The sequence below is a fragment of the Ailuropoda melanoleuca genome, chromosome 10 (assembly GCF_002007445.2).
Source record: "Ailuropoda melanoleuca isolate Jingjing chromosome 10, ASM200744v2, whole genome shotgun sequence".
Classification (NCBI taxonomy): Eukaryota; Metazoa; Chordata; class Mammalia; order Carnivora; family Ursidae; genus Ailuropoda; species Ailuropoda melanoleuca.
The window spans coordinates 41,441,257-41,673,451 of record NC_048227.1 but is presented as its reverse complement, the minus strand read 5'-3'; the positions used below and the strand labels follow the sequence as shown (position 1 = coordinate 41,673,451).

The 232,195-nt window shown below is 41.4% G+C and overlaps 4 protein-coding genes across 13 annotated transcripts in view; 2 read left to right on the top strand and 2 right to left on the bottom strand.

Annotated features, from left to right (window-relative positions):
• The first annotated feature begins 13,111 nt into the window (after positions 1 to 13,111).
• MDN1 (midasin AAA ATPase 1) lies at positions 13,112 to 177,683 on the top strand. 3 transcript variants are annotated; one of them, XM_034670821.1, is made up of 102 exons: positions 13,112 to 13,400; positions 24,687 to 24,913; positions 31,620 to 31,844; positions 32,342 to 32,449; positions 32,527 to 32,719; positions 35,397 to 35,639; positions 35,883 to 36,014; positions 39,811 to 39,914; positions 42,235 to 42,349; positions 47,548 to 47,741; positions 48,662 to 48,743; positions 52,450 to 52,545; positions 53,926 to 54,038; positions 55,219 to 55,367; positions 56,040 to 56,100; positions 61,132 to 61,343; positions 68,248 to 68,351; positions 69,652 to 69,796; positions 70,297 to 70,393; positions 71,477 to 71,590; positions 74,837 to 74,984; positions 75,258 to 75,368; positions 77,440 to 77,591; positions 78,119 to 78,297; positions 78,878 to 79,086; positions 79,271 to 79,417; positions 80,218 to 80,359; positions 81,874 to 82,008; positions 82,090 to 82,228; positions 82,812 to 82,950; positions 83,264 to 83,394; positions 84,952 to 85,096; positions 86,928 to 87,057; positions 90,723 to 90,941; positions 91,658 to 91,855; positions 93,328 to 93,536; positions 94,259 to 94,381; positions 96,354 to 96,551; positions 97,623 to 97,730; positions 98,098 to 98,286; positions 101,179 to 101,268; positions 101,374 to 101,637; positions 101,807 to 102,068; positions 109,595 to 109,754; positions 110,579 to 110,695; positions 111,726 to 111,934; positions 112,974 to 113,122; positions 113,485 to 113,696; positions 114,018 to 114,238; positions 115,145 to 115,258; positions 117,425 to 117,557; positions 118,862 to 118,977; positions 119,761 to 119,894; positions 122,427 to 122,584; positions 122,787 to 122,907; positions 123,269 to 123,479; positions 123,842 to 124,073; positions 124,393 to 124,519; positions 125,146 to 125,316; positions 129,204 to 129,418; positions 129,810 to 130,194; positions 130,990 to 131,099; positions 131,749 to 132,454; positions 134,072 to 134,233; positions 134,449 to 134,722; positions 135,450 to 135,685; positions 136,420 to 136,515; positions 137,169 to 137,263; positions 137,584 to 137,705; positions 138,244 to 138,390; positions 139,433 to 139,542; positions 140,152 to 140,225; positions 140,835 to 141,027; positions 141,657 to 141,816; positions 143,736 to 143,882; positions 144,387 to 144,513; positions 146,484 to 146,589; positions 147,361 to 147,476; positions 148,375 to 148,860; positions 149,113 to 149,339; positions 149,926 to 150,081; positions 150,251 to 150,420; positions 151,776 to 151,937; positions 154,076 to 154,213; positions 156,319 to 156,460; positions 157,913 to 158,088; positions 158,665 to 158,814; positions 159,325 to 159,469; positions 162,094 to 162,416; positions 162,711 to 162,881; positions 164,164 to 164,265; positions 165,389 to 165,590; positions 166,746 to 166,910; positions 167,983 to 168,143; positions 168,855 to 168,944; positions 169,847 to 169,962; positions 170,561 to 170,735; positions 172,149 to 172,222; positions 172,324 to 172,438; positions 173,697 to 173,760; positions 175,548 to 175,690; positions 176,243 to 177,683. In XM_034670821.1, the coding sequence occupies exons 1-102, from the start codon at positions 13,299 to 13,301 to the stop codon at positions 176,429 to 176,431; spliced, it is 16,791 nt and encodes a 5,596-aa protein (XP_034526712.1). In that variant the 5' UTR covers positions 13,112 to 13,298; the 3' UTR covers positions 176,432 to 177,683. The 3 variants fall into 3 exon arrangements, with proteins under 3 accessions (XP_034526712.1, XP_034526713.1, XP_034526714.1); XM_034670822.1 differs by having other exon boundaries at positions 13,299 to 13,400; positions 157,916 to 158,088; XM_034670823.1 differs by lacking the exons at positions 13,112 to 13,400; positions 24,687 to 24,913; positions 31,620 to 31,844; ... (11 more) ...; positions 56,040 to 56,100; positions 61,132 to 61,343 and adding an exon at positions 66,355 to 67,096.
• On the bottom strand, positions 72,714 to 74,102 carry LOC100468435 (60S ribosomal protein L36a). Its single transcript, XM_034669518.1, has 2 exons — positions 74,088 to 74,102; positions 72,714 to 73,037 (listed from the first exon to the last, which is right to left on the bottom strand). Exons 1-2 carry the CDS (start codon positions 74,100 to 74,102, stop codon positions 72,714 to 72,716), a joined length of 339 nt encoding a protein of 112 aa, XP_034525409.1.
• Positions 177,684 to 180,637: 2,954 nt separating the features above from the next.
• Positions 180,638 to 182,891, top strand: LYRM2 (LYR motif containing 2). Its single transcript, XM_002922663.4, has 3 exons — positions 180,638 to 180,750; positions 181,324 to 181,464; positions 181,909 to 182,891. The coding sequence occupies exons 1-3, from the start codon at positions 180,691 to 180,693 to the stop codon at positions 181,987 to 181,989; spliced, it is 282 nt and encodes a 93-aa protein (XP_002922709.1). The 5' UTR covers positions 180,638 to 180,690; the 3' UTR covers positions 181,990 to 182,891.
• Positions 182,892 to 187,941: 5,050 nt separating this feature from the next.
• ANKRD6 (ankyrin repeat domain 6) overlaps positions 187,942 to 232,195 on the bottom strand; it is a 179,070-nt gene continuing 134,816 nt past the window's right edge. For 3 of the 8 annotated variants that reach the window (XM_011229215.3, XM_034670815.1, XM_034670814.1), the window contains exons 3-16: positions 221,696 to 221,794; positions 215,008 to 215,106; positions 213,095 to 213,193; positions 209,081 to 209,179; positions 207,650 to 207,748; positions 205,646 to 205,744; positions 204,343 to 204,420; positions 200,226 to 200,330; positions 198,822 to 198,956; positions 198,308 to 198,493; positions 197,691 to 197,843; positions 191,155 to 191,268; positions 190,320 to 190,446; positions 187,942 to 189,199 (exon numbers count right to left, since the gene is read on the bottom strand). In XM_011229215.3, coding sequence (XP_011227517.1) covers positions 188,628 to 189,199; positions 190,320 to 190,446; positions 191,155 to 191,268; positions 197,691 to 197,843; positions 198,308 to 198,493; positions 198,822 to 198,956; positions 200,226 to 200,330; positions 204,343 to 204,420; positions 205,646 to 205,744; positions 207,650 to 207,748; positions 209,081 to 209,179; positions 213,095 to 213,193; positions 215,008 to 215,106; positions 221,696 to 221,794 — 2,064 coding nt within the window. In that variant the 3' untranslated portion in view covers positions 187,942 to 188,627. The remainder of the gene's footprint in view (positions 189,200 to 190,319; positions 190,447 to 191,154; positions 191,269 to 197,690; positions 197,844 to 198,307; positions 198,494 to 198,821; positions 198,957 to 200,225; positions 200,331 to 204,342; positions 204,421 to 205,645; positions 205,745 to 207,649; positions 207,749 to 209,080; positions 209,180 to 213,094; positions 213,194 to 215,007; positions 215,107 to 221,695; positions 221,795 to 232,195) is intronic. The other 5 variants (XM_034670818.1, XM_034670817.1, XM_034670816.1 and 2 more) reach the window with 5 other exon arrangements.

Genomic DNA, 232,195 nt, shown 5'->3' with positions numbered 1-232,195 from the left:
AAAAATATGTATTTCATGGGGTGCCTGGGTGGCTCAGTCGGTTAAGTGTCTGCCTTCGGCTCAGGTCATGATCCCAGGTCCTGGGATCAAGCCCCACATCGATGTCCCTGCTCATGGGGAGACTGCTTCCCCATGCTTGTGGTCTCTCTCAAATAAATAAATAAAATCTTCAAAAAATATATGTATTTCTTACTCCTGTTCCTTAAAGGGTCTGGAAGTACTACCTGACTAGCAATATATTTGACAGTAACTTTTGACTTCCCAAAAACCTGATTACCAATAGCCTTCTATTAACCAGAAGCCTTAGCAATAATATAAACTGTCAATTAACACGTTTTGTATGTTCTATGTATTTTATACTATATTCTTATAGTAAGATAGAGTAAATAAAATGCTATGGAGAAAATCATAAAGAATCAGAAGGAAAAGAAAGTATATTTATAATACTGTACTGTGTTTATTAAAAAATAAAAGGAATCCAAATATAAGTGGACCTGTGTATTTCAAACCTGTGTTGTTCAAGGGTCAACTGTATTCTTATTAGATGGTGACCAACTGCCAACTGATGCATTCAGAACCTTTGTGTAAGAGAGTTTTAAATATGAAATACACAGGGGAGAAGAAGGTAACTGATACAGCTGAAACCATAAGGACGGGGAGGGACAGAAGAGTGAAACAACAATAGAAAGGAACTGTGTTGTAAGTTTGACAGTCACTACAAAAATGAGCAATAGAGCCAGATGCTTTTTTTTTAGGATTCCATTTATTCGTCAGAGAGAGGGAAAACACAAGCAGGGAGGAGCAGTGCACTGAGGGAGAGGGAGGCTCTCTGTTGAGTACAGAGCCTAAAATGTGACTCGATCCCAGGAACCTGAGATCATGACCCGAGCTGAAGGCAAATGTTAACCGACTAAACCACCCAGGTATCCAACCAGGTTGCTGTTAAGACCATAACAAGACTACTGTCAGTCATTAGCATTCCTTCTGACGCATGGGGAACGGGGGAGCCACTGTTCCTGGCTGCCTCGGCAACCCACTGCCAGAGCTTTCTGGTTTCCCTTTCCTTCCCCATGCATCTTTCACTGCATCTCAGCACTTTTCTCTTCCTTACAACCTAGAAGAGCCAAACTCTTGGATCATAGAAATGTGGCACTGTCAAATGTCGATTCTCTTATTTTCTTCAGTGTCTCATTTGTTCAATATTATTCTTCACTTTAACAAATACTCATTGAAGACATTGTAGGTTAGGCAACATACTAAGTGCCGTGGTTGTTTTAAAAGAATTTAGGGGGGGGCGCCTGGGTGGCACAGCGGTTAAGCGTCTGCCTTCGGCTCAGGGCGTGATCCCGGGNTGGGATCGAGCCCCACATCCGGCTTCTCCACTATGAGCCTGCTTCTTCCTCTCCCACTCCCCCTGCTTGTGTTCCCTCTCTCGCTGGCTGTCTCTATCTCTGTCAAATAAATAAATCTTTTTAAAAAAAAAAAAGAATTTAGGGGTGCCTGGCTGATACACACATATCCTTTTCCTGCAGGATACTGGCATGATGATCTTAGTTGGGTTCATAGCATCTGTTTGTATTAAGTGGCTAGAAGACTGTATCTACAGCTTTGTAAAAATATACGCTCCAGGAAGAAGCTGCTGTCCTTGGACAGTGGCATTTATTAATTCATTCAGAAAGCACTTATTGAGTGTGCTCTGTGTGCTAAGGATATAAAGAGAAAGGCCCAACCACAGAAGAAGGGGATGACTGACAGTTCTAAATGGGAGCATGTGGAACAGGGTCCTGGGATCAGCCCTGCTTCAGGCTCCTTGCTCAGCCCCTCAACCTCATCCTCTCTTGCTCTCTTTCTGTGTCAAATAAATAAATAAAATCTATAAAAAAAGAAAAGTAGATCATGTTAATGGTAGTGGAAATGAACGGAGTGAAGTCTATTCCAAACACAGAGTGCTGTAGGAACAAACGCAAGGAAGCAGAAAACAGCGTGGTTTGTTAGGAGAATAATGTTCTACATGGTTGCATAATGAACTTCATCAATTCACAAATAGTTATTGAGTCTATTGTGTGAGCCAGCCCGTTTTCTTGAGGGGATTCTATGGTAATACTACCTACCTCATAGGTTATTGTGAGGATTAAATGGGTTGACACATGTAAAACACCTAGAAAGGTCCCCGACACAGGGTAAGTTACTATTATCACTAGAAATACGAAGATGTATTATATATAGTCTCTTACCCCAAGAATTTGACTCTAGTTGGGGTGGGCAGAGAGACAAATGAAGCAATTTCATTAAGTTCTACAAGGGGTACCTTCTTCTAGGGAAGGTCTCTCAGATACAGTAACTTTTAAGCTAAGACCTGAAAGTGGAAGAGTTAGCCAAGGGAAAGGGCAGAAGTGGGGTGGGGATGAATTCTAAACAAGGGAAGAGTATAATTAGAGGCTTGAAGAAAGACAAGTCCAATGAAAGTGGTTCTGGTTGGGGTGCCTGGCTGGCTCAGTTGGAAGACCAAGCAACTCTTGATCTCAGGGTTACAAGTCTGAACCCCATGTTGGGTGTAGAGATTATTTAAAAATAAAATGTTTGGGTGCCTGGGTGGCTCAGTTGGTTAAGCAACTGCCTTCATCTCAGGTCATGATCCCAGGGTTGTGGGATAGAATCCTGTGTGGTGCTCCCTGCCCAGCAGGGAATCTGCTTCTCCCTCTCCTTCTGCGCCCCCACCCTCAATCATGCGCTCTCTCTCTTTCTCTCTCTCTCTGTCAAATAAAGAAATAAAATCTTTTTAAAACAATAATAAAATAAAAATAAAATCTTTAGGGGCGCCTGGGTGGCACAGCGGTTGGGCGGCTGCCTTCGGCTCAGGGCATGATCCCGGCGTGATGGGATCGAGCCCCACGTCGGGCTCCTCTGCTGGGAGCCTGCTTCTTCCTCTCCCTCTCCCCCTGCTTGTGTTCCCTCTCTCGCTGGCTGTCTCTATCTCTGTCAAATAAATAAATAAAATCTTTAAAAAAAATCTATAAAAAAAATAAAATAAAATCTTTAAGGAAAAAAAATGAGGAACTCCTGGGTAGCTCAGTCAGTTAAGCAGCCAACTTTTGGTTTTGGCTCAGGTCATGAAATTGGGGTCCTGGGATCAAGCCCTGTGTCATGCTCTGTGCTCAGCGTGGAGTCTGCTTGAGGATTCCCTCTCCCTCCTTTCCTCTCTGTCCCTCCACCTGCTTGCTCGCTCACTTGTTCACTTGCTCTCTCTCAAATAAATAGATAAATCTTGAAAGAAAGAAAAGAATAAAGGAAGAAAGAAAGAAAAAGTGGTTCTGTAGGGCCAGTAGGAAGCGTAGTGTGTGTGAGGGAGTGTCAAGAGACGAGATAGCAGAGGGTCAGCAAAGTCCTGCCCATCGGCCAAATCTTGCTCATTGCCTGTTTTTGTGCAGTCTGGACCATGAGCTACGAATGGCTTTTACATTTTTAAATGGTTGAGAAAACAAAGGAAGGATAATATTTTTTTTAAATATTTTTTTGTTTATTTATGTGACAGAGAGACTGCCAGCGAGAGAGGGAACACAGCAGGGTAGTGGGAGAGGAAGAAGCAGGCTCCCAGCCAAGGAGCCCGATGTGGGACTCGATCCCGGAACGCCGGGATCACGCCCCGAGCCGAAGGCAGACGCTTAACGACTGCGCTACCCAGGCGCCCAGGATAATATTTTTGTGACAGGTAAAAAATAAGAAATTTGAATTTCACTCTCTATAAAGAAAGCTTTATTGAAACACAGCCACATTCATTTGTTTCTTTATTATCTGTGGCTGTTTTCACACTACAGTGGCAGAATTGAAGAGTTGCAACAAAGACCACACAGCCTGCGACACCTAAAATATTTACCATCTGGCCATTTATTGAAAAAGTTTGCTGTTCCCTGCTCTAGGGGAAGCAGAGACTTGTTTAAACCACAGTTAAGGAGTTTGGATCTGTCCTGAAAGGCAAAGGGGAGCCAGTGAAGGATTTTTAAGCAAAGATTTATGTTATAAAAAGGTGTAGGGAAGCAAAATAACCCCATGACCTTGGGGGCTTGTACCTCTATTGAGGAATAATTGTTTGGCTTACCTGGTAGACAAAAGAGGGCCCTTGGCAGAGGAATTTGATCTCACCCAGTTAAAGAAAAGGTGGAACTTTTAAAAAAATATTTATTTATTTTGAGAGAGAGAGAGAGAGAGCACGAGCAAGGCAGTGTGTGAGCAGGGAGAGGGGGCAGAGGGAGAGAGAGAATCTCAAGTAGATGCCCTGCTGAGCGTGGAGCCCAATGCAGGGCTCAATCTCATGACACTGAGATCACGACCTGAGCTGAAATCAAGAGTCAGGTGCTTAACGAACTCACCCACCCAGACGTCCCAGAAAAGGTATAACTTTAAAGCTTCTTTGGTTTATTTAGAAAGCTCTATAAAAGAGCTGTCATATGGCTGTTTTATTTGAAGAGCATGGCGGCATGAAGTAGAAACTAAAGGCGTAGAAAAGAGAATTGAAACTCTACAATAATGTAAAGACTACCTTGCTAAACTAGAATAACCAAGAACAATTCTTAAAGAAAAAAGTTGGAGGACTTACACTACCAGTGGATAGTGAGATGGTTAATTTTACCTGTCAACTTGCCTAGGTCACGGATGTCCATATACTTGGTTACATATTATTTCTGTGTATGTCTGTCAGGGTGTTTTTGCAGGAGATGGTAGACTGAATAAAGCAGGTTGCCCTCACCAGTGTGGGTATCATCCAAGTAATAGAACTGAATAGAACAACCAGGTGGAGGTCTGAATAGAACAACCAGGTGGAGGAAGGGAAAATTTACTCTCCCTGCCTGATTTAGATCTGGAACATTGATTTTCTCCTGCTCTAGTACTAGAACTTACACTATTAGTGCTCCTGGGTTTCAGGTCTTTGGAATCAGACTAGAACTACAACACTAGCTTTCCTGGGTCTCCAGCTTGCAGATGGCAGATCATGGGACTTCCTAGACTTCATAATTTAATGAGTCAATTCCAAATATATAAAATATATATACTAAGGTATTATAGGAAATATTTGCTTATACATACATATCTCCTATTGATTCTTTTTCTCTGGAGAACCCTGACTACTACAATCAGATTTCAAGACTCACTGTACAGCCACAATAATTAGGATAATGTGGTATTACTGCAAGGATAGACAAATGCCTAATGGAACAGAATGGAGAATCTAGGAACAAAACCACACATACAGGGTTATTTGATTCATGACAAAGCTGCCACAGAAATTCAGTGGATAAAGGATTGTCTTTTCCAGGTGGAAGGGAAAAACTCAGTCACAATACTTCTCTAGCAACAAATGAGGTGTGGCGATGAGGGGAAAGTGAAACATACCGAATGGGTGATGTCAGTCAAGACACCCTGGCACAGAACACCAGTAGTCTGACCAGGCCTCAGAGACGTGGCATATCAGTACACGAAAAAAGGGTCCCAAACATATGTGGAAGGGAAAGCATACCATGGTGAATACACAGACAAAAATAATGGATTTATGACAACTGAGTTCCTTTGGAGGATCTATCTTTAGACAGATGAAGGGAGTTCTGAGAAAGTCTCTCCCTGCATTTGCTATTTTTCAAGTGCCTGCTGCTCAAAATAATCAATATACCAAAGCAGTATATTTTGAGGTGGAATGTCCTAGACTCCTTCACTACCAACCAGGGGAAGACATTTATATTACATATATCTGGAGACGCCTGGGTGGCTCAGTTGGTTGAGCGTCTGCCATCGGCTCAGGTCATGATCCCAGGGTCCTGGGATCAAGTGCTGCATCAGGCTTCTTGCTCAGCAGGGAATCTGCCTCTACCTCTGCCTGCCATTCCTCCTGCTTGTGCTCTCTCTCTCTCTCTGACAAATAAATAAATACAATCTTTTAAAAAAATAATTATAATACACATATCTGACAAAGAGTCAAAACCAGAATAGAAAACAAAACACAACAACAACAAAAAAGCCACACTCACACCCACAAATCAATAACAAAAAGACAACCCAATTTTTTTTAATGGGCAAAAAAACTGTACAGAAAGCACATCCATATGACTACTAAGTAGTTGGAAACATACTAACATTCTTGCTCATCAGGGAAATGCAATGAGATACTTCCACAAATCAACCAGTGGCTAAAATTAAAAGTCTGAGAATAACGATTATCAGCAAAGGAATAGAATAACTGAAACTTTCACACTTTTCTACTGATAGTGTGAATTGTTACAACCATTTTGGAGAACTCTTTGACACTATCCACCACAGCATGTGTTTAAAATACCCAGTCTGAAATAAATAGAATAAAATGAAATAAAATAAAATAAAATACCCAGCCTATGACCCTGCAATTCTATTCTTAATTATATACTCTTGGGTATATGTGTGTTTTTGTACATCAAGAGGCATGTATCATAATATTCACAGAGGTTTTTTTCATAACAGTCGTGACTGGGAACAACCTAAATGTTCATCAATAAGCGTAAAAAAAAAAAAAGTACTGTCATAAGCCAGACACAGATAATACGTACTATGTGATTTAATCTATATGAAGTTCAAGACCAGGCAAAACCAATCAATGGTCCCATTGATAATGTTAAAAAAGAAACGGAGGCATATTAAAATTTTTAAGGATTATTTAAGGAAAAATCTTTATTTTTAGGCAAGAATCTATTTGAATCAGGCAGCATCATTTTCATCTAGAAAATGAAAAAGAATGCCAAGGAGCTATACAAAAGGAAAAACTTTCATAGGCAAAAGAGAGTAGGAACACAGAAGTTGTACTGGCAAGAAAATCAAATTGGTTATTGCAAAGTTACTTTCTTTCAAGGATTGGCAGGGGTCTTTCAGGCAAATTACCTACCTGGTGCTAATCTCACAATTCCTGATTGACTGGTTTAAGATTCAATTTCTGGGCAAGCCAAATTGTAATTAAGTCTCAGTTTAGTGAAGTAGGGCTTAGCATAAGTGGCTCCATTTTGGGCCTGTTATCTTGTTTTTAACCATAGCAAAGGAGGGTATTGATTAAAACAGTTGGGCTGTGAGAAATTCATGGCTGTTGATATGTCTTGGAAATTCTCCCAGATACTTTGGAAACAGAACAGATTATAGGTGAGGCCAACTTCTGTGGGAAAGGAATGGAGTTTTCATAGAACAGACACAGATTGACTTGATGGAGGGGCCTTTCTCAGAGCCAGGCAGAGAGGAGGGTGACTGAGAGATAGGAGAGTAGGGCTACCAACAAGGGTCTCCATGAAAAGCTTATTAGAGTAATAGCATTTAATGTGTAATTCATTTGAATTTTCCCTAAACCTGTAATAAAATCTATTACATCACTTTTGAGCCTGAGCTCACAACTCACCTTTTCCAGAAGTGTTTCCTGTCTTCCAGGTTGAGTTGGCAGCTTCCCTATTTGTACTTACAGCACCCTCTCCCTAAATCCCTATTAGAGCCAGTTGTGACACTATCCCTTAGATGTCTGTCTTTACCATAAGACTGAGAATCCTTTAAGATCTGGACCCCTGTCCATCATCTTTACATTGAGTATGAGAATTAGGAACAGTTGGAACCAGAAAATCCTGAGAAAGAGAATTTTTTTTGTCTCTTGTTGGCATTTATTGTTAAGTATGAATAACAGAAAAAGGTCTATGGTATGTATTGAGTAAGAGAACTAAAAATAAGGGGTAGTTGATATTTACAGAAGGAACTGATAATTTAGTAAGGAATTCATTGCTTAAAATAATGATGAGAGTGACTTAGTTTCTTATAATTCTCAAAGTGCTTTGGTTCTTTTTACTGCTTGTTTTCTATATGAAATCACAGTTGTTGGGGAAAACAATGAAAAACAAAATCTCCTCCAAACCAGAAAATCTTTTCATGAAGGAAGAGAAAGAAAACAATTTATTACTGAATTAAAATTAAACCGGAATGTGATGCATATCACGGACAATCCCCTAAAGAGATTGCAAAGACAGAAAGAAATCTCACTCTTTTATATAGCGTTAAAAGATAAACTGAGGCATATTAAAAATTTTAAGAGTTTATTTGAGCAAAAATCAATCTAAGTTGGGCAGTGTTAAACCAGAAGTAGTTAGGAGTGCTTTGTGAAAGGAGCAAGGAGAAAGACCTACACAGAGAAAGTACAGATGCAAAGAAAGGAAATTATTTGATTTGCTATAACTCAAAGCTGAGTTGGCTGTTTGCGATTGTCTTCAGTGTTTTGATTTCCTAACCTTCAGGCATTTACAGACTTAGATTTTGATTTGCTTAAGAAGGTTACCACAGCATTAAAGCCACCTCAGTTCAATGGTCTGTTTAATTAATTTAACAATAGTCAAATGGATATAATCTATTACATTGGGTAGGTTTTGCAATTTAGAGTCAGGTACAAGTTAGGCCCATCTCCTCCCCAGAAATTGAGCAATCAGGCATGTTTTGCCTTGGATGATTTTATTGCAAAGAGATGGCTCCCAAGTCCTTGGAGGAAAATTCCTGAGTTGTAAAACTAGCAAGAGGCTAACTTTTAAAAAGTTTACATACATTTGAAGGGCAGCTAGGTGGCTCAGTTGGCTAGGCGTCCAACTCTTGATTTTGGCTCAGGTCATGATCTCAGGGTTGTGAGATCCTATGTTGGGCTCCATGCTGAGCGTGGAGTCTGCTTGAGATTCTCTCTCTCCTTCTCCCTCTGCCCCCCTCCCCCCAGCTCACATGTTCTCTCTCTCTCTTTCCCTCAAATAAATAAATAAATAAATAAATCTTTAAAAAATTTACATACATTTGAAAAGGAGAGAGAGAGAAATTTTGAAAGAAAGGTATGAGGTGAGGTGGGGAGAGGAGGAATTTCTTCCTTTAGTTTTCAACGGGCAATATTAAGCCTCCTAATTTATATTTGCTCTTACACAGTTTATAAGTAGAGAGTGAAATCAGTGCAACAGTTTCTAAACATGTTTCTTTCTTTTTTTTTTAAGATTTTATTTATTTATTTGACAGAGATAGAGACAGCCAGCGAAAGAGGGAACACAAGCAGGGGGAGTGGGAGAGGAAGAAGCAGGCTCATAGCAGAGGAGCCTGATGTGGGACTCGATCCCAGAACGCTGGGATCACGCCCTGAGCCGAAGGCAGACGCTCAACCGCTGTGCCACCCAGGCGCCCCTAAACATGTTTCTTTTATAATTTGCACAGTGATTTAATTAAGTAAGTTGCTCCTGGTTTTCTCAGACATTTAAATACCTGGAAGGATTGAACATTTGTTAAATGCCTATTGTGTATGAGAAAAGTATTTTAGTGCTGTGTGAGATACAAAGATGAATAAGGCGCTTCCTGTATTTCAAGAGTATTTACTGGCTTGGGGAGATAGACACAGAATCAGAACGTCTAGAGAAAAACTGACGTCTAGGAAGGTTAAGTCACTTAACATAGGTCACATAGCTAGTTAATGGAAAAGTACAACTCATAGCTTAGGTCCTTCAATGCTGTTTCAGTGCTGTCTCAACATCATGTAACACTTCTGATATCCTAATCAGGCACAAGTAAACTTTTTAAAAAGATTTTATTTTTAAGTGATCTCTATACCCAGTATGCAGCTCAAATTTACCACCCTGAGATCGAATCATATGTCCACCAACTGAGCCAGCCAGGCACCCCTGAGGCACAGATAATTTTTTGATAGCAAAACTTGAAGTTAAAGATCTCCTGGGAGAAATGAGAACTCTTACCCCGACGTGTCCTGAAGTCTGAATCAATTTTTTAGTTTTTGTTTACATTTTCTATATTCATTTTTTAAAAAAACTTTAATGTTGTAGAACAAAAAAGCATAGTTCAATGAAGTATTATTAGATAAATATCATTTTAACTGCCACCCAGGTCATGAAATCAAACTTGGAAGCTTTCTATAAGCCCACCCAATCACAGCCCCTCTCCTCCCAAAAACTATCCTGACTTTCAGAGTAAAAACTTCCTTGCATTTTGATTAGCCAAGAGTGTATTTCTAGGCACAATCATTTAGTTTTGCCTGTGTTATAAAAATTTGCTTAAGTGTCATAAGTCTCAGTCTTGGTCAGTTCAAGCTGCTGTAGCAAAATACTACAGACTGGTGGCTTAAACAACAAAATTTTATTTTTCGCAGTTCTGGAGGCTGGGAGGTCTAAGATCAATGTGACAGCTGATTCAGTGTCTGGTGAAAGCTTTCTTCCTGGTTTGTGGGCAGCTGCCTTCTCAGTGGATGCTCACTTGGCAGAAAAAGAGAGGAGGCTCTGGTTTGTTCCTTCAAGGGCACTAATCCCATTATTGGGGCTCTACCCTTATGAATTTATCTAAACCTAATCACCTCCCAAAGGCCTTGCCTCCAAATACCATTACATTGAGGTTTGGGGCTTCAACATAGGAATTTTGGAGGACACAAATATTCAGTCCAAAGCAGTCTCTTATAATCTACAGTTTCCCCTCCCATACCTCTTTCTTTCTTTTCCTTCCTTCCTTTCTTTCTTTCTTTCTTTCTTTCTTTCTTTCTTTCTTTCTTTCTTTCTTTCTTTCTTTCTTTCATTTTTAGAGGTGGGGAGGGGCAAAGGGGGAGGGAGAGAGAATCTTAAGCAGGCCCTATGCCCAGCACAGAGCCCAATGTGGAGCTCCATCTCACGACCCTGAGATGATGACCTGAACCAAAATCGAATTGGAACCTTACCGACTGAGACACCCAGGCACCCCTTCCTTCCCATACCTTTCTTTTCCTTTAAATTTATCTCTTGAAAAACTTGTGTTTTGATCTATAGAATCTCCTAACAATCTGGATTTTGCTGATTACATATTCATGTTGCATTTTAACATATTCCTCTTTTCTCTTTGTTTTCTGCACATTGGCAGCTAGATCTAGATACTTTTGACAAGACTATAGGTGGTATTACGTTCTTTTATAAGCAGCTAACCTGAAGTCTGGGTTTTTTTGCTCCTTTTGTGATGTTAACAGCCATTGATACTTACTGCCTTGGTTACTTGATTAACTGGGGGTTTGGAAAATGGATATTTTCCTCCATCAATTCCTTTTTAAAAAATTTTTTTTACATAATCTCTACATCCAATATGGGGCTCCAGCCTACGACCCCAACATCAAGAGTCGTATACTCTACCAACTGAGCCAGCCGGGTGCCCTAATTATCTCAGTATCTTCTATTTGGTTACCTAGTAGTACAATTCATATATGAAGGCAAGAAAAATTTTTGATATCTTCTCTTTATTTACCAACTTTCAAGACTGATTTCTTGCTCCAAAGGTAACCAATTTTTTAAAATATTATTACAGGGATGCCTGGGTGGCTCAGTCTGTTAGGCATCTGCCTTTGGCTCAGATCATGATCCCAGGATCCTGGGATCTAGTCCCGCACTGGGTTTCTCACTCAGTGGGGAGCCTGCTTCTCCCTCTGCCTGCTGCTCTCCCTGCTTGTGCACTCTCTCTCTCTGACAAATAAATAAATAAAATCTTTTAAAAAATTTAAAATTATTACATATTCACGGATTTAAACATATATAACATACGTCAATTCATTGCAATTGTTGGCCTTATTGAAGCTCAAATTGTACCATCATTGGTCAGTGGGAGCCTCTTTAAGTCGGAACTGTAAAAGAGGAAAAGAAATTTTTTTTCCTCTACCCAATTTGGGTTCTCTGGCTTGCGCCCAATAAAATACATTAACAAAAGACAGATTAACAAGAGAAAAACAAACATAAACTTATTAATGTGCATCATGCATACGCATGGGAGCACTCAGAGACCAGTTACTCAAAGAGGTAGTTAAAATCTGAGAAAGGTCATAAGAAAGGGTATGTAGAGGAGGAAAAATAATTTTCCCTTTACCCTTCTAAGTTCTTGGGTAAGACCCTGCCATACAAGACTGATTAACAAGAAAAAACACACACATAAGTTTATTAACGTGTACACTTCACATATACATGGGAGATACCCGGGGGGAAAATTAGTAACTCCTCAAACATGGGTAATTTTTCATTCATTGTGATATGTCCTCAGGGAACCCTTCTTGGAATTTTAAAAATATTATTTATTTGGAAATGTTTTTTGTTACATTTTCATAGTTCCCTAGTTCTGGAAGTTCTGTGCTTGAGTTTGAGTTCCCCCAAGAGCAAACATTCAAACCCTAGGGAAAAAAATCCAAATTCAAAAACATTTTTAAAAGACTGAATCACAGTTACACTTGCTATCAGAGAGCTACCCCCCTCCCTTAAAACACTTTTAAAAGTCATAATTTACACAAGGTGCACAAATCTTGTGTACAGTTCTGGGGTTTTTTTTGCTTTTAAAAATTTGCCCACCAGGGGCGCCTGGGTGGCTCAGTCCTTAGGCGTCCGCCTTCGGCTCAGGGTGTGATCACAAAGTCCTGGGATTGCGCCCCGCATCCGGCTCCCTAATCCACTGGGAAGCCTGCTTCTTCCTCTCCCACTCCCCTTGCTTGTGTTCCCTCTCTCGCTGGCTGTCTCTCTCTCTGTTAAATAAATAAATAAATAAATAAATAAATAAATCTTTAAAAAAAATTTATACACCAGAGTAACACCACAGAGAGGAAGATAATGAAAAATTTCCATCACCATAGGACGTTCCCTCAGGTCCCTTGACTGTCAATACTCCCTAAAGCAACCATTAGCCTGACTTTGTCATTATTTTGGCTTGTTCTTGAACTTTACGTAAATGTGAAGGTCTATTCCACTCTTTTTAACGGCTTCTGAATATTCTATAACGCATATACCACACTTTAATTAAATACTCCCTAACTGAACACTTACTTCCAATATTTGTATTATGAATACCGCAAGGGGCGTGCTTGTCATACTTCCATAGGAGGGTGGGCTGAGAGCGCCCTCGCTTCTCCCGCCTAGCGGAATCTCCTGTCTCGCTGTACCCCCACACCTAGCCTCGGAGACCAACTATCACTGTACACAGGAAACCCGGATCGCAACAGAGGTCAGATTCTATTGCCCTCCCGGAACTGGCGCGGTATTGACTCCCGCTGTTTCCGCTGCTGAGGGGGCGGGGCTGGGGCCGCCCTGCCGTCGCCGTAGCCGTCGCGGGCTGATGACGGAGAGCGCCGCGTGCTCCCCCACGTGTACTGCAGTTCTCCCGGCGTCTGCGGGGCAGCTGGGGCTCCTTTCCCTGGGGCTTAGTTGTTGGCACCTCCGGTGTGGGACCTCAGAGGCTCGGGGGCTCCGCGCGCTAAATAGGGAGCACTGGTGGCCGCCGGGGACAGAGAGCCTGCGGTCATGGACCACCTTTTCCTGGAGGTGGCGGCCTCGCCGCTGCGTTTGCTCGCTGCCAAGAACGAGAAGAGCCGCAGCGAACTGGGCAGGTTCTTGGCCAAACAGGTAAAAGAAGGAGGGAGAGGGAAATCGCCGGGCAGACCCCTGCCGCCCCTCGCGCGTGCCCTGCGGCCCTGAGTGAGACGCGCTACCTTAAGGGAAGAGAGTAGCGGCGTTCTGTCACCCTGGCCCCCTCCCCAGGGCTGGCCGGGGGCGGAGACGTCCTCGCGTGTTTGAGGAAATTGGAAGAAGCCTGTGCTTAATATGAGAGTCCCTTCCATTCTCTCCACTAGCCGACCACCCTGCAGCACTCCGTGGCATACGTGGCCTTCCGAAAGAAACGTAGTTTGTTTTTCTGTAATTGAGGTTGTATCTTTGCTCTTCTGACATGTGTATTACTCTAGTGTGCCAAGTCTTAGCCACCCCTGTTAGTCTGGGTGACTGTTTTTATTTTCTGCCTCATCCCATAGTTTTGGCCCGCTGACACGTATTGATTGCGTACCTGCTTTGCGTGAGGCACGGTGTGGTTCTATGAGAAGACAGAAATTCCTTACTGTCTCTGCCCCCGGGGAATTTAGCATCTATTTTTGGAGACAGTTCATAAACACAGAAAACACCTGAAGGGCAGAGCAAGACAGCTAGTGCTGTGTGGCATTAACCATAGGCGTTATTCGGTGAATTAGAGCCTTCTAGGAAATGGGTTTTTGGCTTTTTAAGAGCCTTCTCTCGACTTCCTACTGTTTGAGTTGAGGACCTTTATCATGCATTTTTTTCATGTTGCATTTTAATTTCCTATTTTATGCTTCCCTACCCCCAATATCTTTGAGCTTTTTGAGAGTAGAAAATGTGTTTTTTCCCTTCTAATCAATAACTTACTTATTCAGTCATAAATGCGTTATGTACATATATATTCCATTGCTTAGGAAGCAGCCAGAGTATTTTGGGTCTGGAGCAGCAGAGAATTAACATGAGAGGCATTTCTGTTTGGTGACAGATCGAAAGTGTAAAGGGGAGGGAGGAGTTAAGGATACCCTGGGGTTTCTGGCTTCTGAGACCCAGTGAAGGGAATCACTAAACAAATGGTGAGCTGTAGAAAGAGAACCTGGAGTTTTGATGGATTGGACTAAGGAAAGAGATAATCAGTTTGTATGAGCTGAGCTTCTGATGACAGGCTCCTGAGTTATGTATTGTTGCTAGAGGTATTTTTCTATAAGCGGGCTTTAGAATTCAGAGCACAGGTTCTGAATCTGGGGATCATGGACCAGCAACAGGAGATTTGTGTTTCCACATCACTGTAATTGGATGTAAAATTGGTGTTTATGTATTGGGAGTAGGGAGGGGAAATGGTTTATAGTCTTTTTTAGATAAAGTTTTAGAGACTCTGACACACGTAAGTGTGAGAGCAACTCGTGTGGATTCTGACATTGTATAGAGATAGTATTGACTTGAAAATTACTTGAAAGTTCAGTTGAATTAAGGAGATTAGGACACCTTTGCTTCTCCCTTTTCTTTGCTTCACATTGTCTGTCAAATTCTGTCCTGAGATGTCTTTCAGGTTTGTTCCTTGAACCATTTTCAGTGATCACTTCAAGACTTTCATTCAGAAGAGTTGATTGTATTGCCATTCTGTATTTCTCCTGTTTTGGGGGGAAAAAACCAATTTTTATTGGAAAGCAAAACTTTTGAAACACGATTCTCATTGCAGTTGAGATCTGAAGTAAGAATTTTTTTAGGATTGTGTTTCTTTTTATGTTCTTTATCTCAGCTGGTGACACCACCTTCTCTCTATCCAGTCACTTTAGAGAACTGACTGTCCTCACTCTTTTCACTCCTTTTCCTTCACATATGTCCCTTCCATGTTTTATTTACCTGGTATTGAATCTATTCCTTCCTTTTCATCCTACTACCACCACCACCATCCTGTAATTCTTTTTTTTTTTTTTTTAGATTTTTAAAATTTATTTATTTGACAGAGATAGAGACAGCCAGCGAGAGAGGGAACACAAGCAGAGGGAGTGGGAGAGGAAGAAGCAGGCTCATAGCAGAAGAGCCTGATGTGGGGCTCGATCCCGTTACGCCGGGATCACGCCCTGAGCCGAAGGCAGATGCCCAACCGCTGTGCCACCCAGGCGCCCCACCATCCTGTAATTCTGACTCCATCCCAGTGTGTGTGTTTTCCAACATCTCCAAGCAATTCTCAGACACAAGTTAGGTGTCCTACAATGTAACTCAATTCTGACACTGTCTATCTGGAGATAGCGTCAGGTTCCATATGTTAGGGGTCAGTCTTACAAAACTGTCCCCCATCCCCCAAGTCAGGTGTCAGTCAAAAGTCCAGGTTGTCACCTGCACTTCTGACCAACTGGCTGAGGGTTGGAAGTTCCTAGAGCTCCTTCCTTGGGCTTGGTTACATTGCTAGAGTGGCTCACAGAACTCAGAGAAACATATTTACTTCCTTGATCAGTGGTTTATTATAAAAGGATATAATTCAGCAACTGCCAGATGGAAGAGATGCATAGGACAAGGTATGTGAGGAATGCAGAGCTTCCATGCCCTCTCCAGAGATGACACTTTCTCCACATATCCATGTCTTCACTGACTTGGAAGCTCTCCTGACCAAGTCTTTTTGGGTTTTTATGGAGACTTCATTGCGTAGGTATGGTTTATGAAATCTTTAGCCATTGGTGTTGGAACTCAATGTCCAACCCCTGGCCTGTGAGGTAGAGGACTGAAGGTTCCAACACTGTGATCATTTGGTTGGTTCTCTTGACAGCCAGTCCCCATCCTTGGGTCTTTCCAAAATTTACCTCCTTGGGGCACTGGCTGGCTCAGTTGGTAGAGCATGCAACTTTTGATCTGGGGGTAGTGAGTTCAAGCACCATGTTGGGCCTAGAACTTGCTTTAAAAACCAAAAAACTCCCACAAAATTTACCTCCTTAACATAACAACATAACAAAAGACACCTTTATCACTCTCCTCAGGAAATTCAAGGGTGTTTTTTTTTTTTTTATAAATCATGGGGTGTCTGGGTGGCTCAGTGTGTTAAGTGTCCTGCTCTTGGTTTCGGCTCAGGTCAAGATCTCGTGGGTCATGAGATCAAGCCCTGGTCCTGCTCTGTGCTCACCAGAGAATCTGCTTGAGGATTCTGTCCCTCTGCCCCTCCCCCACATGTGCACGAAGCTCTCTTTCTCTCAAATAAATAATCTTTAAAAAATTGCTTTATAAATCACAGTGTCACACATCCTTACATCCTTGATCACTGTCTGTGTTCAGGGAGAACAGAGTGCTTAAGATACTGGAACTGAAGTTTGGCTGAAGATCAGATCTATTCTCTTAATTCCTTTTGGGGCCTTGAACAAGTTACTTAACTCTCTTGAGTCTCAGTTTCTTGCTACGTTACATATGGTAGCTGCTAAATAGTTGCAAGGACTCTGGAGCCAGACTTTGACTTGGATTGCTGGTTCTGCTGCTAGCTTTGTGACCTTAACCCCTTTTTTACTTTTCAGTTTCCTTATCTGTAAAATGGGGATAATATTACAACTTTATGGGTTGCTGTGAGAATTAGATGCCTAGGCTATAGTAAGCACTGTTTATAAAAGTGGTTAATTATTACTGCTATAAATAAGACTGTTGTAAGATCTAGGTAATGCATGTGAGGAACTTACCAAAGAGCCTGGCACAAAATAAGTAATCAGTGCATGCGAGCTATAATAATAATTTTTAAAAACCACTTTATTGAGATATAATTCACATACCTTGTACGTCATCCATTTAAGTGTACAGTTCAGTGGTTTTTGCTATGTTCGCAGGTATGTACAACTGTTATCACAGTTTGTTTTAGACTGCGATATTTAGACATTTAAAAAAAATTTTTTTTTAAAATTTATTTGAGTAATCTCTACACCCAATGTGGGGCTCAAACTCATGACCTCAAGATCAAGAGTTTCATGCTCTTTCGACTGGGCCAGTGAAGCGCCCTGACATTTTCATTATGTCAAAAAGAAGCCCCCATACCTTTTAGCTATCACCCTCCCCCCGCATCACTGTGCTTTCCCAAATTCCCCTAGACAACCACTAACTTTCTTTTTTTCTCTATAAGTTCCCTATTCTGGTCACTTAATATAATTATCATTAATAAGTCATCTGAATTGGTCACCATTCTGTATAAAAGCTCCCCATTGTCTCCAGAATAAAAATCAAGCTTTCTAAAATGATACATGGTATATGAGGTGTTTTTTATTTTTTTGAAATTTTTAAACTTAAAAATAAAATTTTCTTCCAAAAAAAACCACACGTTTATTTATTTAATCTCTACACCCAACATGGGGCTTGAACTCATGAGCAAGAGTCTCATCCTCTTCTGACTGAGCCAGCCAGGTGCCCCCAAAATTAATGTTAATTAAAAGAAAAAAAATTTTTTCCCCTGTCAACATTATTTTCATTTTTTGTTTCAAGTATTTTTAAATCCAGCCTAGTGGTCCTTAACTGGGATAATTTTGCCCCAAGGGCAAATGCGGAGACATTTTTGATTATCGTAAATAGTGGTGGTGGGGTTGCTTCTAGCATATAGTGTTTAGAGGCCAGGGATGTTGCTAAATATGTTATAGTGTATGGGGTAGCCTCACAAGGAATCATCCAGCTCCAAATATCAGTAGTGCAAAATTAAGAAAGAAATCCTAAATATATGTACACCTAATAACAGAAGATCAAAATATGTGAATTAGAAAGTGACAGAAGAGGAAAAATAGGCAAATTCATAAATATAACTGGAGGCTTTGACACTCTGTCCTGAGTAATTGATAGAACAAATACAGAAAATTACTAAGCATGTGGAAGACCCACTGTCAACAAACCTGGTGTATTTAACATTTATAAGAGTGCTGTGCCCAAGACAGTAGAATACATATTCTGCTCATCTGGAAACTTCATCAAGATAGAGCATATTCTGAGCCATTAAATAATGAACTTAGGAGAATTAAAATTGTACATGGGATATTCAGTGACTCCAATGGAATTTAAAAAAGCCCTGAAAGATACTGGCAAAATCCCTAAATGTTAGAATTTAAAAACCAAAATTAAAAAAAAAGATGGTTAAAAGAAAATCACTGGGAGAATCAGAAAGTTTTTTTTTTTTTTAGATTTTATTTGAGAGAGAGAGAGAGAGCATGAACTGTGGGGAGAAGCAGACTCCCCTGCTGAGCAGGGAGCCCAATGGACATGGGACTCAGTCCCAGGACCCTGAAATCATGACCTGAGCCGAAGGTAGACACTTAACCAACTGAGCTACCCATGAAAGTATTTTGAGCTGAATGATAATTTAAACAAATTGTGGAGTGCAGCTAGAGCAGTATTCAGAGGGAAATTCATAACATTTTCAAAACATCGAATTATTATTTTTTTTTTAAAGTAGGCTCCATGCCCTGTGTAGAGCCCAATACAGTACTTGAACTCACGACCCCAAAATCAAGAGTCACATGCTCTGTCGACTGAGCCAGCCAGGCGCCCTCTAACATTAAATTCTTTTTTTTTTTTTTAAAGATTTTATTTATTTATTCGATAGAGATAGAGACAGCCAGCGAGAGAGGGAACACAAGCAGGGGTAGTGGGAGAGGAAGAAGCAGGCTCATAGCGGAGGAGCCCGATGTGGGGCTCGATCCCAGAATGCCAGGATCACGCCCTGAGCCGAAGGCAGACGCTTAACCGCGGTGCCACCCAGGCGCCCCTAACATTAAATTCTTATATTAGGAAAGAAACACTTGAAATCAGTGATTTTTTAATTTTTTATTTAAAAAAATTTTTAAAAACATTTTATTTGTTTATTTGACAGAGAGAGACAGTGAGAGAGGGAACACAAGCAGGGGGAGTGGGAGAAAGAGAAGAGGGTTTCCCACTGAGCAGGGAGCCCGATGGAGGGCTCAATCTGAGGACCCTGGGATCATGACCTGAGACGAAGGCAGATGCTTAACAGCTGAGCCACCCAGGTGCCCCTAAATCAGAGATATTTTTTTAAGTTTTCACCTTAAAGAATTAGAAAAGGAAGAGCAAATTAAACCCAAAATAAGTGGAAGAAAGACAATGATAAAGGTAAGAGAAGGATTTAATGAAATAGAAAATGGACAAACAATAGAGCAATCCAGTGAAACCAGGAGGTGGTTCTTTGCAAAGACTGATCAAGAATAAATGGGAAAGTTCCAAACTACAAGAAAGGAAAATACCACCACTAACAGATTCTAAAAAGAGTAAAAAGATAGTTGACTAATATGAGCAATTTTATGCTAATACATTAAGCAGTTTAGATCAAAGAGTGTTTGAAGAATACAAACTACCAAAGCCTACTCAAGAAAAACAAGCTAGGGGGATGCCAGGGTGGCTCAGTTGGTTAAGTGTCTGCCTTCAGCTCAGGTCATGATCCAAGTCCCACATTAGGCTCCCTGCTCAGCGGGGAGCCTGCTTCTCCCTCTACCGCTCCCCCTGCTAGTGCTCTCTCTCTCTCTCTCTCTCTCTCTCTCTCTGTCAAATAAATAAATAAAATCTAAAAGGAAAAAGAAAGAAAAAAAGAAAAACAAGCTAGGAGTAGACCACAAACAAGTCAGAAATAGAACAAAATTTCCTCAAGCTGATACAGAGCACCTACAAAAACATATAGCTAGCATCATAGTTAATATGTGATAAGCCCAATTTAAAAATGGAGAAAAGATTGAACAAGCATCACAACAGATGATAAATGAATGGCTATTAAACACTTGAAAAAATTCTCAACATCTTTGGCATCAGGGAAATGCAGATAAAAGCACCAGAAACCGCTCTCCTTCCTCTAGAATGGCTAAAATTAAAACAGACAATACTATATGTTGGTGAAGTTACATGGCAGCTAGAGGTCTCAGACATTGCTGGTGGGTGTAATCCAGTACAACTACTTGTTTTAAAGTAAACTACTTTAGAGTAAGGTAAACTACTTGTTTTAAAGTAAAGTGAGGGGCACTTGGCTGGCTCAGTCGATAAAGCATAGAACTCTTTTTTTAAAGATTTTATTTATTAGAGAGAGGGAAAGAGAGAGAGAGAGCACGAGGGGAGGAGGTGGGAGGGTGGGGCAGAGGGAGAGGGAGAAGCAGACTTCCCATGGAGCAGGGAGCCTCCCCTGGGGCTCGATCCCAGGACTCCGGGATCATGACCTAAGCCTAAGGCAGACACTTAACTGACTGAGCCACCTAGGTGCCCCTGCATGTGACTCTTGGTCTCAGGATTGTGAGTTAATGCCCATGTTGGGTGTAGAACTTACTTTAAAAAAATAAAATATTAAAGTTAAACATAAAAAAATTTTTTTTAAAAAGTTTTAAGTTACGAGCCCCTGGGCAGCTCTGTCAATTAGGTGTCTGACTTCAGCTCAAGTCATGATCTCGGGGTCTGGGGATCGAGCCCTGTGGCTGGCTACTGCACTCAGCAGACAGTCTGATTGTCCCTCTACCTCTGCTCTTCTCCACTACCTTTTCCCCAGCTCATGCATATGTGTGCACAAGCACTGTCTCTCAAATAAATAAAATCTTTTTTAAAATTTTTATTTTTTAAAGATTTTTATTTATTTATTTGACAGAGATAGAGACAGCCAGTGAGAGAGGGAACACAAGCAGGGGGAGTGGGAGAGGAAGAAGCAGGCTCATAGCGGAGGAGCCTGATGTGGGGCTCGATCCCATAACGCCGGGATCACGCCCTGAGCCGAAGGCAGACGCTTAACCACTGTGCCACCCAGGCGCCCCTCAAATAAATAAAATCTTAAAAAAATTTAAGTTAAATTAAAATTTATTTTCAAATTAAGCATACAGTTGTATGACCCAGCAATCTCACTCTTAGGTAATGAAAAAAATTAGGAGTTATGTACATATTAAAACTGGTGCAGAAAAAGAAAGCAATGAATATATGTCCATAAATCTCTTGTACCCAAATGTTCATAGTAGCTTTATTTATTTTTTTAAAGACAGGGTAAGAGAGAGGAGGGGAAGGGGCAGAGGAAGAGAAAAAAACTTAAGCAGGCTCCATGCCCAGCACGGAGCTGATGCCTGGCATGATCCGATGTGTAGCTTGATTTCACAACTGTGAGATCATGATTTGAGCCAAAATCAAAAATCAGATGCTTAACTGACAGAGCCAGCGAGCTAGGTGCCCCCATAGTAGCTTTTTTAATGATAGCTGGAAACAGTGAAGCAGTGAAGATAATAAAGTTGTGGTTTATTTATAGTGAAAAACTAGTCAGTAATAAAAGGGGAGTAAATTATTGAAGCATTTAATTACATGGAGGATTGTCAAAAGCATTATACTGATGAAAAGAAATTGGACAGAAAAGAGCATATATCATATGATTTAATTTATATAAAGTTCTAGACTAGTTTAATCNTATGTACATATTAAAACTGGTGCAGAAAAAGAAAGCAATGAATATATGTCCATAAATCTCTTGTACCCAAATGTTCATAGTAGCTTTATTTATTTTTTTAAAGACAGGGTAAGAGAGAGGAGGGGAAGGGGCAGAGGAAGAGAAAAAAACTTAAGCAGGCTCCATGCCCAGCACGGAGCTGATGCCTGGCATGATCCGATGTGTAGCTTGATTTCACAACTGTGAGATCATGATTTGAGCCAAAATCAAAAATCAGATGCTTAACTGACAGAGCCAGCGAGCTAGGTGCCCCCATAGTAGCTTTTTTAATGATAGCTGGAAACAGTGAAGCAGTGAAGATAATAAAGTTGTGGTTTATTTATAGTGAAAAACTAGTCAGTAATAAAAGGGGAGTAAATTATTGAAGCATTTAATTACATGGAGGATTGTCAAAAGCATTATACTGATGAAAAGAAATTGGACAGAAAAGAGCATATATCATATGATTTAATTTATATAAAGTTCTAGACTAGTTTAATCTGTAGTCATAAAATCATATTTTTAGTTGCCTATTGGTGAGGGTATTGCCTACCAAGGAACTAAGGGAACTTTGGGTTTGATGCTTTAATTGGGTGGTGGCTACATGGGTGTGTACATATGTCAAAACTCATCAAACTATAAATGGGTGCATTTTATTGTATGTAAGGTGTATGTCAATGAAGATTGATTGATTGATTGATTTAAGTTGGTTTTTAAAAAGCAAAATATCTGGGGCGCCTGGGTGGCACAGCGGTTAAGCATCTGCCTTCAGCTCAGGACGTGATCCCGGCATTATGGGATCGAGCCCCACATCAGGCTCCTCTGCTATGAGCCTGCTTCTTCCTCTCCCACTCCCCCTGCTTGTGTTCCCTCTCTCGCTGGCTGTCTCTATCTCTGTCGAATAAATAAAAATAAAAATCTTTAAAAAAAAAATAAAAAAATAAAAATGTCTTCTAAAAAAAAAAAAGCAAAATATCTGAGGGCACTTGGCTGGCTTATTCAATAGAGCATGTGAGTCTTGATCTTGGGGTCAGGAATTTGAGCCCCATGTTGGGCATAGAGTTTACTTTAAAAAAATAAGGCTAAATATCTATTTCTTCTAACACAGTTTTCCAGATTACCTTTTTTAAAAACGATTTTATTTATTTATTACTTTATTTTAAAGAGAGTAAGCAGGGGGAGGGGCATAGGGAGAGGGAGAGACAGAACCTCAAGCGGACTCCGTGCTGAGTGTGGAGCCGGATGCAGGGCTCGATCCTGAGCCCTGAGATTATGACCTGAGCTGAAATCAAGAGTCTGATGCTCAACCTACTGAGCCACCCAGGCGCTCCCAGATTACCTTTTTTTTTTTTTAAAGATTTTATTTATTTATGTGACATAGAGACAGCCAGCGAGAGAGGGAACACAGCAGGGGAGAGGGAGAGGAAGAAGCAGGCTCCCAGCCAAGGAGATCACGCCCTGAGCTGAAGGCAGACACTTAACGACTGCGCTACCCAGGCGCCCCACCCCAGATTACCTTTTGACGAGAAAGTTCATGAAATGATATTCTCTCTGGAGGTTTTTTCCCCAACCTGCAAGTATCCATTTTGTATAACATGTCCAGGATAGTTGCAGGTTTTTTTTCCTTCATTTTATAGATGATGTTTCTGTTTCTTCACAATATAACTACTTACTTTTTATTTTTTATTTTTTATTTATTTTATTTTTGAGAGGGTGAGGGGGTGGGGTAGGGGCAGAGGGAGAATGAGAGAGAGAACCTTAAGCAAGCACCATGCCCGGTGTGGAGCCAGATGCAGGGCTTGATCTCACAACCCTGAAATCATGACCTGAGCCAAAATCAAGAGTCAGACACTTAACTGACTAGTCACACAGGCACCCCTATTGTATACTTCTTAAATGATACCTTTAGTGGGCTTATTTATAAGGACATTCAGCAGTTGAAAATGTCATATCATGCCCCTGTGAATCATGACCAAATCTGTTAAATTTCTTTGTAGAACTAATATTGTTCCAGTGTAACATCTTTCCCCCATCAGTGCTTTATTCAGAATTAGTTGTTTATGAGTGAATGCCCTATATTTTGGAAGATTTCGTAAGAGCTCAGGTGTGAGGTAACCTTTTCTGAGAGATAATTTTGGAAAAAATTGTTAAATTTTTGCATATAGTATTTAGGTTGTGTTCAGGCTATACTTTTACAGATAACTGTTTAGTGTGAAACTCCTTAAGATAAATTCATAGCATTGGATTTGCTGGGTCAGAGGATATGGCCCTTAAGCAGTTTAAACCCAAGGTCTTTGTTGGCAGCAGGGGCTGTATAGACCTGCATGCACACTAGCAACATGAGACTTTTTATGCACTTTTTCAGTTTTCCTTGTTACTCTTATGGACATTCTGTGCCCAGGCACTAGAATTTTGTTGTGTATTTCATCTTGCATATCAAAGTGTGGCTGTGTCCCTTGGATTTTGTTTTGTTTATTTATTAGAGGCTGAAGCCTTCATAGGGATACCTTCATTCATTTTCTGGAATTGATTCCTTATCTCTATCCTTTCCTCAAGAATGTAGGCAGTTTTGCATACTAACTGCAGGTCCCTCACCCCCCCCAATGCAATTTCTGTTTTCCTTCAAGAGCAGAGGCGCTGGGGGAAACACGGGATTCTCTAGGAAGTATTGAGACCATGAAACGTTATTTTTCAGGGAAGCTGTGTAGCATTTTACATGGAATTCAGGTATCAGTCCTTTTGCTCAAACCCCAGTGGACTGAAACTTCTTTGTGACGCCCTTTTACTTTAAATTCGCTGTAATCTTCTATTGCAGAACCCCCATTGTGTTTTATAAGATAAACTCACTTATGAAATCTGGATATTGGATGTTTTGATTCCAAGCTAGGACTGCTGTTCTGCAGCAGTGCAAATGAGTAGCGTTTACATTGTTCTGCCTTTCTCAGGTGTGGACCCCTCAAGATCGCCAGTGTATCCTGAATACCTTAGCCCAGTTACTTCTGGATAAAGACTGTACTGTGTTGGTTGGTCGCCAGCTGCGCCCTCTTCTTTTGGATTTGTTGGAAAGGAATGCTGAGGCCATTAAAGCCGGAGGCCAAGTCAATCACGATCTACACGAACGGCTGTGTGTGTCAATGAGCAAACTCATCGGTAACCATCCTGATGTCCTCCCGTGAGTAACAGTTTTTTTTTCACATTTCTCCTTGAGGTAGTAGAACCAGTTCTTTCCTGGGAAGTGAAGGAGGAGTGAGAGTTGAGAAGAAGGGAAGAAGGGAAATATAAGAAAGAAAAATAAGTGGTACTGTTTATAAAAATGATCACAACAGAATCCCTTTATCCAGTTTAGTTCAGTGACCATTTACTACATTCTTTAAAGTCTTGGCAATCAAGACAAGTCTGGAAGAATGGCCAAGATATGTTCCCTGCCTTCAAGGATTGTATCATCTGGTGAGACATCCATATAAGGTGATTTAATTTTATTTATTTTAAAATATTTTATTTATTTGTCAGAGAGAGCACAAGCCAGGAGAGCAGCAGGCAGAGGGAGAAGTAGGCTCCCTTCTGAACAAGGAGCCTGAGGCGGGACTCGATCCCAGGACCCAGAGATCATGACCTGAGCCGAAGGCAGACGCTTAACCAACAGAGCCACCCAGGCATCCCCATATAAGTCAATTTAAATGAGTTTTAGCTGAGGTTCTTACAGCATACACTTCGAATGGATGTAATTTTTTGCTTACTAGAGCAGCTGAAGGGGTGGGTTAGAAGAGCTCTGGTGTCCCTTCTAACTTTCTGTAATAATCTATCCAAAGCAGTATTGTAAGAAGTTGTATTAGGGCATGCCTGGGGGGCTTAGTTGGTTAATCAACTGCCTTTGGCTCTGGTCATGTGGGATCAAGCCCTGCATTAGGCTCCCTACTCAGCAGGGGCCTGCTTCTCTGTCTTCTGCTCCCCTTGCTTGTGCTCTGTCTCTCTCTCTGTCAAATAAATAAATACAATCTTTAAAAAAAAATTGTGTTAGAACTGGATTCTTTCTTTTTTTTAAAGATTTTATTTATTCATTTGAGAGAGAGCGAGTGAACAAGTGAGAGAGCACAAGCTGCAGAGGGAGAGGGAGAACCAGGCTCCCGGCTGAGCAGGGGGCCCAACATGGGGCTTGATCCCAGAACCCTGGGATCATGACCTGAGCTGAAGGCAGATGCCCAACCAACTGAGCCACCCAGGCACCCCTAGAACTGGATTCTAATGTGTTTTTCTTTTAACCGGCTCTGTTTCCAGCCTGGGCTGGTTCACCCCTCCTTAGGCAGCCTGGTGGTCGTCCACTTCTGGGAGGTCACCATGTTGATGCTAAACTTACCGTGGACACCAGATCAGCATACCAGAACTACGTTCCAGCAATCCTCCTGCCTCATTCTCCCAAACAGCTGGGGGCTACAGGCACATGCCACTGCATCTGCCATTGTCTTTTAATAATAAAAAATCATTTGTGTGGAATAGTCAGAGGGGCAGCAAAATGAGTGTTAGAGTTTTTTTTAATTGAGAAGAAAGAACTTTCATTCTAAAGTTGAATAATATTTGTGCACTAATAAGAGTATCTTTTTTTTTTTAAGGATTTTATTTGAGAGAGAGAGCACGCATGCATGGCGAGGGAGGGGCAGAGGGGGAGGAAGAAGGAGAGGGAAAAAGAATCTGAAGCCAACTCCCCACTGAATGGGCAGCCTGATGCGGCGCTTTCTCTCATGACTGTGAGCCACCCACGTGCTCCTAAGAGTATCTGTTATATCCATCTTTTATTTATTAGTTTTCTTTTTCTTTTTTTTTTTTTTAAGATTTTATTTACTTGCTTGACAGAGAGAGAGATAGCAAGGGAGGGAACACAAGCAGGGAGAGTGGGAGAAGGAGAAGCAAGCCTCCTGCTGAGCAGGGAGCCTGATGAAGGGCTCAATCCCAGGACCCTGGAATCATGACCTGAGCCAAAGGCAGATGCTTAACGACTGAGCCGCCTAGGCGCCCCTATGAGTTTTCATCAACATAATAAGTACACTTTGGCTTTCTTGGAAGTATGATCTCTAATCTGGTTCTTGAATGAAGGGAATAAGAAATGAAGGCTTGGGAGAAAACCATAATTTGTATGAGCTTTTCTAGAAAGGGAGGGAAAAAATGAGCCCAGGTTAATGGAACTAGAAGATACACAGCAAATATCAATGTCATACTTGGTAATTAGGAACATATGCTGTGGGTTGATTGAGGGTTGAGACTGTGGCCCCATTTAGGGCTTTAATCATTTTGATGTACTTGTCTGTGGTACCATTTCGTAAGGTGTGCCGACTATCCTGTCCTTACCAAATGAGATTGACATGTGGGTAACTTTAACCCCCATTTCTCCTAAGCCTTTGTGGTCGAGTGCTTCTGGATTGTGTTTGAGAATCATTAAAATGATGGATTAGTTACATTTGGTTTCCCACCTGCTTCAAATTTTATGTTCATATTAAATGCAGGTGAGCACACGCCTGTATTTTCTTCTTTCATTTTGCCAGGGCCGTATATTTTATTTATGCTTCCGTCTCATTCCAAAAGTTACATAATGCAGTTTACGAAAGTGCCTGTGATAGAGTAACTTAAAAAACAAGCAAAAAAAAGAGCTGTGTATAAACAAATCAATGCATGTTGTAAAATGAACTATAGACAATGATGTAGAATGAGATTTTGATTTTTAAAGAATTGTAGCAGATTAGTTCAGCATGTGCCCCAAATTTCCTCTCTAGAGGAAATATACCTAATGTAATAGGAATATACCAAATATTTTTAGATAGGATATAGTCATTCATCCAATAGATAAACATAAGAGACCCTTCTTTTAAGCTCTGGGCCACATCGTGGGGGTAAAAAAGTAAAATATAATGGGTTATTGTATTTTGCAAACAATTGAATATAATATGCTAATAGAGGTTTCTGAGCCAAATACTTAAGGAGAGGAAGAAAATCATTAAAGAAGAATGAATGTTTTCCTTTTGGAAATCAGAGAAAGTTTTTTACTGTGACAGATTGTGGAGGGAGAGCAAGGAGAGGAAGAATGAAGAGAAAAGAAATAGGATGGCAATGAAAATCTAGGAAAAAAAAAAAGAGACTAGAGAGAAGGTACTCAGTCAAGCTCCCTAGGGTCCTAATGCCTGCCATTTATTTACAGGTACATACTTCTTTCTGAGCTCAAGGTGTTTGGGGCTTCCATGAGGTACCTCAGTGGTCTTAAACATTTCTTTTTTTCTTTTTCCTTATGCTATTTGTTCATTACTGGGTGCCTCCCCGCCTCCAGCTTTATTGAGATAATAATTGAGATATATTTTTATTGACATATAACATTGTTTAAGTTGAAGGTATATTACATAGTGATTTGATACATGTATATATTGTAAAATATTTACCATAATAAAGTTAGTTAGCACATCTTTTACCTCACATAATTACCATTTTGTTACTGTTTGTTCATACTGTTTTTGCATCTAGAATCCTCAATCATATGTTTTACTCTGGCAAATTCTTTTTCAGGACTCTAGGAAAGCAATCCCAGTCTGTTGATGCATTCTCTGTTCTAACATATTAGTTAGGTTTCCGAGTTCTTTTTTTTTTCTTCTCGATTTTATTTTATTTTTTTAAAGTAATCTCAACACCCACTGTGGGGTTTGAACTCACAACCGTGAGATCAAGAGTCATATACTCTAGCCAGGTATCCCAAGTTAGTTTTGAATTTTTTTTTTTTTAAAGATTTTATTTATTTATTTGACAGAGATAGAGACAGCCAGTGAGAGAGGGAACACAAGCAGGGGGAGTGGGAGAGGAAGAAGCAGGCTCCCAGAGGAGGAGACTGATGTGGGGCTCGATCCCATAACGCCGGGATCACGCCCTGAGCCGAAGGCAGACGCCTAACCGCTGTGCCACCCAGGCGCCCCCACAGTTTTGAATTTTTGACATATAATGTGACATTGAACATCCTTGGGCATGAAATCTGTGGATCTGCAGTGGTGATTAGGAATGTGGATTTTAAAACAATGGTGGTGTTTTAGTAATACTATATATTTATACAGGATTTTATAGTGTTTAAATATGTAGGTATGTATTTAAATCTTTTTTTGCATTTAGTGGTGGACCACTTCCTCTTTTTTTTCCCCTTTAAGTTTGTTTGTTTGTTTGTTTGTTTATTTTCTTTCTGCACTCAGTGTGGGGCTTGAACTCAAAATCCCGGGATCAAGAGTCATATACTCTTCCGACTGAGCCAGTCAGGTGCCCTTTAATCTTTATATTGTAACATCTTCAGTAACATCATTGTAAAATCTTATTTTAAATCTTCAGAGAGGTTAACTAAATTGAGAGCCAGAACTGGGCCATAGGTCTTATTTCTAGATGCTAGGAAGCCTATGATGAGTTGCTCAAGTGAGTGGCTCATCCAAGATTAGATGCTTAACTGGATGGTATTCCTTGTTGCATTTTGGACCTTATGACTCTTTATCTTACTCCAGGAGTAAGATGAGTATTCTCCAGGGAAAAAGACTCATGTTATTCTCTAAATAATTCGCTAAAAGTGCTTTATGGGTCCATCCATCATTGCTTAGATCAGAATTTTAAAGCACTCCTGAAAATGATGGGTCTCTAGAAAACAGAGTGATGTAGTTGAGTAAGTTCAGGAGAGAATATTGACTAGTCTCCCTTTTGTATACTTAGAGTGGACCACAATTCTCTTCCCCTCATTCTCGCACAAATGTATGCTCATTGCCAGTGCACTCTGCTCATTTCCCCCTATCTTCCTCAAAGACCCCCTGGGTCAGGTTGACCATTTGGTAACTGCTTATCTGCCTTCATGCTTGTTACTGCCTGCCTGGTCCCACATGTGCTGCCAACATCAGCTGCCTCTGAGCTAGTGGAATACCAGCCTCTCTCTCCCAAAGAATTATTGTACTTACTCTGACAGCATCCTTGTGAAGAAAAAAATGTCCTATTTTTTTCCTCTTAATTATAAAAGTAATATATTTAAATTATAATACAGAATTGCAAAAAGCAGAAGTCTTCCTTACCCTGAAATCCTACATTTTAGGGATAACTGTTATTATTTATTTATTTATGTGTTTGGTTTTTTTTTTTAAGATTTTATTTATTTATTTGACAGAGAGAGAGAGACAGCCAGCGAGAGAGGGAACACAAGCAGGGTGAGTGGTAGAGGAAGAAGCAGGCTCATAGCGGAAGAGCCTGATGTGGGGCTCGATCCCATAACGCCGGAATCACACCCTGAGCCGAAGGCAGACGCTTAACGACTGACCCACCCAGGCGCCCCTAGGGATAACTGTTAATAGTAGTTTGATATATTTCCTCCTAAATCGCTTTTCTTTTTCTTACTCTGCCAGGTCTCTTCTGAGCAACAGCTGAATCTTCTAAGTCTCATTTTTCCTGTTTCGTTCAGAATATCACAAGTGTTAATTTACCAAGCCTCTGTTCCTGTTTGCCTGGCTTGCTTGTAGAAGTCCAAGCCTTCCCACCCATCTCCCGAATTCTCATTATTCCCCAATTATAGTTTTGTATATGGGAATACATTGAGTCAGGAATCTGGGGTATATCTCCTTGGTGCTTCAGTATAAGTTGCTCTGGAAAACAGATTCTGATGGCCCCTGTAGTGGCTCTGTCTCTTTCCCAATGGGCTCCTGGGGAGTCTGTTACTGACACTGGTTCACCAAGTTATTACAAATGGATGCAACTCAGGAACAGGCTGATGGCAGAGATTGCTTCATAGTACTAGATTTGGCATGATTTTTTGGATGACACCAAAGGCACAAACTACAAAAGTGAAAATAGACAAATGGGACATCAAACTAAAAAGCTGATGCACAGCAAGGGAAACAAGGATGTAGAGACAACGTACAGATTGGGAGAAAATATTTGCAAATCATGTGTCCGGTAGGGGATTAATATCCATAATATGTAATGAACTGTGTGAAGCTTGCTTGTTTGCTTTCTTTCTTTAAAAGATTTTATTTATNCCGGTAGGGGATTAATATCCATAATATGTAATGAACTGTGTGAAGCTTGCTTGTTTGCTTTCTTTCTTTAAAGATTTTATTTATTTATTTATTTATTTATTTGAGAATGTGTGTGTGTGTGTGTGTGTGTGGGAGAGAGAGAGAGAGAGAGAGAGAGCGCACGCACGCAGGGAGGGTCAGAAAGAGAGGGAGAGGGAGAGGGAAAGACTCCCAAGCAGACTTTGTGCTGAGCGTGGAGCCTGACGCAGGGCTCAGTCTCCGTCCCTGAGGTCATGACCTGAGCCTGAACCAAGAGTTGGACAGTTAACTGACCGAGCCACCCAGGGGCCCCCTGCCTGAAGCTTTTTGTCCATCTTTTGCGATCTTACTTGCCTCCCTTCTGTGTTTCATGAAAATCTGTTTCTCTTCAGATGCAACCTATCTCTTCTGGACTCCCCCAGTTTTAGTTGAATCTTTTTTTCTTGTGCCTCTTGTTGTTTCTGTAAGTGACTGTCTCCCTTGTTACTGGGGGAGTCCAGGATAGTACCTCGTTGGTTTTGTACCCCTGGTACTTAACACAGTGTCTGGCTCCTAGTGAGAGGTCAATAAATGTTTGTTGAAGTTGAGTGCGTTTTCAGTGGAAAACACTTGGGATAAGTACTTCTGGTTCTTATATTGTCTTAGGTATCTCATGCCATGGTCCTGGTTCCTGAGCTTAAAACAGGATACCATCTTAGGACTAGGTAGCATCAGTATTTATCTCTTTGCTTTCAGACCTTTGGAAGTTCCTGTTATATTCTGCTGTCCTGCCTCAAAATGGAGATGTGTATATTGTGATATTCTCACCAACAAATAAAAATAATCTCTCTCTTTCTGAAGGTTTGCCCTGAGGTATTTCAAGGACACTTCTCCAGTCTTTCAAAGACTCTTCCTAGAGAGTTCAGATGCTAATCCAGTCCGGTACGGGCGCAGACGGATGAAGCTCCGGGACCTAATGGAAGCAGCTTACAAGTTTCTGCAGCAAGAGCAGTCTGTGTTCCGGGAGCTCTGGGACTGGAGTGTGTGTGTCCCTCTCCTCAGAAGCCATGACACCTTGGTCCGCTGGTGTGTAGCTGGTGGACTTTTCCTGTGTTTCAAGTGTGGGGATGATAGAGGGAATAGAGAGTTCTGTGCATGAGGAGGGAAAGGAAGCTACATAAAATGTGTTATTTTTGTTCTGATGCCTTTGGGTTCTTATTTCCTTTCCTTAATCATGTGTCTCTTTAGGGGAAAATGAGATGATATTAGTGGAGTTCCACCTTTTTCAAGTTCTGTCAAGTGAATTCATCATGTCTTGTTTGTATTTTCTACTCTTAAATCTATTATATTAATTCTGTAAGATTTCCTTTTATTTTTTTTAAAGTTTATTTATTTTAATAATCTTTACATCCAGCATGGAACTCCAGCTCCTCCCCCCGAGATCAAAAGTCACATGCTCTACCAACTGAGCCAGCTAGGCGCCCCTAAGATTTCCTTTTTTAGTGTTTAGTTAGCTAACAAATTTTCTTTATTTTTGAGGCTCAGCTGCTTGTCCTGAGTTTATATACTTTGATTTTCTCCAGGTACACAGCCAATTGTCTTGCTTTGGTCACCTGTATGAATGAAGAGCACAAGTTATCATTCCTTAAGAAGATTTTTAATAGTGAGGAACTGATCCATTTCAGGTTGAGGTAAGGAGAATTCCTGGAGATCTTGATGTGGCAGTGCTGTGTGTTAAAGTAATTGATGAGATCCTCGTTTTCCTCAGGTTATTAGAAGAGGCCCAGCTGCAGGACTTGGAGAAGGCCTTGGTTTTGGCTAATCCAGAAACCTCCCTTTGGCGTAAGGAGAAGGAGCTGCAGTACTTACAGGGACATCTTGTTTCAGCTGACCTCTCTTCCAGAGTGACTGCTGTCTGTGGTGTGGTGCTGCCTGGGCAGCAGCCGGTCCCTGGAGAGCAGGTATGTTGGCATTAATAGGGTGTGTGTCCTCTTCTCCCTCTTAAACACTGAGTGTGTTTTTTTCCTTGGTTGGGCTCTGTGTTATACTTGTGAGTCAAATTGAGTTTGCCAAATTGATGTTCCGTTTACAGAAGTATTCGAAATACATTAAGAAAAACTTACCTAGGGCCCTCTTCTCTGGTATTTCCTTTGTTTCTGTTTGATGTTAAATTAGAAACTCCAGTGATGCCTATATAATGCTTTTAACTTCAGCAAAGCTCTGCCATATATTCTGTCTGTGACGTTGGATAGCACATGTTGTGATACCGTATTTATGTGAAACAAAGGCAGGATGATTAGCCTGGAGACCCTTGGGCTGCCCTTTGGCAGAGATAGAAGTAAGCCCAGGTATAACTCCCAGCAAGTTGTTTCTGTCATAACATTCTTTTTGCTCATTGTGTGGGAGACTAGTAACTGTAGTGAACTTCCCCTGCCGTAAGAAATGAGCTTCTTTCCAAGAATGTGGCTCTAGACCCATGCTTTTGAAAGGTTTATAGATTATAATCTAGCTCTGTAATCTGAAGCTGTTGGGATCCAGTCTGTTTTTCCCCAGCAGTCTTTAGTTAGTTGTCACTTTATGTGATGGTCACATTCACCCAGTTTTCTTTTCGGAAGATGTCCTGGGTCATTCCTTGAACCATTGGTTTGTCCATTGGTCAGTAAAATTAAAAGAAAAAAAAAAGCATAATAGGGGGCGCCTCGATGGCTCAGTTGGAAGAGCATGTGGCTCTTGATCTTGGGGTCGTGAGTTTGAGCCTCATGTTGGGTGCAAGATCACTTCAAATAAATAACCTTAAAAATAATAAAAATAAAAATTAAAAGAAGCATGGTATGCATTAAAGTGCCCATCTTAAATATACAGCTCAATGATTATTTATAAACTGAAAATATCTATGTAACCAGTACTAGGGCAGCAGCACTTCCAGAGGCCCTTGTGTTTCCCTCTAGTCACTAAGATCCTCCCACCCCAACCATTCTCCTAACATAGATTAGGTTCAGAGCATTAGAATTTTAACATAGGGAAGGATTTTAGTTGGGGTGGGCCTGATGTTGAATAGCAATGACAAGGCACTGGGGCAGAAATACGGAATGGTGCTATGACCTGCTAAATTGCTGAGAGTAACAGCCCTGCAGAGAGTTCGAGCTTCCAGCCGTTGGGGTGGCTGGGTGGCTCATTCAGTTAAGTGGTTAAGCATTTGACTTTGGCTCAAGTCAGGATCTCAGGGTCCTGGGATCCAGCCCTGTGTCTGGCTCCATGTTCAGTGGGGAGTCTGCTTGTCCTTCTGTCTCTCTCCCTGCTTGTGCTCTCTCTTTCAAATAAATAAATAAAATCTTAAAAAAAACAAAAACAAAAGACTTCCAGCCCTGAATCTCGTTTTGTCCTCACATATCTATAGGGGACTAGCCATGTTTGAGAAGGAATTTTAAGAACTTTTAAAGGAATAATAACACTTTTCTAAGAGATCTTTTTCCCTGTGTTATTATTATTTGAAAAACAATTTTTTAAAGATTTTATTCATTTATTTGAGAGAGAGAGCATGAGCTGGGGGAAAAGGCAGGGGGAGAGGGAGAAGCAGAGTCCCTGCTGAGCAGGGACCCCGATGTGCGCTTGATCCCAGGACTCTGGGATTATGACCTGAGCCAAAGGCAGACGCCTAACCGACTGAGCCACCCAGGTGCCCTGAAATTTTTTTTTAATGCAGTAAAATACAACATTTACTGTCTTAAACTTTTTTTTTTTTTTAAACTCTGCTCCCAACGTGGGGCTCAAACTCACAACCCTGAGATCGCGTCACATGCTTTACTGACTGAGCCAGCAAGGTGCCCCAACTATCTTAAACAGTCTTAAGTGTAACACTTCAGTGGTGTTAAAGTATTCACATTGTTTTGTAAACAAACTCCAGAACTTTTTCATCTTGGAAAGTTGAAACTCTATACCCATTAAACATATTGAGAGTACTATTATTATTATTTTTCACTTTTTGTTAGGGAAAATGTCAAATATATTCCAAACTAGAAGTAGTGGTGTGATGAATCCCCATGTACCCATCACTTAGTTTCAGTATTTATAAATTCATGATCAGTTACATTTCATTTATAGTTCTGAACACTCTCTCCAAACCATGTTATTTGAAGCAATTCCCAGATACCACATCATTTCATGCCTAAATATTTCAGTATATATGTATAAAAGAAAATAACTTTAAAAAGCCATATTCTTTATTACGCCTGAAAAAATGTAACAGTTTTATAATACAAAGTATCTTTTCAGTGTCCACATTTCCCTGATTGATAAATATATCATGTGCATTCTTGATCTTAGATATGAAACCTTAGAATGTGGCGAGAGGAAGAAAAACAATAAAAATTCAGTCATCAGATGAGGTTTGCCCCCATTCTTTGTGTGTCAACTTTTTTGGCTTTTCAAACTTTGGGAGACTTTCCTTATTACATTTGTTAGCAAATTCTGCCAAAAGGAAAAAGATCCTTATTTTGGAAAACATAACTACTGTTTGATACTACTAATTTATTTAGAGGCTTCTGTAAAGGTCAGTGGAAACATGGTAGTAGAAATTAACCTGTGCCTTTTGGAGGAAAGACTCTTGACATGCCTTTTATTTTTCGCTTGCCTCCTTAGGCTAGTAGTAGGAGTTCTTCTCGTGAACAGGAGCTGGCCTTTAGGTCTTATGTGCTGGTTGATTCAATCTGCAAAAATCTTCAGACACTGGCTATGGCAGTGGCTTCTCAAAATGCTGTGTTGTTGGAAGGACCAATAGGATGTGGCAAAACTTCCTTAGTTGAACACCTAGGTGCAATGACAGGTAGACGGAAGCCCCCTGAACTTCTTAAAGTCCAGCTTGGAGATCAGACCGACAGTAAGGTAATTAAGAAACAGCAAATTTTGGTGGGTTCGCATGCTTATAAATGTTTGCATTAAAGTGTTCTTTTTGCTAAAGGAGTATGAGAATAGTTATTGGTCTTCCTCATAGCTGATGGGACCAAGGTGTAAAAACATCAAGTGCCTGCTTATATCTGTATAGAAGTTTAACAGAATTAATCAAAAGATATGGCACTGGCATCTCAGATGTGTGGTTTCAGTAATTACTTTATCCTCTTCCTGCAGATGCTGTTGGGAATGTATCGCTGCACAGATGTCCCAGGAGAGTTTGTGTGGCAACCTGGTACTCTTACACAGGCAGCCACAAAAGGACACTGGATCCTTCTGGAGGATATTGACTATGCCCCCTTAGATGTGGTATGTCATCTCACTAATCATTTGCTGATCTCCTGTCTTTTTTTTTTTCCCCTAAAGATTTTATTTATTTATTTGAGCAAGAGAGAGTGGGGGGGGGTTGAAGGCAGAGGGAGAGGGAGAAGCAGATTCCCTGCTGAGCAGGGAGTCCAGGGAGCCCTACGTGAGGCTCGATCCCAGAATCCTGGAATCATGATCTGAGCTGAAGGTAGAGGCTTAACTGGCTGAGCCACCCAGGCGCTTCTGACTTCCTGTCTTTGAAGAGCATTTTGTTAATAGTGGTTTGGGAGATAATTTAAATAACATAGGTGTTTGGGGTGCCTGGGTGGCTCAGATCATGATCCTAGGCTCCTGGGATCTAGCCCCGAGTCAGACTCTCTGCTCAGTGGGTAGTCTACTTCTCCCTCTCCCTCTCCCCCTCCCCTCTGCTCGTGCTGTCTCTCACTCAAATAAATAAATAAAATCTTTAAAAAAAAATAAATAACATAGGTGTTTGATTAGAGATGATATGTTTTGTGAGAAGCTCATTCATGATGACCTACCTATCCAGTTTGAGGTAGGATTACTTAGCTGGCCTTTTGTTTGATGGAAAGTTGATAAAGTTCTGCTGGTACTGTTTTCATTGAGTACGTGGTCCCCCGTTATCTGCCATTCAATTACTCGTGGTCCTGAAGCAGATGACCCTCCTGATGTACCGTCGGAAGGTCAGGAGTAGCCTAACACTACGACACAGCGCTTCAGCCCTTCACCTCACTTTGTCTTGTCTGGAGTAGCCTAACACTATGTCACAGCGCTTCAGCCATTCACCTCATTTTATCTTGTCAGGTAGGCATTTTATCAGCTCACATCTCCACAGGAAGGCTGAGTACAGTACAATAAGATACTTGAGAAAGAGAGAGACCACGTTCACATAACTTTTATCGTAGTATATTGTTACAAGTATTCTATTTTATTATTTACTGTTGTTAATCTCTTACCTTGCCAGTTTATGAGGTAAAGTTTATCGTAGGTGTGTACGTATAGGAAAAAACATAGTATATATAAGGTTATCTGTTATCCACAATTTCGGACATGGGGGGTCTTGGAACGTACCCTGTGTGGGTAAGGGTGAGCTACTAGAGTTGGATATGTGATCAATTTCATTGTAGTTTTTTCCTCCTTTAGTTGAATATGTGATCAGTTTCATAACCTTTCCAAGAATGGGCCTTGTGGGAAATATCTTACCCATGTTACAGATACACTGAGAACTTTGAGACCCTGCTTCCCAGCTGTGGCAATCTGTAGAGCCGCAGGCTGAGGACAGATGAAGGAAGAGAAGATGTAATAAGAGCATGTTTGTCTTTGTTTCATTATACATCCAGTATATTTTCGTTTTGATTATTTTTCTGTCTATATCAAAATAGCTATGCAAACAGTCCATGTTTCCTCTATATTCTGTGAAGTATGACAAAAAACGTATTGCAGAATGAAAAATTTTTCCTTTGGGCAGATTTTCCTGAGATTGGTTTTAATTTTTTTTTTTTTTTTTAAAACCATGAACCCTAAAGGACTTTCCCCTCTTGGATGAGAATAATGGGAGAGTGTATGTGTAGGTTTAGGGAAATAATGAAGGGAAAGGAGTGACTATAAATACATGTGTATTGTGATGATTTTAGAATCTGATGAAGTAAAGATGTAATGGGCTTATTGGCCCAGACAGGGCCTCACAGTTTGATTACCATGTTCTAGGGTCCCCCTCACCCCCCCCTTTTTTGAGTCTAATTGACACACCATATCTAGGGTCATAATGCTCAGTTTTATAGGTCTGGAAACCCAGTTTTCTTAGCAAGTCCAGAGCCAAGACTGACTCTAATAATGAGACTAAAAAATACAACGGAAATATAAAGTACAAGGCCAGGTATTTGTTGAGGCTTTTCACTTTCTTTTTTCTTTTTCATCTACCCCCCGCCCCCACTAAAACTGTGAGGCTTTCCATTTTTTATTGCTGTCATCCCTGGGCAATTTTTTCAGATATCAGGGTAACTGGGAAGTCATTAGGATTATGGATTGTGGAATTAGAGCCAAACAAGATAGGTGAACATAAGAGATATTCCATCCAGCCCATGATGGAACCTAGAGATCTATTGCTGTTGATTACATTCTTTGATGATCAAGTCCAGATTCAAGATCATACTGACAGTTTGTATCTTGATCTCCCTTTGGCAGTGTTTGATAAACATCAGAAAATTCTTCTACATTGAGTCCCATTTTGTGTTCTGTTCATGTATTTGTTCTGTTCATACAAAGGGTATGTTGTTCATTTGATTGTATTTAAACTTTGATATAGTGGAGTTGTGTTTACTCAAAAACATGCCTAAATCCCTTGATGATTGTTTTGTTGTTTTCAGAGCTTCTCAGCTAATAGTTAGCCCTTTATTATTTTAAGGTAGCTTTTACAGATCTCAGGACAATTTTCTGTAATTTCAGGTTTTGGAGTTATTTGGAGTTGCTCCTGTATTATTTTCGGCTTTCCTTTCAGCTTCTAGCCATGTGTGAAATAATGATGCTTAATAAAATTATGTCTGATATTTTAGAACCCTCTTTTTTGACTCTTTGGTCTTCTTACTGTGTTTTTTTCTTTTTAAGCTTCCTCTATAAACTCATGTTTCCTAGATCTATATGTCTAGCCCACCCTTTTCTTGAAAAATTTCTACATGAATGTCCCTTAGCTGGTAGAAGTTCAAGATGTCCAAAATGGAACTTGCCCGCTCTTTCTCAGAACAGCCTTTTCTGCCATAGTTAGCAAGCCGGAAGTTTGATGTCTCCTTCTTGTCTGTTCTTTTAATTTTATATTGCTTAGTACTTTTTTCTTATCTCTTTATTTTTTTCTCTTCTGTCCTACTGCCTTAGTACAGGGTTTATTTTTATCCTTCTATCTAGCCATCTTGCTTTGTTACCTGACTAGTGTGTTCTTTTTCTTTTCTTTTGTTTTGTTTTTGTTTTGTTTTGTTTTCCTTTCTTGCCAGCCAGACATCTATATATACAGCCATCCTGCCTTTGTTTTTGCCTCTTTCCTGTAGGCTAGCCCCTTTTCAGTTTATATTCCATATTATTGCACAGTTGATTTTCTAAAATAAAAATTACAGTATTTTCCTCCAGGCTAAAATCCTCTTAATAACTTTCATTAAAAAATTCAAACTCCTTAGCTCGACATGGGACACCCTTAATCATTTATCTCTATGTTTTGTAGTTTTCCACTATTTCATAAATACATTCTGCCCTAACAACAGAATCCTCTCATGCCATGATCTTAGGAACATAGATTTTTAACCATATGATTATTTTTTGCCTGGAGTATATATGCCATTTCTCTCGCACCAAACCTGGCTAATTCCTGCTCACATTTAAGAAGCAGTGAATATCATTACTTCTGAGATGGCTTCACTGCCCTGTTTCTTACACCGTTCCGTTCTGACTCACAGCCACCTCTGGAGGTCACACTGATCATGGTGTACGGTGGTCTTCATGGCTGTTCTGTCAGATGCTAGGCTGTAAAACCTCAGTCATGTTTGGAATTTTAGTGTCTGGCTTGGTTCTAGTCCACGGTAAGCACTTAGTGAATGTTGAATGAATAAGTCGTTCTGGATTGTAGGTGGCTCAGACATTCCCATCTGTCTTTTGATCCCAGTTCATGCTATGAGAACTAAGGTTTCCTATAAGGATGTGCTCATCGTTTGGAGAAAGGGTATTTTTTGTTTGTTTGTTTGCTTGTTTGTTACTTCTGCCTTAGTAGGTTTATCAGTGGGGTTTTGTGGTTTAGGTTTCCGTGCTGATCCCTCTCTTGGAGAATGGAGAGCTCTTGATTCCTGGCCGAGGTGACTGTCTGAAAGTGGCTCCTGGATTTCAGTTCTTTGCAACTAGGAGGTATGTCCTATTAACTTTTCTATTTCCACTATGGAGCCTTTTCCTCATATGTTCCCAGATTAGAGTACTGAGTCCAGAAGTCCTAGAGTAGAGTTTTTGGGGCCCACTTAAAGCAAGATCATTTGGAACTGATGATAGGTCCAAGCTTTTCATTCCTATTTTATATTATTTATTTATTTTTTAAAGATCTGGTTCCTATTTCAGGACTGTATTTTGTTCCATTATTCATTTGTCTATCTTTACACCAGTATCAGACTATCTTGATTACTGTATCTTTTTAAGATTTAAGTAAGGTCTGTGCCCAACATGGGGCTTGAACTCACAACCCTGAGATTAAGAGTTGCATGTTGTACCAACTGAGCCAGCCAGCTCCCCCTTCATTCCTATTTTATTTTATTTTATTTAAAGATTTATTTATTTATTTAATTTATTTTTAAAGAATTATGTATTTTAGAGAGAGAGCACGAGTGGGAGGGGCAAAGGGAGAAAGAGAGAGAATCCTAAGCAGACTGCACACTGAACATGGAGCCTGACGTGGGGCTCGATCCCAGGATCCTGAGATCATGACCTGAGCCAAACCAAGAGTACCTGTTTAACAGACGGCACCAAAGAGGCACCCCAAGATTTATTTATCTTAGAGAGGGAGAGAAAGAGGGAAAGAAAAAGCATGCGCTCATGAACAAGGGGAGGGGGAGAGAGAGAGGGAAAGATAGAATCCTCAAGCAGACTCCTTGCCGAGCACATTGCCCTACATGGGGCTCGATTCCAGAACTCTGAAATCATGACCTGAGGTGAAATCAGGAGCCAGTCACTTAACCAACTGAGCTGCCCAGGAGCTCCCCTTCATTCCTATTTTAAATACAGGTAATTAAATCTGAAAATGAGAGCCCCCGCATTTAAAAATATCCAGTTTTTAAAAATTTTGTCTTAGTTTCTTGTTTCCAAAAACAGTCACTGGTGAGAACTGTTCAGATAGCTCTGGGTTTGAATCCTGACACTGACATTTTGTATCTGTACGTCCCTTCCTTGTCTGATAATGATGGGGCTAATAATACCTACTTTACAAATTGGCGTAAGTTGTAAAGATTAAATGAAATAACTTGGATTAAAGATCTGTCACATAATAAGTGCCCAGCTAATGGCTAGCCACAATGATGGTGATGATGACCTATAGATTTTAAGCAGTTAAAAAAATTGAATATAAGCATCAACAAAGGAATAAAACCTAAGCAAACTTAGTATATGTCAATGTTTATATTTTATAATAACATGAACACAGTGATTTATTTCCCACTGCTAGTATATATCTGTATACTTCTCCAAGGTCTTAATATGCCCAAGAATGACACTAATGTCACATTATATTTAGTGGTTATACTAGTGTTTGCCCTGGTGAACATTTAGAGGAGGTGTGTGGAGTTAACCTAACAGTTCTCAAGGAACACTTTGCTAGGCCCTGCTTTTTTAAAATAAACCCTGCTTTTATTCATAGAGGTAGTGAAGTTCTTCCCTGCTCTGTTCATATTTCAGGAAGTCCTGGGACATTGTAGAAATCTGAAATCAGTTCTTGGCTCTGCCATTTGTAGTCATAATTGAGTGATCAGGGGACGTTACTCTCCTTGCGTTAGCTCCTATGCATTAGAAGAATAAGGGTAGTAAGGAGGGCACGTATTGCATGGTGCACTGGGTGTTATACGCAACTAATGAGTCATCGAACTTTACATCAAAAACCGGGGATGTACTGTATGGTGACTAACATAATATAATAAAAAAAAATTGGAAAAAAAAAGAATAAGATACTTTTTTCTAAAAGTGTGCACCATTTCCTCAGAAAGTTGTGAGTATTGCATTAAATGGCCTAGGTGTAAGCTTGTGGCTTGGCCAGGATATATGTTTAATGAATATTCCTTCTTGAAATTTTGAATAATTCTGGGTACTGTAGCTTTTGGTAATAAGCACTGAACTTATTTTGAATGCTATGGGTCTTGGATTCTGTTTTCTCTTTCCCGAAGTTGTGTCTTGAGGAAGAGAAACATGCTGTTAAGATCAAAACACCTAATATAATCATTTACAGTGATTAGAAAATAACTTGGTTAAAGCTCTGTTATACACCCTTAGGAAAAAAGTCAGACTTGGGTCAACTGGCAGCCTTTCATTTGTCATCTGCCCTGTGAGCCCAGCATATTGGTATCTGGCTCCAGAAGGGGTTGTCAGTGTTACTCATATATGAGATAATATCTAGCAAGGGCTACCCAGAGGCATAATTAAAGATTGAAATTGGGAGGTTTATGTAATTCTTTTTTTAAATTTTGAAATACAGACTCTTGAGCTGTGGAGGAAGTTGGTATCGACCTCTAAATAGTCACGCTACTCTGCTAGACAAATACTGGACGAAAATTCACATGGATAACATGGATAAGGCAGAACTGAATGAGGTATGTGGTTTTCAGTGGGGAAGTATTGATGCTTTTCTTTTTTACTTTTTATTATTAAAAGTTCCAGATATACATGTAAATAGAGGAAATAGTGTAATGAATCACCAATACTCATGAACCTAAATTTAACAGTTAATGTACTAACATTCAACTGCATTCACTTCATCTAGTATTTTTTACTTGCCAGTATATTTGAAAGCAAGCCCCATAACATTTCATCCCTGAAGGCTTTAATGCATCTCTAGAAATTTAAGGGCCTTTTCACATATAATCACAATAACTTTATTATATCCAATAAAATGATCAGTAATGCCTCAATACCATGTAATTCTCAGATTCAAGTTTCCTCAATTGTTTCCAAAGATCCTTTTTTTAAAAAAATTTACTAAGTTGTTTTGTAACTAATGTCTTTCACATTCAACAGAACGCTTTGTTCTGGGTATTAATGAAAATTGAGACAAATTATTTTTTAGATTTTCTACATTGATTCATTTTGTGGTATTGCTGGTTATCCTCAGACATTTAAGAGGTGTACCTCTCTTTACCTTGCTAACCCCCACTTTCCCCTTATATTTACCCCCTCACTTGGAAAACTTCCCATTCTACAACGCTTCATCTTGGAGCATAGCAAATAATGTTCTGTCAGTGATTATACAGGCATGGAAGGGATGCTTTGTTCTTTCTTGGTGTAAGTTTTTAGATGAATAAGTGACACAAGGCAACCTTACCAAATATTTTATCCAGCATTTTAAGTGTTTATAAAATGCAGAGGGATTTTCAGGGTGTCTAGTTCACCGTATTACTGGAAAAACCTTGATCATGTAATCTTCCAGAAGCCTTGTCTTACCGGTGTGATTTTATAAGTCTGCAGCCTATTTTGGACTTAGGAGTTTCTTATCTCACTCTAGTTTCCAGTTGTCTATTTCTCTGTCTGCGTATCCCTATTTTGCTGCCCTCAACAATAGCTCCTCCAGTAACTTATTCACCTTTTTGTCCCCAGCATCCACTCCGCCTGGCACTTTGTTCTATTGCTCTGCCATCATGCAGCTCTTTGTTTTGCAGTTGTAGAAATTTCAGTGTTTAGTTTTCATTCCTAGATTGCCATTCTGTTCTTTAAAGAAGAGGTCTGAAGTTTACATTTAGGTGTGATTTTGTTTGTTTTTGTTTTGTTTTGTTTTTTTTTACTAAAATAAACCTGTTCAGGGGAACACCTGCTAGATGAATTTAAGGGTTTTATGCATTAGGTGTGATTTTTTGGGGGGGATTGAAAGGATGAGAACAACATTGACTGCTACTTTTTTCATCTTTCCATTCCTGTCATGAACAGCTGTGAGTCATTACCTCACAGGAAGCACAACAGGAGCGTTCACCCCCTCCCTTAAATGATGTATATCATATTTAGTTTACCTTGAGGAGCTCACTTATTCTTAAGCTTCTGGACTTATTAATAAATTCTAATAGCACTCTCCTGAATAAGTGACTGGTGGCTAAAACTCTTGGGTGCATTATTCAGGAAATAAAATAATCTCCTAAGCTGATCTCATGGAGGAGCACAAGGAACTACATTTCTGTTGCTGCCAACTCCAATCATCTTATGCCTAGAAAGATTGTCTTTGAATGGGGTACCTGGATGGCTTATTTGGTTAAGCATCCAACTCTTGATCTCAGCTCAGGTCTTGATCTCAGGGTCATGAGTTCAAGCCCTGTGTTGGGCTCCATGCTGGGCGTAGAGCCTACTTAAAAACAACAACAACAAAAAAAGATCGGGGCATTTGGGTGTCTTGGTTGGGCATCTGCCTGTGGCTCAGGTCGTGATCCCAGGGTCCTGGGATAAAGTCCTGCGGGGGCTCCCTGCTCACTGGGGAGCCTGCTTCTCCCTCTCCCTTTGCCTGCCACTCCCCTGCTTGTGCTCTTTCTCTCTTACTATCTCTCTCTCTCTGTGTCAAATAAATAAAATCTTAAAAAAAAAAAAAGATCGTCTTTGACTTCTTGCTGAAATAACAAATTATACTTTAAAAAATGAGCAGTTTATATAGTGCTAAGTCTTTATAGTTAATAAGTGCCAGGAAGTCACCCCTGGCAGTTTCTCAAATATTGTGTCCTCCGTACACCTTGAATGTGCCGTCACGTCTTAGGTGCTGGTGCCTTAGAATGCCTGCTTTCTCTGCTGGCAGTGCCCACTCACAGCCATTAATGACCTCTGCCAGTTTCAACTTCTCCATGGAACCTTCCTGGGTCTCCAGGGAGGGCTGACCACATTGCAGTTTTGATTTGCTTGCATATCTGCTTCTTATACTAGATGCTATTTCTTAAGGGTGGGCTATATTCTTGTCGGTTTTGTTTTCCTACCCCTGATGTTTCTGATATAAAGCGGGTACTTAATAAGTGCTTATTAAAGGAATGAATCTCCAAAATACATATTAAATTGATAATAGGGCCATATTATGTCAGACTAGTTTATTAAATGACATAGTTTTAAATTTTTTACATTTATGGTAATAGAAAAGGTATTTTTTGGCTAAGGAAGAAAACGACTAGTTTGTGGGTATATATAGATATTTTTAAAAAAAGATTTTATTTATTTATTTGTCAGAGAAAGAGTGCACAGCAGGGATTGCAGCAGACAGAGGGAGAAGCAGACTACCCACAGAACAGGGAGCCCAATGCAGGGCTCGATTCTAGGACCCTGAGATCATGACCTGAGTCAAAGGCAGATGCTTAACGACTGCGCCACCCAGGTGCCCCAGCATCCGACTCTTGATTTCAGCTCAGGTCATGAGGTCATGATCTCATGATCGTGGGATTGAGCCCTGTGTCTGGCTGAGCATGGAGCTTGCTTTGTATTTTCTCTTTCCTTCTGTCCCTACTCAAATACACGCATGCTCTTTCTCTCAATAAATAAATCTTTAAAAAAAAGGAGGGGGTGATGGAAATTATCTCTATTTTGTTTGTGTTAACTGAGGTCATGAATATATATGACCAACTTTATAAATGTTCCCTCCCTACATAAAAATGTATATTCTGTATTTTAATTTAAAACAGATCCGTGTGTCTGTCCGTTTAACTAAATTTACTGATTTTGGTACTCTTTTTCTGTGTTAATTTTTAATCTACCTGAAATACGTTTTTAGCAGTATTTCTTGTCAAGTCCTTCAGTAAAACAACATGAAGAATTAAAATCTGTGATCTCTACTACTTAAGATGATATTGTTAAAAGGTTGTAGATCCTTATTTTTATAAATATGTGTACATTACATATACAAAATAAGTGGACATTTCATATTCAAACTGGAATCACAGTACACTTTTCAAGCTAATTTAAGTGTATTGGAGGACAGTATTTTTCTTTTTTTTTTTTTTTTAAGATTTTATTTATTTGACNTTGAAACAGAGAGAGAGACAGTCAGCGAGAGAGGGAACACAAGCAGGGGGAGTGGGAGAGGAAGAAGCAGGCTCCCAGCAGAGGCCTGATGTGGGGCTTGATCCCAGGACCCTGGGATCACGCCCTGAGCCGAAGGCAGACGCTTAACGACTGAGCCACCCAGGCGCCCCTAAGATTTTAAAGTAATCTTTACACCCAACCTGGGGCTTGAACTTACAGCCCTGAAATCAAGAGTCTCACTCTCCACCGACTAAGCCAGTCAGGCACCTCAGACAATATTTCTAATATATACATATTTCCCTTCCTTCTCAAATAGATTTATCTGAATAAATCTATATTGTAAAAGCTTGGAATCCAATATTATGAGCACCAAGTATTATTGTGCAAAAATTCTCAGTAATTATTGAAGTAAATAGGACTACATCTTTTGCTTTTTAATTTCTGTTGTTTGCTATTTAAAGATCAGCTGCTTTTTATCAGTTCTAAACGTTAGCTCCTTTTACTGTTTTCGTATTAAGTGCTTCTGATTGCTTTTGCTGAGATATGACCTAACAAACCTTACTAGAATTGTGTTTGTTTGTTTGTTTACTTATAAAGATTTGTTTAGAGAAAGTTTGTGCCTGTAAGCATGCAGGGGGGAGGGGCAGAGGGAGAGAGAGAGAGAATCTCAAGCAGACTCCCTGCTGAGTGCAGACCCCCCCCCCTTCCCCTCTCAGTGCAGACCCTAACTCAGGGCTCAGTCTCACAACCTGAGATCATGACCTGAGCTGAAGTCAAAAGTTGGATGTTTTATCAACTAAGCCATCCAGGTACCCCTGGAATTGTGTTTAAAATTAAAGTGGAAGTAGTTCTTGCAGGATTCTTTAGTGAGTGAATTCCTGAAACTTGGATGTATATGTTGCTTGGAGACCCTTTTCCCATCTGGCTTCTACACCCTAAGTTGTGTAAATGGTGAGACTGCCAGATAATTGCATTCTAGCTAGGAAAAAAGTTATGGTCTTTGAGGGGGAAAGGGGTGTGGGTATGGGCAGAAGTTCTTATACAGTTGTTCCCCCTTATCCTTGGTTTTGCTTTTTGTGCTTTTAGCTACCCATGGTCAACCTCAGTCCAGAAACAGACGGTCCTTCCTCTGATGTATTGTCAAAAGGTCAATAGTAGCTTAACACTACATCACAATGCTTGTGTCATTCACCTCACTTCATATCATCATGTAGGCATTTTATCATCTCACATTATCACAGTACATGATATTTTGAGAGAAACCTCATTCATATAATTTTTATTACAGTATATTCTATTTTATTATTAGTTATTGCTGTTAATCTTTTACTGTGCCTATTTTATACATTAAACTTTATCACAGGTATGTCTGTTTTGCAAAAACAGTATGTATAGGGTTTGTACTATCTGCAGTTTCAGACATCCACTGGGGGTGTTGGGAGACTACTATGCTTGTACAGATTTCATAGAGAAATTCATTTTTTGCTTGACTAATATTAGCAGGAATTTACATATGCTTTTATTTATTTATTTATTTAAAAAGATTTATGTATTTGAGAGAGAGAACGATCGAGAGTGAGCTTGGGGAGAGCCAGAAGGAGAGGGAGAAAGAGAATCCTCAAGCAGACTCGCTCCTGAGCACGGACCCCAATGCCGGGCTTGATCCCAGGACCCTGAGGCTATGACCTGAGCTGAAATCAAGAGCTGGCTGCTGCTTAACCAGCTGAGCCACCCAGGTGCCCCTTACATGTGCTTTTAAAAATCACTGTGTCTGCTGCTAAATTTTCTTTGCTTTTTTTTCCCCTCCCTCTGTCAGGTTCTTCAGAACAGATATCCCAGCCTCTTGGCAGTAACGGATCACCTGCTTGACATTTACATCCAACTTACTGGAGAGAAACATCTCTCTCAAAGTGATAGTTCTGTTACACGTGAACAGGCACCTGAGGAAGTTTCAGAAGCTAGAAGAGAAAACAAAAGACTAAGCCTCGAGGGAAGAGAATTGTCTCTAAGGTACTGGATTAAGCACTGTTGAGTTGATATTTTATTTATTTCTTTTTTAAGTAGTCTCCACGCCTATCCTGGGTCTCGAACTCACAACCCCCAAGGTCAGGAGTCACATGCTCCACTAACTGAGCCAGCCAGGTGCCCCTTGAGTTGATAATTTAAAAATCGCTTCCCTTAAAAGTTCTTAGCAGCTAGCACCAAATGGTTATGAGTGGTCCGGTTTTGAAATTAGACCTGTGGACTGCTTCATGGTGTTGGATCCTGTTTTCAGATCTTCTAGTTAATGATTAGGAAGGCTTATAAAGGTAATGTTATTTTAGCTTTAAAAAATAACTTTGGTGGCACCTCACTGGCTCAGTCGGTAGAACATGAGACTCTTAATCTCAGAGTCATGAATTGAAGCCCCACGTTGGATGTGGAGGCTACTTAAAGAAAAGAGAAAAGAAAAGAAAAGAAAGAGAAAGAAAGAAAATAACTTTAAAAGCCAAAGTTGAGATTATTTACTAACATAATTCTTTCACTAGCTTTTCTTTTAAAACAGTTGGGGGTCTTAAATAAGACCCTTGTACTTTGCTATATACAGTGAGTTCTGTACCTTTGCTTTTTATTCTTGGTGGTTGACTTGCCCTTTGAGAAATGAGCATTAGGAATGGGCAACTCCCCTGAGTTTGCTCTGAGAGTTAGTTGCCACCCCCCCCAACCTTGTCTGTCATGAACTGGGGTAAAATGTGTGATAAGTCACCTCCTGGTGGGTGGGACCCCTCACTTATTCTTTTCCCCTGGACTATTTATCTTTACAGTGCCAGAGAAACAGACTTCATTGTCAGGTGTTCCCCAGACTTAAGTAGATTGACTTTACCTCTGATGCCTTTGATGTCTTTGGCCTATGGTCCTTTATTACCTTGCCTTTTTTTTTTTTTTTAAAGGGATCTACTGAATTGGTGTAATAGGATTGTCCATTGTTTTGACTGTCTGTCTTCATCAGCATCCTTAAATATTTTTCAAGAGGTAAGATAGAGTCTTCCTGTTTGTTTTCTTTCTACTTTGTAAGGCTGTTGATTTTCATTGTTATTTTCTGTCTCTTGGTTGCTATCAGAATTTTTCTTTTGTGTTTATCATCCATAGCTAGTTAAAACTGAACTAATGTTGCCTTAAAACTAATTGGGAGTAATAAATATTTTTTGGTTTTGAAACATGTTACTACAAATTACAAGTAAGGATAGTTTAGATAGAGTAAAACTGACACTGAAATTAAAGATAAAATGAAAAGAAAATCTCCCGGGTGATAATAATGTTGTAAAATATAAAGTGTTTCTAAAATGCTTAGTAGTTGGGGCACCTGGCTGGCTCAGTCAGTGGAGCATGTGACTCTTGATCTTGGGGGTCATGAGTTCAAGCTCCATTTCGGGCATGGAGTCTACTTAAAAAAATGCTCAGTATTTATTTCTACATATAATTTCATAGTCTGTTTGATAGTTTTTTTGTCTGATCCCTCCACCTGCTTAGTAGAGCCTTTTGCTTTAGTCCAGAGAAATTTATGTGGGGGTTACAAAATACAGCCTTGTATGCTGGGCTTAGGCAAAAAATGTGTTGTTTGGGAGGGAAACCCCGTTGAATTACAACTTTGCTGTATTAAGTAAGAACACGGAGAGATTTATTCCTGCTTGCTTGAAAATAAAAGTGGTACTGTCTGAAGACTGTGGGCTCTTAAAACAGTGACCAATTTTGATTATAAAGTATTCTGGCTTCTAAGGGCTCCTGGATGCCTCAGTCGGTTAAGCATCTGACTCTTGGTTTCCGCTCAGGTCATGATCTCAGGGTTGTGAGATTGAGCCCCATAGCAGGCTCCACCCTGGGCGTGGAGCCTATTTAGGATTCTTTCTCTTCCTCTCCCTCTGCTTCCCTCTCCCCTGCATGCATGCGTGTGTGTTCTCTCTCTCAAAAAAATAAAAAATAAAGTGTTCTGGTTTCTGTCAGCCAGGATTGAGGAGAGTAGTGACCCAATTTGGTTTGGAGTCTTGTTGTGTTTGGCAAAGTTATTTTGAGTAGAAAGAAAGCACATTTGGAGTCCACACTTATGGTGAGCTGAACCCTGAAATGCTGTGCACCAGTCCTTAAATCTTGTTCTTCTCTCCCGTGAACTCGCTTTCTCATTCTCCTAAATTTCTCATCTTTCTTAGAGATAACTTTGTTTTGTACTTTTAAAATAAAGCTGTTGCATAACCTTCTGTCTATAGATTTGCTGATTTTGGATATTTCATATAATGGTATCATACAATATGTGACCTTTGTATCTGGCTTCTTTGATTCAGCATATTCTCATGGTTAACCCATGTTATAGCATGTGTTAGTACTTCATTCTTTTTTTTAATGGCTGAATAACATTCATTGTATTGGTATACCACATTTTTTTAATCCACTTACTCATTAATGGGTATTTGGGTGGTTTTTACCTTTTGGCTATCACGAGCAATGCCGCTCTAAACATTTGTGTACAGGCATTTTATTAATATAGAAACAATATATATATATATGTATTGTTGGGAAAATATAGGAAAGCAAAGTAGTAAAACAAAAACAGCCCCCATCTAGACGTTCCCCGGCACTTTAGATACCTTGGTGTATCTCCCTCCAGATCTCTCTTCCCTTCCCCTTCTCCTTCCCTTCCCTTTCCTTCTTGATTTTATTTTTTAGTAATCCCTACACCCAACATGGGGTTTGAGCTCATGACCCCAAGATCAAGAATCAAATGCTCAATCAGCTGAGCCAGTTAGGTGCCCCCAGATCTTTTTCTATGCACATAAGCTTAAGAATGCTTTTATTATATCAGGTTCCCCCCTTTATAGATACTACCTTGTTGAAAAGGGATCAGGCCAATTTTGCAAAATGTTCCACCTTCTGGCTTTATCTAGTTACTTCACTGCTCTGACACCAACTGGTGTTCTGCAATTCAATCCAGTTCTGATACTGACTACCTGGAGTTAGTGTAGACCCTAGTTGATAGGTCACAAGTGTGGGTGGCCCCAAAGACTTGCAGTTGGAGTCTAAAGTGGGGGTAGTCTTGTGGAGTCTCTTGAAGCACACTTGTGACCTATCAACTATAAATTCAGAGGTTCCTACGATCTTCTCAGGTTCAATAATCAACCAACAGAACTCACTGAAAGCACTATATTTACAGTACAGGTTATGGTTTTATTATAAAAGATATAACTTAAAGACAGTCAAATGGAAGAGACGAAGGGCAAAGTCTCAAGGGTCTGGAGCACAGGAGCTTCTGTTCCTGTGGAGTTAGGGTGTGCTGCCTTCCTGGTACATCAGTATCTCCAACAAGTAGGCTCTCCAAGCTTTGGATGTCTAGCATTTTATTAGGTCTCTTGTCACTGGCCATATGATTGAGCTTAATCTCTAGTCCCTCCTCCGTCCCAGAGGTTAGGGGTGGAACTGAAAGTTTCAACCCTCTAGGTCAGTACTTGGTCTTTATTGCCTGGCCAGCCCCTCTCTTAAACTACCTAAAGTCCCATCCAGGGTCACCGTGCTGAGCTTAATAAACTCAAGGATGGTCCAGAGGGGCCCTAGTGAATAAAAAAAGACACTTCTTACTCCTGGTAATTCCAAGGGTTTTTGAAGCTCTGTGCCAGGTAATAGGGACAAGAACTGGATAAATTCTCTCTCTCTTTTTTAAATGCTTACATTAAGTTTATTGATATTTTACACTTGGTGTGGTAGCGGAAGCAAATGTATTCTTTGTTTACTACACGCATGGTATCCTTTCTGTTCTCATTTTCTCTCTTGTCTTCCCTGTAAATAGAAGTTTAGCAAAATGCTTAATGTATTCGAATTCAAACTTTTTTGGGTAGAATTTACTTTTGGTGGTGATACGTACTTTATATTTCATTACGTCAAAAGACACGTATCTGGGGGTGCCTAGGGGGCTCAGTCGGTTAAACGTCCGACTCTTGACCTTGGCTCAGTTCTCGATCTCAGGGTTGTGAGGTCAAGCCCCACGTTTTTTACTTACAAAAAAAAAGACATATCTGGTTGGCCTACCAGTAGTTGCTGAGATTGAGTACTAGATTAGGGTAATGACAGTGTGATCTTTTTATTGGCACCAAGAGTTTTCCTTTACAACTAGGAAGTAATCTTTTGGTGTTACTTCCATGGCTTAGGAGTCAGTTCCCCCATGAACCACAGACCTAATGATTGACACTAATTCTATTTTTGCCTGAATTTCAGATTTGTAAAATGAAGCTTTAAAAAAAAAAAGATTTATTTGTTTATTTTAGAGAAAGAGGAGAGTTGGGGCGGGGAGAGGGAGAGGAAGAGAGTCCTCAAGCAGACTCCCTGCTTAGTGCAGAGCCCAAGGTGGAGCTTGAACCCCGGACCCTGAGATCATGACCTGAACCAAAACCAAGAGTCAGGCATTTAACCAACTGAGCCACCCAGGCACCCTCTAAAATGAAGCGTTTTCTGTTTGTTTTTTTTCCCCTAATTAACCAGTATTCTGAAAGTAAAGCCTTCACATTTGTTTGTATACTATCTCTATTACGGTAAGGTTCTTGAGTCTAGGGCTGGTACCTTATTTCTACTCTCCTTAGTCTTGTAGAAATGTTCCTGCAGGGTTTTTTGTTCTTTTTGTAGGCAGGATAGTGGTCCTCTGTTATTAATGTAGTATTTTAAAAAAATCAGTTAGCATTGACCTTGGTTATTTTAATAGGCTCTGGACTGTTTCACAGCAATGCTTTCTAAGCATACAAGCAAACTGAAAATGGCAGAAATCATTGGAAGCAAATTGAACATTTCCAAGAAAAAGGTATGTAGTGCTAATTTTACTTATTTACTTTGCTTGCTAGTGTCTGGTCCTTTAGCTGGCCCAGTTCCTTTGCAATAACTACCTCCTCTTTCAAAGCTGGTAGTTTCATTATTGCCTTTCATGGGCATAAACTCTCACTATCTCTTAGATAAGTAGTCCTTGATGTGGTCTACATTCTTAAAGGGAGCCGCCTTGTACTTTATATCATGTGCATGCTTTATTTTCTCCAGCGTTTTAATGAGTGTGTTATTCCGTAGATTGTAGACTCAGGACTGGAACTAAAAAACACCTTTGTCTGTAGTTTTATGCATGATTAGATTTTTTTCCAACTTTTCATTAATGTCAAACACGATAAAAATTGAAAAGAGTAGTACCAGTGGATACCAAGAATAGTACAAAGAATACTGCTTAGGTTCATTGCTGACATTTTTAATATTTTGCCATTCTTGTTTTATTTCAAAATAAATATGTTTGGAGGAGAGAGCCTTTCAGTAGTGGTGGTGGTGATAGCTAGAGAAATGTCTGAGGCCCATCTTGTGGCAGATACCTGTCATTCCCAAATAAATGATGACTCAAAAAACCTTATGTCAGGAACTGGAATAGAGGTGCTCCTTAGGGTTCTGAAACTGTTGGGATGGTTTTAGCTACAGGTGACAGAACACTTACTAAAAGGGGCTTAAATAATAAATAATTAGAGTAGGCAAAAAAAAAAAAAAAGGGAAAAGAAAAGAAAAAGAAACTACAGTTGGGTTAGATTGATCAGTATTTATCCCATGTGGTTGAAGAGAGATTCAGTTTCCCTGAAAACTTTGCTGCCCCTTTCATTCCTGCCCTAAAGCTAAGTAAAATCTGGGTTCTTAGGGTTGGGGACAAGGATGAGAGGAACGGCTCTTGGGTAGATACCCTGGAGGCATCTGTCACAGCTTCTCTTTGTGTTCTGGCTGTAGTCAGAGGTACCATGGTTCATTCAAGTCACTGTTTCCGCTATTATTTTAGAATCTAAAGCAGAGAAAAGTATAGCTGAAGAAAAATCATTGATTTTTTTTTCCATAAGTTTTCGGAGTAGAACTTTATGTTCATTTGCTATTGGAATATGTCAGTGTGTTCACTTTAGATATAGGCAGGGCTTATTTGAATGAATAAAAAGTACCATCACAGGGAAGCATTTGTGATCAGTGTTTTGAAAAACATTAGAAATTCAGAACATTTTAAAAAAGACATAATTAAGCCTAACTCACCTATGTTGGAAGTAGAAGGTGCTTCTTAGTAAAGGGCTGATTAGAGGGACACAGTAAGCCACAGGATGAGGAAATGTTTGAAGAGTATACAGAATTTATTTTTTTAAGCCTTTACAGAATTTTACTCTGTCCCTTCCCATAGGCCGAGTTCTTCTGTCAGCTTTATAAACCGGAAATTGTGATCAATGAGCTAGATGTGCAAGTGGGTCGAGTGCGGCTTCTACGGAAACAAAGTGAGACTGTCCACATACAGAGGTAAATAGGCTCTAACTAGCCTGAGACTGTGGGGCGTGAGGAACACGATAGAAGGACTGACTAGTCCAGCTCCTTGTGTCCGAGCAAACTATGTGTGAACGGTGATCTCTGCACTGTGCTAAATGTTAACAGGTGAAGGAGGTGATGAGGGTGATTAGGGACTTGGGACTAGCAAAAATGTATTTTATTTTATTCACTGTAGTGTAATTAGCAAAGTAAGCCTCACTGGGAAGTCAGATGAGGTCCTAATGTTAGTCTGTTAATTCCTTGAAGGCTGGAATTTTACAAGATTCTGAGATCTACTTACCATTTATTAAATACTTACTATATGCCTAATATTGTGCTAAGTGCTTTGCATATGTTTTCTCATGTAGCGGTTAAAATAATTTTATGAATTAACTTATTAGTGTCTTACGGCTGCCATAACAAATTACCATAAACTTGGTAGCCTTAAACAACAGACATTTATTTTCTCACAGTTCTGGAGACTAGAAGTCTGAAATTGTGGTGTTGGCAGGGCCACACTTCCACTGAAGGCTTTTGCCTCCTCCTGGCTTCTGATGGCTACCAGCAATCTTTGGAGTTCCTTGTCTCTGTAGTTACGTCTCTCCTATCTCTATCTCCATTGCCATATCATCTTCTGTCTTTTGTGTGTTTATGTTTCTAAGTCTATGTCTGTCTTTGTAAGGATACCAGTCATTGGATTTAAGGCTCACCCTTAAACCTAGTATGATAGGATTTTAACTTTGTTATATCTGCAAAGACTTTCTTTCCAAATAAGGTCACATTCATAGGTTCTGAGTGGACATGAATTGTGAGGGAAGGCTATTGAACCCACCACAAATAGTAACTCTGATCCAAATTTTACAGGTGAGGAAATCAAGGCTAAGAGAGGCTAAGTAATTTGTCTAAGATGATATACCTTATACAGATAATGTCTTATTGGTGTTTTGAATCTCCAGAGTCTAGTAAAGTACGAGGTGTATAAATACTCAGTGTTTGTAGAATGAATGAATTCTGCAATTCATAGGCTATAGGGATATCTGTATTATAGCATGTATTATACTATGAGTTGTCTTCTCATTTTTGTGGAGTCTGGAAAATCTGGTTCCTCACAACAACACTTAAGAAGAACTTGTAGCCTGCTTCTCTGACTGCTTGCTTGTTTTCCCCTTCCCAGGGAGAAGCTCACTTTTGCTCCTACGAGGCCATCTTCTGTTCTTATTGAACAGCTCGCAGTGTGCGTTAGCAAAGGGGAACCTGTGTTGCTGGTGGGAGAGACCGGGACTGGCAAAACCTCTACTGTTCAGTACTTGGCTCACATTACAGGTAACTTAGAGGGGAAGCACTCTGCCCTCAGGCAATAAGCATTTCACACTGACTGCCTTCCCCCCCCCCTTACATAAAAAGTCCACAAAATACTGGAGTTTAAAAAGTGCCACCACTCCACTTTGCCTGGAAATCACCACTGGAAATTTTTTCCTTGGCAATAATGGAATTTTTTTCCCCTGGAGATAACCACTATTAATGGCTTGGTATTAACTTTTTTTTTGGTTCTAAACTATGGTCTACAAATATATAAACATTTAAGTTTGGTTTTGTGTTGAAAAAATGTGGTTACATTCTATGTATTGCATTTAGTTAATAAGCAAATTGGACATCTTTAAAAAGAGTACTGCCTCATTTCTATGCTAATGGCCAAATAATAATATTCTATACTGGGTGTTTATTTAATTCTAATTTATAGACATTGACTTACTGAAGGATTGTTTTGTTGTTTTCAGTTATCTGAAGCTAGAACGATAATACACAGTGAATCTTCTTGTACATATCTTTCTGAGTTAGGTGAAAATTTTGGATGGTTGAAATTCCTGAAAGCAAAATAAGAGAATCAGAGGAAGTGTATGTTTAAAGATTTGCCCTTTGCCTATGCCCACACACCCTTAAGGATCACTGGATATAAATTATCAGAGTGACCCTTTTGCCCTTTCTTTTTAAAAGGCCACCGTTTGAGGGTTGTCAATATGAATCAACAAAGTGACACTGCAGACTTGCTTGGGGGGTAAGTATGGTTTAAAATTATTTTCTTGTTATTTTGTGTTCACTGCTTGAGGGAACAAATAGTTTTTCCCTTTAAAGCTCAAAATTAGCCTTAGGAAAAGGTTCAAAGACTTGCACCCCTACCCCAATCCAGCAGGTTATTTATTGGACTTTATTGAGGAGCTCCTTGATGTGTAGCTGTTTCTCTTTATTTAATTTAATTTTATTTTTTTTAAGATTTTATTTATTTGTCCGAGAGAGAGAGAGAGCATGAGCCAGTGCGAGTGCACAAACAGGCAGAGGGGGAAGCAGGCTCCCTGCTGAGCAAGGAGCTACATGTGGGACTCCATCCCAGGGCCCTGGGATCATGACCTGAGCCGAAGGCAGACGCTTAACCAACTGAGCCACCCAGGCATCCCTGTTTCTCTTTATTTTAAAGAATACTTGAGGTTCTTGCTCTCAAAGATCATGTTGGAAAGGAGAGGGGGAAAAAACAAGTATATAATCAACTAATATTTGTGTGTACAGTCATTTATCTAAAGCATACATTCTGGAGTCACAGTGCTTGGAGCTAGACTCTCTCCTGCAGTTCAGTTATCTTTGAAACATTATGTAGCTCTCTGTTTGGTTAAATGCTGCTCATGGGACTCCACTGTGGTCATTAAAATGCCCTTCTTCCCTGTTGGTGTTTTTGAATATGTTTGGTTCACAATTTTAGTTTGTGCTGAAGGCCATGAAACTGATGGATGCTATTGGCATACCTTATGTTGAGCGCTATTGGGATCTGTCCCATTAACTCGAAACAATTGCTTAAAAAAATCCTTAAAGGCATAAAGTAGAATTTATTGTCCTTTTTGCTCTTAATGGCATCTGCCAGAAAGCTTTTCATTTATCTGTTTTTTTGAGGGCCACATTACAGCAGTTTTTATTTTCACTCTTTGTCTTATATCCCTCCTTGCGGTGGGTAGATTGTTACTTTGAATCCTGCTTCCTTCGGTACTTTTTCTTTTCTTGCCCATTATTTATATTCTGTTCTACACATATTAGTAATGATGTACTTAATGCTTTTAAATATGTATTCTATCTGAAGATCCATTAACTGAGGCTTACCTTTCTTACTCTAATTCTACTTTCACTTTGTTTTTTTCCCCAGTGATCTTTCCGCCTTGTTTTTATTTTCCTTCTGTTAGTTAATTGACTCTTAATCTCCCCTTTCCCTCATTGAGGTACTTGGCGATGTATTCTTACTAATACATAGAATTTGTTACTTAACTAGGTATATCTATACTACCGTGTATTTCTCTCTATTCTGTATCTGTATATGTCTTCAGGAATATGCTCCTGTTATGTATTCCTAACACAAATGTCTGGTCTTATACAAATTGAACATGAACCGTGTCTGTCTCTTCTAAGAATTTGTAGTGTTATGTCAGCCATTGTAAGTAGTTTTAAATGTAGTGAGTACTAAGATGCTCTTTTGTGTCCTGATGCAATTGATAATATAAAAAGGTTGGAATCAGAATATGGTAACTGGAATTTTGTTTTAGTGCCAACTTGCTTAAAAGAAATATATTCAGGGGCACCTGGGTGGCTCAGTTGGTTAAGCGTCTGCTTTCAGCTCAGGTCATGATCCTGGCGTTCTGGGATCGAGTCCTGTGTCGGGCTCCTTGCTCAGTTGGGAGTCTGCTTCTCCCTCTCCCTCTGCCCCTCCCCATGCTTGTGCTCTCTCTGTCTGTCTCAAATGAATAAATAAAATCTTAAAAAAAATAAAAAGAATATATATTCATTTTTCCTTGTTAGTAGATTATCATCAGTTATCAAAAAGTAAGCGTAGGGGCTCCCGAGTGGCTCAGTCATTAAGCATCTGCCTTCGGCTCAGGTCATGATCCCAGGGTCCTGGGATCAAGACCCGCATCGGGCTCCCTGCTCAGTGGGAAGCCTGCTGCTCCCTCTCCCCCTGCTGGTGTTCACTCTCTCTCTGTATCTCTCTCTGTCAAATAAATAAATAAAATCTTAAAAAAAAAAAAAAAGTAAACGTAGGGGCGCCTGGGTGGCTCAGTCGGTTAAGTGTCTGCCTTCGGCTCAGGTCATGGTCCCGGATTCCTGGGATTGGGCCCCGAGTCAGGCTCCCTGCTCCGCGGGGACCCTGCTTCTCCCTCTCCCTCTGTCTGCCGCTCCCCATGCTTGTGCTCTACTCTCTCTCTCTCAAATGAATAAATAAAAATCTTTAAAAGAAAAAAAAAGAAAACTTACATATGCTTCAGTTTTTGTATGGTTGGAAATATGCCTTGCTTCCTATACTTTTGTATTACTAGAAAGTGGTATAAATCAGATATTTTAATATATAATATTGTAGATGCATGATGACTCCCTTGCTTATGAACTTTTGTGTGTAAGATGGAAAGACTAAAAAATGACTTTTAAAAGACAAGGGAGTAGAAAACAAAATTCAAGAGTTGCAGGGATGTGGGATAGAGAAAGGGTAATATTTCTATTTTGGGGATGTGTGGTTTCATCCGTTTTATTAGGTTTTATAACTTACATTAAACGTATTTTACATGTATCAAATACTATTGTAAAAAAATAGTGAAAGAAATTTATAGACCTAATTAGTTTGCTTTGCAAATCTGGATTCTTTATTTTGATTTTAAAAAGATTATTATTGAGAATAAAGACACTTTATGAAAGTAAAGCTTCAGAGACCATCAAAGTCTTAAACTGTGTTATGCAGATTGCCTTCTGATCTTTGTTAGTGTATTATGTACCCCCTTGTTTTTTGGTTAGTATTAGCTCGGTATATCTTTTTCTTCATGTAATGGTTTTTTTTTTGTTTGTTTGTTTTGTTTTTTTTCTTTTAAAGTAGGCTCCACACCCAACGTGGGGCTTGAACTAACGACTCTGAGATCAAGAATCGTATGCTCTACTGACTGAGCCAGCCAGGGTCCCCTCCATTTAATTTTTAACTCATTATTAAAAAAAATTATTTTGAGATTTTATTTGTAAGTAATCTCTACACCCAATGTGGGGCTCGAACCTATAACCCCGAGATCAAGTGTCATGCGCTCGCTACTGACTAAGCCAGCCAGGCACCCCTGTTATTCTGGTAGGCAGAACATAGACTTTCAGATTACCTCTTAGTAGAGAACTCAGCCAGGTTCCAACAGACAGAGTTGGGGGTGAGGAGAGGTTATAATGAGACTCTATGAGAAGAGTAGAGTACACAGAGGACTTAGATGAAGCAGATAAAATCATTCCAGAAAGAGAAAGTCTAGGACTAAATGGCAAAACCCAGAGTACAGATTCATAGGACTGATTATGGAGAAGGGGATTGGGAAGGGCAACCTCTGAGGGAGAAACAGCTGTATAGAAAAGGGGAGGGATCCTTAGAGAAGTTGGCAATGAAGGAAAGAAAAAAATGGGAGGAAAATTAGAGATCTCATAGAAATGGAAAGGCCACCAGCTCACGTCCTCTTTCTTGCCACCCGTAGAAACATCTGCACAGAAGAGAGCAGGGCAGAAGTGCATGCTCATAAACTTGGAATCCTGACTCTAAAATGAAGACGAATGTTAATCAGTTCAGTGACTCAGCATGTACTGTTTTATGTTCTTTCACATATTACAGTTTTAGAGAGTCATTTTCTTGTTTTAGTCATTTTCAAATGAATTCTTACATGCATTCTCAGCGTTTTGTTCTCTCGGGTGTCAGGTTGATTCCCGCTGAGTACTTGTATTGCAGTTCATTTTTTTCTTTTCTGAATATGTTGATTCATTTTTTTCATCACTTGAAAAATTGACTTTTATGGAGTTAACTCTTTCAGCCACTATGCTCTGCTTTAAATGAACAAATGTTTCTCTTAGTCTAATTTGCAGTATTAAGCTACTTCTTTCAAGAATTCAATAGACTTGAGCCAATTAATAATGTTAATACTAATAATGTTAAAAATTATAACAGCCAATTCTTATATGTACTCATGTTCTAGGCACTATTTGGAGTCCTTTATTTTTTATTTTTTAAAAATTTATTTATTTTAGAGAGAGAGCAAGAAAGCGGGGTGGGGGGTGGGGAGCAGAAGGAGAGAGAGAATCCTCAAGCACTAAGCATGGAGCCCGGTGAAGGCCTCAATCCCAGGACCCTGAGATCATGACCTGATCCGAAACCAAGAGTGGGACTCTTAACCAACTGTGCCACCCAGGCTCCCTGGAATCCTTTATTTGTGTCAACTCACTTGGCATTTTTAGCAACCATGAGGCACCGACTCTTACCCCATTTTACACATGAGAGAACTGAGGTACATGGGGATTAAGTACCATTGTAATGTCTAAGATTTTGTTGCTTCCCCCTATTACCCCTCCCTGTTTCTGTCTCTTTAAGAACAATATCCTTCCCCTGTCAGTTGAGAAGCCATGAGCTGTGCTCACTTTGGTTAAGTTAATCAATTTCAGATATTGTATTTTCTTCTGAAATATCCTGAAAACTTTTTAGTCCATCTTAATAAAATATGGTTTATCGTTAAGTGCTATACATGATGTTTATTTAAATACGTTAGTAAAATAAGTGACATGCCTCTCACTGTCCAACTAGGAATTTCTATTTTTTTTCATAATACTGTTTATCTAATACTAGTTTTTACCTTCAGTATAGGCCCTTCAAACACTGAGAGTGGAGAAAATAGATTATAATTTAAAACTTTAACATTGGGGCACCTAGGTGGCTCAGTTGGTTTAGCGGCCGACTCTTGATTTTGGCGCAGGTCATGATCTCAGGGTCCTGGGATTGAGTCCCTTGTTGGGCTTGCAGTCAGTAGGGAGTCTGCTTGAGGATTTCTCTCTCTCTCCCCCTCACCCTGCTCTCTCACTGTCTTTCTCAAGTAAATAAATCTTAAAAAAAAAAAAACCAAAAAACAAATTTTAACAGTTTTTAAAAAAAATATTTTGGTTATTATTCCTGATTTTGATTAAATGATGTCTTAGACCTATTCCTATATTCTAAGACATGATTTCTAATTTTTCTTAGCTTCAGAAGTTTGGGAATTACATCTGCCTTTTGTTTCAGTTACAAACCGGTGGACCATAAGCTTATTTGGCTGCCCTTACGGGAGTCATTTGAAGAACTCTTTGCCCAGACATTCTCCAAGAAGCAAAACTTTACATTCTTGGGGCACATTCAGACCTGTTACAGGCAGAAACGGTGGCATGATCTCCTCAGACTAATGCAGCATGTGCATAAGTCGGCTGTCAACAAGGATGGAAAAGAAAGTGAAACTGGTAAGAATAGAACTTATACTGCTAGTGGGAGGCTATGAAGTTGGGGCTTAATTATTTGAATTGAAACCAGTGACCAAAGGGTTAATGGGACTAATAAGCACAGCTGCAGACTAATAAATGAGGCTGCAGTGTTTTTCCTTAAACATCCCTGACTCCACTCCCCTGCGAGGCCGATTCAAGGCTTATTATCCCATCTCCATGTTTGGCTGCCTCTTTTTCTTTTTTTTTTATGTTTGCTTTTTTAGATTTTATTTTTAAGTAATCTACATCCAAAGTGGGGCTTGGACCTCCAACCCCAAGATCAATAGCTGCATGCTGTACGGACAGCCACCCAGGCACCCCTTGGCTGCCTCTTGAGTAAACCCCTTTCCTTGCTACGTACTCAGTTGGCTTTGCTGTGTGTCAGGCACATGAACTTGGATTTAGTACAAATTTGGTGAGCCAGCCAGGAGCTTTTTGCCAGTGATTCATGAGCTGCCAGCTGATAAGAAGAATTTGGTGACAAGTTCAAGCAGCTGCTTAGGCTCTTTGTCCTAGGAATTGTCTCCGAGGCCCTACCCTGACTGGGTGCTGCCAGCCCACAGTGGTTAATTTAGCTGTTGTGGCAAGGAAATGGTTTTTGGTTTGGACAGATGTGTCTTGGTGAGCTTATTACTTCCTCCCATTTGGCTTGGCTCTCTTAGCCTCCTTGTCTTGCTTGATTAGGAAAAGGTTGATTAGGAAGCCATTTGGTTCAGTTGGTGAAGCCCTGACTTTTAGGGAGGACCCAGTGCTCACAGAGGCATTAGGGGCTTCATTTGGTTTGCTGCTGCAGCTTTTGTTGGCATTCTAATTGGAAAATGGGAAATGACAATTTGATTCCTGAATGCAGCCCTCTGGTCTATGTTCTCGAAAATTGGGCAGTGTTTATTTACGAACTTATGAAAGAAAAAAGATGATTTTTTTTTTTGTAACACCACTTGGCCATAATATTCATTAGACTCTGGATAAGAATGATCAGTTAATGAATCCATCCATTATAATGCCATCTTGCAATTGGATTTGTTCTGTAAGATTTTGTTTGCATCTTGTTTATTTGTGTATGTGTTCATGTATGTTGTAAATATGAGATATTTTCTCCACCTCTGGATAGTATTGCTAAAATTAGTTTGTAAAGGAGCACTATTTAAGTTGGTTTGAAGGCAAGTGCTTATGAGAATTGGGCATTCTAAAACACAAACTAACCCAAGTTTTTCAAGTTTCCATGATCTGAAAAAATATTCGGTATTAAAGTTAATTTAAGGTTGTTGGTTTAATTAAAATAGATGTGTCTTTAGAATTATCAGCATTACATTTATTCTGCCTGGATTTACTTAAATAAGTTGATTAAAAAATTTTTTAAATATATATAGCTTGGGCGAATGACTTTGTCTTTTAAAGTTTTTATGGGTAATCTAAATATAACTGTTCAGAAGAAACAGATGTAAATAAGATTAAAAAAAAAAAAGGGAGCACCTGGGTGGCTCAGTTGTTAAGTGTCTGCCTTCGGCTCAGGTCGTGATGGTCCTGGGATCCAACCCCACGTTGGGCTCCTGGCTCAGTGGGGAGCCTGGTTCTCCCTCTCCCACTGCCTGCTGCTCCCCCTACTTGTGCTGTCAAATAAATAAACAAAATCTTCAAAAAATAAAAGAAGGATTATTAAAAAAAAAATAAAAAGGTTTACAGGTAAACTTTTCAGTAGCTTTCAAAAATCTTTGATAACCTAAAACTTTAAAGTTTCACTAAGTTTTAAATGATGAGTTAAGTAAATTCACTAAATGTCTAGATCGTTTCTCAGTAAGATAAAACATTAATTACTAAACGTAGGTTTACCTGATTTTGGCCTTCTGTTACAGAGAAACTAAAGATATTTGGGTTTGTTAGGAAACATGTTTTGTGCCATGCTGGGATAAAGCATATATTTCTAAAAATTTTTAAATGTCATGAATTCACCAATCTAAGGAATGCTGGTACAACAAACAGTTCACAATTAGTTACTACTTAGTTTTTACTAGAAACTTAAGGTTTCTAAGAGTTAAAAGTTCTAATACATAGAATTACTGGAAATGATAAGGGAAACAACTCTATCCAAGGAAAGTGAGACTGGTTATTTAAAGAGGGAAGATTGAAAACAAAAATGCGAATGTAAAAAGGAAAGTTGTAGAAGGTTTGTGAGAAGGGAATCTTTGGAAAGGAATTTTGTGCAAGGTAGGCACTAAGATTATGGATATTAGTATGTAGAGTTTATTAGGGCGTGATCAACAACTGGGGAAGAAAAGAGAGTAAGAGAGCAAGATTAGGCAGAAATTGAGCAGTGATACAGTATCAAAAGAAGCCTTAGCTGATTCTCTGAGGAGTTCCAGATTTGGATTATCCTTCAGAACCATCCTAAATTTGGGCAAAATTGGGGCTGGACTTTTATAATAGTCATTGCATGTGACCACCTGGGAAGAGAGCATGCCCTTGGCAAGGCAGTTGTCTTCAGTCGAGGCAGTCCCTGATGGTGTCTCATAGTTGAGGACTGTTGGCAGTGCCCCTGTAGCTGAGAACCCTTCATTTCTGATGGAGATTCTGGTCAGCACATCACTGCACCCACCACAAGAAATTAGATCCATGCTGTGCCCTGGATGTCCTCGTCCCGATAAGTATATGTCAACATGGGACATGACAGGGAGGAAAAAGGAAGGGACTTCATAAATTTTTAAAGAACTCATCTCGTTGGGGGGCGCCTGTGTGGCATAGTGGTTAAGCGTCTGCCTTGGGCTCAGGGCGTGATCCTGGCGTTATGGGATCGAGCCCCACATCAGGCTCCTCCGCTATGAGCCTGCTTCTTCCTCTCCCACTCCCCCTGCTTGTGTTCCCCTCTCTCGCTGGCTCTTTCTATCTCTGTCGAATAAATAAATAAAATCTTAAAAAAAAAAAAAAAAGAATTCATCTTGTTGGAATGAGTAAGTGTTAATATCGGCAGGATACTGGCATAAAATTGGAATTAGGTTTTCATGTTAAAATGGTAGTTTCCTTAGATTATTGGTCTAATAAATTGTAAATAAAGGTTCTTCTTTATCTTCAATGTAATCTGCTTAGAAAAACAAAATTTCTATGTTTTGTCTCTATTAGGTCCTTGATTACTTAAGAAAGTTGAATCTTTTCAATATTAAAAGTCCTAAGTGTTGCTAACAACTCTGTATTCCTCTGTATTTGCCTTTGAAATCTCTTATTGCTGCCTTGGCTAAATAGGTAATCAAGTTTCATAATATCTGTAATCCTATCTTGGCATTTGCTTCAAAACTTTCTGATATTTCTGACAAACTTCCTAAAATTCAACTTCTGAATGAAGTCTTTTTTACTAATTAGGCTTATTTGGTATGTCATTACGTGGTAAGCCTTTTCAAATAAGTGATGATAAACCTTCTTAAGTTGTAAGATTTTAATATATCCTGGTACAGTGTCATCACTTGTAATTCTAATTATTAAAATGTTGTGTGCCCCAGTAATAACCAAATTTCCCTGTCAGCTGCATTATAATGAACTCTGATCAGATCTTTAACCATGGCCATTTTTGAGCCTTTTGTCATTTATAGTTGTTTTACTCTACTTGCAAATACGTTTCAACTTCAAGGCAATTCATGGAAAGGACTTTTGACAAATACAGTTTTTTGATACCTTTAAGATCATAAAACTGAACTAGGTAAAAATTTCTGTAACTAATGAAAAAGCTGGATTCAAGCAGAATAACATGGGACTAAAAGAATTGAGAAAAATGTTTGTATTTTTTATGACATTTGTTTGAAATATTGCTGGCTCTCTAATGTTTGCTCTTCTGGATTTAAGGAAACTTTTTCTCTTAACTTATGACTCACAGAAATTTAATACAATATTCCTTTGTAAACAAATATGAACCATTTTTTTCTCCAGAATTCAGAAAGTCTCAGTGAAAGTTCTTATATTTTCAAGGCAATTATAGTTATTAGCATAAGTTCTCTAAGAATCTGTTCTCCTTGTAACAGGACAGCACTGGAAACATTGGTTATATTACCAAGGCTTTGACTCGAATGTCATATTTGAGGGTGAAATGCGTGAACTCAAATGTGACCAGATGGCTTTAAGAAAGTAGGTTGACTTTACGGAGCCAATAAAGCCCCTTGGAAATATCAGCTTGATACCTTGCTTACAGATACCTTGCTTATCTAGCAGCCTTACCAGGCCTAACTTTGAGAGCCCACCTGCAGGACTGCCTCCTAAACAGCTAAGCAGCTGTTTTAACAGAACTGACCTATTCTCAGGACTAAGACTGGTTTATGAAATATGGAGCAAACTTCTTATCTAAGGTCCAGAACAATGAAACTCAGACTAAGAAGAGACAATGTTGAATTGTGATGTTTTTCTAAGAAAAAAAAATCTTATCGAAAGGGGAGAATGTTAATTTGTGACCATACATAAGGGCGTTCACTATATTGTGGTAACTCCTCAACAGAGCTGAAGCGCTTTCCTGGTACATGCTTATGGGGCTAGTTGGAAGGAAGGGGACTTTCGACCTTAGAGAAAGAAAGACAAAAACACGTAAGAGCCAGGATCACCCAAACCTTGGGTGGTGGCACACCTTGAGCACAGATTTCATCCACCATCTTTGGAACAAAAATTTGCTAACTACTCTTGTGAGCCCTGATTTTTTTTTTTTTTAAGATTTATTTATTTTTAGAGAACGAGCAAGTGAGCATGGGGGGAGGGAGGGAGGGACAGAGAGAGAGTCTTAAGCAGACTCCGTGCTGATGCAGAGCCCAACGTGGGGCTCGATCTCATGACCCTGACTGAGATCATGACCTTAGCTGAAACCAAGAGTTGCCGTTTAACTGACTGTGCTACCCAGGTCCCCCTCCCCGACAGATCTTAAGGTGTTTTTCAAGAGACAGACTAACAGTTGAATGTGATTACTTGAGGTTACTGATTTGCTGTATACTTTACAGCAGGTTGAATCCACAATCAATAAAGATTGGACACCAGGTGATGGTGTTTGTACATGCTTGAAATGTCACTGCAAGAACAGCTGTGTCTAATAGAGAAAAAAAACAATGGCCAGATTTCCTGCTTTTTACCTGCACAAGTATCTGTATATGGACATGCAGAAAAACAGACCAGAGGGGTGTACCCAGGTGGTGGCCACTGAAGCTGATTGAACCCACCTGGTCAGAGTGGGAGGTGCTCTGTCAGCACTCCGGGATCCACCTGCTAAGAATATTCTTCTCCACAGTTAAATATTTCCTGCATTCACCTTCTTACTAGTGTCATTGGTGTCACAAGCCAACCCCTACGGTGAACTAATGCCATTTGGCTTTGAAGAAAAACCGGTTTATATCCAAGACTTAGATCAGGCGGTTGGCTTTTAAAGGAATGAGGAAATTCAATAGAAACCAGTCAGTTGTGTTTGAGACTACTTCCTACACCAGCGACAAATTCAGCAAACATCTAGAACTTCCGAGCGTTGCTGTGAAAGAATTGACTGGTGATACTGCGATTGTCAGCCACAGCAGAAAAATGGGATGTAGTGACAAGAAAGAGCGCTGGGTATGCAACTCTTTCCCAGTTGTAAAGCTCCATATTCTTGATGAAGTTGATTTGCTGCATGGAGATAAAGGACTTCAGCTGCTTTCAGTAGCTTGTCTCGTTGCTGGATATGTCAGCTTTCCGACATTGCTCCAAAACAACCAAAGAAGAAGCCTGTTTTGGTCAAGCAGAAGGTACATGTTAAGCCAAGTACCAGGGAATACTTCCAAGAAGGCACAAAGTTGTTTGATTCTTCAAACCCCAGAACTGCACCCTGTTTCAGCAGGAAGTAGCTAGAGCTGTTGTCATCCCAGTTCCCTCAAGAATGAATCATGATCAAAAGACAGTTCTGGGGGGGGAGCGCCTGGGTGACTCAGTAGGTTAAGCACCTACCTTCGGTTCAGGTCATGATCCCAGGGTCCTGGGATTGAACCTTGTGTTGGGCTCCCTACTCGGGAGAGTCGGCTTCTCCCTCCGGCACTCCCCGTGCTTGTGTTCTCTTACTCTTGCTCTTTCTGAAATAAATAAAATGTTAAAAAAAAAAAAAAGACAGTGGGGTTGAAACTGGTAACCAAGGGGTTAATGGGACCAATAATAAGTGCAGCTGCAGACTAAAACCACAGATGCAACATTTTACCCAGACCTGTTTTCACTTGCCTTTAAATATCCCTGACTCTCTTTCTTCGGGAAGCGCTGGTGGATTTGAGGCTTGCTTGTTTGGAGTCTCCTCACTCAGCTGCCTCTTGAATAAATCCTTGCTGCACACTCGATGTCTCCGCCATTGGCTTTGCTGTGCATCAGTCTGACAAACTTGAATTCCCTTACAGAATTAGGAGAAGAGTGTGGGGAAGAATGAAGCCATATAAATTGGAGCTTTCTAGGACTTAGGGCAAAGGTGACTAATTATGAATATTGTTGCTCTTGTGATTCTAGACATGATTTCCATAAAAACATGTTTAGTAATGTTGATGTATGAGTACCACTTATTGGTCAATAAGGCATATTTCCTTAGAAAATAAGTCATTTCCAAAAAGCTGGATTCTACAACCAAAGGGCTTTTGGTAGCTTAGTTACCATCTCTGCACTTCCTAATCCATAAAATGGGGGAAAGGGTACATACTTCAAAGGACTCTTGTGAGGGGTAAAAGATTTAACTAATGTACATATGCATATAAATGAACTGATTACTGTAGTGGCTGGCACACTATATAAGTATTTGGATTTATTTTTTTTAATATATCTAAGATGTTTGATTTTTATGTGAGTTTTGTTTTGTTTTTTGGTTTAAGTTCTGTGTATTACAACCTAAAATGTATGTTACATTCTTGTCTTTATTCTTTTCTAGGGTTACTCCTAAAAGAGAAATGGGAAGCATTTGGTCTTAGACTCAACCATGCTCAACAACAGATGAAAATGACTGAAAATGCTCTATTGTTTGCATTTGTAGAGGTATTTTGGTTCAGTTATTTAGGTTAACAAGGAATGTTGATTTGATGCAAAATGCAAGCGTAGGCAGGCTACTATTTCGTGTTCTCTTTATGGTGATATTTTTAGTGTTTGGTGTTTAAGATTTAATGAACACTAATGAAATAACACTTTGGGGGAAAGAGTTCTGAAAAATGTCCTTTATGGAAATAATAAGGCCTTGATGAGCACCATTATTTTTAAAGTGGCAATTGAGGACAACTAGTGAAGTCTGTTTCATGGTGAGAGGTTGGGGCAGGGGGTAGATTTGGATCTATTTACTTGAGGCCTCACTTTCTATTCTAGCAAATGTGTAGCTCTACTGTTTTCTGTCCTGTCACTTTGTGGGAAGAACCAAATTAATTAAATTTTCATGACTTAAGCTTTTTAAATTCTTAACTTAAAAAATGTTTTCTGTGACATACTTTAGACTACACCCTAAAAGGAGTCCTCTTGTTTGAGGTGGTGTTTTGGTGAGTGAGAAGGTCACTGGATCATGTCCATCATTGTGGGAAATTTGGTCATCAATGCTTAATCTCAATGGGATTATTTTTAAAATAACCAATTAGGATGTCAAGTGCTCTCCAAATAGGTTTTATACGTATTTCATGACTTGGCATTACACTGGAATTCAATACATTTGTTCTGTTTTATTGTTTTCAGTTAAATTTATAGAAGATTCTCGTAGGATCATCATGAAAACAAAAGAATAAAGCCATTTAATAATTAAAACAATTTAGTTTTTGATGTATCAACTGAGTGGATTTTAAGATATATTTTTCAGTGCTCTTGGAAACAGAACTTGAAGAGATAAATCAATGAAGAGGAGGAAAGATTTATTTTGATATTTTCCAGCAAATGTGAAAAGCTGTGTATTAAAACCAGTGCACTTTTTGACTTAGTCATTTATCTCATCTTTGCATACTCATCACCTGATCCTGTATTTATTTTGGATACTTTTAATAACATTTGGGTACTTATAAACATCTAAATACATTTTAAGTTATTGGTTACCTGACCATCTATCTACTGAGATGATTTAGGTTGTTGCACCCCTTTGTTAGGCTCGGAGATAATCCCTTGACCCTTCTGGACATTTAAAAATGTTAAGTTGGCCTTAGCTCTTACAACCAGCTGGCAGCCATTCGGCATTTAGGGTGAAAGCTCATCGAGCATGAGAGGTCTGCCCTCACTTCTTGTGTCTAGCCCTGCTTACATACCTGCTCTTGGTGAGTGTGTCTTTATGTGCAATGTATTTTTAACAGTTTACTTTCTGTTCGTTTAGGGTACTCTAGCTCAGGCCGTAAAGAAGGGAGAGTGGATCTTGTTGGATGAGATTAATCTGGCTGCTCCAGAAACATTAGAATGTCTCAGTGGTTTACTTGAAGGTTCCTCTGGCTCCCTTGTGTTACTGGATCGAGGAGATACAGGTAGCACTTGATCCCACTGAGGTTTGACTTAGTACCAGGACTTTTGGCCTCTTTAGAGTAAGATTCTTTGGTTAGGTGGATTACATAGTCCTCCCAGTGTTCATTCATTCCATAATACTAATTTTCTGCCAAGTTAGGTGACATGGAGAATGCAAAGAATAAGAATTTAAGTTATTTGGGTAGTAGGTAATAGACATGCACACTGAATGACAAAATATATGATGGTGAATAGGTGATAAAATATAAATAATAATGAATACCGTACCTTAAAAGATAGTGGAAGGGCAGCATAAGATTAAGTTGGTACATAGATCTGGAAGTTGGTTTCAGCGGGGTTTCAGAAAAAGCGAGGATGATTTGAGCAGCCAGTAACAAGCCCGCTGAGTGTGAGGCAGGGTTTCCTGGCCTCAGGTTCTGTGGGGTTAGATGGTCTTCCCCTGGGCGCCTGTGGCTGATCACTTGATGTTACCAGTTGAGAATCTCTAATTTTCTCTTAACAGAACCACTGGTTCGTCATCCTGACTTCCGTTTATTTGCCTGTATGAACCCAGCAACAGATGTGGGCAAAAGAAATCTCCCACCAGGAATAAGAAACAGGTAAGGGGACATGGCCTGGTTCCTGGGGACTTTTTTTTTTTTTTTAAGTTCTCTTTATTGATTGATTGGTAATATTAACATAACCAAACCTCATAACAATACTTGAACTTTCTTGACCTCTGATAAGAGGAATCCTTCCTTATTTGTCATATTCCTCTACTTTCTCTAGGTGGTAGGAATATAGAGGACTCCAGAACACTGGAAATTTTTTTCCTTTGGGTTGAGTGACAGTTAATGACTCACGGATATTGTAGAAAATAAAATTTTTCCCTCCTTCAGATAACTTTATAGCTATCAGAAAAACCTTCACATACTGATAAAACAGTATAACATAGAATAGTATAAGTGCATTTTAGAAACTGAATCCTCTTGGGTAAGGCCAGTGATTTGTAAAAGGCCTTTTACACTGACTGACACCAACAACCTTGTTGGTTGTTGGTATTTTATGTGTGTAGCATTTGGAAAAAGATCACATTTTATTTTTGTTGGTGACCTTTTGTTGACTTTTGAGTTTTAAAATATTATTAGATTCCTCCCCCCATTAGAAGAATAACAAAACCTTCTTAGGAAAATTCTATAAACTATAAGCATTGTATTGTCCTTTGCTCCAATGATTTTATTTTCAATGTTGAGGGTGCTTTTTGTTGTTGCATGTATTTTTTATCACATGTAGTTATAATAACACCTCTGAAAATAAGGATAAATGTCTTATTTTCTTTTATTTCATTATGGTCAGTTTGTATCTAGATGAAAGGCTTTCATATTTTATAAGAAATTAAAATGAGTTTACATAACTTGTGTTTTGTATTTTCTTTTTTTTTTAAGATCTTAGGTATTTGAGAGCAAGAGAGAGAACAAGTCGGGGGGAGGGGCAGAGGGAGAGGGAAAAGCCAGCTCCCTGCTCAGCAGGGAGCTTATTGAGGGGCTCCATCCCAGGACCTTGGGATCATGACCCAAGCCAAAGGCAGGTGCTTAACCAACTGAGCCACCCAGGTGCCCCTTATGTTTTGTATTTTTTTATTGCCAGAATAACTGTATTAACTCCTAAAAAGTTGTTGTTATTTAATAATCATTGTCTTACAGGTTCACAGAACTTTATGTAGAAGAATTGGAAAGTAAAGAAGATTTACAGATTCTTATTGTGGATTATCTGAAAGGACTGAGTGTGAATAAGACCACAGTGCAAGGAATTATCAGGTAGATTCTCTTTGGTTTCTCTTTATAAACTTTTCACCTGAGCATAAAAATGTGTGCCTCATGCACATATATTACTTCTTTTTTGCTTCTGACGAGAGAAGGATTATCATTAAGATTCTGCTTTAAAGTTGGAACCTTATGAACTCCCATGGCTTTTCCTAATGAAGCTACATTGAAAGCTTAAGAATTACCACCTATGAGAATATGTAAACAATTAGATAATGTTCTCCTAGTTACTTTTGTATTCATAGCTAGGTGTTTGCATCCCCAGAATGTGAATGGCTTGTATTTTGATCTGTCTTGATGAAATCTTACTTTTTGCCATTTGCATGCTAGTTATGTGGGATGCAGGTAGAAAAAGGTTGATACAGTGAGTGATTTAGGTTTAGAATTAATTGAGGCTTAGCTGAATACAGTATAGATTGGCCATGTGACTTGGTGCTTTCTTGAGCCTTTTTCTTCTTCTTCTTCTTTTTAAAGAATGCATTTTCTAAACTGCAAAGCATTTTATTTTATTTTTTAAAGATTTTATTTGTCAGAGAGCGTGCACACACAGCACTGGGGAGAGGCAGGCAGGGGGGAGAGGCAGGCTCCCGCTGAGCAAGGAGCCCAATGTAGGACTCGATCCCAGGACCCTGGGATCATGACCTGAGCCAAAGACAGATGCTTAACCAACTCAGCCACCCAGGCGTCCCTCTTGATTCTTTATTTCTGTTTCTGTTTTTGTTTTTTATGCCGTGTGGAAAGGGGGCAGTCAGTCAGCTTGAATTCTAGTATGGGCTCTGTCAAAAACAAATTCTGTCATTCTGGGCACATCATTTAGTTAATTTTGTCTGTGTTGCCTAGAAAGAACTATATACTATGTAAAGCTTTTGAAATAGGATCATATTAATGTTTTACTTTGCATTTTGTGGTTTGTTCCCTTTTTTTGGTACAAATTATTGAGTTGCCCACGTGCTAGGGATATAGCTATAAATAAGATAAATGTAAATAAGCTCCTCATGGAGCTTTTAATTCAGGAGGTGAAGATAACCAATAAACAAGGAGATACATACTATAATTTTTTTGAAGTGACTATAACCTCAAGATTTTATTGTCTTCATAATATAACGAAATATGAAGGTTAGAACTGGATCACTTGGCCCTTTCTCTTATCTCTTCCCAGTTCAAAATGCTTACATCCCTTAATAGCCAGCATTCTCTTAGATCTGCAGTTGGGCTCAACACATTGAAGCCTCAGCACAATCTTCTTTGTAGTTTTAGCCTTTTTCCAGAAAATCGTCTTAGTCTGCCCACCGTAGCCACTCTGCTTCCTGTCATAATGCAGCTTTCCCTGGCCGTAAGGAGAATCTTTGTCTTTCTTGTACTGTGTCACTTTGTGGGGTTGGTGCTTGCCATACTTCTTACAGAAATTCTGGTGAGTTTTAGGAATGTTTGCAAGAGCACTCTCAGCACAGAAAGCAGGAGAAACATAATTTTAGGTTATGGTAAGTGAAGAAAAATAACACATAAAGCAAAATGGGGATTTGCAAATACAGGCTTGGGGCACCTGGGTGGCACAGCGGTTAAGCATCTGCCTTCGGCTCAGGGCGTGATCCCGGCGTTATGGGATTGAAGCCCCACGTCAGGCTCCTCTGCTATGAGCCTGCTTCTTCCTCTCCCACTCCCTCTGCTTGTGTTCCCTCTCTCGCTGGCTGTCTCTATCTCTGTCGAATAAATAAATAAAATCTTAAAAAAAAAAAAAAAGAAAATACAGGCTTGTAGCCCTATTTTATTTTTTATTTTTTTAAGATTTTATTTGAGAGACGGAGCAGGGAGAGAGAGAGAGAGAGCATGAGCAGGGGGAGTGGCAGGGGGAGAAACGTACTCCCTGCTGAGCAGGGAGCCCAATGCAGGCCTCGATCCTAGAACCCTGGGATCATGACCTGAGCTGAAGGCAGGGGCTGAACCAATTGAACCACCCAGGCGCCTCAGTTGGAGCCCTATTTTAAATAGAATAGTTAAGGAGGTGTTTGTGAAAATGCTTTGAAATGGTTTACTAATACCACATTCTAAAATTGGAACACTTTTGTTAGCCAAGAATATTTGGACAAAAGTATAAATATGTGTGGTTAAAATTGAAAAGCAGAGGTAAAACAGACTAGATAAAGCAGAGGCTCTTGTAAAATGCTGATAGTATAAGTGATAAGTGTTCCATTTGTAATAACCCACTTCTAGAATGTGGATTCTTTCTACAAAAGAAAAGAATGTATAGCTACATTGCAAAGAGCTGAGCCAAATTTTACTTAGGCAAGAACTTGGATTTAATCTGAGACACACATTTGGTTATTCTTGATCTTGTGTAGCTGATGATGAATTTCATGAAATTTTAAATTTCTTCTTCCGTCTTGTCATCTTCTAGACTTCTAAAGTGTGTGGTAATGATAATAGTAACAGTCACCATATTTTCATGCTTTTTAACATTTTGTCATTATTGATTATGGCCATACTTAATGACCTTTCGAAACACCATGATTTTTTTCTGTGTGCTTCTCCATCACTATTAGATTACACAGGGACTTTATTTCCCCATTGTATTGGAGCTGACTCTGGAACACTTTGTTTGGACTCTGTATATTCTTTTTTTTTTTCTTTTAAGATTTATTTTACAGTGTGTGGGGGTGGGAGGTTGGAGGGGCAGAGAGGGAGGGAGAGAAAATTTCAAGCAAACTCCCCTCTGAGCCCCAATATGGGGCTTCATCCCATGACCCTGAGATCGTGACCTGAGCCGAAATCTAGAGTTGGACGCTAAACTGACTGAACCACCCAGGTGCTCCTGGACTCTGTATATTCTTACTAAGGGCTTCTCCTATCTTACTGTCTTTTTGTTAAGAATCCGGTGTTTTTCACCTCTCTCCTCTTTTCATCCTAAAGGAAATTGATAGATCCTTCTTTTGAAAGAGTCTCTGAGTGTGTGAAAAATAGATTTTTTTAAAAATTTTATTTATTTGAGAGAGAGAGCATACACAAGACGAGGGGAGGGGCAGGGCGAGAAGCAGACTCCCCACTGAGCAAAGAGCCCTAAAAAATAGATTCAAAAGACAATGTCTGAGAGATTTTGATGGATGCTCTAGGAAATTGTATGTAAGCTTGAGTAATTCTATAAAAATGGCTTTTGGACCGTGTGGGGGGGAAAAAAAGGAATAATGGCAAAATAGTGAATGCTTATTAGTTAATAAAGTCATTTGAACTCCGTCTTTTTTGTAGCTTGTACACAGCTCTACGGAAAGACTCTGGGACAAAATTGGTGGATGGAACTGGCCATAGACCTCACTACAGCCTTCGGACTCTTTGCAGAGCTCTGCGATTTGCAGCTTCCAATCCCTGTAGCAACATCCAGCGCTCGCTCTATGAGGTCTTTCTAAAATCTATGCTTGGCTGAGAGCTTGGTGGATGGGAGGGAGTGGTGATGCAAATTCCAGGTTTGCCTGTGCGGTCCATTTAGTCAGATCAGCCCAGAACATACCAGAGTGACCCTGCCATTTTTCTACCATCATATCACATTTAAAAGTTGTTCTGGGAACCAGTACCACCCAAGAGTTTGAGTTTTGTTCCTGAAATAAGTTGGCCTGTTATTGTAGAAGGGTAATTAGTTTTATGCATATTTGTTTGTTTGTTTTTTCCCTAGGGCTTTTGTTTGGGTTTCTTAACACAGCTTGACAGGGCATCACACCCAGTAGTTCAGAAGCTCATTTGTCAACACATTGTCTCTGGCAATGTAAAAAGTCTGCTGAAGCAGGTATGTTGTTTGATTTCTTGACTTATTTAACATAAATGAAAAGCTGAATTATCAAAATTTCAATTTTTTTTAACAAGACTTGTTTCTAATTATGAAAGTAATCCATTTGTTCCAAAAAATTAGGTGGTGTCTTAGATGGTGAAAATTCCCAATAATCCTACTCCTACTCTTTAGAGATTTAAACCTTATACCTTTCCACCTAAATTATATATGTATTTTGTTATATATTCAAATTCTCACAGTGTGTGTATATAGCTTTATCAAGGCAAATTCTTTCTTGTTTTTTATTTTAATTCCACTGTATTTAATACACAGTATTCTATTATTTTCGGATATACAATACTGTGATTCAGCAAATCTGTATGTTACTCGTTGCTGAAGCTAAGTGTACTTTTAATCCCTATCACCTGTTTTACCATCTCCCCACCTACCTCCTTTCTGGTAACCATCAATTTGTTCTCTGTTGTTAAGAGTCTGTTTTTTGGTTTGTCTTTTTTTTTCTTTGTTCATTTTTGTTTCTTAAATTCCACATATGCGTGAAGTCATATGGTATTTGTCTTTTCCTGACTTATTTCACTTAGCAAGGGTGCAAATTCTAAACATATTATCTAATATAAATGACTTAAAAGGAATCATCTTATAATACTTTTCTGTACCTTCCTTCCTTAGCCTAACTATATCCTATATTTTTGTGTCTGTACCAGATATCACTGTGGCATGGTTTCTAATGGTTATATAGTATTTTGTTGCTTACACCATAATTTGTGTACACACTTCCCATCTGATTGATGGTTCGGCATTTTTTTCCTTATTAAATACAACCACCATTTCAGTTTGACAAAGGAAATTCTCAAATAACATGGGAGTGAAAGATACTGAGAAAGTGGTTTACCAACTAACAGGCTTGTTTTTATGTTGATTCCTTACTCTTAAGGAAGAAGGAACCTTATTAGGGATTTAGGATTACTTTGGATTCAGTATTTTTTCCTTTTTAAAAATTATACAAGTAACATATGAATATATACTTTTGGTAAACCATAAATACATTGAAAAAAGGCTCAAGCTTGCTGTGATTATCATTCCAATACCACTGTCCTTTACTTTTTTTTTTTTGTATTTTCCTAATGGATCCACATGATGGAAGTTTAAATATCTTTTTTTCCCACTGCTCCTGGGCTAAGTTGAGGAACTCTTAAAAGAAGTTTTAGTAGCTTCGTGTTAGGGAACTAAATGTTTTAGAACACTTTTTCATAGCTACAGATCTGACCACCTCTGACCATTTTTGATCTATGAAAATGACAATTATGTTATAAATCAACTTAATAACTCTATCATATCTTCAAAAGATTATGTCATCTGCACTATTATCCTTGATAGAGTAGTTTCTCTGGAAGGTCACACTTTTTTTGGGGGGGGGGATTTATTTATTTATTTTGGTGGGGAGGGGTTGAGGGAGGAGGAGAGGGAGAATCTTAGGCAGACTCCACGCCCAGTGCAGAGCCCAACATGGTGCTCTGTCTCACAACCCCAATATCATGGCTTGAGCCAAAATCAGGAGTTGAACACTTACCCGACTGAGCCACCCAGGTGCCCCTGGGGGGTCACTTTTATTTTTAATGTCTTCTAGGGGATCCAGAATGTAATAATGCAAAGCTCCGCTCCTTCAGTTCAACACTGGTCCTGTTTTTAGGAACATGGTTTATATGAACTACATGTTTTTGACCAAAATACTTCATCAGGGTGGGAATGAGAGAAAAGAACTAAATCATTAACTATTTGAGAAACTATTTGATTCAAGGTCTTCCCCAAACTCACCACTTCAGTTTGACAAAGGAAATTCTAGAATAACATGGGAGTGAAAGATGCTGAGAAAGTGGTTTACCAACCAACAGGCTTATTTTTATGTTGATTCCTTACTCTTAAGAAAGAAAGAATCTTATTAGGGACTTAGGATTACTTTGGGGCAGCATTCTTGGTGATAACTTCTTTTCCTACTTTACACCCCTCTCTGAAAGAATGCCATAGTTGTCACGGGACTGTAGGTCATTTCTCTAACTTTTTTGTCTCTCAGCCTATTCCAGAACCAAAAGGAGGCCGGCTTATCCAGGTCGAAGGATACTGGATTTCGGTGGGAGACAAGGAACCTACAATAGATGAGACCTACATTCTTACATCTTCTGTTAAGCTAAACCTGAGAGACATAGTCCGAGTGGTTTCTGCAGGGTGTGTGGACCTTTTCTTTTGCTGCTCTGAAGTTCTACCAGCATAGGCATTGATGACATTCTAGTCTTACTTCCTTGATTTTCCAAGTGCTTTATTGTTGTTTATTGGCTTACGTGAGTAATTCCTTCCCAAGTCCATACTTTTCTCCTGGCACAAAGCATTGTTTCTAGTTGCACCTTTTGGTGGAAGCAATACAGATGCAGATTATTTTGGCCATCTTTAAGCTTGTTTTTCAGTATTTTGCTGGTGAATACTTATCATCCATTATTTAAGTGAGTAACAGCTAGTCCCATTTACTGTTTCTCACAAGTACTACAAGAAAGGTTGAGATTGCTTTCCTCAGTATTTTCTGAGGAACCCCTTTTACATAGAAACTTCTCAGGGCTTAAGAAACATTCCATTAGTGGTGTGTAGGTATATAAAAATGTCTTTTTATGGTGATAAATGATACATTCCTTTTAATACTACTTGAATACTGGTTTCTGTCTTTTTTTTCTTAAATTGCTTTATTGGCTGATCTTTTCAAGAACCTATCCAGTGTTGATTCAGGGAGAGACATCAGTTGGTAAAACAAGCCTTATCCGGTGGCTGGCAGCAGCTTCTGGTAACCATTGTGTGCGTATTAACAATCACGAACACACGGATATTCAGGAGTACATTGGTTGTTATACATCTGACTCTTCAGGGAAGCTTGTGTTTAAAGAAGGTAGGATTTATTATTTCATTCCATGGGTATAGGTGTTCATTCTTTTAAACTCATTTCCCCATGTAAACTTCATCCTTTCCAGTTGAGGCACATCGACCTTTGCCATAACAGATGGTTTGTCTTTCTCCCTGATCTCCCTGTCTAAGGGAGATCCAGCTTCCTTTGGGCCTCACTGATCTCGTCAGCTGTACAGAGAACTAGGACCAAGTTTTGTAGAGTGTAATTGAACTGCTACTTCATTTCCTAGAGACTAAGAAAAATGTGGTGAGCGTTGAACAGAGGGAAGCTGAGAATAGATATGAGAATGTGGTGATTTAAATGAAATTAGACTGCAGGGGGAAAATAAATGGGAAATATGATATTTGTCAGCCTTGGCTCCCCTTCTGTGTGAAATGATAACTTTAATTGAAAATTGTCCTTTCTTGATATTTGACATCACAAATTATTTTTGGGCATGACTAGCTGCAGGGAGTAATTTGTTTTGAAATGTAATGGTCTAGGATTGGTTGATTTGTATATAACATTTTTTAAAACTTTGGACTAATTTATGTACTAATCCTCAGTGTTTGTTTTTTCTAAGGTGTTCTTATTGATGCTATGAGAAAGGGCTACTGGATTATTTTAGATGAATTAAATTTGGCCCCTACTGATGTGCTAGAGGCACTGAACAGATTGCTGGATGATAACCGTGAATTGCTCATCACAGAAACACAAGAAGTTGTTAAAGCTCACCCTCGGTTCATGCTTTTTGCTACCCAGAATCCCCCAGGACTTTATGGAGGCAGAAAGGTGTGTAGCATTTGCCCCTTACTCCTTTGCTACTCCATCAAGTAATAAATCTTTCTTGGTAAGACTGGGATGTTTTTACTTCTTTTGAAGGGTTTTTCTTTTTGTGGCAAATAACAGAGCCTCCATTTTGGAAACTGAGTAAGAGGCTCTTTTTGTCATTTTTTTTTCCCTTTGTGTTTCCTAGGTGCTTTCTAGAGCCTTCAGGAATCGGTTTGTGGAATTGCATTTTGATGAATTGCCTAGTTCTGAGTTGGAAACAATCTTGCATAAGCGCTGTAGTTTGCCACCCTCCTATTGTAGCAAGTTGGTTAAAGTCATGCTGGACCTTCAGGTATTTCATCTCTCTCACTTACTTTCAGGTGGAACATATTGATTAGATTTCATGATCAAAATTTAAAATTTGATAGCCTTCTCAGGTAGACACAGCAGCCCATCTATTTTTTTTTTCTCAAAGTAAGGATATTATCATAAAATGCACTCCATTAATATACATTTTGTGGTTTTGTAAATGAACAAATTGATACCATGTTATAGTTTTTCTCATAGTCATATGGTAACAGTTCCCTACTTATGGATAATTTTGGAACATTTTGTTTAGATTGGAACTTGGCATTGACAAACTACAATTTTTGTTTTTTAAATGGATCTAGTCCTTGAATGGACATAACTAAAGATATCCTTTTTATGTCTCTCCCTTGTCAATTCTGCAGAACTACAGTTTCTTTGTTTTTTGAAAAGCCCTTTTTTTGGTGTTAAAAGTGTCCTTTATCAGAATTAATACACTTTTAATTTCTAGAAAGCTAATAGTCATTGACAATCTTACGACTATGTTCCCACCTTATGGGATTAATGTTTCTGCATGTTTGCCATCATTTGTATTCATAATTTTTTATATATGGTGTAGGAAATGGAATTCCTTTTTTTTCTTGGTGTTGTGCTTTGGAATTTATATTCTTCTACATGAGTTTGAATATTTATCTTCAAAGGATTATAGTCCATTTACTTTTTTTCAAAAATTAATCTTTGTGGAGTGAATCATTTTTATGGGAGCATAAATTTGTTAAAAATTTTATATAGGTTGTACAGTGTGCTTGCCATTGCTCTTTTTCATTTGTTTTGATATTTTAATAGTCCTATCGCAGAAGTTCTTCAGTGTTTGCTGGAAAACAGGGCTTCATCACCCTTCGTGATCTGTTTCGGTGGGCTGAAAGATACAGGTTGGCTGAACCGACCGAGAAAGAGTATGACTGGCTACAGCATTTAGCCAACGATGGTATGCTTTCAGTTGGATGCTTTCAAACTGTGAAGTTATGTCAAATATCAGACCTTCTTATTAAAATAAATCTTTCCCAAGTTGTGGTCAATATATACATTTTACTGAGTAAAAAGAAATGGTCTTTTTCCCTCAAGTGCCAGGTGCTTTTGAAAATGGTTCTTTTCTGCAGGCCTTTGTGCCACTATGTTTGGGTTTCTAAGGTTTCAGATAGGGGCACAATGCCTATGTAAGGGTTTTGGCGGGTGGTCGGTGGTGTCTTTGTGGACTATTTATCTGCAACTCACTAATCATAGATAGTTGTGCTTGTGCCTTATACAGAAAACTGTCAGGTTGGGGCACCTGGGTGGCTCAGTCAGTTAAGCGTCTGCCTTTGGCTCAGGTCATGATCCCAGGGTCCCCATGTCTTCCCCTTCTCCCTCTACCCCTCCCCATGCTTGTGCACTTGTGCACTCTCTGTCAGATAAATAAATCTTTAAAAAAAATAAGAAAGGAAGAAAACTGACGGGTTGGTCAGGTACTGTCATGGTTCTGAGGGAAGGTAGTTATGTCACCTGAGACTGATGATTGCTCATTTTAGTTTAATCCATGGGAAGAAGTTATATGTTTCTCTATAGGAAAGAAAACGTTTCAGAATCTTCTGATTTGAAAGGTACTAATGAGTCATTAATGGAATGGTTAATAAGGAGAGTAAGTAAAACTAACCCATGAGAGTTGTATTTTTTCTTTACTGGTACAAAGTAGATAGGTGGAGGAACATGTTTTTTTTAAAAAAACGTAACACTCTTTAATCAAGGTATAACATATAGTAAAGTGAATGTAGTACTTTATTTTTTCATGTATAAGCTAGATTTAATTTTTTTTTTACATTTGTACATACGCATGTAAATCATCACCTAGGCCAAAGTATAGAATATTTTTCAGTACCTCAAAAGATTCCTTCATGGTTCCTGCCAGTCTTAACCTTCCCTGGAGGTAACCACTGCTCTGACCTCTATCTCCACTGATTTTTGCCTATGCTTGAGCTTCAGCTAGTATCATGCAGTATGTACTCCTTGGGTTTGACTTCTTTTCACCCAGCCTAATGTGAGGTTCAGGCATACTGTGTATTAGGAATTCATTCTTTTTAAATTATTATGATGTTGTAACCCATTGTATGGAGATACCATAATATGCTTATTCATTCTCTTGTTTGGTGGACATTTGGGTTATTTGCACTTTCTAGCTATTATGAATGGAACCGCTCTGAACATTCCTATATATGTATTTTGGTGCACATGTGTTCATTTGTGTTTGGGTCTACTTGGAAGTCCTGTTGCTGGGGACTGGGCAGGCATATGGTTAGTTGCAGTAGATTCTCCCAGTTTTCCAAAGTAGTTCTTTAGTTACTCTCACCACCAGCAGCTAATAAGGTTGCTGTTGCTCCATATTCTCAATATCCCTTGGTATTGTAACTTGACACTCAGTGATTCTTTTTTTTTGTTTAATTTTATTTTTATGTTTATTTTTTCAAGGATTTATGCTTCTCGCAGGCCGAGTCAGGAAGCAGGAGGAGATTGATGTGATTCAAGAAGTCCTTGAAAAACATTTCAAGAAAAAATTGTGTCCTCAATCCCTCTTCTCCAAGGAAAATGTCCTAAAATTACTGAGTGAGTAGGTCAAAATATCTAGAGGAAATGAATTGAGCTGTGCTCTTATTAGAAGCTAAATATTTATTCTCCATTTTATAGGTAAATTGTCCACTCAGGTATCCACATTGGAGTCTACGTTCAGCCACATTGTGTGGACTGAGGGCATGCGGAGGTTGGCGATGCTGGTGGGAAGGGCGCTGGAATTTGGTGAACCAGTGCTGCTGGTTGGAGACACTGGGTAAAACCCTGTGCTTCTGTGACAGTAACTCATGATGGTTCAGTTCAGTTCCTTAAGAGTATTTGAGTTACCTGTGAAGGATTATCAGGAATGCAATCTTTGTTTCTTCTTTTTTTTTTTTTTTTTAAAGGATCATGTAAGAGACCCATTACTGTTCACTTTCCTCTTCCTTCAGACCTTTGTGATAGAAAAGAATGATTTCTTGCGTTATTATCACTGGAGTTGTTTTTTTCTTTGTAATTGCCATTCATTCTATAGATCTATAGAGAAAAGCAGATGAGCTCCTCTCCTGAAAGTCTGTAAGGTTTAGATTTCTTTGCCATCCCTTGTTGGTTGTTGGTAGAAGTAGAAAAGGATGGAATTCAGGTGGTGTGTACTTTTTTGTATAAGGAACACCGTAGGGTGCTGTTGTTTGGGGGAAGGGTGTCCTAAGCTCAGGGTGCAGAGGTCATGTGTTGGCCAGCAGTGTCTGCGGCTGCAGTGAGGCTCTCACCAGAGCTTCCCTCTTGTGCTGACTGGGTGTTTGTGCTTGTACATTTGGAATTTATGGTCCTTATTAATCTGGTATGTATCCGTTTAACAGGTGTGGGAAAACTACGATCTGTCAGGTGTTTGCAGGCTTGGCAAATCAGAAGCTATACTCTGTCAACTGCCACTTACACATGGAGACATCAGACTTCCTGGGGGGACTGCGGCCGGTGAGACAGAAGCCAAAGGACAAGGTTTGTTCAGTAGCGAATGATGTGGTGTTCATTCATTTGAGAATTGCACTTGGCTTTGTGCATGAGTCAGCTGTGGGACTTATTCATGGTGAGGTTTTGATCCCAGGTTTGATATATATCTTTAGGTTTTCACTTGTCTGCACAGGACTTTGATGAGCATCCTGTTGTGCAGGCTTTATCTTTATTCCTTATTCTTAGACCCTTACTTTCTGCAGAATGACCACTTACTCCAGCAGACACCAGCTAGCTATGTGTGTATTGCCTCATGGACCCACTTGCTCTTTAATTTCACACCTTCTTTTCCAAATTGTAGGAAGAAATTGATACATCAAGACTTTTTGAGTGGCATGATGGTCCTCTTGTTCTGGCCATGAAAGAAGATGGCTTTTTTCTCTTGGATGAGATCTCACTGGCTGACGACTCTGTCCTGGAAAGACTCAATAGGTATATGTGTAAGAGGTTTGCCCTGTGTGTGATGTTTTCACTGGTCTGGTTATTTTTTAATTAATCAGTTAATTTTTTTAATTAAAAGATTAAAAATTCCCATGTAGTTAACCTATACCATTAGTTTCAGGTGTACAATATAGTGATGGTGCAATTCTGTACATTACATAGTGCTCATCATGATACGTCTACGCTTAATCCCATTCACCTGTTTCACCTATCCCCCCCACCTGCCTCCCTTTTGGTAACCATCAGTTTTTTTTCCTATGGTTAAGAGTCTGTTTCTTGGTTGTTCTCTTTCTTTGTTCATTTATTTTGTTTCTTAAATTTCTTGTATGTGTGAAATTCTATGGTATTTTTCTTTGACTTATTTCACATAGCATTGTACCCTCTAGCTCTGTCCATATTATTGCAAATGGCAAGATTTCATTCCTTTTTATGGCTAAATAATATTCCATAGACTATGGAATACTGGTCTGGTTTTTATAGATATTCTTTTGCACAGTAATGTTCTTCATAAGTGCATAGTAAATGTTTGAAAATGATAATGAGTTACCGTTTTTGGTTTGGTCGGTATTTTTCTGTTTGTTTGGTTTTGGTTTTTTTTTGGGGGGGGTGGTTTGTTTTTTTTTGGTTTTTTTTTTTTTTGGCTTTAGCACTCAGTAGTTTAAGAGGCCTAGTTTTTCTGTTTTGCTCTCAATAATCAGTAAGATGGGACTGTGGAATGGTGGGGCTAAAAGCAAATGAACCGAAGTTAAAACTCTTTTTTTTTTTTAAGGCAATTTATGTGACCATTATCTAAGTTCTTCAAAGATGCCGTATGGCTGTATAGCCTTAAATCTCAGACTAATATGAATTTTGATGTATACCTGTTTTTCTTTTTTGAAGTTTAATTTACCATAAAATGTATCCATTTTAGATGTATAATTCAACAACTTTTAGTAAATTTACTGAGTTTTGCACCATAATCCAATTTTACATTTCCACCATACCAGTAGGATTCCTTCTGCCCCTTTACAATATATTTCTGATGCCACCTCCTACTCCAGGGCACTACTAAATTACTTTCTGTAAAAAAATATTTGTCTTTTCAGCACATTGCATATAAATGGTCTCTTCTCACACTTTGCATTGTTTTGAGGTAGCCTATGTTAGTAGTTTTTTCGTTTTTATTTCTAAGCGTATTCCATTGTATAGATATGCCATATTTTTTTTTTATCTATTCACCACCTGATGGTATTTGGGTTATTTCTACTTTTATGAATAATACTTTCATGAATATTTGCATACAAGACACTCATTTTTAAAACAGATGCCTTAATGGGGCATAAGTGGATAAAGGGATTTTTTTTTCTTTTGATCAGCAATATTGTTCCATTACAGAGGAATTGGGATAATGAGTCATTTTAAAATTCGTGCTAGGAAAGTGTTAACTAAATAAAAGCTCAGCAGAGGAGATAACTTTTTTTCCTTTTTAAAAGAACTTGAAGACCACAAAATAGAAACATTACATAAGCCTTTTCTAATCTTATATTCTCTAATATTTCTGTCTTTTAGTGTCCTTGAAGTGGAAAAGTCCCTGGTATTAGCTGAAAAAGGCAGTGTAGAGGACAAGGATAATGAGGTAGAGCTGTTGACTGCTGGGAAAAAATTCCGTATCTTAGCAACCATGAACCCTGGGGGCGACTTTGGAAAAAAAGAGGTAAAATTGTGTTCCTGAAGCATTATTTTTTTTCTAGTTTTTGACCTCAGCTCACTGGCAGCTATCAATATAATATGTACAAATGCATTTGGCATTTTATATTGGGTAAAAATTAAAAACCTAGAAAGATACTTTAGAATTATCACAAAGTTGAGAAATTCTGACATAATCATTTCCTTATTTTAATATCTCACTTTGTGTGCCTGAAATTTCATTGTTTCAGTCACTTTGCCCAGCTCTTTATATGTTACCATAACAAATTCTCACAAGAGCTCTGTGTGAGTTATTTTCCTACTTTCATGGATGAGAAAGTTGAAACTGAAATTTAATCTTAAACTCTGTTTCTGGAGTCTCCTCCCTTAAACATGAGTTTGGCTTTGAGTGTTTTAAAGTGACAAAAGTGTTGCAGCCAGGAGCCGCTGCTTATTTTGCAGGTGGAGTGTATCTGTTCTCTCCAGGGGTCATGTGGGTTACCCTCAGACTATTGGTAAAGGAAAAGGTGGAGAGCAGCCTTCTGTTCAGAGGCTGGCTGTTAGTTAGGATCCAGCCAGGATCCGGTACCCTGAACACCATGTCTTTCAGGCTTGCGGAGTGTCTCAGTGGAGAAGTCTGTGTTGTGTGTGGGATCCTGGTCTGTTAGGAAAATGGTGACGTGGTGATAGGTCAGGGGTGATGAGAAGAAGCAGGGGTTGTGAATGAAAGTAATTAAAATTCTTGGTAACTTGGTGGGTGTCCCTGAAATGTGAATATGGTGTTTTGGGTCTGATTTTCCTCTGTAGCATAATATGAAGGATTATCACTACACTTCTTGAAATGTTCTGAAGAGAGGAAATAAGAAGAAATATATCACAGCTTCGAACATAATATGAAAACTGGTTCTTTGGCAAGTGAGAATAGCATAAAAAGATCTGATTTCAAGGTTGTGTGTATTAAGGTTAGCTTAAATGAGGATAGTTTAAGTTTTTCTTGGAAGAACATTGCCAACTTTTACCTAAGGGAAGGTTCTTTTTTGTTTTTGTCTGCCAGCAGGCAGAGTGAGGTAGGATGACCAGTGTCACTGCTTGTCTAGGATGGCAGCAAGGAACACTCACACATTCACTGGGTCTTTATTGAGCTGCTCCTGAGTATAGGCCTTGCTGCTAGTCCTGCTGCAATAGGCCAGACAGATGGATAGAGTTTACCAAGTAAAAGGAAAGCAATAATAAGCTAATAGTGCAAATGTGGCATTGTATACGCTTGTTAATAGGGGTTAATTGACATAGGGGAAGGTTAAGAAGGTAAGAGGAATCCATTTTGAGGGCAAAGACCATAAAGACTGGAAGAACTAACAATTCTTTGTTATACAAAAGGTCAAATATGTACCTCCTTAATAATTTCACTTTCCCCCTTCGAGCCACATAAAAGAAGTATTCTCTTTCTACTTCAGACAGCTGTGCCCTGTGGGATAGTAGCTTTTATTTTCTTGAAAGCACTGGTTATGTAACTGAAGGTAAAGAAAGGGCGTTTGCTTAGGGTAAAGTATTCAGGTTTGGCGGTCACCCACTGGGGCTGGACTTCAACTTGCACGACCTCTTCTATGAGCCCTTGAAGTTCTGCACTCTTGTCTATAAAGAAAGTGATGGGAATACTGTCTTGGAGTGTGTGGTGGAGACTAATGAGATGACCTGTGGAAGGAACTAAGATAAAGTAGGTCTTCAGTAAACTGTAGTAGAGGTAATAAAAGAAGCATCTAGTATTTGTTAAACTCATCAGCTAATATTCCTTCAAAGGATTTGTTTTCTGGTTTTCCTCATAGGTATTACATTCAAATTGAAATTTTTGTTTCTTGTAGCTGTCTCCTGCCTTAAGAAACCGGTTTACGGAAATATGGTGCCCACAAAGCACAAATCGTGAAGATTTAATTCAGGTTATCAGCCATAATCTTCGTCCAGGACTGTCTCTGGGCAGAATAGATCATGAAGGTGAGAGCTTTCAGGTGGTAAGCATAATTCCCAAACTTAGGAAGCCAATGAAAATTAGAAGTCATGTCTTAGAAAATAGGAATAGGTCTAAGATTTCATTTAATTAAAATCAGAAATAATACCAAAATACTTTAAAAATCTACGTTAAAGTTTTATTTATTTATTTTAAAGATTCATTTTGGATAGAGTGCAAGTGCACTGGGGGTGGTGGCGGATGGAGAGGGAGAGAGAGAATCCTGAAGCAGACTGCCTGCTGAGTGCAGAGTCTGACACAGGGCTTGATCCTGTGACCGTGAGATCACGACCTGAGCCGAAATCAAGAGTCAAATGCTCAACTGATGAGCCACCCAGTGTCCCTGTCATCAACTAATTTATTAACTTTATTTAAAAATTTTCTGGGAACACCTGGGTGGCTCAGTTGTTAAGCGTCTGCCTTCGGCTCAGGTCATGATCCCAGCATTCTGGGATTGAGTCCACATTGGGCTCCTCACTTGGCGGGAAGCCTGCTTCTCCCTCTCCCACTCCCCCTGCTTGTGTTCCCTCTCTCACTGCCTCTGTCAAATGGGTGGCTCTCTCTCCTTCTCCCCCCCCCCCACTTGCTCTCTAAGAAAAATTTTCTTTTCATTATAAAAGTTTTTAAAAAAACATAAGGAAATAGAAGAATAGTATTAAAAAACTTCTGTATACCTAAAGCCTAAATTTAGCAATTTTTAAGAGATCTAGTAAGGGTCAAAGCATTTATTATATGGTTCTTTTATTGAGCCTAGATTGCTTTGATGTATACATGCATGTTTTTATTGAGGTATAATCAACATTCAACATCATATTAGTTTCAGGTGCATAACATGATTCAATATTTGTATCTGTTGTGAAATGATCACAGTAAGTCTACTTAACATTCATCATGATGTGCATATATTTATCTTTCACGTTGAAGGGCCAAATTTACAACCCAGTTCTGGTTTCAAGCCTTAATACGTAGTTTTTTTGGATCATTTTCTCTCCCTTTTTAAAAAATCTCTCTTTCTTAAAGCATGTATAAAAGAGTATTTGCTTATTTGAGTTCCAAACTCACTTGAAGGACTTGTAGAAATAAAGCTTGCTGGGCCTCATACCTAGAGTTTCTGATTCAGTCAGTCTGGGGTGGGGCTTGAGAATTTGCCTTTGCCTTTATAAGAAGTTCTTAGGTGATGCCAGTAACATTGGTTCAAGGCCCATACTCAGAACTTCTTACTTACCTTCGTTGTGTGCTGTTCGCAGTGCTGCATTTATTGTGAGAATTCCAGTTAAGGAAGGAGAAGACAAATTACTAAGCAGGCATGGTTTGTCTTTTCGTTCTGTGTGAGGGCCAAATTCCCCTTGGACGCAGCCTCTGTATTTCCTATGGGCTGCATGCTCTTCTTACAAGTTATTTGGATTGTAATAAGAATGGGAGAGAATGAAGCTGTAATTACACTGCCACGTTGGCCCCACCACCAGTGGGCTTCACGTTTAACGGAGTGAACAGTTTCTCTACAGGGCAGTTGGCACTGTGGCCCCTAGGCCTCAACTCTGAGCCTCACTGCTTGTCCTTAGGGAGCTTCTTTACTGTAAGCTTTGTAAAGCCTACATGGCAGCAGCTTCTTTGGGGAGGCATTAGAGATCCTAGGGAACAAGGAGAGGAAGGGAGAAGTGGCTTAATTTTTATCACCTGGAAATGGATCAGGTTAGCACAGTGTAAAAACGTTCTTAAAAACAGGAAACTAGATAAAGCTTTTATTTCCAGATTTTCTTTATAAAGCTATGTAAGATTTAATGACTATTATTTTAACTAATTATGAATTCTAAATTGAATTCTGATTCTATTCAGAATACTTAAGATATAATTACTACTTTGTCTTAATCAAGATATAAACACCACTGAGTTCTTTCTCTAGGAGCTTTTGTTCACAAATCTCTATAGTAGTTTTATCTATACATCCATAGTATGAATAAAACAGAAAAGATTCAGTGACATCAGTGGGGTTTTTTTGTGTTTTTTTGTTTCGTTTTTTGTTTTTTTTATGATGACCTCTGAAAGGCATGTGGGCTTTTTAAACTCTCCCACTCTTCTGACCAATACTTCTGAAGACATTGTGTTTTTGTTAAAATGACATATTGTTATTTCCTTGAGTTGTATTTTTAAAAGTAGAAATAAGGAAATTCATAGTTCTCATTGGTTATGGCCAGATTTTTCTCCAGCAGGATGGTCCCATTGGCAGTGCTACCAGCAATTTAGTAAATGTGCCTGCTTGGCATAGTCCTTCCAACATGGAGGGTTTTTTTGTTGTTGTTGTTTTTTCTTTTTATATAATGAAATCCATTCTTTTATTCTTGTTACTTTAATAGGTAGTCTAAAATTTCATTTCTTTTAATATTTCTCACAAAAAATACATGTATGAACCCATCCACCTTACCTGATGATTTTCTAATAGTTAAGGTTTAATTACCCTCTAACAATGGATAAAGTTGTCCATTAAGTCCTTGATTTATTTCAAATTTATTCCACTCTGAAATGTGGATCCAAGTATTCATGTTTAATATCTAGTTGCTAAAACAGCATTTAATTTCTTTCCTCATTGTGACTGGATTTTTTCCCCTTGAGTTATCATTTTACGTTCTTTTTAAAGATTTGTGGGTTTTTTTGTAATTAGTAGTTTTCTTCTAACTAGATAGTTTGTTTCTAAGTGGTTTGCAGCATAGCCTTGAAGGCTTTTGCTGCATGGTCCACTTTATATTATAGCAGTTCTGATTGCACCTCATTGTATTTTCTTTTTTAAAAAAACATTCTTTGGTATTCACACTTCTTAGATAAATGTTTACTGTTGACTTCAGGAGTTACATAAAGTGCTTTATTAAACTTAATTGACATTGCTTCTAATCTATATTAAGTATTTTGTTTCCAAATATTTTACAATATGAAATTGTGATAATTAGAATAATCCTCTAACTTAAATCATGAAACAAAATTTATGAATCCTCTAATTTGCTGAATTCTGATGGATTCATTGATTTAGTAAAACAAGAAGCCTAAACTAAACGCCACTGAAGCAGCGCCTGGGTGGCTCAGTGGGTTAAGCGTCTGCCTTCAGCTCAGGTCATGATCCCAGGGTCCTGGGATCGAGCCCCACATCGGGCTCCCTGCTCAGCGGGGAATCTGCTTCTGCCTCTCCCTCTGCCCCTCCCCTTGATCTCTCCCCCTCTCTCCCTCTCTTCCTCTCTCAAATAAATAAAATCTTTTAAAAAAAAATGCCACTGAAAATACAGCATCCCCATTCCAGTGAATCAGTTTAAAATACAATAAAATTTATAAATTTTCTAAAATCACTGTGTCTTCAGACACATGAACCAAACGAATACTCTCTGAGCAGTTTTCAGGATTGCTTTTTAGGCTGTAATTCTCAAGGTGTTATTTTCTTTTTTGGTAGGTGTGGAATGCTATTCATGAACCTCTTGGGAATGTAATAAAAACTATGGACTCCCTCTCCTTAGAAAAAGCATTTATGTACTTTCACAAAAATATGCATATAATCTTATGGAGCACAGACCTCTTTTAGGCCGTCTCTGGGCCCCACATTACGAAACCCTGTTTGGAGCGTTCGATACAACTACCTCTAAGCAACTGCCTTTGCCTCCTTGTGTCTTAGGGACTGACATAGCTGAGGTGATGCTGGATTTCATTGATTGGCTGACCCACCAGGAATTTGGCCGAAGGTGTGTTGTCAGTATCAGAGATATCCTGTCCTGGGTTAACTTCATGAACACAATGGGGGAGGAAGCTGCTTTGAAAAGGCCGGAGACCATCTCCACTGTGACATCATTTGTCCATGCTGCATGCCTGGTGTACATAGATGGAATAGGTTCAGGTATGTTGTCTGTTACATGGTGTGGGGACAAGAGGGTTAGGGTAGAGGGGAGTATGAAACGGAGCAAGTTCAGACCTCGGACTTCTGACCCAGATACTTTAAAAAAAATCACTTACTCTAACATTTCCAAGACCCAGAATGGATTTTTTTTTTCTTTCTACTCTTTTTGAGAGGTGGTTGATAGAAAAGATAGGTTGCAACTTCTCATTGCCTATAGGCCAGGGACTTGGATAACATGAAATGGTGATTACAAGTGAAAAGAAGACTGTTGGAAATGCCCTTCCTCCTGAAGTACTAGATAATTCTTAACATGAATTGGTCATTTATAGTTAGTGGCCTGAATCCTTTAGTTTGTTTGTTTTTAAGTTTACCATAATTTCATAAAATTCAGTGTTTAAGTTCTCTTTTTTCAGCAGTGAAGATTAGAGATATAAACCAATATGATCAGGAGTACTACATTAATTACTCCCGCCTCCAGGCTGATTCATCATGGAGTGCATGGGTGCTTTACTGAATAAGCTGCTGCTGTGTGAACTGTGGAGATAGGGGATCCAGACATTTGCTTTTTGGACTATTTACAGTAGCAGTTGCATTTTGGGTGTAACATTAGCGAGGGCCTCATTTCCCCTGGGAATTGCCCGAGAGCTCCTGATGAGTAGTTGGAAAAGTTTGGTGTCATGCTGTTGTTTGATGGACTGATCCTCTCTCTCTTTTAGGGGTAACTTCCTCAGGGTTTGGTACAGCCCTCTTGGCTCGCAAAGAATGTCTGAAATTCTTAATCAAGAAACTTTCCAAGATGGTGCGTCTTACAGAGTGTCAGAAAAACGAATTGAAGATTTATGACAGACTCAAGGCCAAAGAATTTACTGGAATAGATAACCTTTGGGGAATTCATCCATTTTTTATACCAAGGGGTAAGAATGATTTTGAATAATGAACATTCTCTTCTTGTAGATCATAGGTACTTTTATTGTGACTTTTCGTGTATCATACTCATGATTATTTTTAAACTAGTTATGTGAACTTGGCATAACCAACCATAATTTCATGAATAATTAAAAATACATAACTGACATATAAAAATAGGGGAAAGTATAGTCTTTAGTCTATGAATAAACTGTCTTGTAAAAATGCATTTATTTTCTATTTGGTGCTCAAAACAAGAGCTTTCCTATAGTGATAATTCAGTCCATAATGTATCAACTATAGTCCCTTATCACTGCTTACCAAAACAGTTTTGTGAACCCTTGTGGGCAGGAATTGCATCATTCATCTTTCTGTCCCTGACACCTGAGATGTAGTCTAGTTGTCATAGGCATTCAGAAAATGCTGTTGATTGAGTGAATGGATGAATGAGTGAATGATTAAATGGGAAACTCAGGTGGGTTTCAGTTCTAATCTTTGCTCTTTTTCTTACTAGGTTGCTTCTACCAAATATTTAAATGACGTGGATTAGATATCTTAGAAGGCATGAGTAATTTTTCAGTTTTTTGCTTCTCTAGCAGGGTCATCTGTTTCTTTCCCTCCCTCCCTCTCTACATTAATAATAGTTGAGTATCTGAAATGCTTAGAGGCACAGTGGCAGTTATTGGGGGTTCAGTGGTGAACAAAATCAGCCTAGGTTACTGGGCGAATGGAATATCACCCTTTTCTCTCTCCCCCTGCAATAGTACTCTTCATCCCTGATGGTGCACCCATGATGTAAGTTCCCTAAGTCATCATCATAGTATTCCGTACTCTCATGTAGGAGCTATATTTTAGTGCACTGGCGGGGGGGTGGTTCTTGCTTCTGCTTCCATAGATGAGGTAATAGATTTTATCCTAGCCTTTCAAACTGGTACACGGAAAGTTGCTTCCAGGAGACCTAGAGACACAAATGTTAAGCCCTATAAAACTATTATTAGTCTGCAGTTCAGCTAGATTATGGGTTAAAGATGCATCCTGAATTGTCTTGGAGGTCTAAAAACCTTGGATGAATTATTTATACGGAAACATGTCGCCTACATACCCAGCTTACACTTGACTTTTAGGAAGATACTTATTTGTAAAGGTAAATTGTACAAGTACATACAGTAATTCCAGGTGTAGGTTGTGAAAGGAAAAACGTGTGCTTGCAAGTGAGACCTATGTTAGTAAGTATATGTATGCATAGGTATAAGTGCGGGAGAGATCTGAGTAGTAGGCACAGTGAAGAATGTGCTGCTGGCTATTCCTTTAAAGGATTTTATGACTTAAAAGTGGGGAAATGTTGAAATAGGGCTGAGCATTTTCACTACAGATGGTACTTCACTGACTGAAATCTACTTGTTAAATTCTTAAAGCCTTGGCGTTGACATGTATATATGATTTGGCAGCTTATATGTGGCTTTTCTTTTCTCTACTTAAGGACCTGTCCTTCACAGGAATAATATTGCCGACTATGCACTCAGTGCAGGCACCACAGCTATGAATGCCCAGAGGCTCTTAAGAGCTACAAAACTGAACAAACCCATTCTCCTGGAGGGCTCTCCTGGTGTGGGCAAGACAAGTTTGGTGGGAGCATTAGCAAAGGCTTCAGGCAACATCCTTGTTCGAATCAACTTGTCAGAGCAGACGGTAAGCTTAGTCATCCTACAGCTGATGAGGATGAGTATAGGGAGTAATGTTTGTATCTGTTTATTGAGTTTCTTAGAAATAGTTAGGACATTTTCAAAATTGCAAATATTTCATGATGATAAAGACCACAGCAACATGACCTTCCAAACTAAGTCTCCTTTTGGATTAATAACTGATATCTATAATATTATTCTCTCTAGATGCTTTATTCTAATTGTCTTTTGAGAGATAACTGCCCAATTCCATATTTATTGTAATATAACCTTCTTTATTTTTGTTCTTTCTAAAAAGAAAAAACAAAACCAAAAAACAGTAGAAATAAAATGGCCTTTCAGCGCTCTTAGAAATTATGGGACAAGAAGTGACAAATGATACTCTCTAGGAATGGGCTCTGGAAGCAGAGTCTGAACATTGTTACTGGTCTTTGTTTTGTTTTTGTTTCGTGTAAAGCTCACATTAATTTCCAAGCATAGCCACAGTTGAGAACTACTGATCTAGAGCTCCAGCTCCAATCGATTGGTACTTGCAGTATTGTGATGACAGGGTCCTTGGGGGCATGTGTAGGCTCCTGGTAAAGAGTGCTAGGAGTGATTAGTTCTGCCTTGGGTATAAAAACGAAAAGTGGCATAAGGCCCAAGAATTTATTGTGTTAGATTTAGGGTCTTGGGATCTAGTTAATTTATGCAATGTTGGCTTTTCCTCCTTTCTGTCTCCTCTCAAAGGACATCACAGACTTGTTCGGAGCAGATCTGCCTGTTGAAGGTGGCAAGGGAGGAGAGTTTGCCTGGCGGGATGGCCCCTTGCTGGCGGCTCTGAAGGCAGGCCATTGGGTTGTGTTGGATGAGGTGAGAGGACTGTTCGTTGTGCCAAGCATGGGGTTACAATGGGAAGAGCAGTCATACTTTTCTTATTGCTAGGGCATATCTCAGTGGATGGTCATGCTATTTTGCTAGTAAAAACAAATTCTCTAATGAAGAAAAGTCCTCCATTGTTTGTTTTAAGAATAAGAAAAGTCACTTGTCGGAGAGTACATATAGAAACCCCTATATATACAAGCCACTAAATCCTACTTTTGTAAGCCAGCTTCTGGAGAAAAACTGTCTCTTCACTGGTTTATTCTATGGTCTCTGGTGGGCTGGTTTTGTATCTTGTATTTATTTCATGGGTGTTTTACAAACAGTGTCATCCACATGTTTTATAAGTGCATCAGAGAGACTGCAGTAAGTTATCTTAAGACATACAAAAAATGGGGAGAAAATGGTAAATGTTACATGTGCGTATTGGATAAGTTATTGACTGGAAGAACAGAGCCCCTCATGATACCTGGGATAAATGCTGAATCTTAGTGATTCAGCACTAAGGCAGCTGGAGATACTGAAAAGTGATGCACAAAAATAAAAAATTTAAGGCTATGGGCAAAGGCATGCGGTCACTTTGGGATGTGCCTTGTTAATCCTGGAAAAGGCTGGAAAGTAGTGGTGGAGCTTAAATGATTGCTGTGATCAGAATACTGGGATGGAACTTTTGAGACTAGCCCCACCGGGTCCCCAAGATTCAGACGCCTTTGGGTCTGAAGTTGGAGGGTGGGCTGTGGGCTTTCTTTTCGGTTGAGCTGCTTCCTACTTATATCATGGGGGAGATATTAAGGAGGAGGGTGGTGTATCCCACCCCCCTTATTTTTGAAAAAAGATTCCTGATAGTATTATATTCTTTAGCCAGAGGGGAAAATGCTCAGTTATAAAATTTAAGGCTTCAGGCCATACTCCTATTGGGTGGAAATGCATCCAGGTACCCAAGACAGACTTGACTGCAGTCACATTTAAGAGTAGCTTTTAGAGCTTTAGCTGTTTGGGAATATTCAATGGAATTTGTGCTTTGTAGTGTTTATGTAAACATGACACTTGAAATTCTGATATAGTCTGGTTTTTTTGGCTATTTGCATTTTATTGATTTTGCATTTTCCTAATTGAGTTTTTCTGTGTTACCTAAAAACTACCACACTTTGCATCCCTGAGCTGTAAACTTACCTTCTGAAGACCTCCATTCAGCTCTTTTCATTTTTGGCACAGAAACTCCATGTATTTGTTCTTGTCCACAAAAATGTTGGTGGAAGTTAGCTGTGTTGATCTACTTTATGTAGTTTTTTCATGACTTTGAAGCCCATTTGGAGATTTCATTCATTATTTGAGCTGGGAAAGATATTTAAAGTATGTAAAGAGCTGTCTTCATCTTTAAAGATCTCATAGTGCAAAAGCAAGATCTGTATACTGGCGAGTTTTTTTTGGTAAGCTGGGATGTACATGGTAGGTCCATATAAGTGAATACAATGGACACAGTTTAATTCTAGAGAAGATTTAAACTGCTTTTTAAAAAATTCAGTCTGAATATTTATTCAGTTGACTTAAGTTATTGATAGTTTATATACCACAGATATCACACACACACACACACATACACACACGAAATATTAGGATGAATATACTTGATTTAAGAGAGTATTACTGGGGTGCCTGGGTGGCTCAGTCAGTTGAGCATCTGACTCTTGGTTTCGGCTCAGGTCATGATCTTGGAGTTGTGGGATGGAGCCCCACGGCAGGCTCTGTGCTCAATGGGGGAGTCTACTGGAGATTCCCCCCCTTTTTCTCTCTCCCACCTTTTTTTCTCCCTCCCAAAAAAATAAATCTTAAAAAATGGAATGTTATCAATTACTTGAGCTTCTTCCTCCTGAAGATGACACTATTCTGTTTTTATGCATATTATTCTTTTTGTTATAGTTGTATAGCGTATGTAATAAATATATATACTTTCTTCAAATAGCTCAACTTGGCATCTCAGTCTGTATTGGAAGGACTCAACGCTTGTTTTGACCACAGAGGAGAAATCTACGTTCCTGAGTTAGGAATGAGTTTTCAAGTACAGCATGAAAAGACGAAGATTTTCGGGTGTCAAAATCCTTTTAGACAAGGAGGTGGGAGGAAAGGCTTGCCGAGGTCTTTCCTTAACAGATTCACTCAGGTAAGATTTGCTGTTGCCATGGGAACCAAAGGTGTAGTGTCGAAGGTGATAAGACTGCTGGCACATACGTATTAGGATGCTCACTATAAGAATGAGAGAGCATCAGTTTAACAATTTGTTTCTCAATTCCATGTCTCTATATGATGAATATCAGTGTGATTTCCATCATCACCTCCCTCCTGGTGTGAGTCCCTTTGTCTTCAGTCCTGGAGAACCCTGTGTGTTCAGTTGAGAGTAAGGTGACCACCTCTCCAGGAATTCCATTACCGTGCTCAGGATCAAGGCTGGTTTTTGACCATTCCAAGTGTCTAAGTGATCTATTAAAATACTGAAATTTTTTTATGATGAAAATAATGCATTTTAGTTAAAGTGAAAAGGAAAAGAAAACTACCAGGAAGAATAAAAAAATCCAATATTCTCCATATCAGAGTCCATCATTATAAACATCTGATGTCTTTCTTACTGTCTTTATTCTCATTTGCAGAGGTTAGAGTGTGTGTGTGTGTGCATGTGTATGTACACACATATGCTTACTTGTTTTAACATTTATTTGCCAAAGTTTGACTAGTCTACAGGTTTGAAAATAGCTCTAGTTGTTAGCTTTCTTTAATGTCCCTTTCCATAATTTGCTGAGTGTCTTTCCAGAATAATTTATTGTGAAGAATTTCAAACATACTCAAAAGTTGGAAAGTTGAGATTTTGAAGTAAATGCTCCTGTGCCTTACCATCTAAAATTCTGAGGCCATTATATACATAGGAAATTAAAAAATATATGCTTAAAAATATAAACAAATACACTTAAGTTGTATGTTATCTTTTTTCTTTCATTCACTAGAGTGGAGCTAACAACAACAAAACCTCTGTTGCCCTGTATTTCAAATATTTTATAGGATTCTGTGTCCTAAAAATGCAAGAAAAGAGATTTCTGTAACTGAATTTTTATATATATCTAAACTGACGTACTGTTACTTTGGTGTTAAATAACAATTTTACTTTATAAGTGGTTGTCCTTCCTGGTGTTCAGTAAAGAGAAGCAATAGCATTTCTTCATGTTCTTTTTGGATTCTGTAGGTCTTTGTGGATCCCCTTACAGTAATTGACATGGAATTCATTGCCAGTACTCTGTTTCCAGCCATTGACAAAAATATTGTTAAGAAGATGGTGGCTTTCAACAACCAAGTAAGTACCTACTTGTATTAATTGTTTTTTTATTTTCATGCTGTAATAGAACCATCACTTTTTCATCGTGGGACACTATCAAATTTACCAGTCTCTCTAAAATAAACCACATTGAATTGTACAAGTTTCTAGTGGAAGAAACTACTCATTTGAGGATTACAGTAATTCAGATCTATTGTGTGTATCAATGTTAATGCTTACAAAAGTATTCCTGGTTTAGATGTCTGGGTTGGGAGAAAGACACATTTGTATCAAACCTGCTAATTTCTGTTTCAGATTAGGTATGCATTTGTAGTACATTGACAGTATTTAATGCAGTGCACCTACCTATGGGATATGTTTCCCAATAATGGTGTTTTCTTTTTAGATTGATCATGAAGTGACTGTTGAGAAGAAATGGGGGCAAAAAGGAGGACCCTGGGAATTCAACCTTCGGGACCTTTTCCGCTGGTGTCAGTTGATGCTAGTTGACCAGTCCCCTGGGTGTTATGATCCTGGTCAGCATGTGTTTTTGGTCTATGGTGAGAGAATGAGAACCAAGGAAGACAAAGAAAAGGTGAGTTTCACACTTTTTCTTTGTGTTTCTTTCCATCTGAAAGTTGATTTCTTCCTAAAGGAGAGAAAGGGCATACTCACTAATTCATATTAAACTCAGTAAAGCTGCTTAGAATTTGGAAGTTAAGGAAAGATCTCTTTCCCTCGGCCTCTTCTTAACGGTGGCGGCGGCAGCAGTGGATTATGCAGACAGGGCCAAGATGAAGGCTCGAGACCTTCCCAGCAAGGGGGAGATGCTGTTTAGACAGCTGGAAGAGCTGAAGATGGAGCTGTCCCAGCTGTGTGTCACCAAAGTGACAAGTGACATTGCTTCCAAGCTCTCCAAGGTCCAAGTTGTTGGCAAATCCATCACCTGTGTTCTCACAGTCATCAACCAGACACAGAAGGAACCTCAAGAGATTCTATGAAGGCAAGAAGTACAATCCCCTGGATCTGTGGCCCAAGAAGACAACGTGCCATGTGCCACCAGCAGAACAAGCACAAGGAAAACCTGAAGGCCAAGAAGCAGCAGCGGAAGGAGCAGCTGTACCCCCTGTGAAGTGTGCGGTCAAAGCTTAAGCACTGGCATTAATAAAACACAGACTGGGGGGAACAAAGTTAAGGAAAGAGACTGAACATTTACCTACCTCAAGGTCTCAAAGTGGAGAGTAGTTTGCTTCAGAGTACACACTTTATTTATCTATCTGAATCCCCTTATTCTTGAAACAGTATTGCCCTCCAGTAATGAAGAACTAGGTCTTCATCCTCTTACAAGATGCAAAGGGGAGAAACAGGAGAAGACAGGTGATACTCAGTAGAGGGGGGGAGGGTGTTCTGTTTTTAAATAAACTTTGAGTTACAAAGTCTTTTCTCTACAAAGTATAAGTAGATACGTAAGAGAATATCCTGTATCTGAATGAAAGTAAAAATATCTCTTTGTAAATAGGAAATAACACTATAATTCCTAGCCTAATAATCTAATAATGTATTCATTTTGCTTTTTGGTATTTAAAGTCCAGCCTCACAGAATACTCACAGTAGCTGCAGACAGGAGGCACTGTCATGACCTCTTAACAATGAGGATTCAATGCCCATAGTCATGGAGTACCTATAATAAGTGGTAGAGCCAGCACTCCAGTCTAGAACTTTCCTTCCGTATCCCAATTGTAGCCAGATATTAACTCATTCATTATGTGCAAGTGCCTTTTGGTCATTATATTAGGACAAAGTATTCACCTAGGTTTTTTTAAATATAATTTTATTATATATAATTCATATGCCATCAGCTAGTATTTTATTTTCTTCGTCCACTTACTAATTATACTGTATTCATTGTGGCCAGACCCTGGCCAGTTATTGGGTTATTGATATTAGTCAGATGGAATGTCACTGTAAGGTACAGAAGGTTTCCATCACTTCTCTGTGTTGGTTATTGTAATTCACACACAGACACACGCAAAATGAGGAAAAATAGTAATGGGAGAAAGGCTTATCAAAGCTGGAAGAGTTTGAGTAAATTAAATCTGACTTTATAAAACTAAACCAACTACATTGTGAAAGTATTTGTAATTTTAGTTCTGGTGAACTGTCAGGGAAAGGAGAGGATAATCTACTTTGGAGTAGAGTGTAAGCTCATTGAACATCTGGACCCAAAAATGTGACAGGAGCACTTTTCTCCGGTGCTGCTTTTTGACTCCTAGTCGACGTTTGGTACTGATAATGATTTTATCTTTATCCTTTTTTTTCTGATGTTTCTCAAACTCTTACTGATTTTTTAGTTGAGGTATAATTGACATACGACATTAGTTTCAGGTGTACAGCACAATGATTCAGTATTTGTCTACATTGTGAAATGATCACCGCAGTAAGTATAATTAACACGCATCACCTTACATAGTTACAAAAGACTTTTTCTTTTGATGACAACTTCTTAAATCTGTTCTCTTAGCCATTTTCAAATATGCAATACAGTATTATTGACTGTAGTTACCAGGCCATACATTCTATTCCCTTACAATATTGTTAATTTTCTGACTTAAGTCCAGTGTACGATGATTAATATGAGTATTGCTGCTTTGTTAGAAACATGCAACTTGGTGTACATATTGTAGGTGGCTGGAATTTTTCCTGCTGCTCTGGGTTAAATTAGTGTATTTTACACACCCCTAGCTTTCCCCCCTCCCCCAACCCCTCTCAAAAAGAAATCCAGAAAAGAAGTAGGGCTAAAGGCAAATTTTCTAATTGTATTTCTGATAAGGAAGGGATAATTGAATGTAAATAATCAGATAAATAACATTGGTTGTCATTCTACATAAATAGAAACCTAAAATGGTGTTTTAGAGTGAAACTGGCTTGGATTTAAAATAACTTACTAACCATGAGTAAATCCTTATAACTCTCATGAATCCTGTTATCCATATCTATAAAGTGGAAATGATACCTATTTTGCAAGGCTGTAAGGATCAGAAATAATCTATTAAAACACCTCTACAGTGTTTGGCACATAATAGGTGCTCAAGAAATGGTCACTGTTCTTCATAATCTTCAGACTACTACTAACATTCTGCCTTTTTAGGTGGTATCTTGAATGATGAAAGCAGATTCATTTTTCATCTAGATTTGCAGTAATATCCGTGGCTTTAATTATGGTGCATTCTCAACTGGAATCTCAAATAGTTTAAGTTTAGGTGACTGTTCTTTGCTTGAGTTCCAGTTTGCTTTCATCCTGAAGATTTAAATAAATGTAATCTATAAGAGAAAGTTTATAAGAGAAAATTCAAAAGGGTAAAGAAATTGTGACTAGTGTTCGTTCACTCACAGTGTTGTGACTCCTGTTGCTGTGCATGTTTTCTGGAAGGTTTCGCTCAGAATGTGGTGGAGTGATTTATGTTTTAATTATATTACCTTCATTTAGGTCATTGCTGTATTCAAGGATGTGTTCAATTCAAGTTCCAACCCATACATGGGAACCAGACTATTTCACATCACTCCCTATGATGTTCAGGTGAGGCATGTAGAAATATCCTCTATTCTTGTACATTTTTCTTTGATTTCCTCTGCTCCCAGCCGCAGGCACACTTGTGAAATCTCACTGGCATGTCTTTTTCAGCTGGGCTACTCAGTCCTTTCCCGTGGCAGTTACATTCCTCTCCTGTCCCGCCGTCCCCTGTCACTCCTGCATCAGTCGTTACAGTCCCTGGAGTCTATTATGAAGTGTGTGCAGATGAGCTGGATGGTCATCCTTGTGGGGCCAGCTTCTGTGGGCAAGACCAGCCTGATCCAGCTCCTGGCCCACCTTACGGGTCATACATTAAAGATCATGGCAATGAACAGTGCAATGGACACTACAGAGCTTCTGGGTGGATTTGAGCAGGTAAATGGTCTGCCTTCACGTTTTCAGGCAAAGCGTATATAACGCCGTGGTTTGACTGATGGTCTTTTGTGTTGTGATTACAAGTAGTATTTTTTTTTTTTTAATTTAAAGGAGTATTCTTTTGACTCTGGCCAGTGGCTATGATGAGTTTGTGCTCTGGAAATTTCAGGTTGATCTTACACGGCCGTGGAGGCAGCTGCTTGAAAAGGTGGAGGGCACTGTAAGGGCACTGTTAAGAGACAGCCTCCTTATCAGTGCTGATGATGCGGAAGTATTGCTACGAGCCTGGAGTCACTTCCTTCTGACCTATAAGCCCAAGTGTCTTGGAGATGGTGGTAAAGGTATCACAATGGAGATTGTCAATAAGCTGGAAGCGGTATTATTGCTTATGCAGCGACTCAACAATAAAATCAACTCCTACTCCAAGACAGGTATGTGTGTTTGGATGTGTGTATCAGATATGTATGTAGCATTGTCCGTAGTGTGTCCATATGTAGGTAGTAATATATTTGTAAGGTGATACTTGTAATTTTTTATTAATGTAGTAGTTATTAACAAAACTTAAAAATCTTTGTATTAGAAAGTAAAATGAAGCTAATGTAAAATAATTCACAATTGATGATCCTAAACAAAGCAAAAAACAAAGAAATTGGTTAGTGAGCTTGTTGGTTTATATTGTGTGTAATAAGCTGTAACGGTAAACCATTTGCATGTAAGCTGGTTTTATTTTTTCTTGGCTTTTAAGAAAACTAGTTAAGTAATTTCTCAAGAAGTTAAGAATTCTACTTAATTTTTATTTTAAATTATTTATTTGGGAGAGAGAAAGTATTCTTGCAAGAGAACGCATGAGCAGGAATAGGGGAAGGGGAAGAGGGCGAGGGATAAGCACACTCCCTGCTGAGCAGGGAGCCCAATATAGGGCTTGATCCCAGGACCCTGAGATCGTGACCTGAGCCAAAGGCAGGCACTTAACCAACTGAGCCACCCAGGCTTCCCAAGAAATTAAACATTTTAAATGGGAGAATAGAAGTCCACGTTGATTGTTAGGATGTGCTTATTAATTTTGTATAGAAAGTGGAAGAAAGTCTTCAGTTAACATGCACACTTCTCTCATTTCGTGGCGCAGTTTTCTGGGTGATGGTGAGCATGCTCATAGGGAAGATTAAAGGCTCATAGGTTGTGTCAGCCTCTGTGGTTGTCATCTTTTATTTCCAAAGCCTGTTTGTAACTGGTTATAAAAGATTGATTCCTTAGAGATAACAAAATGAGACTCCTCTGTTCTAGCTCTCTAAACAATGTATCCATGGCTGTGGGTCAAGCAGTTTACTTTCTTAGGCAAGAGAATTATTTTATTGTTGATTTGATTTATCACTTCCCAGTGAAGCCCATTTAGTTTTGAAATCCTTTCCTCATTCACTCAAATTTGTTAGAGATATTTAATGGAGTTATACATTACTTTATATATATTTTTAAAAGATGGGTCTTGTAAAACTCATCATTGGGCTATGAATTCCAACTGGGTGGTAGGTCCTATATCAAATATTTACTTTGAAACCTCACAACACCACTGCATTACAAGGAAGGATTATTTCCGTTTTATGCCTCCAGACATGAATGCTCATAGAGGTTACATAACATGCTCAATATCGTACAGTTATGAAGTGGCTAAACTAGGTTTTGGATCTAATCCTCTGACCTTAAAGCCTTCAGTATAGTCCTTCTATATATCTTTTAGTTGAAATTTAAATATTTAGAGTAAGTTCTCACAGCTCATGCTAAATACTGTTTTTTACTGAGTAATTTCTTAGGGGTATTAATAGAGTGAGAAAAGGTGAGTCTGAAACACTTTTTCTATTTTATTTTTGGTTAAAAATTTTTTTATCTTTATTTATATCTTTTAACGTTACTATGAAGATGTATGACTATTAAATATATTTAGTTCTCATGTTCACAGTTTATCTTAAATGCTTGTGCTTTTTTATAATAGCTGTATTAATATCTTTGCTAATTTAATCATCTATGATTTCTGGGTCTGTTCTATTGACTTTTTCCTCCTGGTTATAAGTCATATTTTCTTTGTGTGTCTAGTAATTTTTTTTAAAGGTTTTATTTATTTATTTGACAGCCAGCGAGAGAGGGAACACAAGCAGGGGGAGTGGGAGAGGAAGAAACAGCCTCCCAGCGTAGGAGCCTGATGTGGGGCTCGATCCCAGGACTCTGGGATCACGCCCTGAGTCGAAGGCAGACGCTTAATGACTGAGCCACCCAGGCGCCCCTGTGTCTAGTAATTTTGATTGGAGGCTGGAAATTCTGAATTAAGTTGCTTAGTGCTGCATTTTTGTTGATCCTTGCACAACATAGGTTTGAACTGCAAAGGTCCACTTAACATTTGGATTTTTTCCAGTAAATATATGTACAGTACTGTAAATGTATTTTACTTTTAATTTTTAAAATTTTCTTCAGCTTACTTTATTATAAGAATACGGTATATAGTATATAGATGTAAACAATGTGTTAATTGACTGTTACTGGTAAGGTGGCTATTAGTAGTTAGGTTTTTGAGGAGTCAAAAGTTATGTGGATTTTTGACTGCATGGGAGGAGGGGTTAGCACCCTTATCCCCTTTGTTTTTCAAGGATCTAACTGCATTTCTTTGAAGACTTCTGGACTTTGTGGTAAGCAGTTAAGTTGCTTATGGATTAGTTTGATTGTGTATTTTTATTTGATCTATTTAGACTAAAAAAAACCAAAAAACAAAAAAATACAACCAAAGCAAACAGTTCACCCATTTCTCCCCCTCAACTCCCTCAATCTCCTATCTGTTCTCTGTATTTAGAAACTTGGTCTTTTGTTTAAGATCTTACATATAAGAGAGATCGTATGGTATTTATCTTGTCCTGACTTATTTCACTTAGCATAATGCTCTTGAGGTCCATTCATGTTGTCACAGATGGCAAGATTTCATTCTTTTCTATGGCTAAGTAATATTCTGTCATACACACACACATACACACACACCACAATTTCTTTATCCATTCATCTATGAATAGACAATTAGGTTGTTTCCATATCTTGGCTATTGTAAACAGTCCTGCAGTGAACATGGTGGTGCATATATCTTTTCAAGTTAGCGTTTTCATTTTCTTAGGATAAATGCCCAGAAGTGGAGTTGCTGGATCATATGTAGTTCCATTTTTAATTTTTTGAGAAACTTCTGTACTATTTTCCATCAAATTTACCTTCTCAGGAATAGTGCACAAGGATTCCCTTTTCTCCACATGCTTGTGAACACTTGTTATTTCTTATTTGATGATAGCCATTCTAACAGGTGTGAGGTGATCTCTCATTCTGATTTTGATCGACAGCTCCCTCATAATTAATGATTCCGAGTATCTTTTTCTTGTACCTCTTGGCTATAGGTCTTTGGAAAAATGTTCAGGTCCCCTGCCTAGTTTTTAATGGGTTTGTTTGTAATTTTGCTGTTGAGATATATAATATGAGTTATTTATATATTTTGGATATTAGCCCCTTATTAGATATATGACTTGCAAATATTTTCTCCCATTCAGTGGATTGCCTTTTCATTTTGTTGATGGTTTCCCTTGCTGTTCCAAAACTTTAGTTTGATGTAGTCCTACTTGTTTATTTTTGTTTTTGGTGTCATATTAAAAAAAAAAAAATCATCACCAAGACCTGTGTCAGGGAGCTTACCACTTAGGTTTTCTTCTAGGAGTTTTGTGGTTTCAGGTCTTTCATTCAAGTCTTTAATCCATTTTGAATTTTTGTGTGTACTATAGGGTAGTAGTACACTTTTATTCTTTTGTATGTGGCTATCCAATTTCCCCAGCACTGTCTCTCATTGAAGAGATTGTCCTTTCCCCATTGTGTATTTTTGGTTCCTTTGTTGTAAATTAATTGACCATGTATGTGTGGGTTTATTTCTGGGCTCTCTTTTCTGTTCCACTGATCTGTGTGTCTGTTTTTATGCCAGTATCATGCTGTTCTAATTACTTTAGCTTTGAAATATAGTTTGAAATAAGGGAACTCGATGCCTCCAGCTTGTTCTTTTAAGATTGCTTTAGCTATTTGGGGTCTTTTGTGGTTCCATACAAATTTTAGCCTTATTTGTTCTATTTTGGTGAAAAATAACCCTGGAATTTTGATAGGGATTGTATTTAATTTGTATATTGCTTTGGATAGTATGGACATTTTAACATTTGTCCAATCCATGATCATGGAATATCTTTCCATTTATTTGTGTCTTCATTAATTTCTTAATGTCTTAGAGTTTTCAACATACAGATCTTTCAACTCCTTGGTTAAATTTATTCCTAGGTATTTTTTTTTATGTGATTGTAAATGTGATTGTTTCCATTTCACTTTCTGATAGTTTATTGTTAGTGTATAGAAACACAATGGATTTTTGTGTATTGATCTTGTGTCCTGCAACTTAGTTCATTTATTCTATGTGTGTGTGTGTCTGTGTCTGCATGGTGTAGGGTTTTCTGTATGTAATATTGTGTCATATGCAAATAGTGACAGTTTTCCTTTTTTCCTTTCCAATTTGGATGCCTCTTATTTTTCTCTCCTAATTTGCTCTGGCTTGGAATTCCAATATTGTGTTGAATAAAATGGCAAGAATAGACATTCTTGTCTTGTTCCTGATCTCAGAGGAAGAGTTTTCATCTTTTCATTGTTAAGTAATGATGTTATTTGTGAGCTTGTCATATATAGCNTGAGCTTGTCATACATAGCTTTTATTATGTTGATGCATATTCCTTCTATACCCATTTATTAAGAGTTTTTTTATTTGTTTTTTTTTTTTTTAAAGAGTTTATTTATTTGACAGAGATAGAGACAGCCAGCGAGAGAGGGAACACAAGCAGGGGGAGTGGGAGAGGAAGAAGCAGGCTCACAGCAGAGGAGCCTGATGTGGGACTCGATCCCACAACGCCAGGATCACGCCCTGAGCCAAAGGCAGAAGCTTAACCGCTGTGCCACCCAGGCGCCCCTAAGAGTTTTTTTAAATCATGAATGGATGTTGAATTTTGTCAAGTGTTTTTTCTGCATCTGTTGAAATGATCATATGATTTTTATCCTTCATTTTGTTGATGTGTGGTATCACATTGATTTGCAGATATTAAACCATTCTTGCATCCCTGGAATAAATTCCACTTGATTGTAGTGTATGTTCCTTTCACTGTTTTTGCTGAATTTAGTTTGCTGATTGTTTTGTTAGATTTTTGGATCTATGTTTATCAGTGATATTAGTCTATAATTTTTTTTTTAAGATTTTATTTATTTATTCGACAGAGATAGAGACAGCCAGCAAGAGAGGGAACACAAGCAGGGGGAGTGGGAGAGGAAGAGGCAGGCTCATAGCAGAGGAGCCTGATGTGGGGCTCGATCCCACAACACCGGGATCACGCCCTGAGCCGAAGGCAGAAGCTTAACCGCTGTGCCACCCAGGCGCCCCAGTCTATAATTTTTTTAAGTAGGCTCCACGCCCAGCATGGGGCTTGAGCTCAAACTCATGATCCTCGGATCAAGAGCTGCATGCTGTACCACCTGAGCCAGCCAGGCACCCCTAGACTGTAATTTTCTTGTGGCGTCCTTCTCTGGTTTTGGTATCAGGGTAATACTGGCTTTATAAAATGAGTTTGGAAAAGTTCCCTCCTCTTCTTCCTCTTTTTCTTCTTCATCTTTTTCTCTCTCTCTCTCTCTCTCTTTTTTTTTTTTGAAGTGTTTGAGAAAGATTGATACTTACTCTTTTTGAATGTTTGGTAGAATATACCAATTTTGTCTCCTTTCTGGGTGATACTGATTTATTACAGTCCCATGGTATCAGAAACTCAAGCTCTCCTGGCCTCTAGAGCCAGAGGATCAAGAGGCATCCCTAGGTGGTAGCAATAAAAATCAGGGCCCTGAGACTTATGTATGTAAAAGGCTTTCTGGGAGGTACTGGTGCTTCTGAGCTCCACAAAGGAAGAGTCCAAAGATGGCATCTGTCAGTCTTCTTCCCTGGAGAGTGCTCCAACAGGCTCTAGGATATATATGTTATATTAGATGCCTGCTCCTCAGGTTCTGTCTTTAATACAAGCAGGTAAGCCTCCTTCACTTTAAATCTGGGTGCAGTTGGCTGCCTCTGAGCTGGGCCCTGGGGTTGGATGAGTCTGTATGAGCCCTTTCTCTGATCACAGTCTTGTGTTCTTGGGATGCAAGCCCTGTTGCTTTTAGATGGTAGATGTTTTGAGAGCTTGCCTTTCAGGTACATGTTTTAAAAGTTGGGATTCCTGATGTGTGGTTCAAACCTTTTGCTCCATAGCGAGAAGCTCCAGGTTTCAGGTCCTTTCCGGTTGTGGGTCACAGCACTGGGGGTAGGGTTTACAGTGAGATTATTTCTCACCCTCTCCTACCTGCTTCAGTGTAGTGGGTTGTTTTGTTTGTTTTATTTGTTCATTTGCCTCTTGTGTGGTTGTCGCTCAGCCAGACTTCAGGGTTTTGTTTTTGGTTTTTTTTGGAGGAAGTTGTTACCTATGTAGCTATCGATTCAGTGTGTCCATGGGGGTAGGTGAGTTCAGGATCTTCCTACCCTGCCATGTTGAACCAGATCATTTTGATCTTTTCAGGCTTGATTTCAAGCTTTTTAAGGTCTGTTCAGAGTAACCTTTACTTAGGGCTAGATTAGCCCCACTATTTTTTTAAGATTTTATTTATTTATTTGACAGAGCACAAGCAGGGGGAGCAGCAGGTAGAGGGAGAAGGAGAAGCAGGCTCCCCGCTGAGCAAGGAGCCCGATGTGGGGTTCAATCCCAGCACCCCCGGTTCATGACCCAACTGAAGGCAGATACTTAACTGACTGAGCCACCCAGGCACCCAGAGATTAGCCCACTATTGAGGCAGAGCTTGCATGGCATCTCTCCTGAATGGCCTGTGTATTCAGTGGGGTCTCTTCAGTTTGGCTGGTGGGAACTGGAACGATACTCAGTCTTGTATGAACTCTGGGAGTTGTTCTAATCATAGCTCCCCAGCAATTGTCCTTTCCTTGCAAGTTTTCCCACCCTTGTGGAGCCTCACCTTTTACGTGCATGTACAGACTGTTATTTCGCCAAAGACTCCAGAGGCCCTTATCTAGATTTCTGGAGCTCTTTGAATAGCTCCTTCACCTCGAGTGCTCTGCCCTTCAGTCTAGTTGCTTTGGTCTCCCTGACTTCTAGTCTGTCTGCTCAAATCAGTGAGACCTCAGTGGTATGTTTGAGTTTCCTCTCCTTGCTTTTTCAATCCAGAAATTGCTTCCATGCAGAAATCAAGGGCTATTATAGGTCTTTCTTTCCTCAGGTATCACAGCCCTGTTGTGATATATTTTGTATAGTTTTTTAGTTGTTAACAGTGGAGGTAATGTCAAAACCTTATTCCTCATAGGGTCCAATGCATTATACTTTGTGATATGAACAAGGGTCATAAGGCAATTTCCAATTAAAAAGCAATTTAAAAATTTCTAGGGATGGGCTATATACACTATACATCACTTGGCAAATAAATAGCAGTTGTTACTGTAACCCTATGATATGGTCATTATAAAGAAAGCCTGGTTTAATGACATTGATTTTCATTGTGCCAACTTTTAGTGCCCTTTCATTTCACAAAAATACAGTAATAGGTGGGAGGGATTATTCTCCTTGTCTCATTTGAGAAATTGTAACAAAGATTATTTACCTTTTCTGTCACCTTTGAGTCACCTCTACCTAGCCATTAATTCAGAAAATCATTAAAAAGTATTTTCTGCTACCAGACCTAATTTTTTTAAACCTGTTTTGTTTAAACAAAAACAAAAACCAAACTTGGGCCATAAGTTTCTGATTTTCTTTTAATAAACTCTTAGGGGATTTTGTTTTTCTTTTGTTGGTTTTTTTATTGCCCTGATTTGAAACTAAGTGCTGTGGCTGTGACGTTTCAGAGTTTGCCAAACTTGTGGAAGAGTTCCGAAATTTTGGGGTGAAGCTTCTGCAGTCCACCAGTGGTCGCAGCCATGGAACATTTGAATGGGTTGACAGCATGTTGGTTCAGGCTCTGAAGTCTGGAGATTGGCTTTTGATGGACAATGTTAACTTCTGCAAGTAAGGACCTTCTGCTTAGTCACAAGATTGAAATTTGGGATACGCTTGTCAAAGTAGAAACCCAGTTGGAAGCTGTAGTATTTTGAACCCATTGTTAACTAGAAACATATCCTCAACCATATTCTGTAGACCGATTCTTGTGACAAAGGGAGTTGGTCATTAGCTGCAAGATTTTAGTTCTGTATGACTGTTCTGAACTAAACTGAAGGCTAACAGAATTGGATTACTTTTCCAACCATTTTTGAGGTAGACCTTTTTATTTAACATCAAAAATACTCTCTGTTAGGGGCATTCTTGAGGGCAAATTTTTGAAATGGAGCATCTTTTATGGGACAGACATTTAGTAAGTGTGCATCAGTTGTGTATTGCTTTGATTCTAAAGTAAGGAAAAAGGCATCATAAAACTGCCATAGCACACAGCATAATAGAAAGTACTCTAGGTCAGATAATGGGTTTCTCTACCTGGATTGTTTTTCAGAATGTTTGAATTGCCTTCAGATTGATTTGATAATGTTGGGAAGTAGGGGAGATAGAAGGGGAAAGAGAAAAGAAAGAGCTATAAATCATGGAACAATTTTCCTTAATTTTATTTACTTACTGAACAAATATTTTGTGCTTTTACTTTGTATGAATCTCTGGGCAACATGCCTTGGGGAGTGAAAGGGGGAATGGATAGGGAGAGAGAGCACAATTCTGTATGGGGGAGTGTTCTATGCTGAAGGAGGACTCATGGGTCAGGAGCAGTGGGAGGCCTGTGCCAGGAAAAGTAGAAACTATGCAGCATGTCAGTCTGTCACCACTGTATTTGAATTCTCTCTGTGTAGCCCATCAGTGCTGGATCGTTTGAATGCTTTGCTTGAACCTGGAGGTGTTCTCACTCTTAGTGAGAGAGGAATGGTAGATGGATCCACTCCCACCATAACACCAGATCCCAATTTCAGGTATTCATGCCTCTTAAGTTTCTGCCTAAGAATCTGACTGTCTCAATGGGGGAGGTGGACATTCGATAGGACCTTCTTACGTGTTATATTTATGCATCCAGTCATAAGTATGTTCACCTATTTATTGATTCAGTTAATACATATCTATGGAGGCTTTGCTATTTGCCAGACTCTGGGAGCACATCAGTAAACAAGGGGGGGCTCCTGGCTGGCTCAAGAGCATGTGACTCTTGATCTCAGGGTTGTCAGTTCAAGTTCCACACTGGGCACAGAGCTTACTTTAAAAACATGAAGTAATAAAAAAATAAACGAGAGGTGAGGTCCCTGTAGTGGGTTGGTGCTGACGGGTAGAAGGAGGGAGACCGAGCACAAGTCTTCTGCAGTAGTTCAGGTAGATACAGGATAGGTTAGACTAGTGTGGCCATATGCGTGGGACTTGCTGATGGATGTGTGGGTTGAAAAAAAGAAGCAAGGATTTTACCTAAGTTTTTGGCTTGGTAATTGGGTAAATGTGGGAGTCCTTTATTGAGAAAGGGAAGACTGGCAAAGGAGCAGGTTTGGCATGGAGAAGGTCAGCAGGGAATCCGCTGTGTAGCGTTGGAGATGTCAGAGGGCTAGGTGGAGATGTTGCTAGACGTTGAATATAGGAAGGTCATTGTTTCAGGAGAATACACTGCTCCCTTTTCTGATATCTGTAGGTGAGCTAGAATGATGAATTTGCGCTGTCTCCTACGGGGAATGTCTGAAAGTAAGAATTTTCACATTCTCAGATAGCATTAAAGGTGCACTAGACAAACAATAGTTTCTAAGGAGAGTAGGTTTAGAGAAACTGATTTTGCTGTATTGATACATTTTGGCACTAGAGGATAGAATAGAGATGAAAGCAGCAGACTTTGAGTTAGTGGTATCCCCCTGATGAACTCCCTGAAGATTTACCACGTAGGATCTGCCCTCACCAGTTGTTGCTGAACTACCTCATTCGTTGCAACTGGGAGTTTAATTTTTTTTCTTTGAATTACTGTATTACTAGACTTTTTCTCTCGATGGATCCCGTTCATGGAGAAATATCCCGAGCTATGAGGAATCGTGGACTTGAAATCTACATTTCAGGAGAAGGGGATGGGAACATCCCAGATGACCTGGATCTGAAAGTTCTGCTGCACAGCCTTGGGTTGGTGGGGGATAGTGTGTGTGACAGCCTCTTGGCTCTGCACACAGAGATCCAAAGCACTGTAGTAGGTAAGGTGCTGGGCTTCTGGGCCTCTGCAGAGTTTTATTCTTCTAGAAATTCTTACGTTATTCCATTTGACTGCTAATCTAGGAGTTCTTAAATTTAGTGTACATACAAATAGAAATTACCAGAAAAATGTGTTAAAAATGTAAATGTGCTGATGCCTTTCTTCCTCCTAAGAGATTGGGTTCAGCAAGTCTGGGTGAGGCACAGATATTAATATTTTAAAGAATCTTCCCAGGTAATTCTGATGGATTCATTTGGACACCTTTATTTTGAGGAATACAGCTTCAGGCACTAAAATTAGTAAAGTTTGTCCATCTTATCTTCAGGGTGGTCATTGAGTCTTTTGAAGGTAGAATAAAGAGAGAACTTTGAGCTGCTTAAAACAGGTGTTACTTCTTCTAAATGTCCAAATATACAGGAACAGGCAAGAATAACAAAGGTAATGATAAAAAATGAAATGCTATTTATTGAGTAACTGCTATGTGTTAGGTACAGTGTCAGTTGCTTTTTTAGTCTTACCATTAATTCTTCAAAGCATGTTTTCATTTTATAGTTAGGGCTCAGAGAAGTCGAGTAACTCATTCAAGCCAAGCAGTGAGGTTTGAATGTAGTTCTGTTGGATTTTTAAAGCACATGGTCCTTTATGAGGCCATGCTCATTTTGCCACTTGAGTGTGTATCAACTTTAGCTTAAGGATATATATGACCAGGCTTTGTCATGCTTGTAATTGTCACTTTCCTGCAATAAGCTTTTGACAGCCAGAAAGGGAGAGAGGGAGGGAGGCAGGATAGGGAAGGAATATGAATGTTTCCACAAGTCCATTATGTGCTACTGAGACCCTAGATTCCACGTAGAAGGCTTTCTTTTTTTTCCTTTTTTTCTTTCTTTCTTTCTTTTTTTTTAAATAGAAGGCTTTCTAAGGTAAGTGTCTGGGTGAATTTGGGTGGAACAAAGTTTGATGTGAAGATGAATATATCTAATTTCATTGGAGATTTTGCAGAATCTGTTGCTCATAAATGGTGATTTTTTTTTTCTTTATAGGTTCTCCAACGTCCTCTATTTCAACTCTAATCCAGACAGCCTTACTCATTGTGCAGTACCTACAGCGAGGGCTGAGTTTAGACAGAGCCTTTTCTGAAGTATGCTGGGAAGCGTACGTCCGCTCCCAGCATTCACCAGCAAACCAGCAGGTACTATGAAGTGTTTCAAACAGCTTTCTCAGTTATAACACTCTACATTGTTTAGGCAGAGGAAATTCTTTCTATTGATGTTAACTTTAATGCACTGAGAGTAGAGCACTTGAGATACTCTCTAGTAGAGGTCTGGCATCTAAGTACTTTTCTGGAAAATAGAATAAATGTAAATATTACTTCTTTGAAACAGCTGTCATCAGACAAAGTGGAAATTAGCTTGTAATGTTGAAAATTGAAGCTGTGATAAGAGTTGTCATGTGATGATCACAAAGGGCCTGGAAAATTCTTAATACTCTGCTAGTTTCTGGTGATAGTAATTACATATTGCCTGTACACCACGTGTTTTTATCTCCTGCCAGCTCGTGAAGACTTTACTGGAGAAACATGTTTCTTCTCTGCGAGCACATGAAACCTGGGGTAACTCCATCCTTGCCATGGGCCTGTGGCCAGATTCTCTGCCCTCCGCTCTCTTTGCTACAGAAGATTCTCACCTGTCTATCGTCCGAAGTGATGGACAGATCTTAGTATATTGCCTCAACAGGATGAGCATGAAAACCAGCAGCTGGGCCAGGTTAGTGGAGCCTTCAGCCTGTGTCTCTTTGGCATCTTGACTTTTTTTTTTCTGATGGTAGTGGTCATGACCCAACATGTTTGACCAGAATGTTCCGTGGTCATTTATTACCCAGCTGTCATAATTTCCTTGTTCATTGTAATATTGCTCCCTATTATTTATTACTCGATATGTTTTAATTATCCTCATTTGAAGGGGACTAATCTTTCCCCATTAACTCTTGGATCTGATATTTATAAAGTTATTTTCCTGGTTCTTTGAAATATAAAATGAAAGTTTATTCTAGTACTGACTTTGCCTTATTTTTCTAATGAATTTCAGGATTCAGCCTCTTACCTTGCCAGACTTAGAGAAAATCATGCAGTCTTCTAACCCCGAGAGCTTGAAATTCAGTTCAGTTGAAGTGGATACTTACTGGATCGATGAACCAGATGTTCTGGCCATGGCTGTTAAATTGCTTATAGAAAGAGCAACGAATCAGGATTGGATGCTCAGAGTTAAATGGCTTTATCATTTAGCCAAGAATATACCGCAGGGGCTGGGTGAGTCAAAAAACTTAATTTGTATAAGTGAATATATTTACACTTATACTATTTTAGTGCCTCAGTAGCTGTATTATCCTGTTATTTAACAGGACACTGTTAAAATTGTATCTGGGAAATACAGCAAGAAATTTGTGACTTGGCATTACTGTTTGTATAGCTGTTAAAAAAAAATTGAGGCACATATATATCTGCCTTTAGATATGTTCTAAGAGAAACTTTGCCCCCATGTAATCCTTAGCATTTCAGGATCTTCCGCCTTTCTATCAAATCCAAAAGGAAAATGTACTGTTATGTTACTGTTTATTTTTTGAGCATGTTGCTGTACTCCTGTATGACCCTCTTCTCTTGTCTGGGGAAGGTTGCTTTTGGTAACTTCATTTCCCCTAAAAGTGCATAAGAGACTTGTTTTAGTTCCAGTGCTCTAAGTTGTCATGCTTAATTTCTTTGTACTTTTTTTCATTTTAAGAGGAAAACCCAACAATAACAACATTGCATGGGTTGCAAAGTATAGGACTTGGAATTTGTTGATAGAACTTGTTGCATAAAGTAATTGAGTTTACATGAAGCTTTCTATTCATGAGAACTTAGCCAGAGACTGTGTATATTGTGTGGTGCATGTGATCTGCCTAAAAACTGTATAGAGAGAATTTATGTATTATCTGCATGGTCCTATATGAGAGCTACCAGCCACAGGTAGCTACTAGAATGTAAATATAAATTAATTAAAATTAAGTAAGATCTAAAATCCAGTCCTTAGATGCACTGTCCACGTTTCACGTGCTTACTAACACGTGACTAGTGGCTACTCTGACAGTGCAACTATAGGATGTTTCCATCATTGCAAAACGTTTGCTTGGACAGCCCCACTTTAAATACTAACATTTGCTTCTCCTTCCTCCACAGAATCAATACAGATTCATTTGGAAGCCAATGCTGCATCTCTTAGGAATTTTTACTCAAATTCTCTCTCAGCTGGAGTCAGTAATGTCATCAAAATATTACAACCAAATATAACAGGTACTGCACCTGATTTAATTTTGAGTTCTCAGCACAGTTTAGGAAACTGGTCCCACCAAGTCCAAGGAAAAAGACCTGTCAGAACTGCCAGTGTAATATGTTACCCTATATTTTGGAAGACTCACAGTATCCAGATGCAAATTCCACTTCTTTGTTTGAAACTGTCCCTTTTTCCTTTAGTCTTTGGAAGATGATGATGATACACAGCAATGGGGAGAGCACAGGAGTTGGAAGACTGGTCTCTGGGCCCAACTCAGCCACAAACTGGCTTGTTCATTTGAGAACCATCATTCATACTTGCTGCCTGTGTTTGGAAAATATGGGAATTAAATTCATTTCTCCGGGGCCCCTTCCACTCAGAGCATTCTGAATTGTTAGCAAGAAAGGGTTTTAAACTATGAGCTATTTGACTTGATGGGTAAACAATACAGTGTGAATTACTTCAGAAAATATAAAACCTCAATAAAAGTTATAAAGCCTTAAATATAAAGTTTTAAAATGTAAGGATAAAAGAAACAGCCATTCAAGCTATCTAATCAAATGAGGTATTCAAAATTTATTTTTTTATTTTTATTTTTTTTTTAAGATTTTATTTATTTGAGAGAAAGAGACGGTAAGTGGGGGGAGGGGCAGAGGGAGAGGGAGAAGCAGACTCCCCACGGAGCAGGGAGTCCAACATGGGGCTCGATCTCAGGACCCTGAGATCATGCCCTGAGCAGAAGGCAAACACTTAAGTGACTGAGCCACCTGGGCGCCCCCAGAATTTATTTTTAATTGAGGAGTAAGATAACAAACTTACTTGAAGAGAATAATATAAAGTTGATTGAACTTAAGCATTAATGAGGAAATTAGGGACATTTTCATAGAACCAGGTTTTTAATTTCCCACCCCATCTTCATTTAATATTGATCAAAACATACCATTGCCGTTTGGTTTAGTAGAAAATATGCATGATGCTTTTGTGCTAAACCAATGACTTTATGTACACTAAAGATAACAAGGTAAATGTTTGAGAAGAAATCGAACAATAGGGAAAACTGTGGTGGTCATGTTGTGGCTGAACTAAATCGTGGCTTCCCGAGTATGAAAGAATTTTGGTCTTCGGGACAGTTGTAGAGCATGAGTAGCAGGTTCCCTTTTTAGCCAGTATCATTTGCCCACTGTTGGAACATACTAGGTATGCCTTTTCTGGTGTATAGCTCTGGATCATGTGGTCTTACAGGACTTCGGAATATGGGTTCCCTCCTTCATGTACTTTGCTGTTGACAGTAGGCATTTGTTAGTCTAGTGTAGGGGAGATACCTTTAAATACTTGAAGTGCTCCACTGATCTACCCAGCCACCTTCAAGTTAATGTTACCATTGTTTTGTCTTAACCTCATTCCTTGGGTTCTCACAACCTCTGGAGAAGGGTCAGATCTGATCACTGATGCTTTACAGAAGAGGTGCCTAGAAGCCAAAGAAGTTGCAGATGCTATATTCTCTGATTATTAAGAAAGAGCTTTTAAGCAAAATCTTAAGTTGTTTTGTTTTTTGTGTTTTGAAGATTTATTTGCTTGAGAGAGAGAGTGCACCTGTGTGTGTGAGTGCAGGGGGAGGGAGAGAGAATCTCAAGCAGACTCTGCACTTGCAGGGCCTGAGACAGGGCTTGATCCTGTGACCCTGAGATCAGGACCTGAGCTGAAACCAAGAGTCGAACGCTTAACTGACTCTGTCACCCAGGTGCCCTTTGAGTGGTTTTTCTTATTGAAAGCAAATGAGACGTATTCATTCATTTTCCACCATGTGAGTTAGTTTTTTTGAAATTAATGACAGCAGATTGGGTAATTAAGCTCATGGATTGTTTTCTGACCAGCAGTGGGACCTGAGCAAGTGAGTGTATTGGTTGGAATGCTTATGTTCTGGAGGGATTACCTTATATCCTACTGTGGAATGAATTTTCAGGACTAGCAGAAATTTCACATTTAGAAAGGAAATAGTGTAAAAGCAGTTGAATTTTACTTTTCTAGTGTTGTGGGCTGAATCCAGCCATTTTCCTATTCTATCTCTTCCCCATCAGGACTGAATGTGATCAAATTAAGACAATGCAAATCTTCCACTGAAATTTTCTAGGCAAAGGAGTTTAACTTCAAAATTTTACTTTTTGCTTTTTTTTTTTTTAAACCAGATGAATTTGTGATCCCTTTGGACCCCCGATGGAATATGCAGGCTTTGGACATCATTAGAAATTCGATGGACTTTGACCCACAAATGGACCAGCCTGAGCAGCTCTTTGCCCTTTTAGAGTCTGTTGCAAACAAGTAGGTGAAGCCTGCTATTCTGGGCACTGTTTACCTCATTGTACAATATAGCTTTACAGATTATACCTTTTCTAAAGTCTGTCAAACTTAGCTTACATGTGTTTGCTCTCCTGAACCTGAGAAGTAGTGGGATGTTAGATGGGATTGCCTTCATCACCACCTCTCTTTCATGCTCTGTGCTCAGTGAAGTAACTCTGATGTCAAAATGCCTGTAAATTTTGCAAGTTCTTAATAATTTATTTATTTATTTTTAAAGATTTTATTTATTTATTCGACAGAGATAGAGACAGCCAGCGAGAGAGGGAACACAAGCAGGGGGAGTGGGAGAGGAAGAAGCAGGCTCATAGCAGAGGAGCCTGACGTGGGGCTCGATCCCATAACGCTGGGATCACGCCCTGAGCCGAAGGCAGACGCTTAACCGCTGTGCCACCCAGGCGCCCCGCAAGTTCTTAATAATTTAATAGGATGCTTTAAAAGATACACTAACTTAATGTTGCATTTTATTTTGCAATTAATCCTTTATCCTAGGATAGCCATGTTTCTTTTGTTTTCTATTCATGATTCTCGGCAACTCCTCCCATTTTCACCTGCTCGTTCTCTCACAGGTCCTTTCCTCAGCCTTGTGTCCAGATCATTTCCCATCTGCAAATGTTGAGGAGACATGTAGCACCTGCATGCTTACGTGCACACTTAACATGTAAATTTATCTAATTGTTATATAAGCTGGTCTTTCCTCACATTTAGTGTAAAGACCAGCAGTAGTTTTTTAATTGGCAAACAGTGTAATGTAATACATTTTAAAAAATAATTTTATAATTGAGGTATAATGTACATTACAGAAACATACACTTAATAATGGGTATATTTGGTTTCGATGAATTTTCACAAAGTGAACTCATGCACATGGTATGAACTAGCACCTCAAAGGCCCTCTTGTCTCCCCTTCTAGTAACTCCCCCTTGTGCCTCCCCAGGTAACTTACAACACCAGAGGTTAATTTTGTGAAGGCCAGTTTTAAGAGTTCACAGTGTAGCTTGTCAGATCACAGCAAAGCCTGGCAGTCTACCTGGATGCAGCTTTTCCTGGCCATCTATCTTCCCCACTCCCCCCGCCCCCCACTCAGTCATCATCACTTTCACCTCCATCTGTTTAGTCCAGAACTTGGAGGGGATGGAAGGGAATGGCAGGTTGAAGGAGATTGATGTTCCAAGGGTTCTCAAGATTTCAGCAGGTAGAGGGTGTGATTGCAAAGTGGTATGCACCAATAACCAATAATATTTGTTATGTTACTGATCTCCCTTCAGGACAATCATATATCTTGACCGGGAAAAACGGATTTTTACTGAAGCAAATTTAGTTTCTGTTGGTGGCAAAAAGTTAAGAAATAGTGTTTTGAGAATGTCCTTTGAGTTCCATAAAGGTAAGGTGTTTACCTTTTATATTCTCGAGTTATGCATCTGATCACAGAATGTCGCTGAAGTTAAGAGACCTTCAGCAGCTGCTGCCATTTTACTGATTCCTTTTGATTTGCTGGCCTGATTTGTTCAGTAGTATTGACTAACTGCTTTGTACATGTCCTTGATTTCATTTACTTTTTATAGTAACCTTATGTGGTGTAGATCCCGTGCTGTGAAAGATGAGAGGGACATACAGAGATGCTCGTGGTCACATGTCTAGGAAGTAACAGAGCTAGAATTTGAAATCTAGGTCTGTTGGCTCAAAAAGTTCATGCTCCTGAGTATTTGGTTATAGGTTCGTTCTTCATCCTTCATTTGTTTAAATTGAAAAGATATCCGTGCTTGTTGGAAAAAATTTGGACTATATGGAAGCATAAAAATTGAAGACTGCCTTTGAAGCAGTTACTGTTAATAGTGCATTCGTTTGTATCTTCTCTGTGCTATCTATTCATTCAAACATATACGCATTTTGTTTTTGTATTTAAACAAGTACTTGTATAAAGTACCCATTACTGCTTTATAATTTTCATTTTTCATTAAGACATTAAGAACTGCTGTAGATATGAATACCTGATCTGCGAAGTTTAATATGATAATAGTAGGCTAAGAATTTGCTTTCAATTTTGAAAGGTCAAAATTACTTTTGTACTAGAGATTCAGTTAAGTTCCATATTACAGTTGATTTTGAAATGTCCAGAGATAATACTTAAATATGATGGAATGTTCTTATTTATGTTAACTCTAAGATCCAGAGAGCTATCACAGCCTGCCCCATGAAATTGTGGTCAATCTTGCTGCTTTTTTTGAACTTTGTGATGCACTAATCCAGCTCTGGGTCCAGTCCTCTCAGGGGATGGTGTCTGATGCCAGTGTCATTGAGGTGAGGAAATGTACCTCATGTTTTATTTGTGTGCCAAGACAAATGTTTAAGATTTTTAGGGGTGAGACAAGCTACAGTATTGTTATTATATGTCCAGTCTTACTTGAGAAATGTAATTGTTCTTAACAGTTTTATATATATATACATATATATATATATGTATATATATATAAATATATGTGTGTATATATATATATAAAATATGTGTGTATATACATATTTAAATGATATTTAAACACACACACATATATATACATACATATTTTAGAGCTTTGTGGGTATATAACTGACATAATAAATAGCATATATTTGAAGTATAGAATTTAATGTTTTGACATGTATACACATGTGAAGCCATTACCACAATAGTGAACGTATCTAATACCCTCAAGCCTTTCCTCATGTTCTTTTGTATTTTGTTTCTCTCCCTTGCCCCTACCCCAATTAATATGCTTTTGGGCAGTTGCATTTTTCCAGCATTTTATATAATTGGAATTATGCAGTATACTTTTTTATCTGTCTTCTTAACTCAAAACAGTTATTTTAAGATGTATCCATATTGTTGGGGCGCCTGGGTGGCGCAGTCGTTAAGCGTCTGCCTTTGGCTCAGGGCATGATCCCAGCATTCTGGGATCAAGCCCCACATCAGGCTTCTCCTCTAGGAGCCTGCTTCTTCCTCTCCCATTCCCCCAGCTTGTGTTCCCTCTCTTGCTGGCTGTCTCTGTCAAATAAATAAATAAAAATCTTTAAAAAAAAAAGACGTATCCATATTGTTTACTGTATCAAGAGTTCATTCCTTTTTATTGCCAAGTAATATTCCATCAAATGTATGTAATACAGTCTATCCACCTCTTGGAGAACATTGGAATTTTAATTTATATTTTAATCCACTTAAGCCTTCTTAGATATCATTATTGTGTATGGATTTCCTTGAGTTTTGAATGCAGGTTTTTCTAGTAATTTCAATAAACAGAGTAGTAGGTCTTAATTTTAACACCGTAGAGGAGTCTTGAGTCCAAAAAGTTTATCAAAGACTCAATCCGTGTTTGCCAGATACCCAATCACAGTTTGTCCATCTGACCCTTCCCCCCTCTTTTTTGGTACTGTCAGTGCAAATGTCAACATAGTGAAAAAAGGTAAATAATTTGATATTATGAAAATAGCTTTTACCTCATGCAGTCTCTGAAAGAAATCACTCAAGAAATCTTGGGACTACTTTGCTATAAAAATACGTTTTAAAAGAGCAATGTTGGAGACTCACCTGATTTGCAATACAAATCTGCTTTAGTGAAGACGGTAGGTATTATCACAAGGATAGACACATAGACCAGTAAAACCAAGAGGAATTCAGAAATAGATCCTCTTAGGGTCAATTGATTTTTTTTTTTCCTTCTAAAAGTACAAAGGTAATTTAATGGGAAAAAGCAGTATATTCAGAATGATGATGGAGCAAGTACAATAAAGTTAAAAATGATCCTTTACCCCTGTCTTACATTATATGGACAAATTACCTCAAAATGGATCATAAGTCTTAATATAAAGCTAAAACTATGAACTGTCTAAAAGAAAACATGGAAGGAAATCTTCATAACCTGAGGATAGGCAAAGATTTCAGAGGATTCTTTTTTTTTTTTTTACAAAATTTTTTTTAAGAGTTTTTATTTATTTGACAGAGACAGAGACAGCCAGCAAGAGAGGGAACACAAGCAGGGGGAGTGGGAGAGGAAGAAGCAGGCTTCCAGCGGACGAGCCTGACGTGGGGCTCGATCCCAGAACGCCGGGATCACGCCCTGAGCCGAAGGCAGATGCTTAACAACTGAGCCACCCAGGCACCCCCAGAGGATTCTTGACAAAAGAAAAAATTTGATAAATTTTATCGACCAAAAACTTCTGTTCTTGACAACTTTAGGAAAATGAAAACACTGGGAGAAACTGTTTAAAATGGGCTGCATTACATAAAATTTATAATTAGATATTATAGATATTATATATGAATTATATAAACTAATACAGCCCAGATTTTTAAATGAGCAAGGTAATTTGAGTAGATACTTCTCCGAAGATACATGAGTGCTTAGTAAGAACTTCAAAAATTGCAACATCATTAGTTATCAAAGAAGTGTAACTTGAAACCACAGTGAGGTGCCACCCACAAAATAGCTAAAATGAAAATCACTAACAGTAGCAAGTATTGGTAAGGAAACAGAACTGGAATTTGCCTACGCTGCTGGTTGGAATACAAAATAGTGCAGCTGCTTTGTAACAAAATTTGGCAGTGTCTAATAAAATTACATGTACATATGCCATGTGACCCAGTAATTCCATTTTCTCTAAGAAAGTAGCGCTGAACTTCAAGTGCTTGGAGGAAAAAATCTGTGCCTTCTCTGACTGCTTTAATGTCCCTAAAAATATTTCAGTTGAATGCTAGACCTTTTATGTGTGTATGTCGAGTATTGATTAACAGTTGAAATCTGTGTCTTGTGTCTTTTACCGAGAAATGTTTGTGAGTAGTCTGGTTTACTTTGTTTTTAGATTTTGGAGTCTCTGCGGTGGCGGGACCGGTTATGGACGGTGGCTGACACAGTAAAAGTGGATGCCCCAGGCCTGGCCCTGCTTGCCCTTCACTGGCACTGGGTTTTAAAACATTTGGTCCGCCAGATCCCCCAACTCCTAATGAACCACGAAGACAAGTAAGACTCATATTTAGAGCAATAAGGGCAATATCTACAGTACCGATGGAAAAAAAAAAGGGTTTGGAATTGAAACTTCTTGCTTTGGTTGATTCCCTTTGCCTATGGGTGAATGTAAATCAAATATAAAATGTAAATGATGTCTCTACTATCCAGCATTTCCCCCTTTCCTTACTTCCCTCTGCTCTTTTCTCCTTTAAAGATATTTCAAAGAGGTTCAGACGGTCTCAGAACATATTCAGAATTGCTTGGGGAGCCCGACTGGTGGCTTCACTGGTATAAAGAAGTTGCAAAAGTTCCTGGGACGACCATTTCCTTTTAAGGTACAACTTAGAAATATGTTATAAACACTAAGACTTGACCTCTTCTGAAGTTCTGGAACATGGGGACTGCCATTCAATTAGACTCATCCTTGCCAGTAACACTTAACTTTTAAATGTTCACTGAATACTGTTAACTGATATAAGTGTTAACATTTTGCTTATTCTTGGATAGTATTAAGTCTGGGTAGAGTTTTAACTTTATTGCTATAAAATCTCATGAGAGCAACAGGAGTAAACAAACCTTACGTTTTCTAGAAGCATTGTGGAAATGTTCCATATTTTTTTCTTAGACATGAACAGGCTGCTAAAAAGAACCTCGTTTCTCCTCTATAGTAGGTTCTCCCGGGTTTTGTTGTTTCAGAACAAGCTGGTGGTGGAGTGTTTTTCTCAACTGAAAGCCCTTAACAAAGCGCTTGCCATCAGAGAGCGGATGCCTGCCCTCGGGGAAAGTGGATGGTGTGAAGACATTAATCGGCTCCAAGTGGTTGCTTCTGAATGGACTTTAAAGAAAAGTCTCTTGCAGGCCTGGGGATTGGTCCTCAGAGCTAATATTCTGGAAGATGCCAACCCAGGTAATATACTCTGGAGTTTAGCCTGCTGACATGTTACAGAAGTATCTGCTGCTCTGCAGCCAATAAGTTTTTAAGTTTTTCCCTTAGATATTCTTTTTTTCTGTTTTTTTTTCCTTTCTCTTTTCCTTTTTTTTTTTTTTTGGTATAGTATAACTACCGTTAAAGAAGTGTCAGGCATAGAGATGAACTTTACATATATTGTTTAATTCTGTCATCAGAATTGTGCAGGTATTAATGACATCATTTCACAGGTACAAAACTTAAGCTCAGGTTAAGCTCGAAGTCACATAACTAGTTGCTGGGAATCTGAGTCTGTTCTATTGACCACTATGCTATAATATTGCATGTGTCTTTTTGTCCAGATGAGTTGAAGAATCTTGTGAATGCCCATTGTTTAGAACTAAAAGCCAAAGGAATTTCTCTTGGTTTTCTGGAGAAAAAGCACAATGAAGCTTCCTCGCTGTTCCAGCTAGACTTTACCTCCCTAATCCAACTCACCAGGAATGTTCAGTTGTGGCCTGCAATGGAGTACCTGGCTATGCTTTGGCAGTACAAAGTGACAGCTGATTTTATGACACAGGCTTGTCTAAGAAGGTAAGCCATTTTCCTGGGGGGAGGGGAGCTTTTTTCCTTGTTAGGTTATTCTATGTATCCTACATGTGAAACAAAGCACAGACTTGTCTTAAAGGGGACTAGTTACTGAAACCAAGGAAAGTCTGTTGCCACTGATTCTTTGCCTGTTTTGACTCCACCTCTGTAAGTTACTAGGTGTTTTTCCAGTAGAGTTGCTTGTTTGTATTTTAATAAACATACTGTAAGTTCTGTGTGTTCTATCTTTCCATACATAACAGATTTCTAGCGGTTTCCTGATAGCCCACAACCCATCCTTTCTTCTTCTTTATTTGTGGAACAGGTCCAGCAAAAATCAGCAACCCCAGATAGATGAAGAGATAAGTCATCACATCACATTTTGTCTTAAGCACACACCAGTTGCTCCGCAAGAGCTTCGAGACCTTTGGTTCTTATTGCACTGTCAGAAGGTAAAAACCAAAACCAAAAAGGGAGACAGACCTTGTCTTATTAGACTGTCTGTGGCAAACTGGTTGCAGAATGTTCTATTTATGTCCAAAACTCCAGTCTTATTTGAATTAACTTTCAAAGGGGAGAATTTTGAGTGTTTTTTGCAGTAATTACCTGGGTGTTTCTCAGTTCTTACCACAGAATCATTCTATTTTGTTTCCAGTTAAATGAGGCTAAAATATTTGCTTATTTTTATTGTTTGTGCAAAAATAAAGTGTGAGAGTGTTTTTAATCTTTCCCTCAAGAATAACTATTGAATGTGAATAGTGGTAAACTGCAATTAATATAACTTCATTAGTACAACCTTAATTTTTTTATAGTGTTTTATTCACTTACCTGTTTTGCCAATACTATAATCGTGTGATCCACTTATTTTTCCTCATGTGCCTTATAAAAAGCAGATCTCAGTTTTATAAACAAGATGATAAGTGGCTTAACCAAGATGACCAGGGTGACAGGAAATCAGAGAAGTTAGAATTAATATCTTTAAACTCATGTAAATTTTAGATGAGTCTTACAAGAGGGAGACCTCGTAACTTGATTTATGGAACTTTTCTCAAATATTCTCTTATCTATTTATCTCTAGGTGTCTACTGAAGAAATTATTTCCTTGTGGTCTGACTTATTTAATTCCACATTTATGTCTTTTTGGAGCAGTACTGTGACTACAAATCCAGAGTACTGGCTAATGTGGAGCCCTCTGCCTGGTGTACAGCAGAGGGAGTTGCCCAAGTCCTTTTTGGACTCCACATTGAAGGTTTGTTGGCATAAAATCTTAAAAGTGTTTGATAGTGGGAAAAATTTCTTGATGTAGCAATAAACATTTGTACCTAGGACAGAGCAGTAACTAAATAAGTGACTGCAATACTTTATTTTCTACAGGATGTTAAAATCTTGAAAAAAGATATTCTATCTTAAATCATTTGGGAAGTTCTGAATTAAACCAAAAAAAAGTTAAACATCTTCACTTGGGGTGCCTGAATTGTTCAGTTATTTGGGCATCTGATTCTTGGTTTCAGCTCAGATCATGATCTCAGGGTTGTGAGATTGAGCCCCACGTCAGGCTCCGCACTCAGTGCAGAGTCTGCTTGGGGATTCTTTCCCCCTCTGCTCCTCCCCTTGCTCATGCTCTCTCTCTCTAAAATAATTTTAAAACGTCTTCACTTTCTTCTGTAATTAAAATACCTTTTTTCTAGTTATAAGATATTTTAACAGTATAGAAATGTATACGTACGTGTGTATATGTGCGTGTGTATATACAGTTGACCCTTGAACAACACAGGGTTTGAACTGCACAGGGTCATACATGGATTTTTCTCAGTAAATATGTATTTTATATTGTGCTTGAAAGCAAGGTAGAAGTTGCCAAATGCCTAGAAGCAAAGGGAGGGTAGAAGAAAGATACAGGGAAGACTGGAATAATGGGGCTCTCACCTGGTTCTGGCACTCCTTACTCCACTACCTGTGCAAGGCTCGATTCATTGAGGTATTGAACTGAGGTACATAGGGACTAGTGGGGGTGGGGGTATCTCCCCGAAGTGCCAAGGCCTATCACTGGCAGAGTTGGTAAAGAATCACAGAATGATGACTCCCTGAGGTAAGGAGTCTAGGAAAACACCAGGGGACAGAATGAGCCCTAAGCAGGATTCTTGGTGGCAGAGGGTACAGTGGAAGAGGGTGTTGTCCATGGTGCTGAAAGTCCAAGGCAGGGAGTTAATACCACAGGGATAGTGGCAGCTGGCTCACTGCTTGCCAGCATTTCCTGTAAGCAGAAACTGTGTTAGAACCATGCAGCGGGGGTCAGGTGGAGCAAGTGACCTGTAAAGGTGAGTGAAGGTACTCTGCCTTTCTTGCTTCTTTGCCTTTCTCTGGACTCCACTTGGAAGGAGATTCTGCATTCTTGGGTAGAGGAGTAAGTAGCATATATCACTCCAGGGTCCAGCTTTGCTAACTTTGGGCATGAGAAGACTGTGGTGTCTTGTTCTACTGTATTGTACATAGTTCAGTTTTGGATAGTTAACCATTAAATACATGGATTTTTTTTGTTGCATGGGAGGGTTGGCACCCCTAACCCCTGTGTTCAAGGATCAGCTTTACATAGAAAGTAGAATTCTGTGGAAATAACCACTCTTTGCTCTGTATCTTGTTTACATATATTTTGTAGTAAATGTATAAGGTAAATAAAAATAAGATTGCTTTCTTTGTTCACATAATAGTCATGGAAATGTGTCATTCCCGCTTATTCTTTTTAAAGTATTACATTGTTCTAATGTGCTGGAATTTATTTAATTACTTGCTTATTCATAAATGTCGAGATTTCTTGCCTTTATTTCCCCCCTTCCTATAACAAGCATACCTGCCTCAACCACTGTTGCATAAATCTTTGTCTGTTGGTCCTAGTATTTCTGTGGATATGTTATAAGAACTGGAATTTAATCCTTGGTCAGAATGTCTGCACAGTTAAAGAAATTTATGGCTATTCTCGAATGTCTGGGCAGGTGGTTTTTGTTTTTTACCCCCCCCCCCAAGTTTTTAAATTCCAGTTAACATACAGAGTGATACTAGTTTCAGGTGTAGAATTTAGTGATTCATCACTTACATACAACACTTGGTATTCATCACAATTGCCTGCCTTAATACCCATCACCTGTTTAACCCATTCCCCCCAACTTTCTCTCCCGTAACCATCAGTATGTTCTCTATAGTTGAGTCCATTTCTTTTTTGCCTCTTTTTTCTCCTCCATGTTCATTTGTTTTGTTTCTTCAATTTCACATATGAGTGAAATTATATGGTATTTGTCTTTCTCTGACTGACTTACTTCACTTAGGATAATACCCTCTAGCTCCATCCATGTTATTGCAAATGGCAAGATTTCATTCCTTTTTCTATGGCTGAGTAATATTCCTTTACACACACACACACACACACACACACACACACACACACTTCACATCTATTTTATCCAGTTATCAGTCGATGGACCTTTGGGCTGTTTCCATAATTTGTCTATTGTTGATAATGCTGCTATAAACATCAGGGTATGTTTACTTTTTTGAACATACTAGGAGCTAGTAAAGGGGGAGGTCATAAAGTCCTGGATGATAACAGGAAGACTTAGGAGTAGAGCACAATTTTACTTATTATATCTATGAAAACCTGTTTCTTCATATCCCTGACACACAAGGTGTTACCAACATTTTTATTGCCAATTATTCAATTTCTAAAATGTCATTTGATTTATGCTGATTATTTTTTTGAGATTAAACATCTTTACACATATGCATGTTTCCTTCTCTGAATTTTTTAGTCATGTTTATCACATATTTTGTAAGAAACAAAATTTGAATTCATCATCATTTTCTTATTGAAGATCTCTTTATATATTGTGGATATTAAACCTTTATGCACCATATGGTTGGAAATATATTTCTAATGTTCTCTCGTCTCTCAAGTTTTATAATGTTTTCTTTTCAAATACTCTTAGCCCCTTTCTGTTTTCTGGCTTTAGTGTCATGCTTTTAAAAAATGTCTGTCTTCAGTATCCCTAGAGTTAAAAACCATTTGCCCATATTTTCTTGTATATGTTTGTTTTGTTTTATGTTTAAATCATCAGTTACATCTGGATATCTCGTTTTGTGAGGTAGGTATACAAATATTTTATACAAACAGTATATCCAAAAGCAGTGTAACAATACCATGTTTGACTAATTCATCCTTTCCACTCTCATTTGAAATGCCATCTTTGTCGTACCTTATTCCCACAGATGTTCATGGCTTTGTTTGGACCCTTCTATTCTCTTGCTCTGTCAAAATCAGTATTTTCAATTAAAAAAATTTTTTATTAACATCTATACCCAACATGGGGCTCCAACTCATGACTCTGAGATCAAGAGTTACATACTCTTCTGACTAAGCCCAACCAGACGCCCCTCAAAATTGATTTCTTTATTGTAACACATTTCTCAAAGCCTTTAGTGATAAATCTTACGGATCCCCAAGAGTTGCAGAGTATACAGCGTTTCCCATTTTGTGTATTTAACCACCTAATCCTTCGCTGTGAACAGCTATTAGTGTGTCCCAGATGAACAGTCTAGGAGCACAGGTTTGACAAACTTTGTCCCTGACTCTCTCTCTCTCTCTCTCTCTTTTTTTAAAGAGATTTTGAGAGAGAGAGCGTGAGCAGGAGAGCATGAGCAGGGAGCCCGACATGGGGCTCGATCCCAGGACCCTGGGATCATGACCTGAGCCAACGGCAGCCGCTCAACCAACTGTGCTACCCAGGCGCCCCTTTGTCTCTGACTCTTAACATTTATCTTCTCACTCTTTTCCCTGCTTCCCAAGTCTCACCTTCCTGCAATGTGCCCCTTGCTCTACTACAAGAATGGTCTTCCTGATGCCCAGGTGGGAGGGATTTTCTTGCTGTAGTAAAACACCAATTGTTCCTCATTCTTTGAGAATGGAGTCTTTCTTTAAAGCCTACTAACACCTGACCCCAGTCTGCCCTCTGGTTGAGGTTTACCTGGTCCTGGCAACCTGGACCTCCTTTTCTTACTCTCTTTCTTCCCTCTGAAGTGCTCAGTGCTGCTTATTGAAATCCTTTTATATAATTTCTAAAAGATACATGACCTCTCTCCATCCATTAGGGCCCTGGCAGTCTCAGTAGAGCCGTATTCTCCAAGTGCTGCTTTGAAGTCTTGACCAGCAGCTGCAGAGCAAGTCCCTGGGATGTGAACGGCTTCCCCATCCTGTCCTCCTCACATGTCACCCTGGGAGAGTGGGTTGAGAGAGCCCTGCAGCTCCGGGACATCAGCCTGGTACTTTGGACCAACATGGCTGTGCCTTCAGTCGCAGAGTTCAGGTATTCTTCCCAACCCCCCGCCATGCCCCCCACCCCATAGACTGTAAAGGTCTGTCTTTCCTGTAGAGCATGTAGCAGAAGACTCAGTCAGAACTTGTTCCTGTAGAAGCTAGTTTTGGTGGGTAAAGGCAAGTATATTTTCTGGCTGGATCAGCAGGTTTTTAGCCCATGACAGGCTATTATGAGCTGGCCAGTGCCTCTCTCAATTTTAAGCTTATTGTGATAAAGAGAGTGGTGCTTGGAAAAGCATGTAAGATTACTTGAGAAGAGAAATTCACCTTTAACTATTGGCAGTGCAGTCTGCCGTGTCATTTTCTGAGAGAATGGTAGCGTGAGAAAGGAACGCTGTTTGATGTAGTGCAAACCCTTAAGTGCTTCCTTATTTCTACAGACGCACGGATTTGCAGCTCCAGGGGCTTGTGCTGTGCCGACACCTGGCAGGTTTGGCAGAGCTGCTCCCTGAGTCCCAGAGGCAGGAGTACATTCAGAACTGCGATCAGCTGCTGCTTGGGGACAGCCAGGCCTTCCGGCATGTGGGCCAGACTCTTGGGGACATGGCCGGGCAGGAGGCCCTGCCCAAAGAGCTGCTGTGCCTCTTGCTCACCTCCCTGCGCCACTTTGGGGAAGGGGACAGTAAACGGGACCTTCCCGAGCCAGCCCGCCGTGGGAGCCTCTGGGTGAGCCTTGGCTTGCTCCAGATTCAGACGTGGCTTCCGCAGGCACGGTTTGACCCTGCGGTGAAGAGGGAATACAAGCTCAAGTATGCTAAGGAAGAGGTATGGAGGGGTGAGAGTTTGGACCACGGGCTCCATCCCTGGCTGGGTGGGTTTGCTTAGTATATTACTCCTTTTATTGCCTTCTGGATGCTCAGAGCATCAGAGGGATGATTTTGCATGGATTGCCCTGTGACATCCCAGGAGTGTGTTCTAAAGACTGCATTTTCCTCTTTGAGAGTTCCTCTAAGTAAGCTTAGATACTTAGAGGAGCCCTTCCTAAGCTTCTGATCTATTTGCCAGTAGGCTGCAGTAGACAGAGGTCACAACAGTCGAACACCTGAGGCATTGCCAAAGAACTAGTGGTATCTCTCCTATCCATACTCCCTCTACCTGAACTTAAGTTTCGAATATTTGGACTTGGATAATTTCTTTAGATATGGTATGGTTATTCTTCAGGTTTTAAAGTTCGGGTGTTTGTTATCTAAAATTCAAGAATCAAGTAGATTTCGATTAAGTGGTATCCCTTGTACCACTTGCAACCAAACTCAGGAACTGAATACATAAGGATAGTGATATAATTTTCCTTCTTCAAAATGTGGAACTAGTATATGAGTTGGTAAAGACTAAGCTGCTATAGCAGAGTTCCAGAAGTTCAGTGGTGTGAATAAGATAGTTTCTTTTACCTAATAGCTCTAAGGTGAGTGGTTCAGGTTAATTGAGCAAAAAGCCCTGCTCTTGGTTCGTTTAAGAGCCCAGGTTCCTTCCATCCAGTTGCTCTACCTTTCCCCAGGGCATTGTTCTCTTGGACATGGTCATAGCTGGGCATAGCAGGCCAGTTTCTTCCCTTTCTGTTAGTTACACCAGTTGCAGTGTGAGTGGAAGACCCGAAACCTCTCGTCCCAGCTACTGACTGGAAGAGACCTGGAAGATGAAGTCATTATCCATTACTCTCATCCTCACATCAGGTAACAGCAGAGTAATCGTGTTGTGCTATTGTGTGTGTGTTTTTTTTTTGTTGTTGTTTGTTTGTTTTTAAAGACATTTTGAGGTTGACCTTTGCAGTGTAATTGCAGTGTTAGAGGTGATAATACATGTCTCTGCATTAGCAGTTAGATCCTAAAGCCATGATTATAGTCAGGAAAAATTAATACTCCGAAGGGAGGGGCAGGATTCCCATGGGGCCAGGTGGGTTGAAGCCAGCACGTATTCTCAACATGACCGAAGTTGCATCTGATGATGTGCACTGTGTGGGTTTGTTGTCTTGGTAAATATTGTATAGTGTGGTAGGTCTGCGTTCCAGTCCCATTCCTGTCCTTGGGCTTTAGACTTTGAATAGATCACTTAATGCCGTGTCTGTAAGAGGAGGACCATAGCAACTACTTCGGTGAATTGTGATTAGACTTTGATGAAATATGCACCTACATTGCTTAACACCATGTGTGGTGTGTGATAAATGATCTCTCTGTATTATTCATTTACAATATAATTCTCAATATTTTCTTCATATCCTCAGCAGCTGATATGCCTTCATTCTGTTTTCCTAGCTAAGGGCTCAGTCTAGATTTGCTGTTTTTCTCCTGACAGAATTTGTATATTGTGTTAATTTGCCTTTAGACTACTTCGCCAAAGAATTGATCATCTGGAGAACTTAATCTGCAGCCTGTCAAAGAAGCAGGCCTTCAGACCCCAAGTGCCTGTCTATGAGTCACTGGTGCAGGAGATCCACCACTACGTCACCAGCATTGCCAAGGCCCCTGCTGTTCAGGATCTGCTCACACGGCTCCTGCAGGCCCTCCACATGGATGGGCCTCGGTCTGCCCAGGTGGCCCAGAACCTTCTGAAGGAGGAAGCTTCCTGGCAGCAATCCCACCACCAGTTCAGGAAGCGGCTGGCCGAGGAGTACGCCCTGTATCCGGACTCTGTGGCCCCACTGCAGGCATCCATCCTGCAGTTGCAGCATGGCATGAGGCTGGTGGCATCTGAGGTCTACGCTTCATTCCAAGGCAGTGTGGTCTGTGCAGACAGGCTGGGTACCCTGGCCACATCCCTGTTGGCTTTTCCGTCGGTGGGCCCTGCCTTCCCCACTTACTATGCTCATGCAGATGCTTTATGCTCAGTGAAGTCAGAGGAGGTTCTTCGAGGCCTTGGGAGGTTGATCCTTAAGCGCTCAGGAGGAAAGGAGCTGGAAGGCAAGGCCCAGAGACCTTGCCCCACCCGAGAGCAGCTGCTGATGAACGCCCTCCTTTACCTGCGCTCCCATGTGCTGTGCAAGGGAGAGCTGGACCAGAGGGCCCTGCAGCTCTTCAGACATGTGTGCCAGGTAAGCCCACTTCTGGGGGGCGGGCCCGGCCTCCTGCTGAAGGTTGCTGGGAGTACAAGCGGGGCATCTGCAGGACATTAGCAATACCCTGTGTAGAAAAAGACCCATGTGGTTGGGCAGTGGGATCTAGTGTCTTCCTTTCTGCCTCCTATTCAGCTGTCAGTTTTGGGGGTCTTTGTCCCTCAACTTTTAAGAGATTGGAAAAAATTAGTGATGTTATTAGCTCTTTATCTGTGATACACACTGCAGATATTTTCCCCTAGTTTGTTGTTTGTCTTTTGATTTTATTTATGGCGGTTTTTGCCAGGTAGTAGTAACAACTTTATTAAGAATATCTGTTTTCCTCTTACCAATGAAAACAATTTGTTCTCAATTTATACAATTAAAAGAATAAATATAAACAAAACTTTAGATCTTACCACTTCAAGCTGTGTAACTGCTAACACACTGGTGCATCCCCTTCTAGGTTTGTGTTTTGTATACATATATCTGTACGTGTATGTCGGTGACATTATAAATTTAAGTCATTTGTCCCGGTGGTTTATAAATTGTTTTTTAGCAGTAAAACTCTTTTTAAAATAAAAGTCTTAGATTAGTTTCCTGATATGTAATAGATAAAAGATGTGCTTTAATTGAGAACAATTCTGTCCCCTCCGTGGTCTCTGAGACTGGCCTTTAAGTTGCTAGAGTTCTACAAACCACTACTAAAGTCCATTCTGTTTTATACTTTGCTTTAGAAAACGTAACAGCATTTAGTGATTATTTTCCTCCATTAATTATGGTATTCTTTACCTGCATCAGATTGAATGACTGCTTCGTTTTCTCTTGTATGGATATGCTCTAATACACTTAACTAATTTCGTATCATTGGACGTTTATATTTGTAGTCTCTTCACTATCTTGAAAAACATCACCACCACCATCACCATGAATAATAGTCTTATACCGAGGTCTTTGGGTACAAGTTCTAGAAAGCAGAATTGCTGGGACAAAGATTAACCACTTAGGTTTTTAATACAGTTTATCTTTCTGTAAATGGTGGATACTCATTTCCTCAGTTCTCATCAGTACTGTTTAATTTATAGTTTTTGCCAACTTGAGGACTTAAAATCGTAGTTACTGGGGATTTAAGAAGTGTCTGATACGGCATAACCCAGTTTTGTCTGATTGGTGCCCTGCAACCTCCCTTCCCCCCAGCCCACGTTTCCCTTTCCTGAACTCACGGGCCAGCCGCTTGAGTCGTTAGCCAAATGCAGTCTGAATCACAACCCACACATTGCCTACCCAGAGCCTGTCCTTAGTACAGAACATCAGTAACTCCTGACAGGAAGTTCCAGTGGCATTAACTATACTGGAGGCAGTTTTTACACCTGTGAAAAAGTAGCAGTACAGCAAGGGGGAATCGAGGAAGTGGGATGCTGCAGATACACAGTTTGAAAACAGTTTATTTGCTCTCTGTTACCTGGGGTTTAGCTTCTCGGATGTTGGTGTTTACTTGTTTTCGAACCATGGTGCTTTTGTTATCATGAGAAATTAAGAGATAACAAGGTTTGCTTTGTTCGTTTAAGCACCTCAGAAAAGACAAAGAAGTTTCCTTCCAAATGTGTAACTTTTCAGGAAATTATCAATGAGTGGGATGAACAGGAACGCATAGCCCAAGAGAAGGCCGAGCAGGAAAGCAGCCTTTACAGATGCAGGAGCAGGAACTCCAGGACAGCCCTGAGCGAGGAGGAGGAGGAAGAACGGGAGTTCAGAAAGCAGTTCCCACTTCATGAAAAGGTTGGGTGGTGGTAACAGGGTTTGTTTTGGGATAATTTTCCTTGATACAACCTGTGTTACCTTTGAATGGTTTTGTAATCATTCTTTTTCCTATATCTTTATGTAAGTCACTACTTCATTTTCTTGATTGTTCACACTCCATCTTTCCCCCTTTCTTTTGGATTAAAACTGGATTTTGATTTTTAGAAGTTCAATTGCTCTACTGTTACTGACAGGATTTTGCAGATATTCTGGTAGAACCAACACTGGAAGAGAAGAAGGGAGCTTCAGGTGGGCAAGAAGAGGGAGCAGCCACAGACCCTGCCCTCCTCTCCCAGAGCTCAATGCAGGCTGTGATGCTGATTCACCAGCAGCTGTGCCTCAGCTTCGCTCGGTCCCTCTGGTACCAACAGACTGTGCCGCCACACGAGACAAAGCATTACCTGAGCCTGTTTCTGTCCTGCTATCAAACCGGGGCATCTCTTGTGACACACTTCTACCCTCTCATGGGTACGACAGTTTCCTTTTGTTATACTCTTGGGAAATGAATAAATGTGATTGCTACTTCTGGAACAATTGAAATAGTTACCTCCCTGTTTTTTGCTAAATTCCTTATTGAGGGAGTTTCCTTAGCTTAAAAGACTCAAGCTACTTCAAAAAACTTGATTTAGAATTCTGCAGTATTGGATTTTTATCATTTGAATACTTTGGGGTGCAGGGATTAAAGGATAAGGATATGGACTTAGTTTAAATGGTTTTCTTCCTCAGTGTTATTTCTAATTTGCCTCTAATACTTTCGGTGCTTTTCAAATCACTTATTCCTGGGAGCAACCTGGGAACTCAGAAATTAATCTTACAGAGTATCATTTGATTCAGTTTCCTGTATGATCTCATGAGTTATTCCTTGCTATTGGGAAGGAGGCTTTAAATTTCCTTTCTGCCTACCAAGACAGCCCCCAAAACCAGGAAATTAAATCCATCAAACCAAACTCTGTAGTTTCTTGATAACAGCTAAGTATCTGAGTTCCTCCGTATATCCGAGAAGCTTGTCAGATTTGGTGGTATCCCTTTGATATTAGGGTCCTAGTCCTCTAGGCCCATGTTGCTTTGGGCATGAATGGAATTGAAATATCTTCATTAGTTCCAGTAGTTCATTATTTCTGAGCATGTTTTTGTCATCTCTGTATAGCTCAACCTACTGAGTTTATTGACTACTGTGATGTTGTTAACTTCCTAGGAGCTGAGCTGAATGACCAACTCTTGGGCAGCCAACTTTTGGCCTGCACCCTCTCCCATAACACTCTCTTTGGGGAAGCAGTCTCAGATCTGATGGTGAAGCCTGATGGGCCCTATGACTTCTACCAGCACCCCAATGTCCCAGAAGCAAGGCATTGTCAACCTGTGCTTCAAGGTTTCTCAGAGGCTGTTAGTCAGCTGCTGCAGGACTGGCCGGAACACCCGGCCCTTGAACAGGTAGGGCAGCCTGTGAGGAGGGAGCCCTGAGGACATGGTCTCTGCCATCTCCAGAGGCATTCATGTGCACATTTCAGTGTATTAACGAAGGTTCTCAGAACCCCACTTCAGTGGGACACTACTCACTGCAGGATGGACATACCAGTTTGTACTGCTGTTGTGTAAATGATGTTTGGGCTTCTACTAATTTTATTTGTTGGTCACTGTTTGCTGTCCACATGTTAAAATGCTGCTGTATTGCTCTCTTTTTTCAGATACCTATGTATATTAGCAAAGGCCTTGCTTTTTCAAGATTGGCAGTTTTAACTCAGACCTCACTTGTAGTCTTCAGCCAATTTTGTAATAATTCTTAAAATGGAGAGTGATTAAGAGACTATCTTGGGGCACCTAGCTGGCTCAGTCGGAAGAGCATGTGACTCTTGATCTCTAGGTTGTGAGTTTAAAACCCACACTGGCTGTAGAGATTACTAAAAAAACAATGATCTTCTCAAACTCCCTGTTTTTTCTAGAGTAATGCAGATAAAGTGTTTATCTTAGGTCCACAGTCCTAGAAGTTTCCTCCATGGCTTTCACAGGTGCTTGTGAAGCAGGGACTTTGCATAAAACTTTCATCGGGTCTCTCCTCAGTACCCTGTGACTTTGCATGATTGATATTCCCACAGAGATGCTGAGATTATTTATTTATTTATTTATTTATTTATTTATTTACTCACTTACTTACTTACTTACTGTAGCTGCTGGTTGTAATGAATAGAATTCGTAGTTTTCCACTTTCCAGTCCCATCTCAAAGTTCCTGAATGGCTTAGAGATCCTTCTGGCAAAGGCACAGGTAAGATAATTCTCTCTCTTCTTCATTTTAGTTTCTAGTCAATTGAAAAAAGATTATCTTGTGGCAGAGTTATTGTTAGAGGGACAGAAAGCTATAGTTTGGGTTGGAGAGAGGGTTAAGCTTCCTTGGTTTTTCTGGCATGGGGTCAGATCATTACAGGTGAAGCCATTGCCTTGTGGGACATGTGAGGGACCTGCCTCCCCTGTTCTCAAGGGGGGGATGCAGCGTCCACTGGTACTGAGGGCTCCTTCGACGCAAGCTTCCTGGTGGGCTATCAGACTAGCCCCATGCCTGTGCATGTCATCCCCCTTGGTCCTCTCACAGCCTCGGAAGTATCTGGTTCTTCTCTGATTGTCACATTTGGGCTCTGCATTTTGGAGGGGGGTCACATGTCTAACAATAGCAATTCAGATTCAGCTCCCTAAATCCTTTGCTTTTTGCCTAAACTTGGCTCTGCTGAAGTTCTGTCAGGGGACTGGAAACAACTTGAAGCTTGATGCATTGGATGTAAACTCATTGGTAAATTGGCATAAAAGTTATTTAGGGGCCCAGTGGTCTTCATTCAAGGACAAAAAGTCCAAGATATTCCTGAGGGTGGGAGGTGATTAAGGGATTGAATAATGGCCATAGTAAATCTTATCTTTGCTTTTTAGGATTGGGAGGAGAATGCCAGTCGAGCTCTGTCTCTGCGGAAACATCTCGATTTGGTCAGTCAGATGATCATTCGTTGGCGTAAACTGGAACTGAAGTAAGTGATACTCTGTCACTTCCCATCCCCTCCCGAACTTACGCTGTAGGGACATTTGATAGTTTGTTTCTGCGGAGTTCACGTAGTAAGACCGAGAATATGCTTTTCAGTTATTAATCACAGAATTAAAAGCAGGGCATCAAAATGATATCAGTAGAGAGCAGACAACGGCATACCTCCCCAAGGCAGCAAACTAGGTATCTTCTCTATCTCCACTTGGGAGGAGAGAATAGTGAATGTTTAGCTTCTGCTTCAGTGGTTTCAGATCTTTCACATGGGTTTCCTTAAATGCCTGCTTGGCCTCTTCTCTCACATTTCAGCTGCTGGTCAATGAGTTTGGATAATACCATGAAGCGCCATACTGAGAAATCCACCAAGCACTGGTTCTCCATCTACCAGATGCTTGAGAAGCACATGCAGGAACAAACAGAGGAGCAGGAAGGTAACACCTGTCCATAAATTCCCTGCATAGTTAGATGTTGCAGGCTAATTGTAGAGTGCTGCAGAGTGTGGGGTTTACCTGTTCCCATGTCTTCTGGCAATGTTGCTTTTACATGGGCTATGTCGTTTGACTTGATGGTATTCCTCAGAGTTGTAAGTGACTTGTCCAACTTCTAGAAAGCTGGTCATAAGATAAGGTTTCCTTATTCTCTGTATCCAAGAATAGTCAAAATGAAGATTTCTCTTCTTAGGTACTAGTTGACATGCTTGAATTAAAAGTGTTTTCATTTCATGCTTAAAACAAACACCTTATAATTCAGTTTCATAATTTACTGTGAGTGCATTTAACACATATCCTGAGTGCAGGTGTTGTTTTTATATCAGCTTGGAATTTACCTGTGGTCCTTGCTTCAAAGCTTCACTTTGTGGTCTCTACTTACCTGCCATCCCTTAGCGTACCCTATAGTAGATCACGTGCATGTCATGAATATGGAGTGATGGTTGCAGGTACATGTGTTTTCCCCTTTGAATCTCTAAAGATGACAAACAGATGACGCTGATGTTGCTGGTCAGCACGTTACAAGCATTTATTGAAGGATCCTCACTGGGAGAATTCCACGTACGACTTCAGATGTTACTGGTTTTCCATTGTCATGTCTTGTTGATGCCTCAAGTTGAAGGAAAGGGTAAGGAGGGAGGGGTGTGTGTGTGTGTGTGTGTGTGTTTACTTGTACACTGCATTGTTTAAATGGGTTAGGCTTTGAATTCTCCATAAGAGGTATCTTGTTGCATACCAGGTTTTATTTATTTACTTACTTATTTAGAAATATTTTATTTATTTGAGAGAGAGTGAGAGCATGCGGGGGAGGGGGCAGAGGCAGAGAATCTCAAGCAGACTCCACACTGAGTGCAAGGTGTTGTGTGGGGCTCTACCCCACAACCGATGAGACCATGACCTGAGCTGAAACCGAGAGTCAGATGCTTAACTGACAGCCGCCCAGGTGCCCCTGCATACCAGGTTTTAAATGAGACACTTTTAATCATCTTTTACTTTGAAGTGATGCACATTAGATACAGAGAACAACATTAAAATATAAATTGGTTCTAAATGAAGCCCTGACTAGTGGACTCTGCCAGATGTAAATTGCCAAATGCAGATCTTAGAAATAGGTATGTTGAGGCTGCAGATCTTTCTGTCTAGACAGTGTTAGATGTCCTGTTACGCTTTTGCTTGGTCCAGACCATAGTTAGGTTCTTTCATCTAGTGAGAGCTCTGCTCTGTATCAAGTAACTGCACATAAAACACTGTCAGTTACTGTTCCTGACCACACGATTGTATGTGAATGAGCAGTCAGGGTGAGGCTCTTAATACGCCGTCTTTTAAAACAGGCTCAGTTTCTGCTTACTTAAAGTAAGATTCTGAGAAAGGGTTTGAAATTGTGTTTAGTGGAACATCTGAATACACTGTCTTTAAGAACAAAAGTGCAGCAAAATTCAGTACAAGCTGAAATGAAATGACAAAATGGGGTAGTGTTGACAGCCTGCCTGCCTCTCTGGGAACTCAGGCTCCCCAGTGAGCTGTTAAATAATCTGCCTATGAAATGTTGTGCTGTCATCTCAGGGCCTCAAGGTGAGGAGGAAGGAGCAGCACTAAAATGTGGAGCCCGGAGTTAGCAGGTAGCACATGCGGCAGGTGTGGTATTTTTGTTTCCTTTTCATTTCTTCCAGATGCACTTTGCAGCGTTCTGTGGAATCTGTACCATTATTACAAGCAATTCTTTGACCGGGTCCAAGCCAAAATTGTGGAACTTCGTTCCCCCCTTGAAAAAGAACTTAAAGTAAGATGAGCAACTGTCATGATGACTCTTGGGAGACACAAAATCAGCAAATTGTTTTTAGTTCTGTTCTTTTATCCATTTAACTATGAGGCAGGGGGCTCTGGGGCATGGAGGAGAGCATTGCAGCTGCCAGGTAGAATGGCAAGATTGTGGCATTGCCTCCATTACCCACCTGTCCAAGTGTGTGAGGGGTTAGTGGAATGGCCCTTGTCAAAGGCTCCTAAAGAGAATTGCCACATACGTCTGTTAGTGCGCCGTCCCCTGCTCTTGCCCAGGCTGATTTTCCACCTCAGGGGGGTGCTATTTAGTGTTGAGTGTCATCGAGGTGCCCTGGGGGAAAGGAGGACCCTGTCTTTTGATAAGTCTCGGTGTGGAACCAACAAATGGAATACATATCAGGTGATCTGTTGATTATGGCAGCACTCTTTTTTTTATTGCTTTGTGGGAAATACGTGGTTCCTTTTTTAAACTTGTTTTACTTATTTACTGGTACACAGTATGGTATTTGGGTTGGAGTGGGCTCTGGTCTTTAGCAAACAGATGATTTAGAAAGAAACAGAATGATACCAGCTTTATAAAGCCATTCCTGGATCTTCTTGTATCTTACAGGAATTTGTTAAAATATCCAAGTGGAATGATGTCAGCTTCTGGTCCATTAAACAATCTGTGGAAAAGACTCACAGGTAATTTGTTTTTTAAAAATTGGGGGTGATGGTTATCTTGGTGGCCCAGTCGGTTAAGTGTCCAACTCTTGGTCTCAGCTCAGGTCTTGATCTCAGGGTCATGAGTTCAAGCCCTACTTAAAAGAAAAAATTGTAGGTGATCAAATCTCAGAACTTTTGTATGCTAGGTAGCAAGACTACATTGTTAATGTGGCCTGACTTAGTGTTGTCTTGAACTTATTATGAAGCATTAGATTGTTTTGGTGTGGCTTTTCAACAGCATCCCTACCACCCAAAGCAAAGTCTACATGCAAAAGGAATTGTTATGCTTTGAGACAAAGCAGGCTAAGCACTATAGAAGGGTTGAGTCTTCTGTCTCCTACTAGCTGTTTTACCTTGAGTGAAGTGATCCCACATTCCTGGCTTGAGTTTTTTCTTCTAGAAAAGGAAGATGACAAAACCTGCCCTACTTTTCCTTAAAAACAAACATGATGGTTATGAGTACCTAAGGAGTTCATGTATACAAAAGGTATAGGTTATTAAGTTACGTGTGTATGCATTATGCCATTTTTACATATCCTCGCTTTTCCACCCATTTTTCCCTCCTCATCTGTCATTCCGTGGGGCCAGGACTCTCTTTAAATTCATGAAGAAATTTGAAGCTGTTCTGAGTGAACCTTGCCGGTCATCCTTGGTGGAGAGTGACAAGGAGGAACAGCCTGATTTTTTGTCGTGGCCAGCAGCCACCAGTGAGGCATCCCCCATTCAGAGTCTGAACAAGGCACTGAAGGAGACCCTGCTAGCCCGGCCGGCAGCTGCACAGGTATACCTTGGGAGGTGGTGTTTGCTTATTCTTTTGCCAGTCAGGGGAGATCTGTGCTTTCTCTGTAAGGAGTGTCCCTGGAACTAGGCAAGGGAATGCCTTAAGGCAAAAAGCATCAATCCCGGTGCTGAAAGTTTAATGTCACCTATGAGAAATAAGTATTGTGCTTACCTGTGAAGATTGCATCTACCTGTGACAGGAGATTCAAAGCATCAGTTGAGGACTATGCCACTGAAGCTGCCTTTGGGCTCCATGATGAAACTGCTGCACAGGGAGTGAGTGTGTGCAGTGATGTGTTGATTGTAGTGCTTGCTGATGACCGTGGTATTATTTCTCTCATCATGGCCAGTTTCAAGCACCAACAGTTAAGAGTTGGCTTGCGAAATTCCAGAAAATGTAACAGTCATGGAGACCTTGGGTGAGCAGGTTTGTTACAGGATGTGTCTTCCCACATCATATCCTTAGGTGTAAGGAGCTCTGGGATGCTGGCCACAGGGACGAATCCCTGAAACTCCCATGTTGTCATCAATAGCAAATCAAAAGTTTTGATCAGCATGACAGAAAACAGTGAGCTGATGAGTATAATCAAATAAACTTAGCACCCACGTCTTATTTGTGCTCTCTCACAGGCTGTGATTCCAGAACACTGTCAGGGTGCTCCTTTCCCCTCGGAGGGGGAGCTGCTGCGTCGCTTGCCGAAGCTCATGAAACGAATGAGGAAGATGTGCCTGACACTGATGAAGGAAAGCCGCCTGCCTCACCTAGTGGAGGGCCTTGACCACTTCACCGGTGGGTGCCGGCAGCCAGGGGCAGAGGGCGGGGTTTGCTCTCTGTGTTTTCCCCAGTGCCCCAAGAGGGTGGGAATTTGTTACATATGCCCTTTTTTGATCTCTTGAATATGTTGAGCAGTGACTTGAATAAACAAATGGCCTAAAAACTAATGGAGCCCAGATGCAGGAGCCAGCTGAGACCACACAAGCTATCTTAATTTTCATCTTGTCTTCCTCTCATGTAAACTAATGTTATATTATGCCATTTTCTACCATAGCCTCGTCTATATCAGCTCTCGTTGGTTGGAGAGATGGATTTCCCAGAATCTGTAAACTATCCCTGCCTTTCAAAATGTCTCCCTTGAGTTAAAGGAGAAGATTCATCCACAGTTTTCTTCTTCTGCCTTCCCTGTGGAGAGGCATAGCAGTTTCATCTCCCTGGCCGTCCTTGCACAGGGAAGCTGAGAGCCAAGATTTACTCTGTGGTATAACAGAAATGGCTGGGGAAGGAATTCCAGAACTTAATGGATAGAGGTCTTGGCAGCCTTTCACCACTGTCCCCACCCCTGTTCACCCCCAGTGAGTGTGGTATCAGAGTGAGACTGGTCCTTCTTCAGTGAGGCTACAGTCTGATCTCAGGGACTCTTTATTTTTAAAACTTGTTAGAATACTAGCGTAGTAATATCTGTTCACAAGATGACGTTGCCCGCCAGAGCCTGATGATCAGGGTAGATAGGAGGTTCCATGTACTTCCTCTGGAAAAGGCACCCTCTCCACGATGCAAAGAACTCTCTAACCTCCTGCAATGTTTGTGTAATGGTATGCAGTATGCTTGCTCTTTTGTGGAAGGCTAGACTGCCCTTGTTGATTTGCTAGGGCTACCGCAGCAAGTATTACACATTGGGTGGCTTAAACAAGAGAAATTAATTTTCGCGCAGTTCTGAGGTTAAACATACAAAATCGAAGTATTTGTAGGTTTCTTCTGAGGCCTCTCTCCTTGGCTGGTAGATGTCTGTTTTCCTTCTGTGTCTTCACATGGTCTTTTGTGTTCTACTCTTCCATTAAGGACATCAGTCAGGTTGGATTAGGGCCCACCCACCTGGCCTCCTCTTACTTTAATTACCTCTTTAAAGGCCTTGTCTCCAAAAACAGTCACATTCTGAAGCACTGGGGGTTAGGACTACTGTAACATGACTTTTGCGGGGCATAGTCCATAACACTGCCTGTGGTAGGCAGGCAGTAGCCTCATGTTATAGGTACCTGTGAGTACTCAGCAAGACAGTGTGATGCTGGAGAAAAAACTTGGGCTTCAGAGTTGTTTTGGCCAGGGTTCGTGTCCTCTCTTCAGGTCCATTCTTTAGCTGAATAGACTTTAGAAAGTGACTAGACCTCTTTGAGCATCTCCAAGCAGCTAGAAATCGGCGCTTCTGGAGTTGTACAGAGTATGGGAACATCTACCAACGAGGTACAGGATAGGACCTCAGTATGCATCATATATATGGGAAATTTATCTCAGATGATTTAAATTCTTAGTAGAAATTGCTGCACACAGTGCTCACCAAGTGCTTTCTGTCTGATTGATTATAAACCCCTAAATTAAAAAAAAGAATGACTACTTTTATTTGGGTTGTTTGTTTTTGAGACAGATGTAATCCATGAGTTTTTATTTTCTTTTTTTTTTTTAAAGGTTTTATTTATTTATTCGACAGAGATAGAGGCAGCCAGCGAGAGAGGGAACACAAGCAGGGGGAGTGGGAGAGGAAGAAGCAGGCTCATAGTGGAGGAGCCTGATGTGGGGCTCGATCCCATAATGCCGGGATCATGCCCTGAGCCGAAGGCAGACGCTTAACCGCTGTGCCACCCAGGCGCCCCTTGAGTATCAGTTTTAACACGTGTCTAAGCCCTTGAGATTTCAGTATTGCCTCGTTTTCTCCTCAGGCGAAGTCATTTCCTGTGTGAGCGAGCTACAGAGCTTAAAGGTGGAGCCCTCCGCAGAGAAGGAGAAGCAGCGGTCAGAAGCCAAGCACATTCTCCTGCGGAAGCAGCGAGCTTTAGCAGACCTCTTTCAACACCTTGCAAAAACTGGTAAGGTTCTTGCTTGAAACCTGATGCAGAATGATGACCAGCTCTTAGGGGAGAAAACAGCGTGAGTGATTTGGGGGAAATTTCTAGAGACATTTGAGATGGTGGGAAACAGAAGGTGGTAGGCCAGGTTCTGAAATGCCATTCTGAGAGTTCAGTCACATAGGAAGTTCCTCTGATGAACCATTTGTGATTCCCAAATATTTTCACAGTTTTGTAATGAGGTTTCTCAGAAACTGCTTTATTTTCATCACCATATGTTGTACAGCACCCACCCTTTCAACATCGCTTAGTGAGCAACATTTCTCAAACTCTAGTGGAACCTCGTGAGTGCAGTGGTTCTGTTTCAGTAGGTGCAGGGCAGGGCCGCACAGCCTGCTTTCTAACAAGCTCCCGGGGCTGATCCCAGGACTTTATTTTGAGGAGCAGTGGCGATGGAATGGAGGGTGGGGCCTGGCACATTCATCCTCTTCTGAGTTTCTTAAACACATGCTATTTATTTCCTAGGTTTGTCATATCGCAAAGGTCTTGCCTGGGCCCGTTCAAAAAACCCTCAAGAGATGCTTCATCTTCACCCGTTAGAAATCCGGAGTGCATTGTCTATAGTCAGCAACACTCAGGAGGCTGATTCTGGGTTTGTTTTTTAAATTATAAATAGAACAAGTCATTTAAGCCTATATGTCCTTATTTGCCAAAAGGGAGATAGAATCCCTCTAGTGTTGCTGTACAGGTAACATTTAGAAAAGTGCCTGGCTTGGGATCTGGCATGTCGGGAGCATTCAGTAAGAGATAATTTTTTTTGATTTTCCTTTTCCTCTCGTCTTTCTTGCTTTCCCTTTCCTTTCCTTTCTTTCCTTCCTTTCTTCTTTCCTCCCTCCCTCCCTCCCTCCACGTTGGCCCCACACCCAACATTGGGCTTGAATTCATGACCCTGAGATCAAGAGTTGCATGCTCTACCAACTGAGCCAGCCAGCACCCCCCCACCTTTAAAAAAAAAAAAAAAGAAAGAAAGAAAAATATTTTATTTATTTATTTGAGAGGGAGAGAGAGGGAGAATGAGAGGGTGAAGCAGACTCCCCGCTGAGCAGAGAGCCCGATGCGGGACTTGATCCCAGGACCCTGAGATCATGACCTGAGCCACCCAGGTGCCCCTCCCTTTTTTTAAAGTATCTTTTCCTTTCCTCCTTGTATTCACCTCTCCCATTGTTTTTTTGGTCCTTTGATTTTCTTTTCTTTCTTTTTTTTTTTAAGATTTTATTATTTGAGACAGAGAGAGTGAGAGATCACAAGCAGGGGGGAAGGGTAGAGGGAGAAGCAGACTCCTCATTGAACAGAGAGCCCAATGTGGGACTCAATTCCAGGACCCTGGGATCATGACCTGAGCCGAAGGCACACACTTAACTGACTGAGCCACCCAGGCATCCCCCCTGGTCCTTTGATTTTACTGAGGTCTCCTCACTTGATTTGAATTCACAGGTGAAAATCTGAGAGAGTGGCTACATTTGTAACTGTTCCCTATACAAAAGTTCTTTATAATTTCTAATATATTCTTGAATTTGAGAACCTATAAATTTTGAGACAGAGCTATTTCTATGTTCATACCTGTGGCAGAGGTGGTTATAAATGATGATTGGCACAAGCTGGGTATGCATACATTTGTATTTTGTTTGCTCAGTGGTCCTCTCAGTGCTTTAAATTTTAATTCAACACAACATTGTAAAAAGTAGAAATTTTTTTTTAAGTTTTATTTACGTAATCTCTATCCCCAATGTGGTGCTCAGACTCACAACCTTGAGGTCAAGAGTTGCATGCTCTTCTGAGCTAGGAGGCACCCCAAAAGTAGAAATTTTACCTAAATATTCTGGATTTCAGTTTTTCAGGAGGATTTGGCCAAGTGGGTTTATTTTCCCATGCAGTCAAAAGTTAAACTGTAGCTCCCTGCTTTTGACAGGTCACATGCTCTCCAGATCACTACGATCTTCAGCAATCCCTTTTGCTTCTTCCACATTGAGGTCAGCTGTCATTGGCATGTGTTATTTTGTGCTTGGCTGTTTTTACTCATTTATATTATCTGCCTGGCCACTGTAGGCATCAGGATTTATGACCCTTAGCTCCCATTCCTAAGATAGTTATAAAGATTTCATTAAGGAAACTATATTGTCATCATAATTTATTTCCCCACTGTACTTCCAGTGCTAAGTACATAATACATCCTTTGCATAAAGGATTGATGAGTGCCTGACTGAATGAGACCTCACAGAAATAAATCTATTCACACTCTGGACTTTTGGTTGTGACTAAATAATACCAATCTCTGAATCTTCAGGATCTGGGGTAGGAAATAGTGGTTTCAATTAAGTAAATCATGTTGGGGGCGCCTGGGTGGCTCAGTCTATTAAACATCTGCCTTCGGCTCAGGGAGTGATCCCAGAGTCCTGGGATCAAGCCCCACATCAGGCTTCTCCGCTGGGAGCCTGCTTCTTCCTCTCCCACTCCACCTGCCTGTGTTCCGTCTCTCACTGGCTGTCTCTCTCTCTGTCAAATAAATAAATAAAATCTTTAAAAAAAAAAAAAAAAAGAAAATCATGTTGAATTCTTTTCCAGGCTGCTTACAGAAATCTCGTTGTCATGGGATGGATGCCAGAAATACTTCTTTCGCTCTCTTGCACGGCACGCCAGGCTTAGTGCAGCCTTAGCAGCTCCTGCCAAGGTAGGTGATAGAACCTCTGAATTGTAGGGGCCCAGGGAAAGCTCCTGTTCTCTTCCTTCAGGGCAGCGTTCTCCGGTCTTGTCAAGTGATCAGAGCCCATTACTGAAAGTGACTGAGCTTTTTGCAGAATATTGTTGAACTTACAATATAAATCAATGTAATTTTGTGTTTAATCAGAGAGCATTTTATCATAAATTCTGTTGCTACATTTGCCAACAAGACCAGATGCATAAGAAAAGTTATGTAAGAAAAGCTTCAAGTTGAGAATGCCATCTTCAGGTCTTTTTCCCTTTGTGAATAAGAAAAGACCACTAATTTTGATGTTAAACCTAGTTCCTTTTTTTTCTTTTTTTAAAGATTTTATTTACTTAAGTATTTATTTGAGAGCGTATGCACAAACAGGGAGCAGCAGGCAGAGGGAGAAACAGGCTCCCCGCTGAGCAAGGAACCCAATGTGGAACTCGATCCTAGGACCCTGGGATCACGACCTGAGCTGAAAGCAGATGACCAACCAGCTGAGCCACCCAGGAGCCCCTAAACGTAGTTCCTGTTCATGGAACATCAATGATCTGTGGAAGCATAATTTGAGGAGCACTGCTCAAAAAGATGAATGTGTTGCTTTTAGACTGCAGTGTATACCCCAATCGTATCTAAGCAAGGGGCACTTTCCCAGAGAGTATTGGATGAACGGGCTTTCCTGTGACACCTGCGTGGGTGGTGGTGTTTGCCAGCAACCCCCTTGGCATGCTTGCTTGCTTCTTCCCCTGTCAGGAGATGGGCGTGAGCAACGTTGAGCGATGCAGAGGGTTCTCGGCACATTTGATGAAGATGCTTATCCGACAGCGGCGCTCCCTGACCACGCTGACTGAGCAGTGGATCTTCCTCAGGTACCCGCCAGCTAGTTAGTTGGGTCTGTGGCATGAATTAGGAAGAATCGTGTGGGTCGGCTCTCAATTATGAAATGGAATTTGAGGCCCAAAGATGCAGATGGAGTTTCTCTTGGCTCTGCCTCTTGCTTTTGGTGATACGCTTCTGCCCCGTGGTTCTGACTGCACCTCCTCGTAGAATGGGCCCTGGAGAATGAGTCCAGGGCCGAATTAGACAGAAGTTGCAGTGGCTGAAGTACACCTGGGTCTGGATAGAGGGGGTTTGTGGTTGACAGTCCCTCAGGCTGCGTGACAGGATTGTGTTTATGGTATTGGAGTATCTGTCTGTGGGCACAGATCCTATTTGAGACTGCTTCCATTCATTAGGCTTTTTGGATTACAGAGTTGCAATTTCCTGAGTGTCATACATGGATGCCTCTCAGTGGAAATAAATATTGGAAAGATGAGGACAGTTAGGAAAGCTGTCATCAGTTTGTTGAATGGATTGTTGACCGAGAGGTAGTATTTCCAGGCTGTAATCACTTTGGCTACAGCTGTTTTCTGCTCTGCTCGTAGGGATTTATCTAACAAAGTATACTACAGTTCAAGATTTTTTTTTTTAATAATGGTTGAAATCACTGCAGTGGTGTGACTATGTTGGGTGTGAAAAAGCTGTAAGGGGGTAGTTGATAAGCAGTGAGTTTTGACACTTGTGAAAGACTAAAGACACTTCTTTCAGTCTTCAGAAAGATGTATTTAAGTATTTTAAAAGGCATTTCAACAGACTTCTTATCTGGGTGATCCTCCCTTCTTGATTATGTGAAAAAGCCCCTTGGTTCAGAGATAAGTTAGTGTTTGAAAAACCATGGTGACGCAGTTTAAGGCGCCCTGTGTTTTCACCGTGGATTTCTCGGCACAGGAACCTCCTCGGCTGTGTGCAGGAGATTCACGGCAGGCTGACTGGCCCACTGGTCTACCCCGTGGCCTTCCCCCCTCAGGATGGTGTGCAGCAGTGGACAGAGCGGCTGCAGCACCTGGCCATGCAGAGCCAGGTCTTGCTTGAGCAGCTCTCCTGGTTCCTCCAGTGCTGCCCCCATGCAGGGCCAACTTCCGGCCAAGGGGAGGCCCAGGCACAGGGTCAGCCTCCTGCCGCTTACCCAGAGGGACCAGAGCTCAGTAAGGGGTGGCTTTCCGGAGCAGCACAGGACCTCATCCCATCAGAACTGAGTTACCCATCCCCAGTACCTCGAAATCAGCTGCCCTCTGGCTGCCGGATGCGGAAACAGGACCAGCTTTGGCAACAGTCAACTACGAGATTAACAGAGATGCTGAAAACCATTAAAACAGTGAAAGCTGACGTTGACAAAATCAGGCAGCAGTCTTGTGAGACTCTCTTTCATTCTTGGTGAGTGTGTTTATGTCTTTACTGTTCCTCTGCATGCTCGGGTGCTTGCTTAGAGTTTAGTAATGTGATAAGAAAGGATTGGGATGAAAGGGATTTTACTTCAGTTCTCTGTTTTTCTGTGGACCTTCATGGTGCTTTGTGGCATATGTCTAGCTGTAAATCTTGAGATACAGATTTTCCCCTGCTTACATTTTAGTGGTTGGAGGGAGGGTGTAGCCCCTTCCTCTCAACATTGTGGCATTTCTGTTGCAGGAAGGATTTTGAAGTTTGCTCTTCTGGGCTGAGTTGCCTGTCCCAGATGTCGGTTCATTTGCAAGGCCTGGAGTCCTTGTTCATTATTCCAGGGAGGAAGGTTGAACAAACAGACCAACAAATGGCATTAGTTCAGAGCCTGGAATATTTAAGAGGAGAAATCAATAAAGCCACGGATGAGTTTACTGCCTGGAAGACACATCTGCTTGCTTTAGGCAGCCAAGGCGGTAAGAACTCGGTCATTCGACGAGGGGGTCAAAGCCCAGTGTAGAAGTGATGTCCTGTAGATTTAAGACTAGACTACCCTAAAGACACTTTATGTTTTGTTCCAGACGTATCGTCCAGGGTTCTAGGACAGGCAGGTGTGGTTGAAACCCACAGCTCCTAACTCTTGCTTCCTCCTTTCTTTGAGTACCTTGCCTGTGAACTGATCGTGTCACTTTGTAGCACGTGTGTGGGGAGGCAGCACAGGCTCACTCGCTGTTCGCGACCGTTCTCTCTTAGACTGAATCTGAGGGCTGATATGCGAGCTGAGTTGGTGTTTATACACACCATCTTAACTGGTTTCATATTTTTGGCATTCTTCCAGTGAAACTTTCAACAAAAGATGATAAAATCTTGTAGGTTCATCTAGATGAGGAGTCTGTCTCCTTCATCTTTGTGTTCAGCAGTTTGATGTGGTGGCTCGTCCACAGTAGGTGCTTGACAGGTGGCCGTTAGCCAGAATAACAAGTGCGGATTGTTAATGGTTTCCAGAGGCACTGAAGCCAATGATTGGAGGTTTTGTTTGATTTGCACCATGTTACTTACTAGGAAACCAAATGTTGGAGGAAGGGTTTGTGGAAGATTTTTCAGAGCAAGTGGAAACTGCCATCCGGGCCATCCTTTGTGCCATCCAGAACTTAGCAGAAAGAAACAGTAAAAAGACAGAGGAGAACACTGACCAGACAGGACCACGAGAAGAGGATGGTATGTCTGAAATCAGGCAAAAACTGTTTTTATACTTGATTTAATTTTTTAATTTTATTTTTGTAGCTAAATTTTCAAGGACCAATGTTAGGAATGACAACTGCATGAATGGAGATGAAAGGGTTTATTTTGTGTTATTCATCATGTTTTCCTTTTCTGCAAATGAAAGAGGCAGCAGGCTTTGAGAGACTGCAGTCAGGACATCTAACAAAACTCTTAGAGGATGACCTGTGGGCGGACGTGAGCGCTCTGCATGTGCAGAAGATAATCTCTGCTGTCTCTGAGCTGTTGGAGAGGCTGAAATCGTATGGCGAGGATGGCATAGCAGCGAAGCACACGGTAACCAATGGTTGTAAGCTTCTTGCTGTCTGGAGTGGGCCGAGCAAAGGCAGACTGGGTTTCATTTTGCTGTGTGTGGGTGGTCCCAAAGCAGGCCTTTGTAGCAAAAATCACTAAGAATTTGATTTCTTTATGCATGTAAACCTCACTGACAAACTTTGAAAAGCTTAGGGCTTGCTAGCAGCTAAGGATTACAGTAGTAAGATGCATGGATGAAAAAATGCCAGCCATCCAGAGTATCTGTTATCTTGGGATTCTTTTTTTTTTTTTTAATAATGTTTTTTAATTATGTTAGTCACCATACAGTACATCCCTAGTTTTTGATGTAAAGTACAATGATTCATTACTTGCATATAACACCCAGTGTACCATGCAATACGTGCCCTCCTTACTACCCATCACCAGCCTATCCCATTCCCCCACACCCCTCCCCTCTGAAGCCCTCAGTTTGTTTCCCAGAGTCCATAGTCTCTCATGGTTCATTCCCCTTCTGTTTACCACCCCCTTTCTTCTTTCCTTTCTTCTATCGATCTTCCTACTTCTTATGTTCCATAAATGAGTCAAACCATATAATTCTTTCTCTGCTTGACTTATTTCACTTAGCATTATCTCCTCCAGTGGTCCATGTTGCAGCAAATGTTGAGAAATCGTTCTTTTTGATGGCTAATATTCCACTGTGTATATGGACCACATCTTCTTAATCCAGTCAGCGGTTGAAGTGCATCTCGGTTCCTTCCACGATTTAGCTATTGTGGACAATGATGCTATGAACATCAGGGTGCATATGACCCTTCTCTTCACTACGTCTGTATCTTTGGGATTCTTTCATACCCAACCACGTGGTCCTGGGTGTTTGATGTTAATGTGGGTGTTGCTGCTGTCAACTAAGGCTGAATGGCCACACCCTGCAAACACCATTCCCTTCACAACAAGCCAGCAGAGAGGGCAGTTGCTGTGTCCATACACCAGACAAGTAACTTACTTCATAGGACATTGTAAGTCTGTAGCATTGCTTCCAAGTGCCAACTTTTATTCCAAATAGATTTCGTTTATAAACATCTTATTTAAGAACAAAAAACCTGTTAACTAAATGAAACTTAAGTGACAGAATTTAAAGTGTACTTTGTGAGGGTTTGTGTGAACAAGGAAGAAATATCAGAGAGTGGAGGGGTGCGTGTGTGTGTTGTGTGTGTGTGTAAGAGAGAATATACATAAAACCATTAGTGGCATTTAGTACCTTCACAGTGTTGTGCAATGATTGTTGCTGTACAGTCGCAGAACATCTGTATTACCCCAGAGGAAACCCAGTCCCCGTGACGTAGTGTGAGCAGGCCTTGTGCTTTTTCGCCCCGCAGGTCTTCAGCCAGTCCTGCTGCTTGCTGGTGCGTCTGGTGCCCATGCTTTCCAGGTACTCAGACCTCGTTCTCTTCTTCCTGACCATGTCTTTGGCGACTCACCGTAGCACTGCAAAGCTGCTGTCTGTGCTTGCCCAGGTCTTCACAGAGCTCGCCCAGGAGGTAAGGACTGTTCATGGGGAGCACACTGGGGCAGCCAGTACCAAATACTCCAGACCCACTAGTGTGGGGTTTGCCAGGCAGTTTTTGGGACTTTCACAAATAGCAGGAGGTGATTTGCTCTCCCTGTGGATTTCTTAGGGCATTGTCCAGCACCCTTTCACTATGCCTGTTTCCACTAAGGTCTTGGAACTGCAAGTCCCCCACTGATGGACTCCCTAGACTCCAGAGGCTGTCCTGAGCCTGTCTCCTCCTTTGTAAAATGAGATCTGCCTACACTCCTTAGCATTTTTTAAGAACTACTTTTAATTGAATATATGCTTTGTTTTGTTTTGATTTTCTTAGTATTCTAAGATTTTCTCCAGATCTAAGTATAATACAGGTGAGAGTCACTTGGGGAAGATAGGAATTTCAAACTGAAGATGGGGTCTAGCCTTCTTGTAAATAGTCAAGAGTTCTTAGTTCTGATTAGAGGATAAACATTTGTATTTGTTGAGTAATAAATGAATTAGTCCAATTTGCTCCCTCTATCCAATGGGCACTGAGCCAGTGTCATATCCCATCACTCCTTGGAAGATACACTGTGTGCAAAAGACAGTGGCAGGACAATGTATGGTGAGGGTACCCTGAGATTTGGGTTAGCCGTATTTGTCCACTTGTGCTGTTGTTCTTGTCTGACAGGCTCTAGAATGACTTTGGCCTGTGCTTTGAGGTGGGATGTGGGGGTTGTGATATAAGCAAAGTGTTGGGAGCCCTTTGGCTGTTCCAGATGTAGCTACTGTGGTGCTGTCCCCTCCTCCTATATCATGGTATTCTGCCCATACCTAACCTATTTTAGGGGCCCTTGGGTGGCTCAGCCGGTTAAGCATCTGCCTTTGGCTCAGGTCTTGATCCCAGGGTCCTGGGATCAAGTCCCGCATTGGGCTCCCTGCTTCGTGGGGAGTCTGCTTCTCCCTCTCCTCCCCCACCCCTGCTCGTGATCTCTCACCCTCTCTCTCAAATAAATAAAACTTTAAAAATAAATTAAAAAAAATAAACCTATTTTAAAACCATGTAGCTCAATGGGAAAATTTAGGTAAGTTAACCAAGACATATTTTTGCATCAACATTCTAAGAAGACCTGTCATAACCAAATTGTATTCATATCCTTTCTGAGTAGTCCTGAAGGAAATTGAAAGTAGGTTACACTCAGTGCTAAGGTAATAGATCTAGGTTGAAATTACAACATCTAATCCACAGAAAGCTGTTTCTGGGTAACTAAGTTACAATCAGTGACTGGTTTGGGGATCTTAATTCTTTGTTAGTTGGCAGCTGATTTTTTTAGTACTTTTTCATACTGAGATTGACAAATAACGACAGCTTGTCTGATAAAATTTCTAATTGAGAACCACTATTTTCTTCTACTTGTTTTCCTGTTCATTTTTGTCCCACATGCTAGTAGTTGATTTTCCTTTTCGAACTATTTTCTAACACAAAACACTGTTTTCTTAACCCTTCATGTGTGTTTCTTTGTCTGATCTTGTTCTTGACTCTTGACCCCATGCTGGCCAGGTGCCTTGGCAGAAAATGCCAGATGCGGCACATACGCCAGGAGTAACAGTTTTACCTCAAGAGTTGAGGGGAGGCATTTTTTTTTTTATTTAAAATTAACATTTTACTTGTGCATCACACCAAATTTTCTTCAGCTTTTGAAGTAAAAAGGAACTCTCCTGCTGTGGCATCTGCTTCAAGTTGCTGTACCTCCAGGGCTATGAGTGTTCTCTCCCTCTCTTTCTTCTCAGGCTTACTAATTTGAGAAGTAAATAAATCCCTTTGGGATTTAGACACTGAGAGGTTCTACCCTTGCTCAGTGACTTGCTCCTAAATACTATCCTAGTATAATTCATTCAGGTTTTTGTCTTTCCTAATGAAATTACTACACAGCAGAGGGCCTCGACGAAGTCAAAACCTGACATGTTAAATCTGATGTCAGGCTTTGAACCTGCATAGTAACTGTTATCAGCAAGGAAGAAAAGAATGTCAAAGGTCTGCTGGATATGTTTCTATCAGATTGAAAATACTGAGCTAGAGAAAAGCTAAAACAATTATTTTCCTGTCTTTTATTGCTTTAGTACCTAATTGTTTGTTCTTTTATTTTTAAGGGATTTTGCCTGCCCAAAGAATTCATGGAAGATTCAGCAGGAGAGGGAGCAACTGAGTTCCATGACTATGAGGGAGGTGGGATTGGGGAAGGCGAGGGCGTGAAAGATGTGAGCGACCAGATAGAAAATGAAGAACAGGTGTGTTTTCACATGCCCGAAGCATGCACGCCGTGTACAGAAACTCACTCCCTTTTCCATTTCTTTTCAATATTAAGTTTTACACACAAATGTTTTTTACTGGGTTAATGGTTTTCAATCTGTGATCCATGGAGCCCTAAGAATACTAAAGCTTTAGGGAGTAGGTATAAATAAAAAGCTAAAGGACTACAGAAAAGAACTTTCAGCTCAGTCATTAGTTATGGCTATAATTTGAGAGGGAAATGATTTAAAACATTTTTATTTTAAATCGGGAGGTCTTTGCTGATGATTTTCTAGAGTAATTTTGGTAGTGGCTCATTTAAGGATAAAAAAATTTGACTATTTTAACTAACAAGTGCATTAAATGCCAGTGTTTACTATTGAGAACTTTTATTGTATGTTTATAAGACCTGTCAAAAAATTTTAATCTATAATCTCTTTTGGTTGGAATCAAGAATGTTTTTGGAATAGATGCTTTGGGCTAAGATTGTTGTGTTGCTTTTTTAAATGCCTGTCTCATTTGGGAGTGGTTTTTTTTTTCATACTATTATTAGTCATTTAGATTTATCAACTGTGACTTGAAAAAATAAGAGATAATGGCATTTCTTTTTAGCACCTAATATTCTAAGTCTAAAGCAGACCATAAACTTTTATTTAAGCTACTGTTATAGCTAAATAAAGGAGCAAACCAATTCAGACTTCTTCTCATCCTTTGAAGGGAAAACTGGAAAGAAAAGCCAAAAGAGTTACGCTAGTGTTGATGTGGTAGAGCTCTGTTAATACACATACATTTTAAAATTTGGCTTTTCTGTATTTCTCAAATTTAACTTCATCAACAGTACTTTTCCCATGGAAAAAAATTAAAGCAAAAAAGTTGCAAACTTAATAGAAAAGTGCAATCCAAAGCAAAAAGCTATCAGAACAATTTGGTAGTATCTCATAAATTTTAATTGTGTATATTCTGTGACCTAGGAATTCCATGTTTTCTGATAGAAATGCTAATAAGGGTCAAAGAGAAATAGGTGTATGAAGGAGTGTTTTTTGTACGAGGATGTTCCCTGTAGCGTTATTTGTAACGGTGAAAATTGTGAAATGATCCAAATATTTATCAGGAGGAAATTCTTTAAATTATGATACCATCTATGCAGAATAGTGCTATAAGTTAGACAGAATGAGATAGATTTATATGTATCAACATGGAAATATATCTATGGGACATTTTTTAATTTTAAAAAAGAAAAGCAGGGGTGTCTAGCTGGCTCAGTCAGTAGAGCATACAACTCTTGATCTTGGGGTCATGAGTTTGAGCCCCACATTGTCTGTAGAGATTACTTTAAAAAAATCTTAAAGAAAAGCAGATTGCAAAAACAGTTTGTAAAACAATGAGCCTTTTTTGTATAAAAAGATGTTGGGAGACAGGTATTGCTACAGATCTCCTAGATATATTCATGAACAGAAAGATGGACCAGAATGTCACTGATACTAATTTCTTTGGGAGTTTTGGAGGATGGTGGTGCTGTGCGAAACTTACTCTTTCTGTTTTGCTTAGAATTATTTTAATGGTATTTTATTATGCTTGTATTTTTAAAAAGCACTTTTCAAATCCAACCATATTAAGAGAACAATCATGAATTTTCTGCCCCATATATTACCTAGAGTATATAGGAATATATAGTTTAAGGAAAAGTGAACAAAATTACACTCAGTTACTATGAGAGACCAAAGTGATAAAAATATTAAAACTGTGGACAATATAATAAGATTGAATTTTTTTATCCTTCTTTTTCTTAAGAATTCATATTCTTTTTTTAAAAGAATCCATATTCTTTTAAATATGGATTTTTAAAAACAATTTACATGAAGAAACCTTCAACAAAATTCTATATTCTCTAATCCCAATGCAGTAAAACTGGAAATTACAGACATATTAAAGCAAACCAGAAATTATTGTGTGTGGTTTTCCCTGTTTGTTCTCCTTTCTTCTCTCCCCAGAGATAACTTTATACCATTAATGTTGGCATTTAAGTATTTATATTCTATTTAGAGTTGAACAAACATTAGCAAAGTTACAATGTTTATTTTTTCTATAATGCTTTTTGATATAGGCAGAAGATACATTTCAGAAAGGTCAAGAAAAGGATAAAGAGGATCCTGACTCAAAACCAGACATTAAAGGCGAGGATAATGCCATTGAGATGTCAGAAGACTTTGATGGGAAAATGCATGATGGAGAACTTGAAGAACAAGGTTTGCGATTATCTTCACTTCGTTCTTGTTTTTAAAAAATATTTTATCTAGGAAATTACATGTTCCCAATAAGGAGCCTATTATCATCTTTTGGGGCAAGTTTATTACTCTGCATAACTGTAAATGAAAACATCAGCATATGCATGTTTCATCACTATCTTCACAGAGGCAGAAGTCTGTAGTCAGTTCTGGAAATTCTTCTGAGTAAACTGAGACACTCACTGGTACTTTGGCTGCCTCATGTGCTAGATGCAGTGAGTTCCCCTTCAGGGAAGCCTGAAAGAGCAAGGAGAGATATCCCTAATAGAGCTTGACTCTCAGCTCAAAAGTAAATTGGTCAGGGTAGTTTCTTTAAAAAAAACTTATAAAAATAGTAGACATTTGTCATAGGTGATTTGGAACAAGAGAGCAGGAGTGAAATAGATAGCCGTTAGGCTTACCACCCAAACCACTTAATAAATTTTAGTTTATTTTTTCCCATATATTGCATGCATACACACACATACCCACACCATACATAGTTTCATAGTCTGCTTTTTTTCTTTTTCCCCTTTTTTTTTTAAGATGGGGGAGGGGCAGAGAGAGAGTCTTAAGCAAGCTGCATGCCCAGTGCATAACCTGATACGGGGCTTGATCTCACAGCCCTGAGATATGACCTCAGCTGAAATCAAGAGTTAACTGGACGCTTAACTGACTGAGCCATCCATGCGCCACTGTAGTCTGCTTTTTTCATTTAACATATGAACATTCCCCTTTCATTACAAATTGTTTGACAATGTGATTTCTTATGGCATATCATTACCTGTCAAATTTGTTCCATGATTCATTTATTGCCCTAAATTTCTGTCCAGAGCTTAGTTTGAGATATCATGTCTTATTGTAAGCAAAGATCTTGCAGAAACAAAAGTTGACTTTAGAGTAGAAAAGTACACACTTGACTAAGCAGCGTAAGAATATAACCTTTGGCACAGTAGACCTTGAGCAAAAACCTGAGAGTTTTGAAGAAAATTCTGATTGAGTTAGACACATGATGTTAGATGTTGGATAAAATAGAAATGTATAGTATGTTGGAGATGGGGAGGAAAACCTTGGAAATCCTATAGTTTAACTCTCTCATTTCACAGTTGAGAAACCAAAACCCAGTGAAGTTGCTGGTCTCCTAATGAATACTCCCCCCAGCACCAGAAGTAGACACCCTGACAGCTATTCCCCCACCCTTCTGTTTGTTAATATCACACATTACAGACTTCTTTTTTCCTTCAAATAGTTTGTAAAACACAGTAGGACTACTTCAGCAGATCTAAAGACAGATCTTCCTGTACAGTGTTTTGTAAACACAAGCAATAAATCTCAGGTGGGGCACTTGCCAGGTGGGGGGTCCATGCCTCTTCTGCACGCATGACCAGTCAGTCTCGGGATTTGCCTCACTAAACTCAGTGCCTTCCCTTTCAGAAGAGGATGATGGGAAATCAGACAGTGAGGGCGGAGACCTGGATAAACAGATGGGTGATCTGAATGGTGAGGAAGCTGACAAACTGGATGAGAGGCTTTGGGGTGATGACGATGAGGAGGAAGATGAGGAGGAAGAAGACAGTAAAACTGAAGAGACAGGACCAGGAATGGATGAGGTAATTAAAAGATTCCCCCCATCCTATTGTCCCCAGGTTGAGAGGAGGCATTCTTCCCACCAGCTACCACTCCCTGTCATTTACTGCTCTTCCTTTTCTGTCTTTGTTTTTCTTCTTTTTTTCTTTCATACCTCTTTTTTTCTTTTTTTCCTCTTTGATCTGTCTTACTTGATTGTATTCAGAGCCAGAAGAATGGTCTAATCTGGGCCATCCCATGTGTTATATAGGTGGGAAGTTAAGACTCCATGCAAATGGCTCAGATTCTGCTGTTGACCATGAACTTCTCCAGCTCTCTGCTTAGGAGAAGTCCAGGGCTGGGTGGGACTCCGCAGCAGCAGCAGTGTGACCCACCCCACTGTTCATGCACTTGCTCTTACTGCTGCCTTCTGGGCCAAGCCAGACTGCTCTTTCCAAGTCATGAAGGACACCCTGTCTGGTGGATATGCCCGTGGGATTGACCCAACGGGCAGAAATTCTACATGCCTAAGAGCTATTTTAGGTAGAATCAACCTATGTGAAAGCAGTTTCTTAGATTGAGAGTAATGATTTTGTGTTTTTTCTTCCTTTGGCATTTAGGAAGATTGTGGACTTGTTGCCAAAGATGACAACTTGGATGCTGGGAAGTCAAACAGAGATAAAAACCAAGATAAGAAGGAAGAAAAGGAAGAAGCAGAAGTTGCTGATGATGGACAAGGCCAGGACAAAATTAATGAACAAATAGATGAGGTGATGAGGATTTGAAACCCATCCACCCCTGATTCCAGGCCAGGGCTGTTACACCACACAGCTCCTGGGGAGTCTCAAGACATTTTTTTCCTATTCATCAATTGTTTTCCCATTGCCTCATGAAAGAACATGTAACAAAGTCTCTCAACAGGACATAAAATATCAGATACTTTGGTTATGAGTGAGGTGGTCTTCATGCTTTTTGGGCTCATCCTGGAGTTTGGAAGCTTAATTCTGTGATTCTTTTCCATGTATCTCCTCATAAACTTTAGTTTCCTTTTTGAAATTAAGTTACACAGTACCTTTTATCAGTGGAGAGCCTGCACAGAAAATGAAGTTTGAAATTCCAGCATGAAAATTCTGGAAGCATTAGTAAAATCCTAAAGTGTGGGGGAAATTTTAGAGAAAGAGACTTTGTATTCTTTTAGCGTAACTACTTAGAGCTAATTATATGCAAATGCTACTTTTTAAAAAAGTTTTCTTTTTTCCTGTTCTCTTCATTGTCCAAAGAGAGAATATGATGAGAATGAGGTAGACCCTTACCATGGCAATCAGGAGAAGCTGCCAGAACCTGAGGCCTTGGACCTTCCAGACGACTTGAATCTAGACAGTGAAGACAAGAACGGTAGTGAGGACACAGACCATGAAGAAGGAGGTGTGTCTTTCAGAGCCTAAAGAGACCAGTTGGAATTCACTGAAAATGAGCAGTAACCAATTTCTTCATGCTATACCATGGCCAGGTCATAAATCATGTCCAGTCAGCTCAATTCCAGTTTGAGAAAATTGTATGCTTTGTCTCTGTAGTGTTTCTCACGTGAGAAACCTGAAAGCATAAGCTTTAAGTAAACCAGCAGGTGAACAGTATCTGGGTGGTGCTTCATTCCACAAAGCTTCATTTCCCCACAGCCATCTCGATGCCCCATCTCATGGATTGATGTAAACACTGCAGTCTGGGTATATGTAGGCCTTTGGTGGAGCCTAGTTTCAGCTTTCTTAGGGAAATGATTGTTTCAGTTATTGATTGCTACGCTTATGTTGTGTGCTTAGTTCGCAATATGAAGTCATTGTTGGGAATGAAATTGAATAATCCAGAGAAGTCACGTGGCACCTGACAATAATCTGCCTGTCACCCACTGTTCAGTTTGAGTGACTTCCCTAGGGAGAGCTATCTGGTATTGGCAGCATTGTAGAGAAAATGCCCCTATTAATAGAAGGTCCCCAGTCATGGTGGGTAACCAGACAGATAGGAGCTAGCCTCGCTCTGCTTCATAATGAATCGGTTACATATTTAGATAAGCTATTTAAAAAAACTTCTTAAAACACCATATTGGACAAAATTAGCAAGTTACAAAGAAGGTACCATTTACATAAAAGTTTAATATAATACCATATATATTATTAATAGGCACATCAAGTGTAGGAAAACTTAGGAATAAAACACTACTTCAGGTTATGGTGACCTCTGAGGAAGTAGGAAGGGCAAAGGCATCCAGAATCCATATGGTTGTACCCAGAACCATTTATTTCTTAATAACAAGTGACTGGAGTTTCATATAAATATGGCAAAATATTTACATCTGTTAAATCTAGGAGGTGAGTACATGGTTCTTATAATTTTAAAATGCATTTTCATGCTTGAAGTATTTAGTAATTTAGATTTGTGAACTTGCTGTTTAACCGGAATAATTTGGTTGAAGATTTGATAGAGGCTTTCCTCATCTAAGAACAATCTTCACTCTCTGAATCTCTAGCTTACTTTTTTTTTTCATTTTCATTTTCATATAGCTTTATTAAGAAAGCTAAAAGAAAATCTCCCAATGTCTGTGAAGGCCAGACTTCTTACATTAAATTCTAGCTGAATTTTGGGGCACCTGAGTGGCTCAGTTGGTTAAGAGTCCAACTCTCTTTTTTTTTTTTTTTTAAAGATTTTATTGATTTATTTGACAGAGATAGAGACAAGTCAGTGAGAGAGGGAACAAGCAGGGGGAGTGGGAGAGGAAGAAGCAGGCTCCCAGCAGAGGAGTCCGACGTGGGGCTCGATCCCGGAACGCCGGGATCACGCCCCGAGCCGAAGGCAGACGCCTAACCGCTGTGCCACCCAGGCGCCCCAAGAGTCCAACTCTTGATCTCAGCTTGGTCTTGATCTTAGGGTTGTGAGTTCAGGCCCCATGGTGGGCTCCACGCAAGGTGTGGAGCAGACTTAGAAAAAAAAATTCTAGCTGACTTACTTAGCATTGTATAGGTTGCTTCTGAGGCCATTTCACTATCATATAATTTTGAAATCTGATGTCAACCTTAAATTCAACAAGTAAGCAAGCATAAAATTGAAAATTAAAATCCGTTGAGGGTGTAATAGCTATTTACTCTAGAAAAACACCCAAGCTCACTTTAAACTATTGTGTATATAAACGAAGAAGCAATTATTTTAAAGAGCTATTTGTTAACAAATTAACTATGATTTCTGACATGTCCAGAGTATAGGAATGTCCTTTTATTATTTTTTTTAAGGATTTTTATTTATTTGAGAGAGTGAGGGAACACAAGAAGGGGGGAAGGTTAGAGGGAGAGGAAGAAGCAGACTACCCACTGAGCTGGGAGCCTGACGTGGGGCTTGATCCTGGGACTCCGGGATCATGACCTGAGCCGAAGCAGATGCTTAACTGACTAAACCATTCAGGTGCCCTTAGGAATGTTCTTTTAATAAATAAAACTTTTCCAAATAGGATTGTTTCCATTGAGTGTATGTTGTATTTTCTGTGTATGATAAAGAAGAATGTCTATCAGTTATTCCCAAGGATGATATCATTTCCTGTCTTTGGTCTAAAATATTCCTATTGGTGTGCTGGCTTTTAGGATTTTTTAGTGGATTACTTAGAATTTTTTAGTGAAATGCACTATCCAGACAATTGTATGTAACATATACATAAAATTTAGAGCAGGGATGGGCAAATTTGTACTGTAAAGGGTCCGATAATAAATATCTCATAATTTATAGGCCATAAGCTGTGACAGGGGTTGCAAAAACTCCATTCTGCTTTTGCAGTAGTATGAAAGCAGCCATAGGCAATACAGGATGGCTGGGCTAAACACATAGGTAAGCAAATAGACGTGGCTGTATTCCAGTAAAACTTTATTTACAGAGGCACATCAGCCAGATTTGGCGCTGGGGGCTGTGGTTTGCCAATTCCTCATTTGAGACTAATAACAAAACTTGCGTAACTCGATCCCATGTTAAATCATGTTGAATTCTGTGTTTTTACTTTTGTTGTACCTATCTAGAAGAAAATCCTTTGGAAATTAAAGAAAAGCCAATGGATACTGAGGAAGCAGGTCATGAAGCTGAGGAAATAAAGGAAGAGATCGAGGCTGACCACAGTGAAGGTCAGGGTCAACATGAGCCTGAAGAAGGCTCCAGTGAAGAGGAGAAGGGGGAGGGAGAGGAAGAGATGGACACAGGAGCTGATGACCAAGACAAAGATACTGCTGAACATCCTGAAGAAAACTCCGAGGATGAGCAGCAGTCTCTGGAGGACAAGGACAAGGAAGCCAGTGAGGACAGCGCAGAAAATGGCGTTCCTGTTGACCAGGGTCTCCAGCCCCAGGTAGTGTGGAGTGTCTGGCTTGTCTCAAGTTAAAAATAATAGTGAGAAGGAGAGGTTACTTTATTCCGATCAGAATCTTTTAGTATTAACTTGTCTATCACCAGGTGGCGCTGTCGAGCAGCATTAAGTTTCTGTTTAAGACCCTTTGGCCTGATACCCGCCCTGCAGACTCCCCATGATGAGGAGTAGGGCACCTGCTGTTGCAGGACTCAGCCCCCCACACCCCCGCCCACTGTACTGCCTCATATTCTTTCCCCAGAGCATTTTAATGTGGTGGTTTTGCTTACCCTGCAGAAGCAGGAAGAAGAAGAAGCCGGGGAGAACTCTGACCCAGAGGAGCAGGTGCCAGAGGCCACGGAGAGGAAAGAGCACGCCTCCTGCGGGCAGACTGGGGTGGAGAGTGTGCAGAGCGCACAGGCTGTGGAGCTGGCTGGGACCGCGCCTGAGAAGGAGCAGGGAAAGGAGGTGATAGGCCCTCACTGCCTCCGTCAGCTGCCTCTAAGAGGGTCTCTTTTCCCTGGGTGAAATCACCATCTATTTAGCAGTAGTTGGTGTATGTGTGATGTTGTTCTGTTGACATGTAAAAAGATCGTCTTCCATTTTTTGAGAAAATGATCAGATACCTACTTTTACGTGCCTCTCAGAACAAACCCTAGGATATTGGCTACATGTTGTATTTAAGTATTGTGCTTCAAGAGAAAAAGCAGTTAGACTGGTAGTTCTTCATGGGAGAATCAGGTTCATGTTAGTTTTTAGAAAGCTCCCAAGTGAAGATAGGTTGAATTTAGACTTTAGAGCCAGAACTATGCTTCTAATAGTAGTTCCCTTTTCCTTGCTGTCAACAGGCTCTAAAGGGGTTTTTTTTTTAAGAGAGAGGGAGAGAGAGAGAGCGTGTGTGAGCGTCGGGTGAGGGACAGAGGAAGAGAGAGAATCTTGAGCAGGCTTCAGCTCCCAGCACAGAACCCAACCCAGGGCTTGATCTCAGAACCCTGAGATCATGACCTGAGCCACAATCAAGAGTTGGTGCTTAAGTGACTGAGCCACCCAGGTGCCCCTCTAAAGGTTTTAATTTAAAAAGGGAAGCACTTCATTCCTTGAGCCAGAGTGATGTGTTCTGTATATGACCACAGTTCAGGCCACTGGTATGCTGAGGAAAGAGCACTGAAAGTCAGGGGTCCTCCTACTTACACTGGTGACTCTGGACAGCTCCTTAAGCCTCTTTGAGCCCAGTTTTCCCACAGTAGTAATACCTGCTTACACTTCTTGTACCCCCACCACATTTATTGAGCACCCATTAGGTAGTGCTAAGCATTTTCATTACTTCAGGTCTTTATAATAGTCCTCTAAGACAGCTGATTATTGTTATTTCTTTCTCCATTTTATATTTGAGTTAAATAAGCCGCAGTAAAGTGAAAATGACAGTCGCGAGGGTATACGGGTGGTTGACGGCAGAGCCTGGTTTCTGGTTGAGGCCTGTCCTGCCTTCAGAGTAAGCTATTCCAGTCCTGGAAACAGGGGACTAATCAGCCTTACACAGCAGAGTCACTCAAGAAGGTAACATCTGGATCTAGATGCTCTTGTTATTGGCCACAGTCCAGGCCTCAGTCATGGGCGAGTTCCAGAGCAGGGAGGCAGGTGTATTGTGTGACTCGGAGAGGAGAATAATGGAGAAGCTGCACACAGTACAGCGCAGTAACCAGGTGCTCGTACCTTCCTCCCTCATTCTCTTGTGGCTTGGATTTCATAGGATCACGGGAGTGGAGCTGCGGACGCAAACCAGGCAGAAGGCCACGAATCCAACTTCATCGCCCGGTTGGCTTCCCAGAAACAGACCAGGAAAAACACACAGGTCTCTATCCCTTTTCAGCTGAACTTAGGTGCAGGCTGCATGGGAAAAGATGCCCTAAGTGTACTGGTTTAAAAACAGCCACGCTCCCAGGCTTTGCTCTCTCACCAGACATGATGGCGGCCACGGCAAGCAGATCAGGACCCTGGGCTTCTTCCCTGTGGGGATTGTGCGTGCGTGGACACACACACACACACACACACACACACACACACACACACCCCTACCTATTCCTGTTACGTAGCCTAAGAGCCAGGTGTTGGCTGCTGTTGCCCAGTACTAGCCAGTCTTTTTTCCACTGTCCTTATTCTTTTGTGTTTTAAAATCAGGTTTTTAAAAAAGATTTTATTTATTTCTTTAGAAATGATTTTATTTATTTGAGAGAGAGAGCATGAGAGGGGTGAGGGTCAGAGGGAGACACAGACTCCCTGCTGAACAGGGAGCCCAATGCAGGGCTCAAACACAGGACTCCAGGATCATGAACCGAGCTGAAGGCAGTCACCTAACCAGCTGAGCCACCCAGGTGCCTCCTTTTATTTATTTATACATTTATTTATTGAGAGCACAGTGTGAATGGGGGGAGGGGCAGAAGGAGAGAGAATTCCAAGTGGACTCTATGCCCAGTGCAGAGCCCAACACAGGGCTCTATCTCATGACCCATGAGATCGTGACCTGAGCCAAAATCAAGTCAGATGCTCAACCGACCGAGCCACCCAGGCATCCCTAAAAATTAGGGATTTTTTTGAACAGGGTATAATTCATGAACATGAAACGAAGTTCATATATAAAAAGCAATCCCCTAAAAAGCTTCCATCTTATTCCTGTCCTCAAGCCACACAAGAGAAGATTGGTGCTACCAGTTTTTTCTAGTTTTACACATATTTTTGCATAGGTAACTTATGTATGGATATATGTTTCTTCCTTGTCTTTATTTCAGATATAAAGTGTGTCATACAGATCCTTCTGTATTTGTTTATGGAGATCTGCCCATTCTTTTTAACAGCTGCATTGAATTCCATTTCTCTGTGGTTGTACCTCATTTAGTTAACCTGCCCCCTGCAGATGGACATTAGTTGTTTTGCCATCACAGACAAAGCTCTAATGAATTTCCACCTATTTCCCACAGAGTTTTAAGAGGAAACCTGGGCAGGCCGACAACGAACGCTCCATGGGTGATCACAGTGAGCATGTGCACAAGCGGCTGAGGACTGTGGATATGGAGAGCCAGGCCGAACAGGGGCCAGCCCAGCCCCCGGCCCGGGTGGAGGATGCAGATGCGTTTGAGCACGTTAAAGAAGGCAGTGGCCCCTACGATGCACAGACGTACGGTACGCTTCCAGGAAGGCTTCGCCTTCGCTCACTGAGCCCTCTGTGAGAGTTTAAGCTGTATGACTGTGTGCCTGGCAGATAAACAAATTCATCTTAGGGATGGGTAATGGCTTTTATGGAACTATTTTCTCTCTAATAAGAATTATGCAGGAATGCAGTTTGTTTTTGGTATAAAAAGGTGTCTGTGGCCAAGTGCAAGTGTTCAGGGTTTCGGGGTGTGGTGTAAGTCTTTTACACATCCTTGATAACAGTTTGCCACATCCAAACCTGTGCTAATCTGGGGGTTTCTGAGTCCTGGACATTCCTTCATAGTCACAGTGAGGCCACTCCCTGCAATGGCAAGAGCTGGGAACTAGAAATGTTCTCAAGTGAAAAGAGAAAATCTCCACATAAGAAGGGAGTGGTCAGTCATTACTCAGTCTCCCCTTCTAGTTCTCTTGGTGACTTTTTAATGTTTTATTCCTACCATGTAAACTAGTGTTGGTCATATTTATCTATGAGCACAGTTTCAGAACCGATTGCTCTACCATGAATTACTTTTCTTCCTGTCTTCACCTTTTAGAAAAATAAAACAGTAGTAATAATTGCTACCATGACTCGAGCTCTTACTTTGTACCAAATACTATTCTGAGTCTTTGCTGAATGATCATGAAATTTTTCCAGTAGTCTTAATGAGCTACGGTATTTCCATTTTATAGATGAGCATACCGAGGCCAAACAAGTTTAAGAACTTGTCCAAGATCACAGAGCTCTTCCTCAACACTGATTTTTCTGTGGCCTGTGTTATACTCTCAGTGATTACAGTTTCACTCATAACACAAGTTACACTCATAACTTGGTAATGGAGGATAATTCCATTAGCTGCTGAGTCATGTGTCCATCCTGTTTCTTATGGTTCAGGTTCTTGTAATAGCAGTAAGAACCTAGCTAAGCACCCTATTTTTGTGGTAGAGAACAGGCAGTTACATTAGCAGGTCAGTAGGGCATCCACGGCACGGAGAAGGCAAGCACTGTGCTCATGCCACATAGCTGGTCAGCAGAGAACTGGCATGACTAAAATCTTAGAAGCTAAAAATGACAAACTTTACCCACTCTTGATTACTTTGTCCTGCAAAGACCTAGTTTCTCTATGTGTTTGTGTGCTTTATTGGCAGATGTGGCCAGCAAGGAGCAACAACAGTCTGCAAAAGATTCCAGCAGGGATCAAGAGGAGGAGATAGAGGATACCTTCGTGGACGTGGAGGAGGAGGAGCTCCGAGCAGCAGACGTGGAACAGCTGAAGCCGGAGGTCGTCACGTCGGGGACCACAGCGAGCCCTGGTGCGTCCTACAGTGAGCAGATCCCTCCTAAACTCTCTGACTTGGAGAAGTCACTTCTCATGTAGTGTGATCTGATCTGGTTTGTTCTTTCCCCATCCTAACCCATGGTGTAGGTGTTCATTTAACTACGAAAATCGCTCTATATTTCACGTGAGAGTCAAAAGGTGGAGAAGTGGTGTTGCAGCCACTATCCTTCAAGGAGACCTCAGAAACCTGAGATTCAGGCAAAATGCCATCGGTAGTCTTTAATACGTAGAAAACAAAATAGTATACTACTTCAGTTATGACCAGAAGATACAGTCTTGATTATTAGAGAAGGGTTTCACTTATGTGAAAATACAGAATATTAGCATAAAATGCAGTAAAATATTTAAAGAAATAAATGGAGAAAATGTATGTGAAACAGTAATCGAACTTCTTACATGTAGTTCCATTTCAGAGTTGACGAAGTGCTTTTACTAGGCAATTTATTAAAAAAAGAAAGAAAAAAGACATGCATTTAACACATTAAAAAAATAACTTTATCAGCAATGGAATAAATGCAAATTCAAAACAACTTGCCCAATTCAAAAGCCTTTTTTTTCTGCTTTCTTCTTGTCCTCTTGGGTTTTAGAACTGTCGACTGCCCAGTCATTATATGACAGTGGGAATGGCATAGCTCTGATGAAAATTCAAAATCCAGACTTTGCCTCTTCCTCACGTTATAGGTTGAGGAAATTATTCATATTTTCTTTGCCTCAGTTTCCTTATGTATAGAATGGAACTATGACCTTATTTTAGTTTTTATTTTTATCAAAGTTCTATATGCACGTAGTTTAAAGAATCACAGAGTTCTACTAGGCTTATCAGGGTAAATGGGAGTCCCCCTTTTTCCCTTCTTTGCAGAACAGCTGACTTCGACATCATGGTGGGGAGGAGGGGAGGTTAGGGGAGTCAGAATTGGCAGTGACTGACCCAAAGGGAAGGAACATGTGGAACCCATATGTGGAAATTTGGTGGGGAGTGAAGGAGTGAGGTTTGAGTAGTTGTGTAATTTTATGGTAAGTAAAACTCTGTCCTTGTGTGCAAATAGGCCTTGATGAGATGGAGGTGGAGACCCAAGCTGTTAAAACAGAAGACCAAGATCCCAGGACCAGCCTGTCCCACGAGGAGACAGAGAAGGAGAAACCAGAGAGAAGCCGAGATTCAACCATTCATACGGCCCATCAGTTCCTCATGGACACAGTTTTCCAGGTACAAAAATTTTCACAAATTACTGCTTAATAAGTTAATAAAATAATTTTAGACTGCTTTTAAATTTTTGTCTTTAGAACTTCATAAAGCATCTAGTTGTTTGGGGGTATCTGATCTTTTTCAAAGTTTTTAGGAAAACTATTGGTATGACCAGTTTTCTCTAAACAGATAACACTGTTCCAGCAGTTCATTCCAGGGTCCTAGTGGCTGGTCTGTCCTGACATGACCATGATGGTGGGTCTGGTCCTCCAGCCTCAGGCTCTCAGATTTACTCTGCTCATGTCCCCCATCCTTGTGTGAGAAGCCTATAGTGACAATTCAGTTTATGCTGATGAAATAGCAAAAAATCTTTGGCTTAATACCTGCATTTTAGGAAGAGCAGATTTAACAGAATTTTCCCTAATCGTTTGACTTAATAGCAGTCCCGATTAATCAAAGAACATTTTGATAGTAATACCTTTGTGGGTTTTTTGTTTTTATTCTGCTGGATGGATTTCTTCTAAATGCTAAAATTTCCTTTATCTTGTCTCTACAAAATGGGAAGCAGAGACTGGTTGTCTGGCATCTTCTTATGGTGCCATTGAATTGCTTAAGCTTTGTGTCTCAGGGGTACGTATTTGTAGTTCATATGGCTCGGAAGAAGGCAGCCAGTGATAATGAGTTGGTGATTTCAACATAGGCTGCCTCTTACCTGTGGCTTTTTCTTCTTAGCCCTTTTTAAAAGACATCAGTGAGCTAAGACAGGAGCTGGAGAGACAGTTGGAAATGTGGCAGCCACGTGAATCTGGAAACCCAGAAGAAGTAAGTCACTGGTCTTTTCATGAGATAATCTTGTTTTTTTGTTTGTTTGGGTTTTTTTGTTTTTAAAGATACAGCAAGCTTAACAGGTTCTTAGCACCAATTACCTTGTACAAGGGACTGAGTATATGGAGCCTAAGTCTATCCATTGTTTTCTGCCTACTTTGCCAATCTATAGCTTAGTTAACACGGAAAAGCTGATGTATTTATTTCCTTTAATTTCTGTATAATAGATACAACAGATAGGACAGTGGTTGAAAAATGGGGCAAAATGTATCATCCTCAGAGTAGGCCACCTGGAATAATCCTGGCTGACTTAATGTGGCAGCATAGATTAACTGGAAGCTCCATTTTTAGTTAGGACTTTTATTAGGACTTTGCATCCTGAATTTACTGTATGTGTACGTTTGTATTTTGTGCCTGCTGTCACCATTCCTACTACAGACCTGTATAAGGGCTCTGCCATAGTTGGAGCTTGGTGTCTAGGACATAGCACACTGTTGAGAGATTTGCTCTTGTCACTTTTGCGTTTGAAACACGACTCTAGGAGCCCACAGTTACATGGCTGGATCTGCTGGCCCCATCATTACCCATCTACGGTTCCCCACCCACACAGAGTGCCTTTGTAGGTGGTGAGAATCAAATGTTGATTTGGTCATGAATTCCATTATTTTCTGCCTTGTACATTCTTTCTCATTTGGAACTGAGTGTTGTGGTTTCAGTAGAAGGGGAGACATTGTTAAGGACGTGAACTAGCTGGCAGCTTGCTAAGAGAAGCTCTCAAGCTAGCTTCTGTTGACGAAGTTCGTGCAGGTTGTTTCCTGCCTCTGCTTCCTGCCTCATCTTGGTGTAATGACTTCGGCTGGCTCTGACGTTCTCTGGTAACTCCCACGTTGTTGTCACAGGAGAAGGCTGCAGCTGAGATGTGGCAGAGTTACCTGGCCTTAACTGCACCTCTTTCACAACAGTTGTGTGAACAGCTTCGTCTCATATTAGAGCCTACCCAGGCAGCCAAGCTGAAGTAAGTCTTCTCCGTTGGACTCACTCACAGTGCCCTGAAAAGATGGCGGTGTCAGCTTTCCTATGGAGCTCAGCTGCTAACCACTTCAAGTGCTGGCTTGTGGTGGCCATTTGTGCTGCATAGGCACCAGGACGGTATTCGTACCCTTCTTCGTGCTATCTCTAAACACTGAAGTGTCTTTGAAGTTCGGTATGAATGCAGTTCCTTTGATTCGTTACCATCTGATGGGAAAATTGGCTGGGCCTTTGGATGGGGGTGTGGGCCTACTGCATGTGTCACTCGCCTAGGTCTTTCCAAAGATTTCTCTGAACTCACAGTTTCGGAACAGAAAAGAGTCCAAGACTTAATCAGAGCAAACCTGTTTTTCTAATTTTTAAAATGTGTCTTAGCTTTCCTGGAAGGACCTAATTATTATGGCCACATACATATCCAGTTTTTCTGGTTGTCCTCAGTTCACAATTGACGGTGACCCTTGAGTGTGCAGCGTACTGGTTATTATTTGTTATAAGGTGTTACAGCGTGATTTTGTTTTTAAAGAAATTACCAGAGCGTGAGCAATTGCTAACTAATCTTGGCCCCATTTGGGTAAATTTCATAGAGGAGACTATCGCACCGGGAAGCGGCTGAATATGCGGAAGGTCATTCCATACATTGCTAGTCAGTTTCGGAAAGACAAGATTTGGCTTCGAAGGACCAAGCCCAGTAAACGCCAGTATCAGATTTGTTTGGCCATCGATGACTCTTCTAGCATGGTGGACAACCATACGAAACAGGTACAGAAGCACAGAGCCAGTCTGATGAGTAACTGACACCAAGCCATGCTCCGTGGCCGCCGAGACGTTTTAAATACGTTTTGGCAAAAGCACTTTGAAATACCAATTCCTGTTCTGAGAATGTGATACTATGTTTGAGAAGACCTAAAATTTTTCAAAGAAGTCAAAAGGGCAGTTTTAGGATATCTCAAATAATTTGGTCCCTTACAGCTGGAGGCCTTTTAAGTTGTTTTGCATTTTGGCCTTGCTGTGCTCCTGTCTGGCTGCAGAAGGGTAACTCTGACTGTTTATTTTCCACAAAATACTGTTCAGCTAGTTTTTTATGACCTTGTACAACATAATATCTGAATATCATTGATTTGTAAAGGGTTCAGTGTCCATCTCTTTAAGTCTGAAATTATCTGGAGTTAGTGCGCTGTTAGTATTCACGAGGCTTAGGGGCCTCATAGGCCACCACCGTGACGGCCGCTGAAGAGTGATGGTTTTTGCGGCGGTGCCATTACCTAGTGTGAACCAGCGAGCAACCTAAATCTCTGCACGAGCTCTGCTGGAAGAAGTCAGAGTGTGACGTCTGAACCCAGGAGCAGCTCTGAGCTCCTCACTTGTTACCTCATGATGTTGGCCAATTTATTTACTTCTTATGTGTCTGTTTCATCTTCTGAAAAACGAGAATTCTAACAGCACCTCATACAGAGTTGTGAAAATTAAATGAAGTATGTACTCAGTTTAATGCCTAGTGCTTGATACGTGTTTAGTAGATGTTAGTTGCTACAAGTATCATCATCTTTTTAATGAAATTTTGAAGCTCTAAAACTCTGCTGTCATTTATGTATGGGTTAAAATAAATTGGTTTTTAAAATCTTTTACCCATAAAAGATTACTTTTTATGTAGTGCCCCCACCACCCTGGGGAAAAATTCTAAAAACTTTAAGGACCAGGGGCCCCTGGGTGGCTCAGTCATTAAGTGTCTGCCTTCAGCTCAGGGCATGATACCGGAGTCCTGGGATCGAGCCCCATATCAGGCTCCTCCACTATGAGCCTGCTTCTTCCTCTCCCACTCCCGCTGCTTGTGTTCCTGCTCTCATTGGCTATCTCTCTATCTGTCAAATAAATAAATAAAATCCTTAAAAAAAAAGCAAACAACTTTATGGACCAAATCTCATAGGATCACTTTTTATTAGATGATGTCTAGAGTAGACCTTCACTACTAGTGTAATGGAGTCTGGGTTTCGAGATTTGTGTAGAAGCCAGGGTCTAGGGCCACCGTGGTCTCTGGGTGGATTGTGGATAGCCATGTTGACGTTCCCTGTGGGCCATGCAAAAATAACCTCTTCTGTGGGATTCTTGGTATAAAAAAGGTTGAGAGGCACTGATCGAGAGGATATTCTGATTCCTTAATTTCCTATTTCATAGCTGGCATTTGAATCTTTGGCTGTGATTGGAAATGCTCTAACCCTCCTGGAAGTGGGTCAGATTGCTGTGTGCAGGTAAGGGTGCCTTTTAATCCCGATGGGAAAATCAACCTCCTTTTATTACGTTGATCACACAAAAAAATAACCCCCATTGTATTTGGTTTTTCTCTCTCTAGTTTTGGAGAGTCTGTAAAGTTGTTACATCCATTCCATGAACAGTTCAGTGATTCCTCAGGGTCCCAGATTCTGCGACTCTGCAAATTCCAACAAAAGAAAACCAAGATTGCTCAGGTATGCTGACAACATCAATGTCCTCTGCACCATCATTTTTTTCTTTTTTTTTTAAAGATTTTATTTATTTATTTGACACAGAGAGAGAGGGAACACAAGCAGGGGCAGTGGGAGAGGAAGAAGCAGGCTCCCAGCGGAGGAGCCTGATGTGGGGCTTGATCCCATAACACTGGGATCACGCCCTGAGCTGAAGGCAGACGCTTAACGACTGAGCCACCCAGGCACCCCTGCACCATCATTCTTAAGCAAGTGTGGGAGAGACATAATTTTTACTTTTTAATTAAAACAAATTTTTTAAAGATTTTATTCATTTATTTGAGAGAGAGAGCACAAGTTTGGGGAAGGGACAGAAGTGGAGGGAGAAGCAGACACCCTGCTGAGCAGGGAGTCCAAGGTGGGGCTCAATCCCAGGAGCCGAAGGCAGACACTTAACCGACTGAGCCACCAGGCACCCCGGAGACATTATTTTTAGCACTCTCTCTTCCCCAGTATGGTTTTAGGACAGGTAAAATTTCCAATGGAGAATAATTCTAAACTTCAGCCTATGCACCACTGGAGTAGAAACTTCCTTGGCACCTATTAGCAAACAGGGTGTGACTTCTTTTTTTTAGTTCCTCAAAGATTGACTTTATGTCAGTAGTTTTTCTGGCTCCCTAGTTTTTGAGAGATTTGGAACTTTTGCAGAAATAAACCATCTTCCCATTAATTAGGCCAATTTCTCTCTCCCGTTTAATTTAGCCTAGAGAAGAAATGATGTAAAATAAAGCCAATGACTTGCTCAGGATGACATAAGTTCAAATCACAGCATAGGATGATAATTCTGTCCTCTTTGTGTCTGTCCTAGTATATCGTGCTTTATGTTGCACTAGACATTTTATGCTTTCTTGCCTTTTTCTGCTCAGTTGTTTTCTTCTGAAAGAAGACAGCTGTTTTGTTCATTTGGAGGCATTACTGATGTCTTATCTTTACCCCCAGGAGAAGTATTTATTTTCCTCTAGGGTGTGTTACAGAACACTCGTGGTGTGTATGACAGAGACGCAGGCCTGTGCTGGAGAGTGCCAGCACTCAAGGATAGATGCCAACAGTGCCAGGATCATCCGTTCCTAGTAAAGGTGGCAGGAAGGGCCCGTGTCGTTGCCTCGAGATCTGAGAAGGTTACTTGATCATCACTTAAGAGTCAGGAGTAATTTCAGTCTCCGGGACAATGGGAAGAGACTTTCAGTAGTTTAATAACGGCCTGTCTCTGGTTCTGGTTTAGTTTCTCGAGTCTGTAGCCCGCATGTTTGCAGCTGCCCAGCAGCCCTCACAGAACGCCAGTCCAGGTGAGCTGCGTTTTTTTGTCTTTATCAACACGACACCTTTCTGTGGTGTGCATTCACAAGCTGCTTGCTTCATCCCACTGCACCCGTGACCACCTTTTAGAGTGTATGCTCTCTAGGAAAAGATAAGCAGGGGCTGGAGAGGTGTGAAGCATTCATGTAATTTTGTACTCAGCCATTTATCCATTCAGAAATTTGTATTGAACCCATACCCATCAGGCTTACAACCAATGGAGGAATAGATACGAATTTATTACAGTTGATCCTTGAACAAGGTGGTTGGGGGGGGGGCGGTTAGGAGCACCAACCCCTTGCACAATTGAAAATCCATATATAACTTTTGACCCCTCAAAACCTTAGCTACTAATAGCCTACTGTTGACCGGAAGCCTTTACTGGTAACATACAGAGTTAATTAGCAATTGTGCATATTATATGTATTTTATACTGTATTCTTACAATACAGTAAGCTAGAGAAAAAATGTTAAGGAAATCACAGGGAAGAGAAAATATGTACGCAGTACTATATGATATCTGCATATAAGTGGACCGACCCACAGAGTACAGACCCGTGTTATTCAAGGGTCAACTGTACTTTGTTACAAACTGGTATACTTAGTAGAGTTCAGAGTTGTGAAGGAGGAGCAAGGTGTATGGAATTTAGTATAAAGAACATTATATAATATTTTAATGGCAGAGGGAAGCAGAGGAGGACATAATTCAGAAACCAGCTAATCCAACGATGATTTATTTAGGGCTTGAAACACACCAGTTCTTCTTTCAGCTCTCTCTGAAATCTCTCAATCATGATTGTATCATGGAGAACCTTCTTGTTTGAAGCAAGTCTTTAACGCCTCTCCACATTTGCTTAACTTCCTTGACAGAGAAAGACTGCCTGCCCTCAAGCACTATAGTCTTTTCCAAGGAAACATTAATTTTTTTTAATGAAAAGTTAAAACTTTTTTAACGCTTTTATTCATGATTTATTTTCATGGCCCCCTCCACTTAAGTTTTCATTTAAATGGGTCAAGAAGAGAAAAGTACACAAATTAGTTACAAGAAATTTGGAAGACCCAGTTCCAGGTTTCTGATTGGGCACTTTCTTCTGATGGCCTACTCAGTACTGCCTTTTTTTTCTTGAGGGGGTGCAGGAGGCAGAGGGAGAGAGTCTTAAGCAGGCTTCACATCCAGCACAGACCCCAAGATGATGACCTGAGCTGAAATCAAGAGTTGGATGCTTAATTGAGCCACCCAGGCACCCAATACTGCCATTTTTTTTTTTTAAAGATTTTATTTATTTATTCGACAGAGATAGAGACAGCCAGCGAGAGAGGGAATACAAGCAGGGGGAAGTGGGAGAGGAAGAAGCAGGCTCACAGCAGAGGAGCCTGATGTGGCTCGATCCCATAACGCCAGGATCACGCCCTGAGCCGAAGGCAGACGCTTAACCACTGTGCCACCCAGGCGCCCCCCAATACTGCCATTTTTATACTTTACAGCTATAAATAATGTTTGAATTCTCATATGTTGCTATACAATGAAATTGATCTAATGTGACAGGGAAATTGTTTTATTGACAGAAGCTTCATAAGTCTTTGTGCAGCCTTATGTCCGACTGGGGCATCTGAAGTAATAGATGTCCTTTTTGCTTATGTCCAGAATTCATCAGTTTCAGACATCTGTTTGGTTAATAGTACAGAGAAAGCCTACACTAATTTGTCTTTAAGTAGGTTTGCGTTGTTAAAAGTGCGATTTTCATTTTGTTCCCCTCTCCTGCTATGTGTTCTCTAGAAACTGCACAGCTCCTCCTGGTGGTCTCTGATGGACGTGGCCTTTTCCTCGAGGGCAAAGACAGAGTCCTGGCGGCAGTCCACGCTGCCCGAAACGCTAACATCTTTGTCATTTTTGTTGTATTGGACAATCCCAGTTCCAGGGTAGGTGATTACTAGAAGTTGCTTTATCTGGGGATAAAGTGGGGATTCCCTTCAACTTTTTCTATCTGAAATATGGCCTAGGTCAAAGCATCATAACTCCTACTAATGTCCTGTCAGACACTGTTCTAGACACTTGAGGTTTTTGTGAGTAACCCAGAGACGTGTAGAGATCATTATTCAGACAGATTCCAGAGACCATCCTCCTAACCACTTGCTGTGCCAACTCCTACTCTCGTGGGTCATCCTTTCCCTCTGCACTGTGTCCTTGCAGGCACTGCAGCCTTGACACTGGGCCTTGTCCACTGGAAACTGTAGACTGGCTCATTCCAGTTCCTTGCATCCCAGCAGTGCCCTGCACAGGTGCTCGGACAGAAATCTGCCTCCTCAATAAGAGCTCTGAAAATTGTTCCTTAGTAATAAAAGCTACTTTTATATGTAGGAGTTCGATGTAGGAGACCTAAGATTGTTAGTGAAAGAGATCAGGGAGGAGCTAGCCAAGGATACTCATTTCGTTTTTCTTGTTATTTATTTGAAAATGTTTTCTGTTGACAGGATTCGATCTTGGACATTAAAGTACCAATATTTAAAGGACCGGGAGAGATGCCCGAAATCCGATCCTACATGGAAGAGTTCCCATTCCCATTCTATATCATTCTTCGCGATGTGAATGCACTCCCCGAGACGCTCAGCGATGCTCTGAGGCAGTGGTTTGAGTTGGTGGCAGCCTCCGACCACCCATAGGGAAGAAACACCGGCTAAAGTGAGGCTATAAACAGCGGTCAGACTGGGGCCTCTGGCCAGGTGCTCCCTCTTCTGGACAAGTGCTTCTGAACTCGCAGCTCTAAAATGTTTTTCTCTTAGGTGAATTTTTATAAATCCGATCTAATAGCTACAGAAAGTGTGTATTACAATGTACATTTTCTTTTCAGCATGCTTTCAGAGCTAGAGGAAGCCTGGGGCTGCCGACCTTGCCTGGCTCCAGCTGTCACAAACCCAGGGCAGTGAGGGAACAGCAGGAGCAGGTGGCTGGTCTCGGAAGGCCCGGCCTAACAGGAGGCCTGGGCCCAGCTGCTTTTCCCCCTCGCAGAAGCCCCGGACACCTACCTGGAGAAGCTGCTAGAAGAATAGGACTGTCCCAGTCCCAAAGGACTGAAGGCAGCTACCCTTTTGACCCTGCTCTAAGGCGCCACCTTGCCAAGCCCACAGTGTGTATCTGTATGCTAGCAAGAGACTGAGACAGCAGCCGCTTTCTAGAGTCCTGTGTGGGTTCTCATTATGATTCATGTGACGAGAACTGCCTTCTCTTTGAGGGTGGGAAGGTTGGGGTATATGTGTTCTTATAAAGCAGCCAGACATCATGGGAGCCCAGGTATTCAGAAAAATGACCCTTGGATGGTATAAAATGAAGTGGCTTTCCTGTGTCGTCCTTCACATTTGCTGCTTCAGGAGACTATGCAATGATGGAAAGCTGATTTTCCCTTTGGTTATTTCATTCTCTCCATGCCACGGTTCCTGTTGTTCTATTTATTTCTTTAGTTTATTTTTCTTAACAGTTAAGGGGAAGAATTATTCCTCCACTGCTTTTAAGCTGGACTGAGCCAGTCCCATTCTGGAAAAGAATGCTGTCTTTAGAAAAACTAAGCAGCTACATTTCTCCCCCCTAGTCAAAAATACATCAGTGGTTTTCAGATGATTTTTACTTGGCCAGAAAGCACTGCTTGAATACTTGAAATTGTGTGCTGTGTTCTATTTAAGTTGTCAGAATGTTCTTTTGTAGACAACATGCCATGATGTAATTGTCTATCTCCACATCCGTTTTCAGGTTGCACTGTGAAGTTTGCCACTCTTTTGAGGTGGTCATCAAAAACACCGATTGCTTGTTGTTTAACCAAGTGTCCTAAAGCATGTACCTGAGGTTATATCATTTTTTATCCTAAAAAGCTATGCAGCTTATATTCTGAAGATTATTAAATATATACCACTGTTGATATAATTTGTGACCATTCTTACTGGAACACGGCAGGTGTGTAAAAGGTATGCCAGGGAACGATCTTGTCTGCTCCATCAGTTGGCTGTCCCTGGCTTCCACCGTGCTGCCCAGGCCTGCACCAATTCAGTGGCTCACTGCGGTAAGGGTTTCTCATTGGTGTCTCACATCCGCAGTGGGTGAGCTGCAGCACGCTGGCCTGGCGGCAGAGGAAAGAGAAGTTCGTGAAAAACAGTGGCTTGTAAAGATTTTGATCTAGGTGACGTTGTTTGTTCCACTCACATTGGCCGTGGCCCTCTGATGGGTCGGGTAGGGAAAGACAGCAACATTCTGACGAGGATGTGGTCTTTCGTATCTGCCTTTGAAATTGTGTCATGTAAGCTGGAGCTTCCCAGCTGGTACCCAGGTGTCCCCTTTTCAGCTTGTGCTGTGATGGAAAAAGGGTTGGGAAGCATGGAAGCAGTCCCAGGAGACCTAGGAGGGACTGTGCTAGGGGTGGGGTAAGAAGCAGGACACACCTGAGTCACGGAGGGCGTTATTGAGAGTAGGCTTGCTCTCCCTCGGAGCTCGAACTCTAGAGCTTTCTTGTCTTCAAACACCAATCTTGTCCAGTCTTTTAGACATTTTATCCCAGCTTCCCATCTTCCCTTCTGCTCTGCTTGTGCTACAGCTGTACCGCTTTTAATTAATCTGGAGTCTGGGCTACTTTGGTGGTATCCCAGACAAATCACTTTAGAGCTCCCTACGGTGAAGAGGGGGTATTACTCTCCTGTCCCTTCTCTCCCAGAATCCCCACACCACTAGCTGATCTGGTCACAGAAAACCAGAGGTCCTGGAATCTACCAGTGTTGTTCTATATGTTCTTTGGAATTTTCTTCCCTAATGTGCCTTTCTGGAAACACTTACTTGGTAGATAAGCCCTCAGGTATGAATCCTGACGTCTGTAATACTGCATGCGACTTAGATGCTCCCCGTCTTATGTCTTCCTGCCCAAAGTGGGAACCTTACTCGTGACAGTATTACAGTGTCTAACATGAGTGACTGTTTCTGGATGGGAAGAACTAGTATAAAAATCTATAAATTAATGTGAGAAGACAACACTATTAGTTTTAATAACGATCTTATGATTTGGAGGGAAAGGATACAAAAGATTCTCAAGAAACGACAGGGTGTTAGTCCTGCCAAATGATAAAATGTACTAGTCCTACAAGAAATAATCCTGAGCACTTCGTTCAAACCCTAAAAAATTTACCATATGGACATCAAAGCCCAAGAAGAATGATTTAATAAATGGTGTCAAAATTATAGTTTAGCAATTGGAAAAAAGATGGACATCCACATCAAGCCATAAAGCAAACTAGGTGCAGTAAATATTTTAAAAGTTAACAATGAAGGCATAATGTAGAATTGCAAAGCTTTGAAGGGGAGAAAATGAAATTGAAAGCCTCAAAAGAAAAATACATGACTATACAGACTTCTTAAAGCTATATAAACAAATTTTTAAAAGAACAGGCAGACAAGCCACATAAAATTAGAATAAAAACCTTGATCACCATAAATGGACGAATCATGACAATTCATAAAATAAGTGGCAAGGGATATTTCACTAATTTTTATAAGAAAAAAATGAATTGCTATTGCCAATTAGACAAAACTTCAAAAAAGTAATCACAGCATCACCCATACAATGCCTGGTAATGTTCAAGAAAGCTAGACATTGGAGTGTTATGTGGCAGGTCCTGTTTTCAGTGCAGTACATACAGTGCAACTCTCAGGCAGACCCTGTTTAACTTTACAGATGAAGGAGGAGGCCAGGAGAGAGGAAGTTGCCAAAAGAACACCATTAGGAAAAGGGAGCACCAAAGAATTCGAGCAAGTGAGGCAATCAAGTAAATGCTCAGTAAATGGGTAACCAAATGAACATTTTTGGCTGTATTTTAATTTAGCAAAGATTCACCAACCCTACTTACATAAGGGCAGTGTGTGTTGGCAGGATAAAACAATTAGGAAATAAAAGCTTAAGTTGTGAGGACATTCAGTTCCTCATTATTAGTGATACAAAACTGAAAACTCCAAAGGAGCAGCCATTTAAAACCTCATGAGAATGAATATGTGAAAATTAACAAAGGGAGACTTCATCAAAGTAGAGTCGGGAGACTAGAAAGCTGGACCACTCAATGTATGTCCCAGGAAGAATGGTAATTACAGACTCCAACAGAAGTGCCAATTATAGATCCCAGCAGAAGGTCAACAGAAAAGAATTATCAATCAATCAGTCACGGTCCCGAAGGGGGAAAAAGATGTGAGGTGCAGTGTGCGAGAAATCAACTACCCTTGCAACTCCAACTACCCTTGCAAAAATCATCTTGCTTTTTCCCAATGGCTTTTCAAAACAACCCCTCTCAACTTCCATCTCTGTAAAATAAGTTCCTCTCCTTTATTGGACTTGCCTGTAGTTTTTGCATAGCTTGCATGTCCCCAGCTGCAATTCTCTATTCCCAAATAAACCCACTTTTTCTGGTAAAATAACCTTACATTTAAGATGAACATAACTAATGGCATGAAGATGCCACCACGGGGAAAATGGTTGCAAACAGAAAAGACCAGGATGAAAACAAAAAAGACAGGACACAAACATTAAAATTAAACATTTAAATTGTTATTTCTAACTATACACATTCAAAAAGCTCAACCGGAATACACACATCATTTCACCCCTCTCAAACTTAACCACGTGCCAGGAACTCTGCCAGTTGCCTTACCACTCCTATTCTCACAACTGTGACGCAAGAACCACTATCCCCTCGCAGCCCCACGAAAATGTGTTCTAGAACAAAACTGCCCAAAGCTTTCTAGCTCATTACTGGTTCCAACCGCTTCAGTTCAGGCAAGGCTGCGCGGAATTTGGCCGCGGACTGTAACCGGCAGGCGGTCTCCCAGGAAACCGAGCTCACCCCGCCCCCTGGTTACGCCCCCACTTCCGCTCCTGCGCACTGGAGCTCTACGGCGAACGATGCTACTGGAGGAAATGGCTACTTCCCGCTTACCCCCGGCGACGTTAACGCTAAAGCAGGTAGCTCCCGTTTTTCGCCAGCCTTCTAGGGCAGCTTTCCAGGATCTGATCTCAATTATCCAGCTCTCCCTCCAGCTCACCCTGCGGAATGGGTCGCGGGGGCAGGACTCCTGATGCGGAAGCCTGCGGTGGGGGTGGGGAGGAGGGGGCTGCCCTCCCCTGGGTTCCTGAGGCGGGCGGGCTGTGGAACTCTTGGAACTTTGATGCCTCTGCCACGTTGAAGACTGTTCTGTCTGTTGTACTGAGCTATGGTAAAGAGTCAGATTGCCAAAGAATTTTAACCGCCCTGGTTTAAAAAAAGTGCTATTACTGTAGTTACAGCTTCTAGTAACTGGTAGTCCTTTTCCTGCTCAGTGGTCATCTCTTGATGTTAAAGGGTTCTTAGGTTTGACAAAGCAGTAAGCGAAGAGCCCAAATACGCTTTTTGCCTTTTTCTTAAAAGGGAGGTTTTTCTTTGCCATTTTCAAAATTGAGGACCAAAGGGAAGTCATCTATTTAGTTGGTTTGCTAAAGTAAAGCCCTCTGGGCTGTAGATTTTGCAGTTGTAATTGACTTTTCTCCTCCCCTCTACAGTTCATGAGAAGGCAACAAGTTCTCCTTCTCTACAGAAGGATTTTGCAAGCAATTCAGGAAGTTCCAAATGATTCTGATCGCAAATACCTGAAGGACTGGGCAAGGGAAGAATTCAAAAGAAACAAAAGTGCCACTGAAGAGGTGAGAACAAGATCATGGTGGGGACAGGCCCTGACCATTTTGTATGTTTTTTTTTTTTTTTAAGTTTAATAGACTTTTTGGAATATAAGGATCATGGAGATGTATGTACATCTTGATCATTCCTTTTAATGTTACCAATTTTCCACTCAAATGATATTTGAAATTTTAGTCTTTACAGGTGCATCACCTGACTTTTCTGTTAAACCAGACATACGTATACACGAGAAGATTATAAATTGGACAGCATGATGGTTGGGGAAGTGTGGCAACTGGGGTTTAAGAAAGTATGCCAGACACTGTGCACCCTTAGTTGTCAATTTGGGGCTTTCCTAACACACAGTTGTTCCAATTCTCAGTGTTGGTCTCTGACTAACAAATGAAATGATAGAGCTGTACCTTGTTTAACCAAGTAAAAGAGTGACCAGCTTTCACTTTCTTCTACAGGATACAATCCGGATGATGATTACTCAAGGCAATATGCAGCTCAAAGAGTTAGAAAAAACCCTTGCTTTGGCAAAATCTTAACTATAGCATTATTCTGAAAGACTTCCAGAGTTTCTGTATGTATCATTGAGCAGATTAGACTCAACGATGGGCAGCCTTAAAGCAAGTCAAACTGTAGAGTACTTGGGAAAATGTCAGAATGTGGAGCATGGCATATCAGTGCAAATGAAAGCACATCAGAATAATTGCCTTAACACTGAAAAACATACCCTGCATTTTGAAAATGTTTTTGGATGTGTCAGCATTTCAAGCAGCAAAACCAGTAGAAGTAGTCAGGACTTAAGATGCTCAAAACCATTAACCCTCTGGGAAATGCAACTTAAAACCACATCGAAACAGTACCACATCCACTGGAATAACTATAATTAAAAACAGTTAATAGCAAATGTTGGTAAAGATATAGGGAAATGGGACCCCTCAGACATGCTGTGGGAATATCAGGTGGCACAGCCACTTGGAAAACAGACTGTCAGTTGCTTAAAATATTAAGTTACCATACAATTCAGCAGTTTCCTCCTAGGTTTACAACCAAGAGAACTGAAAATCTTTCTACAAAAAACTTGTACAGGAATACTCATAGCAGCATTATTCATTATAGCCAAGAAGTAGAAGCAATCCAAATGCCCATCAACTGACAAATGATCCAATAAGATGTCTGTAGAATATTATGTAGCGATAAAGAGGCACGAAGTACTGCTACACATGGATGAACCTGAGACCAGTCACACAAGATCCCACGTTGTAGGATTCCATGTAGACGAAGTATCTAAAACAGGAAGAAAGAAGCGGTTGCCCAGGGCTGTGGATAGCGCGGAAAGTAACTGCTGATGGATATGGGGTTTCTTTGCTGGGTGAGGAACACGTTCTGAAGTTAGATTGGGGGTGTTGGTTGCACAAGTCTGAATATACTGAAGTCCGCTGAATTGTATATTTTCCATGTGTGGTATGTGAATTATACGTCAGTAAAGGTTTTACTGATTTTTCTGCCAATATAGAATTGACATATCATACTGTGTAAGTCAAATATTTTAAGAAAGCATACTGACCTCAGGAGATACCCTGGACCTTTTTTTTTTTTTTAAAGATTTTATTTATTTATTCGACAGAGACAGAGACAGCCAGCCGAGAGAGGGAACACAAGCAGGGGGAGTGGGAGAGGAAGAAGCAGGCTCATAGCGAAGAGCCACATGGGGCTTGATCCCATAACGCCGGGATCACGCCCTGAGCCGGAGGCAGACGCTTAACCGCTGTGCCACCCAGGCGCCCCAACCCTGGACCTTTCTTGAAAAAATCTTTGTGCATTACTGAGGGTCATTCAGGTAGGTTCTTCAGATGTGTCGTGACCCGGTAGTCCGAGGATTCTCTGAGAAGATCACCACCGGGAATACAGATCTTTGTTGGAAAGAGGAGAGACAGACGCTTAATGAACACACTGAAGCACTCACCAAAAAGAAGAGCCAACGTCTGAGTGAAACTGATGCATTACCTTAGCGTCCACATAGAAGTGAAACCACCAGGGAAGATCCTTGGTGCACCAGGTTCTCTTCCAGTGAGAGGAAGAAAAAGTCTGAAGAATACATTGAAGATGAGAAGTTGACCTGAGGACACTCCGACCAAATGTACAACAGTTAATTTAGTGAAAGTGAAAGCTTATGGAAGAGGCGGGATTGGCAGTCCTACAGAAGGATGTCCTCTGTTCTTATACAGATCTAAAAAGTTAATCCAAGAATCTGACCAGCACCTGAAAAATGTAGGAGAAATTTTGCAGAACAATACATGGTTCCCTAGTACTGGACTCTGCATCCCAGAGCAGAGAGAGAAGCCAATGGTGGCGTCTGTCCATGACCTGCCTGCATGGCCAGGGTCCACCCTCTCCTCCCTCAGCCCAGAAGAAAAAATAATTCTGAGTATCCTTCAGCCAGGTAATCTCATTCAAAATGCACAAGCTAATTATCAGGTTTGTACACAGCTGTACATTAGTCAGCCTACTGCAAAGCCATTTGGTGAACAGAAGCATTTGTGAACGGTCTCTGAACAGGGAACGCTTTCTTTGTGCGGCATGATGCACCTATTCAAGTAGACGCAGTTTCTAGTAAGTCTCAAATCTTGACATGACAGATCATCCTTTCATGAGGTGTAGAAGCCAGTGGCTTGTGGACGTTCTTCCCAGCAGTGGTGTGTGTCAAAGAGCTTGTGGTTTGAGAGTTTGTAGGATGCAAATACCAGACTCCAAGAAAACCTAACAAAACCTGGGATTTGTTTTGATTGTTTTTTAAAGTGTTGGGCAAAAGACTACAAATTCATCTTCCAGAGGCTAAGGTTATTATAATCTTAAATAATAATGGACAACTTTTGAGTGCTAAATAAATCTTAGGCTAAACAACAATTTCTTCTCCCATATGGAGCCATGCTTGTTAAGGTGTTGGCCAGGTTTGAACTGGTGAAACACGTTTTATTTAGCATCTTTATCAGTGTTCTGGCTTAGACAACAAATTACCTTTCTGGATATCCCCTGTGAACTATACTCATGTGGGGGTGCCCGTGTGGTTGAGTAGGTTGAGTGCCGACTCGATTTTGGCTCAGGTCATGATCTCAGAGTTGTGAGATCGAGCCCTGCGTCAGGCTGGGCATGGAGCCTGCTTAAGATTCTCCCTCTCCCTCATCCCCTACCCACCCTCTAAAACGAAACAAAACAAAAACCCGCACAACTACACTCTTGGTTGAAAAAGTTTTGTTCCTCAAGTTTAATTTTACGGTACTTGTTCAGTTTATGTATTTGAACTACAATAAGTCAAATATTTATCTTAAAACTTTTTAAATACCAAAGCTTTCTAGCATGAGGATAAGTGGCTAGGATCATTATTTAGCATACTGACTGTCCCTGCGTCATTACCTCCTTTGAAGTGTGCCATCGGTTAGAAGTTTCTACACTCAGCACAGGCGTTGCGGTGGGTGGGCCTGCAGAGGACTTTAGAACGTTTGAGGAAAGCAGCACATACTCTCTAGTGTTTGTAGGATTGGAGTCACAGAAGCAGACACTCAGGAGAGGCTGAGACCCACACTTACCTAAGTTGTCTCCTTTGTGGAAGCAAAATGCTAGTCAAACCACAGAAGGAAACAGCTCGCACCTACTGTGGAAAAAAACTGGGATTATGTAGAGTAAGGTCCAAGCAGAATCAAAAGCAAATTGTCACTTTGTTCCAAACTAGAAATGGCCATAGCCTATTTCCTTCCTTTAGTCAGGCATTTGAGAAATTCTATCAGGATTAAATTTGCTATTTTTGTTTACTAGGAAAAGGAAATTACTTTTTACCCACTCTGGTTTGCATTAGGAAAATTTCTGTGCTGTTTTCTGATTATGTCTCATATTTAATACATTCATATTTATCGTCATAGACCAACAATACTACAGAAGAATATTTCCCTTTAAAATCACAACAAAGGGGCGCCTGGGTGGCACAGCGGTTAAGCGTCTGCCTTAGGCTCAGGGCGTGATCCCGGCGTTATGGGATCGAGCCCCACATCAGGCTCCTCCGCTATGAGCCTGCTTCTTCCTCTCCCACTCCTCCTGCTTGTGTTCCCTCTCTCGCTTTCTCTATCTCTGTCAAATAAATAAATAAAATCTTAAAAAAAAAATAAAATAAAATCACAACAGAAAACAATCTTAATTTTTTTTATAAGTATTCTAAAAGGTCACTGGTTTTATCTTCTAAATCTTAATCAATTTGACTTTTATATCGGGAAGAAATGTATTTAGCTTTTATGAATGATTTGTTAGAAAATGTTATTTTACCTGCATACAGTTATAAGTGAGGTTTTGTTCTCTTCTCAGTTCAGTATTTTCTAAAAGGTCAGTAGTTTAAACAAAACATTTAAGCTCACGCTGAGAAATACTTCCATATTATGGGCTTTTGAAAAATTTATTTTTCATGCAGTGCACCTGATCTCTACTTTAAAGCAGATGTATTTACCAGAAGTTAACCTTCTATCAAAACAAGGTAAAGTGTGCCTGCGTGAAGGCACTCTTTCTGGGAACCATAAATTTGGTCAACCACACAAACGAAAATATACACTAAATATTCACACTTTCATTTAAATAAGGATTTTAATATCCATAGTGTTGGAAACCATGTTTAATACTTGGAAGAGAAATTCAAGGTAATAAAAATATTAAATAGAAGACAACATACCTCTCAAGTATCAGCACTTGACTGAAAAAAAAAAAAGATTTAAGCATGAAAACATCAATTCCTTTATTTTGGGCTCCCAATGATAAGATTAGAACTATATTCAATCTAACCACAGATTTTACTTTACTCAACGCCGTAATTCACTAACGAAAACCCCACTGCAGTATTATACAGCTTTTCTGTGTTTTACATTTTCCCCCATAGCTGTTCAAAGTTCTAATCTCCGTTTCAAACACGACCCACGTGACAGACTCTCAATTACTAGTCTTGCTTCTTTGGAAGAGTACTATTGTGGCATTTGCTCATTTAACAGAAGGCACAAGGGAAAAATAAGGAGATACCCATCAGACCCAGAGTTGAATTTCTGACAATACTAAGAACAAAAAGCCTGGTTTTGAAAATAAGCTATGGATCATGAGATGCTGCCACGAGGCCGGGGTGGGAGGCTGACCGATCGTGTTGCTTCCTTGCCTCTGCTGCCTTCCCTGCTATTAGAGAAGGACCCACGTATCTACCGGACTAGGTGCCTGTGACCCTTCGGATTCCTCCCTGGTCTCTTCCTGTGACTTTGACAAAAATACCCAGTTTATGACAGAAAGCGGCCTGCTTCTGATGGGTAGACGTTACATCATCAAAATCCTTCCTTCCAAAGACTCTACAGTCTAGATAAGATTTACTTTGTTTTCAGCATTTCTCAACAAGGATACTCCTTGGGATAGCAGAAGATACTTGGTAAGTGGAAAGAACTCAGACTACAACTTACTGAATATCTCAGGATTTGCTGAGTATCAGGCAGTTCAAGAAATTGAGGTGTACTGAGGAAGGATTCTAAAGCTGTCCGCGACGCCGGGTTAGGGGACCTCAGAAGCTGAGGGCGGCATCTCGCTCTGCAGTTGGGAGGCTGCAGGGAATCAAGGGAGAAGGCGCCTCTCCGTGGAGCAGAGCCACAGGGGTCAGGGGAAGAACACCACATCCTTCCCGGTGGCTGAGGAATAAGACGAGCTCACAGACATGAACATCAGTGCAAGGGGACATTGAATTGGCCCCTATCCGGGCTGCGTAATGGTGCCTACATCTGGATCTCAGTCTGTCAGGAGTGTCTGTGTCCACAGATTGTCACTATTAAAACAACTGTAAGCTTGATTGGGCAAAAACAAAGGAACCATAAACATATCGTGTTTTTCTGGGTGTGCCCATGTCAGGAAATCATTTTCTCTCTGGCTCAATGAGCAACATTTTATTCAAAGTTAGAGACAGTAGTCACTCAGTTCCTGTGTTGTTAGAAATCACACGGGGATTTCTGCGCATACCTGGAATCTGGAGGACAGGCATATAGTCCCACACACCAAGGGACAAGAAGCATAGAAGAGAAATCCAAACTTTCAACACACCCAAGCTATGTCTACAACTTTGTATCCTCCACAGAGCAGAGTAAAATCCCTGGGACTCCACAAAGCTGCAGAACAGTGGGGTCTAGATCAAGCTACTGAATTATTTTACCATGACGGAGTCACTGCAAACCAGTAGGAAACTTCTGAGGCTCTTCAATGACAGGACACAATTAGAAGTGAAATACTTTCAAGAAATAGCCTTACTTCTTTATAAAATGTAGACCGATAAACTCAAATTTAGAAAGGTACTCTTGGATAAGTGGGTGCAATTAAGGATAGACGTTTCAGGTAATTGTTAGATGAATGTTTTTCCAGTAATCTTTAAAATCAGTAGGATTAATCAATTGTAGTATTGTAGTATTTTGGCCGAAAATACAGAAACAATGACCCAATGATTTGAACCTTTCTCATTTGAGTTTATTAACAAATACTCCCAGTGCTATTAGCCAATGCCTCGTTATTTTAAGTACCCACTGACTTTGCAAAGTATTTTAAGATATACGGGATCTAGTGACATGAAAATCTTTTTCTCCTCAAAATCTATTTGATAAGTTTTCATCTGGTTAAAAGGTCAGCACTTTGAGAAGTAGGACTTTGGGGGGGGGGGTTTAGCACATCTCAGCACAGCTCTTACAGAGAGAGACTCTCGTCTGGGCCCAGCAGGAGTGGGCCACATGCATGACTACTGGAGTTCACAAGGGATTCGTTTTTCTTCTTCCTTTTGATTTATGCTACTTCGTACATCCTGAATTTTAGGGTTTAGGCTCTACGCATCATCTGTTTCTTAGCATGGCTCACTTAATCTGAGCTTTTATGAACCTCAGATGAACCTGGACCGAGGTTCTGAGTTTGTAATGAAACCTGAAACTAAGCAACCGTCCCCTGGTTTCAGTCTCATTGTTGAAGTCGTCATAACTTCAGGGCATAGGAAGCATGGGTCTGGCACATTTCAGAAATTCTACTTGTTTTTAAAAGGCAAGTCCACCATGTGCATGATAACGGACACCTTGGGCATAGCTGTTCTAGAGCTGCAAAGCCAGCAATCATCAAGAATCCTCCCTGGGCCACTTCCCAGCTCCTAATTTTCCTTCTGCACCTTTGTCCTTAGTTTAGCAAGTTCTTCTTCTAAGCTTTTAATATGTTCCTTCAGGGTGGCCTTGTCTTGCTGGGCCTTCTGACTGGCTTGGCTTCGTGCTTCCTCAATCTTCCTTTCATACCACTTTTCCATCTGGGTAGAAACAGCCTCAAAAAAATACTGGGTAATCTCCAGAGCTTGGGAAGTGTCTCGAACGTGAGGGGCAGTCTGCTCACTGCCTGCTGCTGGTGGCGGCTGCCCACAGGGGTTGCTGGGTGCTGGGTGCTGGGTCCGATGCCTTGTCTGCCCACTTTTCCCAGACTTCTTGGTTTGGGTGCCCCTGTCAACACAGGGCCCAGCCTGCTGATCACATTTGGCTGCCTCTTTCAAGGGCAGCACGGCTGTCTGGACCTTGACATTCCTCAGTCGGGAGCCTGGACAGTCTGAGGAAGACAGCTCCTGCTGTAGCCTGTGGGTAGCAGTGGAGTTGAAGGCCTTTTCCTTGGGCCTCACCACCTGAGGAGAACTGTCAGAAGCTGCTACTGGACCCGCAGTGACCACTGATTGATCCACACCTAGTTTCAGAAGGAAAACAAGACCACGTTGACACAGTCCTGTGGCTCTGCGTCGGCATTTCAGAAGCCAGGTAATCCTATACGCCATCAGCCTTCCCCACTGCCAACCACCATGTGCAATTTCTCCTCTGCCCTCCCCCCTTCCATGTCCCCCTGATGATCATTTTGGGTGGTTAGGGCTTTCATGGATTAACGACACTGGTGGCATTTAAGCCAAAAAATTGCCAGCCTTCCCTTTAGCTAGTTAGAAAGCTTAGAAAGCTCTGGGTACCGTCTTGTGAGGGCTAAGGATGACACGGCTCACCAAGTATCTCTGAAACAGAGCTGGGTGTGTACTGATGAGAATGAATGCGCCCATTCCCTAATTTCTGGGCCTTTTCCACACCATAGCCCCAGTTACTAGTTCCAATTCAGAGAGGTGGTCATACTCTCTACCCAGAGCTCCAGCCACGTTCCCTAACTAGCCCTCGCATGAAAAATTTGCCCAGGATTTCCCCAGTGTTACGGGCACAAAGAACATAAAACTGTGGTTCCAGAAATGGTCTATAATAACATAATACCTTTGACATATCAAGATTCCTCACAGAGGCCTAATTACAAAGGCTCTAAATGACCTCAAAGTCATCACCGTGGCTAATGAAAAGATACTTTGCTTGAAAGATCTCTATCTGCACCTGGGGCAGCTTCAACACATGAACCGCTGTTTATGGAGGTTTTACGTAGCTGGACTAAGGTCAAAGCTGATCAAGGAGAAGAAAGGAGAAAGCAGCACCAGAGCCAGGGCAAGAGCCCTGCTGAGGAGAAAGATATTTGTTCAAAACTCTTCACCTTTGGGACCCATTCTGACACCATCAATACTGTACCTGAAACATAGCTATAACCAGTCAACAATTCTTTTATTCCTTCATTCAGAGATTTTGAATACTTAAATAGGAGTACTTTATTGATGTACAGGAACTGAATGTACAACAGTAAGCAAAGGAAGTTCTCAGCCCTATAGACTTTACAATCCAGTGTTTTCCACAGCCCTATCCTAGGGGCTGCCTTTGGACACAGCAGAGAATGCTATCGGAGGTTTGACCAACTTTGGACGGAATGGCTCTCTCTGCCCAAGTGTTACCTGTAGAGGACTCGCAAGTAGATGGTGTGGATTTGCTCCTAGAGGCCCTAGACTCTCCAGAAAGCTTCAGCTCCAGATTCTGAATCTTTAACATGCACCAGGTTTTTAATTCATCCACCAAGGACATCTAAAAAAACAAACAAAAACAAACCCGCACAAATGATGAATTGGACATGTGGTTTATGAATGAAAGCATCAAGAGTGGACTTTTCAATTATGATAGTTCCAGATATGATCTTGACAGGCCTAAAAGCTGTGGATGACCTCCCCCCCACAACCACACGGCCTTCTCCACTTGCCCTCTGTAGACGAGGATTCACCCAGCACCAAGCCTGATAGTGTCTATAGTCTTTGAGTGACTTAGGTTAAGAGACACCTTGAACGCCCAAAGCTTCCCAAATCTTACAAATCAAGAATTTTTGGCTGCTCAGGAGCATGAACTCTCTCATACTCAACAAGTACTCATTTTATGTCTGTGGTCTTAGGCAGACAAACTCCCCAAGGGCAGGAACCAAATCTTGCTCAACAACAGAGCAGTGCCCAACAAATGCACAACACATAGAAGTGATTCAAAGCAGAGACTACATCTTCGCCTGTGTGTTCTACGAACGGTTCAGTCTCCACCTCTTACCAGAATATTCAGCAACAAATGGACTGAACTACATGTTATTTTCTATTCATTATATAAATGAATAAAAGGACATTAAAAAGGACGTGCTATGTAATACAAATGCTTTTATGGGTTCTTGGCCTCTGGGTTTTCAGTGATGGGTCCATCTTAACTCAGTGGAGACCTGTAGTAAATACCCGGCTAAGGACAGAGCCTGGTTTTCACCTGTCGTTTCTCTCCATCGTGCTTCTCGGCGTCGGAGTGCTGCTGCAGGCGGTTCAAGCACTCTGTTCTCTCTGCTGAGAGCCGCTCAACCATCAGCTTGTCCAGAACACGCATCTGGGATTCAACGGGCAAAGAGCAAAGGACTGAGATGATCGCAGGATGGGGCCTGGTCCCTTGACTCCGGAGACGGGGCTCTGGGGTACCAAGCAGTGGCCAGAGAGAACAGAAGCAAACCTCAACTTCTCTTTTATCCTAGTTTCATCTAGTATTCATTGAACCCTAGGTTTTCACAATCCCTGAGCATGTTTCTGTGTAGTCACTCCTTTTTCCCATTTGTTAAATTCCTAAGGGGTTGAAGAGACTGAACACACAGTAAATCTACAACTCGAGCCAATGCAGACCTAGTGTTAGGGTAACCTGAGGTGTGACTTAGGGAGGTGGGTGGGGGTTTGGGTGAAACAGGTGATGGGGATTAAGGAATGAACTTGACGGGATGAGCACTGGGTGATGTGTGAAATTGCTGAATCACCATATTGTACACCCGAAATATAACACTGTATGTTAACTATACTGGAAGTAAACAAATCATGTACTAGACAAAAACAAATTATACATTTAACTCCATATACAGAAGAGTATATTGCCATTAAATAGCACACCGAAACTCCACACGTCGAAGACATTACTACGTTTAAACATAAGCTACAAAGATGGCAAGGGCTCTTCGGGTCCCAGATGAAGTCGTAAGACCTGTAATCTACTCCACAGACCCACCCAATCTACACCCGTTTATAGAGCAATTCCTCCTCGAGACCTGAGGGATGACCGAGCAGTTTGTGTACCACAGCAGGTAAGCCATACAGAGGAGAGCAAGGGAGGCAGAGACACGGCAGCAAAGGGAACCCCCATGCCCAACACTGCACGGTAGTGGGGACAGGACTGGGAACGTGGGAAGATTGGCCTGCCCTGGTGCACAGGAGAAAAAAACAGGATTTCAAAGGGTAACTAGAATACAAAGGAACCAGGGCCCTGCCAAATGTCAGGGGAGCCACTGGAATGGTCTCCAGGTCACAAGGGCTGGCAAGCACCAGAGTCTATGTTCCTCCCCCAGCTTGATGTCACAGATGCGAGCAGGGCCCGGGCACCACAGCCATCCTGCCACCTTGGGGAGCCCTGCCCTACGCCACCACCAGCCCCAGCTGTCCCGCCAATGCAGCCCCAGCATGGTACACACGTCACACCCTCAGTCAGTGCTCACTATGGCTCCAGCCATTTTGCCGAGGTGATACAGGTGCAACGCACCTTGAACGCTCCAGGCCCCTCGCTTCAACTCCAAATGACCTGCCAGGGCACACTCAACTCTGTGCCCTGAGACCTCCCCGCCCGAGTCCCCTTTGCTCCAGACAACGTGCTAGGGTGCATCCCGTGAACAACACCCTGGAGCACATCAGCTGCAGCTGAACTGCCGGGGGGCCTATGGCACAGAGGGCCCTGGGACTGCCCCACTCTGCACCCACTTCGGCTCAGGCCATCCCACTGACAGCCCCAGGGCAGAGAGCCTGGGGATCCCCCAGGCCACACCAGCCACAGTTCTGCCAGCCAGCCAAAGTCACCAAGCATGATACCCTCTACACAGGGGATGGCCACACCTCAGACTGTTCCTTCAAGTTGAGGATAAGGAGCTGTTCTGCTTCGTTCAGAGGAACAAAAGCAGAAAGTCAAGCAAATGAGGAGACGGAGGACTAGGCTTCAAACAAAAGAACAAAACAGAAGAACTAAATGAAAGGAGGTAGCAGACCTGCCTGGTGAGAGTTCAAAGTGATGGTTAAAGACGCTGAGCAGCTGCACAGAGGGGGGAATTCAGAACTTCAACAAAGAAACATAAGATATAAAAAGAACCAATCAGATGAAGAATATAGTAACTAAAATGAAAACCACAATAGAAGGAACCAACAGAATAGAGGTGAAGAAGAACGGGTCTGGAATCTGGAAGACAAAGTAATGGCAAGCACCCAAACTGAACAAGAAAGAATTTTAAAAAATATCGGTAGGTGAAGGGATCTCTTTGGCAACCACAAACGAACATTTGCATTATAGACATCCCAGAAGGAAGAGAGAGAGAAAAGGGAACAGAAAACTTATTTGAAGAGATAGCCGAAAACGTCCCTGAGCTGGGGAAGGAAAATAGGTTCAGGAAGCACAGAGTTCTACACAAAATGAACCCAAAGGAGATCCACACAATGACACATAAATAAAATGTCAAAGAGTAAAGAGAAAGAGAATTTCAAAAGCGGCGAAAGAAAAGTAATAACATTCAAGGAAACCCCCATAATGCTATCAGCTGATTTTTAAGAAACTTCGAAGGCCAGAGGAAGTGACAGGATATATTCAAAGCACTGAAACAAAAAAAAACCCTACAACCAAGACTACTCTGCACACCAAGTTTATTATTCAGAATCGAAAGGGAGAGAAAGACTAACAAACAAAAGGTGAATGAGTTCGTCACCACTAAAACAGCCTTACACGAAAATTTTTTTAAGATTCCACTTATTTGAGAGAGAGAGAGAACAGAAGTTGGAGAGGGGCAGAGGGAGAGGGCAAAGCAGACTCCCTCCCTGCTGAGCAGGGAGCCCGACTCAGGGCTCAATCCCAGGACCCCAGGATCATGATCTGAGCTGAAGAGAAATGCTTGACCTGAGCAACCCCAGAGCCCCAACCTTACAAGAAATTTTAAAGAGATTTTAAGTAGTAAAAAGGCCATAATTAGAAAATTATGAAAAAAAAAGTTCAAGAGTAAAAGCAACATACAGTAAAGGTAGTAAAGCAATCTAGTGTGGAGGTTAGGAGACAAAGTGAAATTGTATCTTTAAAGGTAGTTAAGGAAACTCAAAAGAAAGATACAAAATGACAGCATACAAAAAACGTGGGGGGGGGGTCAGTAAAAATGAAGTTCGTTTTGAATGTATTCAAACTTAAGTGACAATTTTTTTTTTTTTTTGGAGAGAGAGCGAGAGAGAATGCATGTGCACATGAATGGAGGGTTGGGTTGGGGAGAGATGGGGGAGAGGGAGAGCAAGAATCTCAGGCAGGCTCCATGCCTGGCACAAAGCACAACATGGGGCTTGATCTCATGACCCTGAGATCATGACCTGAGCCAAAATCAAGAGAGTCACCCAGGCTCCCCAAGTGACCATCAATTTAACATAGACTGCTATATACTTAGGAATGTTATATATGAATCGCATGGTAAATACAAAACTCAGATACACACACACACACACACACACACACACACACACGAAAGTGAAGCAGAACACTAAACAAAGTCATCAATCGTAAGGAAAAAGCAAGAGAGGAACAGAATTGCAAAACAGAAAAACGATAAAATGGCAATAGGTACATAACTATCAATAATTAAATGTAAATGGTCTAAATGATCCAATCAAGAGACAGAGGGTGATTGGATAAAAAAAAAAAAAAAGACCCATCTATTTGCTGCCTACAGGATACTCACTTCAGACTTAAAGGCACACACAGACTGAAAGTGAAGGGATAGAAGAGATTCCATGCAAATATAAGGGGAGTGGGGAGGAGGTAGCCAGGGTAGTAATACTTATATCATAAGAAACAGACTTTAAAACAAACTTTAAAACAGAGTAAACAAGAGACAAAGAAGAGCATTACATAATGATAAAGGGATCGATCCAACAAGAGGATTTTAACAATTGTAAATACATATGCACCTAATATCAAAGCACCTAAATATGTAAAGCAACTATTAGGAGACAAAGGAAGAAATAGATAGTAATACAATAATACTGGGAGACTTTAACATCCCACTGACATCAGTGGATAAATCATTTAGATAGAAAATAAGGAAACTGTCTTAAAGATTCTATTTATTTACCTGAGAGAGAGTGAGCACGCGTGAGTGCGTGTGTGCAAGCACAAGCAGCGGGAGTCGCAGGCAGAGGGAGAAACAGGCTCCTGGCTGAGCCGGGAGCCCAATGCGGGACTCCATCCCAAGACCCTGGGATCATGACCTGAGCTGAAGGCAGATGCTCAATGAACTGAGCCACCCAGGCGCCCAGGAAATTGTCTTTGAACAACACATTAGACCAGTTGGACTTAATAGATATTTATAGAACATTCTTTTTTTTTTTAAGATTTTATTTATTTATTTGACAGAGACAGCCAGCCAGCGAGAGAGGGAACACAAGCAGGGGGAACCGGAGAGGAAGAAGCAGGCTCATAGCGGAGGAGCCTGATGTGGGGCTCGATCCCACAATGCCAGGATCACGCCCTGAGCCGAAGGCAGACGCTTAACTGCTGTGCCACCCAGGCGCCCCTATTTATAGAACATTCTATCCAAAAACAGAATACACATTCAAGTGCACATAGAACATTCTTCAGAATAGATCATGTGTTAAAACAAGTTTCAATAAATGTAAGATGACTGAAATCATATCAAGCACCTTTTCTGACCATAAAAATATGAAACTAGAAATCTGCCTTCAGCTCAGGTCATGATGTCAGGGTTCTCTGATCATGACCCCAGTATACTGGGATCAAGTCCCACATCGGGCTCCTTGCTCAGTGGGGAGTCTGCTTCTCTCTCTCCCTCTGCCCTTTGTCCCTGCTCATGCATGTTCTCTAACAAAATATTTTTTTAAAGATTTTATTTATTTATTTGACAAGAGAGACAGCCAGCGAGAGAGGGAACACAAGCAGAGGGAGTGGGAGAGGAAGAAGCAGGCTCCCAGCCGAGCAGGGAGCCCAATGCGGGGCTCGATCTCAGGACTCTGGGATCACGCCCTGAGCCAAAGGCAGACGCTTAATGACTGAGCCATCCAGGCACCCCTCTAACAAAATATTTTTAAAAAATTGTTAATACCTATTCTTCCCAAACTATTCCAAAAAAATAAACATACATACATCAATGGAACAGAATAGAGAAACCAGAAATGGACCCTCAACTCTATGGTCAACTAATCTTCGACAAAGCAAGAAAGAATATCCAATGGAAAAAGAGCAGTCTCTTCAACAAATGGTGCTGGGAAAATTGGACAGCCACATGCAGAAGAATGAAACTGGACCATTTCCTTACACCATACACAAAAATAGACTCAAAATGGATGAATGACCTAAATGTGAGACAGGAATCCATCAAAATCCTTAAGGAGAACACAGGCAGCCACCTCTTCGACCTCGGCCGCAGTAACTTCTTGCTAGACACGTCTCCGAGGACAAGGGAAACAAAGGCAAAAATGGACTATTGGGACCTGATCAACATAAAAAGCTTCTGCACAAGGAAACAGTCAATGAAACCAAAAGACGACAGACTGGGAGAAGATATTTGCAAATGTCTTATCAGATAAAGGGCTAGTATCCAAAATCTATAAAGAACTTATCAAACTCATTACCCAAAGAACAAATAATCCAATCAAGAAAAGGGCAGAAGACACGAATAGACAGTTCTTCAAGGAAGACATACAAATGGCCAACAGACACATGAAAAAATGCTCAACATCACTCGGCATCAGGGAAATACAAATCAAAACCACAATGAGATGCCACCTCACACCAGTCAGAATGGCTAAAATTAACAAGTCAGGAAATGACAGATGTTGGTGAGGATGTGGAAAAAGGGGAACCCTCCTACACTATTGGTGGGAATGCAAGCTGGTGCAGCCACTCTGGAAAACAGTGTGGAGATTCCTCATAAAGTTGAAAACAGAGCTACCCTATGACCCAGCAATTGTACTACTGGGTATTTATCCCAAAGATACAAACGTAGTGATCCGAAGGGCACCTGCACCCCAATATTTATAGCAACAATGTCCACAACAGCCAGACTATGGGAAGAGCCCAGATGTCCATCAACAGAAGAATGGATAAAGAAAATGTGGTGTGTCTGTGTGTGTATATATATATACACACACACACATATACATACAATGGAATATTACTCAGCCATCAAAAAAATGAAATCTTGCCATTTGCAATGATGTGGATACTATGCTAAGTGAAAGAAGTCAATCACAGAACAGATTATATAATCTCACTCATGTGGAATTTAAAAGACAAGACAGAGGATCGTGGGGGAAGGGGGGAAGAATAAAACAAGACAAAGTTAGAGAGGCAGACAGACCATGAGAGGCTCTTAATCACAAGAAACAAACTGGGGGTTGCTGGAGGGAAGGGGGGTGGGGAGGATGGGGTAACTGGGTGATGGACATTAAGGAAGGCACGTGATGTGATGAACACTGGGTGTTATATAAGAACGATGAATCACCAACCCCTATCTCTGAAACCAATAATACATTATATGTTAATTAAATTTAAATTAAAAAATATTTTTAAAAATCTGAATAAATGAGCTTGAAAGAAATCACAAAGGCAGGCCTCCTCCCTGACAGCCCGCCCGACATGCTCAGCACAGAGCCTACAGAAGGGAAGGATGTGCTGAGGGCTCTTTCTGATTTCCTTTCCTGTCGGGATACCTGGACGTGCAGCGCTCCGGGCCACTCACTGACCTGGTGCTGGGTCTTGTTCTCCATGTGTCCCAGCTTTGTGTTCATTTTATCCTGAACTGAGCCCAGCTCTGCCTTGATCTCTTCCACAACTGCCTCCAACTGATTCTCCAGCTTGTTGATTAGGGGTTCACACCGACAGCCGTTTATGGGTGCCTGACGGGAACAGTAAAGGAATCAATCCACTCAATCGTTCCTTCAACAAATTGGTTTTGAGGACCATCCAGTGCCAGTCAGTGTGCAGGGGGGAATACAGATGATGGAGGAGGCAGGTTCACCCCTGGCGTAACTTTGGGATGTCCAGTGGGCCAAGCTTTGGGACCAACAGGCACTAAGAAGATTCAGAGAGTGCCAGTGCTTGTTGCTTTTATCCACTCTGGGGCCTCACGACGATCCAGTCACCTAAGCATGTTGCGGAAAGCTTTGTAACTACCGCTGTGTGCCTGGGCCTAAGCTGGGGGTGCGCCTGTGATTTAGGTCAGGAGGGCCACCTGCTTTATCTTTGAAGCTCATGCCTTAAGTCAACACTGAAAGTGGGTATTAGTCCCCAGGAATAGGAATACGTGTACGGCCTTGCCTTAGGCCTGTGGTCCTAGGTCCAGACAGGGCTCGCCAGGTACCTGCATCACCTTCCCGTCCTTGCCCCGGTACAGCGTGTACAGCTGGTATGCTCTGAACTCGTGGGGAGGGGGTGGCGGGGAACATCGGTGCCTGGGCCTCTTTTTAGGATGATTATGAGCATGCGAGGTCTTCTGGTGTCCAGGCTGTTGGTCTGCTGGTGGGGTGGGGTCAGAAAACGCTGACACCTGTGGGAGAGGAAGGGACAATACCCCCGAACACTGTGACATCTACAGGACTGACACCCAGCCAACCACTCCCTTCTCACCCACGTGTGCCGAAGACCCGGCTTGCTTTGTCTCATGGCATTCCGCTCCAAGCACCCCACGTCAAAAGAAATACATCAGCACGCTAACCTTGTGTTTGAAGTTAGCCAGATTTAATTTTTGTGCTCTGGCTCCCAACCAGCAAGCCAAGCAGTGTGGCTTTTTTAGCTATTGGGCATGACGCTATCCCAGGGCCCTCTGCCAACCTGCCTCCCAGCCCTCTCCACGCTGCTTTCACGTGCCTCCTGACCTTGGGCCTTGACTTTCTCTGCCTATTGTCCTTTGCTCTGGGCTCTGGGGAGGCGGACAGGAAATCTTCTCTGGACTCTTCTTTCCTGGGTACAGCCTGTTCACTGCTGGGGGTGTCTCCTGCTGAGACACTTCCCTACAGAGGAAAGAAAAAAAGCCCAGAAACCAGTTCTAATTGCCCCCCCCCCCGCCTTCTGTAATGGTGTAAAATTCTGTTTGCGAGACTGGATCCGCTGAAGGACCCCGGGGACTGGGCGCCAATGGCAAACAGGGAACGCTGCCCGGTGGTCCACACTGCACAGATTCTGTTTCCCCAGTCGCTTGAATATTTGGCTTTGACTTTATTAGGTGCCAAACTAAATACAGCCTTGGGTCTGATTCTATATTCTAGAGCTTTGGGAACCTACCACAAACACCTCAGCGTTAGATTTTTGATTTTTTTGCATTTCAACTGCACCAACAACAAAAACACCATTCATTCTTTGACCTGGGGCCTCACAATTCATAATGGAGTAGGAGAAACCTCTGAAATGAAAAAACATCCCATTTCCACTCCTTATAAGAACTTTTACAAATTAACATATACAATACAACCACAGGAACTTAATCAGAGTTACAATGCCTTAACCCTGGAAACGGATAAGAAGATTTTGAAATACAATGATGAGTACTTGGTATCAAATTCTATGGGCCAAAAGCTGTCTTTACATCCTAGCCTTTTTTGTCCTGGGAGAGCGGAAAGGCGCGGTTCATTCCAAGGCTACAGTGGCTAGTCGTGCAAGCTGTCCCCGTACAAGGGCCCCTGCAGAGGGAGCAGACAGCCAGCTCGGGCTCTCTGTACCGTATGAGCCCGAGCAGGGGGCATCTTCTCAGTTCTCACAGAGGAATCACCTGGCCTAGCACAGCCTCAGTCGTTCCCTTAAGCAAAAAGGAAGCAACCTAGACCAGTGGTTGTGAAACTTTAGTCCACATCGGAATCACCCGCCGGGCTTGTTCAAAGACTGCTGGACCCCTCCCAGAGTTTCTGATCCAGTGGGTCTGAGGTGAAGCCCCGGACTCTGCATTTTTAACAAGGTCCCAGATGACACAGCGGACACCACACTTTGCACCCCTGCCCTATACAGTTAAGGGCACAGTGTCCGAGGCAGAGCCGTCCACATGGTGGTGACAAGGCCACAGATATGGGGGCTAGAAAATATGGGCAAACAGGCTCACGATCCGAACCCTTGGAGGAGTGGAGGACAGGGAGCTGAAGAGAAAGCGCGGGCAACAGTGTGAAGAACCAGAGGACAGCAGAGACAGAGGAGGGCGTGGCTGCTGCCACACGAGCCCAGAAGCCGAGGTGCCAGTGTCCCACCCTCTGGAAGGCGGTGAAGTTGGGGAGGGCGGGAGGGCTACCCCCCACCTTGCTTTGTGCCACCTCATCTCTTGGCACAGACTGAGCTCTCCTCTCTTCCTTGAGCCTCTCTCTCTTTTTCCTCAGGCTTCGCCCACGACTGAAGCGCAAGACCTGAAGGAGGCAAGAGGCATCGTTACAAACCACCAGCGTGTGCAGCGTCAGCGCGATGGAATCGTCCTTGGACCTGATGCTCTGATCTAATGGAGCTTCCAGCCTAGCGGGAGAGACCAAGCGTTCATGTCAACAAGCACTTCCAGACTGCCTGCTAGGCTTCCTAGGTCCTGTGCCAGGCGGGCTCTCTGGGGACCCAGGCAGGAGGAGCTCGTTATCCCTGAGCTCCAGGAGCTTACAGTCTAGGACCAGAACAACAGGCGTCTGCACACTGGGCCAGGGCCACCATATAGGCGTGTCTAGGCTGTGCATGGCTGAACTCCAGGGAACACCACTCACAGAGACCAGAACAGGAATGGCACCCCCTGGAGTGGTAGAATGTGGCAGCCCCGGGCCAGTCACAGGCTCACTGTCTTGGTACACTGGACCTGAACCAGCCCATCAGATGTTCTCTTGACCAAACCATATTCAAGGCATTTGTAGTGTGATTCAAACACTGAGGTGCATCTGTGAACCATGGGACCAAGTATGGGACAGAAATCTCTTCCCCAGAAGAAAGCATTTGGTCTGCCCCTTCGAGGGCAGGAAGGCAGAATGGACACAGGCGAGTAGACATGGGGTCCGAAAGCCCGATCTTGGAACCCAGCAGCAGCTAGCTGTAGAATCTTTGGGCAAGTTATTTGCCTTCTCTGTATTCTCAAATGTACATATGGGAGTTAATGGAATTAACCAAGGTAAAGCAGGCGGCTGGCACACCTGGACCATCGGGCACGGTTAGGTGCCTTCCTCCTGCCTTGGGCCCTAGAGTGCCTTGATCGGCACAGGAAGTCTAAGCAGAGTACAGACCTTCGAGCTGGCAGAAACCTTCAGTCTCTGGCCCAGCTCCACACCCTTCCTCCAGGCCCCTTGCTCCCCGTTCCAGCAGCACCCCCTTTAACCAAGGAGGTCCAGGAAGTGAAGACACCTTTTTCAAGGTCTCGTAAATTTTCTGCAATAAAACATTTTGTCTTCATAGGTCGATAGTTCAGCACAGTCTTCAGCTCAATGTTCAACTTTCTTGTGTTCATTAAATTCAAGTGACACTATTATGGGACAAAAAGAACCTGTCCGGGCAGCAGGCACCACCTACATGGAGAATTCCTGACAATATCTGCCTGTGGCTGAACCAGATGTTTAAATTGTATCCTCGTCCCCTAAGCCAACAGCTCTGAAAGTGTCCGGGAACCCTGGGTCCACGAGGCTAAAATTATCTTCATAATATTACAACAGCGTCGGCCTTTCTCTCTCACAGGGTGACAGCGGTGTTTCCCCGGAAGCTGCACACGATATGCCAACGGATCACGGGCAGAAGAAAAGGCGAGCCCCCCTCTTCTTTGCAGGAGAGCAGTATGGAGGTTTGCAGAAATGTAAAATAATGCTACTTACTCTTCTCACACAACTTGTTTTTATAAAGTTACTTTTCACAAAAACAAGTTCATTTTGTGGTAACAGAGTTAAAAATGTTCATTTAAAAACAACATTCCTCAAGTTGAATTTCAAATATGGTAACTATTAACAGATACAAACACAGATCTTTATGGGCCTCTAGAACATTAAGTGTCCCGAGACCAAAAGGTCCGAAAGCCACTGTCCTAAGCCCTTTTTTTTTTTTTTAAAGATTTTATTTATTTATTTGACAGAGATAGAGACAGCCAGCCAGAGAGGGAACACAAACAGGGGAGTGGGAGAGGAAGAAGCAGGCTCACAGCAGAGGAGCCTGATGTGGGGCTCGATCCCATAACGCCGGGATCACGCCCTGAGCCAAAGGCAGAGGCTTAACCGCTGTACCACCCAGGCGCCCCTCTAAGCCCTTTCTTAAGCTAAATTCAGACTCACAAGGAAGTCAAGTTTGATGCGAGGAACTGACTAGTGCCCATCGCTCATTCAACTTACGGACCCCTGGAACAGAATACAGCCCCAGCATCAACCCAAAATTCACTTTCAGAAGCATTTGTGAACCGTATCAATCTAAAATGAGAAGGGATACTCAGAGGTCACCCAAATCATCAGAATAATTCCCTCCATAGACCATGTTATTAGCCAATGAAAATAACTTTGCATGGCTTACAGCCTTTCTCAGCGAACCATATCATCTACTAAATGGAATGTCATCAATCTCCAGCTCACAGAAATCAGGGTATATGGATCTTTAGAAAGTAACCTTTTAGAACTGCTGTGAGCCAGTGAAATCCATGGTCAGCTAAGGTGCCACGGCAAGGAATTTCCTGTTTCACAAGAGGAAGGCTAGTTCTAGAACTTCAGAACAGAAGAATAGCATGTATACAATTTTATGCATATTCAAAAGTTCTTTATGTTGAGAACAGAGTTTAGCATAATCATGTAAAATACTTGGTAAAATGTCATTCCATTTATGTGCTATTCAAATGGGTGTGGAAAAACTGGTCATTTTTTTTTTTTTTAAATGGAAACACTAAAGGAGAATCACATAGGAAAATGATCCACAGTTCAGCCTTTTCTCTACGAATTCAGATCCTTGAGATCTGGAAGACAAAAGGCAGGTGGGTTAAAGGCCTAGAAGTCTGTGTGCCTTGGGGAAACTCCACCCCACAAAATTTGATGATCTTCCCACGGCTAAGGACAGAGCTGGCTGTCCTAACTGCCAAACACTGACATGGCTATAACAGAGGGGGATTCTGACCTTTATTATAGCATCCCCTACTTTTTGATCTATGAGAGACCAGCATTTTTCTATTAAGATTCATTGATGTGATTCAGTTGATGATTTGTTTGCAAATAAAAGAGGCAGAAACTTTTCCAAAGGATCACTTGACTTGTGCCTGTCAGGGGCTCCACAGACTTCCAGACACCACTGAGAAGGACCAACTCCACGGGCAACAGGGTGATCAGTTTTCAAAAGGCAAAAAATCATCACCACTTCCAGAAACTGCTAGTCATATCAAGTAGGTTTTGAAAACGTAAATGAAATAAAGGCCACGCAAACCCCTGTGTTAACGGGGCACGCGCAGCAGTCTGGTATCTGGAATATTCCCCTGGCTCTCTGAGACTTTAACTTCTCACGGTATCAGGCAGAATAAGGTCAAAAACAAATACGTTTTTGCTGTAATGTAACACAGAGTAGCTCCAATCGGGAAGCAAACCATTTCCTTAATATTGGACATTTAGGTTTAACAAAATATTGGACAGCAACAGAAAAGCAAACCGGCTTCCATTATGATGAATAATTAGGGGAACTGCAGAACGCTTTCCTACTATAGTTAGGATAAAGGGCAGGGTACAAAAGGGTTGTGGGTGTAGGCACACTTATAAAAAGTATGTGTCTGAAAGGTAATATGAAGAAACAACAGTTATTTCAGGGTGCCGAAATGATGAATAGCTTATACGTTATTAAAACGTTAGATAACTTCAATCTCAACTCAAATAATATCAATTTTTTAAGTTAAATGATGCCCCAAATACCATTATATTCAATAAAAAAGGGAAGAACACCATCATACTTAACCACCTCTAATGGACATTTTCTGCTTTATTTGCCTAGACTGGATCCCCTCCTCCCACCTTTCTCCAGGAAATGCCCCTTCCAAGCACATAGTCAAATGGACGCAGCTATCTTCCTCAAGCGCCCATCCTACTTGTTCAGGGCATTTGCCCCAAGCTCGCCAATCATGATTCTCTCCTGTGATCATTTAAACCAGAACTTCTTCCCCGAGTACTTGGGGAGTAATAATCCACAAAGCTGGTAATGACCATGATCCAGCTACAGAGAAGAAAGGATGCCCGTGTATGAAGATGAGCCCACTGAACCTTACATCTCTGGTTCTGGTTATCCTGGAGGCCCATGTAGATTCCTGCATTTTCCGCTGCCTGGTTGCGAACCTATCCATTTCCTATTTAAGTTAGTTTGAATTGGCTCTAATAGACGGCCACCAGAGAATCCCAACCAACTTTTGCGGCCCCACATAATCAATATAATGGAAAATGCAATAAGTCCTACCTGGGGAGCTTTAGTGAGGAGGAGAGCAACTTCTGGATTATTGTGGTAGCGGGCAGTCTCCAATGGAGTCTGGCCTGCCTAAGGAAAGGCACAGGACAAGTGAGTAAAAGACAGCAACCCTGCACACGCCCAGCCCGACTGGGACAGCAACTCCGCCCTCAGTCACACCAGCATGGACGCAAGCTCAACAAGATATAACCACAGGTAAGACCTGGCCCTGCTAGAGCCTCGCCCCATGCAGTGAGGGAGCCAAGTCACACCTGAGGGCACAGAGGATCAGTGTTGATCCTCTAGGAAGCAAAGCTCTGGAATACCTGCCCACCAAGGAATGCTTCCTAGAAAAGACAGGAGGCAATGTAAAAGACAAGGTCAAGGTGGAAGATTTCAGTTGAAGAAACACAAAGGATCATAAAACCCAGCCAAGCAATGAAATTTCCCTGGAGGACACTAGGAAGGACAGATCAGGCCCCAGCCAGTCTCAGGACTTTGACTATAAAGAACAATTAGGAAACTATGGCCATATCAGAGGCTCTAGGGGGATTAAAAAAAGGAGTTGGTAACAATGGAAAAGAACCCATTCAAAAGAAGGGAAAGGCATCAGGGGACATGTACGATGGTACACCACCAACACAGGAGAGCTGTGAGGAGGAAGTGGAGGGGAGGAAGGTAGGGACTGGATATAGGAGGCTTTTGCCCGCTCCAACACTGCCCAACTGTCCACAGAACTGTTCCGCCCCCAGCCCCCCGAGCCTGCTATTTCAGGGGGGCAGAGACCACAGGTCAGCCTCAAGGAAGAAAGGGTGCCTGAGCTGGTGCCTGCCATAGGACCTAGGAGAGAGAGGTGGGATATTGAGAGAGAGAGAAGGAAAGAATAAGGTGATTTTGGAGAGAGAAGAGTTTTGAGGATGATTAATCTGACGGTCAAGGGGCCACTTTTCTGAGGAGACTATCCGTTTACAGGGCAGGAACTCACTTTTGGGAACATCCACTTGTCAGTTTACTTAGACACCCGTGAGCTTCCCTTTCCGGGCAGGACGTGCTCACTCAAGCTAGGAGTCTAAAGAGAAACCCTTAGGGCTCATCAATTCATGGGGCTGCTACGAGCAAGGGTTCCCTCAAGTCCACCTCTGGGGTCCTCAGCTTTAGCAGAACCCCAGCTCTTAGAGTAAGGCTGGGGGAGCTCTGTGCCCTTTGCAGAATAAGACTGGGTGAAGCTATGTGCCCTGCAGGAGGTGAGGTAGTAACATGCCCCATTCTGGAAAGGGGTGGGGATGATTTTTAACATTGTTGCAACTTAACTTACATTATTAACAATGGTCCCATCTGCTCCAGCTTCCAGTAAGATTTTAACCACCTTCTTGTGATTTAGGGCAGCAGCAACATGAAGTGCTGTGTCTCCAGCCTGAAATTAATCAGAAGAAAGGCTGCTAAACTCCATCTGATTACGGTTCACAGCCCTCAGGTTTTTCATCCCATTGCCTGGTGGTAGCTTTTCAAATTAGGATTTGCCTTAGACTGATAGGGGGCCCTTCGCTCAAGGGTTATGTGGTTCTCTTTAAAAAGATGTCTTTAAAATGACCTACATACAAAGATCACATTCCTTTCCGACTGAGGATACTAGAAATCGCAGGATCAAGTGCAGGAGGCAAAGTAATGTCGGGCTGGGGTGTTTGAGAACGGGGTACCTGAGGCCTCACACCGAGACAGGATAACGGGCACACCGCCAGGGGCCAGCAGGCTGGCCAGCACACAGCTCTGAACCACGTCCCTATACCCAGGCAGAGGGCCCCTTGGTTTCTGAATACTAGAATGAGCAGAAGCTGCCAGAAAGTGGCTACTTCCACAAGCACCTGTGGGAATGTAAAGGGCCCACAGGGAATCACTTTGCAGGCTCATGGTGTTCATTCTTCGTTTGGGTGGAGTCACGAAAAAAAAAAAAATCAGCGTTCACTTAAGACCATATGTTTTCAACCTCTGACCAAACGGCCTATAACAAAGTTCATATTTTCTTTATACAAAAAATGTTCAGACAATCAACTATGAAAGGAGGCTATGGACAACTGCAGCTTGGTGGGCCAATTCCCAATGTGAACATTTGTATTTCCCCAAGCAGGAGGATATAAATCAGGCAAGCACAGAAGTTTTGAAATAACCCATTCTCTCCCATGGGGTGGTCAGGTAAAGCTCCGGATGACATGTTTTCCTGGGCAGCAGGAAATCCAGCTGTCCTGTGGCCCTCCCCCCACCCCCGCCCCGGGGGAGCCAGGGAAGTTCTAGTCCACGGCCGAGTCACTTGGTTGTGTGTGTTGGGGGTGCTCTGCGGCAGTGATCGCCAACCTTGGCTGCAAACTGGAATCAGCTGGGGAGCTTTAAGACCTACTGACGCCTGAGTCCTGCTCCTAGGCACTGATTTAATTGTACCAAAGCGTAAGTTGGGCATGGGATCTCTCAAAGCTCGCAGGGGAAACATCCTGCCAAGGTTGAGAAACACGGGTTCGTGGGGGCTGGGTAAGGGTAATCAGAATCTGCTCGAAGCCTGGAGAAGGACAGGCTTGGGTATTTAGCTGGGCCGGTGTTTCTCAGTCCTGCCTGCACCCTCAAGTCAAGAGCTTTCTAAAAATCCCATTACCTGGATTCTGGTCACTTTAAACTGGGGTAGGATTCAGCTTTTGTATTTATAATTTCCCTGTTGATTCTTAATATGCAGTGGGAGTAAGAAACCACTGTTATGGGGCACCGTTAATCTGAATAATGATCTGTTTTTAAAATTTCAGATACACGCACCCAAACTCTGAAAAGCCAAACAATGTATCATTTAGGTATCAAATACCAAGACATTAAAGAAATCTACACTCCTGAAAAATCACACACATTTCCATGGAAGACTGTAATAATCACAACAAATCCCCAGCGTAGAGCACGGAGGCAGATCACAAACCAGATGTTATAGAGACCAGAGACTCTATCTGCTCAAAGTGGCAGTGCAAGGAACAGGAGAGCCTAAATTTCCTTGCTCATTTATTAAGCCACATTCCCCTCTGAGGGTTTCCTTTATAAAAGCATTACAAGCAAAACCTGCCCCAGGATCTTCAACACGCAAATGTGGAGATATGCACTGAATGAGAAAAGCAGGCTCCCCGTAGGAGGCCAGATAAACCAGCACCACAGGAACACTCATGCAAAGGCCAGCACTGGCCTACTCCCAGACTCGCGGCTCCCAGCAGCCTCTGCCTGCATTGGTGCTAACACACCGGTCAGCCTGGTGGGAAGGGGGCCCCGTAGCCATGGGGAGGACACATGCACTGACCTGGTTCTTTTCATGGACAGAACAGAAAGCACTGAGGAGGAGCTTAATGATGGACAAGTGATTATAGCGTGCAGCAACGTGCAAACAGGTATCGCCTGCCTGGGGACAGAAATCAAACTCTGAGCACAATCTGAGCAGGTAGAAAAAAAAAATTAAAAAGCTGGCAGACTAGCACATGTTCTTTAGAGGCGATCAGTCTGATCTGGAAGCATCCCTCTCCCGTAGGGGCCAGGCTGCAAGACCCACAGTTCTGGCTGCTGCGGCGGCTCCGCTTGCATCGGGCCACGCAGACGCTCTGCTTTCAGGTTTCAGATGCTGGGTGCCCGCTCCCCACGATGCCTTCATCAGAGCGAAGGCAGGCTCTGCTTACCCACCACTTGAGAAGAACCCACTCCCCACAGCCTCTCCCCCAGCTCAAAGGCTCTGGAGTGTACCGACTTAAGACCAATAGCACTGCTTTGGCAACGAGCCCTCTTCCATCATGGATTCGTCACGGCTCAAAGGACAGCGCGGCAGGGAGAGCCGTCAGATTTTAAGATCACATGTGTTCTAAAAAAAATTCCAGCTGCGTCTCATTTGACTCAGAGCAGTCTGGGGAGCTGACGAAGAGGCAATCACTGGCGTAAAACAGGGCATTCAGATAAAACTCAGGATCAAGATCTTCCTTAGTGGTCACAGGCTAAACCACTCCCAGGGAGAACAAAACGGGAGACAAAGTCAGGACATTCTGCAGTGTTTCCTTGAGGTTTTCACTCAAACTTGGTCTAGAGAGAGCAGCCAGCCAGCATAACCTTCTCCCCTGGATTAAGAAGGAGTCACACTCAAGCCCAGGTTCAGGGCATGCTGAGACCCACTCTAGAGGCATCTGCCCTCCACGAGGGAGACCTCAGCTAAGGCCATTTTTTGAGAGGAGCCCCAGTCAGAGTCTCTAGGCGATGATGAGACACGGGACTTTTAAAGCAAACAGCTTCTGGAGGGAGAGGTATGCCCACATGACCTAAAAAGTCAGGCATCCTCTAAAAACAACTGACCCATCGGCTCATCCCCAGGGCTCCTCAGGAATCGATTTGGAGACTTGGCCCCTGGACCATCAGGAGACCTCCCCCTGGAGGGCATCGTCTGACATTTGCTAACCGTACAACACTATATGGGCACAGGCTTCCTGGATGCGTTTGCCAGCACATGCTAGGAGAAATGCTGAAACAAACCCAGGCTGAGGAGCGAAGGGGTAAGGATGGGAGAAAAGCAGTGTTTGAGTCCTGATTCCTCTTCTCCTGCCCCTGGCCGACCCTTTACGACGTAGCAAACAATGAACACTTTATAGATAGTCCCCATTTTCATTTTCTAGGCATCAATACTCAAGTATGCTTTCAGGGTTGCTTTCCAAGGGGACACAAGAGAGCGCAAGAGAAGCCGGATTTGTTCACCCACGTTATTTTTGAGGTCGGCCCGGGACCCGCCCAGCAGGAGGACGCGCGTGCTCTGGGAGTGGCTGTTCTGGCAGGCCAGGTGCAGAGCGGTGTTCCCAGCCTTGGAGAGAGGCAAGAGAAGGGAGGACACGTTAGCGACACGCTTCTCGCCAGACCCGCACCACGCAGGCTTCGCAGAGGGGTGATAGGTACTTGCAAGAAAACAAAACAAAACAAGTCAATGCTTGCATTCTCTGCTTCCTGATTGGTGACCCCAGCAGAGGGGTTTCAGTGGCAAGAACAATTAATTTGGAATCCAGACAGGTACAGGAGTCCCACCTGTCATAAAACCTTGGCTCTGCAACTTACGAGTTGAAAGTCACTGGTCAAGGCTCGTAATACGCTCAGTCTTAAATTCCTTACCTGTAAAATGGAGTGGGACCCCTACATCCCGAGGATGTGAGGATTAATTGGGAATGCCTGGGAGAGAGTTTACTTAATGACAAAATGCTGTGCAAGCGCACTGCGTTCCACTCCTTTCGCAGAGGACTGTGTCCTTCCTGCCCCACGCGGATAACAGCTGTGGCTACAATACTCCGCCAACGGAGTGAAGGCAAAAGACCACTTCCTGTGAGTGCAGATAACTGAGATTTAACTTGTATGCCGCAAACCGTCCATTCTTGTATTTTCCCTGAAACATCAAAATTTGAACTATAGACAAGGTCCCCCCACAGCAGGCAACACAATCACATCTACCACTTACCATACAGATGGAGACCCTCTTGCCTTTTGGGCTCCACCTTCAATATGCCATTTCACAGGGACAACCAAGGGTCAGAATAATGTCCAAGGCAATCTTACACGAAGAATTCAGGACATAAACAGAACTTTTTAAAACTGTGCAAACAGTGCCTGCAAGGCAGCTGATAAAGTAACCAGAAAAGCCGACACACCCGAGAAGATGTGGTGTCAGTGTGAGCGAGCTGAGAGCATGCAGGAGGCTAAGCATACAAGCTCAGAGATTGTTGGGCTGAGCTAAAAAGCTGGGTCAGGACTGCAACTGTGTGCACGCAGAGCTATCTCACTGCCTGCTTACGGCTTTTCCTCACCCTGGATCTGGCTTCCACGGCACTGTCTGCCCATACTCAAGGATGTTCTATTCCTCACCTCTTGAAAAGAGGAATGAGTTTTATTTAAAAGAACAAAACAAAACAGCACACAGAGGAAAACCATATGTCGCTGGTTCACTTACCTCCCCTCTCATACCCTCAGCTCTAAGAAGCCTGGGTAGAATCTTCCTTCCTCACTGCTCCCTCCAAGGAACCTGAAGGCTATAAGCCTGAGGGCGTAGCAAGCTCAGGGGTTATCAACCTCCACTGCACCTGGGGGAGCTTTTAAGACTATGCGTGCTCAGCTGCAACTCTTCTAGGGACTCTTATGTACTCGGCCTGGGGCTAGCGTCTGGGCAGTTCGGATCTCAGCACCCAAAAGTCCTAAACTCCAGGAACCCCCCCCCCCCCGCCCAGGGAACACTGGGACAGCCTGTCACCCTAGGCCCAGTCATCAGGTGAGTTTGTCCCCCCTCCCTAGCCTTTTGTTTTTGTTTAAAGTTTTCCAGGAGATTTTAAAGCACAGACAGGGAGCCACTGCTAGCTCAGCTCTCAAAAACAAAGGATCGGCCCACATTTTAAACAGTGCCCTGCACAAGGGCTCGGCGCCTTGCTTGGTGTAATTCTTACTGCACTGTCTTACGCACTGGTAGTAGGTTGTCTCAAAGGTGTTGGCTTTGTGGGAGTTACTCAATGTGTTGGATAAATGGATGAAATAAAAGGAATCTGATGGTTCTGGAGCTAGACACCAAACTTTGCTTTGCTAATAAGAAAGTATCAATTATGCTGAAAAACATTTGGATCGAGAAAATTAAAAACCGTGAGTTAGAATACACAAAGGATGGTATATTCATACACTGGACTATGAGTCGCAATAAAAAGGAACGAACTAATCTCACATGTAACAACATGGAGGACTCAAACACACGAAGGGAAAGGAGGCACAAAATGCTGCGTACTCTATGATTCCGCTTAAACGATGTTCTGGGAAAGGCAAAGCAGAGCGTTGGCTGCCAGGAGCTGGGAGTGGTGGGTGGGTGGGAGATTGCCACCCAGGGGCACAAAGGAAGTCTTTGGGGCGATGGAAACATTCTACATCTTGATTGTGGAGGTGGTTACACAGCTGTATACATTAGTCAAAACGCATACAATACACCTATGAAGGCTGGACTTTCTTGTGTAAGGATTAACCTCAGCAGCTGACACTTAGACGCGTGACCTAGGTAGACAGACACAGCAGGCATTTCCCTCCTGTGCAAGGAGGACTTATTTCCCAGACGGGCTGATATACTCACTGAGTAAGTTCTTACACAACAGAATAGTTTTACCTTAAAAAAAGAAAGAAATTCTATTATTTGCAACATGTATGAACCTAGAGCACATTATGTTAAATGAAATAAGCCAGACGGAAGTAAATACTGTATGGGGTCACTTAGATGTGGAGTGTGGGGAAAATAGGAGAGAGGCTGGTAAAAGGGTATAAACTTTCAGTTATGAGTAACATCTAACATACAACATGGTGACTATAGTTGATAAACTGTATACAAAGGATAGAACTGAAATGTTGACATCAAAAATGGTTTAGAAAGTGTAAACATGTGAGCTGATGAGAGTGTTAATTAACCCCATGGGGCGATCCCTTCACAACATATACATAGCTCAAGTCATCACTCTGTACATTTTAAATACTTTACAGTTTTATTTGTCAGCTGTACCTCAGTAAAGGTGGGGGCAGAGGGGAGGAGCGTTTTAGAGGCTCCCCAGAGGATGTGGCTGGTGCAGAATGTAGAAGTCCTTTTCTGGGAGAGCACCTACCTTTGCTTCTCATCGTCTCTGCTGTTCTATCTAGAGAGATCCTTTGGCTTCCACAATACTTTTGGGGCCCCATACAGGATAGGTGGCAGTGTGGTGGAGCAGACGGACTCACGCTAATTTATGGAGCTAACTGTGTCACGAACGAGGCAGGTGTCTTCGTTGAGACTGCTGGCTCCCAGCTTAGGCTTCCCTATCCATTAACTGGGCACTGCTTACTTCTCAGAGTTCCAGGAGCTAAGATACAGCATGCATCCCCCTACAACTCACGTTCCAGACACCATACCACCGTGAAGAAATGAAGCAGCCACTGGTCTGCCAGGCAGTGACGCAGGCATTGCTGGAGATATTATGATGCATGGCTTGCTTCTTTTCCTCACGCTTGTGTCCCATGAGGGAACCACGAGAAACACTTAACAGTGAATGACAGCACAAAGCTGTGTGGAGTGCCAAGGGAGCTCTGCAGGAAATAGCCTGATGGGCTTTCGGGGAGGGAGAGGCCACTGCCCTGGGAGCCCGGGTTGGAGGTCTATAGGCGGACACGAGGAGCAGGCAGCGGGAGGGACGGTGAGCCCACTCTGACAGCACAGGAGGCACATACTGGGAAGGGCTCAGGGAAGACGCTGCACACATAGACTAAGGCCGCTCCAGGGAGGCCCGGGACAGCGCCAGGCTGAGGAGCTTTACTGGGAGGGCTTTGGGCAGGGGAGGGGCAGGATGAAGAAGGACGAGGCAAGCTGGCCAAGGTGCTGTGAGGCTTCTGAAGTTATCCAGAGACGCACTCACTAATAATGAGCACAGAGGGTGATGATATGTGACGAGCGACCGGAGAGGAAACAGGAAAATGTGGGAGAAGAGGGGCTGCTGGCTTCTCCCCGTCTCCATGAGCACAGAGCTGCTTGCCTAACCACACCCAGATAAACCAGTGGGAAAGCAGTGAGAGCCAGAATTCAGAGGAAGTCAAAGCACTCTAGCAGGTTCTCTTGCTCACCATGGAGATTGTTTCATTTCCCCTGCTCCCCCGAGCTCTCGCTTTGCTCAGTGAGGAGGCTCCCACAGGGGCGACAGCCATCCTCACCTGTGAACGAAGAGTTCTAGCACCTGCTGGGCCTCACCTTGTTCTTGGCAAGCACGTTGGCTCCTGCTTTAACGAGCAGTTTGGTTGACTGGCTAAAACCATGCCAGGATGCTTCGTGTAGGGCCGTATTCCCGTCCTGAGGAACATATACGGAGACAGAAAGCACGTCACCCAAGACCTAACTCATCCCATTACAATTGATACATCATGGTGTATTTCTAGGGCACACCACAGGTCCTCTCTCAAACAGGGTTCCCCATCAGAGCCACAGAGCCCAGAAAATGATTTCGGTGGCTAGTTTCTCCATTCTCCCAGAAATGGTACATAACAAGTACCACATTTTTTTAATTTTTAAAAATTTTTGGGGGGGAGGGGCAGAGGGCGAGGGGAAGAGAGAATCTTAAGCAGACACCACCTCATGACCCTGAGATCATGACCCGAGCCAAAATCATGTCAGATGCTTAAACGACTGAGCCCCCCAGGCGCCCCAGCAAATACCATTTTAGCTTTATGATGTACAGAAGATGCCTAAGGCATTAGGGCTTAAATCTCTCTGGGAACCCTGGTTGAGGAAGGCTCATCCACAGGTCATGTTTAACAGAAAGCAACATCACGATGATAGGATGTTCATTCCTCCCCACCTCCATCACCCCTTGGGGTCTGCTCTGCTCTGCTCCTGGCCCCAGAGAGAACCTGAGAAGATCAGGCAAGCGACGAGTCCAGCCTCATAAGTGGCCGCGCCCAAGAGCTGGGTAGGCAGATTCCCCTCTCTGTTTCTTCCCCCAAATTTAATCTCACCCAGTTTAATCCAAAGTCTCAGGGACCAAAACAAATAAGCAGACACTGAGACAACAGTGACTTGGAAAGAAGAAAAACAAGTGTCCTTGATATGTGGCTTTTAAATAAAAACCAACCAATTACTACACACACAGCTGGTATTTGCTTAACTTCCTATAATGGAAACATGAAGTGCAGTGAAGTGAGTGGGGTGGGGCTGAGAGGGTTGGGGTTACAGGGACGGAGAAGGATGCAGAGGAGATGTGCAGAGACCGTGCGTGCTGGTCCAGGTCAGGGCGCAGGGCCGGGGGCAGGGCAGGCGCACTGCCCAGTCACATCCAGGAGCTGGCTTTGGCTTTTCTTCATCCACATCATGAGACTGGCTCAATGGCACCGACACCCACAAGGAGAAGGCTAGGTAGGGTCTCAAAGGCCAGGGCATGGGGTGGTGCTGGGAATGGGAGTGGCAATGTGTGGGCTGGCCCGTGGGACCGACTGTACACAGCAGGACGCAGGAGGAAAAGTGACTGGACGGAGACACTGGTGAGGGGGCTTCTGGCATGCTGCTAATGGTCTGCTTCCTGATCCGGGGGCTCACAAAGATGTGCTCTGTTACTGAAAACTCACTGAACTGCATGTTTATAATGTGCACATTCTTCTGTATATATAGGACACTTTATTAAAAAGTTGTCTAAAAAAGTAAACACAGGCTGAACTGCACTTAATTACAAAGTTCCCTGTTTTAAGATTGTTTAACGATTTAAAAGCAACGATTAGTATAAAATCTATCACTGGGATTTCTTAAAGACTTGATTTTGCTCTTTTTTTTTTCTTCCAATATATTTAAAATTAATTCTAATTTTTTTTTAAAGGAGAGTGAGCCACTTAATTCAAGTCCAGGGCACATCTCTTCCCCTATCCAGGCCTCCACAGGTCATTATTTCTAGACTTTTTTTCTTTACCATTTATATTTATGTGGTTGCCCACTGCTGCCACAGAACAGGGGGAAGGATTTAAAAAAATAGAACTTGTTGGGATTTTAGATACTCTTTCAAAAGAAAGTTGAGCTGATTTTATCATGTTAAAGCATGAGTGACAGGACTCAGGAATGATAACATTAAACAGCCACAACTTCCCAAAGGAGGGTCCTCAGGCGGACACGTCCCACGTCACCTTGTCTTGGCGGTCCAGAGCACAGCCCTCCTGGATGAGCGCCGCGATGACCTCTGTGTTCCCCACCACTGTGGCCCGGTGCAAGGCGGTCTGATCCCCCTGCAGAGTAACGGAGGCAGGAATGGCAGTCAGCTCTCCCAGCCCTGCCCTGTAGCACTCACCGCACTGCTCTGACACAAGGACATCCGTCCTCAACTAGAACAGACCAGCCACCACACCAGGCGGAGCTCTTTCATTCGCAAACCCACTCAGTAGGAACCTTAAACCCAACACAGAACAGCTTCAGGGCTGACCTCAGGTGAGGGTCAGGCACTCACCTGTCACCCCAAGGAATGGCAGTGTTCACAGATGATGATGGTCACATTGGTCTGAGAGCTAGACTATATGTGCTGTGCAATTACACCAGGAATCTTTACTCCCTACTGAGTTCTCTAGTTGCCTGCTTGCTTTCAGAGGACTCACTATCCAGCCATGTCAGCTAGCAACGCTCACCAATTGATGACGGGTACATATTTGTTGATTGACTTATATGAGTTGAGGGCAATGTAGAGGTTTCTGCCATGTCATCTGAGGACTCCAGAGACTATAAGTTATCACTGCCTAAGTCTATGAAGCCTCTTCTACATTTCATGACAGCATCCTCACTGATTTATGCTGTATTTGACCCCTTTCTTTATGATCAGATGCCAGGATTGCTGACCTCTCTTTCTCCGTCCATCAGGGCACCAAAGGGAACTTGACTCTTTCCCCTAACTGCATTTGAGAGAGAGTAAGATGGTCAAGATGAGAGAGAGTTCTGAAGTCTCTAAGAGCACATCTCATCTCTGACATGTACTCAGGAAATCAAGTCGAGACAAATTAAGTCTAGCTTGGGGTCCACGGGAATGGGGAGATAGGTGAGCAGTGTGGAAAACTTCTGGTAGGAAGGAGGGGTGCAGGGCAAGGGGGACAGGAGATGCGAGTCTTGCACAGTCTTGGGAGACACCAGTCACTTCGTTGGGCCTCAGTTTCTTCACCTGTAAAAGGAGGGGTGGATGCTCCCTGAGGTCTGTCCCTTCCCTTGGTTCTGAGATTTGGTTGGTAAGAGTTCTGCATGCAGTGTTCCGGTGGAGCACCAGAGGGGCAAAGGACACACCCTGAGGACTTAGCCCAAGAGAGGACAGAGAGGCGATTACAGGACAAAAAACATGAAGATTTTTTAAAGAGGGATGCACTGCTACCTATGAATTGTCTCACTAAACACCCTGGAATCTAGAACAAACAACAATGCACATTAAGAGAAATTCTGGAGATGGAGGGTCCTAACGGTTGTACAACAATGCAAATGTACTTAATGCCACTGAGCTGAAGTTTTATGTTATGTGCACTTCATCCAATAAAAAGCACTTAATGCTATTTAAAACTCAAATTCACTTTCTTAAAATTAAAAACCTCCCTTTAAAAATCCATGAGGGGAAGTGATTTTTATTTTCACCCTTATACTTTTAAATAGTTTCCTATTTTTCATATTTAACACATACAATTTTAGCCACAGGAAGAACTGCTATTTATTAGAAGTCTAGCTGTAACACTACACCAATAATGGGATTGTCTGTGTCTCAGAACCTCTTCTCACTGTTCACGTGCAGAACGTAAGGGATCTCCACGGGGATGGCTCAGCACATCCCGCTCCAGTATTATGATTTATCCGCTGCCCACAGCATTTCTATCACGAGCCCTCCCCCTTGGCATCCTAAATCATTATTCCCATTAGACACTAGGTTTAGACTTGGTTTTCTTCTTGTTCACCTTCTCAGAGACCCCTCACTCAAAAAGAACCCTTTCTGCGCACCTGCAGTCACAGAAGAACACGGCCACTGGACGGGCGGGTGAAGGAGGTGCGTCAAGCCATTACACATTCATCTCAAACGTCCTAGGAAGTGTTCCCAGATGACAAACACTAGGTCCAAACAAGTCACCCTATGAGAAACTGCCCAAGTCTGAACTTTGAAAAATTTCTCTAAGAACTTCCAAGACTGCCATTTCCCCATCAGAATGGTGATAGGTTCTTCCAAAATGGGCCTCATGCACCATTTATGACCGGATGGGAAAGATGATGCTCTGGTCTCGGCAAGAAGGGGAGACGGCAGCTCACTCTCTAGGGGTAAACACTGACGGGGCCTTTTAAAATCCCCACAGGCTGCTGGCCCTCGAATCAGCACTCCTTGGACTGATGAGAACAACCTTGTCACAGAACAGAACTTAACCATTCGATCTGTGTTGTGCACAAAGCCCAGAACTCTTGGGTCGTGTTGGCCACTCTTCGATCTGAGTCATTGCACGAGAGACCTCGGCTGGTTAGGGCACAGTCTAGCCTAAGCTTTGCTGCAGGTTCCATTGTGTTTCACAAGCTGCCCCTACATCACGAGTTCGAGCAGTTTGGAGCCAGAACATCACTATTATTTATTACTTGCTCTCACCATGAATCTTCTGTTTTTGCTTCCCTGGAGAGGCCTTTCCTTTGTGAAACTCTAGCTCAACAAAAGAAGCTAAATGTAACTTTTGGTTTAGCCTTTAAAAGTAATTTCCAGATGGATTATCAAGACTCAAGGAGATCTAATGACCTGGGGGAGGTTGCAGTGAGAACAAAACTGTCCTAAGCCACCGGCACTGGTGTCTCTTGCAGAGACCGTTTAGGGGCACTGCCTGTCTCCAGACCACTGCTTCCCCTCCGTCTTCACTCCCCTCAGAGACCTCACTCCCAGTCTGGGTCTTGGCCTCATCAGTCGATAAACTCTGCCGAGAAGGCCAACATCAGCCTTTCCCCACTGTAAGTGGCTGTCCTTGAACACACCGTTAGCTTTGTGAACACCGGACTGGACAGCTCTGGAGGACTGAGGAAGACACTTTCTCTGGCTTATAAACACCAGCCACGGGGCGCCTGAGTGGCACAGCGGTTAAGCGTCTGCCTTCAGCTCAGGGCGTGATCCCAGCGTTATGGGATCGAGCCCCACATCAGGCTCTTCTGCTATGAGCCTGCTTCTTCCTCTCCCACTCCCCCTGCTTGTGTTCTCTCTCTCGCTGGCTGTCTCTATCTCTCTGTTGAATAAATAAATAAAATCTTTAAAAAAAAAAAAAGTTAAAAAAAAAATAAAAAATAAATAAATAAACACCAGCCACTTCCAAGTTACCAAGAAGAGAGTTGAAGGCCACTCAGAGAGACATGAAACACATAAGCAAAGGGCTACTCTTCCCCAGAACACAACCCCAGCGAGGACCCAAGACCCTCGAGTGAAACAGGGCCAGTTACCTGGGAATCAACATTCCTCCTATAAAACTTAATGTGGAAACATTTCCTCTTTGAAACAGGACACAGAAAACAACAAAATGTGTCCTCAATACATACTTGTTAGCAGACCCAGGCAGCAACTTTGACATAATCCTTATTTCTGTATCATCTAAATACACCATGAAATTCTGAAACTTTGAAAAAAAAAATGCTACAAAAAGTATGACACTCTTAACAGCATTCGATACTTGTTTATTCAGCAAATAAACCCTCTACTATACTCCAAGTGGCACCTAATTCTCATTCTATTGATTTAAAAAAACAAACAAACAAACAACTAAGGCTCAGGGCTGCTCAGTGCCTAGCCGAGGATAACCAGCTAATTCGGGGTAGCATGGTTAGGCCAGAATTCAAACTGTCAAGGCTCTTTGCACTAAACTCCAAGCTGTTTCCACCCCGTGAAGTCAATGAACCTCAGCGCAGGCCTTAAAAAACATCAGCTTCCTCTTGATGGCATCCCCTAGCTGACTGCGTCCGCGCGATGCCAGGGGCACTACAGGCGCCCAAGAAGTATTTGTTGAATGATTAACCACAGAGACGCAGAAGGAAAAACACTGCAGCTGGAAACGTGGAGAGCCAGCCACCGTGCAGTTTGGCACTTTAGTTTGGAACAGGCTGACCTGTTTGCAAAGTGCATGAACTGCCAGCTCTCAATTTTTCTGACTTCGGTGTTTCTCACTTACGGAATTTAAGGAGTTTGGAACCTCTGAGGTCTAAATCTCTGTTGTGAAATACTGTTAGTTCTGTCTCCTACATGGTGAAAAAGAACAGGAAAATGCACACGGGTGGCAAAGCTAAGCTCATGGAAGAAACCTGAGTCCTGCTGAGGCGGGACATGTCTCTCTTCAGGAGCAATCCCTCCCAGGTGGCCCAGACGGACATGCTGCAAGGAAGCCCAGGACAGCGCAGGTGTGCAAAGCAAGTCGCTGACCTCTTTTTCTCTCTCTGATCTTCTAGGATTCTTCCTAGCCTTTCTTCTCTGGCTTTTCTTATTTTTTTCTTCCTTCGTGGCTTTTATCATGGCCACGGGGTCCTGGACTATTTCTGAGGTGGGGGCCGTGTGGTTGCTCATTGACCAATCCGAGATGGCATTAGAGCTCCAGTGTGAGTTGACAGGATTGGCCGGAAGCAAGAGGGAATTTTCTCCTGGAGTTGCATAGTCTAAAGAACTGGCTTCCACAGACTGAAATTCATAATAATCCCATTCCAGGCCACTGGAGGTCATTCTTCAACGAATTCTCAGTCCTTACCATGACATAAGGACTGTAACTGTAGAATATGAAGTGAGGAGTCAATTCTTCACAACATTAACATTCTCTATTTCCGCCCATCATCCAAGACAGGTAACTTCCGAACTGATTTTTTCCAATAATTAATGTCCCAGCTTCTTTTAAAAATACCCATAGTTTTCTTCTTCAAATTCTTGCATAAATTTCACAGCTGATCACCAACAGGCACAATAAATACGTAGAAGAGAGACATGAACAATATTCTGGCAAATGCATTGCTTCAGAACGAGTGAAGATCACTGTTCCTTCTCCTTTCCCCACCGTTTTTACACTGTTTTGTTGCTGTGTTTTTGTTTTGTTTTGTCTTGATTTAAGTTAACAGGGAGAAGCAATGTACACATTGTCTGATCAGGGCAAGGAAAAGATGCAAAAAAATACATTATTCCAATAAATGAAATGAAAGTGTTCCTGTCTAAAAGTAGCTCTGAATTTCCTTTGGCTGACAGGTCTCCCCCTTGGCTACCTTGTGAAAACTCCCATTTTACTTCCTACCTTGCCTGATATGAATTCCTAGGAAGTTAGCATGGCTTTTGCTTCATGAGAACACAGTGATTCTTGGGGCTCAAGGCCTGAGGCAGGAGTTAGGTGGGAATGGGTTAGCACGGAGCACGGTAGCCTTGGCCGCATGGCCAGTGAGGACTTTAATTATGCAAAGAGAAGACCGGGATGCATCCCAGCACGTCTGAACCAGCAACCCAATGTGCCGCCTTTCCTGTGGTCAGAGTCTTCTCTCTCCTTGTCTGTTCATTCCTGTCGTCTAAGGAGATGGCATATAATGAGGAATGTTATGATGGTTACAGGGTGGGGAAAAAAGTATTACGACCCAAGGAAGAAATCAACAGCTAAAAGCTAAATCAGCATCTTTTGAAAGTAATGTTTTTGATGACCCAACAGGTTCCAAATATAACCTGAGATTTATGAATGATACTGGACAGCCTTCTGCCCGTACATAAAACAGTGACATTTAGTTATTTCTTTACAAATGCTGTCCATCTCACTTGTGTGTCTGCCCAGTTTTAGAACATTACACAGACGACTACAAAAAATTAGAAGCACTTTGGGAACCTACATCCTAGCATACCTGAGGGTCTGAAATTTGATTAACACTCTGTAACCACACTTATTAAAGGGGAATCGGGAAGAGATTATGATAAGTGCAAATTCTGTAAGGTTTTGTGTTCCTCACAAAACTTATTTCTTAGAGTTCCACCACACAAATTAGAGTTGAAATTAGAAACAGTTTCAGAAAACAGCTTCAAATCATATTATCATAGGACTTTTTCCTAATAGCTCATTGGAGGACAATTTACACAATCTTATCTATAGCCTCCTCTTAGAGAATCTACTTCCCCAAAGACCCAAGGCAACCCTGTGTGCTATGTGACATCACCCCAGCCACTGATGATTGACTCAGGAATGGATACTTGACTCCAAAGGAGCCAATCAGAGTCTTTCTCTAGATAATCTGAATGAAGAGACTCAGAGACTGAGTCTTAATCAAGGCATAGCACCAGAGGGAACTCTTTCAGGAGGCCTCCTTTTTCTTGGATTCTATGATATCAGTTATTCTTTTGAACAGGTCCTCTTTAACTAAATGTACACTAAGAGAAATCAAGGTGAGAAGAGGAAAAAAATTAAGTTTTTAAGCCCTACTTTTTTTCTAATGGTAAGCTTGGTCAATGACACATTTCCAACAGGCCTTGCCCATACTCACTCGGGTATGAGCGCGCACATACACGTGTGTGTGCGTGTCCATGGTGTGCTCCTTCACACGGAGACAGGACATAGGCAAGATGCCCTTTGAGGCTCTACACTTGGATGATATGAGATAGGACATGAACCATGATGGGAAAACCATCCCACCCTTGCAGACTCTAGCTTGCTACCTAGAATGGATCCCAGGTCTTCAAGAGGAAGTTCTTCCCACCATAGGGTCCAAGATGAAGCTAAAAAGTGCTAGGAATGCATCTTCTACCCTCCCACCCCATAGCGGGTTATACACGGTACTGTGGATTTTTACGCAGACAAGCTCCCTTATCAACCCATCCCAGTAGAATGGGGCTCTACTCACATCATCCTGGACATCGAGGTCACAGCCAGCCTTCAGCAAGATCTGGACCACAGAAAGATGGCCCTTATTGGCAGCAAGATGAAGGGGGGTCCGGCCATGCTGTTAATGCAAAGCAAACACTGATTTCAGAATAGGACATCAAAACCACTGCCCTGGGGGCGCCTGGGTGGCTGTCAGTTGGAGCTCCTGACTCTTGGTGTCAGCTCAGAGCATGATCTCAGGGTAGCAGGACTGGGCCAAGCGTCAGACTCTGCACTCAGTATGGAGTCTGCTTGAGATTCTCTCCCTTTCATTCTGCCCCTCCCCCTGCTCATGCTCTCTCTCTCTCCCCCTCTCAATGAAAAAATAAATCTTAAAAAAAAAAAAAAAAAAGAACACTGCTCTGGAGGGGGTGGGGGCCTAGAGCAAGGTTTATACAGTGGCAGCCCCCTTCCCCTTCAGTTTGGCAGGAGATCTTTATATATTTACCCAGAATTCAAGTTTGATAAATGAATAAAATATGCTAAAAATGTGAAGATTTCCTTCAGTGAATAATTTCTACTCCCTATTCAACAAACAAGTAGGAATATGAGACATTTCGTGTTTTCTCTTATTTTCCCCCTGGGGCTAATACTCAAGCATGATGAAGTGGTCACAATAAATTGGATGGGGCAAAAGATGGGAGAACAGTAAGATGTCAAGCTAATCAGCCCCAGAAAAATCTCGTTAGTAATTATTAAAAATTGAAACTACTGGCCAAACTGTTTTGAATAGCTTCTCCCTTATTTACTTATTTATTTATCTTTTTTTTGCTCTCCCTTTTTTAAAACAAATTTTAAGATTATAACATATTTAGCCGTTAAAAATATGACTATTTTAAATGTACATACCTACCAATCACTTTAAGAAACCACAGACGTTGCTTGTGAACCCTCCCACATGTCATTTCCCTCCAGCTCCAGGGGTAACAATTCTTAAATTTGCTATTCTTCATTCTCTTGCCATTTATTGTATTTTACTACGTGTTTATTGCCATAAATAATAACTAAACATTGTTTTGCTTATTTTAGGACCTTATGTAAATAGTATTAAACTTTCTATCATTTGGCATTTTTTTGTCCAAGGTTCTATTTTTTAGATTTTTTTCTCATATTGTCACACATAGTTCTGGTCCATTTATTCATTATTCACCCATTCTCTACTGACGGGCATCCGGGTTCTTTTCAGTGGTTTGCAGAACACATTTGTGTGCACATCTCCCTGTGCACCTGAGGAGGCTTCGTAGCCCTGTTGTTGGGTCACAGAGATGACCGTCCTTCAACAGCCCTAACTAGTACGCAGTCTCCTGAGGTATGACCGGGGGGGGGTGGGTAAACACCCAGAATAACTCTCTTCAGTGTAAATCAGCTTCTATCCAGAGAACTGGCCTTGCCAAACTACAAATTCCTCAAATTGTGAAGGAACGTTTGCTTTCTCCCTCAAGTTTGCTGTGAAGTTCTACCTCCTGCTTCAAAAACCATTTAGCCACGGCTCCTACCCACGTTGGAACACACCCTGCGCATCTCATATGGGTCTCTTAATAAGGGGATGATAGTCTCTTACGACCTTCTAGCATCTCGATAAAAACTTTCCAAAGAGCTTTATTGATATTCTAGCAGGATACACCCATTTACGATCTCCATAAAGTGTCAGTTTGCCATGGGTAACTAGCCGTGGAGGAAAACAGAGCAGACAATAAAGGATCTTAATTTCTACTCATGAAATGCAATCAAAGCACTAGAATGATTCTGTAAAGAAAGAGGTCAGAGCTCACTTTAAAATTAGAATTCTTAATTAAGAAAAAAGTTACTCCCAAGAAAGTGGGCTATAAAAAGCCTTCATAAAAAGGTAATGTCTGAGAGGAGATGGAGTGACCTTCCTTGGCTAGCAGCTGTCTCAGTGCACACTGCTTAACCTTGATTCTTTCAAGGAAAGGTCCACAGCCGATCAGATGGAGCAAAACAAGTGGGTTCCACTCACTGGGCCTCGTCCCAGGCTCCATCTGTCATCACGTGTCCTTGTTGAGGACATCAGATAATGACCTTCGCCAAGTTCCCAAGGCCTTATGAAACACCGGGAAGTTTGTCATGTTTTCAAGGAGACAGATGTGTTCACTGTGAGGGAGGCTGACGGGATGGTGGGACTCAAGTGCTTCTGAGCAACTGGAAAATATAAACCCTGATGGGGAGAAGTCGCTGGAGAGAGCCTGGAAAAGAGGACAAAGGACAAGGAGTCTCCGGGTGTCAGGTCAGGGGAGCCCAAGGAACATCCTCGTCAGCCACCAGATATGTCTGGTTGGAAGTGGAGGCCCAAGGAGGCAAAAGGCTTTGCCCAAGTGAACACAAATAATCAGAAGGCAGAAGGAAATGCTGCTGTGTGGTTCAAACCAGGTCACATCCGGGAGGGCGTGTTAGAAACTATAAATTACTGACAAGATGGGCCCAGACTGGAGGCACCTTCCTAATCCAAAGTCAGCAGGAAATCCCCTCTGTGGTGAAAGGACAGGCTGGAGGCCCTGGACCATGACAAGCCCAGTTCTAATCCCAGCTCCGACTAATAACACCGTGTGACTCTGTGCACGACACTCTCCTAAACCCATTTTCTCGCCTATAAAAGAGGAATAGCCGCCACTATCCACCCCATAAAAGTTTGAAATAGGAAAAAAGAGGTAATATCCACCATCTAAGATGGGTTTTCCTTCCCTCCGGCTGTCCGCAGCCCTTACCCCTGAAGACACCCCAACTGTTCCCTCTCCTCCTTGACACCCCTGCACCTTTGCCTTAGCAAAGACCAGTGGGATATTTTCAATGGCAAACAGACCTGGGTGAAGTGTTGGCAATCAGATCACTTGGATAGCCAGATGGGCTCCAGCTGAAGGGTCAAGCTTCCTACTGGCCAGTCCTTTTTTTTAAGGGGGGGGCAGAGGGAGAGGGAGAAAGAGAATTTAAGCAGGCTCCACACTCAGCACAGAGCCTGATGTAGGGCTCAATCTCATTGCCCTGAAATGATGACCTGAGCTGAAATCCAGAGTTGGATAATTAACTGACTGAATTACCCAGGCGCCCTTCCTGCCAGCCAGTTTTGATCCACTTGTCCACTTCTCTTTTGAAATACAGCCCATGGTTTCCAGTTTCTGCATCTCTGCTCGGTGGGCATTCTTCCAGGGAAGGCCCTGCTCCAAACTATGCCTTCTCTGATTCCCCAAGAAGCATTCTGAGACTCATTTTCTCCATTCCCACAGCACCTCAGCTTCCTTAGGAAACCACCACATTCTGTTTTGAGTGTCACCCTAGGCTCTGGCTTTTCCTTCCAACTAGGCCATGATCTGCCTGAGGGCAAGACTGTGCCTTCCATGAATGATGAAGCAAGTTGACTCTGGAGTGGACTGGGGCCACATCAAAGAGGAGCCAGTGTTCCTCAACCAAGGCAGACTGAGGCTACCAGGGACACAGAGCAAATTCTAATTCCAGGCTTGACCTCAGAGAAATGGAGAGCCTGGGGGTGGCTGTGGACTCCAGATTTGGGGATGTCCCAGCCCCTCAGAGGAAGTGCAGACGTCTAGGGGCTGCCTAAGTATTGAAGCAGATGCAATGGTGACATGGGTACTTCTCTGAGGAGGGTCAGTGTCCCCCTCACATGTCTGGCTCCTTTTCTGGCACCAGGTAAAAGTATAGCAGCAGCAAAGGCAGTCGTAATCGGTTTCCCACTGAGCCTGAAGCTGTCCCATTCCTTTCCCCTGGGGTTTCCTAACATGGGACCAACTCCCTTACACACACACACACACACCACCCACCAAAGGTGGAGAGCAAGAAAGAAGCAGAAATGTATTTGGTTTTCCAGAACATTCTATTGTGAAAAGCAACAAAAGTAGAGCCAATCAGAAAAGTCACTGCTCCCATCCAGCACGCAGGGACACCCCAAGGTCACGCCTGACAAATGGAGAAGGCTGCAATCCCCCTAAGTGTGAGGGGACAAATAATAACTGACCCTTAGAGGAGTCTCTGAATGACTTAGACTCCAGGATGCAACTGCTTTCATATTCATGCCCTTAGGACTGGCCAATGGAAGAAATGGGAAAAGGAGAAAAGACTGTGAACTATGAATGATAAGAGGAAGAAATTTTTGAAGCATCCATTTGTCCTGGGACCTCCCCCAGTTCAGTGACCAGCTCAATTCAACTCAACTCAACCCGGGCTCTGGAGGGCTCAGGCAGACCACTAATAGTAAGGACAAAAGGAAGAAACAGCAGCAGCTAACATTTATGGGATATTTACTACGTGATATCTTAAGAATTTTACATGTATTAGCTCATTCAATCCTCCCCATAATCCTATGAGGTAGGCACTATTATTAAGATGAGGAATTTCCATTTTACAGATGACAAACTGAGGCATGGAGGGACCCTGTCACTTTTTCTGTGGCATAAAGCAAGTGATTAGAGCCTGGATTCACCACTAAGCCATCTGACTCTGGCCCCCATGTTCTGACCCACCATTCTACCTGCTGTCCACTTGCTGGGGGGGGTGGTGGGCGTTGAAGCGCTCTCCTGGCAGACGGGTTCCATTTCTCACTGCTAGGAAGCTCCCAAGAATCCCAGATGATGACCTCTGGAAATAACCTGGTTTCCTTAGAATCTCAAGGACAAGGACAGAGGTTTTCTATTCTCACTGTCCATTGAATCACTTGGGCCCGCTGGTCTGTTTGTCTCTCCCCCTGTACTGATGCCTGAGCCCCTCCACCAGTGCTTCTGACTCAGCTGTCCGCGGTGGGGCCCATGCATCTGTTGTTACGCACCCTGAGCAGGTGATCCTAGTGAGTGACCCAGGCCGAGAGCCACAGGACGAGAGGGAGAGGGGCCAGGATAATTCTCTCCAGGAAAGCTACAGAGCCTCGGGTGAAACCTGCCCTGTCGGGCCTGTCCAAGCAAGAGTCATTCCTCTAGCTACATTCTTTGTGATGCTCTCAACCCCACCTGTCAGTACAAAGCACTAAAACACTGCACCACCACAACCCAGAGTTCCCGTTTCTTAAAAGAGTATGTGACAATATAATGACATTCCTAAAAATTTGGAAAATCAAAAATCTGTAATTCTACCACCCAGGACAACCGTTACCATTTTTTACAACTATTAACATTTATTTTATTTATGAGAGAGAGAGAGTGCGAGAGCTCACAAACACGGAGGGGAAGGGAGGGGAGGAGCAGAGGGGGAGGGAGGGGAAGACGGAAAGAATCCCAAGCACACTCTGTACTGAGCAGGGAGCCCAACGAAGGGTTCATTTTCATGACCCTGAGATCATGACCTGAGCCACAACCAAGAGACAGATGCTTAACTGACTGAGCCACCCAGGTACCCCAAAACTATTATCACTTTTATCCAATATTTTTCAGTGAATCTTTTCTACTGACGCTTTCACATAGTTATATCATTAGGTCACATATAACTCTCTTGCTTTTTATATTAATATTGTACCTTAAGCCAGTGGTTCTCAAACTTTATTGGGCTGCAGAATCTCCTGGAGGGCTTGTTAGAAGAAAGATGTATCTGGGCCCCTTACAGAGTTTCTGATTCTGTAGGTCTGGGGTAAAGACTAAGAATCTGCATTTCTAACAAGTTCCCAGAAGAGGCAGATGCTGCTAGTAGGGGATGACATTTTGAGTCACTGATGTAAACCACTGGTTTTACGCCGTCTGCACATTAGAATCACTTGAAATCTTAAAATAAAAACAAACCCAAAATTTACCCCCAGAGGATTGTATTCTACCAGCCTAGGCTTGGGATGATATGAATGTGAGTGTGTTGTTTTTAAGTTCCAGGTGGTTTTAATGTGCAGCCAGAGGTTATAAACCCCTGCCTTGGACCCTTTAAAGGTGCCAGTTGCTCCAACCTGCCTGGTATCAGGAGAGGCCAGCTGAGACCAGTAGGAGTGAGGAGACATAGGACCCTGCAGAGAACGCACATTTCCCTTGGTCTAACCAGGGTGAGCCAGAGACTCAGCACCCGTCCACATCTGGGGAACTAAACAGCAAAGGGCCTTGAGATGCTGCCAGGCAATAGCCACAAAAAAGGGGCCCCGGTGTCAAGGACTCTGGGGCTCTGGTCTAGGGTGCTACTTTGTTCTGGCAGGTCAGCCCAGTGGGTCCCAACTTCCAGCAGAACTGCTGCATGGGAACAGCAGTCCTGTTCCAGCAGGCGACCCGTAAATGACATTCACAGGTGACCATAAAGGGTGGGCCAAATGAAGGGATCACTGCTGCTCATTCTGAAGAGGCCAACCCCCAGCTGGAGGGGCTGGGCTGTGTCGGGGAGCATTCCAGGAGGAGGATTCCTGTTCAGATAAAGATCTCCTACCAGTGGGGATGAAAGGAGACCAGCCAAAGGTAATGAGCTTGAAACACACCTTGAAAGGAAGTGGAGGTGTTTTGTTCCCAGCAGGTGTTCAGATATGGTGCTAACCCTTCTCACCTGACAATCCCAGGCACACAATCCTGGGCAGAGGGGAGTGTTTACTGAGAGACCGCCTAAGGAAGGGCTGAGCCCCAGGGAAGGGGACCAGGGACCATTTGAGAACCACAATGGACAGAAGCCTGGAAAGACTCCTTCTGGGGCCATGAGCCTAGTCACTCATTACTCTAGCCAGGATCCAGGCATTGGGTCCTGGCTCTTCTCTCGTGCTCAGGTATCCCAGATCTTCCTCAGTAAAGAGCAGGCCTTTCAGACTGACAATACCTGCCCCATGAGTGATGAGCCCTGACCCTCTGGCAGCTGCCTAGTCTAACAGAGCAGGCCTGAAAAGTGAGAAGGCAATATATACAAATATTGAACATTATGTTGTTTACCTGTAACTAATATTATGTTATATGTCAATTATATTTCAATAAAAAAAAGTGAGAAGAAAGGATGCTGTGCTTACCCATTCTATGACCAAAGTCACACAGAGACCTGGTGCAGAACTCAAAGGAATAAAAAGGCTAGGCAAGGATGAAGGAACTGGGACTCAGTAGCTCAAAGAAATAAAACAATCAAACCATCTTAACTGGAGGTTGCTACAAGGTGGGCAGTTGCACAGACGTTACCCACATGAAGGGAAACCGTTTAGAGGGGAAAATGCAGTTTAGACTAATGTGATAATTTCAAAATGACATTACTTCCTTTCTTCAGGACATCATGAAATAGATCAGGGTCATGCAATCTTTACTGAGGCAAGAAACGGCTGTCTATGTTATCTGTGGCATTAAGGAAAGAAGCAAGGAAGATGTAATGCTGGGAAAATAAGAGTGACATATTTTAGAAACAATATAATGTTCAGATTGATAAGTGTCTTTGAGAGTTTAATTTGGATGAGTATAGTAAAGCTAACAGAGGTTCTATGACTTTGTAAGATCACAAATCTAATTTCTGGCAGAACTAAATAGAACTAAAATTCTGGCCACTTGGACCCTCATTTAGATTTTAAATTGTAGAAAACCCCCACCAGGGGTGCCTGGGTGGCTCAGTCAGTTAAGCATCTGCCTTCAGCTCAGGTCATGATCTCAGGGTCCTGGGATCAAGCCCCATGTTGGGCTCCCTGATCAGTGGGGAGCCTACTTCTGCCTCTTGCTCATGCTCTCTTGTTTGCTCTCTCTCGAATAAATAAATGACACTTAAAAAAAAAAAAAAAAGAAAGGAAAACCCCCACCATCTTTCTTAGGTGCCCCCAGAGTTCTCTTCTCAGACACGTATTCCCCAAATCTGAACTGCATGGAATGGTGTAGATTTGGGCTGAAAAATTCAGTCCTTCTCAAAGGCTTATGATTCAATGAAAACAAAGTTATGAAGGCATTCAGAAGAAAACGGGCAAAGAAAATGCCATGGATCAAAGGAGACTGAGATAATAAAACTTTTTATTTAAAAAAAGTTGATAGTTTAAAAAGCCTTCAGAGGGGCGCCTGGGTGGCTCAGTCGGTTAACCGTCCAACTCTTGATTTTGACTCAGGTTATGATCTCAGGGTAATGAGACTGAGCCCCATGCCCAGAGTGAAGCCTGCTTAAGATTTTATCTCTCCTTCTGCCCCTCACCCCCTCTAAAATAAATAAATAAAGAAAAAAACAAGTAAATAAAAAGCCTTCAGAGCTCTTTCCTCGTTGGGAAAGTATTTTGTCTACCTATCTACTTGGATGAGTAACTTATCACATCCTCATGAGACTACAGGTGACAAAAGGCAGTGAGAGACTAAATTCCTTGGATGACAAAAATCAGGATTCCAAGAAAATCTCAGATTGGAAGAACAGGCTAATTTTCATAAGACAAAATGTAATGGGGGCAGAGTAAAATTCTTGTGCTGAGGATCAACAGTCCAATCACCGAAGGGCAGGGTACAGGAATTGTCCTGTAACATAATTCTCCCTTTTCAAATGATCAATTTCCTATGCCAAAAAGCTTCATAATGCTTCTCTAAGTCTTACTTTGGGGATGGCCTGATAATTATAAATAATTTGGCAAGATGATTTGAAATGTATATTGTTATGGAATCAAGTATTAAATATAATGACTTAATAAGATAGTTCCTTTTAAAGTGATCCAATAATTGCCAGGTTTGGGCTTGCTTCTAGAAAAGTGCACCAGCAAGAAGAACCAAAATATTTCAAGCAATTTCATTGGCTGTTAAGGATTCCATCAGTTGCTGTAGTACATCTGTCCCTAAGTGATAAAGCATCACTTAATGGCCCCCATATTCCTCCACAGGTAGCTGCTTAGACAACATTTTCTTTTTTCTTTTTCTTTTTTTTTTAAAGATTTTATTATTTATTAGAGACAGCCAGCGAGAGAGGGAACACAAGCAGGGGGAGTGGGAGAGGAAGAAGCAGGCTCCTAGCAGAGGAGCCTGACGTGGGGCTCGATCCCAGAACGCCGGGATCACGCCCTGAGCCGAAGGCAGACGCTTAACCGCGGTGCCACCCAGGCGCCCCAGACAACATTTTCAATCAGTCGGTGCACTGACAGAGCAAATCATGGTGGTTCAATGCATGATGAGCTATGGTCAAGAGGTAAGAATTGTCCTCTTGTATTTTCTGTTTTTTACTACAAATCACTGCCTTTTTACGTGTTGCAATGAGCACTGGGTGTTACATGCAAATGGTGAATCATGGAACACTACATCAAAAACTAATGATATACTGTATGGTGACCAGCATCACATTAAAAAAAGGTCACAAGAAAACTTTACTCCAATTTTATCTATAAACACTAATGCAAGTAAAACATGAGTAACTTGGAAAAAAAAAATCACTGCCTTTTCAGCAACTAGTAATATAATCATGTGGTTTTCTCCTTTAACTATGGAACCATCCATGCATTCCTGGATCAAATTCCATGTGATCACACAGTATTATTCTTTTGATAAATGCTGTATCCTTCCCCTAAGTCATGTTATTAAGAATTTTTATATCTATATTCATAAATGAGACTGATCTATACTTCTTATACTATATCTTTCTCTCTCTCTCATTTATATTCACCTGGTTTTTCTATTCAGGTTGTGCTGGTTTCATAAACCAAATCTAGCTTTCCATTTTGCTCTATGCTTTACAATAGTTTAAATAACAATGGAACTAATTTTTTGTTGTTACTAAAATACGGAACAGGGCTAACCACTTGGCCCTAGTCCTTTTTTAAAGGTACACCTTTAATCATGTTTCTAATTTCTTCTATGGTAATTAAACTATTTAAGTTTTCTGCTTCTTCTTGGGTCAATTTGTTGCTGATTTTTTTCACTGTGGTAAACTATACATAAAATCTACCATTTTAGCCACTTTAGGTGTACACTCAGTAGCATTACACATAGTCACATTCCGTACAACCATCACCACTATCAAATTCCAAGTTTTGTGGGCACCTAGGTGGTTCAGTCAGTTAAGCATCTGGCTCTTGATCTCAGCTCAGGTCTTGATCTCAGCGTCATGAGTTCAAGCCCCATGTGGGGCTCCACACTGGACATGGAGCCCACTTAAAAAATTTTTTACAAATTAACAAATTAAATAAATAAATAATTCCAAATGTTTTCATTATTCCAACAAACTGTATCCCTTAAACAATAATTCTCATCCCCACACCTCCTCCCAGCCCCTGCTAACCTCTATACTATTTTCTGTCTCTATGAACTTGCCTATTCTAAGTACTTCATACAAGTGAAATCATATAAAATTTGTCCTTTTGCATCTGGCTTATTTCACTTAGCATGGCTTCAAGGTTCATCCATATTGTAGCATGTATCAGAATTTAATTCCTTTTTTAAGGCTGAATAATATTCCATTTCATGAATACACATTTTGTTATCCTTTAATCTGTTGATGGACATATGGGTTGCTTCCAATATGGGTATACAAACATCTCTTCAAATCCTTGCTTTCACCTTTTTTTTTTTTTAAAGATTTTATTGCCATTTATTTATTTGACAGAGAGAGAGAGAGAGCACAAGCAGGGGGAGCTGCAGAGGTAGAG

Bases quoted from the DNA above. Each gene is read 5' to 3' on its own strand.
- MDN1 (XM_034670821.1), top strand. From the start codon at position 13,299: ATGGACCACCTTTTCCTGGAGGTGGCGGCCTCGCCGCTGCGTTTGCTC. The intron at 24,914-31,619 runs GTGAGTAACAGT...CTCTTTCTGAAG, and splicing joins AACCATCCTGATGTCCTCCC to GTTTGCCCTGAGGTATTTCA. The intron at 122,908-123,268 runs GTACAACTTAGA...TTGTTGTTTCAG, and splicing joins GACGACCATTTCCTTTTAAG to AACAAGCTGGTGGTGGAGTG.
- LYRM2 (XM_002922663.4), top strand. From the start codon at position 180,691: ATGCTACTGGAGGAAATGGCTACTTCCCGCTTACCCCCGGCGACGTTA. The intron at 180,751-181,323 runs GTAGCTCCCGTT...TCCCCTCTACAG, and splicing joins CGACGTTAACGCTAAAGCAG to TTCATGAGAAGGCAACAAGT. The intron at 181,465-181,908 runs GTGAGAACAAGA...TTTCTTCTACAG, and splicing joins ACAAAAGTGCCACTGAAGAG to GATACAATCCGGATGATGAT.